Source organism: Dipteris shenzhenensis, chromosome 7 (assembly GCF_047967505.1).
Source record: "Dipteris shenzhenensis isolate YYH24624 ecotype China chromosome 7, Dip_SZ_1.0, whole genome shotgun sequence".
NCBI classification, from domain to species: domain Eukaryota; kingdom Viridiplantae; phylum Streptophyta; class Polypodiopsida; order Gleicheniales; family Dipteridaceae; genus Dipteris; species Dipteris shenzhenensis.
This window is the reverse complement of record NC_141602.1, coordinates 58568529-58856886: the sequence shown is the minus strand read 5'-3', so window position 1 is coordinate 58856886 and position 288358 is coordinate 58568529. Positions and strand designations below refer to the sequence as shown.

General features: G+C 44.7%; 1 protein-coding gene across 1 annotated transcript; it reads right to left on the bottom strand.

Moving 5' to 3' along the window:
- Positions 1–61445: 61445 nt before the first annotated feature.
- On the bottom strand, positions 61446–229925 carry LOC147900578 (ATP-dependent DNA helicase MER3 homolog). The gene is made up of 30 exons (XM_087377593.1): positions 229833–229925; positions 229460–229543; positions 229279–229363; positions 216060–216243; positions 203217–203381; positions 202420–202657; positions 202063–202099; positions 201933–201979; positions 177233–177270; positions 176587–176608; positions 176260–176472; positions 175745–175901; positions 149051–149102; positions 148899–148970; positions 108223–108272; positions 108008–108125; positions 107841–107904; positions 107432–107515; positions 107132–107257; positions 106615–106811; positions 106290–106478; positions 105924–106169; positions 105666–105715; positions 105454–105471; positions 105278–105360; positions 62864–63119; positions 62723–62763; positions 62287–62549; positions 61886–62076; positions 61446–61698 (listed from the first exon to the last, which is right to left on the bottom strand). The coding sequence occupies exons 3-30, from the start codon at positions 229356–229358 to the stop codon at positions 61596–61598; spliced, it is 3384 nt and encodes a 1127-aa protein (XP_087233719.1). The 5' UTR covers positions 229359–229363; positions 229460–229543; positions 229833–229925; the 3' UTR covers positions 61446–61595.
- Between the last annotated feature and the right edge of the window lie 58433 nt (positions 229926–288358).

Genomic DNA, 288358 nt, shown 5'->3' with positions numbered 1-288358 from the left:
ATGACTTCAGCAGAAAACTGTGGGTGTATTTTATAAAAAAGAAAAGTGAAGTGTTTGGGCACTTCAAAGCTTTCAAAGCTATGGTTGAAAAAGAAACAGGCCTGCAAATAAAATGCCTAAGGTCAGATGGAGGGGGAGAGTACCTCTCAAATGAGTTTGCAAGGTTCTTGCAGGAGCATGGTATAAAGCAGCAATATTCATGCAGTCATACCCCACAGCAAAATGGAATTGCAGAAAGGAAAAACAGGCATATTGGAGAGGTATCTCGGGCTATGCTAAATGAAAAAGATCTACCAGATTATTATTGGGCTGCTGAAGCAGTTGCTACAGCAGTCTATATAATGAACAGGACTCCCACTGCAGCAATACATGGCATGACGCTAGAGGAGATGTATACTGGTAGGAAACCAGATATTTCTCATTTGAAGATTTTTGGTTGCATTGCCTATGTCCATGTGCCAGATGAGTTGAGGTCCAAGTTGGATCCAAAAGCTGAGAAGTGCGTCTTTATTGGTTATTCTCTGCAGCAGAAAGGGTATAGATGCTATAACCCTTCTACACGTAAGTTCACAGTGAGCAGAGATGTTGTTTTTTATGAGATGAGCAGCTGGTATAAACCAATAAATGTGATGATTGATGTAGATGCACAAAATGGTAATGCTGCACAGAATGCACAGCAGCAATCACAAAATATCAGTGGACCTGGAGTGTCCTGTACCAATGGTTCACATACTTCGCCATGGACAGGCAGATTGAGATCAGGAGAATCCCCTCAAAGCAATGCAGAGAGTGGTACGCAGGTATGACGAAAAGGAAAAGAGAAGGTAGATCAGCCCATGTTTGATGTGAATGCAGGTCACTCTTGTGTGGATGGTGAATCCAGTGGCTCAGAACAGAGCATTGATGATGAGTTGGGTATTCCTTCTGTTGTTACACCTGGAGTAAGGAAGACCAGGGATGTTTTGAGAGCACCTGGAAGTGAGCCTATTTTGCGTAGGTCTACCAGGGTTAGGTATCCTATGGATAGGCTGAAATTGATGGATTTACAGCCATTCACTATGCCTATATGGTCAAAGTGATATAGGAACCAGAACCCACTTCTTTTGAGCAAGCCATGGGAAATGAAAAATGGGAGAAAGCCATGGATGAAGAAATGGATGCCTTGGATGCAAATGCTACATGGGAATTGGTGCCTTTGCCTAAAGGCAAGAATGCAATTGGTTGTAAGTGGGTTTATAAGATCAAGCACAATGCAAATGGTTCTGTGAATAGATACAAGGCAAGATTAGTTGTCAAGGGGTATGCACAGACATATGGCATTGATTATGAAGAAACTTTCAGCCCGGTTGCAAGGATGGCAACTGTAAGAGCAGCCATTGCTATGGCTGCATCAAAGGGATGGTCTTTACATCAGATGGATGTAAAGAATGCCTTCTTGCATGGTGATTTGCAAGAAGAGGTCTTTATGGAGCAGCCAGTAGGTTATGCTCATGCTACTCATCCTGAGTTTGTTTGCAGGTTGAAGAAAGCCTTGTATGGCTTGAAGCAAGCACCTAGAGCATGGTCTGACAAGATAGGACAGTATCTTATCACTATTGGCTTTCAGATTTCCAAGGCAGATTTCTCAATCTATGTGAGAAAAACAGAGAAAGGGATTATGCTGCTAGTCATTTATGTTGATGATTTGATCATCACAGGTGATAGTGATGAAGATATCCTTCATGTGAAAATGCTATTGAGGCAGAAGTTTGAGATGAAGGATTAGGGAGAGCTGCGTTATTTCTTGGGCATTGAGGTGATTAGATCACCAAGTGGGATACAGCTCTTGCAAAGGCAGTATGGGCTGGACATGCTGTCCAAATATGGGATGACAGGCTGTAAGCCTATTTCAGTTCCTTTGGAGCAGAATGTGAAGCTGAGCGCAGATGCAGGTGAGCTTCTGGAGGACCCTGCTATGTACAGACGCATAGTAGGAAGTTTGATTTACATGACTATTACCAACCCAGATTTGAGCTATGCTGTTGGGTTGGTAAGTCAGTTTATGCAGGCTCCAAGGAAACCGCATTTGGATGCGGCTAGATGCATACTCAGGTATGTGAAGTCCACATTGCAGTATGGACTATTTTATGAGGCTGGGGTTCAGATACAGTTGCATGGATACACTGATGCTGATTGGGCTGGTAGCATTTCTGATAGACGATCTACCAGTGGATATGTGTTCTCTTTTGGGAGTGCTACAGTCACTTGGAGCAGTAAGAAACAGCCTACAGTTGCCTTGTCGAGCATAGAGGCTGAGTACAGGGGTGCAGCAATGGCTGCATGTGAGGTAGCTTGGTTGCATAAGCTACTCTATGATATGCATCAGTCTACAGATGGGGGCCAGTTGTCATTTATTGTGACAACATGAGCAGCATACACTTGGCAAAGAACCCAGTCTTTCATGCTAGAACAAAGCACATTGAGGTGCATTATCACTATGTGCGGGAGAAGGTTTTACTAGGTCTTATTGATCTAGTTTATGTCAGCACAGAGGATCAGGTAGCTGACATATTCACGAAAGCATTGGGCACAGAGAAGCTACGCAAGTTCAGAGACCTGCTTGGTGTGCAGGAATTGGGATTGAGCTCGAGGGGGAGTGTTGAGATATCGAGCTCTACTCGCGATATGCGAGGGTGACCGTTGTGTATTTATGTCACCGACTTGTTAGCTGGAGATGCGGTTGGTACACCACCCACGAATAATAGCTAGATGACAGCTATCCTTATCTACACTAGTTCGTGGCTCAGTTAGTATGCCACCTTAGTTAGTTGAGTTTGGTTTGAGACCCACATATAGGGTTCTTCTATTTCTTTGTACAAGAGTTCTTTTGGCTTTCACAACTAAGAAGAGGAAAACTGTTTTCAGCCTCCACCTTTGTGTGTATTCCCCCAATTGTTCATGTGAGAAAGCCACAAGTGAGACTCCTTCCCTCTCTCCCACTATCTTCACATGGGATGCTACTATTTTGGACACCTTACCATGCTTTCACCCTTGTAGGCTTCCCGTTTGCATCTTCTGAGAATGGGTGTAGTACAAGCAGGTCCATTTTGCATTTGCACTTGTATCACAACCATACAAGCACTTGAGGGTCTTCAAATCACTAGCTAGATGTCATTCAACTTGAAACATTCCATGTCTATCCACCATCAATGTTTGCCCTCCCTCTTGTCATTCAATAATTGAGGGGATGCTGGTTCTCTCCAAAAACCACTTCAATGTCTCGTGGCATTCTTTTGGGGTCTCAAAAGCTGCAATCCATGGTATTTCCTTCTCAGATTGGATTGAGAAAGGCTACTCAACTTCCTCATCCCCTTGAGCAGAACGAAGGCATAATTCATTATACAAATGCCCACTCTCTCCAGCTTGTGCTCTTTCACCAATTGAGCTTCATCCATTTTGATAGCAAATACTAGCTTGCCATCTGTACAATGAAGGGGAAATACAATAAGGATATAGAGAATGAAAATAAGTAAAGTGAAAAACAAAGAGGGAATTTCTCTTACCTTCTTCTCTCATCCCATAGAATTTGACCATAGCTCTCTGCAGATTCTCTACATCCATGTAAACATTGTTGAAAGCATTCATGTCGAATGATTGGATGGCAAATTTTCTTTTTACGCTTCCAAGTCATTGTGCCACTTACACAATGGTAACCTCTAAGAATTTCTTTAACACATCAGTTTGTTTCTTGATGTGCAAGCTTTACAGACCATGGAGTTGGCAATGGAACTGAAGATACCTTATACATTTCTTCCATAGCAGACTTCAATTTTTTAAAAATAGAGTTGTAAGCTTCATGACTAATACCCACAACATCACAAGCTCCAAGCACCTCCTTTGCTTCCACAACACCCTTGAAGTCCTTCATCACTTCTCTAGCTACTATCTCACATCTCACGTAGCCCTTTGTGAACTAGGGTCCTTCAACATTTCAATGACATCACCTGGCTTTATTAAACTTCTCAAGGCATATGAAGGGTCAAGATTCTCCATGTCTATTGATCCAATGAAATCCTCTATGAAGTTCCTAGTGTGGAGGCACAAGTGAGTTTAGCAAAAACAATGCAACAACATAAACATAGGGAAACTAACTTTGTAGCTCATACTCTCCTCTTTTGGGCACCCCCATTAAGTGCCAATATATCCATACATTGCAATTGTCTTTTCCTGTCCTTCAATCCCAGAGGTGTTTCCTTTAACTTTTGTAGTTATTCTATCATCTTCTCCCATTCCTTCTCCATAGCACGTTGAGCTTGGCCATAGATAGAGCATTCCAGATATTCTTCACTTTCAACGAGCTTATGGATTGATTCATGCATTTTGTGTCACTCCAACTCCCCAATGAATTGGGCTTTTCACTAAGCTCCTTGTTTTGGATTTGGAGATCTTGCAGAGTACTATGCATTGACACAATAGTACTTTGTCCCAAATGTGCAAGTTGTTTTACTTGGGCTCTGCGCTTCTTGCTTGCTTGTATAGCCACCATTGATTGAGTGCGGTTCAAATGATTACAATAACCAAGAAATCCAGCATGTCCATCACCAACAAATCAAATAGCATCATGTACTGTATGAAAAGGAGGACTCTTTTGGGTTTGAAGAATATAAGGATCCTTACACCCAAAGGTCAAGATGCTTCTTTCCTTGCAATCAAAAATTGTGGAGTACATGTTCAGTTTTCCTAAATCCCAAATTGTCTGCGCTTGCATATTGGGCCTCAAGTTGTAAGTTGACATGGTATTTGTTGGAAATGTCCTGAAACGTGATCCAAGGGTGAGAGGAAAAGTGTGAGGAGGAGGAGGAGGGAGGAAGGAGCAAGAGGGCGGTGCTAGGTCGTAGGAGGGAGGAGAGGAGGGAGGAGGGAGGAGGGAGGACATTGGGGGAGGCAGGGGTGGAGAGGGAGGAGGAGGAGGAGGAGGAGGGAGGAGGGAGAGGGAGGGATTGAGGGAGGAGGAGGAGGAGAGATGAGGGAGAGAGACTCATAAATTTCAAATTTTGAATCTCAAAAAGTGGCCCCCTCTCCTCATTGATGGCAAAAAGTGGGCTGAATTGTGGGCTTAACCTACCCAGTTTGGGTATGGTTAGGCCTCTTGGGACCCTCCAAGCCCTTGCATTAGCCCACTAAGCCTCCACTAATCCACTCCTTACGAGGCCCTTTTGAGACCCTAAACCTCCCCTAATGAGTGTGCAATTGAAAAATGATATTTGGTGGCTTGTTGCATTTGAGGTTCCTAGAGAAGACCATGAAACACTAAAAGTTTCTTCACAGATGCTAATCTAATGGTGAGATATTAAGTGTGCCTGAATATGGAGCTCCTCTTGCCACCAAGAGCTTGAAATAATTCAACTTTTGTCAAGTTTACTTGATGCATAAATTGATGCACTGTCTCACTCAAGCCGAGCACTACAATAAACATAAAGTATATGTGCTTGCAAGGCATGGAAGTACATTTTGTTGCTTCCCTCTCGGTGAAATCAAGACATGTACAATGTGGAAATTCTATGTCAACCCCTTTGAAATAGACCCAGGTGTACAAATATGGAAAACATGAACCTCATTTGCCACAATAATGTTCTCTCTCACAACTTCTTCATTCTCTTAAACTACCCTACTTATCCTTTTCTTGAAATCTTTATTCAACTTAGCTCTCCATGAAACAAGCTTTCCATCACGATGAGAAGGGTGTACATGGGTTGGTGTATGCATGTTCTGCCCATGAGGTGGCCTAAAGATACCAACTGCTTCCTCTATCTCGAATATAAACCCTACATTTATGAGGCTTTTCCTCTCATCCACCGTCATTGATGTCCCACATGCAACCTTCCACATTCCTAGAGAATTTCCCAACACACCTTGAATGGATTTATCCACATTCCATGCATGGGATACATAAGTATTGCAAAACTATACAAACTACTATGTGACTCCATTAGCATGTTACCTTATTCCCTTAAAACAAGGTGCTGGCACACCATAATTTCAAGCTCATTGATGAGTGCTCCACATCTTCTCCAATTTTTAGTCAAGTAGCCAAAGCATGTGACAAGACTACATGCCTCTATTCTCCTTGAATATTTGTCTATGTACAAACATCTGCTTGTAAAGGCTTTGAAAAATCAATGTCTTTTTTTCCCTATCACTCTCTTTGTTGTCACTGTCATGGCCGATGACTATCATTCGTGTGGACTGATGTCGGATTTTTCAAGCTTCTCTTTCTTCTAACACACACTCAATCAGTCATTGGTCTATGCATCTCTAGAGTTTGCATGTCGGCCTCTTGAATCACTGCATGTGATAAATCAACAAGCCTATTTCTATCCCCTTTACTTGAGCCACTTCCATCAAGCATTCTCTTTCTCAGAGCATCCAGATTTGGTCATGTACCCAAGTGTTTTCCATTCATAAAGGCATTGTAATGTGCACTTTTGAGGACACTCATTGCAAGATCTGAAGCACAAGCTTCATACAATGTAATGTGTTTTGCATACCCATGTGTAGCTCTCATGTAGAGTCTTTTGTTTCTGAAAGATTCACTGTGGGAACAAATGCAGAATGTTGTTCTTATTGTAAGAACATCCCCCCCCACTGGCTGACTCTAACATCCCACCAAGCCAACATGTGTGCAATGTTGACATCTCACCTTATTTGACATGAATTGGGGACCAATATAGCATCAATGTTCTTTTGCATTGGTTTGCCGAAGCACTTGTTGTTGCCTCTCTCCACTTCCTACACAAAACTTTATGTTCTTCATGGAATTGTGACTTTATGCACCTTCTAGTATGCCCAACCATACTCATCTCCCAATGAAAACCACAAGTTCTTTCTCTACCTTCCATCACATTTTCAAGTCCACCATTGTATACTGTTCAGACAACAAGCCAATTTGCACTAGCTCCATCTGCCATAAAACCATGGAATTCAAGCTTTTCAAAATGACTTCTTTCCATCAAGTTGTTTATAAGTTCCCATAATTGAAGCTGCGCATTTGTATTTTCTACCTTAAATTCACATATTGCAATGGTTAACAATTACCTAATGTAGGGGTCATATACATGAGCACCCATTTTTTACCATCCCTTAACTCTATGCACATGATCAAAGTGAACCCATTGTGATTCTAGGCTTCCACTAGGCCACATTTGATTCACAAGATCAACCCCTAATCCTGGGCCCATGATTGACATTTTGAAAATATGTGGTTGCTGATCATTTGTCTTCAGCACCAGAGGATGTTAATGCTTGGACACTCATGCACCCGACCAGTTGAGAATAAGAGAGAATGCTATCAGAGAGTATGAGGCTACAAATAAAAGAAAGCATCAATGGAAAGAAAGTATGAAGCAATCTACTCTAATTAATCTAATCTTGTAGTCGACAGGGACAAGAGACGAAAGATAGCAAATGAGGTTGTGTAATTATTTCATAGATAGACAAGCAGAATGGACTCAATAGTATCTAGAAAGGATATCTTCAAACAGACCATTTTTCATCCCCATGTCAAGTATTTGCACAATGCCAATGATGAAGTTCAATTACAGGGAGCAATTGTATCCAACATTTACAACACCTTAACCCATGTCAAGCAGCCACTACAAACCTATGATGAAGTTTTCTTCAACATGTCTAATATGATGATGGTGATGAATTATGATGGACCAAAATACCTAGAATTCAACATTACAAAAGCTTCAAATCTTTTGGCTGTCCATAGAAGGAATTTTTACTTTGCAAAATCTCATTTGTTCATAAAAAGTCAAGGAACGTTGTTGCTATCCTCGTGCCAAAGACAGCAACGACAATGCAACATCATTACACAAGAGGTTCATAATATTTTCTTTGAGTTTTGGACTAAGGAAACAAGGGTGTCCCCCAATAAGAAATATGTCTATCAAAAAATGATAGGCATAAAAAGCTATGTGAAGCACCTTGTAACATCTTCTCGAGGAGCCTCATGTTAGCTGCACTCACTACTTTGTAGCTTTCATGGGATTTCTATTAGGTACTTCCAATAGATACAACATTGCTTTAAACATTCATTACCCCCTAGGAATTTGTTTCTTTTTGGATTGCTCTGGATTGAGGTGCTTTTTGACTGCTTTGTGGCTAAGTTAGGGGCCATAATGAAGAGCTCATGCAATAAATCTAACAAATTTTGGTTCTTTTTTACTTCTTTATAATTGCTTGGGGTCATCTAGACTCCCCCAAGCAATCAAACCACCAGTAAACCGGGTCACTTCGTTGTGATTGCTTGGGGCCAGAGACTCACCCAAGTAATAAAAACACTCACTAGACCTTCTTTTGGTACTTTTTCAAAGTGCTTTGAGAATTCTTTGTGGCTAGATCCATGCTAAAGTGCTTTGATATTGTTTCAGAGTGCTTTGGGCTAGGGCTATGATAACTTAATTTGAGAATGCTTTGTGGGTGGAGCCATGATAACTTTCTTTGTAACTGATTGGATCCTTGATGAATTGGTTTGAGAGTATTTTCAGACTGCTTTCTGATTTTTTGGAGCATGATGAAGTGCTTTGATCATGCCTTGATGCTACTTTAAGACTGGTTGGAGCCGAATTGGTCATTCTTTCTTTTTTAGACTACTTCCTTACTAGTTGTAGCCATCATGAACTACTTTTAGACTGCTTTTTGACTGGTTGGAGTAGACAAACTGCTTTGAGATTGCTTTATGACTGTTTGGAGCCATGATAACTACTTTGAGACTACTTTTTGGTTTGTTGGAGCAATGAGTAACTAATTTGAGACAATTTCTTGGCTAGTTGGAGCAATGAGTAACTGCATTGATAATGCTTTGTGACTATTGGGAGCCATGGTAATTACTTTGAGACTACTTTCTAACTAGTTGGAGCAATGAGTAACTGCTTTGAGACTGTTTCCAAACTAGTTGGATCCATCATGGACTTCTTTTAGACTACTTTGAGACTTTTTTTTTATTGATTGGAGTGATGAGTAATTGCTTTAACACTGCTTTTCTATCCTTCTACTCTATTTGCATTTGGGTATGATCCTGATTGCTATGACAAAAGGACAGATGGGATGAGCATCTATAGTCCTCTTTAAAGCATCTTGGAGTGTGCTTTGAAAATTCTTTGTGGTTGGAGCCATGATAAACTGCTTTCTTACTGATTGGAGCCATGATGAACTACTTTGAGAGTGTCTTCAAACTGCTTTCTGATTGTTTGGATCCATGATGGACTGCTTTGAGAATGCTTTAACACTACTTTCATACTGCTTTTTGCGTGGTTGGAGCCATTATGAACAGCTTTCAAGTTGGGGTAATGAGTAACTACAATGAGACTGCTTTCTGACTGGTTGGTGAGTAATTACCTTTGTTAGTAACACTTAGTGCTCTTTGACAATAAGCTAAATATAGCTATTTCCAAAGGGCTGAGAAAGTCAAGTGTATGCCCAAAGATATTTTAAACCAAAATAGATATGAAACCTGCTTTACAAGAACAAAGGTTGCCTCTATGCTCACCATTCATTGCCACCAAGTCCAAGTTTCTTACAAGCATAGATATTGGAGGGATGGATCACAGTCACAAAGTGATATGATAGTTTGGCCACAAAGAAAACTATGGGATAGCATGAATGTTGGAATTGGTAGCAATGAATCATGGGCTAGAGGCAACCTTGTTTCTTGTAAAGCAGGTGAGTCTGTTATGAGAGTGGTGTTTTTATATGTGATAAGAGCACAGTGCCGGTGACTATTTTTATGAGAGCAAAGAACTATCAACGTGGGTTAGTGCTTTTGAGAGGCGCCTTTCTCTATACACTGCCATAGTTTGATATCTTCTAGCAATTCAACCACACCTTTCTAAAGATCAAAATTCAGCAATACTCATTCGAGTTCTTGAAGCCCTATTTCATGTGAAAGCTGAAGGATAGGTACACATGATTCTGCATTTATCACGTACATTTGATTTTTCTCAAGGATGCAATCAATCAGCTAAGGAGCCAAAGTTTTGGTCGTCATGGATCATCTTGTAGTTGTGACTGTCAGATATGTGGAAATAGCAGACATTTCAACATGATTACAAGGGTGTCACTTCCCTTTAGGATTATGTATTGTGCCCCAAACCTATTGGAGACACGTTCCACCATTGTCTATTGGGTGAGTGCAAAAAATGTGGTCCAAAGAAAATGTCATGTTTCCCTCACAAGATGAATCAAGTTTCCAAAAAGGTGATGGTGAAGGTCTTCCAGAATGTGGACAGTGGTGGCACCACAATGCAAGGGAAAAAGAAGCAAAGAAAAGACCTTGTGTGCAAGGATATGGATTGTAGCGATCTTACACGATTAATGAAGACTCACCTCAAAATATTCATCAAGCACAATAACACTTGTAAGTGGTAGGCTGAACAGTTCAAAGATTGCATGCTCAGGTTTCCTAAGGATGTGGTAGTTTCAGTGGGTGGACTTTGCAAAAAAATACTCTTTCAAGGAGCGAAATGAGATTCAATCCATGCATTAGCACTCCAACCAGGTTACAATTTTTGTGCACATAACATACATTTGTATTGGAAGTGAGGTGAAGAAGACATTTCACTTCTTTATTTTATATGACAAGGTGCACGATACCCTCTTTGTCCATAATTATTTTATGCTACATCATAGGTGGTTGATAGATCAAGGGCTGGAGCTTACAAGGCATTGGTTATAGTTAGATGGAGATGCCTCCCAATTCAAGGCTAGAAGACCTTTCTATTTCATTTCTAAATTTTAGTAGCTCACATGTTTGAAAATGACATGGAATTTCTTTAGATCTAGGCATGGCAAGGGCAAGCATGGTGGAGCTGGGGCTATAGTGTAGAGAGCATTGAAACATGAACAGCTAAAGCAAAATGGAGGCACCTTAAAATGTGCAACTGATGTTGTGGGTTTCTTAAGGACCAACTTATTGCAGAGGGCTCAAGCCAGCTATGCATCTAAGGAAACGAACATAGGACATGTGTTTGGGGAGGTTAAGGAAGGAGATGATAGATCTATGCAGTGGAACTATCAACCTGTGCCCAAGACACAATCCATGCACTGTATCAAAGGACTCAGTGAGCTACACAAGGGGCTAGTAGGGAAATAGCAATGAAAACATTGTCATGCTACTGCAATGCTTGTATCCAAGAGTCTTGGAGAAACTACAACAATAGAAAGCATGTGTCCAACTGGGAATATGACATCATTGTTCCTGATGATGCAGATGATTTGGGTAGTGATGTGGGGCTCATTGATGAGCCTATGCATAATGTGCTTAGTGATGCACTTTGCATGGGGGACAATTTCATAGTGAATGCAGTGGTAGACAATGAAGAAGGTGCATACTTCTATAGTTTGAAGTGTACCAAGGCTAAAGATTTGAGCAAAAAGGCTATGTAGGATGCTTGGGGCAACATAATTATAGAAAACTCCCAAGTTGTGAAGGGTTTATTCTATGTCCATCAAGGTTACCATCGCTATGAGCTTCTTGATTATCAACTTGAGGACTTATTATACTACCATCTTGTAAGGTCAATGAAGCTTCCATTGGAAGCCATTGAGGGAGAGAACAAATTGTACTTGCTTTCACTTGAAGTGTACGAGGCATACTACAATAGTATGCCTTATGATATTTAATAAATTTATTTCCCTACCTTGCATTCAATTCTAGCAATATTTCTTTGTTGCCATATGCTAGATAAGGTTTTGGGCTACTCTGTGTGCTAATAGATATAGTGTATGTGGATATGCAGTATCATAACATTGAAATCTTGGTAGTGGTTTGTGATTGTTATGAGACTTCTTGGAAGTGCTTTGTTACTACTTGTAACTGCTTTGTGACAATTATGTGAGTGCTTTGTGATTGTTATATGGCTTCTTGGTGGTGCTTTGTGACAGTTATGTGAGTGCTTTGTGACTGATTGGTAGTGCTTTGTGAATACCAAGTAGTATCACAACAGTGAAATCTACGTGAGTGGTTTGTGATTGTTATGTGAGTGCTTGTTAGTACTTTGTGACTACCAGTCTTTAGTTGGAAAATATTCAACCATGATAGACCCTTTCTGGACTTCATGTCAAACATAGAGAATGGACAATAAGAATTTCTATTCTGTTGTGCTGAACATAATATTTATTAGGTATGATTATGAGATGAGTAGTGCTTGAGGATGGAGGATGACCAATATCTAGAAGTAGTCGTAGACAAATCACACATATCCATTTCATGAATTTTCTAAATCAAAATGTAGTGAGGCACACCAAGCCATTAGCATAAGTGGAATATCATGCCACCATTGCTTGTTGCAATTTCTCAACATCTAAGTCAACATTGTTGAAAGCATTCATCTCAAAGGTTTGCAAACCAGATTTCTTTTTACTCATCTAAGTCATTGTGCCCCTTATGCAATGGTACCCTGAAGGACCAATTGATGTAATGGATCATACCAAGGTCTATGGTTGTGAGTGATCATGTGATTGAGTGTGTATGTGTGTGTGTGTGTATATATAAGTGTGCCTGAGTTAGGTGTCACTGATGATGTGTCAGATAGTGGGTGCGAATGAGTGAATCTAGGAGTGTGGTGTGTGATTGAGAGATTCATGGAGATGATTGTGGATCTAGATGCTCACTATTGAGCTCACATATGATGTAATCTATTGATGTACCCGTACCCAATGTCTACATAATGACACTCTCTCAATGAAAAAACAAGCTTTATTGTTCATCTTGTTGCCTCTATCCTATCCCCATGCTACTCCAACATGTGGTATCAGAGCCATACTTCCCTCCTTGAGCCACGTCATCATCATCCCCTTTACCCTCCACCTTCTTCTTCCATTCTTCCCTCTTCTACACATTTTTGCTTAAGCTTGTTCTCCCTCTTTGCTAAACCATTTCAAAAGCCTTTCAACTAGAGATTCCCCTTGATAGGGTGCACTTTTTGCTCAGAGGAATTGGGGAAATATGACCCACATAGCTCGTGCCGATAGGATTGCTTCCCAATGAACTTTTATTTCATACGACCTGTAGAAGTGAAAATTTGACCAGACCTCCTAGGTATAGTTGGGCAACCTTATGAGCTAGCACTGTTCCAATTTGAGCTCATTTGGTCCACTCAGTGAGGAGAAGACATGAAAAAACCAATCAAATTTGTAGCAACTCCAACTGGCGACGTGACATAGCCTTGCGTGATTTCTTGCTGGAGGATATTCTCTACTATTCAAGGATTCTTTTGCCACCAAAATTCCCTTCATAGACTCTATAATTGGGGAAAATTCCACCCTCTAGCCGATCTCTGTCTTTGCAAGTAGATTTCTTCATATTTTGGTCAAAGACAATTGACCAAGCAGTCAAAATTTGGGGGTTTTATACTTGACTGAAAGTTTTGAATACGTTTACTGTGTTTCACCACAAGAACTCAGTCATGAAGCTTATATTCACCATTATACACTTGCTTTTCTATGTGGATGATATGATGCTTGTGCTCTCGAAGAATATGTTCTCAAGTTCCACTTGCTTGAGTCTATTCGTCAAACCTTGTAAGGCATTAGACACTGCCCATGTGGTAAGACCTTGCCTAGAATTAGATACTTTGCTTCACATTGACAAAAATATTATGCTTTGGTATACCAAGAAGATACACAAAGAAGGAAAGCTTTGCTTCATCGATACGAAGTACAATGCAATGGACAAGCAAGTTTATGCTTGGAAACGATGCTGAAAAACTATTGCCATCAAGGGGGGGAATTTCCCCACATCTTTAACTTAGAATTTTTGTATGTGGTCAATAAGGGTTCTCTACCCTGGGATGTCCCCCTTATCCAATCTTCCAATTGTAAACCAAGAGACCAAAGTCAGAGTGAAATCACATTGGGGTGAAGATGCCCAAATGAGTCTACTGCTGATGCAACTAGAGTGAGTGTTAGGTTGGGATCATGAGTGTTGTTACTAGAGGTGGGCAAGCCATGAAGTTTCCCATGGACTATTGCTAGGGTTGAGGTCATCAATTTGTGGGGGGTATGAAGGACAAATTGATGTAATGGATCATACCAAGGTCTATGGTTGTGAGTGACCATGTGATTGATTGTGTGAACACATGTGTGTGTGTATGTATGAGTAGGTGTGACTACTGATGTGTCAGTTAGTACATGTGAATGAGTGAATCTAGGAGTGTGGTGTGTGATTGAGAGATTCATGGAGATGATTATGGATCTAGATGCTCACTATTGAGCTCACATACGATGTAATCTATGGATGTACCCAGTGTCTATATAATGACACTCTCTCAATGAATAAAAAAGCTTCATTGTTCATCTTGTTGCCTCTATCTTGTCACCATGCTACCCCAACATACCCTCCAAGCATTTCTCTTGCACGTTGGTTTGTTTCTCACCATCCATGCCTCATTGACCAAGGTGTGGGTAGTGGCATCATAGACTTCTTATACTTTCCTAGAATAGTAGACTTGAAAATTTTGAAAATAGATGTGTAAGCTTCATGACTTACACCAACAATATTACAAGCTGCAAGCATCTCCTTTGCATCTACAATGCTCTTGAAGTCCTTCATCACCTCTTCAGCAAGTTGCACATGCAGGTGCTTGTGTCTTGGGTCCCTTAGCATCCCAATGACATTGCTTGATATTAATAAACTAGCTAGAGCATATGAACAATCAGTATCATACCCGTCCATTCTTCCCATCACATCTTCCATGAAGTTCCTAAAGAAGAACAAAAGTAAAACTTAGTTACAAATAGTGTAGCACAAAAGAGTGTAATTTCATTGGAAATTTTGATAATCAACCTTGTAGCCCATATTCTTCTCTTTCTAGCACCACCTGTGGGTGCCAATGCATCCATGTTACATAAGTACCTTCTTTTTCTATCTTATGGCCCTTTCATTAGGACTAATCCATTCTTTATGAGGTCCTTTTGAGAACCCATTTCTCCCCTAATGACCAAATGGCTCAAATTATGCCAAAGCCACCTACCAAAACCATTGAGGAAGCATACACACAAACACCACACTAGGAACACTCCACCACTTTAGTGTCAAATTGTAAAGAAGCACTAAGACCAAGAGAAAGATCTGCTCATCTAGCGCATGGGGGAAGAGTGACACAATGGGTGCGGGCACACACACATAAAGATGTTGTAAGGTCTTCAGTCCTTGTTTGACTCAAAAGAGACCACTTGCTTTTCCAACCCAAAAATAATTAAACCAAATCTCATGTATTATGAGAGCTTTTTCAAACCCTATGAAGGGTAGTAATACTTAGTTAGCTATATAAAAAAACTTATTCAACCTAAAGCAAAGTGCACACGAAAAAGTAAAAATACTAAGTGCACACGAAGGCAAATTAAAAGCACATTGATTAATAGAAGAAGTAGTGAGAAAACACAGCTAGTAGAACAACCCAATCTCTCCTAGAAGATCGAAGAGAAAGAACCTCTAAAAAAGGTATTTCATAATGTTGTCTCCTCTTATTAGTAGGAGTGCTTCTCCACAATGGAATTTCAAATATGATAAATATGCTATGTAACCCTTCTCTATCATAAAATGTGCCTTTTTTAAGGATATTATGACTAAATTATCCTTTGATTAGGAAATCAGCATAAAAGCTCCGTAGGGTCAAGTTTGATTCTTCACACCCTTTGATTAGCCAGGTAAGCATAAAAAATCCATAGGGTGGAGCCTGATTCTTCACACCCTAGTACAAAACAGATTTGGCAAAGACCATTTGTGATTGCATTTCTTTCTCCATGTGGTTTTTGTGTACTACATTAAAGTTAGTATAATACCATGGTATCCCGCTCTCTCTCTCTCTCTCTCTCTCTCTCTCTCTCTCTCTCTCTCTCATGCTCCCCCTCCATCCCTCCCTCCCTCTCTCAGCCCATCCCTTAGCCTCTTTGCCTTTTCTACCAGCTCATCCATCCCCTTCTAGCCTGTGGCAACTTGTCAACCATCCCCCCTTTGCACAATCTGGGGATCTTCCTATAGCAAAACCATTTAGCACCCCTCGCCTCTGTAAACTATGGCATGGGGGATCCTCTCCCTCCCCTTCGCATAGAATGAGACTATGTTCCCCTCCACGTGAGGGGGCCTCCTACTCTTACTAGCCAGTGGAAATTGATTTAGCATGTCTTGCTACCCTATGGGACTCTTCAGCCCCTTACCTTTGCTCTCCTGTACTGCTAGCATTTCCTTGAGGGCTAACCCTTGCACCTAGCCCATCACTTGGGCTCACTTTGCCCATGTGAACTACATGTAAGGGACTCCACACCTACAAACAACAAGGAAAGAAGAGAATCAATTAAGAATATTTTTAGCATTGCAATACACAACCACCACTAAGGACCTATCAAATATGTAAGTACAATGCATTCAATTTCAACAGAGTTATCTCACACACAATAATAAACAATCTTAGATTCAAAGTTTGAAGATGGATAGCTCACCAAACAAGAAAAAATGTGGGGAGAAAAAACAAAAATGTAGTGTCATTGGGGCAAACATATAGAAAATTGATGATGCAAATGTCAAGGCTTGTATATCAGCAACTAAGGACATTATCAATATGCATGATGTAGGAATTGAGTCACTACAAAAAATGATAGGGGAAAACAAGGCAGATGAGATTATGCAAAAATTAAGAAATCATATGCATAGGGACTTGAACAAGTGGAAAGAGGAGATGTAAACAGAATGAAAATCTCAGCTAAAACAAATGCAAGAAGATAATTGAGGAAAAGATAGCTACCAAGCCTCACTTATCAATGATCTAGAAGGATGAGTTGCCACCCTCAAAGTAGAGAATGAAATATTGAAAGCATGCATGCAATGGGAAGAAGGTGAACTCTAGCCACCTTTAAATAGAGAGCTAAATACCATCAAAGAGCAGGTCAAATCCCTCAAGGCACAAGAGGAAGATAAAACAAACAAAGCATTGGAAGAGCTTAAATTTACAAATGAAACTTCAAAAAGGGCATGCCTGCTATTTAAGCCAATCAGGAGGCCAAACACACAGAGTTCACACAACAAATAAAAGAGGGAAAAGAAAAATAGAATGGAAATAATTGGTTACGATAGCCCAAAGAAGGCCTTCATTTCTGATGCATTAGAGGAGGAGAAAAGACAGAGCAACAAAGCTCTTAATGTGTTGGTAAGAGGCTTGGCAATGGGTGATACTACCGGATGGTGAATGCAAAGCAATTCATGACCAAGTTGGGGTCCAACCCCACCTTTGAGGCTATGTCGTAGTGGGAAAGGATGACATGCCCACGATGCCACTAATAATTAAATTTAAGATGGCCAACCAGATAGATCCAATTTCGTGTATATGTGAGCCATGTTGAAAGGGACAAGAACATACCTGATGATGATATTACACACTTGTAGTGGGATCATTTAAAAGAGGGTATGATACATGTTAGGGAAGATAGAGATAGATATCGAAAAGTCATAAACGGATAAAGGAAAGAGAAAGAAGAGGAAATAGGTGGGGAAAACCCATGATTGTGCCCTGGCCATAGGGTGAGGGGACAACATGGATTGAAGTATGGAATTGTAATGGCCCCCTATGGTCAGACCTAGGGGGATTTTCAAAGGCTTACACTCATAGAGAGATAATATTCTACAATGAGATGCATGAGAGTCCTCAAAGAGGACTACCCACAGTCATGGGATATACCTGGGAGTCAGCCTTCAAATTGGAGATGAGGGATGGTGGGATATGTGGTTTTGGAGTTGTAGTAGTCCCGATGAGCCTCTCGAGTTCAGTTTCATGGGTGAACCGCTATCGGTGGCGAAAATTATTGATCTCGCAAAATCAGGCGCTCAAAGGTGGGAACAGGAGAACCAATCACCAGGCCTTGGCTAAATTATGGGAACGCAAGTGCAGCCTATTTGATCCATTACTCTTAGCTGGGGACAGCGAACGTTTGGCATCTCTCTATGTTTTGTTATTTTAATACATATCGGGTTCTGACATTTCCAGTTTTTGATTATCAATGTTGACTGTTGACGATGGAGGTTGTAGTGACATTCGGTAATGGTGCTTCGATGATGCTTCATTAGGCCCATGTCAATGATTGTCTTGGTATAGTTGACAAGACACTCCTGTGTCATGAAATCATCTAGCTATTATTCGTGGGCGGTGTACCAACCGCATCTCCAGCTAACAAGTCGGTGACATAAATGCACAACAGTCACCCTGGCATATCGCGAGTGGAGCTCGATATCTCAACACCAATCTAGCGAGGTGCAGGAATGATTTGCCTAATATAATTTTATGAGGATCAGGTTGGTTGTGAAACTCCATCACTACAAGCCACACTTGATAGGTGAAACCAAACATTTTGTTTTTAATATCCCTAAGTACTCCAATTCATTGAGCTGTTGCTCCATCTGACAATTTAACTACCAATGAAGAACGTTCAAGTTTGGGTTTCCCCCATTTTTTCAAACATTGTTCGTTTGGTAATAATTCTAACACTGACAACTCCATCTAAGATTGTAGTAACCTTGTGATCATGGTAAGATATGGGTAGCACTGCATTTGTATCATTGCTCTCAAAGCATTGGCCCCATTTGTTGATTGACCCAGCCTTGGTAGATCTTGAGAGCCATTTGCACATTCAACCATCTCTAGTTCTGAGACCTTGGGTACCATTATCTACCCATTCATCCAATTTCAGAGGTCCCTTCGAAGTGTGGAGGCATATTTACTTCTGTGGAGAGAAAAGATGATAGTCCAGCAATGTCTCAAGGCTCTATTATTGGTTCCGAGCCGACTGATTCTGGCTTTCAAAACCATAGAAGGACATGTCACTACCATCTTTTAGTTGCTAAAATGCAAAATCGTCTTTAAACATCCACTACATTAGTGTGGGTCCCTCTAATGATGAGCTTGAAGCCCCTTCTTCATCCACCTTCTTGGGCACATATTGGAAGATTGGGTGGCCACATGGTGCATTGGATGGAATGTATCAGTTCCCTTGCTCGCCTTGAGCCATTACTGAAATTTCTCTTAGCACTCACATACCAATTGTTAAGCTTCAATGAGGCACTATTTTTTCAACTAGGGGGTTTGGGTATTCACGATGTCCCTTGGGTATTGTGGCTCTACCATGATTTGTGACTCTCTAGATTTCCTTGACTCCTTTGTGTGGTTGATTAATCATGTACCACCAGATGAGGATGATGTCGATAGGGTTGCCATGTCTTTATTTGAACCACTCTGGAGATCACTTTATTGTGTCCCTTTCCAATTTTAATAGCACCTTTAGTATTCACTTGCATAGATTTAGTTGCCTCTCCAGGCTGTGCTACACTAGCATGCCCCTTACAAAGCTCTCTATTAAAGTCTTTTAGCATTCAATCTCATGATTGCATTCAAGGATACCGATGATACCTAGCCTCTCTCAATTCTTAACAGGTTAAGGCTTGTGGCCTTAGGGTTAGTAGCAGGTGTCGATGGCCTACACATCAAGTAATCATTATATAGATGATCAATCCCACAACTATCGCACAATAGTTCTGCTGCGTTAATGAAGTTGCGGTTGGTATGGGTTGGTTGTCCTTGTAACAGCAATTCCTCAAATAATGAGGTTTCTAGAATTTATAACAAGTGTCTTGTTAATTAGCTATTTTCTTATATGGACACCATTAACTCTTTGGGGACCCTAATATGTATAACATTGGATTGGCGGTTTCCTTGTTAGATTATTCATGTCCGTTTCTCATTAGGAAAAAAGGGAGCTCATTTTGGGGCCTTTTAGGGTTTAGAAAAATAGGCTCTCAACCAATCAGAAAAGGGCCAATGTAACGTTGGAAAAATACCCAAAACCATGTAAAAATATAATCTTGCTCCCATATGAGGTAGGATCTTACCTCTTGGCACTCATCATCAAACCAAGGGTTCTGTGGTATCTTCCCGACTCAAGGGCAAATTGTAGATCTGGTTGTAGGGAATGATTTGGTGGCAGCATCATGGATCACTCATACTAGTGTGTCTGAGCAAGAGCAAGGTCTACATCATCTATCAAGGGAGTTGCTAGCCCATGGGATAGGTGGCTCATCTAGATTGCATCAAGGGAATGATTCAAATGTACTTGGACATGGGTGGGGTGGGTGGGTCAAGTATTATATTTGGCAATGTAGTCAAGATACTAAATGATAGGTATGAGTGGTCAGCGCCAAGAGGGGGAGAGGGACTATGAAGTCCTATACTTGTGTCACATAAGTTGGGGAGCCCACCAAGTAGTCTATGATGTTATTGCCCTCTCCATGTGGGTAAGCCCTCCATACAATGGCCATCACTAAAAACCATTGTATATGATCAGATTATGTATTGCTTCCATCTCCAGTAAATGTCTCCCATATCTTGTCACATGTGGTGCATCCTCTGAGTGTCTCTCTATCCCCAACTCCATTGGGTCTACCTCTGGCACTTGGAGGGGGTCTAACTCAAAATCAAAGAGGTCCACCTATCTATTCCATGTGCATTCATTGACTTCACCATGGAGAGTACCTCTCCCTATCTGGAAAATTGTACGATGTCCTTATAGATCATCTCATATGGGCTATGACCATCTATAGTTACCTCATGTGCATAAGTTGATGTGTCTAGGGGAAAATAGCACACTATCGTAAAGAGTGTCTAGGGGAAAATAGCACACTATCGTAAAGAGTAGTCTAGTGTCAGGTGGCTAGAATCATACCCACATATGTCATGCATCCTCCTCTTTCTACAGTTGAGTTTGGTTTGAGACCCACATATAGGGTTCTTCTATTTCTTTGTACTAGAGTTCTTTTGGCTTTCACAACTAAGAAGAGGAAAACTGTTTTCAGCCTCCACCTTTGTGTGTATTCCCCCATTTGTGCATGTGAGAAAGCTGCAAGTGAGACTCCTTCCCTCTCTCCCACAATCTTCACATGGTATCAGAGCCTTGTTCGTGGTAAGGAGCTCAAGAAAGCAGGCCAAGTTCGTGGTGTCCTAGTAAGAGGACCAGTGTTGCTTTCCTATTTCGAGTTTGGGCGCAAATCTCTGCAGGTAGCACAACCAGAAGTGCAAGAGTGCACTATCTCAGATTGAGACGCCCTTTGCGGTGTGGTGAGAGCGCAGTATATGCTGTGGGTGAGGGCAAAGCCCACAGTGACTTTATTTTTCTTATTTGAGGCCGTTTCGGGGCCCGTTTTGAAGGCGGAAGTTCTTCGCAGGCACTCAGAAAAAGGCCCTGTTTTTTACTGTGCGACCACTACACGGCTAGTCGGTGGAAAGGTGCCGTAGAAATTGCATCGTATGCCTGTGTGCAGAGATATTGGAAGTTGCAGATTCATGCCTGTTGCTTAATGATGCAAAATCGTCACTAGCAGTGACTGTGTGGTGAAATACCACTCTCGTCAGTTTTGCAGATTTGCCCGTGTGAGGCAAAAGCTATGTTTTTTGCAGTGACAGAATATTTTGCAGTGTTCTGTAATGGCATCTGATTCTCTTTCACAGATTGTCACTGAAAAGCTTGACAAGAACAACTTCCAGGCATGGAAGTTTAGAATGACGAATTTCTTGATGGGAAAAGGCTATTGGGAATTCATTACAGGAAATGAAGAAGAACCTGTTCTTCCTAATGTTCCCAGTCAACAAGAAATGCAGGCATTCAAAGGATGGCATGAGAGAGCCAGGAAAGTTATGTACTGGCTGTCTATCAGTATTTCGGACTCCATGATTGTGCATATTCAGGATGCAAGTACGCCAAAGGAGGCATGGGATACTTTGGCAAAAATGTATAGCACAAATATGCAAGCCAGGAAAATGCAACTCAAACAGGAGTTGCACAATGTGCAGAGAGAAAATTTGAGCATAAATGACTACCACATGAAAGTGAAGAAAATTGCAGATGCACTTGCTTCAGTGGATGATGATGATTTGGTTTCTGTGACCTTGAATGGTCTAGGAAAGGATTATGCATAGTTCCGGACATCCATTGCCGTCCGTGAAAATTTTCCTGATTTTGAGGAGCTGATTGCTCTTCTAATTTCTGAAGAGCAGAGAAATGGTGGTGCATCTTCTTCAGCAGGAACTTCAAAAGAAACTTTCTTCTACTCAAATGCTGGCAGAGGTAGAGGCAGAGGTAGAGGAGGCCAATCTGCAGGCCGTGGTAGAAATCAGAATATGCAGCAAACGCAAGAAAACCAGTCCTATGCAGGAGGACGTGGTAACTCTAGAGGCAGGGGGAGCCAAAGAGGCCGTGGTGGATGGCAGAGAAGCCAAAATGCAAACAGCAATGTTGAATGCTACTATTGTGGCAAAATGGGTCATATGGCTAAGGACTGCTACAAAAAGCAGAATGACATTATGAATGGAAAATTGCAGCAAGGCAATTATGCATCTTCTAGCAGGCAGGGTGATGACAGAAATGAGCATCTATTTATGGTGCAGCATATGACCAATTCTGTGACAAGTGCAGAAGAACAAAATGATGTGTGGTATGTTGACTCAGGTGCGTCAAACCACATGACAGGTCATGCAGAATGGATGCAAGATGCAAGGAAAATGGAAAAGCCAGGATTTGTGGAGACTGGTGATGATACTGCACATCCTATTGTGCAGATTGGCAAATTTCCTTTATCTATGCAGGATGGGAAAAAGAAATACTTGTCTGATGTATTTCATGTCCCGAACATCACCAAGAACCTGGTTTCTGTTGAGCAATATTCATGCAGTCATACCCCACAACAAAATGGAATTGCAGAAAGAAAAAACAGGCATATTGGAGAGGTATCTCGGGCTATGCTAAATGAAAAAGATCTACCAGATTATTATTGGGCTGAAGCAGTTGCTACAGCAGTCTATATAATGAACAGGACTCCCACTGCAGCAATACATGGCATGACGCCAGAGGAGATGTATACTGGTAGGAAACCAAATATTTCTCATTTGAAGATTTTTGGTTGCATTGCCTATGTCCATGTGCCAGATGAGTTGAGGTCCAAGTTGGATCCAAAAGCTGAGAAGTGCGTCTTTATTGGTTATTCTCTGCAGCAGAAAGGGTATAGATGCTATAACCCTTCTACACGTAAGTTCACAGTGAGCAGAGATGTTGTTTTTGATGAGATGAGCAGCTGGTATAAACTAGTAAATGTGATGATTGATGTAGATGCACAAAATGGTAATGCTGCACAGAATGCACAGCAGCAATCACAAAATATCAGTGGACCTGGAGTGTCCTCTACTAGTGGTTCACATACTTCGCCATGGACAGGCAGATTGAGATCAGGAGAATCCCCTCAAAGCAATGCAGAGAGTAATACGCAGGTATCACGAAAAGGAAAAGAGAAGGTAGATCAGCCCATGTTTGATGTGAATGCAGGTCACTCTTGTGTGGATGGTGAATCCAGTGGCTCAGAACAGAGCATTGATGATGAGTTGGGTATTCCTTCTGTTGTTACACCTGGAGTAAGGAAGACCAGGGATGTTTTGAGAGCACCTGGAAGTGAGCCTATTTTGCGCAGGTCTACCAGGGTCAGGTATCCTGTGGATAGGCTGAAATATGATGGATTTACAGCCATTCACTATGCCTATATGGTCAAAGTGATACAAGAACCAAAACCCACTTCTTTTGAGCAAGCCATGGGAAATGAAAAATGGGAGAAAGCCATGGATGAAGAAATGGATGCCTTGGATGCAAATGCTACATGGGAATTGGTGCCTTTGCCTAAAGACAAGAATGCAATTGGTTGTAAGTGGGTTTATAACATCAAGCACAATGCAGATGGTTCTGTGAATAGATACAAGGCAAGATTAGTTGTCAAGGGGTATGCACAGACATATGGCATTGATTATGAAGAAACTTTCAGCCCGGTTGCAAGGATGGCCACCGTAAGAGCAGCCATTGCTATGGCTGCATCAAAGGGATGGTCTTTACATCAGATGGATGTAAAGAATGCCTTCTTGCATGGTGATTTGCAAGAAGAGGTCTTTATGGAGCAGCCAGCAGGTTATGTTCATGCTACTCATCCTGAGTTTGTTTGCAGGTTGAAGAAAGCCTTGTATGGCTTGAAGCAAGCACCTAGAGCATGGTCTGACAAGATAGGACAGTATCTTGTCACTATTGGCTTTCAGATTTCCAAGGCAGATTTCTCACTCTATGTGAGAAAAACAGAGAAAGGGATTATGCTGTTGGTCATTTATGTTGATGATTTGATCATCACAGGTGATAGTGATGAAGATATCCTTCATGTGAAAATGCTATTGAGGCAGAAGTTTGAGATGAAGGATTTGGGAGAGCTGCGTTATTTCTTGGGCATTGAGGTGATTAGATCACCAAGTGGGATACAGCTCTTGCAGAGGCAGTATGGACTGGACATGCTGTCCAAATATGGGATGACAGGCTGTAAGCCTATTTCAGTTCCTTTGGAGCAGAATGTGAAGCTGAGCGCAGATGCAGGTGAGCTTCTGGAAGACCCTACTATGTACAGACGCATAGTAGGAAGTTTGATTTACATGACTATTACCAGGCCAGATTTGAGCTATGCTGTTGGGTTGGTAAGTCAGTTTATGCAGGCTCCAAGGAAATCGCATTTGGATGCGGCTAGACGCATACTCAGGTATGTGAAGTCCACATTGCAGTATGGACTATTTTATGAGGCTGGGGTTCAGATACAGTTGCATGGATACACTGATGCTGATTGGGCTGGTAGTATTTCTGATAGGTGATCTACCAGTGGATATGTGTTCTCTTTTGGGAGTGCTACAGTCACTTGGAGCAGCAAGAAACAGCCTACAGTTGCCTTGTTGAGCACAGAGGCTGAGTACAGGGGTGCAGCAATGGCTGCATGTGAGGTAGCTTGGTTGTATAAGCTACTTTATGATATGCATCAGTCTACAGATGGGCCGGTTGTCATTTATTGTGACAACATGAGCAGTATACATTTGGCAAAGAACCCAGTCTTTCATGCTAGAACAAAGCACATTGAGGTGCATTATCACTATGTGCGGGAGAAGGTTTTACTAGGTCTTATTGATCTAGCTTATGTCAGCACAGAGGATCAGGTAGCTGACATATTCACGAAAGCATTGGGTGCAGAGAAGCTGCGCAAGTTCAGAGACCTGCTTGGTGTGCAGGATTTGGAATTGAGCTCGAGGGGGAGTGTTGAGATATCGAGCTCCACTCGCGATATGCCAGGGTGACTGTTGTGCATTTATGTCACCGACTTGTTAGCTGGAGATGCGGTTGGTACACCGCCCACGAATAATAGCTGTGGATGACAGCTATCCTTATCTACACTAGTTCGTGGCTCAATTAGTATGCCACCTTAGTTAGTTGAGTTTGGTTTGAGACCCACATATAGGGTTCTTCTATTTCTTTGTACTAGAGTTCTTTTGGCTTTCACAACTAAGAAGAGGAAAACTGTTTTTAGCCTCCACCTTTGTGTGTATTCCCCCATTTGTGCATGTGAGAAAGCTGCAAGTGAGACTCCTTCCCTCTCTCCCACAATCTTCACAATTGGTCCATGAATGAGGCCCCAATAATATCTATACAAAAGGATGAGCAAGTTATGAGTGTGGATCTCCACACATAAATTAATGTGTTCAATGTGAGAAAAGGGGGTGAGGATTAGGATGATCATTGGTATGCTCCATTTCCTAAGTTGGAGTTATCCCCCCATAATCGAAACCCAGTATGTATGTTTGATCTCATAGATGAATCCTACATCAATTTGTTCCTTTACCAATGTATTAAGGATTCATTGGATAAGGCCTTTGTTAGATGGATTTGGCATTTTCCACCATAGGGATGGTTTGTTGTACAACTTCTAGTAGTACACTATTCATATCAAAATATTTCCATGCAAAGTATTCTTTAAACTCTAGAAAAAGTGCAATCCAAGATTTTTTTTGCTTTCGTGTAAGGTCATCAACGATGTAGACCGGTTTAGGGTCTTAATCTTCTTCAATAGTTTTACTTCCTTAACCTTAGCAAGACCATTATAGCCCTGATGATTACCTTCCTCATAAGTTCTTTTAGCTTAATCAAACAATACATTTTGTTTTTGGGCCGTATATGCCTTATAGTGGGGAGGGACATGTCACAAATCTACCACGTCATCCTCATCCTCTAACAGCTCCTTAGAGGGCTATTTACTTTTGGTCAAAGCATCCTTATTTTTAGTTCTATTAATTTTAGTAATTGGGGGCTATCCTTGCAGCATTAAGGGATCCTATAGGTGTAGTGACTCAGCTTAGTTTTGAACCCCAATTTGATGAAAAATTGTGATGAGTTGAGGTGGTGCAAATATACATGCGCCAATGTAGATCCAACTTTACCTGGACTTTACTTTTCCTCACCTTAGATGCCTTAAGAATGTTGATCATGTTAAGTGGTATAACCTGATCTTTGACTTTCTGATCCAGAGGCATTCTGTGTGCTATATCTATGGTTCCAAGTATGTGCATCCATAATGATCGTAATCAACAAGAATGACAAAATTTAGAGTTTGCATAAATCTAAAAAAAGTAAGCTCTACCACTCATCGTATCACTACCCAATTCTCATTCATAGGCCATGTTTTGGAAAGATGGCTGGAAAGAAAGCATATAACTTGATAGATTTTCTGGCTACAACCAGGTATGCATCCCACTTGAAGATCAACATAAGGTAGCCCTTGTAATGGAATGGGGAATATTCACATTTTGGGTGATGCCCTTTGGCCTCACCAATGCTTTAGCCATGTTTCAATGATTAATGAGTGCAACATTTAAATAATATGTAAGGGACTTCTTGGGAGTGTTCCTTGATGATTTGTGTGTTCATTACAAGTGGGATGAGCATCTTTGATACCTTAAATTGATCTTTTGTAAGGTTTCAATTGTAAAGGATATCACTTAACCCACTCAAATGCCAATTCTAGGTGAGACATGTGTGTCCAAGAATGAAATCTCTATCGAGACTAAAACAAAATCAAGCCCATTTTGGAGCTAGCACCTCCTACAAATTCCAAGGGCATATAATGCTTTACAGGGAATATGAGTACTACATTAGAATTATACTCTTTTATGTAGACATTGCTTGCCTCTTCTATAGCTTTCTTCTATAGCTTCTAGTGGCATTCATCTGGACAGAAGAATGCCAAACTACCTTTGACACTCTTAAGCTCACACTAGCAACCACACCAGCTCTATGGGCACATGATTGGGATTTGATGTTCCATGTTCATATCGATGGCTCAAACTTTTCCATAGGATTTGTGTTGGAATAGCCAGGCAAGTATAACTTGGACTACCTGATTTATTTTGCAAGTCGCCAACTTGAAGATGTTGAAATGAACTATAAGACCACAAAAAAAGAAGGCCTTTTGATTGTTTACGTTGTTAATAAGCTTCACCATCAATTTGTTAGCAGACAAGTTTGTATTTTGGTAGACCATTAGGCACTTCTTCATTAGTAAATAAGCCTTGCATGACTGGGCAAATTTCGTGATGGATGTTAATCCTATTGGAGTTTGATTTTATTGTCACAGCCTGTAAAGGTGAAACCCATGTATTGGCTAACCATACGTCAAGAACTCCCAATAGCAAGCCATCAAGAGCTATTGATGATGATCTTTAGGATGCCCCAACATTTCTCCTATGTTTCATTCATAGGCCGTGGTTCCAAAATAGATAATCTCGAAGGGGCAACACTATAATCCAATGGGTCATGGGGCATTTCTTGTGGATTTACTAGCCAATCTCCCTATTGTCTATCCATAATGCAATGGTATCAATGTCCATAAGTCATGTCAAATTCACACATGCCCTCTCCTTATATGAAATCCATGGACTCAGTATCTATATTGTCAAAATTATCCCTTCAACGGTAAAGAAAACGCCTAGTTACTCAATTGCCATTAATCCTTTAATATAGATAAAAGCAATTAAAAGGTCTATGTGGTCACCCTTAGATTGTAGTTTATGACATCATTATCTCTTGTCCTAATAGTGCCACATATACTCCACGTTATAAAGTAACCTTTCTATCATTGGGCATGTTGTGCCCCATTTCTCATTATCCCTCGAACCATAGCTTAGTTTGGACATCAATTGTATAGTGTATGTAAATTAGGGTCACGGATGGAGCTAGAATAATTCTATTCTTCCCCCACACCTAGTACCTATTCTCAATTTAGTGGTTCTAAAACTTGATTCAAGTGTCTTAGTATGGAATTATAGCTTTATCAAGCCATACGACATTGGGGCAAGCCTTTCCTACATGTAAGATGACCCATCCATTGTCTTTGGTGATGTTATGTTAAGACAAAGGCTAGAATCTACCTTTCTATGTCAAGGCATTGGCAAGGGTTGAAACCATACTATAACTTCCTAATTTTAGAAATCCCTCCACCTTTATGTAAGATCTATGGAATGATTTTAGTGTCTTGCGTGGAGAGTGTTCATCCATCCATGCAATTATACTACCATATGATTATTAAACCTTATAGTGCTAGACTGAGTCCTCTTGGTATATGAATTGATGATCTCACCATCCTTTTAGGGTGTTCTATCATGTCCATCATCCTAGTTGATCTAGAATGTGGCCTTATTTCTTATCCCATGTCTCTCCTAACCGAGGCAAAGGAAGGATTGTGTGTATGTGTGTGTGTTTGGTTCGAGTATGAATTGATTTCCAAGCTTTGGAGGGCTAAATAGATAGGCCTATTGCCATAGTTTTGACATACATTTAGGTACATGGATGATATACTTTTTATCAATATGGACTCCCCACAAGACTTCTTCTACTAGAGGCAAGTGGGAGAGGTGGACCCTTTATGGACATACCCCCTCCAATACCTTGAAATTGGGGATGCAACAATTTACATAATTGATGCCATTATTGATAAGGCAGTTGGGACGAAAGCAAAATTCCTCAGTATGACGATAAAAGTTGCCCATCGAGGGAATGGGTAACAAATAGGATAATAACATAAAAGCATTGGACTACCTACTGTGTAAACACTTATGGGCACACTGTCGAGAAAGTTTTCTTGTACCAATTAATTCCAATTCTATACACTCAAAAGGAGGACTTCAATGCCTTCTTTCAAATTAAGAAATTAATTGACAATTTTGTAGTGAATGGGCTCAAGTCTAATCATAGCCGAAGGCTAATAAGAGCATTCTTAGAAAAGGAGGAGTTCCTAGGCTACTTACTGAATATTTGCAAGATAAGAAAATGGCTAGGTAAGCCCATCAAAGAACACTTTAAATCTAGGTAATGTTAACAATGGTGGTGCAGTAGCCTGACCCATCCAAAGTGATGGGCGGACTATTGCCCACACTGGATTTTCTGTTGGGCCTATAGGATTATGATTGGTGGAAATTACACACACACACACACACATGCACGCATGCATGCATGCATGTTCATGCACGTGCACCCCCCCCCCCCCCACACACACACACACACAAATTGATTAATAAATGTATCTCACACACACAGACCCTTGTTTCTTTACATACACACACACACATGAATACTTTCCTAACTATGAATTATTTTATGTACCCTTGTGAAATCTTCCCTTTACACTTTTTTTAAAACCACCCCACATACCAAGCCCACTAATCATCCCATACCTCCTCTAATCCCTTCTTAACCCATGCACTCATTTGCTCCTTACTCCACTTGTGACTTAAACTTCACTTGTGGTATAAAAAAAAATTTAATTATCTAAGAATCCATATGGTTGTCTATATTCCTAGGTAAAGTGATAACAAGCTGGGAAAACATGGATTACTTGTCCACCCAAACGTAACTATGATATTCTAACACCTAGTTTGTTTAGATGGTGGCAGGTAAGTGGACCTCAACCTCGAAATCTGGACTGCCTGAGGATTCGACATCTTTTTTCATATTATGTTTGTCAAACTCAATATTATTAAAATTTCTTAATTTTGATTGATATTTTTGCAAACTCTAGTTGCATTTTTCAACTTAGATGTCTCAAACATTTTTTCCTTATATGTTTTTTTAAAAACCTTTTATCCAATTGATGGAATTGATTGTATGGCTCAATTATTGATGGGACTTTTTAATCTAAACACACATTGTGATTTCCCAACTAGCCTTTGATCAAGCTAGTGCCATACAATTAATTCAAATCCATTAGATAATTCTTTAGCATGGATAATCCCTAGTCATGTTGTGATCCACCTTATTTTTTACTAACTTTTATATCTAATTTGTAGAAGTGGCATTATTTTTTCATTTTGACACTTATCATACGGATCCACTTTTATTCAATTATTATCAATAGGTGGGGAGTAAGTTTCACATGGTGGGATTACTCCCCACCATGTGGTCTTATCCTCTGGGGGTGGGCCACAAACACACACACAAAATTTGATCAGTAAATGTATCTCACACACATAGACACTTGTTTCTTTACACACACACACACACACACATATGAATATTTCCTAACTATGAATTATTCTTTTATGTACCCTCATGAAATCTTCCCTTTACACTTTTTTTAAAACCACCCTGCATACCAAGCCCACTAATCGTCTCATACCTCCTCTAATCCCTTCTTAACCCATGCACTCATTCGCTCCTTACTCCACTTATGGCTAAATTGTTTTTTAATTTATATAAGAATCCATATGGTTGTCTATATTCCTAGGTAAAGCAATAACAACCTGGGGAAAACAGGCATTACCTGTCTACCCAAATGTAACTATGATGTTCTAACACCTAGTTTATTTGGATGGTGGTAGGTAAGTGGACCCCAACCTCAGAATTTGGACTGCCTGAGGATTCGACATCTTTTTTTAATATTATGTTTTTCAAACTCAATATTATTAAAAATTCTTAATTTTGATCGATAAATTCTAGTTGCATTTTTCAACTTAGATGTCTCAAACATTTTTTCCTTATATGTTTTTCTTTTTTAGCTTTTTATCCAATTGATGGAATTAATTTTATGGCTCAATTATTGATGGGACTTTTTAATCTAAACACACACACACACACACACACACACACACACACACACACAACACACACACACACATACATACACACACACACACACACACATAATCCTTACTTTGCCTCAATTAGGAGAGACATGGGATAACAAGTGACACCACATTCTAGATCAACTAGGATGATGGACATGATAGAACACCCCAAAAGGATGGTGGGATCATTAGTTCATATACAGGGAGGACTTAGCCTAACAATTTATGGTTTAATAATCCTATGGTAGTATAATTGGATGGATGGATGAGCACTCTCCTAGAAAGAAACTAAAATCATTCCATAGATCTTACATATGGAGGGGTTCCTAAAATTAGGAAGTTATAATATGGCTTCAACCCCTCCCAATGCCTTGACATAGAAGGTGAACTCCTGCCTTTGCCTTAACATAACATCACCAAAGACAATGGATGGATCATCTTATATGTAGGAAAGGCTTGCCCCAATGTATTATAGCTTGATATAGCTATAATTTCAATACTAAGACACTCGATTCAAGTTTTGGAACCACAAAATTGAGAAGAGTTACTAGGTGTGGGCGACGAATAGAATTGTTCTAGCTTTCTTTGGGACCCTAATTTACATATACTATAAAATTGAGGTCCAAACCAAGCTATGGTTGGAGGGGAAAAAAAAAGATTATCCAAATCACCTTCCTATTCTAGGGTTGCCTTGAAAATGTTCATTAAGCCTTTTCGTTTGAGTTTTGTGTGATAGGCACATGCTTCCTCGGTCACTTGTCTTTTCATGCGAGCGACCTCTTTTTCTATATGGATGGCTTGTAGGGTTTGTTGGGTTAGAGAACCATAATAGAATTTAAGCTTACTCCCATTGATAAAGACATCCATTTCAACTCCATCAAGGGTTGCAATTCAGCAATCCCTTGTGGCTTCATTTCTACAACCCGGTATGGACCCATACTTTAGTTTTCACTTGGTGTTCCTTACACTATACGCTGTTGGAAGACAAGCTCGGGTATGCTATCCCATAGATATGTTACGAATAGCTGGATATGCCTATCAGCACTATGATTGGTGTGTCAGTAGTTAGTAGTAGTCAGACCATGGTTCATACCCATGGTTAGTTCTTATCAGTCCAGTTAGGTCTTATCTTGTGGTTTTAGTTCTTTTTAGAGTATTCACTTGGTAGATGAACTGTCTTTTTCCTTCTAGTATGGAATAGACTGTGAGTTGGAGGCTGCTTGCCCTCCTGGTGTTCTTCCTTACATCTGGGTGTTCCCACTTCCATTATGCTATCTTCTTTGACATGGTATTAGAGCACTTCAATGCTTATGGGTGAGCTGCTGTGGTAGAGTGGTGTGTTGAGGCAGAACCCTAGTCGTTTTTTAGGATAGGAAAGATGTGCTAAGCCTATGTTGAAGAATTCCTGGGTTGTCCTCCCTTCTACAAGCAGTTTTTGGTTACGACGTCGAAATTTTACAAATGAATACTCTATATTTCTCAATTTCACCGCTCGCTGTTTTAAAATTCCTGTGAAGAAATCTGGCATATTGAAGCTATGGAAGTTGCATCTGCTCAAGTCTGTTGAAGACTATCTATCAAAGCTTGGAGGCTAAGGGAAGAAGACCTCTTAAAGGTTCTCAAGAGACTGGTTGCCACTTATAGTTGAAAAAGAAATACAGGTGCCTTGTTTCTCTATACTACACTCATTTTTCTTATTCATTTTACTACAAACATTGGCATAGCCCACCGCTTTAGGGGTGGTAGACTTATGCCTGGGGATAGGTTTTCTTGCAAGAACATACACTTACAGAGACAATGGTTGATTCCTTACTATGCATGAGGTTATGCTTATCTGTTGTCATATTAGTGGGTGACCCTATGCTAGTGACATACTATTGGTGGATGCATCTTGGGGCCTGATATGGTCCATGGTTGATGCATGATTTTGTAGTGATATTTGAATATTTGCAATGGATCAGATGCCTTTGATCTTGCTGTGATACAGTGGTTGGTTTGAGGATCTTCATGCCTAGCAAGCGGTTGTACTTTTTATGCCTGATTTTGGCTACATATTGATTGTTGTTTGCTCATGCTATGAGCTGCTAGTGATTGATTGTTGGAATATTGTGAGGCATTATTGGACACCTTGATTACCATTATTGGTTGGTGTGTTGCTTTGCCTTTCCACTGAAAGGAGCAAAGTGCCATTTTGATTCCAGTTGATCAGTTGTGCAGTGGTAACTGGAAGTTCTTAGACTGCAGTCAAAAGTGTGCAGGTGGCTGTTTTCAGCAGCAGATATCAAAAAATCCTTAAGAAATTTGGATTTGCACTAAACTGAAAGTTTGTAGAGCCATGCACTGGCTACATTTTTTCTTTTGATAGTATTTGCATCCAAGCTAAGGTGTGAAAGATATTGATAGTCCAAAATAGTAAAAAGTTGTAGGAATCTGTTTTTTTGTAACTATGGCAAATGCAAGTGGGTCTGATAATATCATCCAGATTGTTGGTGAGAAATTAGATTACCATAACTATACCATTTAGAAATTTAGAATGGAGAACTTTTTGATTGGAAAAGGCTATTGGGATTTGGTTATAGGTGATGAGAAAGAGCCTAATTTGCCAGAAAGAAATGCTACTAAAGAACAAGTAAAGAACCATAAAGCTTGGCTGGAAGAGCACGGAGGGTGCTTCACTGGTTTTCAATATCTATTTCAAATGCCATGGTTATGAAAATTTTAAACTGTAAGTCTCCCAAGAATGCATGGGATATCTTGACAAGATATTATGGCACAACTACAAGTGCCAGGAAAATTCAGCTAAAGCAAAAGTTCAACAATATGTCAAGGCGGGGTAAAGCAATATAGGAGTACGTGACTGAAATCAAAACCATACCTAATCAATTAGCTTCTATTGATGCTTCTGTGGATGATGATGACATGGTTGCAGTCACTTTGAATGGACTTGGTCCTCAATATAAGTCTTTTGACACTTCCATTTCGGTGAGGCCAAATATGCTGGATTTTAATGAACTGGTTGCTCTTTTGATACATGAAGAAGTGAAGCTTGGGCTGAATACTGGTGCTAGTAGTTCCAAAAATAGAGATGCTATTTTTTACTCTAATCAGAGAGATAGAGGTGGTAGAGGTGGTAGAGGCAAGAGTGCCTCTCATGGTAGAGGTGATGTCAGATATACATCACAGGCTCAAGCCCATAATTGGAGCAACCAAAATCAGCCTCATAGAGGAGGAGGATCTCTTCGAGTAGGGAGAGATCTGGTTCACGAGGTAGAGGGGCTTGGCAACCACCTCACCATGTGGATCAGCCCAATAAGGATAAGGTATGCCATTACTGTGGGAAGATTGGCCATATTGCTAGGGATTGCTTCAAGAAGCAAGCAAATCAGAGAGGAAGGGCAAATCAGCCAGGTCATTTTGCTTCTTCAATTCATACACATGACACACCCGTAGACCAGTTGTTTGCTATAACGTATGTACAAGATCATAAGCCTACTGATGGTGGCTTTGAGGATGTGTGGTACATAGATTCAAGAGCATCTAACCATATGACACCACATGGTGAGTGGTTTAAACAGATGACTCTTGGACTGCATGGATCTGTTTGCACCGGTGAGGATACTCAGCATGACATTACTCATATGGGTGTTGTATATTTGGCTATGCATGATGGCCAGACTAAGAAATTAATTGATGTGCTACATGTGCCTTCTATCACGAAGAATTTGTTGTCTGTTGGGCAAATGGCTGAGCAAAACTTGCAGGTGTGGTTTAATAAGCATGGCTGATTCATTGAAGAATTCGATAATGGCTGTAAACTTATTGCAAAAGGAAAAAGACAAGGAAGAATGTTCATTTCAGATGCAGGCATACCAGAATTGAAGGCTGTCATGTTCATCCATGGTACGGGTATTGTTCAAGACTTGGAAATTTGGCACAAACGCATTGGTCATATTAATATTTAGAAGTTGAAAAATATGTAGCATAAAGGCATTGTTGTTGGGCTACCAAAGTTTAAGTATAATGCTTTGGAGCATGTATGTCCTGCATGCCAATTTGGGAAGCAATCCAGATTGCCATTTACTAAGCATATGCGGGAGAGTAATAGACACTTGCAGTTGATTCACACTGATGTCTGGGGTTTAGCTCAAACTACCTCGATGGGAGGTTCATCATATTATGCCACATTTATTGATGATTTCAGCCGGTATACATGGCTGTATTTTTTGAAACATAAGGATGAGGTCCTACCTGCCTTCAAGCATTTCAAGCAACATGTTGAAAAGGAGTTTGGGTCATATATCACATGCTTGAGGTCAGATAATGGAGGTGAATATCTGTCAAATGAATTTGATGACTTCTTGGCCTAGCATGGGATTAGATGGGAGCTTACATGCCCACGTACACCACAGCAGAATGGAGTGGCTAAACATAAGAATGGGGTTATTGGTTCGTGTGGTAGAGCCATGTTGAATGAAAAGAACTTACCTGATTATTATTGGGCAAAAGCACTGGAAACTGCAGTGTATGTGTTGAATCACACTCCTATGCTGGCATTCATATGCTCACACCATATGAGGAATTGTATCGACAGAAGCTTGATGTCAGTCATTTAAAAGTGTTTGGCAACTTGGCATATGTGCATATACCGGATGAGAAGAGGAGAAAATTAGATCCAAAGGCTGAAAAATGTGTGTTTATAGGCTATGCTCAAGACCGAAAAGGCTATAAGTGTTACAATCCCTCTACTAGGAAGACTTTCAGCCATGATGTTATTTTTGACGAGATGGGATCTTGGTATGGCAAACCTGATATAATGGTTCCACATCAAGTCTCGAATGCTCAATTGAATGATAAAAATCAGCCACATACTACTTCCATGTCAGGACCTACAGCCAGTGGTGATTCCACTGTGAGTCCTTGGTCAGGTAGGTTGCATGCTTCCACCACTGACACCTCTATGTTAGTGAGGGGGAGAGATAAAGGGAAGAACAAGGTGAATGAGATTGTTTCAATGGCTGAGATTGAGGTTGATATGTCCCCTGGACCATCTAATTCAGGTTATGATTCTTCTGGTAACAACAGTTTGGATAGTGAATTGGGCATTCCTTCTATTTCCACACCAGGTGTGAAAAGCAGCACGTATGTGCCTCCTCATGAGAGAGGAGAAGCAGAAAAGTCAATGTTTGAAAAGTCTGTGAGAAGATCTCAAATGGTAAGATACCCTATTGATAGGTTGATATACACTAGGTTTGTGGCAAAACATTGTGCATACATAGCAAAAGTTGTGGGACATACAGAGCCATCTAGATTCAATGATGTTGTGCATGATGAGCAATGGCGGATAGCCATGGATGAAGAAATGGATGCCCTTGCCTTGAATCAGACTTGGGATTTGGTTGAGCTTCCTGTAGGAAAGACACCCATTGGATGTAAATGGGTATACAAAGTGAAATGCAAGTTTGATGGATCAGTAGGAAGGTATAAGGCAAGGCTGGTCACAAAGAGTTATGCATAGAAGTATGGTTTGGATTATGAGGAAACTTTTAGCCCAGTTGCAAAGATGGCTACTGTGAGGACGGTAATTGCTTTAGTGTTGCAAAAGGATGGAAATTACAGCAAATGGATGTTAAGAATGCCTTTCTCAATGGTGATTTGCAAGAAGAGGTATAATGTCATAGCCAAAAGGATATGTCCATCCTGATTTTCTGCAACATGTTTGCAGATTGAAGAAAGCCTTGTATGGGCTAAAGCAAGCTCCACGTGAGAGGATCAGTCAGTACTTGCAAAGTCTTGGTTTTATGGTTGGCACGGCTGATCACTCATTATTTGTGAAGAAGACAGATACCGGTTATGTTGTGATTGTTATATATGTTGATGATTTGATTTTGACTGGCAGTGATGATGATGGGATTGCTGGAATTAAGAGCATGCTGAAAATGGAGTTTGACATGAAGGATTTGGGAGATTTGAATTTTTTCTTGGCATAGAGGTGTTGAGAACACCTGATGGCATTTGGCTTATGTAGAGGCAGTATGCCTTGAATATGTTGGAGAGGTTTGGCATGAAGGAATGCAAACCTATGGATACACCTTTGGAGCAAAACTTGAAGATTATGGCTAATTCTGGAGCTGAGATTGAGGACATTACCATGTACAGGCAGATGGTTGGTAGCTTGATATATTTGACTATCACTAGGCCTGATTTGGCATATGCCATGGGACTCATTAGTCAATTTATGCAGAAGCCACGAAAGCCTCACTTGGATGCACTGAGGAGGATTATGTGATATGTCAAGGCTATATATGAACATGGGCTCTTTTATGCATATGGCAAGGAAATAGAGCTGGTTGGATACATAGATGCAGATTGGGCAGGATGTGCATATGATAGGAGATCCACTAGTGGCTATGCATTCAGCCTTGGAAGTGCTATGGTTAGTTGGAGTAGTAAAAAGCAACCCACAGTGGCATTGTCTAGTACAGAAGCTGAATATAGAGGTGCAGCATTGGCTGCGTGTGAGATTGCTTGGCTTTAGAAGTTGTTGCAAGATTTGGGATTGCATGTGGATAAGCTAGTCAAACTTTACTGTGATAACATGAGAAGTGTCCAATTGGCAACCCGTATATCATGCTAGAACAAAGCATATTGAGGTAACACTACCATTTTATCAGAGAGATGGTGTTGATGAGGCTAGTTGACCTCATTCATGTTCGGCGGACTGAAGATCAGGTTGCAGATATCTTTACCAAGTCCTTGGGTAAAGATAAGTTCACATGCTTTCGAGAGCTTCTTGGTGTCTTACTCCCTACTTGAGCTTGAGGGGGAATATTGGAAGATAAGCTCAAGTATGCTATCCCACAAATATGTTACAGATAGCTAGATATGCCTATCGGCACTATGATTGGTGTGTTAGTAGTTAGTAGTAGTCAGCAGACCATGGTCCATACCCATGGTTAGTTCTTATCAGTCCAGTTAGGTCTTATCTTGTGGTTTTAGTTCTTTTTAGAGTGGTCACTTGGTGGATGTACTGTCTTTTTCCTTCTAGTATGGAATAGACTGTGAGTTGGAGGCTACTTGCCCTCCTAGTGTTCTTCCTCATACCTGGGTGTTCCCACTTCCACTATGCTATCTTCTTTGACAAATGCAAGGTCACCTTTGCTAAGGTCCTTATTTTTAAGGTTGTGATCAAACCAATGTTTCCTTCGAAGTTTTTTCAACTTTCATGCTATATGCCGCTCTAAGCCTACTCTCATCAACTTTCTCACATTTAATTAGCCTCTCGGGGATGGATCTTTTGGATATTATTTCCTGAACTGCCACCCTTAGGCTTGGTACGCTATGAATTCCATGGGCCTCACCACCTCTACCCCAAAGGCGAGGCTAGATGGGGTGCAAATTAGTTGCCACTTTGTATGTGGTGTGATACACCCATAATGTAGCGGTGAGATTATGCTCCTAGTCACTTTTGCTGGCTTCTACTATGCATATGTCATAGTGTTACATAGGATTTTATTGGAGCTCTTGGCTTGGCCATTTACTTTGGGGTATTGAGAAGTTAGTTTCCTATGAACTATTAGAAATTCATAAGGATTGTATGGTTTCATTAATGAAGTGAGTCCCTCAATCACTAACAATTTCCAAGGGGAGGCCAAAGAGTGATATGACATTTTCATATAGGAATTCAGCCATGGCCCTAGTGTCAACTTTTTTAGTTGCCTTGGCTTCTTCCCACTTGGTAAAATAGTTGGTTGCCATGCTAATATACCAGGCTTGTCTCTTTAGTTGCTGCTGGACTGATAGGCTTGATAAAATCAATGCCCCATTTCTCAAACGGTTGGTCTATAAAGAATTCTTGTAAGGAGAATGCAATCCTTCTTTTGAGGGATGGAAGCTCTTTGATAGGGGCCATAGCACTTAGCAAATTTGGTTGTGTCTGCAAAAAGCATACGCCACATAATCTATCTTGCAATACCTTGCGGGCCATAAGCCTCCTACAATATCCAAATGGGCTTCTTCCAGCACCTCGATGAATTCATATTTGTGGACAGAGTGTCACATTATGCCATCCTTACTAATTCAAGATAATTGGCCTATTATTAGTTGATATGATCCCCACTTGCAATGTTAAAGCAAGACAAAAACCAGAGTCTTACCACTTTATTAAAGATGATGTATACTGGTAGGAAACCAAATATTTCTCATTTGAAAAATTTTGGTTGCATTGCCTATGTTCATGTGCCAGATGAGTTGAGGTCCAAGTTGGATCCAAAACCTGAGAAGTGCATCTTTATTGGTTATTCTCTATAGTAGAAAGGGTATAGATGCTATAACTCTTCTACTCGTAAGTCTACAATGAGCAGAGATGTTGTTTTTGATGAGATGAGCAGCTGGTATAAACCAGTAAATGTGATGATTGATGTAAATGCACAAAATGGTAATGCTGCATAGAATTCACAGCAGTAATCACAAAATATTAGTGGACCTGTAGTGTCCTCTAGCAGTGGTTCACATACTTTGCCATGGACAGGCAGATTGAGATCAGGAGAATCTCCTCAAAGCAATGCAGATAGTGGTATGTAGGTATCACAAAAAGGAAAAGAGAAGGTAGATCAGCCCATGTTTGATGTGAATGCAGGTCACTCTTATGTGGATGGTGAATCCAGTGGCTCAGAACAGAGCATTGATGATGAGTTGGGTATTCCTTCTATTGTTACACGTGGAGTAAGGAAGACCAGGGATGTTTTGAGAGCACCTAGAAGTGAGCCTATTTTGCACAGGTCTACCAGAGCTAGATATCCTATGGATAGGCTGAAATATGATGGATTTACAGCCATTCACTATGCCTATATGTTCAAAGTGATACAGGAACCAGAACCCACTTCTTTTGAGCAAGCCATGGGAAAAGAAAAATGGGAGAAAGCCATGGATGAAGAAATGGATGCCTTGGAAGCAAATGCTACATGGGAATTGGTGCCTTTGCCTAAAGACAAGAATGCAATTGGCTGTAAGTGGGTTTATAAGGTCAAGCACAATGCAAACGGTTCTGTGAATAGATACAAGGCAAGATTAGTTGTCAAGGGGTATGCACAGACATATGGCATTGATTATGAAGAAACATTCAGTTCGGTTGCAAGGATGGCAACCATAAGAGTAGTCATTGCTATGGCTGCATCAAAGGGATGGTCTTTACATCAGATGGATGTAAAGAATGCCTTCTTCCATGGTGATTTGCAAGAAGAGGTCTTTATGGAGCAGCCACCAGGTTATGTTCAGTTGTTCATCCTGAGTTTGTTTGCAGGTTGAAGAAAGCATTGTATGGCTTGAAGCAAGCACCTAGAGCATGGTCTGACAAGATAGGATATATCTTGTCACTATTGGCTTTCAGATTTTCGAGGCAGATTTCTCACTTTATGTGAGAAAAACAGAGAAAGGTATTATGCTGCTTGTCATTTATGTTGATGATTTGATCATCACAGGTGATAGTGATGAAGATATCCTTCATGTGAAAATGCTATTAAAGCAGAAGTTTGAGATGAAGGATTTGGGAGAGCTGCGTTATTTCTTGGGCATTGAGGTGATTAGATCACCAAGTGGGATACAGCTCTTGCAGAGGCAGTATGGATTGGACATGCTATCCAAATATGGGATGACAGGATGTAAGCCTATTTCAGTTCCTTTGGAGCAGAATGTAAAGCTGAGCGCAGATGAAGGTGAGCTTCTGGAAGACCCTACTATGTACAGACGCTAGTAGGAAGTTTGATTTATATGACTATTACCAGGCCAGATTTGAGCTATGGTGTTGGATTGGTAAGTCAGTTTATGCAGGCTCCAAGGAAACCGCATTTAGATGTGGCTAGACGCATACTCAAGTATGTGAAGTCCACATTAAAGTATGGACTATTTTATGAGGCTGGGGTTTAGATACAGTTGCATAGATACACTGATGCTGATTGGACTGGTAGTATTTCTGATAGATGATCTACCAGTGGATATGTGTTCTCTTTTGGGAGTGCTGCAGTCACTTGGAGCAGCAAGAAACAGCCTACAGTTGCCTTGTTGAGCACAGAGGCTGAGTACAGGGGTGTAGCAATGGCTGCATGTGAGGTAGCTTGGTTGCATAAGCTACTTTATGATATGCATCAGTCTATAGATGGGCTAGTTGTCATTTATTGTGACAACATGAGCAGTATACACTTGGCAAATAACCCAGTCTATCATGCTAGAACAAAGCACATTGAGGTACATTATCACTATGTGTGGGAGAAGATTTTACTAGGTCTTATTGATCTAGTTTATGTCAGCACAGAGGATCAGGTAACTGACATATTCACGAAGGCATTGGGCGCAAAGAAGCTGCGCAAGTTCAGAGACCTACTTGGTGTGCAAGAATTCGAATTGAGCTCGAGGGGGAGTGTTGAGATATCAAGCTCCACTCGTGATATGCCAGCGTGACTGTTGTGCATTTATGTCACCGACTTGTTAGCTGCAGATGCAGTTGGTACACTACCCATGAATAATAGCTAGATGATAGCTATCCTTATCTACTCTAGTTCATGGCTCAGTTAGTATGCCACCTTAGTTAGCTAAGTTTGGTTTGAGACCCACATATAGGGTTCTTCTATTTCTTTGTACTAGAGTTCTTTTGGCTTTCACAACTAAGAAGAGAAAAACTGTTTTCAGCCTCCACCTTTGTGTGTATTCCCCCATTGTGAATGTGAGAAAGCCACAAGTGAGACTCCTTCCCTCTCTCCCACTATCTTCACATTACCCCCTCCCCCCTGACTACTGAAATGACTTGCTAAGTTTGATTTTGAAACAGTTAGTTCAACATACTACCTATAGAGCATTGATGCTATTGCGGCATGGCGAAGCATTATGTACAATGCTATGTGGAAGAGAGTTAGCTGGTAGGGCATTAATCTTATCGCGATGGTGAGGTATTATGAGGTGAGGTGTTAGTAGCAGCATAGTGTGCAGAGCATTAGTGACGTTGCAGTGTGGCAAGGACATAGTAGCATTGTGACATGACATTGCACTGGCTTAATGCAATGTGAGGCATCTAGTTGGACACTTTTCTCTATGGTGGGGGGCAGGCTAGTAAACTTTCTATTTGGGACTCCAATTCTTTTAGGGGTGAGTGCTTAGCAAAGAAACTAACTCAATTGGGATAAGTGCACCTAGAATTTTGTCATATGAAAGCACATCTTGTAGCATTAGTGGTGTGTGAGTTAGTTTCAACTGAGTTGTGCTTCAGGCACTATTCACCTATTTGCCTCATAGACCCCGACCCTTATGGTCACGTATGTAACCTATGGACTCACTTAGACCTATTTTGTAATTTGTGCAAGTGAGTGATTGAAGGTAGCAAATTGTTCAAGGGAATAGCAAGGTGGCATACCTCGTCATCAACTAAGATGAAAAGGTGTTGGTTGCTTAGGGCACTACCTGGGGTGAGGGTTTCTTAATAGACTCCTCAAGCATGTTGATGGTGACCTCCATTCTTCTCTAGTGGTTACAACATTATGTCGAGTTGTTGGAAATCCTTGACTCGAATAGGTTAAAGTGACGCTTTCCCCATATTAGGGATAGGTTCTTGTGGAGCTGTTGGGTTGGAAGGATGTGGAAGCTCATTTATTTGTTTTCCTCTTGAAATCCATTTATGAGATTGAAAAGATTAAAACAATGAGGGGGTGTCGATGTCGAGGCATGGGTTGCTCTTGCAATAGGTTCTTGTGGCATTACCCCGCTTTAGAAGCCGATTCTTATGGCACCATCGCACATGCCCTTGCTACCCAAATAATGGTTGGTTGTTGTTGCTTAGGCCACCATGCTAATTGCTGAGGTTGGAATGGAACAAATTCAACCCTCTTTACAAAAGTGACATTTTTGGCAGGGGCACAAGCATGGTGCTTGGTAGCCATATGCGCCAATTGCCCTCATAATACCCTTGAGCTTGTATTAATGTCTTTGGAACCCAATGAGATTATCATCGGGCTTATTCTTGGCATGTTCTTTCCTTTCCTTGGGGTAACTCTTGGTGGGTCCTTTCGCTAGGGCGTTGATAGGGCATTGCCTTCCAAAAATGCTTGCGGGGCCGATTTGTGCTTCTTCTTCCTCCAAACTTTCTTAGTTCATGGTTTCCTTGGCTATAATGGAGCGGACGAAGAAAAAACATTATTAGGTGCTCTGGGAGCTAGGGATGTGAGGGCGCTATTGAAATGATCAAGGTGGGCTTCTCGTTTTAACACTTGTGCCATAGAGGCACTACTGAGATTCACTGACCACTAGTTAGGGTTGCCATTTTTTCATGCTAGTATCTGGCAATTGATGTGGAAGCACCATTCTCTGATGACCTATTCGTCGATTGTGCTTGTGGGCATTACATGGAAGAGGCTCCTTATTCTATGGTTATTTACAATTAATTCAATATCTACATAATCGATTACATGCATAACTTGACCATTAATAGCTTGTGTTCTGGCAAGGTTGGGTTGAAGGAGTACCTCTGGTAATTGTTCCCATACCTCCTATAAGATGAAGTTGGGGCTTGGTCCCAAGTCCACCAACACTACTTCAAAATGTATAGTTTGCCCATTAATCTATAATTAAACTAGCAATTTAGTAGGGTCAATTGTTAGATTATCCAAATCACCTTCTATTGTATTTCCCAGGGGTATGTTCAGAGAAGTTATATAACTTGACAAATTGATATTATTAATATAAACCCTCATTTTTTGGGGAAAAAAAGATTATCCAAATCAGAGAAGTTGTATAACTTGACAAATTGATATTATTAATATAAACCCTATTGTATTGCCTAAGGGTATGTTCAAAGAATTTGTATAGCTTGACAAATTGACATTATTAATATAAGCCCTCATTTTGGGGGAAAAAAAAGATTATCCAAATCACCTTCCTATTCTAGGGTTACCTTGAAAATGTTCATTAAGCCTTTTCATTTGAGTTTTGTGTGATAGGCACAGGCTTCCTCGATCACTTGTCTTTTCATGCGAGCGACCTCTTTTTCTATATGGACGGCTTGTAGGGTTTGTTGGGTCAGAGAACCATAAGAGAATTTAAGCTTACTCCCATTGATAGATACATCCATTTCAACTCCATCAAGGTTCGCAATTCGGCAGTCCCTTATGGCTTAATTTCTACAACCCGGTATGGATCCATACCATGATACTTTAGTTTTCACTTGGTGTTCCTTACACTATACAATAATGCAAGGTCACCTTTCTTCAGGTCCTTATTTTTTAGGTTGTGATCAAACCAATGTTTCCTTCGAAGTTTTTCAACTTTCATGCTATATGCCACTTTAAGCCTACTCTCATCAACTTTCTCAAGTTCAACTAGCCTCTTAGGGATGGATTTTTTGGATATTCTTTCCTGAACTACCACCCTTAGGCTTGGTACTCTATGAATTCCATGGGCATCACCACCTCTACCCCAAAGGCAAGGCTAAATTGTTGGAATACTGAAAAGAAAGAGTAGAGTGGACACAAACTCAGAATACTTGCTTATAGAATGAAGAAGAAAGAGGTCCTTAAGTAGGCACCTCATACAAGGTCACTGACATCACTGATGACCTCAAAGCTCCTCAATCATCTCCTCAATCTGCTCCTAGATTCACTCAATCATCCTATGTGGCTTTTCCACCACCTAACTGTGCTTGTGGGCACCTAACTGTGCCTCTAGCACTCACACATAGAAACATAAGGTGTGCCTGAGGCATACACCTTGAGATATCCCAACAAACCCCCCCTCAAGGAGATGCCTCAGGCTATGTCAAGGATACATCTAGTCTCATAGTTTCTCATGCCATCTCATGGTGGTCAAGGATAAATCTATGGCTAGGTTCTCATGCTAGCAAGGGTTCCCTTGGGTGTAAGGTAAACAGAAAGGGATACAAACAGACCTTCCAATGGTTATCTCTCCTACATGTACATGCACACAATGTCTGTAGGAGGTACCATGGAACAAACATACACATGGCCTACATCATAAGGTGACCAGAGGTGTTTACAAAACACACAACACACAATAGTTTATTTTCATTCATTTTGGAGGACTATCCAGGCTGAGTACCTTGACATAAAAAGAGAGATCTGGAGCATACATAGAGATGAGTTTAAAATGCATAATCTTCATGGGATGCCTCATCTTGTGGAGGCAAAATATCCATGTCAAGGCAAGGTCTTACCACATGGGCAGTGTCTAGTGCCTTATAAGATGGTACTATGATAGAACAAGTGGATTTGAAAGTCATATCCTTCAAGAGAACAATTATCTTGTCATCTCCATAGTTGTGTAGAGAAGCATATCTTAGGTATCTGACCTTCATCTTTTTCTTGTACTTGGAGTCAAATAAAAGTGCCATGAGAGGGTAGATCTCTGTAGTTGCTTCCTTTTTGGCAACCATAATCTTCAACAAGGAAGTCAGGTTGGCATTTTCATCCTTTGTAGCATAACAAGACATTGCTTTATGTTTTGGCTTTTCACATATTTTGCATAAGCAAGCCATGAGAGGCTCTAACCCAGGTATTGGGTAGTGTCTTCTCTCTTACAGGGCTTAGAATAACAACTGAAATGCTTCAAAATATAAGCATTTAATGTAGCAAAGTCTTGTGACCAAATTTCAAACAATGATGCTTTCACTTACATGCTTCATAGAAGTGGATGAAATAAACACTTTCCAATCACAACCAGGTCTAGCAAGTCAAAACAAAACTGAAGAAACACTTGTAATGAAGTTATTGAAAACTTCAAAAGACCAGAAATGCTAGAGTAGCATTTTATGTAGCATCATCTTCAAAACTTGTCCAAAACTGTCAAAAATGAAAAGCTGAACTTGGAGGGCTTGTAGCTCACTCTTCAAAGCAAGGAAAAGAGGGCTTTCTGAAGCAAAAGAAAGCTCATATACCAGAGAAGTTCCAGCACAGAGGTTGGACGAAATGGTGCGCACTTTTGCCCGGGAGAGTTGCTACAGGCTGAAACTGAGTTTTGACGATTTCTCCCTCGTTACTGAACCAAATGACCTGAAAAATGGCTCAAAATCTTCGTCTTGAGGTCGCCCATCTACTCCTAAGAGGGCTCAGGCAATGGCGAAGTATGCAGGGAGTATTGAGCAACAGAAGAAATTCGCTGTTTGGAGAATGGCAGCCACCACAGACGTTTTTTCTTCAATTGCTTGCAGGTGGAAGTTCGCCCATACTAGAGGAGTTTCCAGCTCAGAGGGTTTGGGCAATGGCTGTTTGTAGATGGAGAACCAAGCTCTCAAAGATTTTGGGAAGAAAGAGGAAAATGGAGAAGAAGAAGATGAAGAAGAAGATGATGATGTGGCAGAAATGGGCTCAAGGGGGATCAAATGGCTCTGATACCATGTTGGAATACTGAAAAGAAAGAGTAGAGTGGACACAAACTCAGAATACTTGCTTATAGAATGAAGAAGAAAGAGGTCCTTAAGTAGGCACCTCATACAAGGTCACTGACATCACTGATGACCTCAAAGCTCCTCAATCTGCTCCTAGATTCACTCAATCATCCTATGTGGCTTTTCCACCACCTAACTGTGCTTGTGGGCACCTAACTGTGACTCTAGCACTCACACATAGAAACATAAGGTGTGCCTGAGGCATACACCTTGAGATATCCCAACATAAATGGGGTGCAAATTAGTTGCCACTTTGTATGCGATGTGATACCCCATAATGTAGTGGTGAGATTATGTTCCTAGTCACTTTTGTTGGCTTCTACCATGCACATGTCAGTGTTACATAGGATTTTATTAGAGCTCTTGGCTTGGCCATTTACTCTGGGGTATTAAGTAGTTAGTTTCCTATGAACTATTAGAAACTCATAAGGATTTGTATGGTTTCATTAATGAAGTGAGTCCCTCGATCACTAACAATTTCCAAGGGGAGGCTAAAGAGTAATATGACATTTTCATACAGGAATTTAGCCATGGCCTTAGTGTCAACTTTTCTGGGTGCCTTGGCTTCTTCCCACTTGGTAAAATAGCTGGTTGCCATGCTAATACACTAGGCTTGTGTCCCTTTAGTTGTTGCTGGATAGGCTTAATAAAATCAAGGCCCCACTTCTCAAACGGTTGGTCTATAAAGAATTCTTGTAATGAGAATGCAATCCTTATTTTGAGGGATGGAAGCTCTTTGATAGGGGCCATAGCACTTAGCAAATTTGGTTGCATCTACAAAGAGAGTATGCCACATAATCTATCTTGCAATACCTTGTGGGCCATAAGCCTCCTACAATATCTGAATGGGCTTCTTCCAACACCTCGATGAATTCATATTTGTGGACAGAGTGGCATATTATGCCATCCTTGCCGATTCAGTATAATTGGCCAGCTATTAGTTGATATGGTGCTACATCCTTGATGCGTTTTTCGGGCCTATGCTTGTTAAGGGCCTTAACCTACAAAAACCCATTGGCCAAAAAATGGCTAACCTCTTGAGCCCATTCCGGTATTAGGTCAATGAGGAATAGTGAAGCATTGGGGTGATCATCGTTCAATGCCAATTGCTGATGGCTCTTTGTTGGGAATTTGGGACATGTGTTCTGCCATACAATGTGTTCATCCCTTTCAAACAACAATAGCAACAGTGGTGAAGTTAAATTCTAAGAGTATGAGCATCCAACGTCTTGTCATACAAGGCTTGTTTACTAGATAGAGAAGTGCTTGATGGTCTACAAAGAGTACAAACTTGTTTGTCAAAAACAAATGGTGGCAATATTTCTTTATGGCATAGACCATTGTGAGGCCCTCCCTCTCTATGGTGGTATAGTTCATCTCAACCTCATTAAGTTGGCGACTTGCAAAATATATGGGGTAGTCCAAATCATACTCTCTTGGCTGCACCAAGAAACACCCTATTGCAAACTTTCAAGCATCGATATGCACATAGAATATTAAGTACCATTTTAGTGTTTGTAAAATAGAAGCAAAATTTAGGACAAGTTTAAGGGTTTTAAAGAAGGTTTGTCATGTCTTCATCCATTTAAATACAATTAAAAGATTATATAAGGGGAGAGTCATTTTGGCCAAGCTATGATTTAATCTTCTAGAATAGCCCATATGCCTAGTGAGTCGATGTACGACCTTCGTGTTTGTAGGGGGTGGTAGCTCCAAAATGAGCTCGATCTTGTTGTAGTCCATGGAAATTCCATTTTTGGACACAACATGCCCTAATATCACCCCATGTGGCATTTGAGAGGGTTTAGGGAAATCATGTAGAGACGATACCTCTTGAAGACTAGTCTTAAATATTTGAGGTGGTCATCCCATGCCAAATGTACGCATAGATCATCGAAGAATACCTCTAGAAAATCCCTCAAGTACTCTTTAAATTCCATGCTCATTAGCCTTTGGAATGTTGTGGGAGCACTAGTGAGCCTGAAGAGCATTACTCTTGAAGCATAGACTCCCCATTCCATTAGCCAATGCTATTTTATGTTGATCTATTGGAGCTCTAGATACTTGGTTATAACCAGAGAATCTATCAAGAAAACTGTAGGCTTATTTTCTTGTGACTCTCTTTAATACATGATCTGTGAATGAGAGCGATACTGGTCCTTACGAGTGGTAGCATTCACCTTTTTGAGATCGATACATACTTAAATCTTGCCTTTCTTATTTAGCACAATGACTATGGGGAACACCCTATCCATATGATTGATCTCGCATATGAATCCCATGTCAAAGAGCTTTTTAATTTCTTCCCTCACGATCATCGTGTATTTAGGATTCATAGGATAAGGTCTTTGGCTAATTAGTCTAAAAACATCCATCATAGGTATGGTGTGTTGAACGACCTCAGGTAGCACACCCTTCATATCCATGTACGTCTAGCTCGAAGGAGGGCAATCAAGGCCTCTTCCTATCCTGGCATAAGATCATCAGTGATGTAGACCTGCTTAGGGTCTTCATCATAGGATGTAAGGTTCACTTCTTTCACCTTGGTTCCCTCCTTGACTGTTCTTTTAGCTTTCTCTAGGAATATTTTGTGGTCATGGACCCCCCATGGATTGTGTAAGATTTAAAATGCTTTAGGACTTGGCGCATATCACTATTTTCTTATTCGTCATCATCCAAGTCCTTCAAATTGGGTTTCTTCTCCTTTGGAGAAGTATTTTTGTTTTTGACCCTTGGGACCTTGTCCTCTGGCGGGGTTTAGCTTTTGATGAAGGCTTAGCCTTTTTTGGGGGCTCTTTTTCTACCCTCAAAGACCCTTATGGGGTCTTTAGTTTATCCAACCTAGCTCCCCAGTTGGAGGAGAACTTGTAGTGCATGGTGATAGCACCGACATATCTCAGTCAATAGAGGCCAGACTTGTCCTTCATCACCCCTTCCCCTTCCTTCAGAGCCCTCAATATATTGGTAACGTTCAAAGGGGACTATAGTCTTGGGCACCTTAGGATCATAAACGGCATTATTGTTCCTCATTTTTTAGGCATGTTTGTGGTTGCATAGATGTGCATCCAGTTGTGAATCTTCATCCGGGTCCTCTCCCACCTCATTTTCATTATAGGCTTGGACCACATTCACAGAAGTGGTTTGTTGGATGGTGTCTGACTCGGTTATGAATAATTTATTGAACATGGGATGTGCTTTCCAAGTTTCAAGGTTGACCCTCACGACCTACTCATCCTTGCATAGGTATATTCAGTTTGAGGACCAATCCTGCAGTGTGCATGAAGGGTCTTCCCAATATAATGTTGTAGCCATCTGGTTGGTCATGGAAAGCCATAATCACAAACTGTACACAATAGATAAGCCAATAGATAAGCCCCAAGGTCTTGATTTTAATATCTCTCAACACTCCTACCGATTAAGTCATAGCTGGCTAACTTGACCACAAGATTTATACTTTCCATCATCCCTGGCCTTTTGAGAGATAGGGGCTATTTAATGGACTGGGATATACTATTCATCCTACATAATACAATGGATTATGTAGCTCGACTAGTGTGTAGGGCTGTCGTCGTGAGTAATCACTGATTGAGAGAGTGTGGTATGGCTCTTCCCAATCACTAGGTGGCTCCTCGCTTATCACCTACTTCATAGGGGTGATCCGGGGTGGTGGTGGTTGAGGACCCAAGATTGCATGGGGGTAACTGGAGGTTTTGAGCCCTATATTTCCCTTGATTGGTAGAAAGGGCTCTTGGATGGCCAATTGTCACTGATTAGTTAAATTAGGTGGTGTAAGAAAGGTTAAGGGCAGTCTTTGTTGGTACATTAGCTGAGGAATGACCTTCAAATAGCGGCACTAGGAGGTCTCATGGTTTCCCCATCGAGCTGAATGGGCATAATAGAGTGCTAGCCTCGCCCTAAGGAGGGGCATTCATTGGTGGGATGTTTGCCCATGTAGATGCCATGCCACACATTGTCTCATCTAAAAATATAGGTAAGGTTGCTTGGGCCTTCCTTCATTAGTCCCCCCTTGAGTTGTTGTGGCTTAGTTGATTCAAGAAGTTGGTAGCCAATTCTTCCATGTTTACGCCCTTGGTGGACAGAATTGTCTCCTTGACTTCACCAGCACTAGAAATTTTAAGGGTTTGGGACATGCTTGGTGAAGCTGCTTTGTCTTATCTCCTTCATATTATCCCCCTAAGCACGTAACAGTCTTTCTACATAGCTCGAACAATGTAGGGTTCATGGCAAAGAGATTGCGTGGAGTTTAGAGTCCTAGAGCCCTATAATGAAGCTTAGCAAAAGTTGTGCATCGCTCATCCTTTCATGTGGCCTGCTCCGTGAATTTAGGTGCTTAATCTAGGCAATGCAAGAAATGGAGGGACTCAATCTCTTTCTGTTTAACTTCATACAATTGGTCAATAGGGATCCATTTAGGACTACTGTGGGTCAACCCCACTATGAATGATCTCCTTAGCATGTCCCAATTGATAATTTCCTCAAGATTTAGAGCCGTATACCACTGAACGGCCTTGCCATTGAGGCCTAGTTTGAAAGCATTGACTTTGTCTAGGTCACCGATGCACCCAAAGGTGTTGTAGATCTACTCAAACCTCTCCACGTGGGACACTGGGTATCCTTCTCTAAGAAATTGGTTTACTCCTCGAGGAGTTGGTATCCCTTCCAATGAAGGTTGGTAGCATGGCCCCACTTCCTAACTCTTGCACTTGGATCCTCATGGCTTCATCACTAAGCACTGTTTGTGGCATAGGAGGATTTGCTAGTGGGGAGGGCAATGTACCATAAGTGGGTTACATTGGAGGTGGATTGTCTTTGGTTGTACAAAAGTGGGATTGGTGGTTCCTACCCACTAGGCCCTGGGACTACTAGCATTTGAGGTGATGGCCATACTAGATATAGAGGTGATGGCCTTTGCATGGGCATGCTTATATTGGCATCGGTCTGTAGGGTGTACCTATGGGGTAGGGAGTGCTTTTTGAGCCTCCTCCCCAAGTTGGGTATGTGAGAAGCCATCATTCATGGTACTATTTCTCCCCTATGATCAATTTGTTTACTCATTCATGCCATAGGATTTTGCTCAAAAGTGCCATTGAATGAGGGTTCACCCTCATAGAAATGCACATGCAATTCCGTAGAGCTCACCGACATAGTGGGAATTGGGATACTCCACATGACTTTTGGCATAGATGATTTTGGAGGTCCCTTTGCCTTGCAAATGGATTTACCATGTCAAGATTAGGCTGCCCAAACCTTCCCATCAAGTCAGACATAGATTCTTTGAGCCATGAGGACATGGTTGAAGGTGTGGGGGAGTGGGGTTTGATTGATTTGGAGTTGGAAGCCATAGACGCCCGAGGCTTGGGTTCTCACCGATTTCTCCATCAAATCTCATGGAATCCTTGCATCTTGAAATATTGGCTTTGGGAGGCCCATATACGGAGTGCTATTACGTTCCTAGATGGAGCTGATGCTAAGGTGGGTACTTGACCGGATAAGATATTGGAAGCGATATCCTACAATTCAAGTTGAGATGCAAGCACCCTAGTAGACCTCACATGCATGCAACTGAGGCAATTGGTCAATCCAGATGTTCACACATAGGCCCTACAAGCAATCTTAATCAGATGCTGCATTATAGACAATGCTTTGGTGCTGCATTGTGGATAACACGATGGCAAACATCATGCAATATGATGTGCCTCAAACCTCATCAAGTCTCCCATTTTTTCATTAATAAAATGTATCCCTTTTCTATACAAATCTATAAATTTTTTCCAAAACTATTTTAAATAGTCCCTTATGTATATTTATTTCTATAAATTCAAGAAATAGAAAATATCCTTCTGTTGAACTCACGTGATAGGGTTACATATGATGAGTGACCCCTCCGATGATGATTCTAACATCACCAGCGCATCCGGAGTGGGCCAGAACCCCCAAATTGACCCTGGAGACACCGATTTTTGTGCAAATCTCCCATTCCGAGCATTTTGGCTCTTTTTCGAGCCTCTGAGCGTCGGTTTTCAGTGTCTCCAAGGTCAATTTGGAAATTTTGGCGCGCTCCGGACGCGCTGGCAATATTGAAATCATCAACTACTGCACACAAAAAATCAAGGATCTTATATATGCATTTAATATGAAGCATGAGTACTAGACTGACATTTTTGCAGTAAGTATCCATATTTTATGGCATTTCCCATTTATTGAGTGCAACAAAAATAGGTAAATAGTGAATTTCTTAGAGGGCCTAAAATGAGTTCCCTTCTTTCCTAATGTTTTGAGAATCAGGAGCTGTCTGATAGACCCAAATATATTGGTCATCCTGCATAACATAGTGTGGTGAAAAAACCTAGACCGATTCACATTCTCATCATAAGGTGGACAATCATTTCCCCACTGAGGCCACATTTGGGTTCTTCCTAGTCACTTGGTAGCTCTTCACCACCAACACTTGATTAATGGGAGTGATTCATGGTGGAAATTATTGAGGTCCCAATATTGGCAAGGGTAATGGGATATTTGGGTCCTATATTGCCCTTGATTGGCAGGCACACTTGTATTTCCAAGGGTGCCTGAATGACCACCTGTGCGTGACAGCTCTTCCACCACCAACACTTGATTCATGGGAGTGATTCGTGGTGGCAATGGTTGAGGTCCCAATATTGGCAAGGGTAATGGGATATTTGGGTCCTATAATACCCTTTAATTGGCAGGCATAGTTATTGTATTACCAATGGTGCCTGATTGGCACCAGTGGGTGGTGCCAACAAGGGCAATTGTGGCACCAACAAGGGCAATTGTGGCATAGTTGGTACATGGGCTAGGAAATAGCTTAGGATAATAACATTGTGACATGTCGTGATTTTTCAGCATGCCTAATGAGCACAATAAAGTGTCGGTCTTGCTCTAAAATGAGGGTACTCATAAGTAGGGTCATTTTTTGTGCATGCTCAATACCACACATTATCACGTCATGGTACAAGTGGGGGTTATTTGGATTTTCCTTAGATGTTCTACCTTTCAACTACTAGCTAAGATGATTTAACAAATTGATAGCCAACTCTTCCATATTTATTCCTTTGGAGGCTTCGTTTGCTTCCTTAGTGTCTTTTGACGTAGTTGCCCTCAAGGTTTGAGACACATCAAATGATATTGAAGTAGATTTTTCTCATGAGCCTTCTTGATCATATTATCACTTAGGCATATTTCCATTTTTCTACATAGCTCAAACAATGTGGGATTCATCATGAACAAATGATCATGAAGTTTAGAATCTCATAGTCCTATGCGAAAGCATAGCAATGATTGTGTATCACTCTTTCACTCATGAGGCTCAAATCGTTAGTAAATTTTTTTAATTCTAGAGATATAATCGCATCACAAAGAGACTTGATCTCTTTCTTCTTCACCTCATATAACTAGATAGGGCTCCATTTTGGTTCACTTGGGACAAATCACGCTATGAACGACTTATGTAATGTGGTTCAATTAATCTTTTCCTCTAGGTTCAAAGCCCTAAATCATTGTCCTGCCTTGCCATCAAGACTCAAACCAAAGGTGTTAACCATATTCAAATCTCTAATGTCACCAAAGGTCCTAGAGGTTTGTTCAAAATGTTCCACATGTGAGACTGGTATTCTTCACCTAGGGACTTAGCGGTTAGTTTGGAGATTACCATTGGCTTACTTCTTGAAGGGTTTTATTCCCTGCCCACAAATGTTGGAGGTGTAGCCCCCCTTCCTAGGGCTTGCTCTAGGATTCTCATAGCCTCATCTATAAGTATCATCTGCAAAACAGGTTGGAGGATATGGTGATCCTGCCCCATACATCAATGGTATAGGTAGGATAATTCGAAGAATTAGATGGCCGAACAAAGATAGGGTTCAAAGAACCTGACCCACTAGGCATTCGCATCATCATTTTGGGTTGGTTGGGCCTTGTGGTGGGTAGAACTACAAGTCCCCTAGGTAATGACATATTTACTCGATGCATAGGCCTATTAGTAGTAGCAGTTGGGTAAGGAATGCCTCCCATGCCTTGTGTCCAAGGTGGATAAGTGGGGCTTAAGGTGTTGGAAACCTAGGAAGCGGATCTTTTAAATTACCCAAATTTTCTCCTTGATTAGTACTTGGTAATCTTGTGGGAATTGGTTTTGTGAAAGTTGGTTGCCTATAGGTAGAGTCGGACTTGGTTCCTTATGTAGTGCTTTTGACACTAGTAGTCGGGTGGACACTTGTGGCTCCTCTGGCACTCTAAACTGTAAAGGGACTTATTATGTTTGCTAGTTTATCCATACCAATGCTTCCCATAATATTTGAAAATGTTTCCCACAATCAAGATCCTATAGAAGTAGGGGAATGCGGATCATTAGAGCTGGAGTTCGATATCACAGAAGTTCTAGTATTCAAGGATTCTCCCATGTCTCCATTAAAGCTCATGGACTCTTCCAAGCTAGATAGGTCATCTTGTTGCAATCTATGAATGGAATATGAGCTAATGATTGACGCTCCTGATCGGACTGACGTGAAGTCGGATAGTTAGCTAGACAAGATGTTTGAAGCATTGTCTTCAAGCACTGGTTCTGCTTGCAGCACCCTACTAGACCTAAGGTGCATGTAGATGAATTAGGATCAGTTTGCAAACTGAGGTAGGTAACTCCAATTCCAATCTTTGAACTACAGTAGATGTGCTAAGTCAATGACATTATCAGAGTTGGATGGCCAAATTAGGTCAATGGTATTGACTTATATGTCAGATTCCCTTAGACTACTAAATTAGCGTGCTGACTTATATGTCAGCGCTTTTTTTGCTAAGTTAGCCCCTAGATGTACACTTTGTCACTGACTATTCTTGGGGATTTCTGACTTGAATTTGGTTTCTATACATGATTTTTTGGATCTTGTGGTTCTCTCCTATCTATTCAACCTGCTAAAACCAACAACAACAAAAAACAGCAAATATTCAACGCATTTGAGAAGTTTTTAAAATGTGGATAGAACTTGTCACATCACCTTAACTTCAAAATCCTCACAAAAGCAAAATTTTTTAATGTTTTTACTTGTGTTTGACTAGACTACTACCTTAGCAGTCCAAACATGTATCTATTCCTCCGATTTGACAACTATTCTACTACAAAAACACTAAAAACACTCTCTTTTCACTTATACACTTCTATATTCCAAAACCAAAAGCTGTTCATTAAGCTACTAAGCATTGGGCAATGGGTAGTTACCGAGAGAAGCAATGCAAGCAAAAGCGTACTTGAAACTCCACATAATTTAAAAAATGTGTACTCCTCGACAGTGACTCGTGTCGTGGGATCTCACAGAAATGCCAAGGGAGTGCTCAACTCCGACCCACCCTCATTGAGAGCAATGCAAGCAAGAGCTATCTGCATGTGTCACTCATGTGGCTCCCGAGTCATTGCAATCGCGATTCCACAAGGCAGGGAAGGAGGAAGGGAATGGGAAAGGGAAGAATGAGAAGGGGAAGGGGAAAGGGGAGAATGAGAAGGGGAAGGGGAATGAAGGGGGAAGGAGAGAGGTGTGACAATCACACGAGGCATGTAAGAAAAACAGGAGCAAACACCATTGAGAAACAAAAGAGCTTGAACTTGCATTTCCAAATGAGAGCATACAAAACTAAAGACCAAAGTCAAAGGTCTTCTCTTTTATACATTCCACCTTTTGAAGGGAGAACCAAACCTATATTGTCTCAACTTTCTTGATCACTCTCTTGCTTCATGCTCGACAATTCTCTTGGGCCTAATTGGCTCCATGGCACAATCTACTAATCGAAATGATCAAAATAGTACAAAATAGCAAAAAATAGTAAAATTAGCTATTAACCAATGCGATTAGCACCAATAAATGAGTATGTATACATCAATATGTTGAATTCTCCTTGAATATTCTCTTAGGTGACTTGATAAGGGATTTATGATCATCCATAAGGTTTTGGAAATCCTTGCAAGGGCCCACAAAGGAAGGGGGCCCGCTCTCCCATCTAGGCCCTTGCATATAATGAGAAGTACACAGTGGTCTGCCGTGTATACTATCATTGCACATGACAAGATGCCTATCAAATATCTTGGAAAGAGAAACATGGAGCTCTCTAAAGAGTATGCTTGCAGCTGCCCCAAGCTTTCAGGATAGCAACCATAAGAGGGAAGAAAGGAACCCTGAGATGAGCTGACATAAAAATCCACCTAGTTATATCCATCCATCCCTACCCATGGAGAAAGAACTATATGCATCGAATGAAAAATCTTTCCACAGTTCCTGTCCTAGCAAAATCCCCTTATCCACAACTTGCATAGCAAGCTCTGCACTGCAAGCCTGGATCAGTGATATTGAGGCCCCCTTCCTACATGGGGAGGATCAAGGTCTCTGAAGCCATCCTGGCTCTAGCATTTGCAAAACCATCTAGATCACTTGATAAAAGATTCCTTATAGGCCTTTTAAGCTAAGTGATGCAATCCCTAGAGTGGCACCAATAAGAGCAAATAAACGATGCTGTGGCCAACAACACTTGTTTAACAACCACTACCCTAGAAGTGAGGTCAAGTTTGACTAAAGTCCAAAATAGGAGTTTTCTCCCAATACTTTTCAACACAGAAGCAAGTTGCTGCGAAGGAGACCTAGATTGACCTTGCAGCCCCAAGTACCTAGCACAAATACCCCTTTGAATCCATGCGAGACTGAAACCAATCCCCCAATCTAGAAGGTCCTTGTCACTAATCTAGAGGCCATCGGATTTATTCCAATTGGTATGTGTATTAGCTACAAACCAAAATAAATCCAAGGCTGTCATTAAAGAAGTAGATTCTGTGAAGTAGCATCCAAAAAAGCAATAGTGTCATCCGCACGCTCAATGTCCAAGGTCTCCTTATCCTACCTTAGGGTAAGTCTCAATCCAATAATGTTAGCTTGAGATCTCAAGAAGATGCTGCTTTGACCGTAAACAAATATAGAAAAGGGGCAAGAGGGCACCCCTATTGAACTGATCTCAAAATTTGAAACGTGTTTTCTCTGTTGCCTCTTTTAAGCACCTGGTGTGGGCTGATCTGTACAAAGAAGAAACCCCTCTGATCCAAGCATCTGAAAATCCAAAACGTAGAAGGGTACCCTCTAGAAAATCCCAATCTACTCTGTGATAAGCTCTCAAAATCCAACAGTAGAGTGGCTGGCCTCTGGCCACTCTGCATAAGCCAATCCAAAGCCTCTCAAAATGAGAAAATATTATAAAAATTACTTTGGCCATGCACAAATCCCATCTGTGTATCATGAAAGAGATTTGGAAGAATGGACTACAAATGCAAATTGATAACTTTGGCCAAAATCTTGTAGCAGGTGCCCAAATGAGTGAATGCAAATCTTGGATAAGATGAATGAGACTCTTTGTAAGCGAATGAGGTATAGTACTAGAGTCCGACATGGCATGGTGCCCAATCATATCCCAAAAAGGAATGAAAAAGAAGGGTGTCAACCCCTCTGAGCTCAGCACCACTTGCCCTTGTGGAGGACAAGAAGTGCAGTTGTTTCACCAATGCTCTCAAAACAAAATATGTTTGGTTTGGAATATCCTGCCAAACTCTAAATCTGGCATCATTTGTGGTAGGCATCTTAGGATATGTTGAAAGAAGGGAGATATACTAATCTATAGCTATGCACAAGACGACCTCAAGATCTGACGATGAAACCCTATCACAGTTAATAAGTTAGGAAACGGTTCCTCTACCACGTCTCAGGCCAAATTAGAGAAGTGTTTATTGACTCTTCCTCCCATCTGAATCCAAGAGGACACTTGTGCATGAAAGGCATAATTTGCTCTCTCGTCTAACAAAACTGAGTGATGAGCCCTTGTTGTAGCAAGGTAATCCTGAATCCAAGCATCTATAGGCCATTCCTATTCTTCCCTCTGCAAGGCTGTTAGCTATCATTGAAGGCCAGTCTCCCATATGAGAATCTCATGTCTCTTGGTACTGATAAAAATCACTAATACTGGAGAGGGATGCTGCCACACGTGAAGAAGATGGTACTCCACCCTACAAATGAGATACCCAAATCTACAAAAAATCATCTTTGAGGCCATCCTACACGTACAAGGCATCTTTAAATTTTGATAATGGCAAAGCAGCGTCTCAAATGAGGCTCAAAAATCAAAAGGGATCTGAGCTGAACACCATCGATGCAATGCATCTTGACCCACCTCTATCTACATGCATGGATGGGCATCTGTAGTCTCCTATTCAACCACCACGAGAATAGGAGCGAACTAGGCAAAGTTGAAAAAGCATCATCTGTCCAAGCTAATGAAGCAGAAAAGGAAGGCATTCCAAGATGCTCTCTCCAATGAGTGAATGCCACCTTCTCTTTCCCCCTTTTTGTCTGAGGGCCGTCCACCATGTTAAAGTCGTCTCCCATAATCCATGAGTCTGCAATCGGAGCCCAAGAGAGAAGAAAGGATGTGATCCCCTCTATTATAAGGGACATAAAGATTGAGAAGACCAACCTTACGTCCCTCAATCAACAATGTGATCCACTGTGCTCTGGAGGTTGTGATGATCCATGTCCAAGCACAAGGGGAAGAAAGGAATCTAAGCTTGAAATACCAGTTCCTCCCAAGGCAAGAGACCAAAAGGTATGACTAGGAAGTAGTCTAGCTAACTTTACCAATATCTACCATCCAATTTGTGTTCCTGGATAAAAAGAATGCCAATAGATCCCCCACTAACCCTTGGAAAAAGCTGATTACAAATCAATTGCCTTCAACAACAATGACGTACACCACCAAGGCCTTGAATATTCGAGCTAACAATCCTCATCAGCAGGAGGAAGTAGGCTAGAAAACCTTACCGGACCTAGTGGCGGAAACAACCCTCTCCTGAGTAACTGGAGAGGAGGGAAAGCCACATGGGAGATACCCCCCCACCTGTGGAAGATGACGTCCTATCGATAGGAAACCAAGAACCGCATCACCAATGATAGAGGGTAAATCCTTGTCTATAAGGTTGGAGCCACATCCTTCCCACAATCAATGAATGGTGTCTAAAGAATGATGTAGAAGGGGTTGCTCGGACAGGAGGCCATGGTCTGGAGAAGGAACTGAAGGAACATCATCCCTAGCCTCAACCAAAGCAGCGTCGGGGAAACACTGGCCAAGCCATGAACTAGATCAAGAGCATCACTAGGACGAGAATTGGAATATCACTAGCCACGACAAGAACTGGAATATCACTAGCCCTGACCAAAGTAGGGTCCAGGGCAAGAGAGGGGGCACCCTGATCTGTGCGTAGTGGAGGAGCGCCACTAACTCTAACCATAATCCAATGCGGGACAGTAGGTACTAGACGTGCAAGAGGTACAGAAGGAACACTTTGACGAGGACGAGGAAGGCCAGCACCAGAAGACTTCTTGGGCCTTTCTTCTTCCTTGGGCAATCCCTAGAGAAATGCCCAAAGTCTTGCATATCTGACACTAATCCAGCCTGCCCTCAATCTCAACCGTCTATCTAAAAGAGAGCCATTAGGACACTAGAGCATGATGTGGTCATTATAAATATTAGGGTAAAATAAGATGACCCGAAGTCTGGGAACCCCATCTGATCTTATCGCCTTCGCTAACAGTAGAAGGAAAACCAGAGAGAGGGGGGATCTTTGTAACCAGCCCAAAAGAGTCCGATATGACCTGCTTATCCTCCTCTCTAGGTCAAAATCCAACGTGAAAGGCGTAAGGAAAATCCTCTTGGGACCTAGCACCAAGGGGCTAGCCTTGAGCTCAGAGCTCAGTGGCCTAAAAGAAACCTCGTCCCAATAATCGGACCTGCTAAGCACGAGGTTCGAAGGTAAGGCAACAAGCATCCAGTCCTTAACCTGTGATCTGGAAGGTTAAGACCCATGGATGCGTGCAAAGAGGGTCATGGAGCTCTCGAACTCCACAGCCTTTTGGAGCTGCAGCAACCATCTTTTGAAAATGTGCAGGTTCTCGTGGCCGGTGGTAGTGGTCGAGCATAGGCTGAATGGGAATCCATGAGGGTGAAGTTTTGTCCATCCAAGGAGTAGGAGGAAGGGGAGGCCTGAAGAGGGAGAGGGAGAGAGGCTGAAGGTGGGTTGGGAGAGGCTGATATTGAGAGGAGGGGAGGAGTGGAAGAGGAGGGGGCTGAGAGCGTAGTTACTTGCGGTTAGGCAGTGGGGGAGAAGGATAGGTGAAGCAGCTAGCGGGAGAGGCAGGAAAGAGATGCGGCGGCAGCAAGTGGAAGGGCTGCAAGGAGAAGAGTAGGTGATGTGGCAGTAGGGTGTGGGGAACGGGGGCTGAAGGGGAGGCCAGCAGGGGAAAGGGCTGGCAGCAGAGAGGGAGGGGATGGCAGCAGAAGGGAGAGCTACCAGGGAGGGAGGAGCTGCTTCGTGAAACAGATTACTAATTCATGTTCATCAATATTAAAAAAGCAACCAGTCTGTGCATGTCATCAAAGTGGTCAATCGTCTAATTGATTTGGTTGTTTTCCTCTTCATTATCCAAGCCACGCAACGGTGAGAATTGCATCCCATGAAAGTCCATCCCTTCTTTCCCTGTTCCTAGAGTTTTTGACATGTTGCCTTGCACGCTGTTCTTCCCTGCTGATAAAACAATGGTAATTCATTTGAGTCTTCTTTCAATTCAATTTCCTGTTCTTCCTGATGTGAATGCGGCCGTCAGTTTTCAAAAAGAGACCAACCATTTGACATTTTTGACCTAGCTTGCTGGTTTTATGATGCACCTTTATATATTTTGTTTAGAATTTTAGAAAATTTACGCTTTTAACAAAGTTAAAAAAGGACAAAGTCCATCTTTAAATGGTGTTAATAATCATCAATGAGACAGCCACAGACCTTTGGATCTGAACATGCAGTATATATGCTTCCTTTGAAACTAACTAGTAACATTCACATGTGATTTTCTCCTTCGAAGAAATGAATTGGCTCTTTGGAATATAGTTGAGAGTAAATCTGGCAAAATTACATTTTCTCCAATAAATTGACCTGCGATTGTTGCACTATCAACATCTTACATTTTTTTGAATGAACATTTTGAAAAATCAAGCACATGTTCTGGCACTTAAGCAGCTATCTGAATTTAGAGAAATGAGAAAATACTCTTGCAACCCATGAAGCTTGATATATTATTTTCTCCATCAAAGGAGTTACCAAAAGTTGTCCTTGTCGAAGACTGACTGGATCTGAAACAGACGGTTGGTTAAAGTCTTATCCAAACTAAAAAACTCAATCAATTTTCAGTTTCCACGATCCATGCAAAACCAAAAGAAAGCATATGAAAATACTATTTTGCCAAGTGACCTATCCTCAGACAACTGTTTCTGTAACGGAGATGATTTACAATTGCCACTCAAGGTGGAAATAACTTACAAGGTTGGCATTGAGGCCGGTGTCAATATTTGAACGTCTTCTAGCGGGCCTCCATTATCTGTCACACGGCAGCTGTGAATGCTTTCAGAAAATTGATTTTCTGCCACTGGGTTGGGAGATTTGGTCATTTCTGGAACTAAGAGATTCAACTGGGGGTCACCTTTATGACAAAGGGAATTCAAGTTGGCTGCCTACATAAAACAAACAGCAGCAATGGATATTTTAATGGTGTCTAAGGTAGCGAAAGACTTAGTTTCAATCCTCGCCTGAGTAATTAAAAAAATTCCCCCTGAACTTCTACTTTGATACATTGAAAAAACCAAGCTGAAGTTTTTTCTGAAAATTATTTTCCAATGGTAATTTTATACATTTGACTTTATAAATAACATCCATAGAAATACCAATTCTTCCGGTAGAACTCTTTTTCTTTGATTTTCTTTTTCACTACGAAGTATCGTCTTGTAAAGGCTTTCCTGTTGTAGTGGCATGCCATCAAGGTAGGAAACGGTTGGATTGAAGCATGCCATTGATGGAAGGCTTCTTGACTTTTTCCTAATATGATTGAACACATTGGTCAATGTCACATTATCCTTCAGTGATCCTGGAGTTTCATCTGGCTCTGCCTGTGGCACATCTACTTCATCCACATGGATCTGCAGAGAGTCTGATCATGCAATGGCCATTTTAAATACTTGCTATTGTAAAAATCTGCCCTTTACACTTCATATCTAAGAATGGATCATTACTAACGATCAAGGTTCCCACCACCTTAATTACAAACTAAAAACTAGACTGTCAAGCCAAAACCTACTTTATATAGCCTTGCACTTGTCTTACCTTGACTTTCGCACACATCTGGTAACAGAGTGAAACTTGGCCTGCAGTATGGAGCACAACATTCTATTCAATATCAACATAACAAGCGTTTTCTTGAACTGGAATCCACCATAAATCTTTCATTGTCTTAGAAATGTTTACCCAGAGAAAGATCCAATCGCCCATGGTTTATTCAGCTCCACTGTATTATCAGTATGCTGATTTGGGCACGACTTTTCTCCAAGAACTAGATTTGGAGGCCCAGGGTCTTCCTGTCTACCAGGCTTCAGATTTGGGTTCTCTCTCTCTATTGTGCATAGATGGTTGTCTTCAGTGCATTCATGATCTTTGAACGTCCAGATGCTATTCTGTTTCCCACCTCCTTTGGTTATTAGTTTTGTTGTAATGTCAACCCCAACTGCAACCATGGAACATCAGCTGCACTTCAAGTATGACGAGTATCCAAGATTTCTGAGAACATTCTAATGTACTATAACATCAGGTTGAAAGGGGTTCCAAAATTCAAACTTCTTATCAAAATGTTTAAACAGAGCAAGGAGAAAGCTCTTGGGATCTCCATCCAGTTCCGCCCCACTCAAATCCCTGAACCTTTCTTTATGGCCCCCCTCATTGTCCTTCTACTCACCCCCCCTCTCCCCTTCCTCTCAGCCCCTGCCTCTTGCTGTCCCCCCCCGCCCCCTCTCTCTCAACAACGCAGAAGTACATATGTACACCTATAGCAGTGCATAAACGGAGGGCTTTAGCCTCACTTCGCACCCAATCACACCAGCTGCAAATAGAAACAGGGGGATGGAAAAAGATGCCAAGGGAGAGTAGAATATGCCAACTATGTGATCAAGGTATGGTTGAAACAGAAGAACACATGGTAATGATATGCCCTCACTATGCACACATTAGGGAAGAGTTCAATCACCTCCTTGAGGGACATAACAAACTGGCTGATTTGCTGCATAAAGGGTCACCTTCAGCTTTAGGAACATTTGTGTATAAGCTCTTCAAGCATAGGAATCCACCTGAATCCTAGAAGGTGGTTTCTCTTTCCACCCTCCCATCTTCGGGAGGAGCTTTCATGTACTTGTGATATTGTATTGCTCAGGTCCCATAGGCCGGTTTTGGTCTTCAGAGGACGATAATATATTCTTCTTCTTCTTCTTCTTCTCTCTCTCCCTTCAATGCTGCTTATGACAACCTTACACAACCCAGACGGAATAGACAGGTTAATTTTGTGGCCCTTTTTTGCAGCCTTTCATCAACTTGTCCATAATCTTATATAGTAAAGTATGAACAATCAAACCGCTTTTTCTCTCTCTAGTTTTAGCAACTTGGTAAATTATTGCTTGTGGTCGCATCCTCTTGGCTTATTTGATGAGATGCAGATGGTAGTATACCATACTGTTTGCTGTAGTCCATGATGCTTGTGTGGCTTGGTTGTGTTCACTTGAACGACTCACACAGCAAGGGACAACAAAGCCTTTTTTATGAAGGTCCTCAAATATAAGTAAAATTAGGAGGAGCAAGATCACATAGACAACACTCCCGAACAGAAAGGAAGGAACAGCTTTCTTTCAACAATGTGGGATCATCATTGTGGGGCTCAGTTTGTAACGGGATATCACCTAGATGCACCGGTCTTTCACCAAAGAGTATGAGACGAGAGACCTTTTCAGAAAAACATTAATACCGTTTTGGGTCAACCATGTTTGGTCTCTGTAAACAATGAAAGTAATCACATCACTCCTCCCGCTTCCACTTCCTCCCCCTTGACCCTCTCTCCCTCCCCCTCCGCTCACCATCCTGCCCCAAGACCCCCTCTTGTTCTCTCTGTTTCAACAGTGGGGGAGATATCTTCTCTCTCTCCAGCCACTAACTTATGGCTTGGGGTCCTTTCATAAATGAAGATGCCTCTCCCTCGGGTCGTCTAGCACCTCGGTCCTTGAAGTACCTAGGGCCGGCCTACCCTCACCCTTCTAGATATCTCAATTATTATTCTCCTTATAGGGGTAAGGAAGACGTGGACAGTACAATTGGTAATCAGTGGCAGGGCGAGCTGACTGTTGGGGCCTTCGAGTTCATAACCTCCATTGGAATCTTGAATGTTCATGCACTAGCATATAGATAGCAGAGGGACCCTTTTTTGTGGCAACTCATTGATCTCTTTCCAATATGTGTAGGAACACGAATGGAGAAGAGTTGTGAACACAAGAGAACAAGAAGTGAACACAAGTGAACTCCAACTGAAATGTTCAACCAGATGCAAGTGCTTGGTATATACAGTACAGCACACAAAAACTCTAAAATAGACTATCCTACACCACCATATCATTGTATATATCTCTACAAATCCCCCCTCAATGATATGGCTGAAATGCTCTGAAATGATCTCAGAAGCACTTGCAGTTATATACCTAGATGAATCCAGGAACATTCCCAAACTCATCCTGGTTGCCCAAACTTGCAGTACCTAAAGTACCATGGTTGCACAAATTCACCCACATGTGGATATAGCAACCTTTGGGAGTACAAAAGAAAAAAATGTCATTTTACAACCCCCCTTGACATTGTTTGAATGTCTCGTATCCCCAAGCCATGTCGATGTCGTGTGAAGAGAGGCGCTGATAGGCTTTTAGTGAAGATATCTGCCACATTGTCCTCAATGGAACAATATGTGAGATCAATGAAGCCATCTGTGATACAATCCCGCACGTAATGATAATGATTTTCTATGTGTTTCATGCGAGCATGAAATATAGGATTGCTTCCAATAGGAATGCAACTCTAGCTGCTACAGAAGATCGGAGTTGCGTCACCGTCCTGAGCATGATGCAAGTCATGCAGAACCTTCCTTAACCACATACATTCCATAGTGGCTGAATTTGCAGCTTTGCATTCTGCTTCACTGGAGGAGAGACACACACGGTCTTGCTTCTTACTGAGCCATGAGATGCACGCTGAGCCCAATGAGAAGTAATAGCCGGAAGTAGACCTGCGATCATCGATGTCCCCTGACCAATCTGAGTCGGTGAAGCCACTCAGAGAAATGGCCGTGTGGAGCATAAGTAGATCAAACTGCCCACCAACTGCCTATACAATGTGCCATTAAACTTTTCAGCTGTATCGTGCTTACTTAGCTTGATTCCCCTTTCCAATGGAGTGCCCATAGGCTTACAGTTCTCCATCTTAAATTTCTACAACAACCCCTTCGAATATTTTGTCAGTGACATAGAAATCCCCCCTTGAGTTTGCTAAAATTCAATGCCAAGACAGTAGTGTAAGAGGCCTAAATCTATCATGTCAAAAGTCAGATTGCACTGCTACAATTTGCTGCAAATTACTACCAGTGAGTATGATGTCATCGACATAAAGAACAAGCATGACCAAATCTGATTTTTGTTGCAGAACATATAAATTTGGCTCTGTATGAGTGTTGACAAAACCCTCGGACAGCAAGAACTGATGTATCTGATGATACCATGCACGAGACGCTTGCTTCAGCCCATACAAGGCTTTTCTGAGCTTGCATACCTTGTGTTCTTGTCCCTGAACAACAAAACCCTAGGGCTGATGCACACAGACCTCCTCCTTATGGGCACCGAAGCTCTGGAAGCATGGGATGGCTTTCTGTGTTTAAATGGAGACATTGACGTTCACTGTATAAGAAGGGCTTTCCTCCGACAGTTGGTTGTTCGGCTTGTTTGTTCACTGCTTGTTGCTGTGTGGTTTGTTTTTCTTACGAGAAGCTATTGTCAGCTATGGCGATTGGATGTAAAGCAAGTTATGAAGAGGGACTGGATGATTCTGGGGATTCCATGGATACAAGGAGTGATGAAGAGCGAATGGTAGTCATCTTCATAATCTATCCTGCATACCCCTTGGCAACTAAATGGGCTTTGTACTTCTCAACTGTACCATCTGTATGATATTTTATTTTGTAGATCAATTTGGTGCCAACCACATTCTTGCCAATGGGCGCATCAACCAAGTCCCATGTAGAGTTCTTTTGAATGGATCTAATCTCAGCTTCCATGGCTTTCTACCATGCCGGATTGCCCTGAGCATCCTCAAAGCATTGAGGCTAAGTTTCAGCTTCCATCACTTGGGGAGAGCAAAATTCACTTGCTTCTTAGCATTCTGAATGCCGGCCCTGGTTCTCCCCAATATAGGCTGATCTTTAGCATCTGCAAGTGTCAACCTAGCCCATCTAGGAACTGAATTCTCAGCTGTCCTGCTGGGAATAGCATCTGGAGTAACATCCTTTGCACGGCGCTGATAATGCTTCCAAATATTGGACTGTCCCTCCCCATGAGCTGGCTGCATGATACTTTATTTTGTAGATCCATTTGGTACCAACCACATTCTTGCCAATGGTCGCATCAACCGAGTCCCACGTAGAATTCTTTTGAATGGATCTAATCTCAGCTTCCATGGCTTTCTGCCATGCCGGATTGCCCTGAGCATACTCAAAGCATTGAGGCTCAGTTTCAGCTTCCATCACTTGGGGAGAGCAAAATTCACCTGCTTCTTAGCATTCTGAGTGCCGCCGGCCCTGGTTCTCCCCCATATAGGCTGATCTTTAGCATCTACAAGTGTCAACCTAGCCCATCTAGGAACTCAATTCTCAGCTGTCCCACTGGGAATAGCATCTCGAATTGCATCTGGAGTAACATCCTTTGCACGGCGCTGATAGTGCTTCCAAATATTGGACTGTCCCTCCCCATGAGCTGGCTGCATGATACTTTATTTTGTAGATCCATTTGGTGCCAACCACATTCTTGCCAATGGGCGCATCAACCGAGTCCCACGTAGAATTCTTTTGAATGGATCTAATCTCAGCTTCCATGGCTTTCTGCCATGCTAGATTGCCCTGAGCATCCTCAAAGCATTGAGGCTCAATTTCAGCTTCCATCACTTGGGTCATGAGAGAAAAATTCACCTGCTTCTTAGCATTCTAAGTGCCGGCCCTGGTTCTCCCCAATAGGCTGATCTTTAGCATCTGCAAGTGTCAACCTAGCCCATCTAGGAACTGAAGTCTCAGTTGTCTTGCTGGGAATAGCATCTAGAAGTGCATCTGGAGTAACATCCTTTGCAGGGCACTGATAATGCTTCCAAATATTGGACTGTACCTCCCCATGAGCTGGCTGCATATCTGAAACATTTGAGGATTAAGAACCCTCAACATGTGGCATCCCTGCTAGAGTCTGAGAGGTAGAGGGAACATCAATTGGAGAACCCAAATCAGCATCATCCTCAAACTGAATGATGTCCAGAGGTGTATCATCATATGGAGGAAACTCCTCATTGATGGGCTCTGCAAACAAAACATCCCTAGTTATGATTACTTTCCTTGTGGCTAGATCATAAAGCCTAAAGCCTCAGCTTTCAGTGATATACCCCACAATCTCATTGGCGATCCTTTTCTGGCACTCTGCAACGTAATGACCAGGCTTCTTGCAATAATTGCATCTGCCTTTCTTCACCTTTGCACCTTTATCTGCATTCCTTGCATTTGTGTTTGCATTCCCCTCCTTCCTGGGCTGATAAGCATGGCTCATCTTTTTCTGAAATTTCCCCTTTCCATGAGTGGCAAGTGCTTGCTCACTTTGACTAGAGGAACGGGCTGAACTGGAAGTCCTCCTTTCTTCTTGTAAAAGCAAGCCAACTAACTCCTCAAAACTGAGTGGAGCAACCCTGAGCATAACAGTCAAGCAAGTAACAAACATATCATATGAGGGTGCCAGACTATTGAGGGTGATAGAGACCAATTTCTTGTCTTCTATATCCTCATCAATAGCTGCGAGCTCATCCCAAATGTCAGTAATCTTGGCAATATGAGCTGAAATTTTCTGACCTTCCTGCATTGATAGATCATTGAGCTTATTATTCAAAGCAATGCTTCTTCCTTCATTTTCACATTCCACATACTTTTCACTCTATCCCAAGCTGCCTTTGAAGTCTTGCAAGACTTGATAGTGGACTTAATGTGTGTCTTCACAGACAGCGCAATCAAAGACAAAGCTTGGGCAACCCTGCGATCAAACCTCTTCTGATCTCTGTGGGAGCGGTAGTAGAAGCCTGAGTGGTAGATCCAGAAGTGGATGATGCACTCGTGCTAGATCCAGCAGGTCTAGCCTCATCACCATTCACGATGTCCCATAAGCCCAACCAAGATATTCTTGAGTGTAAACAACCACAAAGCATAGTTGGGTCCATCCAACTTATCTGCCTTAGTCACGATACCAAACTTCTCATTGAGAGACATGATTGCAAGCTCAAGAATAATTGAAAGTGTACTTGCAAAGGAAAAAAAAGCAAATGGACAACTGAGAGACCACTGACTTCCACTTCACAGCCAGGACCGTTAGCCTCTCGTCCTGATACTTCTACAGCGCACTTCCTATATGGAGCAGTTTAGATGGCACCTCAGATGTTGTAGCCAGGGTGGCTTGGGAGACCCTCATTCTCCCCACACGGGAAGGAGGTCTCAATATTATTAACCCGAACTTGCAGTGTATGGCCTTACTCTGCAAGTTCGTAGTACATGGATTGATGCTTGGACAGGAGCCCTGGAAAGATTTTTTCTCACATAGCATTCAGTCTTGTACCCCATCTCATGGGGGAGATTGGTTGGACAACAGCATATGGATCTTTACTTCTCAAATCTCCCCCTTTCCCTCTCATGGCTGCTATTATGAAAGCTTGGGGCTGCTTCAGAAACACTCTTCGCAAAGTTCCACCCACCTCTCGTGAAGAAATTCATAGGCAGCCAGTCATGTGGAATGACTCGATTTTGGATGACCATGGCAGGCCACTTGGAGTGTCACATTATATGCAGTGGTCTAGACGGGAGAGGGGACCTGCTTCTACAGTAGGCGCTTGGTAGGCCTTTAGGAGACGTCCAGAGGATCAGAGACTTATAGCAGTTGGCCACCTCAAAGGGAGTGCAATCAGGATACAGCAAATACAGACAGCCATTCCGCCAGAGTGGATTGACACAGATGGCATGCCGATCACAGAGTCCACTTGGTGGGGAGCGTTTTCAGGGACGGGCATTCCATTATAGATTATTGCACTGCAAGATGCACATAAGGATACCCTAGTCTTTGATGTTCAATCGAGAGGCAGACTTATCAGGTCTTCTAATGATATTCTTTTGGAGGTTGCCTTTCAGCTTGTCAGGATTGCAAGTTTCATGGAGTGAGACAGGGACTCACAGTGGTATCTTGACCCCGATCCTATTCTCCTTGTACTGGGGTCTTGGAGACTCTAGTTATATGGTGGTTCCCCTATTAGGTTCTTGCAGTGGGACCCAGGGGAGTGAGAATGGATTGATGAGAGGCACTGAGAGAACAGCTTCCCCTTCTTTCACTATACAGTTAGAAATGCCCGGAGATTTCAGCTCAACAGTAGAGGTTGGAGGCCCTCCAGAGCGCCTCATTAAGATAGTTTTTAGATTTCCGCAGTTGTGCGGAAAAACTTTTGGCGTAGGCTCTAGAAATCCCTCAGGAATAGAAAGATCACTCTTTTCTTTTGGCTTTCTATTCATGGAAGGATTGCAGTGAACCTGTGGAGATCCAGGTTCAGGGCTGACCCTACTTGTCCTCATTGTCACATTGCAATTGAGTCAGTACACCATTGCCTTTGGGAGTGCAGACAGGCGAGGACGATCTGGAAAGGTGTTGCTAGGATTTTCAGTATCTTTCATACAGCACCTTTCTATATGACCTGAGGTTCAGTGGCTTGGTTATCTCTTACTGGCCCTCAGGTGTTTTTCGAGGGACATGATCCAGATCCAGCTCTCATTGTACGGCAACACTTAGTGGAGTCTTGTTCCCTCCAGGATGTTCCCTTCACTCCTTTCAGAGCTGCTCATGCCTCAGTAGACACTTCTTGGGAGATTCTGGCTAGCATTGCAGCTTGGCATATTTGGAGAGCCAGGTGTACAGAGGTGATGGAGGGTATCCAAGTTCACCCTTCCCAGGCTATGGCCAGTATTTGGACTGACACAATACACACTCTAATGGCCATATGGACAAGCATGCAGGGATCCTCCAGAGCAGCCACTGCCAGAAGAGTTACTTTTTTCAGAGTTTGGAGAGGATCTCCTTTCTTCTCTGAGTCTCCCTCAGGCTTGAGATGGCATTTTCAGCCTCCGCCTTGGTTTTTTATTAGCTCACTTTGAGCTGTTTATTTCCTCATGCATTGCATGATGTGCTCCCGCATTTGAGCTTGCTCTCGCGGTTTTCATTCATACTTAATGAAGTAATTTTCTTGGAAAAAAAAAGGAAAAGACCACTGACGGCTATGCAATCACTGCAATGGCGTTCATTGACATTGGTTGATCTAAAATAGCAATAAATTCACCCCAAAAATTCTGCTCAAACCTCAATCCCTTCCGGGATATACAATGTAATCAAGCACTATATTTCTGCCCCAAAAAATTGTCCTCAACCACAACCAAACACTGGCTGAAATGCAATATACTTTTGCCCCAAAAAATCATCTTGAATCTCAGCCAAACAATGGCTTACAATGCATTAGCAAACTCTTGCTCAATAGGCATCCAAAAGTGCATCAACTTACAGCCAACACTTGGCTTCAACAATGCACAACACCTGAGCAATGACTTGCACTCAATGTGCAGCCCAAAACTGTCCCAAATGCACTGACACCTGTGCAATGTAATCTGCAAGACACCTGTGCAATGCAATCTTTAAGACACCTGTGCAATGTGCAATGAGATGAAGGAAGGATCTCGAGCTGGAGGAGGAGCAAAAGTCGAACCACCAAGTCGAATCTGGGGCTGGAGATGCAAGTGGTGGCGATCTCGAGAGGCAATGGGCAAGCGAGCAAGTCAAATGGCAAGCTAGAGGGGCGAGGTGGACAGGCGAACTGTACGAAAATCAGTAAAAATCAGCAAAACGTAAATGATATTGCTGGTATCTTCTGATCTGTTGCTCAGAATGAAATTATGAGAGCACGAACAGCTCCGAAAGGGGGTAAAAACCGAGTACAACTGATCACAACTCCTTCAGGTTTCTTGAGGCAGCTACAGATCTTCCGGAATCCAAAATTGCCTGAAAAAAATGCACGCGCGATGCAAAACGAAGTCGCCCAACTGGGGAGTGCTTCATGGTGCAAAATCTCGCAACAAAACTGAAGCTCAAGATCACGCAAAGCTCGTGGGATCTCAGGACAGGCAAAAGAGAAGTCGACCAGCAAGAACTAGCTTCTTCTCCGCGACAGAAGTGTAACAAGAGCACGCAGGAGAATGGGGAAGCAAGTGACAGGGTTGGAAGGACTAGCTCTGATACCACATGTAGGAACAAGAATGGAGAATAGTTGTGAACACAAGAGAACAAAAAGTGAACACAAGTGAACTGCAACTGAAATGTTCAACCAAATGAAGTGCAAGTACTTGGTATATATAGTCCAAGTACTAGAGCACACAAAAACTTTAAAATAGACTAAGTCCTAGTCTATCCTACACCACCATATCATTGTATACATCTCTACAATGTGGATTCTTGGAAAGTACCCAACAACTTTAACAATCTAAAATTTGCTTAAAGGAAGGAACGTAGTGCCACATTCTTGAGATTCCACAGTTCAAGCAAGGTGGTTAAGAGAATTTTCTTTCCTAGTAGAACTAGCGACTTTGCAAGAGGTGGAATTCACTCAATTCAAGAGAGACCTTTGATTTCCCTTTGACTAGTGCAAGAGAGATGACTGCTTGAGAGGCTCAACCCTTTCTATATGGGAGATTGGGCCACGCAAAGAGGAGGATCCATAGGTAACCCCTTGAGGCCAATTGTTTTCCACCTATGTCCAAATACTAACAGCTTCAAAGAAGTTCCCCCCCAATGGTACATCAAGGTCCCAAAAAGCTTCTTCAAGACAAAGAAATAGAAGAAATCATTACCTGAATTTGTCCTCGTGAGGAAGACCCCAAGAAGGGCAAGGTGACCTTAGATACAGAGGCCATCAAGAGATCTGATGCCGCCTACAAAGAGTAGTGACTTTGCCATCATAGAAATTGACAGACTTATACCAAGCATTTTTTTTTCCAAAAAGATTACTTCATTAAGTATGAATGAAAACCACAAGAGCAAGCCCAAATGCAGGAGTACATCATGCCATGCATGAGAAAAAAAACCCGCTCAAAACGAGCTAGCAAAAATCCAAGGTGGAGGCTGAAAGTGCCACCTCAACCCTGAAGGAGACTCAGAGAAGAAAGGAGATCCTCTCCAAACTCTGAAAAAAAAACCTCTCCTGGTAATATACCAAGCATTTGATGTAAGCCTCTCAAGCATTCGATGTGAGTTGTTCTCCTTAGAGTGGGTTATAGAAAAAAAACTCTCCTTTGCTTGGTTAGTAGGTCAACATTAGTCAGCACTTGTGAAATTTCATACATATCAGTGAGGCTAGTCAAGGCAAAATTACCATATGCATGATCAAAGCCATGCGGACACTGGAGGGAGAGCTGATGACACATCCCTTCTTTCAAACCAAGGACTCCAACTCTACTTGAGGGGCACATGCACTCAGAACCCTAAGATAGTTAAGGCCCTTTACAAGTATAATTTTCAAACCAAAGAGGTTTCCTCTCGGTGTAGGTATTTAGGGAAAAGGGTTGGTCGTGCTTGCGATAATGCGAAAACTAGAAGCTAAGTTTATAGATGAGGAGATGTTAGAGGTCCAGTGGCTTCTTCTAATGCAAAGGTGCTCCAGGGAACTTTTGGGATACCATCTTTCTCTTGTTTTGAGTACACAACTTCCACCAACAGCAGCTTAGAGCTGCATCCTTGGGTTGAAGGCTCTCTTGAGCCAGACACTTGCTTAAGGTGCAAGGTTCCCTGCCACATTGTCTCCACCTTCTAGGCTCACCTCTAGTCTAATCAAAGTTGATGTATTATTGACTCCTTTTTCCGTCTTGCTAATCATGGAAGTCTACCTAGAGGCCTTTAACTTGAGTTCATAGGATGAGACAATGCTTGCCATCGCTGCATTAATGGTTTTCTCGAGACCATCCAACATTGCCTTGGGAGCTTCCAAGTAGCACAATAGATCTAGAGGTATTACCTTATAATTCTCAACTGAGAGCCCTGGGTGGTGACCTGAGGGATTATAGCTTAGCTGTTAGAGATGGAGGACGTTGTTCCATGCAAGGCCACCTAGCTTATCTAATCCAAGATGCATCTGTGATCTGACCGGAGATCACATGATTAACCTTGACACCTTGTTGGAGAGTCTCCATTCTCACTAGGGATGACATCTAGGAGAACATAGACACTATCATTGCTTGGCATATCTGGGTGGCCCGCTACAGCCTTGTGATGAATGGTTAAAAGACTTGACCTAAGGCCACCTTGGTGGCCATCTGGCTTGACAATAAAATGTGTTCAATCTCGGAGCAATCCCAAAAGGGTGATAAAGAAACCTAGTCTAGTATCCTTGTTTAGATACATAGCTAGCTCCATGCAGTGGAAATATTACAAAGGAAGAATCTCAAGAACCAAAGGAAACACTGTGATCTAACTCCAGACAATGTGTGCGCATGAGAAACAACTCACAAGCACTTGGATCTAGAGTAATAGATAGAACTAGAGCCACAAGAATGTCTGAAGATATATTGCACCAAACTGAGTAAAAAACCTCTTACAGATACCATGCTGCCCTGGATACTCTATGGTGAGCACAAGTTCTGATCCTAACACTACCTTGGCACTCCTCAGGTTGCGTGCTCCTCAGTGAGCAATCAGTGACCTTTTGCAAGTGCCTTACAAGGCCCAAATGATCCTATGTATAGACATGGGGACCCCAGCCTGTCCCCCTCAGTCTGTTCGCTGACCAGGTCCTTTTATTCTAGAGAAAATAACTTCTACTAATGCTGAAAAAACAACCATAGCAATCAGCTATCCAATAGGCGCTAATCATGGGAAAGAAAAATCTAACTGTTAGAAAGAAAGAAGATATATTAATGTCCGCAGTGGGAGGCCTCATGGGCCTATGGGACAAAGTGCAAAGTACACCAAATGGGAAAGAAACTCATACAAGCCACAAAGGGCTGGAGCAAAGGGTGCGCTAAGACCCTTGCTAAGTACTATGCTGAAATAAAGAGCTCAATAGCTCAAGCAAAATCAAGTACAAAACATATATAAAACATATCATGTGCTATCTGGGGTAGGCTGAGAGCGGGAGCTGTAACTCAGAATCTGAAACTTGGCACTGTGGTGACTCGTCTATGAGCGTTGAAAATGTCTCGGATCTGCGTCTGTCGGGTTGTCTCATGCTATGGTGGGAGAGGGGGATGTGGTCTCCTCGATCTCTGCACCCGCTGAGTTATGTCCATAGTGACCCCTTGTCTCTGGTGGTCTCGTCTGACGAAAGCTGGTCGCTCTCCGTGTCGCTAAGTACTATGCTGAAATAAAGAGCTCAATAGCTCAAGCAAAATCAAGCACAAAACATATCATGTGCTATCTGGGGTAGGCTGAGAGCGGGAGCTGTAACTCAGAATCTGAAACTTGGCACTGTGGTGACTCGTCTATGAGCGTTGAAAATGTCTCGGATCTGCGTCTATCAAGTTGTCTCATGCTATGGTGGGAGAGGGGGATGTGGTCTCCTCGATCTCTACACCCACTGAGCTATGTCCATAGTGACCCCTCGTCTCGGGCAGTCTCGTCCGAGGAAAGCTGTGATAGTGCGCTCTGGTCTCGTGGGTGGCCTCTGCAACCCTCTATCGGTAGTCTAGACTGCCCGCATATCAGCTAGCTCCTCCTCCTCCACCCCACTGTGTCCTAGAGCTGACTCAAATGCATAGAAATCTATGACTCGCTGTTGTGTCTGGTCAGCCTCTGTATCCTACGGTCTGTGGTTGCAACCTGCTACTCTCTGATTTGTCGTAGCAGGGTCTCCCTATGTCGGTGCATCTCAAACAGGTAGAGCCCAATGCAGACCTGGTCATGGAAGCAGATCAATTGTGACAATGGGCCGAAGCCACTCCCATCCTGATAGAGATAGGGGTATTGCCCCCGGATCTCATAGTAGGATGGGCAGGCGCACAACGAAAGTGCTCCTCTATCTCAATCACTCCCAATGTGCATAGTATGCAGATTCGTTGCACCCTGGGTATACGTGCTGCTCTCCCTCTCTCAATCCTCAGCTGATGGGATGAAACCCGTATTTGTTCGATAGCGATCCTCAATGCATGTGAGACGCCTCTATCCTCAAGATATTGGGGTCTGATGATGAATCCCTTCTCCGAGAAGCTCAGGAAGTGATTGCGGTAGAACTGGGTCTTGATGGGGAGCTCCTGATCTCCCCAAGTCCGAGACATGTGGAGCTGGAGGAGATCTAACCTCGTAGTCCATACTGTACTGAAAGGGATGGAGCCTATCCATGTGGATCTTGTGTCTGGCAAACCCGTGGATATACGTGCATACCATGTGTCCGCCCCTCTCTCAGCTATTCATATGGATGATGACTCCAAGGCCAGCCTCGGTAGTCTCCAGTGGGGTAAGTCCCAGACTCTATCAATGAATGTCACTGTCTGGAAGATGGCATCAGTCCACAGTGGTGTCATGGCAAACTTTGTAGATACTATCTCATGCGGGATTGAGGGGCTTGCTCCGAATTATCCTAGATCCCAGAGTCACCTTTAGCTGCTCAAATCTCCTCCACTCTGCTATCGGTAGATCACAACCCTAGAAGGGTGCTACATACATGGCAATCGGTCGCACTAGCGTATCGAAGAGCCAACACTTCATCGGTGGATCCTAAAATTGTTCCTAGAAGCACTCTCTCTCCAATCGTACCAAAGCCCCCCCCCCCTGTGTGAGTCGTGCATGGGCTGCATTTGTCATAGTGAAAAGGACACATATTTGGGAGCAGTCTTCACATGACCAGGACTGCACTATCTCCACTAGCTCGTCTCAATAGGTGAAACTGAGTCGACGAAGCACTGTATGTCAGGTCTCTCTCTCTGAAAAACACCTCTAGGGCCTCCAAATGTCTTTGCAGCCCCTCTGTTGAGGATGAGGTAAGGATTATGTCATCAGCGTATAGCAATATCTGTATCATGAGATCGCCCAGTGGTGATTCTTCACCTCCTAGGCGGTCGAGGAAGGAAGTGATCTCATCAATGTAAAGCCCAAAAAGGGTCAGTGAGAGGGGGCAGCCCGGCTTCACCCCGATCGTACTCTCGACTCAATACGATAGACCACCTGGGGCACGAACTCTGCCTCTAACTAGCTCATCACTGCCTCTACCTGTGTGAGGAAGGCCCGCCTCTTACGACATGACAGGTGATGTCAGGTGACCCAAGCCCGCTCTTGTGTAAGGTGGGCTCTCACCTCTCTGCACTCGTCGAACCAAGGGTTTTGAGGTATCTTCCCATCTCGGCTCTGCATGGATCGAGTCGTGGGAAAGGATCTAGTAGTAGCGTCTTGTACCAATGAGACAAGGGTGTCGGAGGCACTAGCAAAGTCTATATCATCTCCAAGTAGGGCCGGGAGCGCCCTGGCTACGTACAATGGGTCAAGGGCACAGTCAAAGTGGATCTGAATGCGTGGGGGGCGCTCTCCCTATGGCAAGCATGGCAGAGATATGAAAGGCCAAGTATGAGTGGTCAGCTCCGAGTGGGGGGGGTATGGCAAAGTCATGTATCCATGAGACAAAGTCTAGTGGGCCTAGTAGATAGTCCATGGTACTAGACCCACTGCCATGCGGGAAGCAAGTGAGTCTTCAAGAGGATGGCCATCTATGAAGACCATTATAGATGATCAAGTCGTGGATAGCTCCTAGCTAGCTCCTAGCTCAAGTAGATGTAGTCCATATCTTATCACATGTGGGGCATCTACAGAGTGCCTCAATATCCCAAGCTCAACTGCATCTAGCTTTGGGACTGTGTGAATCTCTGTCATTTGTGAAGTCAAGCAGGCCCACTTGTCTATTTCATGTCCATGCATTGAAATCCCCCAGTAGGAGGATGTCTCCGTCTGAAGAATTCCGTGATGTCATCATCGATCGTCTCATATGGGCTGTCATCTGTAGTGACCTCTCGTGCATAGGATGACATGTCTGGAGGGAAATAGCACACCGCAATGAAGATAGCTCGAGCATTTGGAAGCTAAATTCGTATCCACATGTGTCGTGCATGCTTCTCTCTCCGAACCACAGATATGAGTGATCTTTGAGGAACCACGCAAACCCTCCCACCACCATGCCTCAAGAATCGATGTCTCAATATCTGTTATCCATATGCCTGCCGCCTTAGATGAGAAAGTTCCTTCCCTCGTCTTGTGTTCCCTGTATGCCAGCCCATGTGCCCATCATATGGGCCTGCACACCAGGGCCTATGCACGCCTGCACAGCAGCCCAAATGGCTGCAGCTCTGCCAGCCGTGTATGCTGTCTAGGTTGGCCTCATAGGCTGTCTAAAAGTAACCAAAAGAAGGACTTGCTGCTGCGACACAATGGCAGTCTATCTCCTGCCTGTGTGGCACCATGCTCACCCATATTTACTATAGGTGTCCACCATCCTTTGTCCTCCTCATTTTTGTGCTCACAGGTGCCCCTCTCAACAAGACACTATGATACCCACTTTGTTGAAGAGAAGCTCCTTCAGCTCCCATGCAAAAGCTTTCAAGAACACATATCGTCAAGTCCACGATCCTCCACCTCTGGTATCTCCAAGTTCTTCTATGTATCGTACATGAACAATTGGATCTAGTCTAAAACAATCGTACCATTGGATGTTGTGACGAACCCACCAGGTACATCAAGACACCCAGGTACAACCAATGGGTACATCTAGTTGTCCCCTGTTGTACTCAAAGTCTCCGGGACTCCCCCCAAGAGTCACACCTGGGTCACGTCATGGTCACCTCAGAAACATGCCAAGTTGTTAGACCTTGGTCATACCTAGTCGCAGCGTGTTCACATATGTTCACATCTTGGTCACTCTGGAACAGACATGGACATGACTAGACATGACTTGACATGGACATGACTTGACGTGACTTGGACATGACTTGGGTATGACGGAAGCAATACATGACTGAAGAGTGCCAAACCTCAACCTCGACCCACCATGGTCAAAGTTGATCAGAGGGAAGTACTAGCGCAATGGTACATGGGATACACCTGTTGGTGCACATGGGAAGCAGTCCAGCTGGCGCAGGCGCACAGGCGGTACCTGTTGGTGCACAGGGGAAGCAGTCGAATAGTTAAGAGGTATAGGTGGTGCACCAACCCTCGCAACCAACTAGTGTCAGGAGCGCATGGAATAGACAAGAGAACACATGGAGCACGGGATTCACTGACCCAGAACTGGCTGAGTGTTGTGAAGCCATCAAGGGCAGAGCGGCCCACAAACGGTGGAATGGCTAAGGATGGCTAAGGATGCAAGAAGACATCCAATAGGAGGAAGTAGAGGAGATTGGCAGCGGGGGGTGGAGCAGAGGAGGAGAAGGTAAAGAGGGGGAAAGGGGAAAGGGGAAAAGACATTCTGGCAGGGGCGAGAGGCATGAGTGAAGGAGTGAGAGGGTAGAGTCAAGAGCTCGCCTCGTGTGTATCTTTTCCGGGTGTATCGGTCATCTTGCTTTCTAATGAGTTATGCTACTCCCCATCTCTGCTCGCTACTCTAAAATCTCTTTCCCTTGTGTTCTCCTCCCCTCCTCTCCCTTCACCTGGTACAACGAACCTGTGTCATGTGGTTGAAGTTCTTTGCCGTTCATGTCGAGGCTTGGCTTTCATGATGTTGTTCCGCTTTGGTCTTCTTCTTGCTCACATCACTTCAGCACTTGTACCGCTTGCGCATAGTTGACACCATCTACCGCTTGCACATAGTTGACACCATCGACTAGCACTCGCCCACGTACCATCAGTGACACTTATGGCATGTCTTACTCGCTTCTCGTACCAATAGCCCTAGGCCTCCGGTAATACTTCCGGAAGTGTTAAGGACCCCCCCCCCCCCTCCCCTCTGACAGTTTATGGCGATCACGGTGGGACTCGAACCCACAATCTCCCGCTGCTGTAGTGGAGGTGGAATGATCGCAATGGGACACTGCTGGTGTTGAGTAGCACGAGTGAAGTGGTGATCTAGGGTCATAGAGAGATGTCTCATGCCGAGTAGTTCTGAAACATTTTAAGGAGCTAGTGAGAGAACTAGGAGGTACTTGAGGAGAGTGGAGAAAAGACTTCCGGCAGACCAAACTAGGTACAAGAAGCATTACGTGCGGCGTAAGTTTGCGAAGTCCTCAACTCGAGCACAAAGTGAGCCCATTGGAGCAGTAGCCAGAGCAAGTAACTTCATCAACACTCTCATTGGCTTGGATCAACAGGAACCCTGGTGGTCAGATCCGGACTCCGGAGAAGAAGAAGTGCAAAGCGGAGAACAGGTGAAAGAAGAGGGTACTAAGGACCAGGGCTCCTCAGGGACTCATCAAGGTCAAGGCAGCCCCTCTTCTCCTCCTGCAACGATGTCTTCATCAACCACCTCTTCTACCGGAGTGGTGACTCCATCTGCTCCCGCCTCGACCTCTTGTGGACAAGCTGCTACCTCATCTGTTATGCATAGCTCTGGGCTCCTAGCTAATCCTTCTTCTACGTCTATCCCATTGGGGGGTACTTTTGCTCTGGCCATGCCTTTACCTGCCATGATGGTTTCATCTCCCTTTCCACCACCTCCTTCCTTCCCTTCTGCCTACTCATCCATGACTTCAACTCCGTCCCTCTCTTTCCCAAATGCTCTCCCATCCTCTTTCACCCCCACATCTTCCATGTTCTCACCCTTTCCCTCTGCAACACCGAGACCCCCCACTTACGCGCTACCATCTGGGTACACTTCCTCTATGACTACATCAGTAGTGACTTCCCCATTGTGGTCCTCCACAGGAGGAGTTGTCGGGGTGGTCTCCTCCTTGGGAGCACCAACACTCATTACAACCCCATCGGGACTCCCTCCAACTCTTGCATCTTCTCCAACCTCTCGGGTGGGGATGGCCGTTCTCAGTCCTCCAGACAGAGCTAGACTTCTTGAGCTACTCAACAAGGTCCACGTGAAGACTCAAAAGTTCAAAGGCCACCTCCATGAGGATGTGGAAGCTCATGTGAGGAAGTTCCTCACAGCATGTAGAGCTAAAGGTGTGGAGAATGAGCATGCGTTCCTTCACATCTTTCCCTCGTCATTGGAGGATGCCGCGGATGTATGGTACAGTCAATTTCCTCTAGACCACTTCCAGATGTGGACAAACCTAAGGGAGGAATTCTTACACACTTTCAAGTTGGAAAAATTCGAACACATGATTGTCCAAGAGTTATCCATTGACACCATGCAGCCTGGAGAAAGCATATCTGAGATGTACACAAGGATGAGGGTCTTGGCGGCAAAGATGTCGGTGCCACCCAATGACGCTGTCATGAAGGGGTGGTTTTTGAAGGCTTTACCCTCCTCCATTGCTATAAGGCTGGTTGACAAACTCCCTGAGCATGTCTCACTACAAGAATTTATGAGGGAAGCGGTGAAGATGGAACGGTCCCAGTTAAGTTTCGCCTCAACACCCGCCCAGACCACCCAACTTCTGAGAGAAGAGGGCTCACAGGCATGGCAGAAACTCAAGAAGAAATGAGAAGAAATCAAAGAAGGTCTGAAAGACAGAACAAAAGTGGATGGACCGTCACCCTTTGAAGCTTAGATAAGAAGTGGTCTCTGGTGCACCGACTGCAAGGGTTCTGGCCATGGCTACTGGGAATGTCCATCGAAGCGTAAGGTACCCACCTCGACCTCCTTTTGCACATTTTGTGAAATTTATGGACATGATGCCTCCGAGTGTAGGTATCTTAAGGGGTTGAGGAAGCTTCTACCGGAGTATCCAATTGGAGAACCATTGGTGGCTACAATCAACAAAGCTGCACCAACCACTTCAGGGCCAATACCCCTAGCTTCAGCCCCTATAAAGGCAACTGAACCATCCACCCATCCTATCATTCCACCTCCACTACTTCCTAATCCTCCTTTGCTCCAAGCTCCTACTCCTAGTGAATTTGGGGCTCCATACTTCTATCCTCTGCCCTACTATGCACAGTATCAACCACCGATGTCAGGGGGTGGATATGGACCCCCTTATATCCGCGGTCGACAGGGTGGGTTCCGAGGTGGACATGGAGGCAGAGGTACCAACTTTCGCAGGCCCATCATGTGCTATAGATGTGGCGAGTACGGCCATTACCAAGATGATTGTACACAACCATTCGGGGGACCCTCTTGTACACACGGCAACACAAATGACCACTACACCAGAGATTGTCCCAATGGCAGAAGGGAATCAACATCGCAAGTCAACATGGTTGATGTAGTAGTGGCGGCGGAGGGTGACAAACCCCATTTGATTGGTGCATTGTTGGGAGATGTGACTAGGTCACAAATGAAGGCACAAATGAAGGGTGACACTAGTAAGGATGACTCAACATCAATGTCGGAGGCCTCATCACCAACTAATACCAGCTCAGTCACTAGAGGAGCATCCCCACCTCCTTCCTCCAAGGTGGACAGTGGGCACAGGAATGCATCACCCTTGTCCTCTCCTGTAATTGGATTAGAAAGGACCCGAAGGGCCCCACAGCCATCAAGACCTCTCAATAGCTTTAAAACTACCTGAGCTCCAAGTGAGCAATCTATGCCTTCAAGGTACCAGGAGGTGGCCAGGAGTGTCACCAAAGATCTTCAATCTAGTTCTGAAGATGAAGGGGTCACACCTCAGTTCCCTTCCCGCAAGTCCAGAATAGTGAGGTTTGCAACGAAAGTGACAACTTTAGGGCAAAAACGTGAGGAGTCGCAGGCAGGCCCATCCACTTTCCACTCACGAAGCACAATGAAGCAAGAGAAGGAAAAAGGGGTGTAGCCTAGTAGTGCCCAAGAAAAGGGGAAATGGGTGATGGGAGAGTCACCACAGGAAATATTGATTGAGAATCCAGAGGCACCTCCTCTCCCTCGCGTAAGCTTCGACCCTCGGCCAGAAGCTCGGCGGATGAAGGCACAAAAGGCTACTGCTACTGTCCAGCCCTATTCTTTGATGGATGACTTGATGGATTTTAGGCCCAATATCACCTTACGACAACTCTGTCAATTGTCTCCACATATCAAGCATCAGATTATTGCATTTTTGAATCGCATGCCAGGAGGGCGCCAAAGGGGATCTGTTCAGGGCGGGCCCACACCAGAGACAGTAACAGTTCAAGATGGAGTAACACTAGACAATTGCTCAGCCTATGCTGCCCTCACATGTGAACAAAGTCCCAAGCTCGCAGTGGAGATCAATGGGGTGGAGCTGAAAGATGTTTTCTTGGATGGTGGGGCAGCAGTGAACATCATGCCGAGAGGTACTCTTCAACAACTGGGTTTGAAATTGACAACTGACGTACATTTTCAAGTACGCATGGCGGATCAACACAAGGTGAAGCCTATGGGGGCTGTCAAAGGTGTTCACATGAAGATTGGGGGAGTACAAGATTGGTCAAGTGATGAAGTTCGACTGCCTTTGGGATCCACATCCTTAGAAATAGACATGGTTACTGGAAGGGCTCGTCACCGACCTGTGGAACTTGGGGAAGAGGATTTTAAAGAAGAAGAAGGGGTGGAAGAGGAGCGATGGGCACTTGGGGATTGGCCCCTACAGAAATAAGAGTTGGCCTATGTGGAGGACTCACCCTTCCAAGGTGAAACCTATGGAACAGCAGCACGAGATGATGGTGAGAGCTTGACGTACTTGTTGGAACATGCTGGACCAGATGAGGAAGAAGCTGTCATCTTGGATTGGATGGGGGCCCTGGGATCCTTAGCCATCAACATGGTGGAGTTGTGTCCAGAAGAGGATCCTGAAGCCCATCTTGGTACTTCACGGAATGCGCAAGAGGTGAGCCAGGAAGCCTCTCCACAACCTGGTTTGGCTGATCTCATGTATGAACGGATATCCACCTTTTGGTCTTCTTAATAATCCACCAGACCACGTGGTGGGGAGGCCACCAGGGTGACTCAAAGACAAGACCATGAAGCAGCAATGGAAGCAATGGAGGCACACGACATGGATGCCTCACACCAAGAAAATGACCATGGGGTCACAACAAAGGAGGAAGAGGATGCTATGCAAGAAGATGATGAGCTGGCAAAGCATAATGATGGTACTGAAGAGGACACTCATGAATCTATGGAAGAAGAGGATGACCACATAGATGATGGGCTGGCTGAGCACAATGATGGTATTGGAGAAGACACTCATGGATCTGCAGAAGAAGAGGATGACCACCTACTTACTGATGTCACTCAAAGGCAGGCGGTGCCGGAAATGACTCTTGGAAGGGTTATTAAATCCATTGTGCAACCTGACCAACCTAGGAGGGGGGTCAAGAGATTGGACAACTTGAAGGAGCCGTCCACATTCACACTAGAGTCTGGAACTTCAGACCTTCAAGGCAAGCCCACAGCATACAGGGAGAAGAAGATGTCACGGACCTTGTTCTACTCGACTTATACATGTCAGAAGCTGACCCCCCAACGACACAGGAGGTTCCCGAAACTATATACGAGGTGGTTGGACTACCATACAGAGGAATGCTCAAGCAAGCACAAAAAGGAAAAAAGAAAATGGGCCCAAGTGCTGCCTCTACATCTCAACCATTTCCAGAAGACACCCAACCGTCCTATCCGAGCTCTTGGATGGAAGAAGTAGTGGGGGATTTTTCTCTGGATGATTCTCCTGCGCACCTAGCAGTGGGAGTAGAAGAACCGAACAACTCCACATCAGGAAGCATACCTCAGGTTGACCATGCCAAGGATTGGAGGTATCTTAACATTGGGACAGAAGACCAACTACGACATCTTAAGGTAGCCAGTTGGGTCTGGGAACATGACTATCTCCTTGCTGCATTGTCTGATTTTTTTCAAGAGTATGTCGATGTCTTTGCCTGGTCATATAAGGATTTAAAGGGAGTACCCACTGAGTTCATGGAACATCGCATCGATCTATATCCGGAAGCAGAGCCGGTGATCAAGGGACCATATCGCATGAATCCTAACTATGGCAAGGCTGTCCATGCTGATATTCAAAAGATGGAGCAAGCAGGGTTGATCTACCCTGTTGACTACTCCGAATGGCTTAGTGGCATCGTAGTGGTGCCCAAAAGAGAGACAGGAAAACTTCGAGTTTGTGTCGACTATAGGAGTTTGAATACCGCCACACGTCGGGATAGGTTTCCTCTCCCCTTCATTGACAGGGTGCTAGAAACCGTAGCTGGTCATGCTCTATACTCCTTCATGGATGGATACAGTGGGTATAACCAGGTTCGGGTGCAAGAGCAAGATCAGTCAAAGACTACCTTCGTCACCCAATGGGGAACTTATGCTTACCGGATGATGCCTTTTGGTCTATGCAATGCACCGGCCACATTTCAACGTCTTGTCACCAAACTCTTCCAAGAGAACATCGGAAAGTTCCTTGAGGTATTCTTGGATGACTTCTCTGTGTTCAATGGTAAGAATGCTTCTCACCTCGAACATGCTATTCAGACTGATCACATGAGTAAGTTGACGTGGGTTTTTGATAAGTGCAAAGAAGCTAGGTTGTGCTTGAATCCAGACAAATGTTTCTTCCTCGCCTTGCGAGGGGTTCTCCTTGGCCACATCGTCTCGGCTGAGGGAATGACCATGGACCCAGCAAAGGTGGAAGTGATATTGACCTTGCCTATTCCTCGCACACCCAGAGAGGTCAAGTCTTTTTTGGGACATGTGGGTTATTATAGAAGATTCATCAGGTCCTATGCCGACATAGCGGTGGCGTTGACGGAACTCCTTCGGCAGGAGCAGTCCTTCAACCGGTCGGCACCTCAACAACTGGCGTTTGACAACCTCAAGGATCGTCTAGTAAAGGCACCCATCTTGCGGCAACCTCAATGGGATGTCATTTTTCATGTGCATGTAGATGCAAGTGGGCTGGCGATTGGGGCGATATTGGCCCAACCAGATGAAGAGCACAAACTCGACCTACACAACTCAATGGAGCAGAAAGAAATTATAGCACCATTGAACGCGAGGGCTTAGGCATGGTCTATGCCATGACAAAGTATCGGCACTATCCCTTGGGCAGTAAGTTTATCATCATTACTGATCATCAAGCTCTCAAGTACTTACTGAACAAACCAGCGCTTGGGGGTAGAGTGAGCAGGTGGATTCTTCTATTTCAAGAGTTTGACTTTGACATCCTAGTGAGAGCAGGCCGATTGCATCAACCAGCAGACCACTTGTCAAGGATCTCTTCAGATGAAGCAGCCATAGGAGTTGATGATGACCTTCCAGATGCGGGCCTCTTCCGTGTCGGTGCCACAGTACCAAAAGATGACTGCCTCTTTGCTATGGACTGCTTTCCCCCATGGTATGCAAACATTGTACACTTTTTGTCCACAGGGGACCTCCAAGTCACCCCTATTCACTCCTAGGTCACCCCTGTTCACTTCTATGTCACCTCCCCATGTTCACCTCTCTGTCACCCATGTTCACCTCCAGGTCACCCCTATTCACTCCTATGTCACCTCCCCATGTTCACCTCTAGGTAACCCATGTTCACCTCCAGGTCACCCCTGTTCACTCCTAGGTCACCCCTGTTCACTCCTATGTCACCTCCCCATGTTCACCTCTAGGTCACCCATGTTCACCTCCAGGTCACCCCTGTTCACTCCTAGGTCACCCCCGTTCACTCCTATGTCACCTCCCCATGTTCACCTCTAGGTCACCCATGTTCACCTCCAAGTCACCCCTGTTCACTCCTAGGTCACCCCTGTTCACTTCTATGTCACCTCCCCATGTTCACCTCTCTGTCACCCATGTTCACCTCCACGTCACCCGTGTTCACTCCTATGTCACCTCCCCATGTTCACCTCTAGGTCACCCATGTTCACCTCCAAGTCACCCCTGTTCACTCCTAGGTCACCCCTGTTCACTCCTATGTCACCTCCCCATGTTCACCTCTAGGTCACCCATGTTCACGTCCAGGTCACCCCTGTTCACTCCTAGGTCACCCCTGTTCACTCCTATGTCACCTCCCCATGTTCACCTCTAGGTCACCCATGTTCACCTCCAAGTCACCCCTGTTCACTCCTAGGTCACCCCTGTTCACTTCTATGTCACCTCGCCATGTTCACCTCTCTGTCACCCATGTTCACCTCCAGGTCACCCCTGTTCACTCCTAGATCACCCCTGTTCACTCCTATGTCACCTCCCCATGTTCACCTCTAGGTCACCAATGTTCACCTCCAAGTCACCCCTGTTCACTCCTAGGTCACCCCTGTTCACTCCTATGTCACCTCGCCATGTTCACCTCTAGGTCACCCATGTTCACCTCCAAGTCACCCCTGTTCACTCCTAGGTCACCCCTGTTCACTCCTATGTCACCTCCCCATGTTCACCTCTAGGTCACCCATGTTCACCTGCAAGTCACCCCTGTTCAGTCCTAGGTCACCCCTGTTCAATCCTATGTCACCTCCCCATGTTCACCTCTAGGTCACCCATGTTCACCTCCAGGTCACCCCTGTTCGCTCCTAGGTCACCCCTGTTCACTCCTATGTCACCTCCCCATGTTCACCTCTAGGTCACCCATGTTCACCTCCAGGTCACCCCTGTTCACTTCTAGGTCACCCCTGTTCACTCCTATGTCACCTCCCCATGTTCACCTCCAGGTCACCCATGTTCACCTCCAAGTCACCCCTGTTCACTCCTATGTCACCTCCCCATGTTCACCTCTAGGTCACCCATGTTCACCTCCAAGTCACCCCTGTTCACTCCTAGGTCACCCCTGTTCACTCCTAGGTCACCTCCCCATGTTCACCTCTAGGTCACCCATGTTCACCTCCAGGTCACCCCTGTTCACTCCTAGGTCACCCCTGTTCACTCCTATGTCACCTTCCCATGTTCACCTCTAGGTCACCCGTGTTCACCTCCAAGTCACCCCTGTTCACTTCTATATCACCTCCCCATGTTCACCTCTCTGTCACCCATGTTCACCTCCAGGTCACCGCTGTTCACTCCTATGTCACCTCCCCATGTTCACCTCTAGGTCAGCCATGTTCACCTCTAGGTCACCCCTGTTCACTCCTAGGTCACCCCTGTTCACTCCTATGTCACCTCCCCATGTTCACCTCTAGGTCAGCCATGTTCACCTCCAAGTCACCCCTGTTCACCTCCAGGTCACCCCTGTTCACTCCTAGGTCACCTCCCCATGTTCACCTCTAGGTCACCCATGTTCACCTCCAAGTCACCCCTGTTTACTCCTAGGTCACCCCTATTCACTCCTATTTCATCTCCCCATGTTCACCTCTCCGTCACCCATGTTTACCTCTAGGTCACCCATGTTCACCTCCAGGTCACCCTTGTTGGCTCCTAGTTCACCCTTGTTCATTCCTATGTCGCCTCCCCAAGTTCACTCTCTGTCACCCATGTTCCTTCCTATGTCACCCCTTGTTCCTCCCCTGTTCACCCTAGGTCACTCCTTGTCGCTCCTTGTTCACCCCTCAGTCACCGATGTGGACGCCAATGTCACCCCTTGTATATCCTTGGTTCATCCCTCCTTCACCCTCATTCACCCCTATGACACACTCGTCCACTGGCCTATACAAGAGGTATATAATTTCAAATTCAAAATTTACCACCTTTTTCATTCAAATATTGCCTCTTGCCCACACCGCTTTTTGTCTTACCTCCCACCTCCCACCAGGGCTATATTTAGCGCCAAATTCAGCATAGGTCCTTCATCTCACCTCCCAATTCCCACCAGTGCTATATTTAGCATTTGGTTAAACTTAGCGCAGATCCTTGGGATCAGCTCATCCATCGCATCTTACAGCCCACTCATGCTATTTTTTGCTTACCTTCCTAAATTTGGCTCTCTTTGGTTGTGTATTTGTGGCTGTCCCCCCCCCTCCAACGAAACCATACGAAGATCGTCCCTCTTGTATAACTTCTCCTCAGCAGCCCCCCTCCATCAGCGAATTCTCCTGCAGCGAATTCCCCTGCAGCAGCTCCCTCCATCAACAAAATCCCTTGGCAGCTCCCAGGCACGAGACTATTGTTGGATCGCACCAACCAGGTGCAGCGCAGCTCTCCTTGCAGCCCATCTCGCACCCTCTTTTTGGATCGCATCACTCCTAGCAGCACCCTCTCTTTGATCGCATCACTCCCAACAGCACCCTCTCTTTGATCGCATCACTCCCAACAGCACCCTCTCTTTGATCGCATCTCTCCCAACAGCCCTTCTTCCAGTTGCGCCTCACTTTCCCTGGCAGCCTGCAGCAAATCGCCTCTTCCTCGTGGGCAGCCTGGGAAGGTCCTTGAAACGCTTCTCCCTCTTGGACAGCCTGCAGCAAATCGCCTCTTCCTCGTGGGCAGCTTGGGAAGGTCCTTGGAACGCTTCTCCCTCTTGGACAGCCTGCTGCAAATTGCCACCTTGCTGCCCTCTCGAACTCAGCTCCTTCTTCTGATCTGCCCTTCTCTGCTCTACTCCGTGCTTCTCCATCAGCTCCCCTTCTCATCGCCATCAGCTCCCCCTCTTGTTATCACCTGCCCCACTCTCTCATTATCTCTCAGCAGGCCTTGCCAACACCTCGACAGCAGCTCCCCTTCCTCGTCATCAGCTCACCTTCCTCGTCATCAGCTCACCTTCCTGCTTCAGCTCCCCTTCCTCTCATCATCTCACCTTCTACTTCGTTATCAGCTCCCCTTCCTTTCCTGCTTCCTATCTAGCCTCGTCATCAGCTCACCTCCTGCTTCGACATCAGCTTCCCTCCTTTTCCTGCTTCCCTTCTTGCCTCGTCATCAACTCACCTTCCTGCTTTGTCATCTCACTCCCCTTCCTTTCCTGCTTCCTTTCTAGCCTCGTCATCAGCTCACCTTCTACTTCGTCATCAGCTCCCCTTCCTTTCCTGCTTCCTTTCTAGCCTTGTCATCAGCTCACCTCCTGCTTCGACATCAGCTTCTCTCCTTTTCCTGCTTCCCTTCTTGCCTCGTCATCAGCTCACCTTCCTGCTTTGTCATCACTCACTTTCCTGCTTCGTCATCAGCTCCCCTTCCTGCTTCGTCATCAGCTTCTACTTCACATATTGTTCCTTCTTCATGCTCGAGAAGAAGCCCAAGTATAAGCCACGATTGACCAGAGATAAGCTCTTCACCCCTTTCTATACCGCCATGACATCTTAGGTAGCCTCTGCAGTGCACATGACCTCACCCATGCCTACAGCCTCTACAGTAGGGCCAACTACATCAGCCAGGCCGCCTTCATCAGCAGAGCTAACTTCATCAGCAAGGCCAACTTCATCGGTAGGGCCGACTTCATTAGCAGGGCCGACTTTCAGTGATGCATCCCCATCTTGGTCCGGACATCACTATCATCTCGAATGGAGAGCCACCGCAATCAAGACGGCAGCGGGAGGTTCTTTCCCACTCTCAGAGCTCCAGTGCCTCTTCTTCCGACCATGGGAGCTCAGATTACACCCCCTCTGCACGGAGACTACATTCAGAAGGGTCGGGTGGGCCAACAGAGATACAAAGCCCTTCGATAACCACCCCTCCTCTCTCCCACATTCGGGTTATGTTTAAACCTCTTCTGGATCCAAACCTCAAACTATCCTCGGTGTTGACATCTTCAGAGATCCATACCCTTTGTCTAACTGAGTTCGACAAGGTCATCTTCCCTCCTGTGGATGTGGAACTATGTACAGAATTCTTATGACTCTGTCACAGACACTTTTGAGTTCATGGGCTCCAGGCAGCTTCTCACACCCAATTTGGTCTCACAGTACATGGGGCTCCCTGCTCTCCCTATTCAGCCTCCTTCCGACGATTCACCACATCTCCTTTCATTCCTTTCACAGTGCAAACCCAACAGGAGGGGATATGATTGCAAAAAGGTTTTGGAAGGTGGAAGCAGAGAAGCAGTGATCACTCGCTACTTCTTCACTCGCTTCTATTCAGCACCTGGGCATTACTACATCACGAAAGGTATCCGTCCTGCTCTCAATGCTCTCTTCACCATCACTCAGTATGATTTTGCATCCCTCTTCTATTCAACATTCCGGGCCACTGTTCGAAATCGCACACGCAGAGGCACACACACATGTACTTGTGGACCTCACCTCACCTACCTCTTGCACCAGTGGCAGGCTGCAACGCCTGCACTTTTTCCTCCACCTTCACATACTTCATCTTCTCCTCACCGTCCACCTTTTGCCCCTATGGTCCCCCACTTGAGATCAGCTCCACTGGCTCTTAGTGCAGCCCCAGCATCCTCGGCCTCTGCTGCATCAGTCTTTGTCCTCTCTTCCTCTCCAGTCTCCATACCCACTCTTGCTCCACCCACATTTGCAGCACAGGTTTCTGAGCCATCCCCTCTTGGGCCAGCCTCTGGAGCTTTGTCATCCGTTGCTCATGCAAGAGTCGCCTCTCCATCCATCCCCTTCGAGGCAGATTTTGATTTCCCTAATGATGTTCTTCCGGTCACTCCCCTGCCCTCCTCAGGTCTCACCCACCATGGCATGACATTACCACTTACCTTCCCCGCAGTCATGACCATTCCCCCTCCGATCATCTCATCAGGGTCAGTAGGGTGCAAAGATACAGACATTGGCCCCACAACTGAGGGGGATCCATCGACAGAAGTTATGGCAACAGGGACCTCTGCCTTGGGATCTCGTGATGGAGAGGCATCAGAGCGACACAGGTTATTGAACTTGAATCTTACTTTGGGAGCCACTGGTGACACGAAGACACCACCCCACCTGGCGAGGTTATTTTTGCTGGGGGTAATAAGATACCTTTTCAAGCTGATTGTCCTCCACTTCCTCAAAATGATATGTTGGATACCTACTTCGCATCCTCCTCAGGAGATCTATTCACGCATGAGGCCCAGATAGAGGAACAGAGCCAGGAACACAAACGGCTGCTGTATGCATTAAAGCAGAAGTGGTCTCCTGTTTGCATGGAGGAGGAGGACCTGGACCAAATTTTCACACTTCCCTTGCAAGAGACAATCGCTTCCAACAAGAAAGCATCCCGAGCTCCAAGTTGTTACCTAGACATCGACACACTGGCTCCAGTGGCAGCTCTCGAGGACCCAGAGCAAGAAGGGATGAAAGCAGCCTTCGAGGAATATGGCGAACTCATTGACATGGCTGACCGAATGACCTATCGGGACAGGTATGCATGGGCTAAAAGATCCCTTCATATGGCTCAGCGCATTATAGATGATGGCTTCATTCAGATGGGTGCCTCCCTCTTTAATACTACGGGTCAGGTTTGCAAGCTTCTGTCACAGAAGCAACACCTCCGCTTGGAACATGTGAAGTAGGTAGCCAGCATGCATAAAGAATTGGATACAACATTACAGGTGAAAGAAGCGGAGTGGGGAGCAACTCTACAGGAAAGGGAGGCTGCGTGGAAAACTCAACAAGACGAGTTTCAGCAGTGTCTTGCAGCGAAGGAGGCAGAGTGGACAGCCAGCAAGAAAGTTTTGGAGGACAATCATTCAGCCCAACAGGCTGAGATCCAGAGGGAGAATGCAGCCCTATAGGACAGATACATCTCACCGGCAGAGGACAAGCATACTGTGGATCAACAGGTGGAGGTGGTGCAGAGTCAGATGAAGCAGATTCTCGAGGAGAAGGACCATCTCCAAGTTTCACATTCCAAGTTGCAGGATGACTTCCATGGGCTGCAAGCTGAAAATGCTGCTCTCAAATCTCAATGTGATCATTACAGGTCTGGCTACCACAGATATAAATCCAAATACGAGGACATCCGCAACCTCATGGACACAGTCAAGGAAGAGGCAAAGACCAGCCCCGGAACATCAGCACACCCACCACACCCACCCCCTCCCCCTCCCTGACCTTCATCCAGCAAGCAATAGCTCCTGGATCTTTTAGTTCGGCATTTCTTTTTGCGAGCTCTGTACATTTGGATTCTGCAGTTCTCATGTAAATAAAGGAATTTTGGAGTTGTATGGCCATGAGCCAGTTTTATTTCAGTTTTATAGTTGTAAGGCCATGAGCCCTTTCTTTTCAGTTTTGGGATGTCAACCACAAGGTCACTTTCTTATTTGTAATTTATAATTAACTTTCTCTCACACAGACCCTCAGTCATTCACCGGGATGGTGAATGATAGTGGCGGGGGATCTGTTGTACTCAAAGTCTCCAGAACTCCCCCCAAGAGTCACACCTGGGTCACGTCATGGTCACCTCAGCAACATGCCAAGTTGTTAGACCTTGGTCATACCTAGTCGCAGCGTGTTCACATATGTTCACATCTTGGTCACTCTGGAACAAACATGGACATGACTGGACATGACTTAACCTGGACATGACTTGGGTATGACGGAAGCAATACATGACTGAAGAGTGCCAAACCTCAACCTCGACCCACCATGGTCAAAGTTGATCAGAGGGAAGTACTGGCGCAATGGTACATGGGATACACCTATTGGTGCACAGGGGAAGCAGTCCAGCTGGCGCAGGCGCACAGGCGGTACCTATTGGTGCACAGGGGAAGCAGTCGAACAGTTAAGAGATATAGGTGGTGCACCAACCCTCGCAACCAACTAGTGTCAGGAGCGCATGGAATAGACAGGAGAACACATAAAGCACGGGATTCACTGACCCAGAACAGAGGCTGAGTGTTGTGAAGCCATCAAGGGCAGAGCGGCCCACAAACGGTGGAATGGCTAAGGATGGCTAAGGATGCAAGAAGACATCCAATAGGAAGAAGGAGAGGAGATTGGCAGCGGGGGGTGGAGCAGAGGAGGAGAAGGTGAAGAGGGGGAAAGGGGAAAGGAGAAAAGACATTCTGGCAGGGGCGAGAGGCGTGAGTGAAGGAGTGAGAGGCTAGAGTCAAGAGCTCGCCTCGTGTGTATCTTCTCCAGGTGTATCAGTCATCTTGCTCTCTAATGAGTTATGCTACTCCCCATCTCTGCTCGCTACTCTAAAATCTCTTTCCGTTGTGTTCTCCTCCCCTCCTCTCCCTTCACCTGGTACAACAAACCTGTGTCATGTGGTTGAAGTTCTTTGCCGTTCATGTCGGGAGTTGGCTTTCATGATGTTGTTCCACTTTGGTCTTCTTCTTGCTCACATCACTTCAGCACTTGTACCGCTTGCGCATAGTTGACACCATCTACCGCTTGCACATAGTTGACACCATCGACTAGCACTCGCCCACGTACCATCAGTGACACTTATGGCATGTCTTACTCGCTTCTCGTACCAGTGGCCCTAGGCCTCCGGTAATACTTCCGAAGGTGTTAGGACCCCCCCCCCCCCCCCCTCAGACATTCCCCTTTGAAACTGGAAACCAACCACACCCTGAGTAGCACCTAGTATCGTGGGTTTGTTTTCCTACAATCAGCACACCCCATATCCCATAGCCAGAGATTGCCCCCGTGGCAAGCCCAGCACCTCGCCCCCCACCCCCGCAGAGCAGGCAAAGTCAACAGACCAGAGTCCAGCACCCCCTCAGATAGGAGCAGCAGGAGTCTCAAACCCCCTAGGTGACCCCCTCAGAAGGGGACTGGACCAAGGTTAAAAAGAAAAAGAAACCAAGAAAACAGGCTCACAAGCGCCGCAGGCAGAGGGCTAGACGCAAAGAGAGAGAGAGATAGGGTTGTCCGTGAGGCACCTGAGGAGGAGCAGCAGTAGAAGTCCTTGCAGGAGGAGCCACCGCCCAGCCAGATGATCCTCCCGTGATGGAAGTTCAGCGACCGCATCCACCCTTGCATCAGCAGTGAGCCCTAGGAGTTCCTGATGAGGCGTTGGCGGACGCTAGCCAAGCAACGGCTGCCCTGAGGATGAGCCAATTCAGAGCCCCGACGAGCCTGATCAGCAGGGGGGCCTGTGGTCGCCCCTATTCTCCCCCTCCCCCTCGAGATCCCTCCCCCTCTTTCCCTACACTCCCTCCCCCTGGGTTCCCCCCACCCCCTCCTCCCCCCCTTGCCCCTCCTGCTATGATCACTCTCACCACCCGCGCCCTTCCCTCCGCCCCCCCACCTCCTCCCTCCCCCGCCTCCCTCCTCCCCACCTTCATAGCAGGTTCCTCAGCCTCCCTCCCCTACCTTGCTTCGACACCCCTGCCAGCAGGCAAGGGTTGGACGGCGTCCCCTTCTGCTCCATCGCAGCATCAAGCCCATTCGGGGAGGGAGCCAGAGGGACGGGGCTCGTCCTCTCGGGCAACAGTTCCCAACCTCCAGCGTGCGCATCCCTTACCACGGGAGTTCCGGAGGTTGGGACCCTGGAATTATCTGGAGATCTCGAACTCTTATCCTTTACCGCTGGAGGTAACGCTTATGGTCCTACAGCCACGGAACGGGGGTTTGATCAGCGCAGTGGGCTCTCAGACACACCCCATTTGGAGTTTCTAGTACCCCAGAGGTGTTTGATGCTATTATGGGAGATTAGATTTCACGCATGATGGATGAGTAGATGGGAGCACAAGGACTCGACCTTTGGTACGCCCATGGTGCGAAGGTGAATTTTCAGTTGAGCTTCACACGAGAGGAGCCGACATGTGGTTTGGCGGTGGGAGTTATCAGATTGCCGCTTGAGGCAAAGGTGGATAAGGCATACTACTGGCCCCTCCAGCAGTGTGCGGAGCTGCTTGGGATGGAAGTCTCCTTCATGATGAAGTGGGCACGGAAGATCGGCATCGAGCTAGTATCCACCCTAGTACGTCGTCGCACTGACACAGACTATTCGCCATCCAAACCCCCGACGAAGTCACATAAGGCAATCTTTTTGGAACAGGCACCAATTCACAGGAGAGCCTTGTTCTCTGCACCCCTGTCCTCATGAGCTGGACCATAGTGAGTTGGAACGTGCATGGGCTCCACGACCGTCCTCGTAGTCAACCGCAGTACTTGATACTCCGGCAGGAGTTGCAGAGGGCAGTGGTAGGGCAGATAGTGGACACCCTTTTGATTCAGAAGCATATGTTATCAGTAGCAGACATCAGACGGCGACACTACCTTCTCCCAGGGAGAGGACCAGAGGAGTGGTCCCCTGCAGTAGGACGGAATAGAGGGGTTTGCATCTCGGTCTCACAGACTTTGGCTCCAGAGGTCTACGATCAAGGCGAGCTTATCCTAGGAGGACAGTTTGGCTAGGAGTTAGGGCGGGAGAGTCCAGGATTGGAATCCTTAACATGTATGCCCCAGCGTGTCGACAGCACCGCCCGGCCTTTTGGAGGAGGCTGTCAGAGTGTCTTCCAGATGTAGACTCCTAGATTGTTGGAGGGGACTTCAACAACCTGGAGTTTGGGGAAGATAAGCAGGGCGGCGCCTCCTTCTCTGAGATGCCAGTAGCAGCAGAGCGTAGCACCTGGGAGCAGTTCATTTTCATGATCAGCGGCACAGATCCATGGCGAGAGCCAGATTTCAGCAGGATACCTGGTAGCCTCCTCTTCTCTTTCGGACAGAGGAGACATGATGGACTGCTTGAGAGACTAGACTGTTTCTATGTTGGGGACTGGGCACTGCACAGAGGCGGCTCTACCGAGATTCTGACAAGTAATACGATGTCAGACCACTCTCCGGTAGTACTTCACTTAGATCAGCCCCGCTGAGGTCTTCCCCAGAAGGGGGTCCGCATTCCAGAGGGCCTCCCGCAGGACAAGGAGATCCAGCAGGTCATGGCAAAGATTTGGGAGCAGTTAGAGATGACACCGTGCGAGGGATGGGCTTCGTGGGTGACCGATGCGATCCAGAGGAGCAATGAGGAGTTACAGGCTCACGCCCTTAGGCGGAGAAGGACTCTTCCGGAGCGCGAGTGAGCTTTGAGGAGAGGCCTTGCCTCCATAGAGCGGCTTAGGGAGCAAGACCCAAGTTCTCAATGGATTAGCGACAAGTTCAAGAGCGCTCGCCTGGAGCTCCAGGACACAGAGTTTTGGCGGGTTGAGCTCTCCTATCACTCTTCCCGGACCCGATGGGTACAGCAGGAGGACAGGACGACGAAGCAATTCTTTCAAACCACTTGGCCCCGATCGGCAGGCACACAACTGCAGCGTCTCCGAGATCCGCAAGGCATCATGCACACTGACCCGCAGGAGATATTAGACCTGACCACAGGTTTTTATAGCCAGCTCTTTCAGACGGAGAGGATGACTCCAACTGGTATTGTGACCGGAGAGGTAGTTTGGGAGCATGTTCCGACACTAGTCTCGCAGGATTTATGCAGCTGACTGGAGAAGCCTTTCACGAATGAGGAGCTCCGGGTAGCCCTCAAGGCTCTCCCAACCCAGATGTGTCCTGGCGAGGATGGCTTCACTCCGGCCTTCTTCCGGAACTTCTGGGAGATTATCTCCACCCCTTTCCGACTAGCATGCCAGGAGATTTTTGACAAGGGCTCCCTCCCTCAATCCTTGAGCAGGGGGTGGATTTGTTTGATCCTGAAAGGAGGAGATAGGTCAAACATCCGGCAATGGAGACCAATCACTCTGCTTGACACTGCATACAAGATCCTCGCCAAGGTCTTGAGCTTGCGGTTACGGCCCCATCTTACTGACATCATCCACGACACACAGACGAGGTTCATCCAAGAGCGCAGCATCTTGGACAACATCTTCACGTTCTGGGAGGCAGTAGAGGAGTCACAACTGCTAGCCATCCTTCTCTTGGATTTTGAGAAGTCCTACGACAAGGTGGAGTGGTCCTTGGAGGGTACTATGCGGAGATTGGGTTTCTCAGATATAGATCTCACCCCTCTCCCCTTCCTCGAGCTGCTCCTCTCCCCGTGAGGACCTGCCCCCCCCCTCTCCCTCCCTCAGCCAGCCCCCTCTCCCTCTCCCTCACCCTCACTGCCCCCCCCTCGCTGCTCCTCTCCCTCCCCTCGCGCCTGCCCCCCCTCCCTCCTCCCTCACTCTCCCTCTCCCCTTCCTCCTACCCGCCCTCCCTCTCCCTCCCCGCCAGCCCACCCGCCCCCCTTCTCCTCCCCCGCCCTCCTCCCTCACTCTCCCTCTCCCCTTCCTCCTCCCCGCCCTCCCTCTCCCTCCCCGCGAGCCTACGCGCCCCCCTTCTCCTCCCCCGCCCCCTCCCTCCTTCTCCCTCTCCCGGCAGCCCTTCCCGCCCTCCCTCTCCCCCACCCGACAGCCCCCCCGCCCCCCCTCCTTCACCCCTTCCCCCTCCCTCCCTCTCCCTCCCTACCCTCCCTCTCCCCCACCCGTCAGCCCCCCCGCCCCCTTCTCCACCCTCGCCCTCCCTCTTCCCCCCCGCTGCCCCTACCCCACTCTTCCCCCCCCTCCCCCGCTCTACCCCGCCCCCTCCTCCGCTCTCCCCCCCCCTCCCCCGCTCTCCGCCCACCCCTCTTTCCCTTCCTCTCCGCCCCCTCCTTTCCTCTCCCCTGCCCTCCCCTTTCCCTCCCTCCTAACCTGCCCCCTCCCTCCCTCCTACCCCCCCCCCCCCCCCCTTTTCCTCTCCCCCGCCCTCCCCCTCCCTCTCCGCCTCCAACATCCCCCTCCCCCGCCCCCTTCCTAACTCAACTCCCCTACGCCTCCCCCCTCAGCCTACCTGCTCTACCCCCCTCAGTCTATACTCTCCTTCCCTTCCCCTCTCTCCTTCCTGCGCCCGTGTTCAAGGTCGTCCTGGGCAGTATTTTCACGGACGGAGCTTTTTCAGTGTTGGAATCGGCCTTTTCACTTCGATTGGCGAATGGATCCCCATTCAGCCAATCTCCGTCCACTTCCACCGGCCGCAAGAACCGTCATTTTTTCAGAAGACGAGTTGCAGCAGCTCAAGAAAGATGTGGAATTAGAGGGCTCCACATCACTTTTCGCCCACATCTTTGGGTCACACCCTTCCAGATCACAGGCTAGAGACTGGATGCTAGCAGCGTTACCAAGAGATCTCGCCCCACACCTCAGGGATATTCGACTTCTGGGACGTGGATTCTTCCAAGTGATTTTCGACTCCCACGAGTCCATAGCCCTTGTTTTCAAAGCTAATCCCTTGGCTTTGGGTTCGAGGAGGATATTTCTTTTACCCTACACCTTAGGTTTCAATCCACGGTCGAGGAGGACAAGCAGGTCACATCACTGTTCATTAGGTTTCCTGGTCTTCCTCGGGTCTACTATCGACTACTTCCACTATCGGAGCCACATTCGGAGTGGTCACTGAGATCCCCACCCTTCCTGGCATGCCTTCTTCCTCGGTAGAGGTAGTCAGTGCAGACGGGGTGCCTCGTGTTAGGGTCATTGTCTCTAACCCTAACATCTCAGATGACCACATCATGCTTCAGAGTCCAGACGGCTCTCTCTTTCGACAAAAAGTCAAGATTTCAGGTAGACAGGACCAGAGTACAGGATTTGCAGGACCCTTGGGCACTTTGCTAGAGACTGCCCAAGGAAGAGAAAAAGACCCAAGAGGTCTTCTGGTGCGGCTCCTTCACGTACTACCCCGACTGCACCTCCCCAACACCCTGTATCACGCACTCCAAGATCACCAAGAGCAGCAAGGCGCCCTACTTCACGCACCCCAAGACCACCAGGGGCAGCAAAGCGCCCAATGCCCGTAGCACACCCAGTACCACGGTGGAGAGCTATGAGAGCCGCTCCCTTACCTCAGGAGAAGACCTTTGATCCTGTTCAGACAAACGCCTGGCTGTCCAGATCCACAGACGATATCTTGTTGGAGGTACCATTTCAGCCAGTCAGGATAGTGGGCTTCATGGAGCATGGCTCTCTTTCACAGTGGTACTAGGATCCTAACCCGCTTCTCATCGCCCTGGGCTCATGGAGGCTGTGGCTCTATGGAGGTGTCCCAATTAAGTTTTTGCAGTGGAACCCTGGGAAATGGGAATTGATAGATGAAGGGCACCGAGAGAAGGGCATCCCCTTCTTTCGCTACACGGTCAGTAATGCCAAGAAATTCCAGCTCAGCTATAGGGGTTGGAGGCCTACCAGAGCTCCTCATTGGGAGAACTTTTAGATTTATGCTGACTTGCAGAAAATTTTTTGGCAGAGGCTCTGGAAATCCCACCGGAATAGAAAAATCACCCTCTTCTTTTGGCTTTCTATTCATGGTGGTATAGCAGTGAACCAATGGAGATCCAGGTTTGGAGTTGACCCTTCTTGCCCTCGTTGCCTTTCTACTTTGGAGACAATACAGCACTACCTTTGGAATTGCAGACAGGCGAGAATCATATGGAAGGGGATGGCAAGACTTCTCAGCACTTTTATTCGCCTACCTTTCTACATGACCTGGGGATCAGTGGCTTGGCTCACTCTTTCAGGGCCCTAGGTCTTCTTTGAGAGACTTGACTCCTCTTGGGCTCTTCACATCCGACGACACCTTGTGGAGTCGTGCTCTCTAGAGGATGTTCCGGCCACTCTCTTCAAGGCTGCTCATTCCTCCGTTGACTCTCCATGGAAGGTCTTCGCTAGCATTGCAGCATGGCACATTTCGAGAGCCAGATGCACTGAGGCTTTGAAGAATTCTCAAGTTCACCCTTCTCAGATCTTGGCCAGTACTTGGACAGATACGGTACACACTCTGATGGCCATTTGGGCGACCATGCAGGGATTATCTCGAGCAGCCTCCTCCAGGAGAGTTACTTTTCTCAGATTTGGAGAGATTCTCCCTTCTTTGATGAGACTTCTACAGGGTTGAGTTGACATTTTCAGCCTCAACCTTGGTTTCTCTCTACCTCATTCCTCTGAGGAGCTTTTATTACATGCTTAGCATGTTGTATTTCCGCACAGAGCTTGCTCTAGCGAGTTTCTTTCTTACTTAATAGAAGTCTCTTTTTTGCCAAAAAAAAAAGATAGATGGGTTAGAGGAGTTTCTGCGCTTTATGCGGGGAGCTCTAGCCAGATGCTTATCGGAGGACACACGGACGAGGCCTTTCCTCTCTCTCGCTCGATCTGACAGGGCTGCCCACTCACTTCCTTCCTCTTCTTGTTCGTGGCGGAGGCTTTGGGCTACTACTTGAGATCACAGGTGATGGGCCTCACAGGGTTGAGGCTCCCAATCAGACAGGAGGAGGAACTGCTTGACTCTAAGTTTGCAGATGACACGGCCTTGTATGTTGAGGGCACCACAGCGAGTTTGGAGAGAGTCCGGGGAACCCTGGCTATTTACTGCGAGGCCTCGGGTGCGTGGATCAATTGGACAAAGTCCATAGGTTTCTTCATAGGCTATGAGGAGACACAAGAGATTCGTGAGTGGGGGAGTGACTTTGGCTTCAGATGGATACCGCGGGGCCAGACAGTGAGATACCTCGGTTGCCAGGTTGGTATTGACATTACAGCAGAGCAGCAAATCACCCCAGTCCTTGAGAGTGTTCGGTGCAAGCTTCTCTACTGGAGCTCGGTCAAGCTCTCCCTAGCAGGTCGTGCCTTAGTGGCAAACGAGGTCCTTCTTGCCACGGTCTCGTATATCGCCTCTTGCTGCTGCTTTCACAGAGGATGCATTGGGCAGCTCCGACGGTTGGTTTGGAACTTCCTTTGGGCAGGTTCGGACGGCACACGGAATACTAGAGGCGTGCTCGATTTTGCAAGGCTTGGCCTACAGGAGTTTTCTGCATCTTCACTCCGCGAGGGATTGGCTGGTTGTATAGTCCCCCCACATGGCTGTTAGCCCTTGTATTAGAGATCCCCTAGGCAATGAGCTAGGTTTCTCTAAAATAGTTTCTTTCAGCCTTTTTTCGGTTTCTTCCATATACTGAGCGCCTTCGGGGCTGCTGTTTTATATGAAGTCTTTCAAAAATTAATAGAAGGTTCCTTTCTTTGAAAAAATAAAAAAAAATCATATGGCTTTTGGCTCAAACATAGTCTTTGCCAAAGTCCCCAATTTGCCCAACATCATGTCTCTAGTTCTCCATGAGAAATCTTTAGTGTCATGTCACTCTTCTTCAAACATATACCCACTTGCTCAGTAATTTCTCTTTTGAATTTCTAATTATTTCAAAATATTTACAATACATGCTTTGCAAAAGGAGGTGAATGTTTTCCTACAGTTCAATTAGGTCATGGGGGCTAGGTCTAGCATTTGAGGTTGGACCCCCTTGCTTGGGATTATGGGCCACAAGAGTGATGCCCTCTCCTTGAGAAAGACATTAGAAAATCACACCCCACCTGAGTGCCCATTTCTGGGACCAATCAAATGCACAGATTGTAAACCGACCTAGCAACCATCCAAGAGAATGTTCTCAGGAACTCGGGTGTGAGCCAAGAAACATGCCAAGAGGCATTGAGATACAAGATAAGACGACATACAAATTAACATCTTAGTTGAGGTCAATCAAACTCAAAAATGACTTTAGAATAGGTCAATGTCTAGGACTACCTGCTAGGAACCTGAGGGTGAAGTTAGAAATCATTTCTGACAAGTTTGAATTTTTAGGATTTTAGGTGGCACTTGGCAAGCTGCAGGCTGAGCTGGCAGTAGGGCCAACTGGCCCAGCCACTTGGCAACAAGAAGGAACAAGTGGCAAGAAAGAGGGGGACAAGTGTGGGGGCCAGCCCACCCCAACCCCCACAAACTTGCTATCTTGGGCAGATGGTGGGCTGGGCCTATAAACCCTCATTTCACACATTCCCACGCCTTTTTCAGCTTCCTTTCCCTCCTTGGATGCAGCAGCCCTCTTCCCTCCCCCATCTTGGTGCAGCCAGCCTCCATTTCTTCAGGCCCTCTTGGTGGTGCAACAAACTTTCTCTCTCCTCTACCAAGCTTCTCTCTCACGAGATGCAGGTGAATATAGATAAGACAAAGGTAATGGTCACCGGGACACGCAGCAACCACATTTGGAGGGATTCCCTGGAAACAGTCAACTCATATAAATACTTTAGGATTGGATTTCACGTACAATTACAAATGGAATGCACGCATGGAAAGGATTTTGGGAGGTTTGAAAACTCTACATAGCTTCCAAAATAAATGCAGGAAGGCACATCTGTGGAATTGGGAAATCAGAAAGTTTATGCACACCATGCTTGTGCAGACAATCATCCTTTACCGGTGTCCCGCTTGGGCACCCAGGTTGTCTAGGATATATTGGGAAAGAATAGAAACTATACATAAATGTTTCCTAATAGGGACAGACACCTTACCCCATCCTACTGCCTAAAACAAGGATGATACCTCTAGAAGGGGAAGCATTGTGTCAATTCATGGATTATCTCAACAAAATTGAGAAGATGGACGCCAGCACGATATGACACAAGGCGATGGAAGCTACACAGAATATGGGCTGGCACAGAGAGGGGATGAAGTGGATAGAGTCATGGGGTATAATAGTCGCTCATATACCCGAAGATGCATGTGAAATAAGGGAGATTGTGACACAGAAGATGTTAACAAACTCTAGCAAAACCTGGGAAGAAAAATGCAGTTTTTTAAGTAGGAAATTAACTCAACAGACAGTTATGGAATGCAAAATACCTCAAGGAAGACATTTCAACATATAAAAGGCATCTAATTTGCAAAATCAGAACCAGTTCACATGATCTCAAGGTAGAGAGGGGTAGACGGGCAAGACCCCACGATCAAAGAACCTGCAAAATCTGCCCCATAGGGGAGGTGGAAAATGGCATGTACTCTTGAGATGAGAGCCTACACACACATCAAAGAAGGCTATGGGGGCAGGGGCAGCAGAGATCTAAAAGGTCTGCTGGAGCAGCCAGCCAAAAAGCTAGGAAGCTACTTGAAGAGAATTTTGGAACATCGCAACAAAGTACTGGGTCTAGGACACAAGCTAGCCCAACAAGTACTCCATACATGATAAGTCTCTAATATTTTATCTCACTGGATGCAAGGGAACACTATTAGTTGATAGTGATCGCCAGTCCCATAGATCCTGAAGGGTCTCACGTGGACTTTAATAAAATCATATCATATCTCTACAGCAGAATTTCTCTCTCTGCAGAACACTCTTGCTCTTCACCTTCTGCATGAGTGAAAGCATGGGAATGAGAAAGCTTGGACTGAGAGAACTGAGATAGATAGATAGATAGATATTAACGTCTCTAAAAGGCCAAACGGCCTATGAGATTAAAACAGTTGATACATCTGCTAGTGTTGTCTCATCAAAGAGAACAACAAAATAAATAAGCTGAAGGCTGAGAGCTACTAAAGGTACTTAGAGTCAGAGGGACTGCAAGTGACTCAAAACTAATGAGAGAGAGAGAGAGAATGAGAAAGGATACTGAAAAAGGCCTGGTTATGCTCCACTTGCTGCTGTCCACCACAAGGCGCCTTTGTTGCTGCATGAAATTCTGCCCCGAACTGATGGCAAAACTGGCCAAGGAATAGACACTGGAATTGTTGGTTAATGACCCTCATGGGGAGTCCACAAAGTTTGTAGGTTTGAGCAATGTTGGGAATTGACTCTTGTGAATCAGGTCGAGTGAGGTATTACGTGGTAGCAAGTGGCCATGCATTCGCTGCTAGTGTGTGGACCAATCGGCTATCAGCGTGGAGACTTACGTCGAGTTGTGAGCACGTGAGTTGCATGGCGGTCTCAACCTGGCAAGGCGGTTGTATGCGTAGCTGCTATATATGCGCGGAGGCACCATTGAGCTTCTTCTTCTTGTCTGTGTAAATTCTCATGAGAGTCGTTTGTATCTGCAAGCTTTCCTTGCTGAAGTCGTAGTAGTTTGTGTCCATAGGGTCCTTGGCAATTGTCAGGTCTTCTATTGTAAGCCGAAAACTCGGTAGAGGTGAGGCTCTCTGTCCAAGTCGTGTCTTGGTCATTTTGAATGAATAAAGCGTCTTGGTGTTTGGAGAAACGAGTGCTCTCTGTGTGCGCATCCATAAGTTTATCTATGAATTTTTCAACTCTCGTCTACTAAGGTTGCAATTCGTTCATTCCGAGCTTTATTGCATAATCGTTTGAGTCGACTACTGCATGCAAATCGTGAGTTGACACACAAGCTCTACAATCTAACAGGAATGGTGTGGCTGCATGCTGGATTGATGAGGGACCAGGCTCAAAATGTTGGAGAAAAAGTGGCCCGGACTGAATGGACAAAGAGGGCGCTGAGTGCCCCTTAAATAGGGGCTGGTCTGGCTCGACCTGGTTAGCCAAACTAGCAGACCAGGCTGGTTGGTTGACCGACCTGGTTAGTCGGCAACCTATTCAGTCCTAAGGGCCGACTCTAGGTGGCCAGGCTCGTCCAGCCCCATTTGGCAACCCTTAAAGCTTACCTTTGGACCTCCTAACCTAGGCTCGGACCTGGCTAGACCTACTGAGTTCTCCAGTGAATACCAGTAAACAAGAACTGACCCACAGAACTGCTCGACTCGTCCCCGGATTAGGGCTCACAATGGGGCAATGGCAACACACACACACACACACCCCTAATTTAGGAACTAAAGCCGTAAATTAAGCAATTGATGATGATCTTAGTGTGTACCCTAGTGCAGGGGTGCGTGTGACAAGTGCGCTGGTGGACACTTGATTTGTTCCTACTTTTCAGAGTCAAATCACAAGTTTCTGATTTTGTAATAAACAAAAAACGAATAAAAGTAAGTTTAAAGAATCAGATTAACTGACCATATTCTTCTGAGATAAGGGCAGCAATGACATCTTCAGGATTCTGTGGTATAGCCGAGGAGTGTATGGTGATTTGGTACGGACTGCAAAACAAGTTTAGTGCGCTTGTGTTAAACACTTTGGACAACAATATTGCACCATAATAGAATATGCTAAAATGGCAGCTCGTTACAAACCTGGAGAACTGTTCGAGCCTGCCACAAAAATAAATGTTCGATCAACAAAAGACATAATGACCTTAAATTTGATGGCATGACTGTAAATTGACAGGTGATATGAAGGATTAAATATACATAGAACATCCACAGACGTGCTGTTCATATGAAATATTTCTTAACACATAAATAAAAAGCATTTTGGTTAATAAACGATGAAGAACTATGTGTACCGGATTTTTTCATGATATAAAACTTTGTTATCGCATTCAGTCCCTACCACCTGCAAGGCCTTGTCTTAGTGAAACTGTGAATTGAAAGATGTTCCCGAGAGAAGACTACTTTTGAAAATGTACATACACTACAGGCACCTCACTGATAGATATAATGTCGCACACAAGAAGGCCCATTGGTATCTGGGGTTTTTAAGAAGCCACATTATCAACTGAATTGCTGTAAATGACATTGGTAACAACAGAAAATTTTGATACCAGGTCTGCATAATGCCTCTTGTTGAGCCTTGGATGACTTGTACGTGTAAGAATAAGGGTGTATTTGACCCCCTGTTTTGAATAAGTTTCTTCCAGAAACTTCATATCTACCGCTGGTGGCAATGCATCCAGTGATTCCTTAATGTGATTTCCAAAAGGATATTTGCGTCCTGTCAGGCTCTCTAGTCGGCGTGGGTCAGCTGATAATAGTTTCTCAAACGAGTTTATTCCTGCATGAAGTAATGCCTGCAGTGCTTCCAATATTCAGTGGAGCTGCAGAAATATGAAATCTTTTAGGTCGTCCTGGTAACTTAGTAATTATAATTCTCCTGATAGACCAAACTTTCACGCGTGATTTTATACAACCTTTGCTGTGACCATCCCCACGCCGACAAGCTGTTTGAGCTGATAAGGACTATCCTCCCAAAGCCTTTGATGGAGACATTTCGAAAGAACCAGTGCATTGTAGGATTCCTTGAATCTCTTCATAAAAATGAAGTAATCGCTCATACATCTTGCAATTCTCTTTCCATTTGAGCAAATCCCACTTATATCCTGAACAGGAAAACGATCAGCACTCCTATATTCCCAATGGTCATGGAGCTATTCTCAATGGGGGGGATCAAGCGTAGATACAAAACTAACACTGCCTGTGAAGGCACTTGGTGGACATCGAATAGACAATTCAAACCTGACTCATTGTGAAATCTAATGTTGACGGATCTCCCGACAAGGCATCATTTGTGAGGATGAATATTTTTTCTTCAACTGTTTGAATGCGCTTTTTAATCTTTCCATTAGGGAGAGTTACATGGAATCTTAGCCTTCCAGTAGAGTCACAATTGATGTCATTTAGCAACTTCTTCTCATTCCTCCGCAATTTGATCCCTGGTTATCCATCTCAGAAACAGTCAGCTCCAATTTCTGTGACTAATTGTTTCAAAATAGCAAACATGAATATTATTTCATATTACAATGTCAGACTCAACGATTGCTGTCTAGATAATAAGAAAGAGCTATAGTTTGACACATTTTCTATAAGATTGGGTCACATTCTTTCTCTCACCCTTGGTATTCTACTTTTCTAAGAAGCAAATATATTTCAAATCTTCTGATAATAACCCGGTTTCTCTATTTATAAGTAATTCTGCTGTACAACGTTACATGATAATATAGATTCTTCACACTACATTATTTTTGTTACCAACATTTCAGTTCTTGTGCCTGACTGAGAACGTGTAGAAGGTCTTCTATCGCACTTCCAGGGGTGGATCTGATGATGACTTTCATGGTCTCAAAATACAGATAATATTTTGCCATGAGTCTGCCTGGTTCTGTTAAGAATGAATTTGCGAAATTGTGAGTGACCCTTTGCAAACAGAGGGTTTTAAAGTTTTTTGTCTTATTCTAAACATACAAACTGCACATGAAATAGAAATAAATTCATACAGAAAATTGGTCTGTTCTCATTGGCAATAGGACATTAAAAGAGAACAAGCTTGGCTTACCAAGAGGCTTCAAGATGTAACCATCTTCATCTGTTTGGATCAAACCATATCTAGCTAACTCATTCACATTTTGCAAGCATATATCTATCAAAAAACCAAATATAATTGGCAAGCTTCTTTTTTATGGTAAGCAAACACAAAAATTATCTAAACCAAGTTTGGGAACTCTTTCTCTAAACATGGATGGAATTGTTCTTTGGAGAATACAAAAATTATCTAAACCAAATTGTGAAACTCTAAACATGGATGGAATCGTAGTACACTTAGCCACATGTGACTCTTTTCGTTTTGGAACAATCCATTAAAGTCTTCAGTTAGGATAGCTAGTCATTTGAGGGGCCCCACGTAATAATATCCAGGGTATCATTCAACTTATACTTCAGTGGGTTTTGAAGATCTTCTAAGGTACCTTTCAACTTGTTCTCAAGTTGCTCCACATAACCAAAGTATTGGATCTTGTAATGTTCGGGATTCTATATGTTCTCCAAAACACATTTTCTCATGGTTAACAAGTGCACATTGCTAGTTTGAAATGAGCTGGAAAATTCAGATCAGAAATTAAAATTGAATGCTTACCTTCTTGATTCGCACATACAAAAATGAGCATTTTAGCCAGTCAATGGCCAAACTGACATCAGAGACAGTCATCAAGACAATCTCTGCATTTAGATGCTCAGCAATTGAAGGGAGAAGCCTGAATGCACATCTGACTGTAAGAACTCCTCAGAGACTGATTATAATTCTAAACACCAAATTTCTTAAACAAAGAACTTGTCGTAATTTTGCCATACTCAGATTCCACTGGTTCACACCCTGAAAGAAGGTTCTCATAAAGGTGTACCTGTTCAGCAAGGACAACGCAAGCTCTTGAATCTTCAATCTCAATGGCAACTTCTTAGTAATTTTAATGTCATATTGGTGAAATCTGGAACAATTGATTGTCTCCCAAAACAGGAGAAAGCGAGTAGGAAGTGAATATTATTTAAAGGAACAGATTTTGAGTTACCCAAAAAAAGGACGTAGAAACCAAACACAAACTAATTTATGACATATTAAAGTGCATCCCTAATGCCCAACACTTTCAGGAACAATCAGATGATAACAAATGAGGAAGAACATCGAAGTCACCTTAGCGATGCCAGTGTTTTCAGCTATTTTGAGTAGAACATAGAAAGAAGATTTCATCGAAAAACTCAGATGCATAAATTTGTTAAGCAAACATGTTCCACTTGGATGGGAGCTTTCAAGAGAGCGGGCATTTCTCTACAGGTTATTGCTTTTCGTGGTGCATATGAGAATGCCCTGGTTTTTTATGTCCTTGCGGGAGGCAGGCTGTCTAGATCAACGGATGATGTTTTATTGGAGGTTGCATTTCAGCTTGTCAGATTTGTTTGTCTTGTGGAGCACAATTTAGACTCAAAGTGGTACATCCACGTCTTATTACCTTGGGTGCATGGAGATTGTGACTTTATAGGGTTGTTCTCATAAAGTTCTTGTAGTGGGATCCCGGGGAGTGGGAGTGGATCGATGAAGGGCACCAAGAGAAGAGCTTCCCCTTCTTTTATTTCAGCTGAGTTGGAGAGGTTTGAGGCCCTCCAGAGCTTCCCATTGGGAGGGTTTTGAGATTTTTGTTGAGCTGCTGAAGAACTTTTGGAAGAGACTCTGGAAATCCCTCAGGAACAGAAAAATCACTCTTTTCTTTTGGCTTTCTATTCATGGTGGGATTGAAGTGATCCTGTGGAGATCCAGGTTCAGAGCTGACCCTACTTGTCCTCGTTGCCTTTTTGTTGTGAAGTCAGTTCAGCATTGACTATGGGATTGCAGACAGGTGAGGATTATTTGGAGGGGGATAGCTAGGATTCTCAGTACCTTTGTCTGTTTTCCCTTCTTCATGACTTGGGGCTCAATTGCTTGGCTCTCTCTTTGAGAGCCTCAGGTCTTTTATGAGAGACATGACTCTTCTTGGGCCTTATCGATTCGACGCCACTTAGTTGAGCCATGCTCTCTGGATGATGTTCCTACCTCACCTTTTAGAGCTGTGCATGCCTCTGTGGACTCTTCTTGGGAGATACTGGAGAGTATTGCAGCTTGGCATATTTGGAGAGCCATATGCACAAAGGCATTGGACGGATCACAAGTTCACTCTTCTCACACTTTGGCCAGTATATGGACAAACAATATACATACACTAATGGCCATCTAAGCGAGCATGTTGGGGTCCTCTCAAGCATCTTCTGTGAGGAGGGCTACGTTTTGTAGAGAATGGAGGGGCTCCCCGTTCTTCTTTGAGTCTACTACAGGGTTGAGATGGCACTTTCAGCCTCAACCTGGGTAGTTTTTCACCTCTTTCTGAGGAGTGTTTTTCCTCATGCATTGCATGGTGTATTTCCACTTTGAGCTTGCTCTTGCAGGTTTTGTTCATACTTAATGGAAGTCATTCTTTTGCGACAAAATGGAAACAAGTTATACAACGGAGTGGGAGAGAATGTATATGTACTGTAACCAAGATGTGGATGAAAAGAGATTCAACTCAACTTAGCAGATAGAGAAACTCCAGTACTATACTCTTAGGCTGCCATGATAAGTCCTCCTCTGGTAACCCCTTCCATTTAATGTAGTACTCTACCAAGGTCTTCTCTGGTATATACTCTATCAGCCCTGATTCACCCATGGGAGACAATTCTGCAGCTACTGGAACATCTGCTTCCACACTGTTTGAGCAAGGATACATGGAATACATTGTGGATTTTCGTAAAGGAAGGCAGGTCCAACTGATAGGCTGAATTACTTATCCTGTTAAGAATTTTATGGGGGCCAAAAAACTTGTGAGCCAGCTTGGTGTTGGTATCTCCTTTCAATGAAGCATATCAGTCACCTCCCCATCTAATGAGGAGAGCACTGGGAGGATAAACCTAGGGTTTGTGAGACTGTCACGGGCAGCATCATGGCTGCCATCTGGGCAAGGATCAGACAAAGAAAAGAGGAATATTTGGAACCTTCTTGAGAGTGTTGGAGGATGGAGTGATAATCAAACCCCAATATCTGGAGGACAAGGGAGTTTCACATGCACTTAGGATTGCCATTGGACAGTTGCGGGTCTCATTCCATCAGTTGAGGATTGAGACAGGAAGAGCCGCATGTATACCTAGGGAGCAACGGATCTGCAGACTGTGCATTGTGGGAGAGAGAGAGAGACAGAGAAGCATTTCTTATGTACCTGGCCGATGTACTATCAGATCTAAGGACGCTATCATTGTCTCTTCTAGGAGGACCATGGCTTCAAGCCTCTCCTCCGATTGATTCAATTCTAGGACCAGTTCTGCATTGGCCTCTATCTGAGGGAGATCCTTCTGCGTCAGATTACAGAGTAGGAGAGGGTTGCTCAGCAGAAGACAGGGGGATCAAGCATAGCAACACGTCACAGATTTCTACACATTCAAGTCTGCTTCTTGGCATACTTAGGAGCCACACATGATGCAAAGACGGACCACAGCATGCATGATGGAGGTCCAGCCCATCACAACTCTATTTGGAAGAGACTCTCCGACCAAAGGCATTACTATTCATATGGCCAACTGGATACACAAATCGTGGAGACCACGCCCCCCACGATAGCGTGAGACGACCAGACAGACACAAATACAATACATTTTTGCAGCTCACACGAGAGCTACCATGGCACCTGGCTATATCTTATGACTCCTACTTTGAGATTGAGTTGCGCTGTTAGTCCCCAGTTTTGGAATTTGAGTTTGTGTTTCAAATTTCTGACTTAGTCTATAGTACGGAACAAAGGGTCTTAGTGAGCCCTTTGCCTCACCCCATAGCGTCTTGTATTAGCACCAGTCACCTTGATACTGTACTTTGTCTCATAGGCCCAGGAGGCCTCATAAGGGCTATTTATAGGCCAGGCCAAGTCGGCTTGGTCAGCGGCTTAGATAGCCGACCCAAACAACATTGTTTTGAGCACCAGGTGAGTTATGCAGGCAGGGGGCCGACCCCCTACTAGTCGGTTTGGTGCCTTGGACAAGGCCTATATAAAGCCCTCCTCACTCCTCCATTCTCCATCCATTGGACTAAAGCCTCTACCTCTACACATACGCAGCACGCTTTTGAAGGAGGAGATCACAGAGGATACTCAGTAGTTTTGGACAGCATCCTTGCTGGCTATTTAGTGCTCATCTTGAGCTTTTCTATCCCACTCTGTGGAAGAATATACTGATGTTTGCCTCTCTCTCTCGTGTGTTGTTCTACTGAGGATTCATAGTATCTGTGTGATCATCTATCAACAAGTGTTTATGAGTGTAATTGGAGCTGAAGGTCGAAGTGAGGTGTGAGAGATTCTATCCTCCTATTTCTAACATAATATCAGAGCAAGGTTTCCAGCTGTAGAATGAAGGAATTCCTCAGCAAGAAGGTGACTCCGTTTCACACTCAAGTTTGCTGTGTGGTCTAATTTTCAGATTGCCATGTGTTATTACAGCAAAGATGGAGAAGCATCTATTGCCTCTTCAACCATTGCTCATCCTTCCTCCTCTTCTCATCTTCCTTCATGTATTATCCCGGACTTTGGCGAGTCTGGGAAGTTGGATGGGACTAACTATCCCATATGGAAGGTGAAGATCCAGAGCCATCTCGTGGCTTGGAAACTATGGAAGCTTGTGACGGGCGTTGACGAAAAACCGCAGGATGTACTGTGGACAAGAAGGAAAGAATTCCGATTCCTGTAGATGCGGATGATCACGGCATGGGAAGAGAAGGATGCCCAAGCCCTAGCCATGCTGATAGGGATTGACGACAGACACGGTAATATTTAGATGGCCGAGACGTCTATAGAGGCGCGGGCCATACTGAAGGATCTGTATGAAACAAATAACACATCTCGGATCCTCAATCTCCAGCATCAATTATACAGTTTGGATATGAGTGAGGGATAACGGACATGACCACCTGATGAAGATCAAGGTGGTAAGGGACCAGCTCACTTCGATTGGTTAAAAGGTAGACTCGAGTCAACTGGCATTGCTGCACTTCACAAGCTACCTAGCAGTTTCAAGAGCTTCATGATGACGGTCACAGCGGGAGAGACGACCAATCCTCTCACGTTCGAAGAGCTTTGCCCTTTACTATTGCAGGAAGAGGCTCGGGAGAAACTGTTCAATCAATCAGACAAGAAAGCACTTGTGGCGAGGGACAAGCCTGGCAAAGGCAAGTCCAATGATTCCAAGAACAACAAGACCAAGGATGCAGAGAAGAAGAAGAAGAAGATGAAATGTTTCTACTGTGAGAAGCTTGGTAACTTAGCTAAGGAATTCTGGAGAATCCAAGGCAAAGGACGAGCCAAAGACTAACTCAGCCAACGTCACTACCAGCTCACTCTTTATCATTACTAAGTATTGCTCAACCTACGCAGTGAGCGAAGGCAACAAGGAAGGATGATACGTGGGCAGAGGAGCCTCAAACAAGAAAGATCGGTACGCATCCTAACGCCAAGGTAACTATGGAGGATAACCAGACATGCCCTATGAAGGGTCAAGCTATCAATACATTGTGAGTATTTTGGTTATTGCCTTGCACTTGTACTTTCTTTCCTTTCCATTTTGCCTTTCATTATGCTTTCTATATTTCCATTCCATTCCTAGCTAGCTACCATGTCTCTTCATATGGTATCAGAGCCTTCCTTTCTCCTTGCTTCTCCATGAGGTAGAGGGTGGCCGGAAAGAGAAGCTGCCCTCTCTTCTCTTGGAGGAGCTCCCCTTCCCTTCTCCCTTCTTCCTTTTCCTCTCCACCTTAGCTCTCTTCTCCTCTACCATCTTGAGCTCCTCTCCTCCTACTCATGCCTCACCATCGGCCGCTTTTGTAGCCTCACCACCAGCCCACACGATCTGCCCATGCTACTGCCACACCATACAACAAGGCCGTACAAACAGCCCATACCAGCCGTACAGCCAGCCATACAACTGTACGGACTGTTGCGCCGTACAACAGGCCTGCTGTTTGTATGATTTTGCAGTACTGCCCGTACAACCAGCCTCGAAATGTGCGCCATCTTCTGCAAACAGTCCGTCTCAGCTCACCTGCTGCTCCAGCCTACCATGGTCGGTCGAGGTCGAGGTTTGGTACTACTCAGTCATGTACTGCTCTCGTCATATCCAAGTCATGTCCAAGTCTTGTGCAAGTCATGTACTAGTAGTACTAAGTCGTCATGTCCCAGTCATGTACTGTCAAGTCATGTCCAAGTCATGTACTGGTCGCTCCAAAGTGACCAAGATGTGAACACATGTGAACACGGTGCGACTAGGTGTGACCAAGGTCTAACAACCTTGGCATGCTGCTCAAGTGACCATGATGTGACCTACATGTGACTCTTGGTGGGAGTCCGTGGCCGAGACCCAGAGTACAACAGGTGGCAATCACTCCCATGGAGGTTGGTTCGAAGCTGAGCACCCATGATACATCTCAGCCAGTTGATGCATCACAATATCGACGGATGGTGGGTAGTCTACTTTATTTCACCAACATCAAGCCATATAGTTACTTTGCAATAGGGCTACTCTGTCAATTCTCCGCCATTGAGAGGCAGGCATGAGAGTGCTAAGGTACTTGAAGGGTACATGCACCTACGGCATTACATACAGTAAAGGTGTCGAGTTAGGTGGATTCTATGATAGTGATTGGGTAGGTGATTGTGACACGAGAAGATCAACTACAGGGTATTGTTTCATACTTGCATCAGGGGCCATCTCATGGCTAAGCAAGAAAAAACCTTATGTTGCCCTTTCATCAAGACAGAGGCAGAGTACAAGGTTGCTTGCACAACAGCATGCAAGACGTTGTGACTTAGATGGATCCTGGAGGATATGGATGTGACTCAGGAGGATGCGACTGTGATCATGTGAGACAACCCGAGTTGCATTGCCATCATCGGGAACCCCATGTTCCATGCATGGACGAAGCATATCGAAGGTCACTATCGCTTTGTACAAGACCTCATCATTGATGATATCATGGAGCTGATGTACTGTCCGACCGCCGACAGCATATCAGATGTCTTCACCAAGGCGCTCCCCAAGGAGGAGTTGGAGCACCTCATTCAACGCATTGTGATCAGCCCACAGTTGTGTCATTGAGAGGGGATGTTAGAATATCACTGCCCCCACTAGTGAGCCCCCAATTTGAGGGGACAAGGGGGCATGAGATAATAGGGGGTTGGGGAGGGATACCCAGAAGACATGCCTACTACCCTGAATCTGAGGCGGCATCAAGCAAGCATATCGCGGGTTCTTGAGGCATCATCTGGAGCAGTAGCAGGGTCTCTAAAGAAGGCATGTAGGTCAGCAATGTGGACTACCAGTAGCAGCCCAAGAGCCCTGCATAAAGGCCTATTATAGGCCAGTCCAAGTTGGCCTAGTCAGCCTTTAGTCGGGGCTCAGATAGCCGAAACAAACAACATTGGTTTCGGTGCCCTCCAGGTCAGGCAGGGGGCCGACCCCCTGCTGGTCGGTTTTTGGTACCCTGGACAGGGCCTATATAAAGCCCTCCTCACTCCTCCATTATCCATCCACTGGACTGACGTCTCTACACAAAGACAGCGTCCTTTTAAAGGAGGAGATCACTAAGGATACTCAGTAGTTTTGGACAGCATCCTTGCTGGACATTTAGTGCTCATCTTGAGCTTGTCTATCCCACACTCTGTGGAAGAATATACTCTGCATTTTGCCTATCTCTTTCATGTGCTGTTCTAGTGAGGATTCATAGTATCTGTGTGATCATCTATCAAGTGTTTATGAGTGTACTTGGAGCTGACGGTCAAAGAGAGGTGTGAGAGATTCTATCCTCCTATTTCTGACACTTCTGTCAGTAATCCTGTTCATTTCAGCTCCATATATTCTGTCCTCTTTGCTCTTTTCTGAGAATATCTTCTTGTCACACAAATGGAACCAGTTCAGTACCATCGAGGTGATCTCAAGCGGTGTCAAGTGCTCGCTACAAAAGCTCCGAAACACTGCCTCAATCTTGATCTGCAGCCTTTCGCATACACATTGCAAGAGGGCTAGCAGCTTCTTATGGAGGAGGACAAAGATTAGGCGCTGTTGCACATCAGAGGAGCCGGGGCCAAGGCGACAGAGATAGAGGCAATGATATCGGACTCCTGGTGGGAGGGGCTAAGTACCACCTGGACTCCGCACTATTGGTCTGGACAGTTTTCGTGGACAGGAGTGCACCTCAGGGTACAATTTCTCTAGCAGACTATATGCCACTTCCAGCGCAGATTCTACAGAGTAGGGGAAGGAGGCCTTTTGTCAGCAGAGATAGAGAGTGATCAATAGGACACGGAGACTTTGGACGGGCTTACTTGGCAAAGGATCGGGATTGTGGGCCGGTTGGGCAAGAACGGACCCGGATACAATTCTCTTGGACAGGGAGGGAGCACATTGGCACCTCTGGTTATAGGAGGGGTGTCCTCTCAAGGACATTCAATGGGATGCAAGGGAGTGGTTATGGACCACTCGAGTAGGGCGCTTTGACAGGTGGAGGAGGTGGCTGCTTTCTTTTCTTACACGACCTGCATCGGCCGCTGGCTGTTGCTGGCTGTTGGAGGCAACAATGTGGACTCCCTTGAGGGAGCGACACTGGGTCAAGCAAGAGGTCCCCAGAGAGATCATTCACCGTCACGCCTTTGGTCCAGCCTGGACCATGAAAGATTTTCTATTTCTTCTGGATAATAGCATGTGGGGGCTTACCCATTGGCCTCTAGTTGGAGCAGATGAGGGTCGACGGTAGATGCCATTGCTGTACAAATGAAGTGATGAAGATGATTCCTCGCTGCCTTTGGGTATGCCCGGCAGCACAAAGGGTTTGGTCAGTAGTTTTGAGGATAGTGGCAAGTACCCAGCACATGGAGAGGGACTTCAAGTGGGGGATGGTTGCTTGGCTCACACAGAGGGGGTGAACGCATTTCACACCACTTTGTCCTATCAGATTCACGGCCATACATTGACCAGGATCGAGGTACATGAGGCAGCTCCTTCCATACGGGTGTGCCTTGTACCATTGACAGAGGATATTGTGTGGGAGACAGTGGCTAGCATCATTGCTTGGTATCTCGGGTCCCCCGCTGTAGTTGGGTGATGGGAGGCCTCGGGCAGCCACTTTAGTCGCCATCTACCAAGATATTCATTACACTCTGCATGCCATATGGGAGCGTGGGACTCAAGGGTCTAGAACGACCTTCGAAAGGCGCGCGTGGTTCTGCAAGGCATGGCCTGCAAGCTCCTATGTCTCACGGAGAGAGGCATCTATGATGGTTGTATAGTCCACCATTGCGGTTGTTAGCCCCTGTTCAAGAGACTCTCTAGGTAGTATGTTGGGAGCTCAAGAAACAAGTTGGCCGTTTTCAGGCGGCATTTGTTTTCTTTTTCCCATGATCAGCACCTTCCTATATTTGTGTCCACATGGCCATTACATGTTGGCCTTCGCATGGTGCAGTCCATAATATGGCCTGTGTGCAGTTTCAATCACCATTAATTCCTTGGTCTTTCAAGGATATTGAGAAATTCATATCCATGGCTATGAAATGCCTTTGGCTCAATAAAATTGATCGCAAGGCGCTTCTGCTTCTTCATCACAACTATGATTGTTTTTCCAAAATGCGTGGGGGCTTAGATATTTTGAACATTCACACTCATGTGATAGCTCGCAAGGCTAGTCTTTTGCTTACTTTTTTGGAGTAGCATCAGCCATGGACGCTTATGCTCTCATGCCCATTTGCTTCACTCCGTATTGATTCTTTTGGCCATTGGATCCCTGCTCTCTCGGATGTTATTTTTGGGCATCTACATGGCTCTATTCCCAAGTGTCCATATTCTACTCGTCTACTCCATGATTGGCAGCTTCTTCTAGCACATCTGCATTGGTCAAGCCATCCTCCGAATCGCGAAAATACACTTTGTTTATAGAGTATTCATTGGAGCCGTGTCTTTGATCTGCCGTTAGCTCATCTTCAGCCTAGAAAGCCTAATTTTTTGCATCGATTGGGTATCTCCACGGTGGATGATGTGGTGGATGATCGAGGTTTTACACTTTCTTTTCCACAGGCCAAGAGGCAATTTTGCTTGGGGATGCATCATAGGCCTATTTGGTGTATTCCCACTACCATGCTCCTTCTATTTTAGCCTATCCCTCTTTTATTTACTGATCTTTCTCTCATGGATTGGAATGAGGCATTTCGGGTTATTCTCCTTTTTCATTTGCAGATCTTACTGCCAAGAAAGCTTATCATCTTCTACTCCCACAGCCATGGATTCAGGAGCGTGGGCTTTGGCATCTTGACAAACCTGTTACTTGGTGCAAGGTTTGTCTTGGCCATATCTAGAACAATGAGCTCCCTCTCAGATAGTGTCACCAATTGGTATTTCTCCCAAGAAATAAAGAAGAGTCTTTATCATATTGATTGTGGTCAAAGAAAACTGATTTTGGTTCACTAGAATAAGTTTTACTACTTTTACTTTTGCTTTCCATTGGTAAAAGAGAACTGTGGGGACGCCCACAAGGGACTAGGATTAGTCCAAGAACTAGGAATGCATGCATTTCGCTAAAGTGTTGGAATTTGTTTGTGCCATGTGTAGGACCTAAGGGAGTGCAAAAAGGACCCAAGAGTGGGGAGCTTGGGTTTTTGTAAAAGTAGCTTTTAGAAAGCAAGCCCTAGCTTTTTGCTAGGCCTAGTCTATAAAAGAAAGGCCCCTGGCCTCCCAGATTGATTAAAGATTGTACTCAGACTTATGGTCTTTCGTGAGCCAGTTGTACAAAGTATTATTCTATTGCAACAAAGACCTCCATGGGGTCCAGCCCTTATTTCTAGGCCCTAGTGTTGCGCGTGTTGCGTCTCCTTCTTCTCTCCCTCTGTTTTATCGTGAAGAATCTTTGAGATAAGTGCTGCAATTCTGATTTTCAGATTTCAGTTTGTGTTCTCCAATTTCTATGGCAAAGTTCTTGTGAAATATTGCAAAAAAATTGTGTGGATGTAGCAATCTATCTTCTTTCCCTCCCTCACCGCTCAGCCCCCTCTCCCCGCTCAGTCGTCCCTCTCCCCGCTCAGTCGTCCCCCGCTCAGCCTCCCCCTCCTTCACCCGCTCAGCCTCCACCCGCTCAGCCCCTCCCCCTCCGCCTCAGCCTGTCTCTCTCTCTCTCTCCGCCCTCCCCTCTCTCCACCCTCCCCCTCCGCCTCAGCCTCTCTCTCTCTCTCCCCGCCCCTCTGTCTCAGACTTGTCCCCCCCCCAGGCCGCCTCTCAGCCACGTAAGGCCAGTCCCTCCCTGCGTAAGCCTCAGCCCCGTAAGCCTACTCCCTCCCTGCGCAAGCCTCTGTTGGAAGGGAAGGGGGTTTAAGGAAAGTCTTAAACTCCTCTCCCCCCCCCCGTGTGAATAGACTTACAGCAAGTGTCCTAAGAAACAGAGTGCAGGAAGGGGCAAAAAGAGGCAGTTTTGAGGGCAGAAAGAGGCAGTTTTGAGAGCAGAGAATTCAGCAACTCCACCATGGCCCTCAGAGGCAGTTTTGAGCAGAGAATTCAGCACTTCCAGGAGTAAGGAGATGCCACAAACAAGGAGCTTCACCATGGCTCTCCAAGGAGCAAAAGTAGAGAAAGATAAAAGCATAGGCAGCAGTACAAGAGCCGAAGAGGCAAGTTCTTCTTTACCCTTAACATCTCCTTCCCCACCACCTCCAACGACCTCCCTTGCCTCCACCCCAACCCTTTCCTACCCATCTACTTTACTCAATCCTCCTGTACTCAATCCTCCTGTGGCTCCGACCCCATCTCCTTTACTTCCATCTCCCCCATCACTTCCGGTTACCTCCCTCGCCTCAATCCCAACCCTTTCCTACCCACCTCCTCCTCTCCCTCCTTCAGTTTCACCTCCTCCTCTTGCTCCCGTTCATTCCTCCCTAGCCCTTTCCCTTGCTTATTCCTCCCCTTTCCCTTGCTTATTCCTCCCCTCTCCTAGTCCCTACCCCATCCTCTTCCTTCCTCTTCCTCCCCTCCCCTAGTCCCTACCCATCCTCTTCCTTCCTCTTCCTCCCCTCCCCTAGTCCCTACCCATCCTCTTCCTTCCTCTTCCTCCCCTTCCCTATTCCCTACCCAGCCTCCTCCCTCCTCTTCTTCCCCTCCCCTAGTCCCTACCCAGCTTCTTCCCACCTCTCCCCACCGACCCTCCCTTTCAGCCCCTTCCTCCCCTAGTGTAGGCTCTTCTTCGGTCCCTGACTCCCTACTTCCTTCTACCGGATCTCTCTCTTCAGGACCTCCATTTTCTGCACCCCTCCTTTACTCACCTTCTTACCCTCTTACCCCCTCATCCTTGTACCCCCTCTCCCCTTCACCCTCCACAGCGGAAGCAGTCCTGGCAGATAATCTGCGATTGAGAGATTTAGTTATGCAGTGCATGGAGACTTGCAGACTTCAGGGCGTTGCGATTCAGTCTCTCACAGCACAGATACACACACTGACTGATCAGCTATCGACAGTTGAGAGTCATAGATCTGATCAGGACTCCCATATTCGCCAGCTTCATACCAGAGATATTGATCGGGACATCCGGTTACGGACACATGCTGAGCGCATAGTGCAGCTGGAGGCACGCATTCAGGAGCATGTTGTAGCATGCGATAATCGCCTCCAGCAGCTGCATGTAGCTCCTCCAGCTAGTGCAGCAGTTGAGGAGAGGTTGGCCACACTGCAGACAGAGGTACAGAAGACCTCAGAGTGGGTGGACGTTGTGCGTAGAGCCCCACAGGCCCAGCAGACCACAGTCTCTGAGACTATTGCCGAGAGTCAGCGGCGAGCTCAGAAGGCCCTCAACATCCGCATCCGCGGAGTTGAGCGATCAGATACGAGATCAGCCATGGATCAGGCGACAGATTTCATATCTGGGACACTCGGAGTTCAGGATCATGGCATAGTAGCTGCATATCGAGTGGGCCGGGACAGCACGGCACCAGCCACTTATCATCAGATTCAGAGATGCTGAGGCCCGTCTCGCAGTATTACGAAGGAGATCCAGATTGAGGGACCATCCACAGATTCACATGGATGAGGACCTTACAGCTCTTCAGTGGGAGGAGCATAGACGTCTCATTGCATAGAGGGATGTTGCCCGTCGTGAGGGCAAGTGGGCCGTGATCAGAGAGGGCAGACTTTTGATAGGAGCTATGCGATCTAGACCGGCTGGAGCCCACAGTTGACGACACGAGGCCTATGGGACACGTAGTCTGCCAGATAGCTTGAGTTTCGCAGATTGGAACTGTAATGGTTCCCTCACAGCTCAGCCTGGCAACTTACGAGAGGCCTTTTTTGATCAGGACATCGTCTTCTTTACAGAGACCCATGAGAGCCCAGAGAGAGGCTTGCCGCAGGTGACAGGGTATGCCTGGGAGTCTGTCTTTCGACAGCAGACTAGACGATCAGGAGGAGTCAGAGGATCTAGAGGTGTGGCAGTTCTTTATAGAGAGCATCTCAGATCGATACTCACAGTCATGAGGAGAGACCATCGGGCCAGATATCTTTGGGTACGGATCAGGAGACCCCCCCTGAGAGACTTGTTTATTGCAGTATGCTACTTTCCCCCGAGACAGTCTCGTTATGCCTCAGATGGACCAGGACAGTCACCTTTTGAGGATTTGTCAGCCGATGTATTGGAGTACTCACGCCGCGGAGAGGTCATCCTTTTAGGAGACTTCAACGCGAGGACATCAGACAGACAGGCAGAGATTTTGGACTTTGCTGAGGATCCAGTCTTAGTTCCAGCTGCCCCAGATGAGAGTTTTCCACGCTTATCTTCAGATAGAGGGGTAGAGGTGACAGATCAGGGACATCGCCTATTGGAGCTTCTCTCATCGCACGGCATGGTCATTTATAATGGACTTCGACAGTGGCCGCATTCATCCACAGCCACATGTTTTCCCTTCGCGGGTGGTGGTACGAGCGTCATTGATTACGTCTTGGGTCCCCCGACTTTAATCCCTTTTGTAAATAACCTCACAGTCGACCCTTTTATGCCTTCAGCCGATCATGCACGTCTGCACTTTATTCTTACCCAGATTCCTCATGCCCCCCCTTCTAGACATCATGAGCGTCAGCCATACTATGAGGTTCATTTTGACCACCAGTTTGATGATATTTATAGCCAGCACCTGAGTGGTCTTCTCCGTCCGCACCTTCTCGATGCCCTACCCTCCACACAGGATCGGTGGGACCTTGTACATACCTCCATCATCTCGGCAGCCCACAAGTCCTTCCCCGTCACTTGCCACACATCCAGTCCTCCACCAGTCGGTCTTGTGCCTTGTAATGGATGGTATGATGAGGAGTGTAAAGAACTCCGCAGGAAGCTTCGCCTTGAGACACAGGATAAGTCTCCCCTCCTCATTGAGACCAAGAAGAGTTACAAGCGTTTGGTGCGACGCAAAAAGTGCCAATTTCTAGCCCGGAATGAGGAGGAGCTGAGAAGTTTACTTTTCAGCTGTGATTCCAAGGAATTCTGGAAGAAATTCCTTCGCTTGAAATCTCAAACTCCTCTTACAGACCCGCAGGTTTGGCTTGCCTATACTTCCACTTTATATGATATTCCAGACCAGCCACAGATCGACTTATCCCATGTGCCTAGACCCACCTCCTCTGCCTTATTCTCATCCAATAGTGTCCGAGCAGCAGCTCATCGTTTGAAGACTGGGAGAGCTAAGGACCATGATGGATTGCAAGCGGAGTATGTAATCCATGGGATTGATGCCTTAGCTACAGTCCTCTCCCGTCTTTTTAACGAGTCCATTTGTACAGGTCTTCCACCTAGTTGGCTAGAAAATACTATAGTACCCATACACAAGTCGGGGGATCCTTTGGAGGCGTCGAACTACAGGACCATTATGATTGGCCATGTCATGGCCAAGATTTATGCGACCATTCTAGAAGGACATATAAATGACCATGCCAAGGCGACAGGCATGAGAGCTAGAGGGCAGGCAGGATTTCGTGCAGAGCACTCAACTCTAGATCATATCTTCACACTCAGGGCTTTGATTGAGGAGGCGAAGTCACGTAAGCAACGGCTCTATTGTTGCTTCGTGGACTTCAGAAAGGCATTTGACACTGTGCCGCGTTTCAGACTCTTCCAGCGACTTCGTGACTTGGGATTCAATGGGGAGATTCAATGGGCGATCATGGCCTTGTATGAGAGAGTCACAGGTAGAGTCAGGACACGGGCGGGGTTGTCGGCGGAAGTACGCAGTACGATAGGGGTGAAGCAGGGGTGTCCTTTGTCTCCGACACTCTTTGGTCTCTATATCGATGAGTTAGAGATGTACATACAGACGATGGGTGGTACAGGTTCTTTACTGGCAGGATCCACGATACCGATTCTCCTCTATGCAGATGACGTGGTTCTTATTTCTTCCTCCCAGCAGGGTTTACAGGCACATCTCCATGCACTCCACAGCTTTTGTCAGGACAGAGGGTTGTCTGTAAACCTTGGGAAGACCAAAGTCATGGTCTTCAACACGTCATACCAGGTTTATAGGAGAGGCGAGTTCTCTCTCACATTTGATGGGCAGGAGGTGGAGCTAGTCAGGGAGTATACATATTTGGGTGCCACATTTAGAGGTCCAGTCTTCACCATGACGCATGCAGCACGAGATAGGATCAGTAGAGGGTATGCCGCCTTGGCTCTTCTCGAGAGGCAGTGTGCACAGTCACATTTTCAGCATCCCGACACGAAGTCCTTACTTTTCGATACGCTGGTGAGACCTGCAGTCATGTATGCTAGCCCCTTTTGGGCAGGAGATCTCAGTGTTGCAGATTGGAGACGAGTAGAGAGGTTACAGATCATCATGTTCTCCAGATTGATCAGAGCGAAGCCCACGGTACCGCATCAGATTACGTTCGCAGAGTTCGGAGCTACACCCCTAGCGCTAGATGCAGCATTTCAGTCAGTTACATACTTGCATAGGATCAGGGCGCTCGGAGACTCAGCAGCAGGCAGAGCACGATTACCGTGGCTAGCACTGACATCCTCGCAGATGTTAGCGGAGAGAGGTCATACTTTTTGTTGGTACCACACACTCTCCACATGGCTCACCTCGCTGGGCTTGGATATGGATAGGCTGCCACCATTTCGATACAGCATAGATGCCCCTCGCCTCCCTCTCACTCGACATGAGCTCAGCCAGGTTATCAGGGCAGATTTGTTGCAGCTACACACGTTTCGCACTTGGGTTCATCCCACGGAGCTTCCTACGAAGATGGCCACATATCGTGACCATTTTCTCAGGATTTCAGAGGATGGCTTCATCATATCCCCAGGATATATCGGCGTTCATATGTCGCACTCACTCAGGATTGCCTTGGGCCAGCTCAGGGTATCTTCCCACAGATTAGACGTTGAGGCCGGCAGGATGCGTCGTACAACTACCGGACATAGACCCAGGCGAGAGACTAGGATATGCCCTTGTTGCACTATGGGGGAGGTGGAGACTGAGGAGCACTTTGTTTGCAGATGCCCTTTATATTATGAGATCCGTGGCAGATTTCACTGTTTATTTGGGCACGGATTTGGACCTCTCTCTCGGATTATGGAGTATGAGGATCAGTATTGCTTAGCGTTGTTCATCAGGGAGCTCACCAGATACAGAGAGAGATTCCTCAGAGAGCACCGTCGCATCCCTGCCAGAGACCTGGTTATTCATGAGGAGCAGGACGAGGCGCAGGACCATGAGCACAGAGATAGCCCATCTTGCCAGAGAGCACCGATGGTTCCACCCCGAGGATGTACATATGACATGATCCGGCAGCACCGCAGGATGATCTTACACAGAGGCCGTACCCGTCGCTTTATTTCTAGACGACGGAGGATGATGGCAGATTTTCGGAGGAGATTGCTCCATGGAGACTTGGCACCGCCAGCAGCCCATTTGACACTTGCCCAGATCTTCACACTCATGGCAGGAGGCATGGTCGATGGCCATGACTTCCATCATTTCTTTGGATCACAGACCCCTTAGGGAAGACGATGTTCCTCATATTTCATATTTTACATTTTGTATCTAGGCATTTTTGGTACTCTATTTCATTTCATTTTGTATCTAGGATTTTTGTAGCCATTTTTGGCATCTTAGCGGTATTACGATGAGGCCACCTAGTTGGCGCATCGTTGATGATGTATTTTCCTTTCGGATGATTTTGTGTCCCATAGGCCATGTATGGCCTTCCGTGGACCTTTAATAAAATTTCTTTCTTTCTTTCTTTCTTTCTCTCAGTTTGTTTTGATTCCCAAAAGAAATATGATGCTGCTCCTCGTCCGATGAAGATATTAGATGCTGTTTTTCCCTGTTTTCTATGAAATTCGAAATCTATCTTGGTGATTATCTGCTGCGAATCGAAGATCCAGGCTGCGTTCTTACCAGCAATGATTCGGTTTTAGGGTTTTTGGTCTGGTTTCAGTGGTATCAGAGCATAGGTTTTCCACTTTCCTCGATGGAAACGGTCCAAGGCTAGCACGCAGCTGTGAATCAAGGAAGGTGGGGCACTGCTGTTTGGAGGCTAGGAGCTGAGGCGCATCTTTCAAGAGGTACAAATTCGTATTGGCCAGGCGTCTCCTATTGCCGTATCTCTTGGGCTATTTTCTTATCTTCTCTATGATCTATCAAGTGGGCAAGACGTTCATCCTGCCATCATCCTTGGTGATGTGCTTCGAATTTCTTGCTCAAAATTCTCGAAGCAAAAAGCACTTGCTTTTCACGAAAAGCATTTGCTTCTCTTAAAAAAAGCAACTGCTTTTTGTGCACACGTGGCCTTCTTTTCTCCAAAGCGGCGTTTTAGGAAAAAAAGCAGTAAAAGCAACAAAAAGCAGCAGTTGCTATTTCATTTTTCTCATCATGTATGTGGCCACTCAGCCCTCACAAGTACAAGCGCCTAAGCAAGATTGCGAGATGAAGGGGAGAAGGTCCCAGGATGAGGAATCCTATAAAGAACTATTGGCTGAATTGGCAAAAGCAAGAGATAACCACTTCTTAGTTGAAGCTTGTCCTTGAACAAAGTGGCTTTAGAGATGTTATGGGACATCTAAAGATAAGTATTTCTTCTGATTTAAAGATCTAACCCTTGTATCTTATTATGAGGAAAGAAGTGTCTTGTTTCCTTGATTGTTTCAGGGATCAAAAGTCAAGAACACAAGATTTCTTATACATCTATAAGTATTTCCAAAGTATTCCTTGACAAACAAGTCATTTATCCCGAGTTATATTATTTCAGTCTTGGAGGATTCCAAGTTATTATATATGGGTTATACAGTCTCTATTATGGAGCCAGTTTTCTGTGACCTATGTGGTGAAGGTTATGGATAACTTGTTTGGTCAAAGAAAACTTTTGTATTATACACAGTTCCAAGATAAAAGAATTTCAAAGTTATTGTATTCAGTGATCAATGTATGGGTTTGAGCAGCCTGTGCCAAGAGGAGAAGTGTCAAGAGTTAGATCCATGACTGATTCAAGATCAGACCCTATTTGACTTAATGTTCTTATGGAGGGTGAGAAGATCAAGTATCAGATCTTTTATGGCAGAATTCCATGTGGTCATTATTGAACAAGTATTTCAGTTCCAAGAGGAGAAGTGTCAAGAGTTAGATCCATGACAGATTCAAGATCAGATCCTATTTGAATAAATGTTCTTATGGAGGGTGAGAAGATCAAGTATCAGATCTTTTATGGCAGAAGTCCATGTGGTCATTATTGAACAAGTATTTCAGTTCTAAGTTATATTATCTCAGTTCTGGATTATACTATTCCAAGTATATGAAGGAACCAGTTTCTTTTATTTGGTCCAGATAATGGACTCACAGTATGGATATCCTTCATGGATATTGAGAAATACACAATTGGACCTTATATGATCCGTGGTTTTATCAAGTGCAAAAAATAGTCTCTCAATCAGCTCCAAAGCTCCCAGTTATATGATTCAAGCATAGCAAGAGTTCTCATACAAGAGAGAATAAGTACGTTGGAGATTTGAGGACAAGACCCACTTTTGGGTAGTATGTTCTAAGTATCCCAGTTGAAGTCATAAGATTTTATTCCATTATGACACAACTATATGTTTTCAGCCATCTTATTCCACATGATTTCATCTAGATATATGAAATTCAGTTTTGTTGTTGTGGAGCATGACATGCTCAAGTGCCAGCTCTCTATGGCAGTATTGAACATGGTCATCATTGACCAAGTCAGGACTCGTATCATTCCACCATCTCCTTATTGGGAATTCTGTATTGAATAAACAGAAGTTCATATGAGGGCGCATGATATATTCAAGAACCAGTTTTTTTGTGTGACAAGATTCTATTTGGTCACTATTAGCCTAGTATTTTCTTCAAGATTCTATCATTCAATAGTTTCCATTGGGATTTGTTTTATACAAGAACTCTTATGGTTTCTCATGGATTATTATGGCCAAAATGACACAATTTTACGGTTCATTTGTTAGTTATATATCCTTTTGGAAAGTTTAAGAATCTTCCAAGTTTATGTGACCAACACAGTAAGTGTTTGGTAGAAAGATATTTTATGTATAAGGAAGCACCAATTCAATCAAAAGAATTGCAAATATTCTCCAATGCACAGTTCTTAACTTCTAAGTTGAGCTTTACAATACTTGGAAGAGTATCGGTATGGAGTTTATGACTTCATTCAAAAAGATTTGAGTGGATTCTCAAAGAAAGAGGATATGGAAAGATTCCAAGAAACAGTTTTATTAAGGCTAAGTATCTCTTTTATGTTGATAAAGTTTGCCTTATGAAGATCTAACCCTTGTAGGAGAAAAGTGGACTGTTTTCTTGAATTTGTTTCAGGAAGACACCTCTCACGAATGAGAAGTCAATGAGTGTGATATGCCCAAATATTGGCCATGTGATTTATTGCTTCCTTTTTATTCGGATTTAAAGCTAGAGTTGCAGCCAAAGAAGCCGAGGGCCCTTAGAAAAAGCAATCCTTTCATAACTATCTCTAGTTCAGCTTGTGAGAAAATCAAAGAAGAAGCAATCAATTCCAAGTGAAAGGGGCATAGATTTGCCAAGCATGAAGGACATCATAAGTACCGGATGGGAAACTTCTCTAAGTGTATCTACATACATTATGTTGCTTCTTAGAAACAGAGATGTCAAGAGCTTTGTCATTCAAAGGAATTAGGACCAAGAATATTGATATGATCGAGAAGGGCACCAAATCGAAAGGACTCGGGTGGGTTGATCATAGCAATAGGATCATTGCATAGCAGTGGCATGGAAAATGCTTGGATGGAATAATCAATCAAGAATCAGAAAGAAGGGTCTATGGCTGCCCAGTTCTCTTAAAGAGCAGGAAACGCCAAGAAAAGAAGGGCCTATGGCTGCCCATTGCTCTTAAAGAGCAGAAAACGCCAAGAAAAAGAAGGGCCTATGGCAGCCCAGTGCTCTTAAAGTGCAGGAAATGCCAAAGAAAAGCAAGAATCTCCATGCAGAAATCAAGTTGCAAAAAGAGAGGCATGTGGTTGCCTAGTGCCCTGGAAGGCCAGATGGCCAAAAGGAGCAGAGAATGCCACAAGACAATGATCGGAAGTTACCGGATTCCAAGATCCACTTTAGTGGAAGAAAGAAAAGAAAGAAATTTTATTAGAGTCTTTGGAAGACCGATGGGTCTATGAGACCGAAAGAAAACCTGATACAAATCACAGTAAGGGTGGAGCTACTGAAATGAGCATCATCACTCATGCTGAATCCTAAGTCTGATCATACAGAATCAAATACATCTGGATGTAACAATGAAAAGAAAAGGACTGAGCGGAGCGGAATCCTCCGTATGTCATGTCCCCCTGGCTGGTGCATAGCCGGTGATGGGATGCCGTGCGTCTCGATCTCCTAGACGAGGCTCGATGCAAGACCAGAGCCACCGTGACTCCTGTGGGACCCTCCAACAAGACCAGAGATAGAGGAGGCCCTCCAACAAGGATAGATTGTATACCGCACAAAGAATAAAAGCACCCAGAGGCAAGTTTATATGTGGGTATCTTGCCAAGTACCAGAGCTACTAGGCAATTGATGCCAAGGGAGGTGGTATCTCCGAGTTTTACAACTATATCAAGAAGCTTTTCAATTGAGGACAACTGATTAGAAGCCGAGGGGATGTCACCAATTGGTATTTCTCCCAAGAAATAAAGAAGAGTCTTTATCATATTGACTGTGGTCAAAGAAAATTGACTTTGGTTCACTAGAATAAGTTTTACTACTTTTACTTTTGCTTTGCATTGGTAAAAGAGAACTGTGGGGATGCCCACAAGGGACTAGGATTAGTCCAAGAACTAGGAATGCATACATTTTGCTAAAGTGTTGAAATTTGTTTGTGCCATGTGTAGGACCTAAAAGAGTGCAAAAAGGATCCAAGAGTGGGGAGAAAAGCGTAAAAAGCAGGTAAAAGTAAAGACAAGGGGGCGGCTCATTAAAAGCAGGGCCCACAAGATTAAAAGGTGCCTAAAAGCTCCAGAGCACCAGATTTAGAGGGGAAAATACTAAAAGCTTGGCTTTTTGTAAAAGTAGCTTTTAGAAAGCAAGCCTTAGCTCTTTTTTTTTTTTCCAAGAAAAAGACTTCTATTAAGTAAGAGAACAAACCCGCGAGAGCAAGCTCAAAGCGGAATACATCATGAAATCATAAGGATAAATAAAACCCCCTCAGAGTGAGTTGGAAAACAACCAAGGCTGAGGCTGAAAGTGCCACCTCAACCCTGTAGTAGTCTCAGAGAAGAAAGGAGAATCCTTCCATTCCCTGAAGAAAGAAGCCCTCCTAGCTGAGGCTGCACGGGAGTCTCCCTGCATACCTGTCCATACGGCCATCAAAGTATGTACAGTGTCTGTCCAGATACTAGCCAATGTGTGCGAGGGATGAACCTGAGTACCCTCCAAAGCCTCTGTGCATCTGGCTCTCCAGATATGCCAGGATGCTATGCTCGCTAGAATCTCCCAAGAAGTATCCACAGAGGCATGTACAGCTGTAAAAGGAAGGTGTGGTACCACATCCAACGAACAGGACTCAATCCGATAACGTCGAACCGAAATGGCCCAAGAGGAGTCAACTCTCTCATAGAAAACCTGAGGTCCTGTAAGAGAAAGCCAAGCCACTGAACCCCATGTCATAAAAAATGGGGAGTGGGCACAGTGACTGAAAATCCTGGCTACCCCCATCCAAATCATCCTCGCCTGTCTGCAATCCCATAAGCAATGCTGAATAGACTCCGAAGCAGAAAGGCATCGAGGGCATGTAGGGTCGGCTCCGAACCTGGACCTCCAAAGGTTCACTGCAATCCCACCATGTATAGAAAGCCAAATGAAGATAGTGATCTTTCTATTCCTGTGGGATTTCCAGAGTCTCCTCCCGAAGCACCTCTGCAGATCCGCAGTGATATCAAAAGTCTCCCAATGAGGAACTCTGGAAGGTCTCCAACCTCTACTTCTGAGCTGATATCTCCTAGCATTACTGACCGTGTAACGAAAGAAGGGGATGCTCTTCTCTCGATGCCCTGCGTCAATCCACTCCCACTCTCCGGGGTCCCATTGCAAATACATGATGGGAACTCCCCCATAGAGCCAGAGCCTCCAAGACCCGGTAGAGAGTAGCCAGGGGTCTGGGTCTAGGAACCACTCTGAATCTGATCCCTACACCAAAAGACCTACAACCCTGATAGGCTGAAAAGCAAACTCAAGCAAGATGTCCTCCGTGGACCTGAGCAATCTGCCACCATCCTGGACACTAAATACCAAAGCATCCTCCTGTGCATCTCGAAAGGCCAAAACCTGAAGCGGAACACCGCCTCTCAAAAAAGTACCTACCCAAGTGGAGGAAGTGAGTGGCAAATCATCTGTGTCTACCCAAACCTCTGGAAGGGCTACCTCAATCTGCAAGATCCTCCCTGCACTCCCTCTAAGATGTCCTGTCAGCCTTGACTTGGTCTCCTCTGCAAGCCTGCGGAAAGCTTTCCAAGACCCCATAGAAGATGCAGGTCCCCTCTCCCACCTGGACCACTGCATGTAAAGTGAGGCACCCAGTGGTCTGCCATGATCATCTGAAATACTGTCATTCCACATGATGGGTTGCCTATCAATCTCTTCCCGAGAGGAAGGAGGAATCCTCCGAAGAGTGCTTCTGAAACTGGCCCAAGCTTTCAGAATGGCAACCATGAGAGAGGACGAATGTGATCTAAGGTGTGCTGTGGTGAAGATCCACCTAACACTGCTCATTCAGTCTCCTCCTGAAGAAGGTGTGCACCTCTGTATGCTACTGATAAGAAAGTCCTTCCACGGTTCCTGCCCTGGCATAAGTCCCCGCACCACCATCTTGCAAAGTAAAGCTCTGCATTGTAAATCTGGATCAATAATATTAAGACCCCCTTCCTGTGTAGGGAGGATGAGGGTCTCCCAAGCCACCCTGGCTATGGCATCTGTTGTGCCATCAAGCCCACTCCAGAGAAAGTTTCTGATCGGTCTTTTGAGCTGAATGATGCAATCCCTAGAGTGGCACCAACATGAACAAACAAACCAGGTTGTGGCCAAGAGGACCTGGTTGACACTACAACTCTAGAGGCAAGATCCAGCTTAGCTGAGCTCCAAAACAGAAGCTTCCTTCTGATGCTCTCCAAAACGGGAGCAAACTGCTGCGTGGTAGAAATATCCAAGCCGACCTGGCAGCCCAAATACCTGATAGGCTCACCTCTCTGAACCCAAGTGAATCCTATGTCAAGCCCCCAAACTGGAGTGTCCTCATCGCTGATCCAAAAGCCATTGGATTTATGCCAATTTATCTGCGCCCCTGCCGCCAAGCAAAATAAATCCAATGCTGTCCTAAAAGAAGTGAGCGTCTGTGGAGTGGCATTCAAGTAAACTGCCGTGTCATCTGCCAACTCACTGTCAAGAAGCTCCTCTTCCCTTCTGACGGGAAGTCTCAGCCCAAAGATGTCAGCTTGAGATCTAACATAGATACTCATAGCTTCGGCCACGAACAAAAAAAGGAAAGGAGCAAGGGGGCATCCCTGATGGACTGAACTCGAAATCTGAAATCTCTCACCCCTTACCCCACCAATAAGTACCTGGCTGTGGGCTGATCTGTACAAAGACGAAACACCTCTGATCCAAGCATCAATAAAGCCAAAGCGTAGATGGGTGCCCTCCAAAAAACCCCAATCTACTCTGTCATAAGCTTCTTCAAAATCCAAAAGTAGAATGGCAAGATTCTGGCCACTCTGCATGGCCCACTCTGATGCTTCCCAGAAAGAAAAAATGTTATCAAAAATGCTTCTGCCATGCACAAATCCCGTCTGAGTGTCATGAATAAGATCAGGGAGAAGTGGCTGCAATCGGAGGCTGATAGCCTTGGCCAGAATCTTGTAACAAGTCCCCAGAAGTGTGATAGGCCTCCACTGGGACACTAAATTTCTGCAACCTCCTTTTGGGATAAGGTGGATGAGACGCTCTGTAAGCGACCCAGGCATCTCGCCAGAGTCCCAAATGGCCTGCAGGGCTGAAGTAATATAGTCTCCAATCATATCCCAAAATGCAATGAAAAAAGACGGGGTGAGGCCATCCGAACCTGGGCACTTGCCCTTGTGAAGGGCTGAAAGTGCAGTCCTGAACTCTGTGTTAGTGAAAGGTGCATCGAGTAGAACACGCATACCCAGATTCACCAACACAGGGATGCTCTGCCAAATAGCCTGTCTAGCATCCTCTCTATCATGTAGCTGCCAACTGTTGGCGAACACCAATCTCACGTCTGAGAATATCTCGTCTCCTGGTACAAGCAACTGAGCGGTAGAAGTCGCTAATACTAGAAAGGGCAGCGGCTACATGTGATGGATATGGCTTCCCACCCTGGACATGAGCAACCCATATCTGCAGGGCTGCCTCTGTAAGGTCCTCCTCTGTGTAAAAGGCATCTGGAATCCTGATGCTGGCAGACCGGCCTCTCAAGTGAGGCTCTAAGATAGCCAGCACAACAGGAAAGTGGTTTGAAGTGGAAACCCCAGCAGCAATGCATACCGATCCACCTCTGTCTAGTGCCCAGTCATCTACATAGAATCTGTCAATGCGTGCATGAATAGGCATCTACTGCCTCTTGTTCGACCAAGAAAATAGGAGGGACTGTGGCTGAATAAGAAAGGCATCATCACACCAAGTATCTCTGCCACTTGTGAAAAAGGAAGGCATCCCAAGCTGCTCTCTCCAAGGAGTGAAGTCCACCTTCTCTACCCCCTTTTTTGTCTGACGGTAACTTGACCATGTTAAAGTCACCTCCAATCACCCATGAATCCACAATGGGGGCCCAAGAGAGCAAAGTCTTCCACATAAGGACACGTTCCCCTCTAATGTTGGAGGCATATAGGTTAAGGAAACCAACCTTACGCCCTCCAATCAAAAGAATAATCCACTGAGCTCTAGAGGGAATAATGACTCCGTGTCCAACAACTAAGGGGAGATCCGACTGCGAAACTGAAATAGAAGTGCGCCCCCTGGTGCCCAAGGCAGGCGACCAAAAAGTATGGCCAGAAAGCAACTTGCCTGACTTGGCACAATCTCTAGAATCTAGCTTGTGCTCTTGAATAAATAAGATATCAATGGAACCCCCAGTAACACTTGGATGAAGCTGATCCCGGATCAGCTGTCTACGGCGGCGATGTGGGACGCCACCTAGGCCCTGTATGTTCCAACTAATAATCCTCATCGACGGGAGGATGTAGAGTGGAACACCTTACCCGACCTAGTGGCGGAAACAAACCCCTCAACAAGGGAAGACCTCCTACTCGAGGAGGGAGGGATGGAACCAAGTGGCGGAAAATCAAGAGGAGAAAGAACCCTGCCACCTGAAGAAGAAGCCCTATCAACAGGTAACCCAATCACTGGCTCCCCAAGAGTAGCGGGCACAAACTCCTCCTCTGGGAAATCTGAACCATCTGCCAGAGCTGAAAACGAGTTCCTGTGGAGCAAGCCAGACACCGGAGTGCGAAGGATCCCTTCTGAAGGAAGAGGATCAATAGTGTAAACCAACCCCTTCCCCCTATCCAAGGGAGGAAGTGAGGACTGCTCTCTATCCTCTGTCCGCCCAGCCGCGGAGACCTCTACTGCCTCAAGAAGAGCGTCTGGCACCGCTAGATCTAGGGAAGAAGCTGCAACCGGGGAGGAGGTCGAAGCTTCAGCGTCTCGGACTGTGCAAGGTGAGACTGGAGGGACAGCTCGAGGTGAATCAGAGTCCACTAATGTACCCTCGTGAATAGAAGCAGGAATCTGCACACGTGCCGAAACCCACTGGAGAGTGTGGCGTGCCCTTGAGGTAGGTGGGGGTCGAGGAGCAGGTGATGGACCTGTACCACCCCCTATCGAGGCCGAGGAGAAGGTGCTGGACCTGTACCACCACCATCTTGAGGAGGACCGCCATGCGAAGGTCGAGGAGCAGGTGCTGGACCTGTACCACCCCTCTGTCGAGGCCGAGGAGCAAGTGCTGGACCTATACCACCCCCCTGTCCCCCCTGTCGAGGCCATGGGGCGGTAGCTGTACCAGAGGGCTTCTTGGGCCTTTTCTTCTTCCTGGGGCAATCCCTGGCAAAGTGTCCAATGGTCCTGCATATCCTGCACTGGTCCTGTCTGCCTGAAATCTCTACTCTCTGGCGAAAAAAGGAACCATCCGGGCGCTGAATCATAACATGATCCATCTTGAGGTTAGGATCCTTACAGAGGACCCTAACTCTAGGTACCCCATCAGCCTTGGTTGCCTCTGCTGCAGTCAATGGCAACCCAGGGAGAGGTGGGATCTCAGCAACTGCGCCAAACTACTCCCCAATAACAGAAAGAAGTCGATGGTAAACCTGGGAAGCCCGGGGAATTTGATGAAGAGCGAAAAGATTTCCTTATCTGCCTCCACTAGGTCGAAACCAATATAAAAGGCTTCAAAGAAGATCTTCCTGTGTCCCAGGTGTAAAAACTCAGCCTTGAGCACAGTGCTCGTAGCCTCTGGAGTGTCAAAAACAACCTGGAAAAAACCTCGTCCCAGAAGACGAACATCTAACAATCGTGGAGTGAGGTCTGGGGGGAGAGCCGCAAGCATCCAGTCTCTGGCTTGGGATCTGGAGGGGTGAGACCCGAAGATGCATGCTAGTAACGTGGTAGAGCATTCAATCTCTACATCCTTCTTGAGCTACTGCAACTCGTCTTTAGAAAAGGTAATAGTTTTCGCGGCCGGTGGAGGTGGAGTAGGATTGGCTGACGGAGTATCCATCGCCAATCGAGGTGAGGAGGCCGACTCTAACAAATTGGAGGCTCCTTCCACTCCAAAAAAGCTGCGGGAGAAAGGGGTTTAGAAAAAAGGAAAAGGAGGTGAGGAGGGAGCGGGGGGAAGGGGCGAGAAGGGGAGGGGTAAAAGGGAGAGGCTGAGAGGTGAAGGGGAGGGGGGCAGGCTGAGAGGGAGGGAGGGGGCAGTCTAGGAAGAGGAAAGGGAGAGGAAGGAGAAGCAGGAAGGGGGGGGGGGCTGAGGGGCAGGGAGGGGGAGGGCTGAGAGGGAGAGGAGAGGGAGAGGAAGGAGAGGGGGGGGCAGGGAGGGGCAGGGAGGGGTCGAGGAGCAGGCTGAGAGGGAGAGGAGAGGGAGCAGGGAGTGAAGGGAAGGGGGAGGAGAGGGAGAGGAGGGGGCGGGCTGAGAGGCAGAGAGGGGGCGGAGAGGCAGGGAGGGGGCGGGGGAGCAGGCAGGGAGGGGGCGGAGAGGCAGGGAGGGGGCGGGGTAGCAGGGGGGGCGGGCTGAGAGGCAGGGAGGGGGCAGGGGAGCAGGCAAGGAGGGGGCGGAGAGGCAGGGAGGGGGCGGGCTGAGAGGCAGGGAGGGGGCGGAGAAGCAGAGAGGGGGCGGGGGAGCAGGCAGGGAGGGGGCGGAGAGGCAGGGAGGGGGTGGAGATGCAGGGAGGGGGTGGGGGAGCAGGCAGGGAGGGGGGCGGGGGAGCAGGCTGAGAGGAGTAGAAGAGGAAGCAGGCTGGAAGGGGGCGGGCTGAAGGGGAGGAGGGGAAGGGAGGGAGCGGCTGAGGGAGAGGGAGGGGCTGAGGGCAAGGGAGAGAGGGAGGGACGGGATGAGGGAGAGGGTGCAGCAAGGGAGCGGGGAGGAGCAGCAGCTTTTGGCGAGGACTCAGAGTGAAGCCCTAGCTTTTTGCTAGGCCTAGTCTATAAAAGAAAGGCCCCTGGGGCCTCCCAAATTGATTAAAGATTGTACTCAGACTTATTGTCTTTCATGAGCCAGTTGTACGAAGTATTATTCTATTGCAATAAAGACCTCCGGGGGGTCCAGCCCTTATTTCTAGGCCCTAGTGTTGCGCTTGCTGCGTCTCCTTCTTCTCTCCCTCTGTTCTATTTTGAAGAATCTTTGAGATAAGTGCTGCGATTCTGATTTTCAGATTTCAGTTTGTGTTCTCCAGTTTCTATGGCAAAGTTCTTGTGAAATATTGCAAAAATATTGCGTGGAAGTAGCAATCTATGTTCTTTCCCTCCCTCTCTCAATTCGTTTTAATTCCCATAAGAAATGTGCTGCTGCTCCTCGTCTGATGAAGATATTAGATGCTGTTTTTCCCTGTTTTCAATGAAATTCGAAATCTATCTTGGTGATTATCTACTGCGAATTGAAGATCCAAGCTGCGTTTCTACCAGCAGTGATTTGTTTTTAGGGTTTCTGGTCTGGTTTCCAAAAGAGGATTTTGTTATGGCGTCGATTGGTGGGTGCACTACCAGTGGGTTCTTTCTTGGCTGCTAGGCGCATAACTTCCTTGGCTTGCCCATCTTGTTCACATCCGAGGGAGACAATCCTGCACCTGCTTTGAACTTGCCCAGTTGCCTGTGATTTTCATCCCATATTGGGGAGTTATCTCCGTGCTTGATTTCCTAGCATCTCTTTTGGCAGGTAGTTTTGGTTATTTGGGAGATTGCCTCTACATCGAACTATGTTCAGTCCTTCAATTGGTGTCGTTATTGGGCACTGTGACCTTTATATCATGCCCGTAACTATTGGATGTATGGACACTCCTCTGCTGTGGATATTTATCATTTCTTTCGTTCCTCCCTTCTTTGCTCCCTTCAAGATGCGCATTTCATGGGAGACCTTCATTGCTTTTAGTTTTGTTGTACTAGTTGTTCTTCAATGGAGCAGCTATGATGGTCTTGTTTCACCTTCTTCTAGTTTGCTGTCTCAATTTGGGACAGCTATGAGTGAACATTCTTCTTAATGAAAGGTTCTTTTACACACAAAAATTGTGTATGTAATCAGAACTGCTGCTCCTAGACACCTCGATCAAAGGGTGGACTCTAGGTGAAGGAGGCCCATCCCAACTTGTCTTCTATGAATTCCAAGTTGTTAAAGACTGATAAGAATACCAAGTAGAAACTAATTATTGGGATATCTCAAGGTGTATGCCTCACGCACACCTTGGGTTCTATGTGTGTGTGCTAGAGGCACAGTTAGGTGCCCATAAGCACTGATAGGTGGTGATGCCACATAGGCTGATCGAGAGATTCTAGGAGCTGATTGAGGAGATGATTGTGGAGCTTGGTGGCTCATGTAGAGGTGCCTACATATGGACCTCACCCTTCTTCATTCTATAAGCATTCTCTTGTTTCGTGTTCAGCTTCATGCTTTCCTTTCACTTCTTCAACATGGTATCAGAGCACTATGATCCTCCTTGAGCCCATTTATGCCATGTCATCATCATCATCTTCTTCTTCTTCCCCACCTTCCTCTCCATTTTTCCCCTTTCCACCCAACCACTTGGAGGGCTGAATTCTCCTCCTACAGGCGTCTAGAGTCCTTCTGGCTGGAGAGACTCTTCACATAGGCGACCTTCCACGTCAGAGTAATTAGGGAATGGTGCCCTCAGACCCGTGCAATAGCCGCTTTCTTTCTGACGCCATTTCGTGCAATACGACTTGTTGGAGCAACCATTTCAAAATTCCTCTAAGCCACGCTTGCACAACAACATGAGCTAGCCCCTGTCCAAATTTGAAGTGAAATGGTCCACCAAGGAGGGAGAAAACGCAAAAAAACCAGTCGACAATCAAGCTCCTGGCTATGGCGACGTGAAACGGCATTTTGACTTTCCTCTTCAGTGGCTCTTCTCTAGTATACCAGCTTTATTTCTACCTAAAAAGCCCTCTTTTCTTTGCCGTGAAGAGTTAGATATAAGCCCTTCAAGATCAGGCCTCTGTTTTGGACAGTTTTGACAATGTTGTGAATTTGGTGCTTCATTAGATGCTACTTTGGCATTTCTGATACTTTAAAGTGTTGAATAGCATCAATACAATTGTGGCTACAACTTTCCTTTAGGTTGCTATATCTGGATTTGCTTGGAATACTTTCATTTAGCCACCTCTATGAAGCATGCAAGTTGAAGTATCATTTCCATTATGATTTTTATTATGGAATTTGGTTACAAGTCTTTGCTACACCAAATGCTTGTACTTTGAAGCTTTTCATCTTTTCTAGCCTTGTAAGAGAGTAGACACTGCCCATTTTGGGTTAGACCCTCTCATGGCTACCTTCTTGAATATTGATAAGTTCAATGGTAAAGGCTTTCACACATGGCACATGAAAGTTAAGTTTGCATTGATGAGGGAAAACCTTTGGGGGCTTGTCAAACCTGCTTCAACTTCTTCTTCAACAGCCTCTAATGCTGGAGAATTCTCAGCTCCTACACGCCTAGCACGAGATCCTACTAGAGAGGAGAAAGCCTATGGCATTATTGCTCTTGGCTTAGGAGATGACTATATTCATCACATTTCTCATATGGAGTCTCCTTCTGAAGCTTGGCAAAAGATTGATATTCTTTTTGGTGCTAGCTCTCACATCTCAAAATTGTCACTTAAGATTGCTTTCTTTAAATTGAAGATGGCTAGTGGCACTCCCTTGGCTGCTCATGTCAATCACATGCGGAGTCTCATGACTCAACTTGCTTCTATCAACTTTCCAATCACTACGGATGATGCAATGGCAGTATTGCTCAAAAGTATGCCTGAAGATTATGATCATGTTGTCACCACATTGAAAAATCTTCCTAATCCTACTCTTGAAGGTCTTATTACTGCCCTTTAAGAAGAAGAAAGGCACAAGGAACTTCGGAGAGGCAATGACACAGCCTATGCCATAAAAACTCAAATGAGCAAGTTTCCACCTTGCAAACATTGTGGGAAGACTAATCACCTCTCAAAATATTGTTTCAAGATCAATCCTTACAAATATTGTGGCAAAAACAATCACCATAAAAAGTTTTGTAAGGCCAAAAAGGAAGCAACTACAAAACCAGAAACTGCCAATTTACTTTCAGTTGATGTGCCTCCACAAGATGAGGCCTCCTATGATGATTATGCTTTTTGAACCAACTCCACATATGCTCCAGATCTCTCTTTTATATTGAGTCAAGGTACTCTGCCTGGATAGTCCTCCAAAATGAATGGAATAAACTATTGTGTTCTTTATAAACACCTCAGGTCACCATATGATGTAGGCCATCTGTATGTGTTTAACTCCATGGTACCTCCTGCAGACATTGTGCGCATGTACATGCAGGGGAGATAACCATTGGGAGGGTCTTATGTATCCCTTTGTTTGCCTCACACCCTTGGAAACCCTTGCTAGCATGAGATCCTAGCCATAGAATTATCCTTGACCACCATGAGATGGCTTGAGACACTATGTGACTAGATGTATCCTTGACATAGCCTCAGGCATTCCCTTGAGGGGGGGTTTATTGGGATATCTCAAGGTGTATGCCCCAGGCTGATTGAGAGATTCTAGGAGCTGATTGAGGAGATGATTGTGGAGCTTGGTGGCTCATGTAGAGGTGCCTACATATGGACCTCACCCTTATTCATTCTATAAGCATTCTCTTATTGGGATATCTCAAGGTGTATGCCCCAGGCACACCTTGGGTTCTATGTGTGTGTGCTAGAGGCACAGTTAGGTGCCCATAAGCACTGTTAGGTGATGGTAGATGCCACATAGGCTGATTGACAAATTCTAGGAGCTAATTGAGGAGATGATTGTGGAGCTTGGTGGCTCATGTAGAGGTGCCTACATATGGACCTCACCCTTCTTCAATCTATAAGCATTCTCTTGTTTTGTGTTCAGCTTCATGCTTTCCTTTCACTTCTTCAACACTAATAAGATAGCACCAAAAAGAAGCCTCTCCACTAAAGGTAAGCATGTGCATAAATGCTAAGGGTTCCTTAAGGTCCTCGGCCCTAAGCCTAATCTAGTGATGCCACCGTTGTTGCATTGTTATTGACAGTAGCTTTTTCTTCTGTCCATCTAGTTGCATAATCAGTTGCAACTAATATGTAATACTTCCCTTGTGAAGAACGAGGAAGGGGGCCAACAAAATCCAAACCCCACCTCTCAAATGGACCATATGCTGAAATGGGATTCAAGGGCCCAGGAACCAATTGCTTGCGTCCATATGCTTGGCATACCTCACAACTTCGGCACCACTCATGGACATCTTTGTTGAGTCGGGGCCAATAATACCCTGTGTTAAGGATCTTTCGAGTAGTGCTAGCTGAAGCAAAGTGACCTGAACATTCATGACATAGCTCCATAATTTTTTTAGATTCTTCCAAGCTCACTACCCTCCTAAGAACCTTATCTTTACCTTGCTTGTATAGAACATCCCCAAGGATTGTATAAGGATGAGCATTCCTTGTGAGCCTCTGCTTTTCTTGAGGGGTCAATCCATGAGGAAAAGGTCCTTCATCCAAGTAATATTGAACATATTGGAGCTCTGGCCAACCTGTATCTATCAATGCAAGAGTAGCTTCAGTGAAAGAAGCCATAGCTTTAGTAGCCATCTCATCAGCTTGATGATTATCTTTTCTTTGAATATGCACAAACTTGCAAAACTCAAAAGCTTCCTTTAACTCCATCGCTCTTTTATAAAGATCTTGTAGATTAGAACTCCGTGCCTTATAAACACCTTTCATTTGCCTAATGACCAGTTGAGAGTCCCCTTTAAACTCTACCTCTTTCACTCCTTCCTTTAGGCAATCTTCTAATCCACAGATCAATGCATTGTACTCAACCACATTATTTAATATTGCTTCAGGAAATTGCCTACCCTTGGCCCATACCTCTTTTTTTTTTTTTCCCAAGAAAAAGACTTCTATTAAGTAAGAGAGAGGCCCATACCTCTTTTCCTTCTAGATCAAATAGAATTATCCCCCCAACACCACATTTCCTAGAAGGGCTAAAGGCTCCATCAAAATGCAGCTTGAAAGCTGTTGGCGGGGTCTCCAACTCTTCATCTAAGTCTTCCTTTTCCTTTGTTACTTCTTCCTCCTCCTTACCTATAAGCAAATTTGCAAGAGAAGCTCTAGTGGTGCTTTCTGTAATAAAAGTAAAAGAGAACTCTCGAACTCATAAATCCACTTAGCAAACTTTCCAACAGGATTGGGTTTGCGAACCAAAAATTGTAAAGCAGTTGAGATGTAAGAAAGAAAAAAGGACGAGGCAGCAAGTATGACCTAAACTTCTTCACTGCAAACACCAAAGATAAACCTTCTTTCTCCATTTCACTGTACCTCTCCTCAGCCTCTGTGAGTTGCCGACTTGCATAATACACTGGTTGCATGCGTCCTTGCTCACCTTTCTGAAGTAGTATAGCTCCCATTGAATGAGTTAACACACTTGGATTTACATAGAAATCATCCTCCCACCTAGGAGGCTGCATAATTGGCCTTCGACTTAGCAAATAAAATGCCTTATCTTGCTCTAGTCCCCATTGAAAAGATACATTTTTCTTTGTCAATAAATTTATTGGATACATCTTTTCAGAAAACATATCAACAAAGCGATGGTAATACTTTGTTTTTCCCAAAATGCCCCTCACTTCTCTGACATTACGAGGTGGTGGAAGGGCCATGATTGCTTGTACCTTCTCAAGATCCATTCTATACCTTCCTCCAAGATAACATGTCCTAACAAAGCCATCTTCTTCCTGGCCAAACGGCATTTTGTAGGATTAAGGCAACCACACGGCTTGAATAAATGCAGAAATCATCCAAAAACACTCTTATGAACTTTCCCAAGTAGGGTGCAAATACCTGGCTCATGAAACGTTGGAAAGTTGCTGGTGCATTAGTTAAACCAAATGGCATCACCCTATATGCATACACCCCCCATGGTGTAATAGATGAAGTCTTCCTTCGATCTTCCTCACAAATCCAAATTTGGAAGTATCCGGAGTACCCATCACATACTGAATATATTTCATGGCCTGCAACTTGATCCAATATCTCATCCTAAAATGGTAGAGAAAAATAATCCCTCTTTGTGCATGCATTCAGAGGGCGAAAGTCCACACAAACACGCCATTTCTTTCCTTTCTTGGGAGTAACCACCACTGGAGAAACCCACTCTGAATTCTCAACTGGAAAAATAAATGCAGTTTGGAGCTAGTTAGTTATCTCCTTCCTGAGCAGTTCTGCTTGTACCACTCCCAACTGTCTAAGCCATTGCACCACTGGCTTGCTTTGAGGCTTCAAGTCAATTTTATGCTCCAGTAAGGTAACTTGGCGCACCTGTGAGTAACTATTTGCAAACAGATTAGGAACCCCATCAAGCATTTCTAGGTATTCATCTCTTTCAGTACCTGTTATAGTCTCATCAAGAAGAATCTCATTTTGTTGGTGAAGACTAGTGCGATCCACCACTTCCTCATACATGGTTGAAGATGATTCTCCTTTTGAAGCTCCATTTCCTTGATTGTCCCCCCAATCAACACCAAGGCAAAGACCAAACACCACTCCTTCGACCTCTCCTTCTGAGATGGATTCCTCGGAGGTGCCACTTGTCTCATGATCGGATGGCTCGGACTCTGAGCTCTCGGAAGTTGAAGTTTCCTCCTTTACCACCTTCTTACGGCAACTCTTGATGTTGTAGTGGACCTTCCTATTCCCTCCTTGGAGAATAAGATCACCTGTCTCCCAATTCTGTACTCCCTTCACTTGACAGAGCCAAGGCCTTCCCAAGATCAATGGGTAAGCCCTAGCATCTGGTTTTGTAGGAATAACCTGAAATGTTGTAGGTACAAAAATTCCACACACATCCACTACCAAATTCTTCACGACTCCTAGAGTTTTCACTCTAGTATTATCAGCCAACTTAATGCGATAAGGAGAGTTGAGAGAAGATAACTTTAAATCAGCATCTTTCATTGTCTTCTCACTCATGAAATTTATCGATGCACCCCCATCAATGTATGCATTAGAAATAGTCTGGCCATCTATGATAACGTCAACAACAGGTACATCATCTACCACATCTATGTCTACCTTTTGTGCCATAGGTGTCCCATTATCCTTTTTCTTCTTTTTCTTAGACTCCCTAGTGCTGGCCAATTTACTCCATTCCTTCCTAAGTTTTGAAGAGAGTGCCAAAATCTGCCCAAATGTGATTTGTGCAGTCTTCTCTCTAAGTTCTGTCAATAGATCATAACTAAGAGTCCCTTGTCCAAGAGGAAAATCAGATTGTCCAATCTTTCTTCGGGATGATTTTTTCTTCTTATGTTTCCGTTCTCTCTCTCCCTCCTCTTCCTCGTCACTCAATGGCATCAAAGTTTCTTCCTCATATTCCTCCTCTGACATGTTCTTTCCTAGAGTACTACACTCTTGTCTTCTCTTTTTTTCAATTTTAGACATTTGGGACGATAGTGTCCCTTCTCTTGACATTCATAACAAGTAACATTGCTTTTATCCCTAGGCTTATCCTCAGTTTGTGGAGCCCTAGGTGGCTTAGCATTCACTAAGTGCAACTTCAAATCAGCAAATTCTGCCAGCAATTGTGTAATATTATGATCCAGTGAGGGAGCAGATACCTGGGATGTTGAGGCTACCTCTACCTGATGTGCCGGAGTCATGATACTTGTAGATGGCTGAAATGCGGACTCAATTTGATGGGCCGCCTCCTTCTTCAAAGCAATGCGAAGAGCCTCTTTGAAATTACTGGGATTTTTGCTTAGAACCTTTCCACGCAAGGTAGAATCCAAACCATAAACAAATTTACTCATCTTGAGATGTTCCATTGCCAATGAACCTTTAGAATCTCCCGTAGAAGATGAAGAAGACTCAACCACATGCAAAGCAGCTTGTTGGTACATGATGAATAAATCCTCATACCTCATAGCGAAGGTCGAAACTGACTCTCCTTCCTTTTGGGAAATCTGCTCCAACTGCAATAACAAGGAATTTGGTGACTCCAATGTCCCAAATCTCTCCTTCATTGCCTCGACCAAGCTTTCCCAATCATCCTTGGTATCTTTTGACAAGGCCTCGTACCAAGTTAAGGCCACACCCTCCAAGAAATCTGGAAGTATCTCAGCATGTTCCTTCATAGACCAACCAGTCAAGCGGCATGCTCGATTGAATTCCCGAAGATAACTCCTCGGGTCTTCTCCTTCTGATCCACGGAACGCTAGAATGTTGTACATCTTGTACAAAAATGAGCACAAAGAAGAAAGTCTTTACTTGTAAACAAGATGAGATCGTGAGGTTATGATAGGAAAATCCTAGGCAAAGCCTACCCGGCGTCTCCACCAACAGATGTGACACAAAATTGGGGGTTTTGGTTTAGGTCACGTCCCAATCCACAAATTGAAGAAGAGAGAAGAGATTTGGGCATTAGATGAAGCTTAAAGAGACACTCACTCTCTATCTTCTTAGATCAAAACGAAGATATAGACGTCAAAGGTGAGGTTATACTCTAGCATTGGAAACAAGAAAGGCTGAGGGGAAGCATTGATTTGAGCTAATCGGTCAGCCCTAAAAGTAAGGGCGAGCCGTTGTTGGAAGAACATCTTTTGACTCAACACAATGTGAACTGATGTGAAAGGCGTGAATTGATAGGGCTGATTTGGCTGAATGGGACGGTTGGGACGAAACATAGATCTCGAAAAGACGAAGATTCTGATATCAGTTTCATTCAAAACGGAGCTTGGAACAGAAAGTTATGACGGTTTTACGAAAGGTTCTCAAAACTACTCCAAACAACAGACCCGACCACTTAGACAACAATAACTTTTATTCTACTAAATGGAACAAAGATCTGAATCCATCAGTAGATGGAGCTTGAAAAGACGAAGATTCTGATATAAGTTTCATTCAAAACGGAGCTCGGAGTAGAAAGTTATGACCATTTTACGGAAGACTGTCAAAATTGTCCATACCCGACTGCAATTATGGCAAGGGCAACGATCTCCTTCAGTAGAGGAGTAGCTTCCCAGAGACATGGCGAATTGAGGTCGCCTAGGGGAGTAGAGAATACCCTTAAAACAGATATAGAAATGACTCACTCATGTGGGTACACTAAGCTTTAGAACGAGGAGAGAGGGGATGGAAGAAGCATGAGGAAAAGGAAGCATGAACTTTATTCAAAACATCAATAGCAAGAAGAGGGGTACAAAGTGAGAGCCTAATGTTCTAGGGAGAAGGGAAAAGATAGGCAAAGCTAGATACAAGTGATGGCATAACTACAAAGAGAAGAACCAGATGATGGAGAGGGAGGAGAGACGTCTCTTTTATAGAGCAATTCTCACCCTCCATCTTGTTACATTTTCAGCCAGGACATGGGTCACCATCAAATGTCCTTTTGGGGACACATTTTGACAAGTGTCCCATCACAAGATCCTCATGACTCTTTAAAATTTGAGAAAGTCAAGAGTCTTTCCCCTTGGAGCCCATACGGACCCTCTCTTTATCATATGTCAACATCCTCCATATACCACATTGCAATTCTAGAAGGATTTCTCTTCACTTTACACTCTTCCACACTCCTCCACATGCCCTCCATGTGCTTGGCATGTGATCTCCATATTATTTTAGTACATCATGGAGGCCATGCAGTCATCTGGCCCACTCAAAATACATGACTCATTTCTATTTTCCCAATTACAAAGCAAATAATATATCTCCCAAACCATTCTATCCCTATACCAAGGTATTTATAATTCATACCCGTGGTATTTACAATGATGCACTCCACTCATAATCACATTTGCAATCATTTTCACTAATTAGTCTAATTAGTGTCAAATCCACATGAATGATTACATGAAATAAAGTAGTCGACATCAAAAGATTGACAAGCCGCAATGAGAGTAGCCGCAAAGAGCCGTATCCCACCACCAACTTCTCCGTCATGCTTCTTGGTTCTTTGTCTCCACGGCTAGCTTTTGTCACCTTGCGGGCCCCACAAATCCTCCCACAGGTTTAGACCAAAATATCATTTTTTGTTGTCACAGTACTTTTGAGTTTCCCTTTCGGGGAAAGCTACTATGTAATATAAAGCAACAAAATCTTCACCAAAAAAAAAAATGTGTGTGTGTGTGTGTGTGTGTGTAATATTGCTTTCAATGCATCACATTTGTTCTCCCAAGATGCATGGTGGATTGAACATCACGGATATTCATGTGCATATTCTTGCCCATAGGGGGAAAATGTTGCTGCAATTTCTGCAAGGTGATCAGCCTTGGGCTCTTATGATTCGGACTTTGGTCACTCATATCAATATTTTTGCATTTGGTCATTGGCAACTCGATCACTAGGATTTCTTTTTTGGTTGCACTAATGGCACTTTGCCTGGCTGCCCTTTTGTCTCCCGCTTGCTTCTTGACTGGTTCAGCCTCCCTTGGCTTTACGGGAACCTCGACGTTCCTACTTTGTCTCGTTTAAAGGCATCACCTCGGTTGCTGATGCTATAGATCATGCTGGTACTGTACTCCCCTTTTCTCTAGCAGCCACTACATATGGATTAGGCTCTCATTATCGTCCTTTGTGGCAACAAATTACTTCTATGCTCTCGCCTTTTGTTCTGATTCCTCCTTTATAACTCCAGGACTGGTTGGAAGATTGGACTTTGACTTCTCGAGGGTCCTCTTCTCGTCCTTTGAGGCTACCTCAGATTACTGTACCTACATTGTATAAAATCCTTTTGCCTCAACCTTGGGTTTCAGAGAGAGGTGATTCTGTTTGGTGAATGCATCACCCAGCCAAGTGGTGGAGGAAAAGATTAAGCAACTTTGGCCTATAAAGTACCGCTTCGACAACAGGTTTTCTTTTGGCGAGTGCTTTTGGGAGTGTTTCCATCTGGACAGCTATTAGCTCATCAACACATTGCTCCTGCACTTTGCCACAGATGTTTTGCTTCTTCGGAGACTGTGTCTCACTTGTTTTGGCATTGTCCGTGCTCTCGTGAGTTTTTTGATCTGCTTCGACAGCGCTTGCGAGAGAGAAATACATCTATTCCATTTGGGAAGTTCTTCTAGCTATTTGGGTTTCATCCATCCAGACCGGAGTTTCGTCTTTTGTTTGTTTGGGTTCGCTACTGGGAACTATGGACTTTATGGACATATAGGAATTGTAAAGTCTTTGGTGATCCTACTTTCTCTCTGTTTGGCTTTTTTAGGCGTTCTCTGCAGTAATCTTTCTTTGATTGCTTGCAGACCCGCTGCATAGATCATGAGGTCTTTTTGGCATATACTGAAATTTTCAGTTGATGTAATTGTAGCACCTTATTTTGAGGTTGCTACTCATATAATATAATCAATCAAAGATTTCACCGAAAAGAGCGTGTAATATTTCACCACTCAAATGGTGGAGAAAGAGATTGAAACAGATTTGGCACTCTAAGGTCCCATTACGCCAACAGGTCTTTTTATGGCATGTCCGGTTGGGGGTTGTTCCATTTGGACAGCTTCTATCATGCATATGTATTGCTCCAGCCATCTGTCATCAGTATTTAGCTCCCAGGGAATCTATGTCTCATATCATTTGGCATTGCCCTGAGACTCAAAATTTCTTGGGCATCCTTCGGCACAGATTGAGATTGAGATTTTCTCAGGCTGCTTTTTGAGCAAGCTTTTCTGATTGTTTGGGATTTATCCTAAACGGCCGGATTTTGATTTGTTTTTCACCTAGGTTCGCTACTGCACTCTGGACTCTCTGGAAAGCTAGAAATCACAGAGTCTTTGGTGATCCAGTCTTTTCTCCTTGGGTTTTTTTCCGTCGTTCCTTGCAGCAATCACTCTTCGATTGTTTGCAAACTCACTACATAGATCAGGATGTTTATTTGTCCTACCTGGACATTTTCGCTTGATGTATTATTTCAGCTTGCCAGTTTTTTTCTGGATAGCTATCTTGTAATATAAAGCATTCAGAGTTTTCACCCCCCCAAAAAAAAAGTGTGTAATATTTCAGCTTACCAAATTTTTCTGGGATAGCTATCTTGTAATATAATGCACTCCATTCTTTGACTGCCTCCACGCAAGGGATCTAAATTATCATGCTTTTTTGTCCTATAGTGGGAGCTTTTGATGTTGTAACTGCCTATCCCCTCTTTTTCGGGGGACATAGTTTCTTGTAACATAATACATAAGGATTTCACACAAAAAAAAAGTGTGTGTGTGGCAAGGCAAGATATACTTCTCAATCATCAACAATAACTGGCACAGCTCACATGTTCCCACCCTAATAAGACTATTGTGTGGCGCAATCATAAAACCATGCACGTTTCAACTTGCAATTATGAGGAGGAGGGGGGCACATCCCATGAGCACAAGCTCCTCTATCTCCACCTCCTTCATATCATATAGAGTGTAGAGGGCTCATGGTGGAGCGTGGCATTGATCAGTCGCCCAGCCTTGATATGGAATGTAGGGATGAGATCCAAAACTGACCCATGGCAATTTGTAACCCATTTGAGAGATGAAATACCAAGGTGGATGATGAAACCATTGTGAGTCAGGTATAGAAATGTTCTCTATAGAATTCCATCTTGCTTGCATTGGGGATACTCAAGTCCATTGAATGTAAATCTGCCACAAACCATCTCGGGTGACTCCACCGTCCTCTCATGTCAAGTGCAGGGTAGATGCATCCAAACAATAGTGTCAAGTGTAGTGAAGGTTCATCCAAACAAATCATCTCAGATGACCCATAGGTATTGTCCTAAGGCCTTCTACATCTTCTTATTCATTAGACAGGAGAAGAACAGCTGTAACTTATAGTCTCATGAATATGTAAACTAAACTTGAGATCAGCTTTTGCCTGGGCTTTAAAACAGCAACAAAAGATTCTGAGAAAAGGCTTGCATCATTTTTGTCAACATTTGTATGCCTTTGAATGTGAATGATGGATCCTCAGAAAATTAAGAGCTCTTGATATGTATGATCATGTTGTTTAAGAATATTAGGTAGACATATGTCACTGTTATTACACCAAAAACGCTTGTTTCCATTTGTTCTTCTATCTAAGCAAGTATAATGCATTTTTTAGTCTGCTTTAAAAGGAATTATTTCTAATCAATAACTTACGTGAGTTTTTTTCCCACATGTGAAATTATCAATCAATTAAAAAATCGCTTACTGTTTCTCTCCTTGTCATAATAATGACAACACCACTATCATCAAATTGTGGGCGGCCAGCTCGTCCACACATCTGAAAGTGGAAAAACAATTTGTATCTTACTGCTCATACAATATTCAAGTCATATACGAGAAGATAGACCCAAGACATACCTGCAAGATTGATGCCCTATCATACTCCACATAGCAACCCTTTTCTTTGTTACTGTTAGGCAAGGGTGCATTATTAGATCAGAGAAAGTTTATGCAAGGCGATGCAGATGAAGCAATGTATTTTTCGATGATTCACTGCCTTGATATCTTTACACTTGAGTGGTCTTTGAATCTTGTAGCTGTCAATCCTTACTATAAACCAAAGCTTCTTTATTTCCTTCATCATAGGATTCATTTACAGGATACAAGATATAGCTTTTCAAAATAATTGCAACATAAGGACTGATGGCTCAACCCTACGTGGGAGAGTATGCTGGTTCAAAGGTTTTGGAGAGGTTTGAATAACCTGTTGATCATTGGCTAGTTAATGGAGGTTACGCTTGTGATCTTGCAACCCCGGAAAGGGGGTTCGATCAGTGTAGTTGGCTCCCACACACACCCAGTTTGGAGATTCCAGTTTGCCTCCACAGGCTTGGAGAAGTGGTCCCCAGTGGTATTTGATGCTATGCTGGGAGATCAGATTTCACGCATGATGGACGAGTGGATGGGGCCATAGGGACTGGACCTTTGGCATGCCCATGGTGCTCAAGTGAACTTTCATATGTGCTTCACACGAGAGAAGCCGATGTCTGGTTTGGCAGTAGGAGTTATCAGATTGCCGCTTGAGGCAAAGGTTGATCAGACATACTGTTGGCCACTTCAAAAGTGTGCGGAGCTGTTCGGGGTGGAAGTCTCCTTCATGATGAAGTGGGCACAGAATATTGGCATCGAGCTGGTGTCCACCCTAGTACGCCGACATACAGACACGGACTACTCGCTCTCAAATCCCCGGCAAATTCAAATAAGGCAGTCTTTCTGGAACATGCACCCACTCACAGGAGAGCCTTGTTTTTTGCACCCCCGCCGTCCTCATGAGTTGGACCTTAGTGAGTTGGAACGTGCAGGGGCTCCATGACCGTGCTCGCAATCAACCGCACTACCTGATCCTTCGGCAGGAGCTACAGAGGGTAGTGGTAGGGCGCGCAGTGGGCATCCTTTTGATTCAGGAGCATATGTTCTCAGCATCAAACGTTAGGTGGCGACACCACCTCCTCCCAGGGAGAGGCCCGGAAGTGTGGTCCCTTGCAGTAGGACGGAGCGGAGCGGTCTGCATCTCAATCTCATAGACAGTGGCTCTAGAGATTTATGATCAAGGCGAGCTTCGGGCAGTTTTAAATGGGAGTTAGGATGGCAGAGTCTAGGACTGGGATCCTGAATGTGTATGCCCTAGCGTGCAATCAGCACCATCCGGCCTTTTGGAGGAGGTTGACAGAGTGTCTTCTAGGTGTAGACTCCTAGATTGTTGGAGGGGACTTCAACAACCAAGAGTTTGGGGCTGACAAGCAAGGCGGTGCCTCCTTCTCTCAGATATGCCAGCAGCAGAGCGGAGCACCTGGGAGCAGCTCATCTTCATGACCAGGGGGGCAGAGACCCGTGGCAAGAGCCAGAGTTCAGCAGGATACCTGGTAGCCTCCTCTTCTGTTTCGGACAAAGGAGACATGATGGACTGCTTGAGAGGCTAGACCACTTCTACGTCGGGGACTGGGCACTACATAGAGGTAGCTCTACTGGGATTCTGGCAGGCACCACGATGTCAGATCACTCTCCAGCAGTACTCCACTTAGAGCAGCCCCGCCGAGGTCTTTCCCAAAAGGGGGTCCGCATTCTAGAGGACCTCCTGCAGGATGAGGAGATTCAGCAGGTCATAGCAGAGATTTCGCACCAATTAGAGATAGCACCTTGCAAGGGCTAGGCTTCGTGGGTGGCCGACGCGATCTAGAGAAGCAATGAGGAGTTGCAGGCTCATGCCCTTAGGCGGAGGGGGGCTCTTTAGGAGCGCGAGTGGGCATTGCACAGAGACCTCACCTCCATAGAGAGGGGCTCAAGGAGCGGGACCCAGGATCCCAAAGGTTTAGTGGCAGGTTTGAGAGCACGCGCCTTGAGCTTCAGGACATAGAGATTTGACGGGCTGTGTTCTCCTATCACTGCTCCCAGGCCCGCTGGGTACAGCAAGGGGACAAGATGACGAAGCAGTTCTTTCAGACCACTGGGCCTCGATCGGCAGGCACACAATTGCAGTGTCTACGGGATCCGCAGGGCATCATGCACACTGACCCACAGGAGATTTTAGACCTGACCACAGGTTTTTACAGCCAGCTCTTTCAAATGGAGAGGATGATGACTTAATAGAAGTCTCTTTCTTCGGGAAAAAAAAAACTGAAAGGAGGATAAGTTTTTCCTGGAGAACTCTATTTCCAAAACTTTTTGGATTTAAAGTTACATTTTGGTACAAACGGGAGCTGCTGCTCCTCCCCGTTCCCCTGCTGCTCCCCCTCCCTCAGCCCGTCCCTCCCTCTCTCCCCTCAGCCAGTCCCTCGCCCCCTCCCTGCTGCTCCGCCCCCTCCCCCTTCCTGCTGCTCCGCCCCCTCCCCCTGCCTACCCTCGTCCCCTCCCCCTGCCTTTCCGCCCTCTCCCCCTGTTCCGCCCCCTCTCCCTGCTTCCGCCCCCTCCCCCCTGCTGTTCCGCCCCCTCCCCCTGCCTTTCCGCCCCCTCCCCCTGTTCCACCCCCTCCCCCTGCTTGCCCTTCGCCTCCCCCCTGCTGTTCCGCCCCCTCCCTGCTGTTCCGCCCCCTCCCTGCCTGCTCTCCCGCCCCCTCTCTTCCTCTCAGCCCTCTCCCTACCTCTCAGCCTGCTCCCCCCCGCCTCCTCCCTGCTTCTCCGCCCCCTCCCCCCCCCCCTCTCCTCCCCTTCCCTTCTCTCCTTCCTCTCCCTCTCCCTCTCCTTCTTCTCCACTCCCTCTCAGCCCTCCCCTCCAGCGCCCCCTCCCTCCCTCTCAGCTTGCCCCTTTCCCCTCTCAACCCCTCTCCTCCTTCCCTCCCCTTCCCCCCTGCTTCCTCCTTGCCTCCTTTCCCCTCCTTCTGCCCCCTTTTCTCCCGCAGCTTTTTTGGAACAGAAGGAGCCTTTAATTTGTTAGAGTCGGCCTCCTCACCTTGATTGGCGATGGATACTCCGTCAGCCAATCCTACTCCACCTCCACCGGCCGTGAAAACTATCACTTTCTCTAAAGACGAGTTGCAGCAGCTCAAGAAGGATGTAGAGATTGAATGCTCTACCACGTTGCTAGCACGCATCTTCGGGTCTCACCCCTCCAGATCCCAAGCCAGAGACTGGATGCTTGCGGCTCTCCCCCCAGACCTCACTCCACGATTGTTAGATGTCCGTCTGCTGGGACGAGGTTTTTTCCAGATTGTTTTTGACACTCCAGAGGCTGCGAGCACTGTGCTCAAGGCTGAGTTTTTACACCTGGGACACAGGAAGATCTTCTTTGAAGCCTTTCACATTGGTTTCGACCCAGTAGAGGCAGATAAGAAAATCTTCTCGCTCTTCATCAGGTTCCCCGGGCTTCCCCAGGTTTACCATCGACTTCTTTCTATTATGGGGGAGCATTTTGGCGCAGTTGCTGAGATCCCACCCCTCCCTGGGTTGCCATTGATTGCAGCAGAGGCAACCAAGGCTGATGGGATTCCTAGAGTTAGGGCCCTTTGCAAGGATCCTAACCTCAAGATGCATCACGTTATGATCCAGCGCCCGGATGGTTCCTTTTTTCGCCAGAGAGTAGAGATTTCAGGCAGGCAGGACCAGTGTAGGATTTGCAGGACCTCGGGACACTTTGCCAGGGATTGCCCCAGGAAGAAGAAAAGGCCCAAGAAGCCCTCTGGTACAGCTACCGCCCCAGGGCATCGACAGGGGGGACAGGGGGGTGGTTTAGACCCAGCACTTGCCCCTCGACCTTGACAGAGGGGTGGTACAGGTCCAGCTCCTGCTCCTCGTCCTTCGCTTGGCGGTCCTCCTCAGTTAGGTGGTGGTACAGGTCCAGCACCTATTCCTCGGCCTCAACAGGGGGGTGGTACAGGTCCTTCACCTGCTCCTCGACCCCCACCTCCCTCAAGCACACGCGACGCTCTACAGTGGGTTCCAGTACGTGTGCAGGTCCCTCCTTCAGTTCACGAGGGTACCTTAGTAGACTCTGCTTCACCTCGAGCTGTCCCTCCAGTCTCACCATGCACAGTCCGAGACGCTGAAGCTTCGACCTCCTCCCCAGTTGCAGCTTCTTCCTTAGATCCAGCAGTGCTAGGTGCTCCTCTTGAGGCAGGAGAGATCTCCGCGGCTGGGCAGACACAGGATAGAGAGCATTCCTCACTTCCTCCCTTGGATAGGGGGAAGGGGATAGCTTACACTATTGATCCTCTTCCCTCACAAGGGATCCTTCGCACTCCGGTGTCTGGCTTGCTCCACAGGAACTCGTTTTCAGCCTTGGCAGAGAGTTCAGATTTCCCAGAGGAGGAGTTTGTGCCCGCTATTTTTGGGGAGCCAGTGGTTGGGTTTCCTATTGACAGGGCTTCTTCTTCAGGTGCCAAGATTCTTTCCCCTGTTGATTTTCCACCACTTGGTTCCATCCCTCCCTCCTCGAGCAGGAGGTCTTCCCCTGTTGAGGGGTTTGTTTCCGCCACTAGGTCGGGTAAGGTGTTCCACTCTACATCCTCCCGTCGATGAGGATTATCAGTTGGAACATACAGGGCCTAGGTGGCGTCCCACATCGCCGCCGTAGACAGCTGATCCGGGATCAACTTCATCCAGGTGTTACTGTGGGTTCCATTGATATATTATTTATTCAAGAGCACAAGCTGGATTATAGAGATTGTGCCAAGTCAGGCAAGTTGCTTTCTGGCCATACTTTTTGGTCACCTGCCTTGGGCACCAGGGGAGGCACTTCTATTTCAGTTTCGCAGTCGGTTCTCCCCCTAGTTGTTGGGCACGGAGTCATTATCCCCTCTAGAGCTCAGTGGATTATTCTTTTGATTGGAGGGCGTAAGGTTGGCTTCCTTAACCTATATGCCTCCAACATTAGAGGGGAACGTGTCCTTATGTGAAAGACTTTGCTCTCCTGGGCTCCCATTGTGGATTCATGGGTGATTGGAGGTGACTAACACATGGTCGAGTTACCGTCAGACAAAAAAGCGGGTAGAGAAGGCGGACTTCACTCTTTGGAGAGAGCAGCTTGGGATGCCTTCCTTTTCCATTTCTGTGGCAGAGATACTTGGTGTGATGATGCCTTTCTTATTCAGCCACAGTCCCTCCTGTTCTCTTGGTCGAACAGGAGGCAACAGATGCCTATTCATGCGTAGATGACTGGGCACTAGACAGAGGTGGATCGGTATGCATTGTTGCGGGGGTTTCCACTTCAGACCACTTCCCTGTTGTGCTGGCTATCTCAGAGCCTCACTTGAGAGGCTGGTCTGCCAGCATCAGGATTCCAGATGCCTTTTACACAGAGGAGGACCTTACAGAGGCAGCCCTACAGATATGGTTTGCTCATGTCCAGGGTGGGCAGCCACATCCATCACATGTAGCCGCTGCCCTTTCTGGTATTAGCGACTTTTACTGCTCAGTTGCTTGTACCAGGAGACGAGATATTCTCAAACGTGAGATTGGTGTTCAGTAGTTGGCAGCTTTGCAGAGGGAAGAGCAGAAACGGCCATCAGATGCTTGGATTCAGGAGCGCCTTGCTGCAGCAAGGGCTCATCTGCAGTTATTACTTGATCAGAGAGCAGAGTATGCCTTTCATGCACGGGAGTCCTTCTGGATTCAGATGGGTGGTAGAGTCCATCACCTGCTCCTCGACCCCCACCTACCTCAAGGGCACGCCACACTCTCCAGTGGGTTCCGGCACGTGTGCAGATTCCTGCTTCTATTCACGAGGGTACATTAGTGGACTCTGATTCACCTCGAGTTGTCCCTCCAGTCTCACCTTGCACAGTCCGAGACGCTGAAGCTTCGACCTCCTCCCCGGTTGCAGCTTCTTCCCTAGATCTAGCGGTGCCAGACGCTCTTCTTGAGGCAGTAGAGGTCTCCGCGGCTGGGCAGACACATGATATAGAGTATTCCTCACTTCCTCCCTTGGATAGGGGGAAGGGGATAGCTTACACTATTCATCCTCTTCCCTCACAAGGGATCCTTCGCACTCCGGTGTCTGGCTTGCTCCACAGGAACTCGTTTACAGCCTTGGCAGATGGTTCAGATTTCCCAGAGGAGGAGTTTGTGCCCGCTACTTTTGGGGAGCCAGTGATTGGGTTACCTGTTGACAGGGCTTCTTCTTCAGGTGGCAGGGTTCTTTCTCCTCTTGATTTTCCGCCACTTGGTTCCATCCCTCCCTCCTCGAGTAGGAGGTCTTCCCTTGTTGAGGGGTTTCTTTCCGCCACTAGGTCGGGTAAGGTGTTCCACTCTACATCCTCCCGTCGATGAGGATTATCAGTTGGAACATACAGGGCCTAGGTGGCGTCCCACATCGCCGCCGTAGACAGCTGATCCGGGATCAGCTTCATCCAAGTGGGGGTTCCATTGATATCTTATTTATTCAAGAGCACAAGCTGGATTCTAGAGATTGTGCCAAGTCAGGCAAGTTGCTTTCTGGCCATACTTTTTGGTCGCCTGCCTTGGGCACCAGGGGGCGCACTTCTATTTCAGTTTCGCAGTCGGTTCTCCCCTTAGTTGTTGGACACGGAGTCATTATTCCCTCTAGAGCTCAGTGGATTATTCTTTTGATTGGAGGGCGTAAGGTTGGTTTCCTTAACCTATATGCCTCCAACATTAGAGGGGAACGTGTCCTTATGCGGAAGACTTTGCTCTCTTGGGCCCCCATTGTGGATTCATGGGTGATTGGAGGTGACTTTAACATGGTCGAGTTACCGTCAGACAAAAAAGGGGGTAGAGAAGGTGGACTTCACTCCTTGGAGAGAGCAGCTTGGGATGCCTTCCTTTTTCACTTCGGTGGCAGAGATACTTGGTGTGATGATGCCTTTCTTATTCAGCCACAGTCCCTCCTGTTTTCTTGGTCGAACAGGAGGCAGCAGATGCCTATTCATGCACGCATTGACAGATTCTATGTAGATGACTGGGCACTAGAAAGAGGTGGATCGGTATGCATTGTTGCTGGGGTTTCCACTTCAAACCACTTTCCTGTTGTGCTGGCTATCTTAGAGCCTCACTTGAGAGGCCGGTCTGCCAGCATCAGGATTCCAGATGCCTTTTACACAGAGGCAGCCCTACAAATATGGTTTGCTAATGTCCAGGGTGGGCAGCCACATCCATCACATGTAGCCACTGCCCTTTCTGGTATTAGCGACTTTTACTGCTTAGTTGCTTGTACCAGGAGACGAGATATTCTCAGACATGAGATTGGTGTTCGCCAGCAGTTGGCAGCTTTGCAGAGGGAAGAGCAGAAACGGCCTTCAGATGCTTGGATTCAGGAGCGCCTTGCTGCAGCAAGGGCTCATCTGCAGTTATTGCTTGATCAGAGAGCAGAGTATGCCTTTCATGCACGGGAGTCCTTCTGGATTCAGATGGGTGGTAGAGTCAATAAACACTTTTTCTCTAGTCTTGGCCCTAGACATAGTAGAGAGAGTGTATCCCAGCTTATTGACTCACATGGGGTTTTACAGACAGAGCCTGATGACGTCTTACGCATAGCTTCAGATTTCTATGCCACCTTCCTTATTGCTGATCCTGAGACACACGATAGAGAGGATGCTAGGCAGGCTATTTGGCAGAGTATCCCTGTGTTGGTGAATCCGGATATGCATGTTCTACTCGACGCACCTTTCACCAACACAGAGTTCAGGATTGCACTTTCAGCCCTTCACAAGGGCAAGTGCCCAGGTTTAGATGGCCTCACCCCGTCTTTTTTCATTGCATTTTGGGATATGATTGGAGACTATATTACTTCAGCCATGCAGGCCATTTGGGACTCTGGCGAGATGCCTGGGTCGCTTACAAAGGGTCTCATCCACCTTATCCCAAAAGGAGGTAGCAGAAACTTATTGTCCCACTGGAGGCCTATCACACTTCTGGGGACTTGTTACAAGATTCTGGCCAAGGCTATCAGCCTCCGATTGCAGCCACTTCTCCCAAATCTTATTCATGACACTCAGACGGGTTTTGTACATGGCAGAAGTATTTTTTATAACATTTTTTCTTTCTGGGAAGCTTCAGAGTGGGCCATGCAGAGTGGCCAGAATCTTGCCATTCTACTATTGGATTTTGAAAAAGCTTATGACAGAGTAGATTGGAGTTTTTTGGAGGGCACCCTTCTACGCTTTGGATTCACTGATGTTTGGATCAGAGGTGTTTCCTCTTTGTACAGATCAGCCCATAGCCAGGTACTTATTGGTGGGGTAAGGGGTGAGAGATTTCAGATTTCAAGATCAGTCCATTAGGGATGCCCCCTTGCTCCTTTCCTTTTTTTGTTCGTGGCCGAAGCTATGAGTATCTATGTTAGATCTCAAGCTGACATCTTTGGGCTGAGACTTCCCATCAGAAGAGAAGAGAAGCTACTTGACAGTGAGTTGGCTGACGACACAGCGATTTATTTGGATGCCTCTCCACAGACGCTCACTTCTTTCAGGACAGCATTGGATTTATTTTGCTTGGCGGCAGGGGCGCAGATAAATTGGCATAAATCCAATGGCTTTTGGATCAGTGATGAAGACACTCCAATTTGGGGGCTTGACATAGGGTTCACTTGGGTTCAGAGGGGTGTGCCTATCAGGTATTTGGGCTGCCAGGTCGGCTTGGGTATTTCTACCACGCAGCAGTTTGCTCCCGTGTTGGAGAGCATTAGAAGGAAGCTTCTCTTTTGGAGCTCAGCCAAGCTGGATCTTGCCTCTAGAGTTGTGGTGGTCAACCAGGTCCTCTTGGCCACAGCCTGGTTTATATGTTCATGTTGGTGCCGTTCTAGGGATTGCATCATTCAGCTCAGAAGACCGATCAGGAACTTTCTCTGGAGTGGGCTTGATGGCACAGCAGATGCCTTAGCCAGGGTGGCTTGGGAGACCCTCATCCTCCCTACACAGGATGGGGGTCTCAATATTATTGATCCAGATTTACAGTCCAGATTTACAGTGCAGAGCTTTACTTTGCAAGATAATGGTGCGAGGACTTATGCGAGGACAGGAACCGTGGAAGGACTTTCTTATCAGCAGCATACAGAGGTGCACACGTTCCTCAGGAGGAGACTGGATGAGCAGTGTTAGATGGATCTTCACCACAGCACACCTCAGGTCACCTTCGTCCCCTCTCATGGTTGCCATTCTGAAAGCTTGGGCCAGTTTCAGAAGCTCTCTTCGGAGGATTCCTCCTTCATCCCGGGAAGAGATTGATAGGCAGCCCATCATGTAGAACGACAGTATTTTAGATGATCTTGGCAGGCCACTGGGTGCCTCACTCTACATGCAGTGGGCCAGGTGGGAGAGGGGACCTGCTTCTTCTTTGGGATCTTGGAAAGCTTTTAGTAGGCTTCCAGAGGAAACCAAATCAAGGTTGAAAGGACATCTCAGAGGGAGTGCAGGGAGGATCTTGCAGATTGAGGCAGCCCTTCCAGAGGCTTGGATAGACACAAATGATATGCCACTCACTTCCTCCACTTGGGCAGGTACTTTCTCGAGAGGCGGGGTTCCGCTTCAGGTCTTAGCTTTCCGAGATGCACAGGAGGATGCTTTGGTTTTTAGTGTCCAGGATGGTGGTAGATTGCTCAAGTCCACAGAGGACATCTTGCTTGAGTCTGCTTTTCAGCCTATCAGGGTTGTAGGTCTTTTGATGCAGGGATCAGATTCAGAGTGGTTCTTAGACCCTGACCCCCAGCTACTCTCCACCGGGTCTTGGAGGCTCTGGCTCTATGGAGAAGTTCCCATCAGGTATTTACAGTGGGACCCCGGAGAGTGGGAGTGGATTGACGCGGGGCATCGAGAGAAGAGCATCCCCTTCTTTCGTTACACGGTCAGTAATGCCAGGAGATTTCAGCTCAGTAGTAGAGGTTGGAGACCCTCCAGAGTTCCTCATTGGGAGACTTTTGGTATTACTGCGGATCAGCAGAGGTACTTCTGGAGGAGGCTCTGGAAATCCCACAGGAATAGAAAGATCACTATCTTCTTTTGGCTTTCTATCCATGGAGGGATTGCAGTGAACCTTTGGAGGTCCACCGACCCTACTTGCCCTCGTTGCCTTTCTGCTTCGGAGTCTATTCAGCATTGCTTATGGGATTGCAGACAGGCGAGATTGATTTGGATGGGGATAGCCAGGATCTTCAGTCACTTTGCCCATTCCCCACTTTTTATGACTTGGGGCTCGGTGGCTTGGCTTTCTCTTACAGGACCTCAGGTTTTCTATGAGGGAGTTGACTCCTCTCGGGCCATTTCGGTTCGACGTCATCGGGTTGAGTTCTGTTCGTTGGATGTGGTACCACACCGTCCTTTTACAGCTGTACATGCCTCTGTGGATACTTCTTGGGAGATTCTAGCGAGCATAGCAGCCTGGCATATCTGGAGAGCCAGATGCACAGAGGCTATGGAGGGTACTCAGGTTCATCCCTCGCACACATTGGCTAGTATCTGGACAGACATCGTACACACTCTGATGGCCGTATGGACGGGTATGCAGGGGGACTCCCGTGCAGCCTCAGCTAGGAGGGCTTCTTTCTTCAGGGAATGGAAGGATTCTCCTTTCTTCTCTGAATCTACTACAGGGTTGAGATGGCACTTTCAGCCTCAGCCTTGGCTTCTTTCCACCTCACTCTAAGGGGTTTTTTTATTTATCCTCATGATTTCATGATGTATTCCGCTTTGAGCTTGCTCTCGCGGGTTTTTGTTCTTACTTAATAGAAGTCTTTTTCATGGAAAAAAAAAAAAATGGAGAGGATGACCCCAACTTGTCTTGTGGCCCATGAGGTGGTTTGGGATCACGTTCCAACGGTAGTCTCGCACAATTTGTGCAGTAGTTTGGAGGAGCCTTTCATGGATTAGGAGCTTTGGGAAGCCCTCAAGACTCTCCCGACCCAGAAGTGTCCTGGTGAGGAAGGCTTGACTCCGGCATTCTTCTGGAACTTTGGGGAGATCATCTCCACCCCTTTCCGCCTAGCTTGCCAGGAGATCTTTGACACGGGCTCCCTTCCTCAGTCCCTGAGCAGGGAGTGGATTTGTTTGATCCCGAAAGGGGGAGATAGGTTAGACATCTGAATGTGGAGATCGATCACTTTGCTTGATATTGCAAACAAGATCCTCGCCAAGGTCTTGAGTTTGCGGTTATGGCCCCATCTTACTAACATCATCCACGACACACAGACCAGGTTCGTTCAAGAGCGCATCGTCTTGGATAACATCTTCACATTCTAGGAGGCAGTGGATTGGTCCAAGGAGGAGTCACAACCATTGGCTGTCCTTCTCTTGGATTTTGAGTAGGCCTACAATAGGGTGGAGTGGTCTTTCCTGGAGGGTACTATGCGGAGATTGGGTTTCTCAGACAGATGGATCAAAGGAGTTTTCTGCGCTCTATGCAGGGAGCTCTAGTCAGATGCTTATCGGTGGACACACGGGGCGAAACCTTTTCTCTCTCTTACTCGGTCCACCAGGGCTGTCCCCTCGCTCCCTTCCTCTTCTTGTTTGTGGTGGAAACTTTGGGCTACTACTTGAGATCACAGGTGGCGGGCCTCACAGGGTTGAGACTCCCAATCAGACATGAGGAGGAGCTGCTAGACTCTGAGTTCGCAGATGACACGGCCTTGTACGTAGAGGGCGCCATAGTGAGTTTGGAGAGAGTCAAGGGAGCCCTGGCTATCTACTGTGAGGCCTTGGGTGCAACTGGACAAAATCCATAGGTTTCTTCACTAGCTCTAAGGAGACACAAGAGATTTGAGAGTGGGGGAGCGACTTTGGCTTCCGATGGACACCGCGGGGCTAGATAGTGAGATACCTTTGATGCCAGGTGGGTATTGATATTACAGCAGAGCAGCAGATTGCCCCGGTCCTCGAGAGTGTTCAACACAAGCTTCTCAATTGGAGCTCAGCCAAACTCTCCCTAGCGGGTTGTGCCTTAGTGGCAAACCAGGTCCTTGCCATGGCCTGGGTGTTTTCATAGAGGGTGCATTGGACAGCTCCGATGGTTGGTTTGGAACTTCCTTTGGGCAAGATCAGACGGCACGAGGAATACTAGAGCCCGGGTCGCTTAGCAGACAGTGATCATGCCGCAGGGATTAGGAGGCTTGGGTATCATTGATCCGGAGATGCGGAGCAAAGCCCTCTTGGGAAAGTTGGTTGTTTGCGGCCTCACCCCCAGTCCCGAGCGTTGGAAGCTCCTCTTATAGCAAGGGCTTCTCAGGAACACCTCGTGCACTGGGGGGCAGTGGCAGCACTCACACAGATGGATCTTATCACATGCCCCCCTTACGAGGAAGGGTTCCCCCTTGATAAGGAGCCCCCATAGGGTCTGGCAAAGATTAGCAGGGGGCCTCATTCGTGCTTAGCCAGAGAGGAGTTCGAGCATTAGCCCCTTGTTTGGCACCCAGAGATCAAGGATTAGGAGGGACGTATGCTTAGGGGCAGCGGACTCACATTGGTTGGGCACAGTGGCACAGTGGACCAGCTAGCTCCTTTGGCAAATGGAGGAGATTACCCATGGAGGCAGAGGCAAGGCTCTAGCGCATTTGCAAAAGCGCATTTGCAAGGGGCCGGGCAGCGGATGAGAGAGATTGACCTAGCCATCTCCGAGTTCTTGTAGGAGGGACTTCGCGTGATACGCAAAAATCTGTTTGCTCCTAGCTTCTTACGTCAAATCACAGGCGCAAGCACATCGATTATCATCCCAGCTGATCTCAGTGGTCGTAAGCTTTCACGCTAAAAATTTTCATTCAAGCTCTTGCTTACTAAATCTCCACCAAGTCCCAAAATTCCCTAGATGGATCTAGTATGCCACACGTCTTCATTCTAGGGTCCCTCCTTAATGCATCATTTACCCCTCTCTTGGGATATCATTGAAACCATTTGCCCCTAGGCACATTTCATGCATTTAGGTCCCTTAGCCTTAGATCCACCTAGTCTAGTGCCATGTCACCCTCACCAAGGACCTTGACCTTTATTCCTTTTTTTGATCATTTACATGAAGCCCAAACAAATATAATACAAACATTGATCCTTTGAAGGAAAATGTCAACTGACCCTTCCGAGGTCATGTTACCTCGACTCGAGCGTAACATTCCTTCCCTCTTCAAGCATCAGCGTCCTCGATGATAAAGTCTGGGAACACTCTCCGTAACTGGTATACGGATTCCCAGGTAGCTTCTGATAGAGGTAGACCATGCCATGCAACCAACACCGTGGGTATCTTTCGATTGCATACTTGCATTGTTCCTCGGTCCAAGATTCCTGTTGGTTTGCGTCTTGCATTATCCTCTATCTCCTAAAACAAAACAACAGCTTCAATTAGTGAGTCGCCTATATGCAAAATTTTCTATAAACGAGAAACATGAAACACTGGGTGCACCTTACAACCCTGTGGCAATTCTAATTTATAGGCTACCTTGCCTATTCTTTTTAGAATTAACCATGGCCCACAATATCGAGGTGATAACTTAGCACACTCTCCTGCAGTCAAAGCCTGCAGTCAAAGACTTAGAGTGCGAAGGAACTCTAAGCAAAACTTTTTCTCATTCCTTAAATTCTCTAGCGGATCGGTTTTCATCCGCATACGCCTTAGCTCTATCCATAGCTTGGCGGATGTTCACTCTCGCAAGTGCTACCATCTCCCACATCTGAACCACAAAAGTCGCGGCACTAGGCACTTTCTGAGGTATTCCAACTATAGTTGGATTCGCTGGCCTATAACCATAGTTCAGCTCAAACGGACTGAACCCTGTAGAGGAATATTTTCTATCATTGTAGGCAAACTCTAACAATGGCAACCACTTATCCCATGTATGTTGTCTCAATGACACATATGCTCTAAGCATATCCTCTAAAACTTGGTTGATTCTTTCCGTCTGACCATCCGTTTCTGGATGATCCCCACTACTCATTCCCAACTCAGTCCTTAGTGTCTCAAACACCGCTGTCCAAAAATGACTGGTAAATTTGACATCTCTGTCTGACACTATGGAATTGGGTAATCCATGCAAACGAAATACATGTCTAATAAACAAATCCGCCACTTGTGGGGCACTAACAGACTCTCTAGTTGGAATGAAGTGAGCCATCTTGGTAAGACGATCAACCACCACAAGGATAGAATCATATCCACCTTGTGTCATAGGCAGACCTACAATAAAGCCCATGGAAATGCTCTCCCACCTACCCAGTGGTATTTCCAAAAATGCTCATTTTGGCACCCATACTAATACCTCTAGATTGGAACCTAGAGTTTTATGTCTTTGTGGATGCTTTTGACATTGCAATCAAAGTGATATTTCCATTGGTAGAAATAAATCATTCAACCATGGAATTAGAATGCCTTAGCATGATATACTCTATTCAAAAATTTGGATATAATTTATTGGAAAACAAGATAATTTTTATGGGGATCAATAAGCTCTTATTTATTTGGCAAACAATTCACAACCCACAAGAAGGCTTGTGGGCCGGATTCTTTTGCTACAAGACTTTGACTACAGGGTGATCCATATGCCTAGAAAGTAGCACTTGGTTGTTGCAAAGTACCTCAGTACATTAGATCTTGGCAACATTCCCATGGATGGTATACCCAATGATTTATTGGATCCAATGCTATTTTAAGTTAAGGCTGACCTCAAGGAGCTGATTAGTATGATCAATTGTTGTAGTTCCTAACTGATTGGTTATTCCAACAAATATGACACCATCTCAAAGGAAAGTATTAGCACTAAAAAGTAAGCCATTCTTGCTAATAACAAGTAATGTGTATAAGTGAGGCATTGGTTAGCAGTAGTAGTAGCACACGATGCATACCAGATCATGAATGACATGCATCACTTCAAGAAGCACACCAGGGAATTTTCAATGGTCATTTTTTGAGAGAAATTACATCCAAAATTTTCAAGTGGGTGTATGATGTCTAACTACAATTCAAATATGCCCATGATTTTTCCAAGAAGTATTAGTATTGTTGGTAGAATGGACATTCGATGAATGCTATAAAATTAGACAAATCCCAAGAATGATCGCAAAGCGGTCAAAGTCTTGAGGGATTGGCCAAGTCAGTATCGCAGCCACTTTCTTTGGATCCATTTCTACTCCCTCAGGAGGAGATGAGCTGCTGCTCCTCCCCGTGAGCTACTGCCCCCCCCTCTCCCTCTCTCAGCCAGTCCCCTCTCCCTCTCCCTCGCTGCCCCCCCTCTCCCCCCCTCGCTGCTCCTCCTCTCCCTCCCCTCTCGCCAGCCCCCTCTCCCTCCTCCCTCATCCTCCCTCTCCCCTTCCTCCTCCCCGCCCTCCCTCTCCCCCCCCCGCTGCCCCCTACCTCTCCCTCCCTGCTGCCCCTACTTCTCCCTCCCCGCCCTACCTCTCCCCCACCCGTCAACCCCCCCGTCCCCCTTCTCCTCCCCCGGTCCCTCCCCTGTCATCCCTCTCCCCCCCCGCTGCCCCCTTCTACTCCGCCCTCCCTCTCCCCCGCCAGCCCCCCCGCCCCCTTCTCCTCCCCCGCCCCCGTCCCTCGCCCTCCCTCTCCCCCCCCTGCTGCTCTCCCCCTCCCCCCTCCCCGCTGCCCCCTTCTCCTCCACCCTCCCTCTCCCCCACCAACCCCCCCACCCCCTTCTCATCCCCCCCCCCCCCCTCCCTCTCCCCCCCCGCTACTCTCCCCCCAAAGGAGACACCCCCCCCCCCCGGGAAAAAAAAAAGAGTTTTTAAAAAAAAAAAAAAAACCTCCTCCCTCTCCCTCCCCGCCCCCTTCCTTCCTAACTCAGCTCCCCACGCCTCCCCCTCAGCCTACCTCCGTCTCCCCCTTCAGTCTATCCTCTCCTTCCCTTCCCCTCTCTCCTACCCTCTCTTTCTCCTTCTTCCTGCACCCGCGTTCCACCAAGAGCAACAGGGCACCCTACTTCGCGCAACCCAGGACCACCAGGGGCAGCAGGGCGCCCAATGCCCGCAGCACACCCAGTACCATGATGGAGAGCTATCAGAACGGCTCCCTTACCTCAGGAGGAGACTTTTGATCCTGTTCAGACAGACACCTTCCAGACTCCAGAGGTGGATGTTGCTGCAGCCCCTGACACTACAGTTCCACATCAGGAGGGGCCTTTAGATCCACTAGCCCCAGTCACTTTGGTTTCTGACCCCTTGGTTTTTGACCACGAGGGGCTTACAGGTACTTCTTCCCCGCAGATTGTTCCTGCCACAGTCAGAACAACCAAGAAAGTGCAGGCGCAGATGAGGGCTCCTGATTCCTCTTCACCCCTGCCACAGGCCTCCTCAACCCCCAGCTCCAGTTCTGCTGATAGAGGCCTGGCAGGTCCTTCTCCTCCATCTTCCACGAGTGCAGGTCTTCTTCGCACTCCTCGGCCAGACTTGCTTATCAGGAATTCTTTTTCGGCACTGGCAGATTCGGCGACTTTCATGGATGATGAGGAGTTTGTGCCCTCCACCTTAGGGGCCCCGGTCATTGGGATTCCTTCTGACAGGGCCTCCCTTTCAGCAAGTGTGAGGATCCTTTCACCTGTTGAGTTTCCTGCCCTCAGCAAAAGTGTTTCGGCCCAGGGGAAGCTAGTCTCCTCTACTAGGTCGGGTAAGCCTATCCATCCAGCATCCTCCTGTCGATGAGGATAGTCAGCTGGAACATACAGGGCCTAGGCGAAGTTCCACACCGTCGCCGTAGGCAGCTGATCCGGAACCAGCTTCATCCAGGCGTCACTGGAGGTGCTATTGATATCCTTTTTTTTCCAGGAATACAAGCTGGATGCCAGTGATTACTCTAAGTCTAGCAAACTGCTTTCATGACATACCTTCTGGTCGCCTGCTATGGGCACAAGGGGAGGTACTTGCATTTCGGTCTCTCTTTCTATTCTCCCCTTGGTTGCTGGTCATGGTATTATCTCCCCTTCTAGAGCTCAATGGATCATTATTTTGATTGGAGGGCGTAAGATTGGTCTTCTCAATCTTTATGCTCCCAACAACAGAGGAGAGCGGATCTCTTTTTGGAAGGAGTTACTCTCTTGGGCCCCCATTGCAGATTCTTGGATCATTGGTGGCGACTTCAACATGGTTGAGTTGCCTTCAGACAAAACGGAAGGCAGACAGGGTGGAATTCATTCTTTGGAGAGGGCAGCCTGGGATGCCTTCCTCTTTCAGTTCAAAGGCAGGGACACTTGGTTGGATGATGCCTTTCATATTATGCCACAGTCACTCCTGTACTCTTGGTCGAACAAGAGAATACACATGCCCATTCATGCACGATCTGTATGCATTTCTACTGGGGTTTCCACCTCATATCATTTTCCAGTGGTGTTGCAGATTCTTGAGCCTCATCAGAGAGGACGCTCTGCCAGTGTAAGGAATCCGGATGCTTTTTATGCAGAGGAGAGCCTCACAGAGGATATTTTACAGATTTGGGTTTCTCACATACAGGGTGGAGCTGTCCACCCATCTCAGGTAGCTGCAGCCTTATCCGAAATTAGTGACTATTATCATATAGTCGCTGATTCTAGGACGGTATACGCCAGCAATTAGCGTCCCTTCAGAGAAAAGAGCAGAAGAGGCCCACAGATGCTTGGATTCAAGAGCGCCTTGCTGCAGCAAGGGCTCATTTGTAGACATTGTTGGATCAGAGAGCAGAGTATGCCTTTCGTGCACGGGAATCCTTTTGGATTCAGATGGGTGGCAGGGTCAACAAACACTTTTTCTCTACTCATGGGCCCAGACATAGTAGAGATAGTGTTTTGCAGCTTGTTGACTCAGACAGGGTGTTACAGTCAGATCTTGATGCTGTCATGCGTGTAGCTTGAGACTTTTTGCATCCCTTCTTACTGCAGATCCAGGCACACACGCCATTGATGATGCCAGAGAGGTTATTTGGCAGTGTATCCCTGTATTGGTGAAGGATGAGATGTTTGTTTCTCTGGATGCACCTTTCACCAATGCAGAATTCAAGACTGCATTACTTGCCCTTCACAAGGGCAAGTGCCCACAGGTTCAGATGGACTTACCCCCTCCTTTTTTATTACTTTTTGGGAGCAAATCGGTGATCACATTACATCAGCCCTGCAGGGCGTGTGGGACTCTAGTGAGATGCCGGACTCACTCACAGATGGTCTCATTCATCTCATCCCAAAGGGGGGTAATAGGAATCTTGTGTCTCAATGGAGACCCATCACTCTATTGGGCACTTTTTACAAGATTTTGGCGAAAGCCATCAGTCTGCGGCTACAGGTTTTTCTTCTAGATTTGATTCATGACACGCAGACACGGTTTGTGCATGGCAGAAGTATTTTTGATAATATTTTCTCATTTTGGGAGGCCTCAGAATGGGCCATGCAGAGCCGCCAGAGATTGGCCATTCTACTCTTGGACTTTGAGAAAGCTTACGATAGAGTAGACTGGGATTTTTTAGAGGGTACTCTATCTCGCTTTGGTTTTTCAGATGCATGGATTAGAGGAGTATCCTCTCTGTACAGATCAGCCCATAGCTAGTTGCTCATTGGGGGGCTAAGAGGGGATAGGTTTCAGATTTCTAGATCCGTCCGCCAGGGATGTCCTCTTGCCCCGTTTCTTTTTCTGTTTGTGGCGGAAGCTATGAGTATCTACATTAGATCTCAAGCTGATATTTATGGGCTGAGGCTTCCTATCCGCCGGGAAGAAGAGCTCCTAGATAGTGAGTTCGCAGATGACACGGCTGTTTTTTTGGATGCCTCCCCCAGGACACTCACTTCCTTCCGGACAGCCTTGGATTTGTTTTGCACGGCTGCACGTGCACGCATTAATTGGCATAAATCCAGTGGTTTTTGGATTTGCGAGGATGACACCCCGGATTGGGGTAATGATATTGGCTTCACTTGGGTACAGAGGGGCGTCTCCGTCAGATATTTGGGCTGCCAGGTTGAGGTGGGCATCTCTCCTTCACAACAGTTTGCTCCAGTGTTGGAAAGCATTAGAAGAAAGCTCCTTTTCTGGAGCTCAGCCAAACTTGACTTGGCCTCCAGGGTGGTGGTGGTTAACCAGGTTCTTCTAGCCACAGCATGGTTTGTATGCTCTTAATGGTGCCACTCAAGGGACTGTATCACTCAGCTTAAGAGGCCTGTACAAAACTTTTTATGGAGTGGTCTAGATGGCACAACTGATGTTACAGCCAGGGTGGCCTGGGAGACCTTGATTCTTCCTACAAGAGAAGGGGATTTGAATATCATCGACCCAGATCTATAGTGCAGAGCTTCACTCTGCAAGTTCGTTGTGAGAGGGCTTATGCCAGGGCAAGAGCCTTGGAAGGATTTTTTTATCATATGCATACAGTCTCGCACGCCCACTTCGGGAGAGGATTGGACACACAGTACTAGATGGGATTTCACCACAGCCCACCTCATGTCTCCCTCTTCCCCTCTTATGGTTGCTATCCTGAAAGCATGGGTCAGCTTCAAGAGTACTCTTCGCAGGATTCTTCCATCCACTCGTGAAGAGATTGAAAGGCAGCCTATCATGTGGAATGACAGGATTTTGGATGAGCTTGGCAGACCACTTGGAGCTTCTCCTTACATGCAGTGGCCAAGATGGGAGAGGGGCCCTGCATCTATAGTGGGAGCATGGAAAGCCTTCAGGAAGCTTCCTATAGACCAACAGGCCCAAATGGTTCTTAATCTCAGAGGGAGTGCAGGGAGAGTCCAACAGATTGATGCAGCCTTGCCCTTGGCTTGGGTGGACACAGACGACATGCCTATTACTTGCTCCACCTGGATGGGGGCATTTTCCAAATTGGGAGTTCCTTTACAGGTGATTGCTTTTCTTGACCCACATGAGTGACACAAACTTATCCTCTTTACTGCTGCAGATCACGGGAGTAGCACCATCTAAATTCCACCCAGCCAATTCCTGTTGAAGCGTAAGAACACACACAGAAGTCGAAATCCTCAATCAGAATCCATACGTGAAGCTCATCTTCTCTCTCTTACTTACCTCAACAGCCCCATCTCCCTAGATGGATCTAGATGCCACATGTCATCATCATAGGGCCTTTCCTAATGCATCTTTTCACCCCTCTCTTGGGATACATTTGATTAAAATGTCGACTGATTCTTTCAAGGTCATGCTACCTCGGCTAGAGCCTAACATTCCTTCCCTCTTCAGACATCAGCGTCCTCGATGATAAAGTCTAGGAACACTCTCCGCAACTGGTATACGGATTCCCAGGTAGCTTCACATAGAGGCTGACCATGCCATGCAACCAACACCGTGGGTATCTTCCGATTTCGCACTTGCATTGTTCCTCGGTCCACGATTCTTGTTGGTTTGCGTCTTGCATTATCCTCTATCTCCTGAAACAAAACCACACCTTCGATTAGTGAGTCACCAGTATGCAAAAATTTCTTTAAACGAGAAACATGAAACACTGGGTGCACCTTGCAACCCTGTGGCAATTCTAATTTATAGGCTACCTTGCCTATTCTCTTTAGAATTAACCACGGCCCACAGTATCGAGGTGATAACTTAGCACACTCTCCTGAAGTTAATGACTTCGAGTGTAAAGGAACTCTGAGAAAAACTTTTTCTCCTTCCTTGAGTTCTCTTATAGACCGGTTTTCATTCGCATACGCCTTGGCTCTATCCATAGCCTAGCGGATATTAGCTCTCGCAAGTGCTAGCATCTCCCGCATCTGAACCACAAAGTTCGCGGCACTAGGCACTCTCTGAGGTATTCCAACTGTAGTTGGATTTGCTGGTCTATAACCATAATTCAATTCAAACGGACTAAACTCCGTAGAGGAATGTTTTCTATCATTGTAGGCAAACTCTAACAATGGCAACCACTTGTCCCACGTATGTTGCCTCAATGACACATATGCCCTCAACATATCCTCTAAAATCTGGTTGACTCTCTCCGTCTAACCATCCATTTTAAGATGATCCCCACTACTCATTCCCAACTCAGTCCTTAGTGTCTCAAATACCGCTGTCCAAAAATGACCGGTAAATCTGACATCTCCGTCTGACACTATGGATCTAGGCAATCCATGCAGACGAAATATATGTCTAATAAACAAATCCGCCACTTGCGGGGCACTAACAGACTCCCTAGTTGGAATGAAGTGAGCCATCTTGGTTAGACGATCAACCACCACAAGGATAGAATCATACTCTCCTTGTGTCATAGGCAGACCTACAATAAAGTCCATGGAAATGCTCTCCCACTTACTTAGTGGTATCTCCAAGGGCTGTAAAAGTCCGGGTGGCTTCACCCGCTCGGCCTTACTTACCTGACACGAAAAACAACGTGTCACATATTCATGAATATGCTTTTTCATCTTTGGCCAAAAGAAATCTCGCTTCACGAGATCATATGTCTTCTTGACTCTCGGATGTCCCGCACATGGGCTATCATGGCACTATCGAATGACTCTCTGCTTGAGATCATTCTGATTAGGTACTACTACCTTGCCATTTCTTTTTAGCATACCATCCCTTATGGTATATCTTGCATAAGTTTGGCCTTTTCTGGATGCCAGGTCATCCTTTTCGTTTTCCCTGGGTTTTAACACATGAGCCTTAGGCCAAAGGCTCTGGACAAACTCGTCCACCTTTTGAGTTTCTCTAATCTCGGTCATTAGAGCACTCTCTAATACCGTGAAACTCATGTTATGCATAATGCGTGACAACGCATCAACAACTTTATTATCTTTTCCTCTTCGGTACCGAATCGTCAAATTAAACTCCTACGAGCTCTGCCGACCTAGCTTGGCGGCCCCTCATGTCAGGCTGTTTACAAAAATGTTTCAGAGTATCATGATCAACATCCACATAAAACTCTGATCCATACAAATAATGTCACCGTGTTTTCAAAGCATGGACAACATCATACAACTCTAATTCATGAGTTGGCCAATTCCTTTGAGAGGGAGAAAGCTTCTTGCTTTCAAAGGCTACTAGCCTTCCCTCTTGAAGCAGAACTGCTCCTACCGCAATGCCACTTGCATCGGTTTCCAGGAACAATGGTTTCTGGGGATCAACTATTTTTAACACCGGTCCTGTGACCACAGCTTGTTTTATGGTGTTAAAACTTTCTTGTTGATTCTGTCCCCATATAAAAGGTACTTTATCTGAGGTCAGATCAGTCAATGGCGATACTATTTAGGAATATCCTTTGATATGTCTCAATGACATCAGAACTACGGTCATTCATCCGACCAAAATACTTTTCCGGCCTATAATTGGTAATATTAGGTACTTTAGCCTTCCTAGGCTCGTCCCATTTGTGTAACCAGGTCTCAATGACATCAGAACTACGGTCTATAATTGGCAATATTACACAAATGGGCCTCGTCCCATTTGTGAAACCAGGTCTCAATGACATCAGAATTACCGTCATTCATCCGACCAGAATACTTTTCCGGCCTATAATTGGCAATATTAGGTACTTTAGCCTTCCTAGGCTCGATCGTATGGACACTAGACTCCGGTTCCGTTGGAGCCTTTCCTTTCTCATCTCGAGAAGGTCTGGCAGACATACTGTGTATCACTCTTCTAAGTTCAGACTGCCCTGCATTTGCCTGTAACTGCTGCAAGGCATCCTCAAGTAATGCAATCCTGCCAGATAAGGTGTGAACTACTGGGCGCGACACCTGGTGGGTCGGCCAGACTCCTGACTCTACACGATCCATCCTGGAAGCTCCTTCTTCTGCTTCCATTTAGGTCAATGGGTGTTTTGTTTTGTGTGTTTTTTTTTAATATTTAAATAAATAAACACCGCTAGAAACTGTAATTATAAGCTGATAAAATTCTGACACAATTCCCTATACTAGGGAATACCTGCAATCCCGACAACTACACTGACCAAGCATAATCCAAATTTCGACTTTTCCCTATGCTAGGGAAGTTCCTGCAATCCATTCTCAAGCACAGAGGCATATACACAGCATAATGTGACCTTGCTTTGAACCACAAGCCTACACACGGGCTGGCTATCCCTTCATGCAAGCTGAATACTCCACACAAGCTAAGTTCAGAAAAAAAAAAAAAAGACGAAAACAAGAGCAAATAATGTCGAAAGACCCCTGGTCTGTGAATTCGATGTTAAGGAACCCCACTCATTGCTTATCGCGTCGAAGGCCTCCCCGTTCACGAGCCACTGCCTGTGCGTCATCCATCGCTACGCAGATGTTATGCGCTCCCTTCCTACGCAATCCCCTTTCAACACATCCCTGCAAATCTTACCCAAACGAGACAGCAAGTTTGCAAGCAACGAATCATCCAGGAGGCAAGGGATGAAGGAGAATTGCCCAAAAGCGGATTGTTTAGCTATCGGCAGGGATGTAACACAGGTGATAGCAGTTGGAGACCCTTCTTCCTGTCTCATAGCCTGGCGACTTCAGCCGTCCGTGCGTCAGTCTACCCCACTGATTTCACAGGTGTATCGTAGATGAACACGCTGTTGTTCACTATTTCAATCTCAAAATAAGCATTTCTGCGTGACTCGCGATACATGCTTTGGGGTTCCTATATTCTCCGTATGCGCTCCTTTCGTCCAGCCTGAACGCTAACCAGCACTAATCCTTCGTCTGCGCTCCCTTCGTCCAACCTGAACGCTAACCTGCTCTGATACCAAATGACACAAACTTATCCTCTTTACTGCTGCAGATCGCGGGAGTAGCACCATCTGAATTCCACCCAGCCAATTCCTGTTGAAGCGTAAGAACACACAGAGAAGTCGAAATCCTCAATCAGAATCCATACGTGAAGCTCATCTTCTCTCTCTTACTTACCTCAACAGCCCCATCTCCCTAGATGGATCTAGATGCCACATGTCATCATCATAGGGCCTTTCCCAATGCATCTTTTCACCCCTCTCTTGGGATACATTTGATTTCCTTTGCCCCTAGGCACATTGCTTGCATTAGGCCCTTAGCCTTAGATCCACCTAGTCTGGTGATATCAGCCCTCACCAGGACCTTGACACTAATTCCCTCCCGATCATTTACATGAAGCGCAAACAAATATATTACAAACGTAGATCCTTAAGGGAAATGTCGACTGATTCTTCCGAGGTCATGCTACCTCGGCTAGAGCGTAACAATGAGGATGCCTTAGTATTTGATGTTTCTTCTGGGGGCAGGCTGTCCAGATCCACAGACGATATCTTGTTGGAGGTACCGTTTCAGCCAGCCAGGATAGTGGGCTTCATGGAGCATGGCTCTCTTTCACAGTGGTACTTGGATCCTGACCCGCTTCTCCTCGCCCTTGGCTCATGGAGGCTGTGGCTCTATGGAGGTGTCCCAATTAAGTTTTTGCAGTGGGACCCTGGGGAATGGGAATGGATAGATAAAGGGCACCGAGAGAAGCGCATCCCCTTCTTTCGTTACACGGTCAGTAATGCCAAGAAATTCCAGCTCAGCTGTAGGGGTTGGAGGCCCACCAGAGCTCATCATTGGGAGAACTTTCAGATTCCTGCTGACTTGCAGAAATTTTCTTGGCAGAGACTCTGGAAATCCCACCGGAATAGAAAAATCACTCTCTTCTTTTGGCTTTCTATTCATGGTGGGATAGCAGTAAACCATTGGAGGTCCAAGTTCGGAGTTGACCCTTCTTGCCCTCGCTGCCTTTCTGCTTTGGAGACAATACAGCACTGCCTATGGGATTGCAGACAGGCTATGATCGTGGCTTGGCTCACTCTTTTAGGGCCCCAGGTATTTTTAAAGAGACTTGTTTCCTCTTGGGCTCTTTACATCCGACGACACCTTGTGGAGTCGTGCTCTCTAGAGGATGTTCCGGCCACTCTTTTCAGGGCTGCTCACTCCTCGGTCGACTCTCCATGGGAGATCCTAGCTAGCATTGCAGCATGGCACATTTCGAAAGCCAGATGCACTGAGGCTTTGGAGGGTTCTCAGGTTCACCCTTCTCAGATCTTGGCCACTACTTGGACAGATACGATACACACTCTGATGGCCATTTGGGCGACCATGCAGGGATCATCTTGAGCAGCCTCCTCTAGGAGAGTTACTTTTCTCAGAGATTGGAGAGACTCTCCCTTCTTTGCTGAGACTTCTACAGGGTTGAGATGGCATTTTCAACCTCAACCTTGGTTTCTTTCTACCTCATTCCTCTGAGGTGTTTTTTATTACATGCTTAGCATGGTGTATTTCTGCACAGAGCTTGCTCTAGCGGGTTTCTTTCTTACTTAATAGAAGTCTCTTTTGTGAAAATAATAATAATAATAATAATAATTTACGGACGAGGAAGATATCCTACTTCTGCTGGTTGGCCGCCCACAGAGGCTTGCCCATCGGCAAGTGGTTGGAGTAGATGCAGGTTGAGGGGCAATATCATTGTTGCTCTGCTGCTTTTCTAGAGACAATCCTTCACTGCCTCTGGAGCTGTCGTAGCGCAGAGAGGATTTGGATGGGAGCCCTCTAGATTATGACCCGTATGCAAAGCCTTCAGAGGGACTACACATGGGGGATGGTGGCTTGGTTGACTGAGGAAGGACACGTGTTCTAGATTGATGAGATCTCCCCAGCTTACCGGATATAGGGTCAGAGCATTCACAGGATAGAGCTTGCGGTCCCTCCGGATAGCCTCGTTCCTCCTTCTCCAGAGGACAGCCTATGTGAGGTAGTAGCCAGTATCACTGTGTGGACCATTTGGGTTGCTTGTTGCAATCTGGTGATGGGTGAGCATCCGGTTCCACCCTCAGCTACCTTGGTCACCATCCGGTAGGATATCATCTACACACTCCACTCCACCTGGGAGCGTGGGACACACTCCACTCCACCTAAGAACGTGGGACCCCAGGCTCTAGGGCGACTATCACGAGGCACGCTCGATTCTGCAAGGCTTGGCCTGCAGAAGTTTTCTACATCTTCACTCCGCGAGGGATTCACTGGTTGTGTAGTCCCCCCACCTAACTGTTAGCCCCAGTACCAGAGATCCCCTAGGCAGTGAGCTGGGTTTCTCTGGAACAGGCCGGTTTTTTATTTCAGCCTTTTCCAATTTTTTTTCCATACTCAGCACCTTCGGGGCTGCTGTTTTGTATGAAGTCTTTCAAGCATTAATAGAAGGTTCTTTTCTTTGCAAAAAAGAAAGAAAGAGCATAACCACCCTTGGTAGAACCACTGGCTAAGAGATCACAAGTAGATTAGGTAACAACAAAGGGAGTAGGAGTCAAGCTCAGTCCAGAATATTGGGCCCTTGAGGTAAAGGTCTAGGCTATCCCACCTCGGTCTAGGCAAACAAGATTAATCCAGAGTGTCTCATACCGCCCTATCACACCAGAAATGTGTTGTCATATTGCCTAGCTCCATGTGCTAACTATGAGAATCTAGGAACCCAATTGATTGATAGTCAAATGACAAGGGACTACAAATTAGCCCTAGGCATTTCATGAAACACCTATCTCCACAGTACTTAGTCCCAAGGATTACATACCTTGGCTAATACCCACCACACCTACGAGAATACCTCAGCCAAGTTGCATACCTGCTAAATATGGCTGGCTTTGGATGCAACATCTATGCACTATTTGTGATTCTATGGCAAAGTTATACATGCACTGTGGAATGGTAGTCTCATCATCTGAACTGTGAATGTACTTTTTTAACTTTGGTGAACATACAGCGACAAAACTGCAACGTTTAATAATATGAGTTCTAAGGTGTGCTGTTATCATGTAAAGTACTCACAAGTATTGAGTGGACTTAATGATCACTGTGTGCGCAGGCAAATTCACACCATGTGCAAGCGTGTTTGTGGTACACAATACTTGCAAATCGCCTTTCAAGAAGAGTCCTTCAACAAGGCTTCGTTCCATTAAGCCTAGACCACCATTGTGATATCCAACTGCAGAAACCTCCCCAAACCCCCAAACAAGGCAAACTATCAAATCCTACCATTGTAGCAGCATGTGGCAAAATATGTAATGACAGAAGCATGCATGCTAGTTGTGGGTCTATTTTTATCATGTTCTTTTTTTCGAATATGGAAATCACTAAATTTACAGTAGGGCTTGTAACAGGATGCTGAAGAAGAAAGAAATTGCTTCAACTTTATTCATACTGTGAAGTATATATTATGAGCGACTTTCACTCCTGCTACATGATTTTCACTGATAAAGACTTTCCTGCTACAGGACTTTCCCTGATAAAGACTTTGCAACTGAAATACGCATTTGGTTTTCCCTAGATATCTTCGTGCTTACCTCCATTCTTAATGCATGTTTGCAAGTGTTTGTCACTGCATGCAAGCGCAGAAACTTGTAACCTTTCAAATTGATCATATGCCTTAAGAAATGGATTTAGAAATCCAGGCTTTGAAACAGTTTCGACAAGTGTCATAGCAGCTTCCTGTGCACCCTTCCTTGTTGAGCAGAATACTAGGGCCGGCTTTCCTTTGGAGTGTTGGATAAGTATGTCTAACAAGAAAAGAGATGCTGTTGTTACTGGCTGGAATTATAAAGCCTAAAGCCTTAAATGAGCATATCTTCCTGCAAGTTCAGACAAAACCAACAAATTTTTTGAAATCTTACCAAAAAGAAAATTTTGTAGCCTCTATGGTCCACCAAACAATGTCCCCAGGTACATATGTTTCAAAATTTCAATGACAATAATGAGTCAGAAAAATTGATTAAGAATGAACCACATAATCTGTCCTAACACAGTAGAGAGCAATACACAATCTCTATACCGGACCCTCGTAAACGACATGCATGATGAAGATACTGTTATCTGATGGCACAATGCTGTTCACAATAAAATTGCAAATGATTCAAAGTATGTGTAACCATTGATCATTTATTGATTGATGAATCTAATTGCCAGCAAGAGACCAAAGATGGTCCGTGGGACCTAACGAGACATAAGAAAATTGAGGAACCCCCATGATCAAAGCCCTTAGAGGGTATCCAAAGTGTGATAGGTACAGTGACAGAAACCCAAAAAAATAAAAAATATGAGAGTAAGAGTCACATTAAAGATACTGATTTGTGTGGAAATTTGTGCACTGAAGCTATCAAACAAAGTTCAAAAGTTCCCCCATTTTTTTGTTGCATGAAAATAACAAAACTCAAGGACACAAGGGAAAATCACAGAGAATAATCAAATCCTCACAAGGCATAACATAATCATCATGAATGGCCTCCTAAGTCTTACACGTAAGGGATGTAAAATAATTACCCTCTCAAACAGAAAGTCGTTCTTAGCAGGAGCATATCCTAACAAAAAACATAAACTTTCATTAAATTCGTTAAAGCTACAAAATTGAACTGGAGAATACAACTGTAACAGCTCAAACAGAGGACCTTGACCCTTGATTTACGACTGTTTGATTAATAAATATTCTGTATTATCTTGTTCTTTACTATTATGGGATTCTATTTAGATAATAAAAGAACATGCATTTGGGTAATCTAAATTTAGACTGCTAAACAAGTGTGGTAGCCTCAGGAGTCCGTGAATTCAAAGGCAGTGATGTTGAGTCAAATTTTAAAAAAAATTGGACCGAGCCCATAGATAAGTGATTGTGTGTCACCTAACTACATCAACATGATGAATTCAATAAGAGGGCTCAGCTTTTAGATCTAACATTCCATCAGATATAGATAACAAGGCACTATGAAGAAGATTATAAAACTCAAAAGCTAACAACAAAAGAGCATATTGATGTCTTAAGGAAATCAAAACGGTTGTCCCATCATGTGTATTTGAGAACTATAGGAGAGGCTAAGTGCTTCTCTAGTCTATATTTATAAAAAAGGAAACGATAAAGTACATCTCCATAGAATTTGCCATGCATGGATAAGTGCGAAACAGTATGGTGATGAGAATGATATATAAACCTGACAGAAAAGAAGAGAGGAAGAGACGGAGAGGGGAAGGGGGGGAGGGACAGGGACGCACATACCCACATTTAGAAATTGGAACTGGGACTTCAATAAACACATTTTTCTCGTCCAAAGGATCATTTGCATTGGGCTAATTCTTTAGATGGAGATTGATTATGCAAATCTCTAACTCCTACAAAACAGTTTGGTGGAAATTGAGGCATCCCTCTTGGAAGAGGAAAGGAAAATCAAACAGAGGAATGACTACAAAGAACATGGGGCATATTTGGCCAAAAGCAACTTCAAGGCATCCACCAGCAAGAGCAAGATAAGTGCAACTTTCGTGGAAAACCTGGATATTTTGAGAAAGAGTGCTATGCAAAGAAGATATGTTCAGCAAACCTTATGGAAGAAGTAGAGAAAGAAGAAAAGATGTTAAAGCTCTGACTACTTTCACCACCCAAGTCAATCTTGATGAGGGTGATGACCCATATATCTTCTAAGTTGTTTGTGTGTGTGGTCAATAATGGTTCTCTGCCATGGGATGCCCCTTAAATGATTGTTAGTCCTTTGTTTGAGGTTTTACCTGGTTGGACCCATGGGGATTTCCACACATAGTCATTGTCCAATTCTCGAGTTGTAAACGAAGAGTCCTAGGAGTGAGTCACAGGTTGGGGTCATGTGTGTTGCTACATGATGGTGGGCAAGCCATGGAGCATCCCATGTACTACTGCTGAGGGATGAGGTCATCAATTTGTGGGGGGGAATGAAGGACAAATTGATGTAATGGGGTGTACCAAGGGGTACAAGGTTTGTGTGAGTTTGTGTGTCACCACATGGTGGTTAGTGTGACCAGGTTAGGTGGTAGAAGATTCTATTAGGTGTGTTTGAGAGATTCATGGGCTTGATTGAGAGATCAGTGGAGTGATTTGTGGATCTGGAGATGCTCTCCTTTGGGGCACATGCATTGAATCAGTTGCCCTTATAAGGGCCTCTCCTCTCTTGAATAAACTACTCTCTTTGCTTCATTTGTTGATCCCTTGCTGTTGTTCCATCAATTGTAAATAGATCTAAATGACAAAAAAAAATCATAGGCATGATCAATATATGGACATTGAACGTTCTTGAATAAGAATTTAGTTTTATTGAATGGATTTATGTCTATTATGCCAAAGTAGATAAAGCAAATATCAGTCTGCACATCAGACCACATATAATGATAATCATAACAATAGCTGAAAAATTCACAATTAACAATAGGAAATTTATCTTGTTATGCAAGCAATCTCTTACTAGACTACATATATTGAGTGTAATGTTTGATGCATATCCTATCAAAGATAGATGCAAAACAAAAATCACTGCAAACTATCAGCCACATTTCACAATGCAACTAGTGTCCTCAAATCATCTTAGACCATATCATTAAGAACACCATGATCTATATCTATCTTCTTAAACAATGTGTATCATAATTGAATTTCAAGGTTTGGGTAGACACAGATGATATGCCACTCACTTCCTCCACTTGGGTAGGTACTTTTTCGAGAGGCGGTGTTCCGCTTCAGGTTTTGGCCTTTCGAGATGCACAAGAGGATGCTTTGGTTTTTAGTGTCCAGGATGGTGGCAGATTGCTCAGGTCCACAGAGGACATCTTGCTTGAGTCTGCTTTTCAGCCTATCAGGGTTGTAGGTCTTTTGGTGCAGCGATCAGATTCAGAGTGGTTCCTAGACCCAGACCCCCGGCTACTCTCCACCACGTCTTGGAGGCTCTGGCTCTATGGGGGAGTTCCATCAGGTATTTGCAATGGGACCTCGGAGAGTGGGAGTGGATTGATGCAGGGCATCGAGAGAAGAGCTTCCCCTTCTTTCGTTACACGGTCAGTAATGCCAGGAGATATCAGCTCAGTAGTAGAGGTTGGAGACCTTCCAGAGTTCCTCATTGGGAGACTTTTGATATCACTGCGGATCTGCAGAGGTGCTTTTGGAGGAGACTCTGGAAATCCCACAGGAATAGAAAGATCACTATCTTCTTTTGGCTTTCTATCCATGGTGGGATTGTAGTGAACCTTTGGAGGTCCAGGTTTGGAGCCGACCCTACTTGCCCTCGATGCCTTTCTGCTTCGAAGACTATTCAGCATTGCTTATGGGATTGCAGATAGGGGAGGATGATTTGGATGGGGGTAGCCAAGATTTTCAGTCACTTTGCCCACTCCCCATTTTTTATGACATGGGGCTCAGTGGCTTGGCTTTCTCTTACAGGACCTCAGGTTTTCTATGAGAGAGTTGACTCCTCTCGGGCCATTTCGGTTCGACGTCATCGGATTGAGTCCTGTTCATTGGATGTGGTACCACACCTTCCTTTTACAGCTGTACATGCCTCTGTGGATACTTCTTGGGAGATTCTAGCGAGCATAGCATCCTGGCATATCTGGAGAGCCAGATGCACAGAGGCTTTGGAGGGTACTCAGGTTCATCCCTCATACACATTGGCTAGTATCTGGACAAACACCGTACATACTTTGATGGCCGTATGGACGGGTATGCAGGGAGACTCCCGTGCAGCCTCAGCTAGGAGGGCTTCTTTCTTCAGGGAATGGAAGGATTCTCCTTTCTTCTCTGAGACTACTACAGGGTTGGGGTGGCACTTTCAGCCTCAGCCTTGGTTGTTTTCCACCTCACTCTAAGGGGGTTTTTTATTTATCCTTATGATTTCATGATGTATTCCGCTTTGAGCTTGCTCTCGCGGGTTTTTTCTCTTACTTAATAGAAGTCTTTTTCTTGGATTTTATTTTTTTTTTTGGGAATTTCACATAAGAAGCTACTGAATGCTATTCATCCTAAAGCATGGCAAGTGACTTCTACATAAATAATAGCAGAATTTGCACTTCATATTCCAATAAATATCACATAAAACGGTTTTTTTTTTTTTGCAAAAAGAGACTTCTATTAAGTATTAAAGAAAACCGTTACAGCAAGCTCCATACGGGATACACCATGCAATGCATGAAAAGCTCAAGGCCAAAAAGAAAGAATTGTGGCTGATAGTGCCATCTCAATCCAGTAGAACTATACAAGAAAAAGGGAGAACCCCTCCAAACTCGAAGAAAAATAGTCCTCCTAGAAGAGGCTGCTTGTGACGGGCCCTGCATGCTAGCCCAAGTGGCTATCAACGTGTGAACCGTGTCAGTCCAAATACCCGTGAACACCGATGATGGGTGTATCTGCGTGCCATCCAATGACTCTGTACATCTAGCTCTCCCTCTGTACATCTAGCTCTCCAAATGTGCCAAGAGGAAATGCTAGCCAAAATCTCCCAAGAGGTGTCCACTAAAGCATGGGAAGCTCTGAAGGAAGTAAGTGGTACATCCTGAAGAGAGCAGGGCTCTATCACCTGTCGGCAGACCGAGAGTGCGCAAGAAGAAGGCTCGCCCTCATAAAACACCTAGGGCCCAGTAAGGGATAACCATATGACCGAGCCCCAAGTCATGAAGAAAGGGAAAGTATGAAAAATGCTGAGTATCCGAGCAACCCCTTTCCAAACAGTCCTCGCCTGACTACAGTCCCAAAGGCAATGTCGCACTGGCTCCTCTGCAGAACGACAGCGAGGGCAAGTGGGATCAGCCCCAAATTGTGATCTCCACTGGTTCACTGCTGCAATCCCTCCATGAATAGAAAGCCAAATGAAAAGAGTGGTCTTTCTATTTCTGAGGGATTTCCAAAGCCTCCTCCAGAAATTCCTACGCAAATCTGCGGTGATGAAGAAGCTGTCCCAATGGGGGGCTCTGGAGGGAATCCAACCCCTAATGCTGAGCTGCAATCTCCTGGCATTACCAACCGTGAAACGAAAGAAGGGAATCCCCCTCTCTCGGTGCCCATGATCTATCCACTCCCACTCTCATGGGTCCCACTGCAAGCACCTGATAGGTGCACCTCCATATAACCACAACCTCCAGGATCCAAGGGCCAAGAGCAGAGGGTCAGGGTCTAAGTACCACTGCAAGCCCGCTCCATGGTCCACAAAACCAGCAATCCTGACAGGCTGAAAGGCAACCTCTAGAAGGATATCATCCGTGGATCTAGAGAGTATACCTTCATCCCCAACATCAAAGACCAGCGCATCTTCCTCTAAAACGGTATTTATTGATTCTATTTTTTATGAAATATCACATGAGTGCATGTATACAAAAATCATATGGAGGTGTATGGCCTAATTGCATCATAAACACAAGAATTAGGGAATCATTTGCAACATGAGGAAGGTATATCATATACATTTGATCTCTTACATTGCGCAATGATTCAAAAGGAGCTTTATAAACAACATATCTTCTCCTTCTTGTTTAGGTAACAATGTAGAAATTTATCTAGAACAACACACAATGATCCACTCCAATAATTGCATGCAAACATATCATTCCATATATGTAATGCATTCTCATTCATAGGCAGATTATATAATAGTCATATAGATAAAGAGCATCCATGCTTAAACTCTTAAATAGTATAGAACTACCATAAAGTATTTCCTACCACTAATGGACAAGTAAGGACTAGCCACCATCTGATCATCTAATATTGTTGCAATCACAACTATGCCACACCTTAAGTGATCCTTTATGAGATGGTACCATGTAGGTATACCATCTCCATACATCTCAAAGCTAGGGCGAAAGTCAAGAAATACATTACTTGCATGTAAGTAGCAATGTGAAAGCATGGTAAGGTGGAATGCTATTTTAGCTACGTAACATAAAAATAAAACACAATATCTATAATTCGAAATCAAAATCTTTGACTTTATTGTGCATTTTATAAAGAAAAGATACTATAGAGTCTAAAAATCACCTCTTAGTATTGGAAAATTATAGAAGACGCTAAATATTCGTGCTTTACTACTCAAATAGCAAGTGTCCAAGACATGCTATTTCTTACGATGTATTCATCCAGCAAGCTTTTTTTCACTAGCAAAGTCCAATCCATGGTAATTTGATCCCCAAATACTCAATTAGTCTCCATGACACACGATGATATCCATAGGTGAAATTTGATAAAATACATAAGTGGTGATCCCTTTCACAACAACTTTCACTCCTATAATATTAGTAACAAAAATGTAATATAATCTCACAATATTAGAAATAGAGAGTCATTACTATTTTAAAATCATAAATATCCCAACAAAAAGGAGAAATTCCTTAATGATCTTGATTGCTCCTCTCCTCATTTTCTTTAACTCTCACAAAAAAATAACAAAATGAATCCCAAGATTCAAACAATCAAGAGTATTAATTGGTCCAAATTAACAATGAATCCTTTTTCCTTGCATCATCAAGTTTAGGCTGGTTAAGTACGTTGAGAGCCTAATATCCCTAAGTACAACAAAAAAACTATGATAATTTCCATCAAAGAGCATAAAATCGAATAAGAAAAAAAGATTTTCACATACCATTCCCATTTTATCTGCATAATTGTTGTATCCTTATGCACAACCAAAAATATATTCTAATTATTAAAATTTGACCTTTGAAGTTGTAGAAGAGCTTGAGTACTACAATTTTGGTTTTTACATCATCTTGCTCGAAGGTCTGTAGCAGAAGTTATGGCCTCTGCAAGCAAAGATTTAGGGCATTTTGGGACCATTCTACACGGCATATTTATACGCGGTCACCACCACCCCTCAAGATTTATGATGAAATCTGACCTTATAATGGTGTTGATGAGCTTAAGTACTACAATTTTGGTTTTCAAATCATCTCGATCAGAGGTCTGTAGCAAAAGTTATGGCCTCTGCAATCGAGATTTTGGGACTTCTCGGAACATTCTGCACCACATATTAATACACGGTATCTGCCACCCCTCAAGCTTAATATTGAAATATGACCTTGTAGTGGTCTATATGAGCTTGAGTACTACAGTGTTGGTTTTTACATCATCTTGATCGGAGGTCTGTAGCAAGAGTTATGGCCTCTGCAAGCAGAGATTTTGAGCGGCCTTCTAGGGCCATCTATGCACAGCATATTAATATGCTATCTCTACCACCCCTCAAGCTTCATGTTGAAAGTTGACCTTGAAATGGTGTAGATGATAAGGTTTACATGACTATGGATGCTAAGTAATTTTTTAAAAAAAAAGGATATCCTTAAAATAATGCAACAAAATTTCCTCTAGTTTTTTATTTTATTTATGATGCAAAAGGCAAAAGAAAAATGTATTTTCAGAGTCATGCGAAGTTGGGGTAAAAAAAGAAGATGTTAGTAAAAACATCAAGAAATGATGACTTTTGGTGCTACTACCATTTGTTCTAAATGAGGAATAGGTGTAAAGAAATAGAGATTCCACTCCTAGAGGCAAGAGGTGATAAAGAAAGGTAGCTACAATGGGCAATAGGAGGCCAGGAGGCAAGAGAGGTGCCAACAACTTTCAATAAAGATTTTATATGTTTGAGAAAAGGAGGAGGAAAGTTAGACTTTTTGTTTAGATTAATTGAGCTTCAATTAAATCTATGAATTGATAATGTCTCTATAATGGATGGTTTGCTCATTTTTTGTTGCTCGGTTTAATTACTTTGCTCGGTTCTTTTCGCTCGCTTTTTGGTGATCCTCTTTCCAAGGGAAAGACTTGCTTCCACGACTTGATTTTCAGGAGGAGTATTCCTGAGTCGATGGAAGTCTTGCCACTTTAGCAAGAACGTATTAATCGCATCTTTATTACGCTCCTTTTCTTCCCCATTGAAAAATGGTGGTTTCAAGTCCTTAAGGATATTATAGGTTTCTTTAAGTCAACTTGATTAGGAGGAATCAGTGATTTTTCTGTAATAGTTACCGATTGAAAATCGGCTATCTTAGTTATGGTTTCAGCTAGGGTTTTCAATGTATCACTAATAACTCCTACCTGTGTTTCTATAGTTTGCGTTCGAGTTTCAAGTTTAGCGAATTCCGTATATGAAATTCCATAATCACCATAGTCTATATCCTTCATTTCCACGTTATCCTCTTGAGTTTCAATTTGTATCTCCTCATGTATTTCCTCTCCAACTATCGCTTTTCCTTTTCTAGCCCTTTCCTCAGCCTCCCTAATCATTTTGTCTCTTTCTGGAGTTGTCATTTAAAAAAAAAACGTACTTTTCAGAAATTATAAAGCAAAAAGCTTTAGAAAAATGCGATGCCCACTTCCCTGGTATATGTTCGAGGCGTTGGATTTGTCTTTGAAGTGGATGCATCCTCTCACACTTTTAATTCATGATCTCTCTTCCCGATCTCGCTCTCCGTTATACTCTTTGCTTCGAACTTCTCGACCCATTCTCTGATCTTCTTCTTTCACTTTGGCAAGGCTAAGAAGGTTGGAAGAGTTAGGGGCGTTTGGGAAACATGAGATGGCTTTTAAAGGTATTTGGAAAAAAAACTTTAGAGAATGAGAGGGCTTAAAAGGCTTAGATGATGTGGCGTTTTCCAAAGGCTATGAACTTTGAATGACGTGGCTTGAGTCAGAAATGGATCCAAGCTTTCTTGTCTGCACAGATGGACGACGATGGTGATACAACAAAGTGGACGAACATCGATCCGTTTCTTCTATCTTTTACTCTCCTCAGGAACTTATTTGGATAATCCGATAGAAGCTTTGCTCTGCACAGGTTGTCAATCCGTAGCTTTGCGAGCCATTCGAGGCTTTGCGATGAAAAGATTGTGAAAAACGGCTTGGTACGCTTCTTTTTTATGAGCCAAGACTTCTCTCCTAGTTCTTCATTTCGTTTTCCTATTCTGTGATCAAAAGCAGTGGGCGACAAATCTCCAATCTGACGTCGCCATAACTCTTCGTGACCACACCTATAAAGCTCCTTTCTGAACATGGCCGCCGTGACCTTCACAAAAACTAGAGGACAAGAAGATTACAAGCTGCACCTATTTCGCCCGCACGCTGCTGCTACGCATAGCCGAGAGCAAATCAAAGGGGCTTGCTTGGACCTATCTCTCCTCGTCGAATCTTTCACAATGCAACTGTTCTTCATGATCATGCGTTGGATTCTTCTCACCCAAACATTTTCCGAACGCCAACAGCTCTTGCTTAAATTAAAAAACATGGCTCTGATATCAATGTTACATGACCACAAAGAAGGGCTCAGCTCTGTTATTCTCCACCCTACCACGGATCCCCTTAAGTCCCATGAACTTGCTCCCTTTCCAGTTCCTTCTAGAATCCCCCCTCCTAGCCTAGTGCTTGCTACATGGTGCTCTTGAGTGCCATGTCTCCATATGGACCTTAGAACCTCTATGCCCATTTAGGCCTTGCTTATGCACTCCACATTGTTGCCTAGGCCTAGGGTAATCCCTAGTCCCCTACCCTTACACCCCCATTGATGCAAGCACTGTCGAGCCCTCTAGTTTCCCCCTTTACCATAACCACACCAGACGGTTCCGGGATTATGACTGACGTAACACTCACACTTTCATGCCACAGTCTTTTCAGTTTTCGCTAGGGCACGGACGAGCTGACCCATCAGAGGCTTGGGAGAACTTGGTGATGGAGGTGCATATTATCCGAGAGCGCGTGATGGAGCTGTCACGCTTCACAGGAGCAGACACGCTTCATCCAAGAGCAGACGCGTCTTATACAGGAGCAGGCTCATGCTATTCGAGACCAGGCTGATCTTATTTAGGGATTCAGACAGGAGATCTCACACCTCCGACACGAGGTCACTGATAATTGCACAGTCCCAGGGAGCACCCCAGTTGTGGAGGCACAGATTGCGAGCATGCAATCTGCCATTGAGGAGACGTCCAGATGGGTTGACGTAGCCAAACGGGAACCTGCAAGGGTTCTTCACTAGAGCGGGGGTAAAGGATGCCGTAATGAAACTTCATAATGGCTGAGCGAAGGATCATGAGGGACTATGCACTGAGTTCATTGCATATGGGATTAATGTCCTAGTCCCGATCTTAGCAAAGCTATTTAATGAAGCTGTTTGTTTAGGGTTTCCACGCGCCTGGACCATTAACACTGTCTCACCCATCCACAAGGCAGCGGATCCCATGAGCCCGGAGAACTACAAGACCATTATGATTGGACATGTCATGTCCAAGATACGCTCAGGCACGGAAGCAGAGGGTTTACTGTTGCTTTGTGGATTTCCGCAATGCATTTGACACAGTCCCGAGAGCCCGCCTCATACGACGCCTATGTACAGAATGTGGGTTACGACCAAGAGATCGTTTGGGCTGTCATAGCAATTTACGAGAGAGTTTCAAGTAGAGTCCGGGCAGGATCTGGGTGGGCATACGAGATCATGAGCACTATCAGGGTTACACAAGGGTGTCCATTATCACCTACCTTGTTTGGCCTCTACATTAACGAGCTTGAGACAGTGATGCAGACCAGAGAGGATATGCTTCATTGGCCAGACCAGAGAGGAAGTGCTTCCGCTCGTACTTTCGGGATCCACGGACCAAAGGGTTGCTTTTTGACTCCTTGGTCCGTCCAGCGGGGATGTATGGCAGCCCATGTTGGGAGCTAGACTTGTCGGATACAGAGTGGGCCCGTGTGGAGTGGCTACAGGTTCAATACCAAGGTTATGATCTTCAATACATCTCGAGCCGTCATGCGCCAAGAGCAGTTCGCATTTGATGGGTTACCTATTGAGGTAGTTTCATCATACACTTATCTTGGGGCCGTCTTTTTCGGACCCATCTTCACACTGAGACCCGCGATGCAGGCACGCTTGAGCAGAGGATATGCTTCATTGGCTAGACTAGAGAAGCAGTGCTTCTGCTCGCACTTTCGGGATCCACGGACCAAAGGGTTGCTTTTTGACTACTTGGTCCATCCAGCGGGGATGTACGGCAGCCCATGTTGGTAGCCAGACTTGTCAGATACAGAGTGGGCCCATGTGGAGTGACTACAGGTTCTTGTGTTATCAGGGATGATTCGTGGTAAGCCATCCATTCCTCACCAGATCATTCGGGCGGAGTTTGGGTCACCCCTATTACAGCTAGATGCTACATTTGAAGTCATCACATATCTGTACCGAGTCAGGGAGTATGGGGATTACACCTCTGGGCGTGGCAGGCTACCATGGCTAGCACTGTTCTCTTCTATGGCACTTGTAGCAGGAGGGGACCAGAGGTGCTAGTATGTGCGCACAGAGAGATGGTTTGAGGGACTGGTGCTCCACATGGACAGACTACCTCCCTTCCAGTACAGCATGAATGCTCTGTTTTCTCCCCTCCTATCACACGAGGTCAACCAGGTTATCTATGATGATTTAGTACAGCTACACACATTCCGGACCTGGTTAGGACCGAGTGATCTTCAAGTGAAGCCTAGCTTCTACAAAGATCACTTCTTACATATCACAACGGAGGGTTTCATTGACCCACTAGGATACACACAGATTCACTTACCCCACTCACTGAGGATCTCTCTTGGGCGATTCCAGGTCTCTTCACATAGACTTCGTATCGAGGGCAGCAGAGCATAGTGACTACCCAGGGAGAGGCGCATATGCACTTTGTGTGACATGCAGGAGGTTGAGACAGAGGAGCAGTTCATCTTCAGGTGTCCTGTTTACTATGAGATTCGAGGGCGTTTCTACTGCCTCTTCAGAGACAGCTATGGGAGTTTGGCCCGATTCATCTCCTACCCAAACCAGCGATGTTTGGCAGGTTTCGTTCATGAGGTACTCAAACATCGCGAGAGGATACTTTGAGCACAGAGACAAGAGCATACTTTTTCCTTGGCTGATCCCTTTCAGAGCTCATCACGGAGTTTTTCCAGCCAGATCACATGGACCCCCACGAGACGAGGCCATGAGCATGATCCGGAGCTTGTGACCCGACAGCTCAGACAGAGGGTTGACACACAGATCACACTTGGGGACATCCCCTCCCTTTTTAGAGTCGGGTCCCGCGCCTGATGGAGGTCACAGTAGCCTTGGTTAGACGCAAAGCTATGACTAGGAGGCATGCCAGGGCTGCACCTTTGAGTGACCGACAACATTCTATCGCCAATTTCATGCCCACATTGTCTCATCCACCCTGATGATGATGATGATGATGAGATAGTCGACTATCGACACGACTATGTTGTACTTAGGACTTAGTGCTTCCATTCTGCACTTCTTGCATTTGCATTGGTGTGGATGCTCATTTAGTAGCTCCACTACCACAGCTCGTTTTGTACCAGGTTTTGTTAGGAAATGGAGTCAATTTGAGTGACTTTTAGTGTGTTCTAGAGTAGTACTATACTACTTTATATCCTAGAGTGCCATATGTCACTATGGGACTTATCCCATATACATTTGAGACTAAGAGTGTGTGTGCCTATCTTGTAAAAGGCATTGTACTTTCATTGTCATTTTCATCAAGCCTCATGCCTTTCTTGATCATGTAAGTACTTTGCTTAGTTGTATATTCCTTTCTCGCATTATTTCATTTCCATTATGCTTTCCTAGTCTTGCTTTTCCTTTCCATTCCATTCCATGTCTTGCATCTTCATATGGTATCAGAGCTAGACTATCTTCCAAGAGTTGAGGTAAGAGATTGAGGACATTGAAGCCTCTCTCCCTCATTCCCCTTGGAGGATGGCTTCTCCAATTCCATCTAGAGCTCTCTTCTCCACGCCATGATCTACCACCTCTCTTCTCCTTCAGCTATATCTTTCTGTGACCTGCGGACGATGTGACGCTTCTATGCGGATCTAGAAGCAGAATCACGGCTTTGTGTCTTCAGCAAAGTTGTAGAGGACCTTGAGTACTACAAATTTCATTTTTACATCATTGCAATCTGAGTTTTTCTGTGAAAAGTTACAGCCCTTGCAAGAAGTGACGAAATTTGATTCTGTGCGCAAATTTTGTTCTGGAGCTCAATGATTTGACAGCCCAAGCATGAAAAGGGTTACGACCAGGAGATCATTTCTCCCTCAGCCCTCCCATTCTCCCTCAGCCCTCCCATTCTCCCTCAGCTCGCTTGTGCCCTTCATTCTATCCATCACTCTTCTCTCTCCTAGCTGCCAGCTTTATGGGTTCGCTACCCCCTGCTCTCCCCCCTGCGCTACCCCTGCTCTCTCCTTGCGCTACCCCTACGCTACCCCTTGCTCTCTCTCTCCCGCTACCCCCTACTCTCTCTGCTACCCCCTCCGCTACCCCTCCGTACCCCCTCGCTACCCCCTGCTCTCTCTCTCCCGCTACCCCCTGCTCTCTCTGCTACCCCCTCCACTACCCCTCCGTACCCCCTCGCTACCCCCCTCTCTCCCCCGTTACCCCCTCACTACCCCCCCCCCCCCCCCTACCCCTCCGCTACCCCCGCTACCCCCCCTACCCCTCCGTTACCCCTCACTCAGCAACAACCCCCCCCCTCTCGTTTTTTTTTTTTTGGTAATTATATATATATATATATATATATATAAAGGTCGGAGCTGCGAGCGGGGGTTCTCCAACAGCTCCGACCTACTGCAATCCCTTCTTTGCCCGCTGCTGCCTCCCCCATAATGAAGGGAACAGGGGGATGAGGACAGGAGACTAGGCGGGAGACCCTTCGGTCTGAATTTGCATACACGTGGAGATGGGGAAGGGGAACGGTGACAAGGCGAAGACACAAAAGCAACTCAATCTGGAGGACTTCAACAAACGCAGCAACGGGAGCGGTTTAACAGTAGACAACACCGCAGCCCAAAAGAAAGGGCCCACCCAAAGTCCATGCCGCTCACCACATCCTCGATCTCTATGGTTACCACCACTATTTCACCACCATCATCCGCCTCATCATCTACGCCACCTCTCTCCTCCCCCTCTCCTGCATCATCATCATAGGTCTCCTCTACAGTAGCCTCACCACTGGCCCCACTGGCCTCGGGATGATCCAAGGGAAACCGTCTGTACCACATCACATCATTCAGGCCGAGTTTGGTGCTTCTCCACTCCAGCTAGATGCAGCCTTTCAGACCATTATATATCTACACCGGGTTAGATCATATGGGGACTGCACATCAGGGAGACAGAGGTTGCCATGGTTGGCTCTCGATTCCTCCATGAGGTTAGCAGCAGAGGGAGATGAGCGATGCTAGTATGCATGGACTCACAGATGGTTTGTGAGACTAGGGTTCCACATCGATAGGATAGCTCCTTTTCAGTTTAGTTTAGATGCCCCTCTGGTACTCCCACCCACCATCCCGATCGGGCCACACACCAACCAGGTCATTCGTGAGGATCCCCTGCAGCTACACACCTTTAGGACTTGGTTGGAGCTGAGGGAGCTTCCAATGAAGCTGAGTTTCTACAGAGATTACTGTCTTCGTATTTCGGAGGAGGGAGTCATCACACCACTGGGGTACACTGAGCTTCATATGCCTCACTCACTATGGATCTCCATCGGACAGTTTCGGGTATCATCACACCGCCTCCGCATAGAGAGCGGCAGAGCAGAGGGGATTCCTAAGGAGCATCGCTTATGCATATTGTATGAATGTCGAGAGATCGAGTCGGAGGAGCATTTTATTTTCAGGTCCCCAGTGTACTACGAGATCCGAGGTCACTACCACTGCCTCTTCAGAGACAGCTCCGGGCTCCTTTCCAGATTCCTCGCCTACCCAGATCAGAGATAACTCGTGGCCTTCATTCATGAGGGGGTCCGACACAGAGAGTACTTACTCAGGCGACGGGGCTTGGCTACATCATCAGACACCTCTCAAAGTAGGATCACAGAGTTCTTCCTATCGAGTGACATTGATCGTCCAATCTCTAGCCGCAGACGTGACAGAGACCCCGACCCGACGATGGTAGCATGACACACGAGACATCGAGGGGACACACAGATCACTCTGGGGGACCTCCCATCATTGTTTAGACCCGGGATACGTCCCACGGGAGTCACGGTGGTTTTGGTCTTGCGTCGAGCCTCGTCCAGGAGACCGAGACGTACAACACCCCTTGACGGGCACCAACGTCTCATCACCGGTTATGCACCAGCTAGGGCAACATGACATACGGAGGATTCCGCTCCGCTCCAGTCCTTTTCTTGTCATTGTTACATCCAGATGTATTTGATTTGATTATGTATGACTTAGGATTCGGCATGGGTGATGATGCTCGTTTCAGTAGCTCCATCCTTACTGTGATTTGTATCAGGTTTTCTTTCAGTCTCATAGACCCATCGGTCGTCCGAAGACTCAGATAAAATTTCTTTCTTTCTTTCTTTCTTTCTCCTTGTGGACAAATTCAAGGGGCACGGATTTCCCACATGGCAAACAAAAGAGCAACTCCTTCTCATGAAGGAGAATGTTTGGGATGCCATCGAAGATGATGAAGCACTTGAGGCATCAACGGAGCTTCAAACACGAGCAACACAATTCGAGGGCCATCGCAATCATCGGGCTTTGCCTAGATGATTCATTGATTCATCACATCGACTTCAAGTCCAAGGCAAAGGAGATTTGGGCACACCTCGAGAATATATTTGGTAACAAGATCACCAACTCCAATGTATTTCTGAAAATGCAATTTTATAAGCTGAAAATGGAGGAGTCTGATACTTTGAGTGCGCATATAGCAAAAATTCAATCTTTAGTTCAACAACTCGAAGGATCATGCCAGTTGGGTGGCATTTGCCACTAGTTATGATGTAGACGAAGATGACCCGCCGACACAGGATCATGCTCTTACAGTCTGTCTCCCGCATCTAGAGGATGATGGAGATCATGATTTTGCTTTCTAAAGCATAATATGTTTGGATACTCTGTCCTCGGGGTGTTTCTAAAAAATGAATGCAATAAATCATGTGTGTTGAGTCAATAAAGGTCCTCTGCCTTGGATAGTCCTAAAATGATGTATTTCTTTTATATTTTTGGTGTGTGGCTCCATGTTCCTCATTAGTCTTTGGAGCCATGTGGGGATGTATTGTGAGAGCCATGTGTTTTTGGCTTTGATAGGTCTATTTGTTGGTGCGTTGGTCTCCTAGACCTCTGAGTTGATCATGCCTTCATGCATGATGAGCCTCTGAGCCATATTAGATGAAATTTCTATGTTATGCTCACTAGCCTCTCAGCCATGCTCACTTGCCTCTGAGATTGTGTGGGAGCCATGTCCGGCATGCACAGTTTTGATGACCATCATTGTCATGTTCTGTTCTTGGTTCCATTCCAGTAGTCCCTCACCTTTCCTCCATGGGGGGGTGTTAGGAAATGGAGTCAATTTGAGTGACTTTTAGTGTGTTCTAGAGTAATACTATACTACTTTATATCCTAGAGTGCCATGTGTCACTATGGGACTTATCCCATATATATTTGACACTTGTGTATGTGCCTATCCTATAAAGGCATTGTACTTTCATTGTCATTTTCATCAAGCCTCATGTCTTTCTTGATCATGTAAGTACTTTGCTTAGTTGTATATTTCTTTCTCGCATTTTTTAATTTCCATTATGCTTTCCTAGTCTTGATTTTCCTTTCCATTCCATTCCATGTCTTGCATCTTCAGTTTTTTCACAGTCTCATAGACCCATCGGTCTTCCGAAAACTTTAATAAACTTTCTTTCTTTCTTTCTTTCTTTTTGTCCTTTCATTGAAGTAAACCTGCGCTTATGTTTCCTTTCCAAAGCGATGTAGCTAATATGGGTTTCATCCCATTTAATTTGTGGTATATTCTTCTCGAGGCATATTATCTTCTCATCTTCTGTGAAATCTACATCCTCACTAGAGCAGCCAAAGCAATCCTTGGGCAGCCCCCCAATGCGTAATATTTTCTTGTTATTTACTACTGCTTCCTGCTCTTTAACTTCTACATAGAGATCTGCTGTATTAATTTTATTGCTGGCCACAATAGGCATCTCTTCCTTGGCTGAGCTAACCTGAGTATTGATCATCTCTTTGACCGTAGAAACAAGTGTTGGTGTTGGCGGAGAGGTGCTGCATTTTTCCATGACCTTTGCAAGGATCTCCCGCTTGTCCTTACTCTCCATCTCTTTCACCTTTCTTCCAAGAGCTGCAACCATAATTCTGAGCTCTCTAACTTCTTGCTGTAGGTAGTAAATTTGTTCCTGTGGATCTGATCCAATCTTTCTCGTGAATGTCAATGCATAGGGGCTAGGTGTGGCTCCAACGGATTCAACGGAGGAGTACGAAGGCTTACTGGTTGGGGTAGAGGCAAACAACTTAGTCTTGGGAAACTCCATTTTTTTTTTTTCAAGAAATAGACTTCTATTAAGTAAGAGAAAAAACCCGCAAGAGCAAGCTCTAAGTGGAATACATCATGAAATCATGAGGATAAATAAACCCTCTCAAAGTGAGGTGGAAAACAACCAAGGCTGAGGCTGAAAGTGCCACCTCAACCCTGTAGGAGTCTCAGAGAAGAAAGGAGAATCCTTCCATTCTCTGAAGAAAGAAGCCCTCCTAGCTGAGGCTGCGCAGGAGTCTCCCTGCATACTCATCCATATGGCCATCAAGGTATGTAAGGTGTCTGTCCAGATACTAGCCAATGTGTGCGAGGGATGAACCTGAGTTCCCTCCAATGCCTCTGTGCATCTGGCTCTCCAGATATGCTAGGATGCTATGCTCACTAGAATCTCCCAAGAGGTATCCACAGAGGCATGTACAGCTGCAAAAGGAAGGTGTGGTATCACATCCAACGAACATGACTCAACCTGATGACGTCGAATCGAAATGGCCCGAGAGGAGTCAAGTCTCTCATAAAATACTTGAGGCCCTGTAAGAGAAAGCCAAGCCACTGAACCCATGTCATAAAGAATGGGGAGTGGGCAAAGTGACTGAAAATCCTGGCTACCCCCATCCAAATCATCCTCACCTGTCTGCAATCCCATAAGCAATGCTAAATAGTCTCCAAAGCAGAGAGGCAACGAGGGCAAGTAGGGTCAGCTCCGAACCTGGATCTCCAAAGGTTCACTGCAATCCCACCATGGATAGAAAGCCAAAAGAAGAGAGTGATCTTTCTATTCCTGTGGGATTTCCAGAGTCTCTTCCAGAAGCACCTCTGCAAATCCGCAGTGATATCAAATGTCTCCCAATGAGGAACTCTAGAAGGTCTCCAACCTCTACCACTAAGCTGGAATCTCCTGGCATTACTAACCTTGTACCAAAAGAAGGGGATGCTCTTCTCTCGATGCCCTGTGTCAATTCACTCCCACTCTCCAAGGTCCCACTGCAAATACCTAATGGGAACTCCCCCGTAGAGCCAAAGTCTCCAAGATCTGATGGAGAGTAGCCGGGGGTCAGGGTCGAGAAACCACTCTGAATCTGATCCTTGCACCAAACGCCCTACAACCCTAATAGGCTGAAAAGCACACTCAAGCAAGATAGCCTCTGTGAACCTGAGCAATCTGCCACCATCATGCACACTAAAAACTAAAGCATCCTCATGTGCATCTCGAAAGGCCAAAACATGAAGAGGAACACTACCTCTCGTAAAAGTACTTGCCCAAGTGGAGCAAGTGAGTGGCATATCATCTGTGTCTATCTAATCCGTTGGAAGGGCTACCTCAATCTGCTAGATCCTCCCTGCACTCCCTCTGAGATGTCCTGTCAGCTGAGATTTTGTCTCCTCTGGAAGCCTGCAGAAAGCTTTCCATGACCCCAAAGATGATGCGGGTCCCCTCTCCTGCCTAGACCATTGCATGTAGAGTGAGGCACCAAGTGATCTGCCATGATCATCCAATATACTATCATTCCACATGATCGGTTGCCTATCAATCTCTTCACGAGAGGAAGGAGGAATCCTCCGAAGAGTGCTCCTGAAACTAGCCCATGCTTTCAGTATGGCAACCATGAGAGGGGACGAAGGTAATCTGAGGTGTGCTGTGGTGAAAATCCACCTAATACTGCTCATCCAATCTCCTCCTGAAGAAGGTATGCACGTCTGTATGCTGCTAATAAGAAATGCCTTCCATGGCTCCTGCCCTGGCATAAGTCCCTGCACCACCATCTTGCAGAGTAAAGCTCTGCACTATAAATTTGAATCAATAATATTGACACCCCCTTCCTGTGCAGGGAGGATGAGGGTCTCCCAAGCCACCCTGGCTAACGCATCTGCTGTGCCATCAAGCCCACTCCAAAGAAAATTTCTGATCAGTCTCCTGAGCTGAGTGATGCAGTCCCTAGAACGGCACCAGCATGAACAAACAAACCATGCGATGGCCAAGAGGACCTGGTTGACCACCACAACTCTAGAGGCAAGATCCAGCTTGGCTGAGCTCCAAAAAAGGAGCTTCCTCCTGATGCTCTCCAACACGGGAGCAAACTGCTGCGTGGAAGAAATATCCAAGCCGACCTGGCAGCCCAAATACCTAACAGGCACACCCCTCTGAACCCAAGTGAATCCTATGTCAAGCCTCCAAACTGGAGTGTCCTCATCACTGATCCAAAAGCCATTGGATTTAAGCCAATTTATCTGCGCCCCCGCTGCCAAGCAAAATAAATCCAATGCTGTCCTAAAAGAATTGAGCGTCTGTGGTGTGGCATCCAAGTAAACTGCTGTGTCATCTGCCAACTCACTGTCAAGTAGCTCCTCTTCCCTTCTGATGGGAAGTCTCAGCCCAAAGATGTCAGCTTGAGATCTAACATAGATACCCATAGCTTCAGCCACGAACAAAAAAAGAAAAGGAGCAAGGGGGCATCCCTGACGGATTGATCTGGAAATCTGAAATCTGTCACCCCTTACCCCACCAATAAGTACCTGGCTGTGGGCTGATCTGTACAAAGAGGAAACACCTCTGATCCAAGCATTAGACGTAGAAGGGTGCCCTCTAAAAAAACCCAATCTACTCTGTCATAAGCTTTATCAAAATCCAAGAGTAGAATGGCTAGATTCTGGCCGCCTTGCATGGCCCACTCTGAAGCTTCCCAAAAAGAGAAAATGTTAAAAAAAATACTTCTGCCATGCCCAAATCCCGTCTGAGTGTCATGAATAAGATATGGGAGAAGGGGCTGCAATGGGAGGCTGATAGCCTTGGCCAGAATCTTGTAACATCTCCCCAAAAGTGTGAGAGGCCTCCACTGGGACACTAAATTTCTGCAACCTCCTTTCGGGATAAGGTGGATGAGACCCTCTGTGAGCATCCCGGGCATCTCGCCAGAGTCCCAAATGCTCTGCAGGGCTGAAGTAATGTAGTCTCCAATAATATCCCAAAATGCAATGGAAAAAGAAGGGGTGAGGCCATCCGAACGTGGGCAGTTGCCCTTGTGAAGGGCTGAAAGTGCAGTCCTGTTGGTGAAAGGTGCATCAAGCAAAACATGCATATCTGGTTTCACCACCAAGGGGATGCTCTGCCAAATAACCTGTCTAGCATCCTCTCTATCCCGTGTGTTAGGATCTACAGTAAGAAGGGCGGCATAAAAATCTGAAGCTATGCACATGACATCATCTGGATCTGTTTGTAAAACCCCATGTGAGTCAATAAGCTGGGATACACTCCTCTACTATTTCTAAGGCCAAGAGTAGAGAAAAAGTGTTTATTGACTCTGCCACCCATCTGAATCCAGAAGGACTCCCGTGCATGAAAGGCATACTCTTCTCTCTGATCAAGCAATATCTGCTGATGAACCCTTGCTGCAGCAAGGTGCTCCTGAATCCAAGCATCTGAAGGCCGTTTCTACTCTTCCCTCTGCAAAGCTGCCAACTGCTGGCGAACACCAATCTCACGTCTGAGAATATCTCGTCTCCTGGTACAAGCAACTGAGTGGTAGAAGTTGCTAATACCAGAAAGGGCAGCAGCTACATGTGATGGATATGGCTGCCCACCCTGGACATGAGAAACCCATATCTGCAGGGCTGCCTCTGTAAGGTCCTCCTCTATGTACAAGGCATCTGAAATCATGATGCTGGCAGACCGGCCTCTCAAGTGAGGCTCTGAGATAGCCACCACAATAGGAAAGTGGTCTGAAGTGGAAACCCCAGAGAGAACAGGAGGGACTGTGGCTGAATAAGAAAGGCATCGTTCAACCAAGTATCTCTGCCATAGTAGTGAAAAAGAAAGGCATCCCAAGCTGCCCTCTCCAAAGAGTGAAGTCCTCCTTCTCTACCCCCTTTTTTGTCTGACGGTAACTGAACCATGTTAAAGTCACCTCCAATCACCCATGATTCCGCAATGGGGGCCCAAGAGAGCAAATCCTTCCACATAATGACACGTTCCCCTCTAATGTTGGAGGCATAAAGGTTAAGGAAACCAACCTTACGCCCTCCAATCAAGAGAATAATCCACTGAGCCCTAGAGGAAATAATGACTCCGTGTCCAACAACTAAGGGGAGAACCGACTGCGAAACTGAAATAGAAGTGCCCCTCCTAGTGCCCAAGGCAGACGACCAAAATATATGGCCAAAAAGCAACTTGCCTGACTTGGCACAATCTCTAGAATCCAATTTGTGCTTCTGAATAAATAAGATATCAATGGAACCCCCAGTAACACCTGGATGAAGCTGACAGTTGTCTGCGGCGGCGATGTGGGACGTCACCTAGGCCCTGTATGTTCCAACTAATAATCCTCATCGACGGGAGGATGTAGAGTGGAACACCTTACCCGACCTAGTGGCGGAAACAAACCCCTCAACAGGGGAAGACCTCCTACTCGAGGAGCGAGAAATGGAACCAAGTGGCGGAAAATCAAAAGGGGAAAGAACCTTGCCACCTAATGAAGAAGCTCTGTCAACAAGAAACCCAATCACTGGCTCACCAAAAGTAGAGGGCACAAACTCCTTTGGGAAATCTGAAGCATCTGCCAGAGCTGAAAATGAGTTCCTATGAATCAGGCCAGACACCGGAGTACGAAGGATCCCTTCTGAGGGAAGAGGATCAATAGTGTAAACCATCCCCTTCCCCCTATCCAAGGGAGGAAGTGAGGACTGCTCTCAATCCTGCGTCTGCCCAGCCACAGAGACCTCTACTGCCTTGAGGAGAGTGTTTGGCACCGCTGGTTCTAGGGGAGAAGCCACGATCGGGGAGGAGGTCGTAGCTGAAGCGTCTCGGACTATGTGAGGTGAGGCTGGAGGGATAGCCCGAGGTGAAGCAAAGTCCACTAGTGTATCCTCGTGAACTGAAGGAGGAATCTGCACACGAACCGAAACCCACTGGTATGCGTCGGGTGCCCCTGAGGTAGAAGGTTGAGAGGCACCTGAGGTAGAAGGTGACGGTATCAAAGGAGCGCTCAATGGAGAAGCACTCTGGCGAGTAGGAGCTATACCACCATCTTGAGGAGGACTGCCATGTCGAGGTCGAGGAGCAGGTGCTGGACTTGTACCATCCCCCTGTTGAGGCCGAGGAGCAGGTGTTGGACTTGTACCACCTCCTATCGAGGCCGTGGGGCGGTAGCTGTACCAGATGGCTTCTTGGGCCTTTTCTTCTTCCTGGGGCAATCCCTGGCAAAGTGTCCAATGGTCTTGCATATTCTGCACTGGTCCTGCCTCCTTGTAATCTCTACTCTTTGGCAAAAAAACAAACCATCCGGGCGCTGGATCATAACATGGTCCATCGTGAGGTTAGGATCCTTACAGAGGACCCTAACTCTAGGTACCCCATCAGCCTTGGCTGCCTCTGCTGCAGTCAATGGCAACCCAGGGAGGGGTGGGATCTCAGCAACCGCGCCAAAATGCTCCCCAATAACAGAAAGAAGTCGATGGTAAACCTGGGGAAGCCCTGGAAATCTGATGAAGAGCGAAAAGATTTCCTTATCTGCCTAACCAATATCAAAGGCGTCAAAGAAGATCTTCCTGTGTCCTAGGTGTAAAAACTCAGCTTTGAGCACTGTGCTCGCAGCCTCTGGAGTGTCAAAAAAAACCTAAAAAAACCTCGTCCCAGAAGACGAACATCTAACAATCGTGGAGTGAGGTCTGGGGGGAGACCAGTCTTTGGCTTGGGATCTAGAAGGGTGAGACCCGAAGATGCATGCGAGCAACGTGGTAGAGCATTCAATCTCTACGTCCTTCTTGAGCTGCTGCAACTTGTCTTTAGAAAAAGTAATAGTTTTTGCAGCCGGTGGAGGTGGAGTAGGATTGGCTGACGAAATATCTATCGCAAATCAAGGTGAGGAGGCCGACTCGGACACTTTTGAGGCTTCTTCTGCTCCAAAAAACACTGCAGGAGAAGGAAGAGGGGGGAGACAGGAAGAAGGAAAAAGAATGCGGGGGGTAGGAAGCGGGGTAGAGGGAGGGCTGAGGTAGAAGCGGGGGGAGGGAGCGGGGTAGAAAGAAAGAAAGAAAGTCTATTAACGTCCACTGGAGACCAAAAGGTCTATGGGACAGCAAGAAACCCTCTAGTACATCTGCTTTAGGGAGGGCACATGGCAGCTCCCAAGGAGTGCAAAAATCAACCCCAATTATTTAGAGTACCTACATGATATTCTGGAGAGTAAACAGCCATACATCAGTTTAAGACTGAGAGTCTTTTGGTTTTGATTTAAAATCTCTGATTAGTGCTACCCCTTCATGGAAAATGCCCATTTTCCATCCTTTCTGGCAGCCCTGACTTTAGCTAATTCAGTTGCCTTAATCTTGAGTTGATTTTGTGTAAGCTCCTCTGCTATCCATACTTTGGTGCCCTTCAGCTTGTAAGATTGTTGAAGAAGCTGGATCCGCATATCTTTTGACTTCAGTGTAAGGATTGCATGACCTCTATAGTGCAAAATAGAAGCTAGCCTGGAGTCGTCATCATCCTGCTCATCATCATTCACCCATTCAATGTTGGGCAAACTTGATTTGATCTTTGTCAATATTTCACTCTATGTATCCTCCTCTTTGTACCAATCTTTTGGGAGCCCCCCTATTCTAATCTTCAGCGCATTATCACATCTAGCTTCGTGTTCTTTAATCTCTGCTTGGCTTTGTTGTCAACTTCCACAAACAGGGAGCAAGGAAGGGGAAGCGGGCTGAGAGGGGAGGGGGCAGCTGAGCGGGAGAGGATAGAAGGGGGTAGAGGCGAGGGAGGTAGAGGTGGGGGGGTAGAGGCAGAGGTAGGGAGCGGGTAGAGGAGAGGGGTGTAGAGGTGGGGGGAAGGGTAGAGGCGGGGGAAGGGTAGGGGAAGGGTAGAGGTGGGGGAGAGGGGAGCGGGGTAGAGGGAGCGGGGGGGAGGGTAGAGGCGGGGGGAAGGGTAGAGGTGGGGGTGAGGGGAGCGGGGTAGAGGAAGCGGGGGAGCAGGGAAGGGGGAGCGGGCTGAGAGGGGAGGGGGCGGGCTGAGAGGCAAAGGAGGGGAAGGGGTAGCAGGCTGAGAAGGGAGGGGGCGGGCTGAGAGGGAGAGGAGGGCGAGGAAGGGAGAGGCTGAGGGAGGGGGAGGGGGAGCAGCTGAGGGCGAGGGAGGGGGCTGAGGGAGGGGCTGAAGGAGAGGGGGCAGCAAGGGAGCGGGGAGGAGCAGCAGCTCGTCTCAACCTTCTTGAAAAGGATTCTGATAGACCATGATTTGAGAAACCCCCTTGTTGAAGCTAACCCCTAAGCTGGGCTAGGGGTTCAGCCCAGCCTAGGGTTGTAGGAAAGAGGGCGATGCTGCTGGCGATGCCCTAGTCGAAAGGCAGTATGGGCCTTGTAGGGAAGTACGGGCTGTATGGAGGTACAAGCCCTGTACGGCTGTACGGCGAAGGCAAGGTGCTGACGGTGCTGAGGACGGATGTACGGGCCTGTACGGAGGTACGGAAGTACGGCCTCTGCGGGAGACGTACGGGCTGATGGGAGGGGAGAGGTACAGGGGGGGAGAGAAGTAGAAGTAGAATTTATTATCATCCTTGGGGGGCCAAAAATGACCCATGGGACCTAATCATCAGTACAAGTATCTCCTCCGATGTGGAGAGAGAGAGAGAGAGAGAGAGAGAGAGAGAGAGAGTTAACGTCCACGGGAGACCAAGAGGTCTATGAGACAACATGAAAACCAACTAGTACATCAGCTTAGGGAGGGAACCCGCCCGGGGGGAGGGGGGGGAGGGCGCACAGCTAAGGAGGAGAAGTCTATATCTCTATGCAGAGTGTAGCAATCATTCATGTACAACTTAACGTGACATTTTTCTGTTCGGATTTTAAAATGATTGTTTATCCCTCTTTTCTTTCTTTTTTGTCAAATGATAAACTTAATCACAAATTTATACCAAATACTCTGGTGGTTAACTTGACAGGACGCAATTCCTCTCCAAACCTGTGCAAAAGAGCACATTATACATTGTCATAGTGCCTTTACGTAATTGTTTTCTGAATAAGAGGTATTTTCAATACCCTTACCTCTTTACACCCTGCTTGGGCACCATAAGCCACTCAGCTGCAAAGAGACAACACAAACTCTCATGTCAAAGTCCAATGCATTTTTTACATTACATTTTTTTACGTGTGATCACTATCTCCACTACATGTGCAAGTTATGAAATTGATGTCTCATCTTACATTTTGTGAAGCTCAGTACAAACAGGCATAAGCATACTATGCAATTCAAACATCAATACATGCAAACAGCCATACATCAATTCAAACATCAATACATGCAAACAGCCATACAGGCACACCTCTATTCACACTGATAAGTACAGATAGATGACAAGTTAAAACATCATCAATTCTTATGATGTCCAGATGGCAACATACCAAGGTCTTCAATGTTGGGTATTGTGGCAGAAACAGCAACAAAACGGATTCTGGCAAGAGGGCAACCATTCATTTCAGGATAACGTGCCAGCATCTTCATTCTACTGATTACGGCCTCAAGAGCTGCTCCACGGGGATCACTAAGAAGGTGTACTTCATCAATCAAAAGAAGGGCAATGTCTCCAAAAAAACTTAGTCCGCCATGGTCTCTATGACGGCGAGTGATAGAATCAAATTTCTGCAGTAAACAAAGTGTCTGGATAAAATATTGGGAAAGATTCAATAAATGACTTAATATGGACATGGTAGAAATTAAAGGGCTCAGAGGAAGAGATTTTCTTTTCCAATAGAACTTTTAAGCATCTTCTCTTGGAAAAAAGCTCAACAGCATAAGCATTAACAGAAATGGAGTACAATGCCTTGACAAAGAGAACCTTTCTATTTAAAAGAAATACAGTACAGTTACTATGAAAATGATTGCAAGTGCATTTGGTAGCAGTGCTGTTTTCTATTATCCTTTTTATTTGCTTCTAACTCCTTGATTCACTTTGAATAGGGCCATGAACTGATTAGCTTGTTGATAGCTTCACGGATAAAGTTGACAAGCTCTAATGTTTTAACTTGATGTACAGTGTACATGCTTGCACATTGAAGCACCCATCCAGGAAGAACACACCTGAGTTTCCACACCGCCCGCAGATCCACATGCTCGCCTGAATAATCTAAAAGATAACAATATAATCACACAGAAGATGCCTAAAGTTGTAAAAACAGATCTTATCATTTGATATGATTACCTCTGGAGTAGTCAATATTATATCTGTTTCCTGCAAGTCCCTGATGTTGAACAGCTCACTGTCTCCAGTAAGCTCTTTGCATTTGAGACTTAATGTCCGCCCAAACTTTATGTTCCAATCTCTAAGCTTTTCTTGCACCAATGCTTTCAATGGTGCAATATATATCTGTTAACATTATTAAAATAATCAGTATACAAACATAAACTTGCTGACCTTCACTGTCTGTCCGTCCCTAGTTCATCCTTAAAATAGCATCCACCAATATTTCGGGTTCTACCTAGTTTTTATACCCAAAGGATACAGTTATCTTGCTACAATTCTGCAAAAGACCATTGTTAGTTATTCTTCACTGGCATTGATCAAAGCAATCTCTTTTACTTCTAGGCCTACCTGCAGAGTCGAAAAAGCATTGCGCTTGCTATTTCTACCCCCCGTAAACAATGGATCCTGCTATTCCATTCCCAATAAATTTTTTCTCCAACTACAAAATCCTAAAAGTTTCCTACTTTTGTGAATGCGCATGCACTGCGTGAGCGTGTGTGTGTGCACTTGCACCTGTGTGATAAGAAAATGCATAAACAAATCCACATGCTTTCATGATTGCAATGCATAGTTCATCTGATATATTGATATGGCTCTCTGACCTCATTACCAAGCCACCCCAACACATAGGCCTATCCAGCCACATTTGGGCACAAAACTTCTATATTTGCATGCATATGTGAGGGGCAGAAGAAATGAGCATCTGAATGAGGCTTGTTTTGTCATCATTTGTAGAAGGTGCGAACTCAACAGATACCATGCAGACTTTGGAAGCTATAAACATGATGGAAGCTACAGAAGTGTAACAGAAGCCATGGAGTCTACAGATGCAATCAAAGAGCTGTGGTGGATGTGGACACCACCAAAGGCACAGCATAAAGCTCTCCTTAGTGTTGCAGACACAAATGTCTCGCCAACTTCGTGCAAGGACCTCCAGGCAAGAGGACATTAGGCATAATTGTCACCCGAAATGCAAGTGTGGGCCCTTTTCCTAGTGATGTCTCAATGACTATCTCAAATTGGCATTTAGACACATCCTTGTGACACAAGCGCCTGAGCTGCTGCTCCTCCCCGTGAGCTACTGCCCTCCCCTCTCCCTCTCTCAGCCATCCCCCTCTCCCTCTCCCTCTCCCTCGCTGCCCCCCTCTCCCCCCCTCGCTGCTCCTCCTCTCCCTCCCCTCTCGCCAGCCCCCTCTCCCTCCTCCCTCACCCTCCCTCTCCCCTTCCTCCTCTCCGCCCTCCCTCTCCCCCCCCCCGCTACCCCCTACCTCTCCCTCCCCGCCCAACCTCTCCCCCACCCGTCAGCCCCCCCGCCCCCCTTCTCCTCCCCCGTCCCCTCCCCCGTCATCCCTCTCCCTCGCCAGCCCCCCCCCCCCGCCCCCCTCCCCACTGCCCCTTTCTCCTCTCCCCTCCCCCGCTGCCCCCCTCCCCACTGCCCCCAGTCAACGGTACACGCGTAGTGTGTTTGATTCGCTCAGAAGACTGTTTTTGGTTTTGAATCTAAGCTGACGGCGTAAAGCCTTACACCCATCATCGTACCAGCTATTACAAGGTAAGGTCCCAAGGGGTGGTGAGCGGGTAGAGAGCTTGGTGTGGGGGAAAGCGTGAAGAACCTCGTGTAGTGAGGGGATGACTAGGGCAGCACGATCCTCTAATAGGGGTATGAAGTCAATGTAGGCGAGAAGTATGTATAGATGGCCAGAGTAAGTAGGGGAGTGATCACGATCATAGCGTATATCATACTCAGTGGGGTAGAAAGTGTTGCGCAACGGGGAGTGAAAATGCTAAAGAAAAGATAGGTATGATCAGCCCCTAGAGGGAGAGGTCTACACGTGAAACCACCTGAGGCGGGCCATCTGTCAAGACCATTATAGATAATGAGATATGCATCCTACCGAGGTCTAATAGGGCCTGCGCATAAGATGTGAACGAACCTCGTCTGTCGGCCAAAACCCGTAGCATACCTGCCTCCTCAAGGTCAATGCCTGGCAATAGAGTGGAATCATCCCAGAAATCGAGGAGTGGTGCCTGACGAGCACCTTTCCTCGCGTTGAAGTCCCCAACTAGAAGGACTTCTCCGTGGCCAGAGAAGTCAACAATGGACTGATAAAGAGCAGCAAATGGAGATGTCTCATCCTCATCTCGAATATCTCTGGCAAAGTGGGAGGTCTCAGGGGGGAAAAAGCAAACTGCAACAAATAGATCCTGGATGTCCATGTGCCGAATTTGGATCCAAAGAAACATGGAATGTGCATCTCTCTGCTCTACTGAGATGGTCCCCAAAAGTGTGGATCGGTAAAAGAGTATGACTCATAGACCCCGCCTCCCCATGTGGGAGGGGAGGTGGGTGCCCGACGGGGGCCTGTAAGGAGTCATCCAACTCGTACTACTACCCACTTCCCCTCCTTGCGGGCTTGATCCCGCTGCTGCAACATGAAGTGCCTCTCCTTAACTTGTAGTGGAGTGAGGTCCTCATCCATGGAGATCATTGGCTGGTCTCGTAAGGCTGACCTACGACATAAAGCCGAAAGTCATGCCTGAGCGTCATGGAACCGTGGGCTGCTCTCGGTTGGGGTCCCTCTCTACCCGCCAGGCTCTTTCAATCCTGTGCTCAGTCGCCCCTAGAGTAGTGGCCACCAAGGCCGTTGCATCTGCCATCGGTGTAGCCTCAGTGAGTGGGATCCCACGTACTCTAATGTTGAGAGCCTTACTAGCTCTTTGCTGCTGCTCCAGGAGGCTAGCCGAAACGGTTACTCTTGTAGGTTCGCGTTTGGCTACATCAACCCATCTGGACGTCTCCTCAATGGCAGATTGCATGCTCACAATCTGTGTCTCCACAACTGGGGTGCTCCCTGGGATTGTGCGTATAGCAGCGACCTCCTGTCGGAGCTGTGAGATCTCCTGTCTGAGTTCCTGAATAAGATCCGCCTGGTCTCGGATAGCCTGGGGTGATCTTGTATGAGACGCGACTGCTCCTGGGTGAAGCGTGTCTGCTCCTTTGCGAAGCGTGATAGCTCCATCTCGCGCTCTTGGATACTATGTACCTCCATCAACAAGCTCTCCCAAGCCTCTGATGGGTCAGCTCATCCGTGCCCTAGTGGAACTGAAAGGACTGTGGCATGAAAGTGTGGGAGGCTGGGTTATGACTGGGTGAGATGGGTGCGATATGGAGATGATAGTGGTCTGGATGAGGCGATCCCAGCAGGGTGTGGGAACATGGGCTGAGTTAGAGGCAGAGGGAGAGAAAGGTCGAGGCGTAGTGCGGGAACAGTGTATGACCCCTCCAAAGTGGGTGTCATAATCGGTGAGAAAACTGTAGCGGGAGAAGAAGGGAGAGATGGAAGAGATGATGTCAGTGACAACCCCTCTACCCCAGGGGAGGGTGGAGCAATCGATGTCATGGGTAGGGGTATATCAGTGCCAGTAGCTGTAGTTGCGGATGTACAGGTTGTGGATGGAGGTGGAGCTGAAACTGAAACTGAGGTTGACGCTGAAGCTGAAGCTGAGGCTGGCACTGAAGCTGGCGCTGAAGCTGAGGATGAGGATGTAGCTGAGACGGAGCTTGTACACCCATTTAGTCTCGATGACCTTCCATTTGGTTGGTTTGGGCACTAAATCCCAGGTGTCATTTTTCAAAATGACTTCCATCTCAACCTTCATGGCTTCCTGCCATTCTGGTATATCCTTTGCTTTTTGGAAGGAACGGGGCTCAGCAAGTTGAGCTACCAAAGCGAAATTCACGGAGGGAATCTTCATATTTCTTTGAGACCGCCGCACTCCGAAACTGCTCTTGTCCGTGACCCGTGAGTCTGCTAATGTCTTCAAATACCATTGAGGTAGCTTCTTCTCAGATGGAGGTACTTGGATGAAGCTGACTTGGAGCTGGCTCTGAAATGGCATGCTCCTCCTCCTCCTCCTGATCTTCAGCCGTCGGCTCCACCACGCGGATGGTGACTTTTTTTTTTCCCCCCCAAGAAAAAGACTTCTATTAAGTAAGAGAAAAAACCCGCGAGAGCAAGCTCAAAGCGGAATACATCATGAAATCATAAGGATAAATAAAAAACCCCCTCAGAGTGAGGTGGAAAACAACCAAGGCTGAGGCTGAAAGTGCCACCTCAACCCTGTAGTAGTCTCAGAGAAGAAAGGAGAATCCTTCCATTCCCTGAAGAAAGAAGCCCTCTTAGCTAAGGCTGCACGGGAGTCTCCCTGCATACCCGTCCATACGGCCATCAAACTATGTACGGTGTCTGTCCAGATACTAGCCAATGTGTACGAGGGATGAACCTGAGTACCCTCCAAAGCCTCTGTGCATCTGGCTCTCCAGATATGCCAGGATGCTATGCTCGCTAGAATCTCCCAAGAGGTATCCACAGAGGCATGTACAGCTGTAAAAGGAAGGTGTGGTACCACATCCAATGAACAGGACTCAACCCGATGACGTCGAACCGAAATGGCCCGAGAGGAGTCAACTACCTAAGGTCCTGTGAGAGAAAGCCAAGCCACTGAGCCCCATGTCATAAAAAATGGGGAGTGGGCAAAGTGACTGAAAATCCTGGCTACCCCCATCCAAATCATCCTCGCCTATCTGCAATCCCATAAGCAATGCTGAATAGTCTCCGAAGTAGAAAGGCATCGAGGGCAAGCAGGGTCGGCTCCGAACCTGGACCTCGAAAGGTTCATTGCAATCCCACCATGGATAGAAAGCCAAAAGAAGATAGTGATCTTTCTATTCCTGTGGGGTTTCCAGAGTCTCCTCCAGAAGCACCTCTGCAGATCCGGAGTGATATCAAAAGTCTCCCAATGAGGAACTCTGGACGGTCTCCAACCTCTACTTCTGAGCTGATATCTCCTGGCATTATTGACCGTGTAACAAAAGAAGGGGAAGCTCTTCTCTCGATGCCCTGCGTCAATCCACTCCCATTCTCCGGGGTCCCATTGCAAATACCTGATGGGAACTCCCCCATAGAGCCAAAGCCTCCAAGACCCGGTGGAGAGTAGCCGGGGGTCTGGGTCTAGGAACCACTCTGAATCTGATCCCTGCACCAAAAGACCTACAACCCTGATAGGCTGAAAAGCAGACGTAAGCAAGATGTCCTTTGTGGACCTGAGCAATCTACCACCATCCTGGACACTAAAAACCAAAGCATCCTCCTGTGCATCTCGAAAGGCCAAAACCTGAAGCGGAACACTGCCTCTCGAAAAAGTACCTGCCCAAGTGGAGGAAGTGAGTGGCATATCATCTGTGTCTACCCAAACCTCTGGAAGGGCTGCCTCAATCTGCAAGATCCTCCCTGCACTCCCTCTGAGATGTCCTGTCAACCTTGATTTTTGGTCTCCTCTGGAAGCCTACGGAAAGCTTTCCAAGATCCCATAGAAGATGCAGGTCCCCTCTCCCACCTGGACCAGTGCATGTAGAGTGAGGGACCCAGTGGTCTGCCATGATCATCTAAAATATTGTCATTCCACATGATGGGTTGCCTATCAATCTCTTCCCGAGAGGAAGGAGGAATCCTCCGAAGAGTGCTTCTGAAACTGGCCCAAGCTTTTGGAATGGCAACCATGAGAGGGGACGAAGGTGATCTGAGGTGTGCTATGGTGAAGATCCACCTAACACTGCTCATCCAGTCTCCTCCTGAAGAAGGTGTGCACCTCTGTATGCTGCTGATAAGAAAGTCCTTCCACGGTTCCTGCCCTGGCATAAGTCCCCGCACCACCATCTTGCAAAGTAAAGCTCTGCACTGTAAATCTGGATCAATAATATTGAGACCCCGTTCCTGTGTAGGGAGGATGAGGGTCTCCCAAGCCACCCTGGCTAAGGCATATGCAGTGCCATCAAGCCCACTCCGGAGAAAGTTTCTGATCGGTCTTCTGAGCTGAAAGATGCAGTCCCTAGAACGGCACCAGCATGAACAAACAAACCAGGCCGTGGCCAAGAGGACCTGGTTGACCACCACAACTCTAGAGGCAAGATCCAGCTTGGCTGAGCTCCAAAAAAGAAGCTTCCTTCTGATGCTCTCCAAAACGGGAGCAAACTGCTGCGTGGTAGAAATATCCAAGCCGACCTGGCAGCCCAAATACCTGATAGGCTAACCCTTTTGAACCCAAGTGAATCCTATGTCAAGCCCCCAAACTGGAGTGTCCTCATCACTGATCCAAAAGCCATTGGATTTATGCCAATTTATCTGCGCCCCTGCCGCCAAGCAAAATAAATCCAATGCTGTCCTGAAAGAAGTGAGCGTCTGTGGAGTGGCATCCAAGTAAACTGCTGTGTCATCTGCCAACTCACTGTCAAGTAGCTCCTCTTCCCTTCTGATGGGAAGTCTCAGCCCAAAGATGTCAGCTTGAGATCTAACATAAATACTCATAGCTTCGGCCACGAACAAAAAAAGGAAAGGAGCAAGGGGGCATCCGTGACGGACTGATCTCAAAATCTGAAATCTCTCACCCCTTACCCCACCAATAAGTACCTGGCTGTGGGCTTCTCAAGTGAGGCTCTGAGATAGCCAGCACAACAGGAAAGTGGTCTGAAGTGGATACCCCAGCAGCAATGCATACCGATCCACCTCTTTCTAGTGCCCAGTCATCTACATAGAATCTGTCAATGCGTGCATGAATAGGCATCTGCTGCCTCCTGTTCGACCAAGAGAACAGGAGGGACTGTGGCTGAATAAGAAAGGCATCATCACACCAAGTGTCTCCGCCACAGAAGTGAAAAAGGAAGGCATCCCAAGCTGCTCTCTCCAAAAAGTAAAGTCCGCCTTCTCTACCCCCTTTTTTGTCTGATGGTAACTTGACCATGTTAAAGCCACCTCCAATCACCCATGAATCTACAATGGGGGCCCAGGAGAGCAAAGTCTTCCACATAAGGACACGTTCCCCTCTAATGTTGGAGGCATATAGGTTAAGGAAACCAACCTTACGCCCTCCAATCAAAAGAATAATCCACTGAGCTCTAGAGGGAATAATGACTCCGTGTCCAACAACTAAGGGGAGAACCGACTACGAAACTGAAATAAAAGTGCCCCCCCTGGTGCCCAAGGCAGGCGACCAAAAAGTATGGCTAGGAAGCAACTTGCCTGACTTGGCACAATCTCTAGAATCCAGCTTGTGCTCTTGAATAAATAAGATATCAATGGAACCCCCAGTAACACCTGGATGAAGCTGATCCCGGATCAGCTGTCTACAGCGGCGATGTGGGACGCCACCTAGGCCCTGTATGTTCCAACTAATAATCCTCATCAACGGGAGGATGTAGAGTGGAACACCTTACCCGACCTAGTGGTGGAAACAAACCCCTCAATAAGGGAAGACCTCCTGCTCGAGGAGGGAGGGATGGAACCAAGTGGCAGAAAATCAACAGGGGAAAGAACCCTACCACCTGAAGAAGAAGCCCTGTCAACAGGAAACCCAATCACTGGCTCCCCAAAAGTAGCGGGCACAAACTTCTCCTCTCGGAAATTTGCACCACCTGCTAGGGCTGAAAACGAGTTCCTGTGAAGCAAGCCAGACACCAGAGTGCGAAGGATCCCTTCTGAGGGAAGAGGATCAATAGTGTAAACCATCCCCTTCCCCCTATCCAAGGGAGGAAGTGAGGACTGCTCTCTATCCTGTGTCTGCCCTGCCGCGGAGACCTCTACTGCCTCAAGAAGAGCATCTGGCACCGCTGGATCTAGGGAAGAAGCTGCAACCTGGGAGGAGGTCGAAGCTTCAGCGTCTTGGACTGTGCAAGGTGAGACTGGAGGGACAGCTCGAGGTGAAGCAGAGTCCACTAATGTACCCTCGTGAACTGAAGGAGGGATCTGCACACGTGCCAGAACCCACTGGAGAGCGCCGCATGCCCTTGGGGTAGGTGGGGGTCGAGGAGCAGGTGATGGACCTATACCACCCCCCTGTCGAGGCCGAGGAGCAGGTGCTGGACCTGTACCACCACCATCCTGAGGAGGACCGCCATGCGAAGGATGGTGACTTTGGGTGGGGGTAATGCTGGAAGTTATGGAACCTCCTCGGCAGGCTGTGGCTCAGTCCCTTCAAAGCTCACATCCCTGCTGATAAGGATCTTTTTCTTGTCTGGATCGAATAGGCGGTCGGCGGCCTTGGACTCTTTGCTATATCCCACAAAGATACAGCTCTAGCTATGGGGATCCAGCTTTGTTCGCTCATCTTTGTGTACATGCACAAATGCTTTAGAACCAAAAACCCTCAGATGAGAAATGATGGGCTTCTTACCATAATAAGTTTCGTATGGAGTCTTGCCATCAACAGCCTTGGTCTTGGTTTTGTTGAGGATGTGAAAGGTAGTGTTCACGGCTTCCCCAGTAGGCTTTCGAGAGATTCCTCCCTCGCAACATGGTCAACCCCGGTGGCCAAAAGAACCTGGTTCACTACCACAACTCTAGATGCAAGGTTGAGTTTGGTTGAGCTCCAAAAAATTAGCTTTTTCCTTATACTCTCCAGTACTGGGGCAAACTGATGTGCTGGAGAGATCCCCAATCCTACCTGGCATCCCAAATATCTGATAGGAACACCCCTCTGAATCCAGGAAAAGCCAATGTCAACTCCCAGTTGGAGTGTCCTCATCACTGATCCAAAAGCCAAAGGATTTATGCTAGTTAATGTGTGCCCCTGCAGCTGAGCAAAAGATATCCAAGGCTGTCCGGAAAGAATCAAGTGACTGCGAAGAGGCCTCAATAAACAGTTAAGAAGCTCCTGCTCCTGTCCAAAGGCAATATCAGCCCATAAAGATCAGCCTGAGATCTAAGGAAGATACTCATAGCTTCTGCCACAAAAAGAAAGAGGAAGGGGGCTAAAGGGCATCCCTGATGAACTGACCTGGAAATCTAAAACATGTCACCCCTTACCCCTCCGATCAAAACCTGGCTGTGGGCTGATCTGTAAAGGGAGGCCACCCCTCTAATCCATGCATCTGAAAATCCAAAACGTAGAAGAGTGCCCTCAAGAAAACCCCAATCTACTCTGTCATAGGCTTTCTCAAAGTTCAAGAGTAGAACTGCCAACCTCTATCTGCTCTGCATAGCCCACTCTGCGGCTTCCCAAAAGGAAAAGATATTATCAAATATGCTCCTGCCATGCACAAAGCCTGTCTGGGTATCATGGATGAGGTCTGGAAGAAGGGGCTGTAATCGGATGCTGATCGCCTTGGCAAGGATTTTGTATAGAGTGCCCAAAAGAGTGATGGGTCTCCAATGGGATACAAAATTCATGTTGCCACCTTTTGGGATAAGGTGTATGAGTCCCAGGGTCAGTGAGTTAGGCATCTCACCCGAGTCCCAAATGCCCTGCAGGGCTGAAGTAATATGATCACGTATCATATCCCAAAAGGCTGTAAAAAAAGGATGGAGTAAGACCATCGGAACCAGGGCACTCGCCCTTATGAAGGGCGGAGAGAGCAGTTTTGAACTCTGTGTTGGTGAAGCGTGCATCAAGTGAGCATATCATCTCTGATGTGACCAACACAGGTAAACTCTGCCAAACTACATCTCTAGCCACATCTCTGGCCTGTGTGTCAGGATCTGTAGAAAGAAGGGAGGCATAAAAATCTATCGCTAAGTGCACGACGGTATCTGGATGAGACTGCAAAACACCGTCAGAGTCAATAAGCTACCTGATACTCTCTCTACTATGTCTGGGACCAAGTGTAGAAAAAAAGTGTTTATTGACTCTCCCTCCCATCTGTACCCAAAAGGACTCCCGTGCATGAAAGGCATACTCTGCTCTCTAATCAAACAATGTCTGCAAGTGAGCCCTTGCTGCAGCAAGGCGCTTCTGTATCCAAGCATCTGATGGTTGTCTCTGCTCCTCCCTCTGCAAGGCTGCCAACTGCCGGTGGATTCCCACCTGAGTACCTCACCTCGCCAAGCACTAGCGATAGAGTGATAAAAGTTGCTGATACTGGCAAGTGCTGTGGCCACATGTGAGGGATCGGCCAACCCCCGTGCAAGTGAGAAACCCAGATCTCCAAGACTGCCTCTAAGAGAGTCTCATCTGTGTATAAGGCATCGGGGATCTTGATACTATGAGAACGTCCTCTCAGATGGGGCTCTGAGATAGACAAAACTATCGGAAAATGGTCAGAGGTGGAAACACTAGGTGCAATGCAAACTGTCCCCCATCTATCAAGAGCCCAGTCATCCACATAGAATCTGTCAATCCAAGCATGGATAGGCATCTACACCCTACGATTCGACCACGAAAACAAAAGTGACTGAGACTGAATATGAAATGCATCATCTGACCAAACATCTCTGTGACTGAACCTGAACAAGACTGCCACTGAACCTGAACAAGAAGGCATCCTAAGTTGCTCTCTCGAGGGAATGAATACCACCTTCTCTGCCCCCTTGCTTATCGGATGGTGCCTCAACCATGTTGAAGTCACCTCCAATAATCCACGAATCTACAATGTCAGCCCACGAATGTCAGCCCACGAGAGCAACTCTTTTCAAAAAAGAACACGGTCCCCTTTGTTGTTCGGAGCGTAGAGGTTGAGGAAACCAACCTTATGTCCGTTAATCAAAAGTAAAATCCACTGGGCCCTAGAGGGGCGATGGTACCATGTCCAATGACCAGAGGGAGAATACAATCTGAAACTGATATGCATGTACCTCCTCTGGTTCCCAAGGCAGGAAGCAAAAAAGTCCGGCCTAAAAACAACTTACCTAACTTGGAGCAATCTCTGGCATCCAGTTTCTATTCCTGAAGAAAAAGAATGTCTAAGGAACCACCCGACACACCTGGATGGAGCTGATTCCTGATCAGCTGTCTGCGACGGCGATGAGGGATGCCGCCCAATCCCTGTATATTCCAACTGGCTATCCTCATCAACGGGAGGAAGCGGGTTGGAATTCCTTACCCAACCTGGTGGCGGAAAAAGAACCCTCCATCGGAGCTGACCTCCTGCCATACACACGAGGTCCAAGGGGAGGAAAGTCCACAGGTAAGAGAGAGAAAGATCTCTCAATAGGGATGCCAATAACTGGCTCTCCGAAAGTGAAAGGTACAAAATCATCATCTGGGAGGTCAGAGAGGTTCTCAAGAGCGAAAAAGGAGTCTGCTGAGCCAGTCTTGGGGAGGGGTCTGAAGGATTCCTACCGAAGCAAGGAGAGAATGTAAGACCCCCTTCCCTCTATCCACAGAAGGAGGCACCTGTACTAGGTCTTGATCAAGAAGTGCTGCGGACGAGGTGCCAACAACTTGGGCTGCTGAGGGAGGTACAGCCTGATACTGGGGTGGAGTGGAAGAAGGCCCCTGAACACTAGCCTCCCGAGGCTCCAAGGGGGATGCCTCCAAAGCGGTGGAAGTATGATCTGAAGTAGAGAGCCTAACCCACCGTGGGCCAGAGGTGGTGCAGGGTGCAGGTGGGACTTGAGCAACCCTAGGATGAGGGGGAGCTCGTGTCTGAGGCAATGCCTGTGGAGCGGTAGGTCCTGCTCCTGCTCTCTATCATAAGCTAGTACGAGCTGGTTGCTTTCTGGGAATCTTTTTCTTCTTTGGACAATCTCTGGCGAAGTGCCCCGAGGATCTGCAAATCCTGCACTGGTCCTGCCGACCTGCAACCTCAAATCTCTGGCGGAAGAATGACCCATCGGGTCGCTGTAGCATGATGTGGTCATCTGAAATATTAGGGCCCTGGACAATGATCCTAACCCTAGGTACCCCATCCATCTTGACCGCCTCAGCAGTCGAAGAGGGCTCGCCAGGAAGAGGGGGATCTCTGCTACCACACCAAACCTCTCGCCAATAATTGAAAGAAGCCGGTGATAAACTGAGGGGAGACTAGGGAACTTGATGAAAACAGAAACTCCCTGCTTGTCCTCTTCAACTGGGTCAAAGCCAAGTTGAAAGGGAAACAAAAAAATCCTCATGTAGCCTAGAAATAGAAACCCAGCCTGTAGCAAGTCTCTTGTGATGTCCATGGAATCTAGGCACACCTAAAAGAAACCTCTTCCCAACAAACGAACATCCTTAAGGTGGGGGGTGAGCTCCTCGGGAAGCGCCGCAAGCATCCAATCTCTAGCCTGTGATCTAGAGGGGTGTGAACCAAAGATGCATGTGAAGAGAGCCGTGGAACACTCATGCTCCAAGTCCTTTTGCAACTGCTGTAGCTCGTCTTTTGAAAATGTGACAGTTCTCGCGGCCGGTGTGTGCGGTAACAGATTGACTGAATGGGTGCCCATTCGTCAATCGAGGTGGGGAAGGCCGACTCAAACACACAAAAAAAAAACTCTGTACGCTTTCCTGATGCCAAGGAGACCCCCAAAAAACGGGGGTACACCTGAAGGGAGAGGGTGAAGGAAAGAGGGAGAGAGGAGAGAGAGCAAGTTAGAAGAAGATGGGGGTAGGTTGAAGGAGTTTGGTTGAAGAAGGGGGGAGCTGGAAGGGGGGAGAGGGAGGGCAGCAAGGGAGAGAAGGGGACAGCAAGAGGAGAGGGGGAGGAGTGAAGAGGAGAGAGGGAGGGGAGGAGAGGAGGGGGGGAGAGGAGAGGGAAGGGGGGGGGGGTGGGGTCGGGGTGCAAGCAGCAGCGCCAGGGGGGGGCGCGGGAGCAGCAGCGGGGGGGCAGCGTAGGCAGCAGCGGGTGGGGGGGCAGTGCAGCAGCAGCGCGGGGGGGGTAGCGCAGCAGCAGCGGGGGGGGGGGGGGGTAGCGCAGCAGCAGCGCGGGGGGGAAGGGGAGGGGAGGAGAGGGGAAGGGAAGGGGCAGCAGGTAGGGAGGGAGGGGAGGCAGGAGGCAGCAAGGAGGGGAGTCGAGGGGAGTTCAGCAGGAGGAGCGGGGAGCCTTATTCTCACCGTTTTGAGGCTGCCTGAGGTATAATTCAAATTGCCTTCTGGTGTAACATATCGTGTCAGAAGACGCAAGATACAGAGTTCAAACAAGACTGTTTTGCCACTTCCTGTTGGCGCTGAGACGACCATATTTTCATCCGATAAAAATGCATCCTGAAAGCTCTCGCTTTGCACGGAGTTGAAGTACCTTCCAACACAAAATTGGCACCATATAAGTCTGAATTTCATGCTCAGGTGATATTCGAAACAGATGTGCAAAACTGAATTTTTTGAGTAATGCAGGATCTATGGACTCGAGCAATTAAATACAATAAAGTATAAAACTTTTGATCTAGAAGCTTTCTGTACAAACTCTGATCTGATGAAATCCTTGTCATAGAGCAAACAGTCCAATGACAGTGCAATGACTCTTGATCAGCCAGAGCAAACATTCCAACGATAGCACAATGACTCTTGATTAGCCACATCCACTAAGGATTCTCAGTTCTACTGTATGCAGTACTGGTTGCCAAGGTATGAGTATCTACCTATTCACCTAGACATGGACCTGTGCTGTGTGTGCATCTTATGCTGTCTACATGATGTACTTGTATATCTATAATCTAGATATATTTATGCATGTACAAGCATATGCTTATGACGTACAGAAATGCAATAGTATCTTTATGTACACATTTTTTTTCGACCATGCACATGTATCTATAACCATACATAATTCATTTCTGTCTCAGTGCTCTTAGTCCCTTGGTGAGATGTCTCTTCTATGGAGCATAAAGCTCCTTTTGAGATTTTAGCCATAATTCTTTGACATTTATTATCCTCCTCATCATCTTGTATCTATTCAAGCTAAGAATGATGCCTTCAGTTCATGATGATCCTTATTTGCTTCTCTACATAGCCTATTTCATCACCAATTTCCCAGGACCGTCAGTATACGAGAAGTAAGCATTTTATTTGTCCAGCATAGCCAATTAAGACACATCGTTTCTATACATCTCATTCCTTCTTCATACCTCATAAAAGTGAGCATAGCTTGCACCCGATAGCTCTCAAATATAAAACTTTAGGTTTATGACTTGTATAGACCTTTTCAGGGGTTTTACCACCCAATGCATGCATTTTTGACCTTGATTTATTGTCTAAAAATGCACCTGGCATTTCAAACATAATCTAGTTCCTTCTTCCTGCCACCCCATTATATTGAGGTGTGTATGGAGCAGCTTTTGTCTCTAAAATCTCTTCCATCTACAATGCCTGCTACATCAAGGATACTCTCTAACACCATCTCATCACAAAGTTTTCAGTTCCTTACCAATCAATCCATGTCTAAACTACTGTCTGCCATTCTTTGAGCCTGCAAAATGCTTGGTGTTTCTTCAACATAAAAAATTAAAGTCTTTCCATTGAAAGTCATATGCAATGTTATCATTTGATCGTTTCCGTATTCACTGCTCAAGCACATTTTTTGCTCCTTTTGTTAAAGGGAACTTATCCCAATGTTTTTGTCCTTTCATGCATTGTTACTAGGCGTTTCAAAAACATGCTAGATGTTGTGGCTCAGGTGGAGCCTGGAGGATATGGACGTGACTCACAAGGATGCGACCATGATCATGTGCAACAACCAGAGTTGCATAGCCATCGCCAAGAACCCAGTGTTCCATGCACGGACAAAGCATATTGAAGTCCACTACCACTTCATACAAGAGCTCATCATTGATGATATCCTGGAGCTGATGTATTGTCCAACCGTGGAACAACATCTCAGACGTCCTCATCAAGGCACTCCCTAGGGAGTAGATGGAGCACCTCATTCGACGCATGGGAATCGGCCCACAGTTGTATCATTGAGAGCGGGTGTTAGAAATCAATGACCCCACTTGTGAGCCCCCGATTTGAGGGGACAAAGGGGCAGTAGATTGTAGGGGGCAGGGTAGGCACCACTGTATCAAAAGGGGCCTCCACTAGGGGCTCCAAAGAGGCCTGGATCAAGGCTGGCTGTAGGGCAGCAAAGGCCCTACATCAGGGCCTTATACAGACCCAGACTTGGGCCTGGTTGGTCAGCCAAATAGCTGACTGCAGGGGTCCCCATAGGGATGCTGCCTAGGTCGGCTGAAGGGTTCTTTCCTCATCCACTGAACTGAAGCCTACACTCATGGGCAGCATTCTAAGAGGGAGTTCTCTGAGATACTCAGCAGTGTTTGCCTACTTTGTGCTCCTCTGGAGCTTGTTTATCCAACACTCTATGGAAGAATATAGTCTGAGTTTTGTCTCTCTCTCTCTCAGGGAGTATGAGGATCAGTATTGCTTAGCGTTGTTCATCAGGGAGATCACCAGATACAGAGAGAGATTCCTCAGAGAGCACCGTCGCATCCCTGCCAGAGACCTGGTTATTCATGAGGCGCAGGACGAGGCGCAGGATCATGAGCACAGAGATAGCCCATCTTGCCAGAGAGCACCGATGGTTCCACCCCGAGGATGTACATATGACATGATCCGGCAACACCGCAGGATGATCTTACACAGAGGCCGTACCCGTCACTTTATTTCTAGACGACGGAGGATGATGGCAGATTTTCGAAGGAGATTGCTCCATGGAGACTTGGCACCGCCAGCAGCCCATTTGACACTTGCCCAGATCTTCACACTCATAGCAGGAGGCATGGTCGATGGCCATGACTTCCATCATTTCTTTGGATCACAGACCCCTTAGGGAAGACGATGTTCCTCATATTTCATATTTTACATTTTGTATCTAGGCAATTTTGGTACTCTATTTCATTTCATTTTGTATCTAGGATTTTTGTAGCCATTTTTGGCATCTTAGTGGTATTACGATGAGGCCACCTAGTTGGCGCATCGTTGATGATGTATTTTCCTTTCGGATGATTTTGTGTCCCATAGGCCATGTATGGCCTTCCGTGGACCTTTAATAAAATTTCTTTCTTTCTTTCTTTCTTTCAGATCTCCGAGACCCTATCCTGCACCATTTGGAACTGTAATTGTACCTGACAATCAGAACCAGGGAACTTCTCGGAATCCTATATAGGTAGCGACATAGTTTTTTACACAGAGACACATCAGCGTCCAAAGCGCCCACTACCAGTAGTCAACTGGTACACGTGGGAGTCTGCTTACAGAGATGAGACTAGGGACACAAGGCGAGTACGTGGATCAGGAGGAGTAGCAATTCTCTACAAATCCACCCTTTTGGGGACCATTTCAATAGAGCAGAGAGATGCACATTCCAGGTTTCTTTGGATCCTGATCAGACACACAGACAACCGAAATTTGTTTGTTGCAGTATGCTACTTCCCTCCTGAGACCTCCCACTTTGCGAGGGATATTCGAGATGAGGCTGAGACATCTCCATTTGCAGCCCTATATCGGTCCATTGTTGATTTCTCGAGTCGCGGAGAAGTCCTCCTAGTTGGAGACCTCAACGCAAGGACAGGCGCCCGCTAGGTACCACTCCTGGACTTTAAGGATGATTCCATTCTACTGCTAGACGTTGACCTTGAGGATGCAGGTATGTATGTACGGGTTTCGGTTGACAAACGATTGCTAGTTACATCTTATGGGCAAGCCCTATTAGACCTTGGCAGGATGCCTGATCTCATTATCTATAATGGTCTCGACAGATGGCCCGCCTCGCGTGGTTCACATGCTTCCCATATGGGGGGGCCCTAGCGTTGTTGATTACATCATGGGATCCCCTGCCTTCACATCAAGCATCACCGATTTCCACTGTAGCACCTCTTCCTCCAAGGGTTGATCACACTTAACCTTTTCTTTAGCATTTCCACTCCCTGCCCGTTGCACAGCACCTTCTACCCCACTGAGTTCTTACTCCACCTATCATGATATACGCTTCAACCGTGACCACTCACCTACTTACTCTGACCGTCTGTACATACTCCTTGCTTACATTGACTTCATACCCCTATTAGAGGACCGCGTTGCCCTGATCACCCGCTCACTACACGAGGCTGCCCTTCATGCTTTCCCCCACCCCGCTCGATCCACACACCCACCACCTCTTGGGACCGCACCCTGTAATAATTGGTACGATGAAGAGTGTAAGGCTTTACGCCATCAGCTTAGATTCGAAACCAGAAACAGCCTTCCAAGCAAACCAGAGACGCTACCCGACTATCGTTGACTGGTACGTAGGAAGAAACTAGATTTCATTCGCCGGAACGAGGAGGAACTACTGAACATTTTGTTTAGTAACAACTCTAAAGACTTTTGGCGGAGATTTTTAGAGGGACAGTCCCCCTCACCACTCACAGACACTCAGGTCTGGTATAACTATGCACGCACATTATATGACGTCCAAAACCAGCCAGCCCCTAACCTCTCACATATGCCACGCCCCACATCCATCCTACACCCTCTTTACTGCAGAGGGAGTGAAGGATGTCGTAATGAATTTTCATAATGGCCGAGTGAAGGATCATGAGGGGCTATGCACTAAGTTCATTGCATATGGGATTAACCTCCTAGACCCAATCTTAGCAAAGCTCTTTAATGAAGCTGTTTATTTGGCGTTTCCACGCACCTGGACTATTAACATTACTTCACCCATCCACAAGGCAGGGAATCCCATGAGCCCAGAGAATTACAGGACCATTATGATTGGACATGTTATGTCCAAGATCTATGCATTTGTGCTTGATTCCGAGGTCAGCAGATTTGCAGAGTGTCGAGGACTTACAGCAGCAGGACAGGCTCGATTCCGGCATGATCATGGTACCATGGATCACATTCTCACGCTCAGCTGTATCATCGAGGAGGTGAGGGCACAGAAGCAGAGGTTTTACTGTTGCTTTGTGGATTTCCGCAAGGCGTTTTACACAGTCCCGAAAGCCCGCCTCATACGATGCCTACATGATTTGGGTTATGACCAAGAAGGAGATCATTTGGGCTGTCATGGCACTTTACGCGAGAGTCGCAGGCAAGGTCCGAGCAGGATCTCGGTGGACAGACGAGATCATGAGCACTATTGGGGTCAAACAGGGGTGTCCTTATCACCTACCATGTTGGCCTTTACATAGACGAGCTCGAGGCAGTGATGCATACATGAGGAAGGGATGGTTGCTCTCTTGCTGGCATGTTGATCCGGATATTGCTTTATGCAAATGACGTGGCTCTTCTGTCTTCCTCTATAGTCCAAAGATACCTTGATACACTTCAGTCCTTTTGTGAGTCTCATGATCTGAAGGTCAACCTAGGTCAAACCAAGGTTATGATCTTCAATACATCTCGAGCCGTCATGCGCCAGGAGCAGTTCACGTTTGATGGGTCACCTGTTGAGATAGTTTCATCATACAGGTATCTCGGGGTTGTCTTCTCTGGACCCATCTTCACTATGAGACCCGCGATGCAGGCATGCTTGGGCAGAGGATACGCTTCATTGGCCATACTAGAGAGGCAGTGCTTCCGCTCGCACTTTCAGGATCCATGAATGAAGGGGCTGCTCTTTGACTCCTCGGTCCACCCAGCAGGAATGTATGGCAGCCCTTGTTGGGGGCCATACTTATCAGATACAAAGTGGGTGCATGTGGAGCGACTACATGTTCTCATGCTATCACGGATGATTCGCAGTAAGCCATCCGTCCCTCACCAAATCATTCAGGCTGAGTTTGGGTCATCTCCCTTACAGCTAGATGCTGCATTTTAAGTTATCACATATCTGTACCGAGTCAGAGAGTATGGGGATTACTCTTCCGGACGCAGCAGGTTGCCATGGCTAGCATTGTGTTCCTCTATGACACTCTAAGGAGGTGACCAGAGATGCTGGTATGCACGCACAGAGAGATGGTTTGAGAGATTGGGGCTCCACATGGACAGACTCCCTCCCTTCCAATACAGTATGGACGCTCCGTTTTCTCCCCTCATGTCACATGATGTCAACTAGGTAATCCGTGAGGATCTCTTATAGCTACACACATTACGGACCTAGTTGGGACCGAGCGAACTCCTGGTGAAGCTTAGCTTCTACAAAGATCATTGTTTACATATCACACAGGAGGGTTTCGTTGACCCACCAGGATACACGCAGATCCACTTACCCCACTCACTAAGGATCTCTATTGGGTAGTTCTGGGTCTCTTCACATAGACTTTGTATCGAGAGCGGCAGAGCAGAGCGCCTACCCAGGGAGAGGTGTCTATGCACATTATGTGACATGCAGGAGGTTGAGACGGAGGAGCACTTCATCTTTAGGTGTCCCCTTTACTATGAGATCCGAGGGCATTTCTATTGCCTCTTCAGAGTCCCGATTCCTCTCCTATCCAGATCAGAGATGCTTGGCAGGCTTCATTCATGAGGTAGTGAGGCACCACGAGAGGATACTTCCATCACGGAGACAGGAGCAGACCTCTTCCTTGGCAGACCCCTCTCAGAGCTCTATCGCGGAGTTCTTTCAGGCATATCACCTGGATTCCCCTGAGATGAGACCTCGACATGATTGGGACCGAGAGCCAGTGACTCGCCAGCTCAGACAGAGGATGGGCGCGCAGATTACACTTGGGGATATCCCCTCCATGTTTTGGGTCGGAGCCCACCGGCTGACAGGGGTTACTGTAGCCCTTGTTAGGCATAGAGCTATGACCAGGAGACGTCACAAGACCGCACCCTCGAGTGGTCGACAACACTCTATCGCTGATTTCATGCTTCCAGTGCCTCATCCACCCCTAATGTCTTGATGATGATGATGATGATATGACTGATATGTAGTCAAACATCGACATGACTATGCTGTACTTAGTACTACCATTCTGCATTTTTTTGCATTATGCATTGGTGTGGATGCGCATTTAGTAGCTCCACCCTCACAGCTCGCTTGTACCAGGATTTTCACAGTCTCATAGACCCATCGACCTTCCAAAGACTCTAATAAACTTTCTTTCTTTCTTTCTTTCATGTGCTTTTCCAACAAGGTTTTATAGTATATGTGTGATCATCTATCAAGAGGTTTCTGAGTATTGTATGAGCTGAGATCGGAGTGAGAGGTGTGAGAGATTCTATCCCTATTTCCAACAGGGGGGGCTTGAAGGCTAGGAGTAGGCAGAGAAGCAGAGGGAAGGGAGGAGGGGCCGCGCGCGGTGGGGGGGGGGCGGGGGTGGGGGGTTATGAATGAGTGCTGAAGTGTGGTCAAGCATTGGCATTTGGCATTATCATTATCAGATGAAAGATGTGGCATCAATGATTTGGTCACATAAGCGTGGAGAAGACAAAGCGAGAGATTGGATAGACTTCATGATCTCCTCTTCTACAAGTGACAAGATGTTGGGATTATTGGGGTCACCTCCCCACTTGTGAATGCCGGATGGGCTGAATAGGGATTCATCCGATGGTCTGCCATATGGGCAGCGTGCACAGTCCCTAAGGCCGACTGTAAGGCAGCATCAAAGGCTTTCGTGTGCAGGTGGCGAATAAGTTTAGGGCCTGGAAGAGCTGGAATGAGCCCAGGTAAAGGGGCCAGAAGCAACTTTGATCATGGCTTTGAACAGGCAGCAGAGACTGCAGCAGGCCAGCAAAGCCAGGGACCAACACGTGTCTGTAGCAGACAGATGCAGTTCGCAAAGTCGGGTCTGCAGTACAGGGGAAAGCAACAGTAGCTTGCAAAGTCACGCCAATAGGCACCTGCAACATGGCCACGCAGCTCATAGATTGCAATATGTAGTCGGTTCAGTAGGGCAATTAGTTGGGACAGTCAGAGTTTGCCACGTGGCAGACTCGTTAACTGTAACAAACTGGGTTGGCCCAATCAGATCTGCTTGGCTAGATCAGCAGAGCTCTAGCCCTATGGAAGTGCCTCATCGGGGGACTTGCAAAACATTCACAAGAGTCTCATATTTGGCTGCATAGCAGAGCTGCAAGGAGGCCAGGAATCAAGCTCACCTTGTGCCTCACACTTGGGCTGCATCTAGAGCAGCAGGGAGGTCAAGCAGTCGGGGATTGGGTAATTTGCACGCCTGCTGCCTTGCTTGGATATGGTAGCCGTTTCTTGAGCTTTGTCTCCGGAATTGAACCCTACTTCTCCGTCACCCGTCACCACCATGATAGGCCTCTATCCTACCATCGAAAGTTGATAGGGCAGAAATCTGAATGAAGCATTGCCGGCGCAAAGGCCGTGCAATTCGGATTCACTGCATTACCACATTGATGCACCCCTATCAAATACCCAACCATATTTGCAAGATGACTCACATTGACTAGACTAGGACTGACTCGTTTCAATTTTTTTTCATTTGTCACATAGTAGAAACTTCTCGACCCTCACGTCAAAATGGATTTAGATAGAGAAAAAACTTTCGGTGGTACTTCATTAGTTTGGGTCTTTCAAATATCAAGATCCAAATGACCCAAATCGCACTCCCATGCCGGATTCCAATGATCGGGATGATTGTGATGTAATCCCACTTCCAGGTGACCCCATCAAAGACTTCTTGAAAATCTACCTTGATATGAAAACTTGAGGCAGATGAACCACGAACAAATTCCTAGTCAACTTTTGCCAACATCAGATTATTGAAGCCAGGAAAGCCTGCAGCGGCCTTTATCAAATAAATGTGTCCTGCTAGATGGTGGCACTATTGAGCAGCAAATGAGGTTTTGCTTCATTGGAGCAATCACGTTTTACTGTTCCACTTTATTGTTCAAGATCTGTGTTTGTATCTCTACATTTGTGTGCACAACGGAAAGGAGCAAGATTTGATTTCGGCATCGTGTGTTTCCAGGGCTATGTTTGACTAAATTCTTCTGCTGCAGGAGTGTTGGCTAGAGCAAGCAACCTGTCTCTGTTTTCCAGTGAGCAGGTTTCCTCAATCGACCAGGCTACACACGGATCCACCTCATCCACTCTTTGAGGATTTGATAGGGTAGTTTTGTGTTTCTTGGTACAGGCTACGCATTGAGACTAGACGGGCTGAGGGCATGTGTTTGGTAAGAGTTCCTGGGATGCAGTTATATTTAGATAAGAGGCTTGAAAGTGCATACAGAGGCCATGGAAGGATCAGGAAAAAGCTTTAGAAGTTCAGTGTCTGATTTTGGACTCCATGCATGGTCCATGCTTGCTGCTAAGCAATTGCCCGTGTTCGAACTTCTCTCATGTATGTCCAAGATCAAGGCAAATTTGTGTACCAATTCATGTGTTGGTTTTGATGGGATATCTCAAGGTGTATGCCCTAGGCACACCTTGGGTTCTATGTCTGTGTGCTAGAGGCACAGTTAGGTGCCCGTAAGCACTGTTAGGTGGTGGTAGATGCCACATAGGATGATTAAAGATTCTAGGAGCTGATTGAGGAGATGATTGAGGAGATGATTGTGGAGCTTGGTGGCTCATGTAGAGGTGCCTACATATGGACCTCAACCTTCTTCATTCCATAAGCAAGCATTCTCTTGTTTCATGTTCAGCTTCATGCTTTCCTTTCACTTCTTCAACATGGTATCAGAGCACTATGATCCTCCTTGAGCCCATTTATGCCATGTCATCATCATCTTCTTCTTCATCTTCACCATTTCTTCCCAAATTTGTGAGAGCTTGTTCTCCCTCGTCGTTTCACCATTCTCCAAGTCCTTCTGGCTGGAGAGACCCTTCGTATGGGCGACCTTCCACCTGCAAGGAATTAGAGAATGATCGTCGCTGCTGGTCACCATTCCCCGAATTCTGTCGAAGCTCTCTTTCGCGTATTCTCCTTCTCTGCTCCACCTCTTTCTAATTCCTTTTAGGGAAAGCTTTCCCATACTTTGGACTCTCTTGTGTTCAAGTTTGAGCAGCAATGGTTGTATATTCGAGGAGAGAACAGAGCCAAAAACCAGTCGACATTGACGACGTTCCAGCCAACAACACCGCGCGACATTACGCCTGACCTCTGCACTAGAGATTCGCCCATATGTGAGCTTTCATTTGAGCCAGAAAGCCCTGTTTTCTTTGCTCTAAAGAAGGAGATCTAAGCCCTCCAAGATCAGGCCTCTGTTTTGGACAGTTTTGACAATGTTGTGAGTTTGGTGCTACATCAGATGCTACTTTGGCATTTCTGATGTTTTAAAGTGTTGAATAGCATCAGGACAATTGTGGCTACAACTTTCCTTTAGGTTGCTATACCTGGATTTGCTTGGAATACTTTCATTTAGCCACCTCTATGAAGCATGCAAGTTGAAGTATCATTTTCATTATGATTTTTATGGAATTTGGTTACAAGTCTTTGCTACACTAAATGCTTGTACTTTAAAGCTTTTCAATTTTTTCTAGCCTTGTAAGAGAGTAGACACTGCCCATTTTGGATTAGACCCTCTCATGGCTACCTTCTTGAATATTGATAAGTTCAATGGTAAAGGCTTTCACACATGGCAGATGAAAGTTAAGTTTGCATTGATGAGGAGAAACCTCTGGGGGCTTGTCAAACCTACTTCAACTTCTTCAACAGCCTCTAATGCTGGAGAATCCTCAGCTCCTACACGCCCGGCACGAGATCCTGCTAGAGAGGAGAAAGCCTATGGCATTATTGCTCTTGGCTTAGGAGATGACTATATTCATCACATTTTTGATTTGGAGTCTCCTTCTGAAGCTTGGCAGAAGCTTGATATTATTTTTGGTGCTAGCTCTCACATCTCAAAATTGTCACTTAAGATTGCTTTCTTTGAATTGAAGATGGCTAGTGGCACTCCCTTGGCTGCCCATGTCAATCACATGCGGAGTCTCATGACTCAACTTGCTTCTATCAACTCTCCAATCACTACAGATGATGCAATGGCAGTATTGCTCAAAAGTATGCCTGAAGATTATGATCATGTTGTTACCACATTGAAAAATCTTCATAATCCTACTCTTGAAGGTCTTATTACTACTCTTCAAGAAGAAGAAAGGCACAAGGAACTCTGGAGAGGCAATGACACAGCCTATGCCATAAAAACTCAAATGGGCAAGTTTCAACCTTGCAAACATTGTGGGAAGACTAATCACCTCTCAAAAGATTGCTTTAAGATCAATCCTTGCAAATATTGTGGCAAAAACAACCACCATGAAAAGTTTTGTAAGGCAAAAAAGGAAGCAACTACAAAACCAGAAACTGCCAATTTACTCTCAGTTGATGTGCCTCCACAAGATGAGGCCTCCTATGATGATTATGCTTTTTGAACCATCTCCATATATGCTCTAGATCTTTCTTTTATGTTGAGTCAAGGTACTCTGCCTGGATAGTCCTTCAAAATGAATGGAATAAACTATTGTGTTCTTTGTAAACACCTCTGGTCACCATATGATGTAGGCCATGTGTATGTGTTTTGCTCCATGGTACCTTCTGCAGACATTGTGTGCATGTACATGCAGGGGAGATAACCATTGGAAGGTCTTATGTATCCCTTTGTTTACTTCACACCCTTGGGAACCCTTGCTAGCATGAGATCCTAGCCATAGATTTATCCTTGACCACCATGAGATGGCTTGAGACACTATGTGACTAGATGTATCCTTAACATAGCCTGAGGCATTCCCTTGAGGGGGGGTTTGATGGGATATCTCAAGGTGTATGCCCCAGGCACACCTTGGGATCTATGTGTGTGTGCTAGAGGCACAGTTAGGTGCCCGTAAGCACTGTTAGGTGGTGGTAGATGCCACATAGGATGATTGAGAGATTCTAGGAGCTGATTGAGAAGATGATTGAGGAGATGATTGTGGAGCTTGGTGGCTCATGTAGAGGTGCCTACATATGGACCTCAACCTTCTTCATTCCATAAGCAAGCATTCTCTTGTTTCATGTTCAGCTTCATGCTTTCCTTTCACTTCTTCAACAGGTTTTCCATTCAGGAATTTGAGCTGCACAAATTGAGAAAGTTTGTTTGGTAACTGCAAAAGCAGTGGCAGGGTTTGTGATCTCCAGCTCCATGCATACTGTTCACACATTAGACAAATGTTCTGACCTTGGGAGTAAAAGAGATGTTGGGAGTAAATTCATTTGTTGGTTTTTCATTTAGGAAATTTCAACTTTGCTGATCAAGAAATTCTGTTTGCTGATGGCAAAGCTGCCAAATGGAATGCTATGCCCAATGAAACATAAGTGTTTTTTAGCTTTTAAGGTTTAAAGATGAAGCTTTTAGGAAGGGAAGTCAAGGGAAATTTTTTTGGAAGCTGGCGGACATACTCCGGTGTGGTTCTCGATTTTGGTTATGTAGATGAATTATTTGAGTTTCAGAAATAGAAGTTACCTCATTTTAATAATAATAAGGCCTCCGTAGGAAGCATTTGACACCATACCTGGCTAGAGACCATGGAAGACGATTGGACTTGAGAGAAGCTAGTTTGAACCTCTAAACAGATTTTTGCTGAGCTGAACATATCTTGGTTGAATAGCTCAAAGGATATTTGCTGAGCTGAAAATATCCTGGTCGAATAGCTAAAAATTTCATGGAAGTTGGCGGCCATACTTAGGTGTACTTCTCAAATTTTGGTTATCTAGATGATTTATTTGAGTTTCTGAACCTCATTTTAAAAATAACAAGGCCTCCTTAGGAAGCATTTGACACCATAATACCTGGGTACAGACCACGGAAGACCATTGGAATTGAGTGAAGCTAGTTTCAACCTCCAAAAAGATATTTGCTGAGCTGAAAATATTTTGGTTGAATAGCTCAAAAGAAGAACACAAAACTATAGAGGTGAAACAGAGGCTATTTTCTTCTCCTAACCTATTCAGGGCTTGTATAGAACCGGTGAGAAGTGAAACAAGGAGGTGCAGGTGTGACATATGTCAATAATTGGCGGAAAGCATGTCAACGCAGACATGACTTGGATATTATTCTTGGCATGAACGTGACATGGCGGTACGAGGTGAAAGCAGCATTTTCTCTGATGGTTATAAATTAGTTTCTTTTACAAATGTTTGGGCTTTGAGATTTCAAACAGCACACGTGTAGCGCCTTTGGAGGAAGCTTTTTACGCCATGCGGAAAAAATATCAGGTGGTCCGCTTCACAAACAACGCTGTTAAAATAACATGCTTTCCTTGGAAACCGTATTGTAATTGCCTTCACACTCGTATTACGGCGACGAATCAGATTCTGACAGGATATGTTGTGACCGCAGGAAAAAGTTCAGTATAAGGCAGGAGCAATTGGGATAAGAGTCGAGGAACACATCCTTAAGGAGAATGCAAAATATTAGGCTCTCGCTCGCTCTCTCTCTCGATCTCGATCTACGTGACACAATGTTGCTAAGTTACCTGAATTCAAAGATCGACTGGAATGGTTTTGGCAAAAAAGAGACGGCCTTTAAGGCATCAGGATCGTACGGCGCATCCATGGCGTCTACAACAATTGCAAAATTAGGTGTCGTTTTGCTCGATTTCCAGTAAATGGCAGGCAGTGCTTCAAGCAGCAAGATGCATTTTATAACTGCGTCACCTGAGCTGGCTACCGTTGTCGTGCCAAAGTCGTGTGAGCTAGACAGAAAGGCGCTTCAGGGAAGTGGAGGTGATTTCTGGACACCTGCGCTTGCACACGGTATAGAAAGCAAGGACGATTTCTAATGGCTTAACTTCTCGATTGCAAAATATTCTTTGGACTCTGAACTCAACTCACACAGCCAAAATGAGAATCCAGCCCGTGAAAAGATGAACGTTGAGCGGAAGGGAAGGCGGACGGAATTCCGAAGCAGCAATTTCTTTGCGAAAGCAACAGCTGTGAAGATAAAAGCGTTTTGATCAAGCCAGCATCGGTTGGATTTTGCAGAAGGCAGAAGAATTGAAACGTTTGAGAGTGATTTTATCGATTTTACCTTCAGGCTCATGAGGGACGAAGACAAGCTCGACGTCTGTGAGAATGCAAACGTGAAGAAGAATGTGCTCACGCACAATTCGAAGAAGAGGGGGAAAACAAGAGTATTGATCCAAGAATTGCTCTCATGATTAACCACGGACAGTCTTGTGGACTTTTTAGAAGCGAAATTCACTAATTTTTAGAATATTTCTATCTTTTTTGTGATTTGTTGAGGCTCCTTTGTCTTCCCCCTTTCCCTCTTGTTTCTGTTTCGGTCCCCCTTTTTCTTGGCCACTTAATTTCTATATCTTCTCCTCTTCACGGCAGGCCACTTTGAGTACCAAGAGCCCTCAGATCCTAGTGCCAAAGAGTGGCCTGTTCAAAACTGAGCATGCAAGACCATAGTCGCAAGATTTTTCTTATCTTACAATGGTAATGCAAGTGTGTGTTTTCTAAAAAATTACCTAACTCTACTAGCTACTCTTTTCCAAGATATTCCTTCTCGAAAATGACTAAGTCAAAAAAGTGCTTAGTAATCATATTAACCCTTTTGCTAGAGCAAAGTACCCAATTAACATGCTAAGTCCACATCCCTTGTGTGGCATTATCCCATCGATCACCCAATATATATGCCATTGGCTTCCTTTTCAAAGAAGGGAGTACTTAAGTAGTCCTTCCTATTTCATCTTAGGAATTACCTAATTGCTTGTAGTATATATATTCTTTGTTCTATTATATCAATTTGTAAATAGATATGTCCTTTGTATACTATCCCCTTCTCGAATCTTGCCATTAAAAAAAATCTGCATTATATTGCAACTCAAACCAGTCTCCAATGATCAAGTATACGATTTTGTTACATTCTGCAATCTTTAGACCTCTGGTATGCAAGACAAAGTTGAACAAAAAATGATGATGTCTTATCATGCTTCTAATTGTACAAGTCCAACAAAAAGATATGTATAATCCTATCTTTATCAGTATTTACAATAGGTTCCAAAATTCCCATTCTTGGTCTATCAACATAATTAGAAAATTACTAAATGCAATAATAACTAATTATCTAATCAAGCCTCCCAAATGGAAGTTTGTAAAGTACTAGTCCCCTCCCCTTCATGTGATTGGAAAATTCAAAATGTTGCCAAAGAGTTTGTGAATCAGTAGAAGAAATGCTCTAGCTCACCTGCCACCATCCAGCGCATACAACGGAATGTTAGTCTGTGAATGGAAGGCATGCTTCTTAACTAGAGCATAGTTGTTATTCATGTCACCCCTATAAACAACAAAAAAGTCATCCTCATATTTTGGGGGGGTCGTAAGAAGTAAAGAATGTAATCACATATTAGAAATTTACAATTTGGTTTCAGTTTATATCTCGGGACACACGAATGCCTCATTCTATTTGAGGGAAGAAGTATTCATGTGGATCTGTGTGAAACAGTCAGTATGAGCAGAAGGTAAGGGGCACCCTTGAAAAAATCAATAATGCTTGCCATATCCAGCAATGGGTCTTCTAGCTTGCCGTATCCGCATATGTCTAAAGTAATTCCAAAAGGCTCACACAACTGAAAGAAACTATTGTAATAGTAATTGAAGTCCATGTAGAGTGGTGGATTAACTATTCCAAAATCAAACTTAGCAAATCAGTTTTCAGTGGTGAGGGGGGCACTTCGGTATTCCCAAGGACAAGTGTTTCGAGTTTGGGTTATGGGGTAGACTGGAAGTTCAGACCATTCAATACAAGAACCAAACGTGTTTATGATGCTAGCTTCATTCTATACATCGGCCGTTCCAAGTATTTCATCGTCCACTTGGTATCTCCATCATATACTGTAGCCGGGCCTCTTGCAAACGAGTCCATAAGACCGCAACGTATCATGTCTAGCTTTATCCTATCTACTAATATTTATCTATGGTTGCATGATACGTAGGAGTGTAGGTTCATATCCTGGCTATTTCACACTGGTGAGCTCATATCTCCGTGCATATAACACGTCGAGCTTTATGATGCAAAGCAGTGAGTTTCGTAACTCAGGAGGCGTCCCATATGGAGATGCTATCTTTGCATTTCTTCTACAGTGCAGACAAGTTTTTTGTCATCACTTAATCCCTTGTTGAGTCCTATATACAAAAACACTCTAACATAGCAGTTTAGAGGAGCTCATTCCTACGAAATACACGGAATGATGGGGTGTTGGCTACCACCATGACTCGGCTGAGTCTGGTTCTCTATAGAGTGTCCGATCGATATCCCCGTTGGGGTCATAGACCAGCTTTGTGGTTGCCGCATTAAAAACAAATATAAAGCAACTATACAAGTGTATTCTCTGCTTCATATTCCATAATCATGTTACGCATCGTGGTCTCAAGAAGTTGAGCCGTCGCTAGACCGTATTATCTAAAGAGAACGTATAGCTTACATTGTACACTCGACAGGGTGCATTCCTAATCAATATCTAGCCACCAATTCCCTTAACGTTGAAGTGACTAGTGTTTAGTTGTTTTGGCAAGCAGGGTTCGTGACACATACACGACCAGAGGAGTGTGGCCTTCATCGTGTCATAACCGAGACACTTAGTTGTGCATATACATGCACTGTAGTGCAAGGAGGGCTGGTCAGAGGTGCAAACGAAATCAAAAAACAAGGCGGGGTTGCTCTGTATATGCTACCGAGCTCCTCATGTCTAATGCAAGATGTAGTGTCACGTACCTCTGCATTGTCCATGCTCCCAGTAAGTATGAATGCTCTTCACTTGTCTGTCATTGTATACCTTCTGCATGCCAGTCGGTAGGTGCAGCAAGCACTTCTGTCATGCTTCATTTGTCTCAGAGACTGTTTCCAAACATTTGTAATTGTGCAAGGTATCCGAGGTGTATTTCGGGGAGCGCATCCACAAAAAGTTTAATGTTCAAGGCTGGGGCAAGATTCCACGCTCATCTCGCTAGACGGGAGCTTGTTGGCGCGCATTATTAACTCAAGCACAACCCACACCTTCTTGTACCCTTAGTTCTAGCGTTCAACTAGGACTTATCATGGACCATTTACTATAGCCCTCCCTCTTTTGATTGGGATACCCAATCAAATCTCGCGCTTGTGGGAGAGAGGTGAGTTTATTCATGTATCCATAGGGTAATCAAATGCCTTTTATGGTGGCCTTGCATCCTTGTATTGCCCGTCAGATTTGGTCCTTCATCCAACCTTTTTGTGGGTATTTCCATTGGATTTACTAGCCAATCTCCCTATTGTCTATCCATAATGCAATGGTATCCATGTCCATAAGTCATGTCAAATTCACACATGCCCTCTCCTTATATGAAATCCATGGACTCAATATCTATATTGTCAAAATTAACCCTTCAAGGATAAAGCAAATGCCTAGTTACTCAATTGCCATTAATCCTTTAATATAGATAAAAGCAATTAAAAGGACTATGTGGTCACCCTTAGATTGTAGTTTATGACATCATCATCTCATGTCCTAATAATGCCACATATACTCCACGTTATAAAGTAACCTTTCTATCATTGGGCATGTTGTGCCCTATTTCTCATTATCCCTCGAACCATAGCTTAGTTTGGACCTCAATTGTATAGTGTATGTAAATTAGGGTCATGGAGGGAGCTAGAATAATTCTATTCTTCGCCCACACCTAGTACCTATTCTCAATTTAGTGGTTCCAAAACTTGATTCGAGTGTCTTAGTATGGAATTATAGCTTTATCAAGCCATACGACATTAGGGCAAGCCTTTCCTGCATATAAGATGACCCATCCATTGTCTTTGGCGATGTTATGTTAAGGGAAAAGCAGGAATTCACCTTTCTATGTCAAGGCATTGGCAGCGGTTGAAGCCATACTATAACTTCCTAATTTTAGGAATCCCTCGACCTTTATGTAAGATCTATGGAATGATTTTAGTGTCTTGCTGGGAGAGTGCTCATCCATCCATGTAGTTATACTACCATAGGATTATTAAACCTTGTAGTGCTAGACTGAGTCCTCTCGATATATGAATTGATGATCTCACCATCCTTTTGGGATGTTCTATCATGTCCATCATCCTAGTTGATCTAGAATGTGGCCTTATTTCTTATCCCGTGTCTCTCCTAACCGAGGCAAAGGAAGGATTGTGTGTATGTGTGTGTGTGTGTGTGTGTGTGTGTGTGTGTGTGTGTTTGGTTTGAGTATGAATTGATTTCCAAGCTTTGGAGGGCTAAACAGATAGGCCTATTGCCATAGTTTTGACATACATTTAGGTACATGGATGATATACTTTTTATCAATATGGACTCCTGACAAGACTTCTTTTGCTAGGTGCAAGTGGGAGAGGTGGACCCTTTATGGACATAACCCCTCCAATACCTTGAAATTAAGGATGCAACAATTTACATAATTGATAACATTATTAATAAGGCGGTTGGGATGAAAGCAAAATTCATCAGTATGGTAATAAAAGTTACCCACCGAGGGAACGAAATAGCGGTAACAAATAGGATGATAACACAGAAGCATTGGACTACCTAGTGTGTAAACACTTATGGGCACATTGTCGAGAAAGTTGTCTAAGACCAATTGATTCCAATTCTATACACTCAAAAGGATGACTTCAATGCCTTCTTTCAAATTAAGAAATTAATTGACAATTTCGCAATGGATGGGCTCAAGTCTTATCGTAGCCGAAGGCTAAGTAAGAACATTCTTAGAAAAGGAGGAGTTCCTTGGCTGCTTACTGAATATTTGCAAGATAAGAAAATGGCTAGGTAAGCCCATCAAACAACACGTTAATTCTAGGTAATGTTAACAATGGTAGTGCAGTAGCCCAACCCAATCCAAAGTGACGGGCAGACTATTGCCCACATTGGATTATCTGTTGGGCCTGCAGGATTGTGATTGGTGGGAATTACACACACACACACACGTGCGTGCGTGCATGCATGCATGTTCATGCGCGCACTCGCATGCACGCGTGCACACACACATACACACACACATACACACACACAAAATTTTTTTGACTCGTAAATATATCTCACACACACAGACACATGTTTCTTTACACATGAACACACACACACATGAATACTTTCCTAACTATGAATTATTCTTTTATGTACCCTCGTGAAATCTTCCCTTTAGACTTTTTTTAAAACCACCCCACATACCAAGCCCACTAATTGTCCGATACCTCCTTTAATCCCTTCTTAACCCATGCACTCATTGGCTCCTTACTCCACTTGTGACTTAAACTTCACTTGTGGCTAAATTTTTTTTAAATTATCTAAGAATCCATATGGTTGTCTATTTTCCTAGGTAAAGCGATAACAAGCAGGGGAAAACATGCATTACATGTCTACCGAAACGTAACTATGATATTCTAACACCTAGTTTGTTTGGATGGTGGTAGGTAAGTGGACCCCGACCTTAGAATTTGGACTCTGCCTGAGGATTTGACATCTTTTTTCAATATTATGTTTGTCAAACTCAATATTATTAAAAATTCTTAATTTTGATCGATATTTTTGCAAACTCTAGTTGCATTTTTCAACTTAGATGTCTCAAACATTTTTTCCTTATATGTTTTTCTTTTTTAACTTTGTATCCAATTGATGGAATTGATTGTATGGCTCAATTACTGATGGGACTTTTTCATCTAAACACACACTGTGATTTCCCAACTAGCCTTTGGTTAGACTAATACCATACAATTAATTCAAATCCATTGGATAATTCTTTAGCATGGATAATCCCTAGTCATCTTGTGATCCACCTTATTTTTTACTAACTTCTATATCTTATTTTGCAGAAGTGGTTTACGCATGTACTATTGGTATTTATTTTTCATTTTGACACTTATCATATAGATCCACTTTTATTCAATTATTATCAATAGGTGGGGAGTAAGTTTTCACATGGTGGGCTTACTCCCCACCATGTGGTCTTACCCTCTAGGCCGCACACACACACACACACAAAAATTTGATTTGTAAATGTATCTCACACACACAGACACTTGTTTCTTTACACACAAACACACACACACACACACACACACACACACATTAATATTTTCCTAACTATGAATTATTCTTTTATGTACCCTCATGAAATCTTCCCTTTACACTTTTTTTAAAACCACCCCACATACCAAGCCCACTAATCGTCCCATACCTCCTCTAATCCCTTCTTAACCCATGCACTCATTCGCTCCTTACTCTACTTGTGGCTAAATTGTTTTTTAATTTATATAAGAATCCATATGGTTGTCTATATTCCTAGGTAAAGCGATAACAAGCTGGGGAAAATAGGCATTAGTTGTCTACCCAAATGTAACTATGATATTCTAACACCTAGTTTGTTTGGATGGTGGCAGGTAAGTGGACCCCGACCTCGGAATCTGGACTGCCTGAGGATTCGACATCTTTTTTCAATATTATGTTTGTCAAACTCAATATTATTAAGAATTGTTAATTTTGATCGATATTTTTGCAAATTCTATTTGCATTTTTCAACTTAGATGTCTCAAACATTTTTTCCTTATATGTTTTTCTTTTTTAGGTTTTTATCCAATTGATGGAATTAATTGTATGGCTCAATTATTGATGGGACTTTTTAATCTAAACACACACACACGCAATCCTTACTTTGCCTTGGTTAGGAGAGACATGGGATAAGAAGTGAGACCACATTCTAGATCAACTAGGATGATGGACATGATAGAACACCCCAAAAGGTCCCAAAGGGAGCTAGAACAATTCTATTCGTCCCCCACATCTAGTAACTATTCTCAATTTTGTGGTTCCAAAACTTAAATCGAGTGTCTTAGTATCAAAATTATAGATTTATCAAGCTATAATACATTGGGGCAAGCCTTTCCTACGTATAAGATGATCCATCCATTGTCTTTGGTGATGTCATGTTAAGGCAAAGGCAGGAGTTCACCTTATGTGTCAAGGCATTGGGAGGGGTTGAAGCCATACTATAACTTCCTAATTTTAGGAACCCCTCCACCTTTATGTAAGATCTATGGAATGATTTTAGTGTCTTTCTAGGAGAGTGCTCATCCATCCATCCAATTATACTACCATAGGATTATTAAACCATAAATTGCTAGGCCGAGTCCTCCCCGTATATGAACTAATGATCCATATACTATAAAATTGAGGTCCAAACCAAGCTATGGTTGGAGGGATAATGAGAAATAGGGCGGAGGATGCCCAATGATAGAAAGATTACTTCTTAACATGGAGTGCATGTGGCACTATTAGGACATGAACTACAATATAAGGGTGACCACATAGACCTGAATTGCTTATGGCTATATTAAAGGATAAATGGCAATTGACTAACTAGGCATTCTCTTTACCCTTGAAGGGACAATATAAATATCGACTCCATGGATTTCACATAAGGAGAGGGCATGTGTGAATCTGACACGACTTATGGACATGGAAATCATTGAATTACTAATAGACAATAGGGAGATTATTGTTTGCTTTAAATCTATTTCTAATGCGGCAACCACAAAGCTGAGCTATGACTCCAACGGGGTTATCGACCAGACACTCTTAAGAGAACTAGGCTCAATCGAGTCAAGGTGGTCGCCTACACCCCACCACCAATCTACTTGGTTTCTAGGTTCACGCATGGTCATTCACGATACGGTCCAGCGCTAGTCTGTGTATTTTGTAGGGATGAGCTACTCTAAACTTCTATGTTAGAGTGTTTTTGTGCATATGACTCGACAATGGAGGGATTAAATGATGCTGAAAAGCCTGTCTAGTGTTGTAGAAGAAACACAGAGATAGCATTTTCGTATGGGATGCCTAGTCTACACGTTATGAATATCCATGTACACAAAACTCTTGAATAACAAAACTCATTACTTTGCATCATAAAGCTCGATGTGTTATATGCACGGATGATATATTCTTATGAGTTTGTAGTAATCAAGATATGAACATACACTCCTACGTAGCCTGTGGATCATGCAACCATAGACACATTTTGGTGGATAGGATAGTGCTAGACATGATATACTACGATCTCATGGACTTGTTTGTAGGAGGCACGGCTAGTATACGAGGGAGATACTAGGTGGACGATGGAATACTTGGAATGGATGATGTATAGAATGAAGCCAACATCATAAACACATTTGGTTCTTGTATTGAATGATCTGAACTTAGAGTCTAACCCATAACCCAAACTCAAAACACTGGTCCCTGGGAACAGAATTACCCCCTCCCCCCTGACTACTGAAATGACTTGCTAATTTTGATTTTGAAATAGTTAGTTCAACATACTACCTACGGAGCATTGATGCTATTTCGGCATGGCGAAGCATTATGTACAATGCTATGTGGTAGAGAGTTAGCTGGTAGGGCATTAATCTTATTGCGATGGTGAGGTATTATGAGGTGAGGTGTTAGTAGCAGCATAGTGTGCAGAGCATTAGTGACATTGCAGTGTGGCAAGGCCATAGTAGCATTGTGACATGACATTGCATTGGCTTAATGCAATGTGAGGCATCTAGTTGGACAGTTTTCCCTATGGTGGGGGGTAGGCTAGTAAACTTTCTATTTGGGACTTCAATTCTTTTAGGGGGTGAGTGCTTAGCAAAGAAACTAACTCAATTGGGATTAGTGCACCTAGACTTTTGTCATATGAAAGCACATCTTGTAGCATTAGTGGTGTGTGAGTTAGTTTCAACTGAGTTGTGCTTTGGACACTATTCACCTATTTGCCTCATAGACCTGGACCCTTATGGTCACATATGTAACCTATGGACTCACTTAGACCTATTTTGTAATTTGTGCAAGTGAGTGATTGAAGGTAGCAAATTGTTCAAGGGAATATCAAGGTGGCATACCTCATCATCAACCAAGATGAAAAGGGGTTGGTTGCTTAGGGCACTACCTGGGGTGAGGGTTTCTTAATAGACTCCTCAAGCATGTTGATGGTGACCTCCATTCTTCTCTAGTGGCAACAACATTATGTCGAGTTGTTGGAAATCCTTGACTCAAATAGGTTAAAGTGATGCTTTCCCCATATTAGGGATAGGTTCTTGTGGAGCTGTTGGGTTGGAAGGATGTGGAAGCTCATTTATTTGTTTTCCTCTTGAAATCCATTTATGAGATTGAAAAGATTAAAACACTGAGGGCGTGTCGATGTCGAGGCATGGGTTGCTCTTGCAGTAGGTTCTTGTGGCATTACCCCGCTTTTTAGAAGCAGGTTCTTGTGGCACCATCGCACATGCCCTTGCTACCCAAATAATGGTTGGTTGTTGTTGCTTAGGCCACCATGCTAGTTGCTGAGGTTGGAATGGAACAAATTCAACCCTTACAAAAGTGACATTTTTGGCGGGGGCACAAGCATGGTGCTTGGTAGCCATATGCGCCAATTGCCCTCATAATACCCTTGAGCTTGTATTAATGTCTTTGGAACCTAGTGAGATTGTCATCGGGCTTGTTCTTGGCATGTTCTTTCCTTTCCTTGGGGTAACTCTTGGTGGGTTATTTTGCTAGGGTGTTGATAGGGCATTGCCTTCCAAAAATGCTTGCGGGGCCGATTTGTGCTTCTTCTTCCTCCAAACTTTCTTAGTTCATGGTTTCCTTGGCTACGATGGAGCGGACGAAGAAACAACATTATTAGGTGCTCAGGGAGCTAGGGGTGCGAGGGCGCTATTGAAATTATCAAGGTGGGCTTCTCGTTTTGACGCTTGTGCCATAGAGGCACTACTGAGATTCACTGACCACTGGTTAGGGTTGCCATTTTTTCATCCTAGTATCTGGCAATTGATGTGGAAGCACCATTCTCTGCTTGAAATGACCTATTCGTCGATTGTGCTTGTGGGCATTACATGGAAGAGGCTCCCTATTCTATGGTTATTTACAATTAATTCAATATCTACATAATCAATTACATGCATAACTTGACCATTAATAGCTTGTATTCTGGCAAGGTTGGGTTGAAGGAGTACCTCTGGTAATTGTTCCCATACCTCCTATGAGATGAAGTTGGGGCTTGGTCTCAAGTCCACCAACACTACTTCAAAATGTATAGTTTGCCCATTAATCTATAATCAAACTAGCAATTTAGTAGGGTCAATCGTTAGATTATCCAAATCACCTTCTATTGTATTTCCCAGGGGTATGTTCAGAGAAGTTATATAACTTGACAAATTGATATTATTAAAATAAACCCTCATTTTTGGGGGAAAAAAAGATTATCCAAATCAGAGAAGTTGTATAACTTGACAAATTGATATTATTAATATAAACCTATTGTATTGCCCAGGGGTATGTTCAGAGAATTTGTATAGCTTGACAAATTGACATTATTAATATAAACCCTCATTTTGGGGGGAAAAAAATATTATCCAAATCACCTTCCTGTTCTAGGGTTGCCTTGAAAATGTTCATTAAGCCTTTTCGTTTGAGTTTTGTGTGATAGGCACAGGCTTCCTCGGTCACTTGTCTTTTCATGCGAGCGACCTCTTTTTCTATATGGATGGCTTGTAGGGTTTCTTGGGTCAGAGAACCATAAGAGAATTTAAGCTTACTCCCATTGATAAAGACATCCATTTTAACTCCATCAAGGTTCGCAATTCGGTAGTCCCTTATGGCTTAATTTCTACAACCCGATATGGATCCATACCATGATACTTTAGTTTTCACTTGGTGTTCCTTACACTATACAATAATGCAAGGTCACCTTTCCTAAGGTCCTTATTTTTAGGTTGTGATCAAACCAATGTTTCCTTCGAAGATTTTCAACTTTCATGCTATATGCCGCTCTAAGCCTACTCTCATCAACTTTCTCAAGTTCAATTAGCCTCTCGAGGATGGATTTTTTGGATATTCTTTCCTGAACTGCCACCCTTAGGCTTGGTACTCTATGAATTCCATGGGCATCACCGCCTCTACCCCAAAGGCGAGGCTAAATGGGGTGCAAATTAGTTGCCACTTTGTATGCGATGTGATACGCCCATAATGTAGTGGTGAGATTATGCTCCTAGTCACTTTTGCTGGCTTCTACCATGCACATGTTAGTGTTACATAGGATTTTATTGGAGCTCTTGGCTTGGCCATTTACTCTGGGGTATTAAGGAGTTAGTTTCCTATGAACTATGAGAAACTCATAAGGATTTGTATGGTTTCATTAATGAAGTGAGTCCCTCGATCACTAACAATTTCCAAGGGGAGGCCAAAGAGTGATATGACATTTTCATACAGGAATTTAGCCATGGCCCTAGTGTTAACTTTTCTAGTTGCCTTGGCTTCTTCCCACTCGGTAAAATAGCTGGTTGCCATGCTAATACACCAGGCTTGTGTCCCTTTATTTGTTGTTGGATAGGCTTGATAAAATCAAGGCCCCACTTCTCAAACGGTTGGTCTATAAAGAATTCTTGTAAGGAGAATGCAATCCTTATTTTGAGGGATGGAAGCTCTTTGATAGGGGCCATAGCACTTAGCAAATTTGGTTGCGTTTGCAAAGAGAGTACGTCACATAATCTATCTTGCAATACCTTGTGGGCCATAATCCTCCTACAATATCTGAATTGGCTTCTTCCAACACCTCGATGAATTCATATTTGTGGACAGAGTGGCATATTATGCCATCCTTGCCGATTCGATAGAGACGTGCATACACCAAGTGCCTAAATTTGATTGACAATGGGGGGTGGGGGGGGGGAGAGAGAGAGAGAGAGAGAGAGAGAGAGAGAGAGAGAGAGAGAGAGAGAGAGAGAGAGAGAGAGAGAGAGAGAGAGGGAGAGAGAGGCAAGACGTTGCCACATGTTGTGTGGAAAAGGGTGCCATGTGTTGGTGGGGCCTATGCTTGTTAAGGGCCTTAACCTACAAAAACCCATTAGCTAAAAAATGGCTAACCTCTTGAGCCCATTCCAGTATTAGGTCAATGAGGAATAGTGGAGCATTGGGGAGATCATCGTTCAACGCCAATTGTTAATGGCTCTCCGTTGGGAATTCGGGACATGTGGTTCACCATAAAATGTGTTGGTCCCTTACAAACAACACCAGTAGTAGTGAAGTTAAAATTCTAAGAGTATGAGCATTCACCACATGATGCATCTCATCATACAAGGCTTGTTCACTAGATATAGAAGTGCCTGATGGTTTACAAAGAGTACAAACTTGTTTGTCAAAACAAATGGTGGCAATATTTCTTTATGGCATAGACCATTGTGAGGCCCTCCCTCTCCATGGTGGTATAGTTCATCTCAACCTCATTAAGTTGGCGACTTGCAAAATATATGGGGTAGTCCAAATTATACTCTCCTGACTGCACCAACAAACACCCTATTGCAAACTTTCAAGCATCGATATGCACATAGAATATTAAGTACCAATTTGGTGTTTGTAAAATAGAAGCAAAAGCCATGACAAGTTTAAGGGTTTCAAAGAAGGTTTGTCATGTCTCTGTCCAATTAAATACAATTAAAAGATTATATAAGGGAAGAGTAATTTTGGCCAACTATAATTTAATCTTCTAGAATAGCCCATATGCCTAGTGAATCGATGTACAACCTCCGTGTTTATAGGGGGTGGTAGCTCCAAAATGAGCCTGATCTTGTTGTAGTCCATGGAAATTCCATTTTTGGACACAACATGCCCTAATATCACCCCGTCTGGCACTTGAGAGGGTTTAGGGAAATCATGTAGAGACGATACCTCTTGAAGACTAGTCTTAAATATTTGAGGTGGTCGTCCCATGCCAAATGTATGCATAGATCATCGAGGAATACCTCTAGAAAATCCCTCAAGTACTCTTTAAATTCCATGGTGATTAGCCTTTGGAATGTTGTGGGAGCACTAGTGAGCCTGAAGAGCATTACTCTTGAAGCATAGACTCTCCATTCCATTAGCCAATGCTATTTTATGTTGATCTATTGGAGCTGTAGATACTTGGTTATAGCCAGAGAATCCATCAAGAAAACTGTAGGCTTCTTTTCTTCTGACTCTCTTTAATACATGATCTATGAATGAGAGCTGATAGTGGTCTTTATGAGTGGTAGCATTTACCTTTTTGAGATCAATACATACTCAAATCTTGCCTTTCTTCTTTAGCACAATGACTATGGGGGACACCTAGTCCATATGATTGATCTCGCATATGAATCCCATGTTAAAGAGCTTTTTAATTTCTTCCCCCACGATCATCATGTATTTGGGATTCATTGGATAAGGTCTTTGCCTAATTAGTCTAACAAGATCCATCATAGGTATGGTGTGTTGAACGACCTCAGGTAGCACACCCTTCATATCCATGTACGTCTAGCTCGAAGGAGGGCAATCAAGGCCTCTTCTTATCTTGGCATGAGATCATCAGCGATGTAGACCGGCTTAGGGTCTTCATCCCAAGATGCAAGGTCCACTTCTTTCACCTTGGTTGGACCATTGTAACCCTCTTGATTTCCCTCCTTGACTATTCTTTTAGCTTTCTCTAGGAATATTTTGTGGTCATGGACCCCCCATGGATCGTGTAAGACTTAAAATGCTTTAGGAATTCCATACTGTCCCCTCACCCTATGGCCAAGGCACAATCATGGGTTGTCCCACCTATTTCCTCTTCTTTCTCTTTCCTTTATCTGTTTATGACTTTTCCATATCTATCTCTATTTGCCATAATGCGTATCATACCCTCTTTTCAATGCTCCCACTTCAAGTGTGTAATATCATCATCAGGTATATTCTTGTCCCTTTCAACATGGCTCACATATACACAAAAGTGGATCTATCTGTTTGGCCATCTTGAATTTAATTATCAGTGGCCTCGTGGGCATGTCATTCTTTCCCACTATGACATAGCCTCAAAGATGGGGTTGGACCCCAACTTGGTCATAAATTGCTTTGCATTTGACATCCGATAGTATCACCCATTGCCAGGCCTCTTACCAACACATTAAGAGCTTTGTTGCTCTGTCTTTTCTCCTCCTCTAATGCATAAAAAATGAAGGCCTTCTTTGGGCTATCTTAACCAATTATTTCCATTCTATTTTTCTTTTCTCTCTTTTATTTGTTGCGTGAACTCTATGTGTTTGGCCTGCTGATTAGCTTAAATAGCAGGCATGCCCTTTTTGAAGTTTCATTTGCAAATTTAAGCTCTTCCAATGCTTTGTTTGTTTTATCTTCCTCTTGTTCCTTGAGGGATTTGACCTACTCTTTGATGGTATTTAGCTCTCTATTTAAACGTGGCTACAGTTCACCTTCTTCCCATTGCATGCATGCTTTCAATGCTTCATTCTCTGCTTTGAGGGTGGCAACTCATCCTTCTAGATCATTGATGAGTGAGGCATGGTAGCTATCTTTTCCTCAATTATCCTCTTCTTGCATTTGTTTTAGCAGAGATTTCCATTCTATTTACATCTCCTCTTTCCACTTGTTCAAGTCCCTATGCATATGATTTCTTAATTTCTGCATAATCTCATCTGCCTTGTTTTTCCCTATCCTTTTTTGTAGTGACTCAATTTCTACATCATGCATATTGATAATGTCCTTAGTTACTGATATACAAGCCTTGGCATTTGCATCATCAATTTTCTATATGTTTGCACCAATGACACTATATTTCTATTTTTTCTCCCCACATTTTTTCTTGTTTGGTGAGCTATCCATCTTCAAACTTTGAATCCAAGATTGTTTATTATTGTGTGTGAGATAACTCTATTGAAACTGAATGCATTGTACTTACATATTTGACAGGTCCTTAGAGAACTCCAGCAATTGGTGGTTGTGTATTGCAATGCTAAAAAATATTATTAATTGATTCTCTTCTTTCCTTGTTGTTTGTAGGTGTGGAGTCCCTTACATGTAGTTCACATGGGCAACGTGAGCCCAAGTGATGGGCTAGGTGCAAGGGTTGGCCCTCAAGGCAGTGCTAGCAGTACAGAGAGTAGAGGCAAGGGGCTAAAGAGCCCCATAGGGTAGCGAGACATGCTAAATCAACTTGCATTGGCTAGTAGGAGTAGGAGGCCCCCTCATGTAGAGGGGAACATAGTCCCGTTCTATGCTAAGGGGAGGGAGAGGATCCCCCAGTCCTCAAGAAACCCATGGCATTAGTTGCACATTTTAAGGTGGCTCCATTTTGCTTTAGCTGTTCATGTTTCAATGCTCTCTACACTACAGCCCTAGCTCCATCATGCTTGCCCTTACCGTGCAGAGATCTAAAGAAATTCCATGTCATTTTCAAACATGTGAGCTGCTAAAATTCAAAAACGAAATAGAAAGGTCTTCTAGCCTTGAATTGGGAGGCTGCTCCATCTGACCATACCCAATGCCTTGTAAGCTCCAGCCCTTGATCTATCAACCACCTATGATGTAGCATAAAACAATTATGGACAAAGAGGGTATCGTGCACCTTGTCATATGAAATAAAGAAGTGAAATGTCTTCTTCACCTCACTTCCAATACAAACGTATGTTATGTGAACAAAAATTGTAACCTGGTTGGAGTGCCAATGCATGGATTGAATCTCATTTCGCTTCTTGAAAGAGTATTTTTTTGCAAAGTCCACCCACTGAAACTACCACATCTTTGGGAAACCTGAGCATGCACTCTTTGAATTGTTCAGCCTACCACTTACAAGTGTTATTGTGCTTGATGAATATTTTGAGATGAGTCTTCATTAATCATGTGAGATCGCTACAATCCATATCCTTGCGTACAAGGTCTTTCCTTTGCTTCTTTTTCCCTTGCACTGTGGTGCCACCACTATCCCACATTTCGGAAGACCTTCACCATTATCTTTTTGGAAACTTGATTCATCTTGTGAGGGAAACATGACATTTTCTTTGGACCACATTTTTTGCACTAACCTAATAGACATTGACGATGGTGGAATGTGTCTCCTATAGGTTTGGGGCACAATACAGAATCCCAAAGGGATGTGACTCTCTATAGTGGAATTGGAAGTATGGGATCTCAATTTGGATCCATTGGCACCATATTACCATTATGGCATACAAATTGATCACGGGTGGGTGCACCATCCTGGCCTATTCCTCCAATCTAGTTTTTCTTCGCATCTTTATCTTTCTTCCAAGAAGATATACAATAAAGACAAGGAAACTCTGCATTTGCTACATTTGACACACCATACATGCATTTCAAGGTCTTCAAATCATCTGCAAGGTGCCATTCTACACAATAATCTCCATATTCAGGCACACTTAATATCTCACCATTCTAATAATTTTTGGGATGTCTCTTACGTTGAAGAAACTTTTAGTATTTCATGGTCTTCTCCAGGAACCTCAAATGCAACAAGCCACCAAATATCATTTTTCAATTGCACACTCATTAGGGGAGGTTTAGGGTCTCAATAGGGCCTCGTAAGGAGTGGATTAGTGGAGGCTTAGTGGGCTAATTCAAGGGGCTTGGAGGGTCCCAAGAGGCCTATCTATACCCAAACTAGGTAGGTTAAGCCCACAATTCAACCCACTTTTTGCCATCAATGAGGAGAGGGGGCCACTTTTTGAGATTCAAATTTTGAATTTTAAATATCCCTCCCTCATCTCTCCTCCTCCTCCTCCCTCAATCCCTCCCTCTCGCTCCTCCCTCCTACCTCCTCCCTCCTCCTCCTCCTCCTCCTCCCTCTCCCCTCCTCCCTCCTCCCTCCTCCCTCCTCCCTCCTCCCTCCTCTCCTCCCTCTTGTGACCTAGCAATGCTCCCTTCTCCCTCCTCCTCCTCCTCATACTTTGCCTCTCACCCTTGGATCACGTTTCAGGACATTTCCAACAAATACCATGTCAACTTATAACTTGAGGCCCAATATGCAAGGACACACAGTTTGGGATTTAGTATAACTGAACATGTACTCCACAGTTTTTGATTGCAAGGAAAGAAACATCTTGACCTTTGGGTGTAAGGATCCTTATACCCTTCGGACCCAAAAGAGTCCTCCTTTTCATATAGTACATGATGCTATTTGATTTGTTAGTGATGGACATGTTGGATTGCTTGGTTATTGCAACCATTTGAACCGCATTTAATCAATGGCTATACAAGCAAGCAAGGAGCACAGAGCCCAAGTCGAACAACTTGCACATTTGGGACATAGTACTATTATGTCAATGCATAGTACTCTGCATGGTCTCCAAATCCAAAACAAGGAGCTTACTGAAAAAGCCAATTCATTGGAGTTGGAGCGACACGAATTAATCCATAAGCTCAATCCATATCTAGAATGCTCTATCTATGTCCAAGCTCAGCGTGCTATGGAGAAGGAACAAGAGAAGATGATAGAATGACTACAAAAGTTGAAGGAAAAACCTCTGGGATTGAAGGATAGGAAAAGACAATTGCAATGTATGGATGTACTGGCACTCAATGGGGGTGCTCGAAAGAGGAGAGTATGAGCTACAAAGTTAGTTTCCCTATGTCTTAATGATTTTCCTAATCTATGTTGTTGCATTGTTTTTGTCAAACTCACTTGTGCCTCCACACCAGGAACTTCATGGAGGATTTCATTGGATCAATGGACATGGAGAATCTTAACCCTTCATATGCCTTGAGAAGTTTAATAAATCCAAGTGATATCATTGAAATGTTGAAGGACCCTAGTCACAAAGGGCTATGTGAGATGTGAGACAGTAGCTAGAGAGGTGATGAAGGACTTCACGGGTGTTGTGGAAGCAAAGGAGGTGCTTGGAGCTTGTGATGTTGTAGGTATAACTCATGAAGCTTACAACTCTATTTTTAAAATTTTGAAGTCTGCTATGGAAGAAAAGTATAAGGTATCTTCAGTTCCATTGCCAACTCCATGGTCTATAAAGCTTGCATGTCAAGAAACAAACCGATGTGTTAGAGAAATGCTTGGAGGATACCATTGCATAAGTGGCACAATGACTTGGAAGTGTAAAAAAAAATTGCCATCCAATCATTCGATATGAATGCTTTCAACAATGTTTACGTGGATGTAGAGAATCTGTAGAGAGCTATGGTCAAATTCAATGGGATGAGAGAAGAAGGTAAGAGAAATTCCCTCTTTGCTTTTCACTTTACTTATTTTCATTCTCTATATCCTTACTTATTTCCCCTTCATTGTACAGATGGCAAGCTAGTATTTGCTATCAAAATGGATGAAGCTCAGTTGGTGAAAGAGCACAAGCTGGAGAGAGTGGGCATTTGTATAATGAATTATGCCTTACATTCTTGTCAAGGGGATGAGGAACTTGAGCATCCTTTCTTAGTCTAATCTGAGAAGGAAATATTGTGGTTTGTAGCTTTTGAGACCCCAAAAGAATGCCACAAGACATTGAAGTGGTTGTAAATATTGATGGCATTCTTGGATCAATTATTGATACTAGAAGAGGAGATTCTTTTTGTGAATGTAAGAGGGGAGTCCTCAAACATAGGTGTTTATTGTGTTGGTTCAACCATTTGTGCTCTGGTTGTTGACATACTAGGCATGCTGTGTGTAACTAATTGGGTACTTGGGACTTGAGTCCCTTGTGTAACCTTTGGTTGCCTACTAAAGGGATTCACAAATTCTAATTATTCATCCATCCCAAGTCAATTTACTGAGGTTGACCATGCTCCCCTTACATGTGATGAGGTAGACTTATTCAGGGAGTCAAGTACAACTGTACTAGTATTAGGAGCTACTATGGCTCCAACAATTGGGTTCTCACCCAGATTACCTTCAAAACTCATGGAATCCTTTGAGCTGGATAGCTCAGCAAAGGATGGTCCATGCACAGAGAGAATTGAGTATTGAGGTGTCAAATTTGAGCACTGTGAAGTAGGAAGGTAACTAGAGCGAGCATTGTCATTTGGTTCAAGCTCTACTCCTAGTACTCTTTCAGATCTCAAGTGCATGTATGAGGTATAAGTGGTACGTGCACTTAACTTAGCCAAAAATGAGTTTCGGTGTTAGATTTGGGTGCTAGAAGCTATCTTAGTGCCCTAATGCTATTTCATCGTCCCCTTGCTAATTCAACATCATGATTGCACCTTAATATTTGAGGTTATCAAACCTCCTTTGGAATATACAAAGTATATGGATGCAATTGGAAATGAATGTGGTGCAAAAATGGTTCTATTTTGGTGACCTCACTGAGATAGGCTACCGACTCAGCATCCTATTTGCAACCTACTATCTTAGCGTCTTGTCCTAGTTGCTGTACTAGCTAACTCAATGTTGACTTGTAACTTAGTATTGACTTTTCAAATTAACTCAACATGGACTAATTCTTTGTGGTGGGTTGGCACTTAAATGTGTCAGCTAGAATTATATGAAAAATCCACTTTTCTTATCTCAGGGCTCTCTTTGCTGCACCTTCTTCTAGCTCAACTCCCCTGAGATAGCTAACTTAACATCTTGTTTATTGTATTGCTATCTCAATGTCCTATCAGACTATCACAACATCATGACATGCCTAACTTCACCGGCTGGATTTTTGATGATTTTGTGTTTTTTTTCAAGGTTTTTTAGCATAAGGGTGTTCCTTGGGATGCCTACTAACTAGAAAACACAAACAATACCAAAAAAAAAAACACCTGCAAAGCACGAAATGCAAGATTTAAGATTTTCCTCAAAAATACCTATGAAAACCTCTTCAAAAATCAAACCAAAATAATATTTTTTTGTTTTTTTTGGGAATTTTTTTGCATGCAAGGCTTAACAATGACTAGAGCTATCTACTCAAATTTCAACATGAAAAACACCAAGAAAAACACACAAAAACCACTTCAAAAAACCAAAAGACACCCCTCTTTCAGTCTCCAAGAAGTCAAACTCTCAAGAATTCAAAGATGGAGAATGCCTCAAGGGAGGGCTTATTGCCTTGACAACATGCAAGGGCTTAGGAGCACCTGGTGCTCTAATACCATGTTAGTAGAGAGAGAGAGGCATTGGAATCAAGGTTGGAGTAGCTACCTTTTGGTGGCAGTCCCAAGGCAACATGGCGAGGGTAGGGGCGACTGCTAGTGGCATTGCAATCAAGGGTAGGAGTAGCTGGAGTTTGGCATGCATTTTGAGGCTATATGGACAAGCGAGATTGCATGAAAACACTTCGTACGGACTATACAGGCAGGATGTATCGAGGAGGGAGTCCATGGAGTCAGGATTGAGGGAAGAGGAGGCATCGTTGAAGAGGTCAAATTCTTCCTCAATTGTGTGAGGAAAGGGCTCATCATCCTCAAGTGCAGGATGTGGCGTGTCGGAGGAACAAAATTGGGGTTGACCTTGGCATTGAGTTGGCAAACTCGGGTTAGGTGGACCAGGGTGCACCTGACCCATGATTATCTATCTGGCATCTAGGGATTGGGTTGTGTTGACCAAGGGTGTTGAGGCTGGTTCATGGAACAGAACCTTTGGTTTGCGATTGCTTGAGCTAAGAGAGGATGAAGCCCAGTTACCCATCTTCATGTCCAAGCCAAGTGTATGTATAAATACTAATCCTAATCACTTTATGTGACCAAAACAATTCAACTGTTAACTTTGTGGAGGAAATCATTGCCCTCACCTTCTATGCATGCATGGAACTTCCCAACCTACAATCTTGGAAAGATCTTTTGCTCCAATGATGGTGACAATTGTGAAAGTTCGATGTGTCAGGGCTAGTAGCTCATCTACATCATCACAAATCATCTATGAAAATGGATCATCGATTCATCTTATAGAATAGTGCCTCCAAGCTCAAGACATTAAACAATTGCTAATGAAATCCTTTTTTATAAATTAATTTGTATATTGATTATGCATAACTAATTATTTATGTTTTTAAAATTGCAATTTGTCTTGATGATTTTGTTGGGCATGAAGGGATGTGTGCATGCCAATTTAGATATGTATGTAATTTAACATTAGTTTCTGAAGCCTGTTGAAGAATTCCATGGATGGTTGAATCGTTGCATGTTCAAAGTTGAATTGTGCCCATTAGAGAAGCACAACTATCAACAGTCATGCACACTGTAAATTAGAAAATAACATAAAGAAAATTGAAAAACCAATCCCTAATTTTCGTTTCACTAATAATTGGATGTGCAACAATCATATCTTTAAAAGTAAATATATTCATAACACAACAAAATTTTCTACAATCTAGTAAAAGATTTTGCCGAAATGTTCTAATCTAGTAAGCTTTTGCTGAAATGTTTGCATAACATTATTTACCTCAGCTTCTGCCAAAATGTTTACATAACAATATTTAGCTCTAGCTGCAGCCAAAGGTTATATATCAAAATTTTACATAGAGTAATATCTCAAAATTTTATACAGGGATCAAAAAATTGAAATTAGCAATAATTCTGAGGTGCACGTTAAAATCCAGAAACGTTAATTTGTTGCGATCCAGCCTCTAAAAACGTTAATTTTTCGTGATTCAAATCATCTCCACTTTTGAATGGATGGAGAAAAGGCTCCTAAGTAAATTACAAGCCTCCAAAACAATGCACACGATCACCTTCCTCACTTCAGTTCGACAAAAAATTACTGGTTTATAAGGATTGGTTTGAAGTGAAATGGATGTAAGAATCCAAAGATATAGAATTTGAGATATCGAACCCACTTAGACAAATCTATAACTTCTTCATGTTCATATAACTCGCAAAAAGTTTTTGCTCATTACATAATGAAATTGGGTCTTCTCTTTTATTTAAAAAATCTAGTACGTATATACATATTCAAGAAACTATATGTCATACAAAAAACTATACATATTAAAGAAACTATACATAAGATAGTTATTCTTCATTTAGCTAAGGTCAATGGGGTCTGATAGGTGGATTATGTGTGCTCGGTTTTGCACTCAATGTTGGGCTCTAAAAGGTGAGTTCTATTGTTGGGGGATGAGGTGTGTGCCCCATTCCCTCAATCATATGCTTTAAATCATCAATTGTGTCCACCAACACTTATTCATCCTTCATCCCCTAATACTCGAGGTCCATATCAACCCCCTCCAATGCGGGCATCAAGTGTGCTCCCAAGATAAATCCGATGTCCACCTGGCGGTTATTCAAATCATAATATTGCTTGAAGAGGACTCTAAGTATGCTTGCAAGTGTTCTTTATAAGAGGCCACGGAGGGGAGGGGGCACTGAGGGGAAGAAAAGCTTGCTTCGGTGTGGAGGAGACACAGGACAAGAGGGCACTGAGGGGAAGCAAAGCACGAGGTCGGAAGGGGATGGGAAGGGTCGAGCAGTCAAGAGGGGATGCTAGAGGGAGACTTCTAGAGATGGAGTAATTTAATAAGAATCTAAGATTGTTGCAATGGCTTCCAGCTACATTCTCTCACACCACTGCATGCATGCATGCATGCAGTGGTGCTCATAGCTGGAGCTCATACCATTGCATGCATGCAAGATTTATGGTTTGGTAATTAATTCATGTAAACAATCATCAAATTAAATTTAGAAGACGTACCAAAATAAAAGAATAGGTTGATTCATAACACAAAAATTGGTTGATTCATGTCCATGTAAACAATCATCAAATTCCTTCACAAGATGTACCAAAAATAAAAGAATTGGTTGAGTCATGTTCATGTTAACAATCATCAGACACTTCGTCATCCACATTCGATGATCTTCATTGCTTCACATAGTACTTAATGTGTGCTTCAGCAATAGCTGGTATTACAATATTCTTCTCTACAGCATGTCGATGTCTTTTAATTATGTTCTTACATTTTCTTTTCCAAGAGTAAATGACAAAATATATTTGTACTTTCTATAAATCTTTAGTATTGGGAACCCATTTGCGCTCCAAGCAATTTTTATACAATTCTACATTTTTTGAATCTTTCCTTTTTTGTGTTGCATATGATTCATACCATAAAGCCATGAAACCGACCACAATGTCCACATCAATTGTATTGATAGCAACCCCCTTTGCAATCCAAAATGGATTGATATGTTCATCAACATCTGAAGATGGTACCATAAGAAAATTACCGAGATGGACTTCTCTTTGTGGAAAAAACTCTTTAAGTGGCTTCGACCACAAAATTTGTGTTCAATTAACATTTCTCCCCATTCGTCACTCAATACTGTAGTAGGAATGCTTGGCAAAGTACTTTGTCGAACTACTTGTTGTGGCCAGAACAATTCAGTTGTAGGATGGGAATCTTGCTTCTCTAGTGCTTTTAATTCAACTATTAATGCACAAGTTTTCTCAACAACTTCCTTGTTCCTTTGCCTATGTTCTAGAAACTATTGCTCATATATTGTTTGTATCCCATAAAGCCTATAAACATTGTAGTTCTTCTATGTCCAATGACTTTGTAGGTGCTAGATACATAGGATCATTTATTGACGAAATGGTCTTCATTAGATTAAATGGAGGATCACTCCATCTATCATCCACAGAGTAGTATTTCCATTGTATCACAAGAACACCATCTTGCATGTAGAATTGAAAATAGTGTCCTTTAATAGAATCATTGCCAGAAGCAAGATGGGATTCTATAAATGTCTTTCAATCTATTATTTCATCCAATCGCTCCACTTTCGTAAGTTCTATATGGCCACCTCCTACTTTTTAACCTATGGTTTATTGCAAATCATCCATAGTTAATATATCCTTATATTTTAAAACCCTTGATATAACACTAAACACTTAATCAATATCCTCATGTGTATGTCCAACTAATAGGAATCCACCTACACTTCCTGAAATATGTTATGCACTACTAGCATTGCACATAATCCAAATATTTACACGTTCTTATTTTCTCCAACAGTTATTTGCTTGTATCTGTGACATTGGTGGAAGTTGTCCCCTTGATGCTTGCAATTTTTGAATTGCTTTCATTATAGATGTTTCCACCTAATTGCTATCATGGGGATGAATAGCATCTATCCAAACATCACATCAATAGCTTAAAACCATGAACAAGAACCCCACATAAATGTGTCTTTAAAAACCTCTTTCCTTCTAATCTTGGAGGCAAATGTAGAAACTGAGGCATTATTGTTGTATTTTGGTCCATCCCATCAATTATCAAACACATTGATCTCTATGTTGGTGATCGAGCTTCTTCCTTCCATTGTGCATAAAGTTTTCTAGAATGCAACACGTACTCTAGATGATGTTTTCTTAGGAACTCATACTTTTTTCGATTCTTGTCATCCACTGTTTTTTGAAGTGCATTATTTAAGTCATCACTTGTCTTACACTTTGACTTATTTCCTGCAATGGCATCTTCACATATGCATGATCTTTTCACCACATCTTATATAATGCTGCATTGGATATTCCATGTACATATCCCCTATTTTGTAGTTCATCATTTAGTTCCCAAAAAATATCACTTTTTCTCACTCCCAAGGGAAGATGATGTTCGCACATAACACTTCCACCAAGCATTTTTTGTTCAAGGTGAGGTTGTGGTGTAGATTGGTTCTCCAAACATTGATGCATTATTCCTTTAGCTTCTACTGTTAATTGCTTTGGTTTGAATGAATCCTTATTTTCATGGATTCTATGAATGATCTTACTTTTTGCCTCAGCTATGATCTACCAATAAGTCCCATGTGATAACTAGAAATTCATAAGCCTTGTTGCATATAGACTTCCCATTCACAATGGGACAAAATTGCGACTTCTCTTTGAAGACTACTACACTTGGTTTGGCTCTCAAGAAATAAGAAAACTTTTGTAATAAGTATTTGTGTAGCATAAATCCACCTTTCTTCCACACACTTGCACATATTTACTTACATTCCTCCATATTCACTTGTCGCATAACATAATTTCTTACAGAGCAAACTTTCATCAAAGTCCCTTCCATGTTGTGCTCTAAAAGTACGTAGTCTCTCTTGGTTGCCACACGATATGCACATAGTCTCTTTCTTTTCAAATAGTGATACTTTCTTTTTGGTTCGTTCCATCGTCCTTCCTTGCTCAAATTGATCTTCTGACAAATTCATTGCATTCATTGTAAGAAAATAGTACGCAGCGGAAGATAACAACAAAACGCAAGTACACGATGGAAAGCTGGAGAGAATACAAAAATTCTGATATACCAAACTGCTGATACAACTGATGGTTGGCTGTCCACCCGTGCGCTCTACAGATAGAGCTTCGATGGTGATCTAGACAGATGCTGGACGGAGGACTATGAGCGTGAACTGGTGATCTGATGATAGGGGGTGGCCACTTATATAGTGTAAGTGGTTGACGGTCGGCCCTGTAATAGGCAGTCGGCCTAATAGACAGTCGGCCTGGAAGACCAACCGACCCTTCAGAAAACATGCCGTCGGGCAGATGAAGGATCGCGCATAGGTCATACCGTCGGGCCTGGGGCTACCGGCAGCCCCCGGACCCTGCCGCTGGGGGCTTTGCCCCCAGACCCCCACCGGGGGCCTGCGCCCCCTGGACCCCCTGCTATCGGGGGGGCTATCGCCCCCCCGAACCCCCCCTTTGTGCAGACGGTTATCTACTCTTGGCTCCTAAGCCATCTCATAACCATCTGGTCTACTCTAAGACCCCTTCCAGTGTCTAAACTGGGGATCCCTCCCAATATCTGATACCCATCATGGCTTCTCCTCATATGGGGGCCTTACAACATTGGGTACACAGAATATTGGTGGGTTACATGAGAGGTGGACATTTGAGCTAACTCTAACATTCATTTGAGGCATCATCATTGTCATCAAAGTCAAATATAGACAAGTTTGAACCTTTCTACTTGCCTTGAAGGAGTGGAACACTCATCCACTTTCTCTTCCCATTATTGTGAGGTATTCTAATGTCTTTTTCCATACTTAGAATGTGAGCATAAGGATCTCCACTTGTCATACTTAATGATCCCGTGTGAATACCATCACTATTAAAATGAGCATGAGTAGCATATTCCATCCTCCCTACCCCTAGGAGCCCATCATTATTGTCCTCTCCTATTTCATCTACTCCTATAAGACCATCAGTATTACATGACATTCCCTCTCCTATCTCATTTGCACCTGTTAAACCATCACTATTGCCGAATTTGTCTCGTTCTCCTATTTCTTCCACACTTGTATCTCCAACTTCATCCACACCAATAAGCCCATCATTGTTGCAGTTCACACTCTATCCTCTTTCTTCCACACATGTCAAGTCTCGTGTCAAGTCAACTTGAAGATTATTATCCATTGTATAGTACACATTGTTAGCTTCATTAAAGTTGACATGTTCAAATTTCTAGAATTTATGCCAAAGTGAACAATTTACACATTTGTTTCCTAGACATGTTTGGAAACAATATCCTCTTAATTCCACAATGTTCTTGTTGCCATGGTGTTAGCATCAATCAACTAATCTCCTAGAGTATTGAAATCACCATGCGGATATGGCAATCCAACATTTGGACTCAAGACTCTTAAAACAATAACAATGTACTTATCATCTCCAGCTCTTGTAAAGTGACACATACCCAATGGATCATTGCTATGAATCGATGCAAATGCAACAACCTCTCTTCTAAAACAAAGATAGACTTCATGTCCTTACACAATGTCCACCATCTGTATAGAAAACCAAACTCTAATTATTTCTAGTATCAACATAATTTGAATTTTTATCAAATAAAAACAAGCATGTTGCCAAAATTACATGTGTCTAGATCTAAATTGCAAGGGTTTGATATCTCAATTACACATTTAGCCATGACCATGGTAAATAGTGTAGATAGCATGCTTTTTTATAGATAGGGTTTGATCTCAATTACATGGGTTTGATCTCAATTACATGTTTGGCCATGGCTAGACGTAGGTAGTGTAGATAGCATGTATTTGTTATATTCTATTGATTGATCGAGTTTTAGCTCAGTCAACTGCCATTATACCTTTGATCACGGTGAGAGGTAGATTACATGTTTGGCCACGACCAGTAGGTAGTATAGATAGCATTTATTTGTTGTATTCTATCGATAGATTGAGTTTCAACTCAACCAACCACCATTACACATTTGACCGCGGCGAGAGGTAGATTACATGTTTGGCCATGGCTAGAGGTGGGTACTATAGATAGCATGTATTTGTTGTATTATATCGATAGATCGAGTTTCAGCTCAACCAACCACCATTACACCTTTGACCACAACTAGAGGTAGATTAACTTGTGTATTTTTTAAAGAAAGAATATCTGTAGGTGGAGTTTCAGCTCAGCCATCACTGGTGTTCTATCTATGGATCGGGTACGAGCTCAGCCAATCACCATCACACATTGGCCATGATATATATATTCTACATATATGTAGATGGAGTTTGAGCTCAACCAACGCTGGTGTTCTATCTATAGATCAGGTATGAGCTCAGCCAATCACCATTACACCTTTGACAGCCAGAGGTAGATTCGGTTATAGGAAAATATATAGCTTGAAATTTGGAACTTTGAAAGTGCTATAAATATATATGATAATCTAGACACCATGTATTTCTTATATTATATATACATGGGGTCAGAATTAGTATGTATATATATATACACACACACACACACACACACACACACATATATATATATTATTTTGTATTTATTATATTATATTTACATGGGGCCAGAGGTAATCTATATATATATATATATATATAATTTATATACATATATATCTACAACTCATCCAACCACAATTACACCCTTGGTTGCAGCTAGAGGGAGTGATATATATATATATATATATATATATATATATGTATATGTACATGTATATGTATATGTACATGTATATGTATATGCACATGTACATGTATATGTATATGTACATGTATATGTATATGTACATGTATATGTATATGTATATGTACATGTATATATATATATATGTATGTATGTATGTATGTATGTATATATATACATACATACATACATACATAAACTGACCACAACAACTCAAGGGAGCATTAAATATTATTGGAATGAGAAACTCATTTGTTGACCAGAAATATACATGTGAGGATTCCCTTTTAAAGAAAGTCAAGTTCTAGATCCTTTTAGACCTTAGGTGTCCAAAGAGAATTGGTAGTAACTTGCAAGATGAACATCAAATTTGCTAATAAATTTATTTAAAAACAAATAAATGCAGCCCCCAACTCTTATTTTCATAAGTGTATTACCATATTCACTACTTAATATGTTTGGCATGTTGAAGAAGTGAGCATCTATGTCACTTACCAACTACTTGAATAGGGATTCAAATATTGTTTCAAGTTATAATATGAACTCATGAGGGTACAAATGTTGGTTTGCTTTCCCCTTCTTGAGCATATGTCCAAAAAAAAGGATCTTCCCCTCTACTCAAACACCCAAGGTAGTCATTCTATGAAATGCATATAATTGCATGTGAAAGAAAGTAAACACTTAAAATACCTCTATATTAATAAAAAATTTAGGTGTCGTTTGTTGATGGTGGATTTCTACAAAACAAAACAAGAACGCAATGCATGAGAGGAGAGTGCGGGAAGGATTGGAGAAAAAGAGAAGGGAAAGAGGATGGGGAAAGGGGAAAGGGAAAGATGAAGGAGGGAGGAAAGGGAAAGAGGAAGAAGGAAGGAGGAAGAGGAAAGGGATGGGGAAGGGGAATGGGAATGGGGAAGGGAAGGAGAAGGGGGAAATTGGAAAGGGAGAATGGGAAGGGAGAATATGAAAGGGGAAGCGGGATAGGGAAAGGGGCATCGAAATGGAAAGGGGAATGAGTTCGGGAAATGGAAAGGGGGAATGGGAAGGGGATTGGGGAAGGAGCATGGACATAAAGGGGAATGGGATTTGGGATTGGGAATGGGAAGGGGAACAGGACATGGGAAGGGGAAGGGGAAGGGGAAGGTGAAGGTGAATGGGATTTGGAAAGGGGAAGGGGACATGGGAATTGGACATGGGAAGGGGAAGGGGGAATGGGACATGGGAAGGGGGAAGGGGACATGGAAAAGGGGAAGGACAAAAACCAAAAGACAGAGCAACCAAGCAAAGCTAAATGTCATTAAAAAAATTCATCGCATAAGGAAAAAAATTACTTGGAGAGCTTGATGGAGAGGGAGAGGGAGCTTGATGGAGAAGTTTTAGCTTGAGGGAGAGCGAAAGGGAGAGGGGAGGGAGATTGATGGAGAGGGAGAGGGAGCTTGACGGAGATGGAGCTTCTTGATGGAGGGGTGGGAGGTTCTTGTAAGTGGAGAGGATTGAGATTTTGTGGAGAGGATGAAAAGCAAAATGTGAAGTGATGGAATGCAAGGTGAGGTGAAGAGAAAAGTGAGGCATCGTGGTAGAGGACGCGGGTATGTTTAATGCACAGTGTCGGTATATACCGACACTAGTGCTGCCAATATATATCGACAAGCATTTTTTGAGCATCGTTATATATCGACGTTTATTTAGTGTCGATATATACCGATGTTAATCAACTCTAAGTCCAACGCACCTCGTACCAACACTTTAGGTACCGCACTCACAAAATATTGATAACAAACATCAGAAAATGCCCGTGGTCTAGCAGTGAAATTTGTCAAAATTTTTGTCTTGCCATCTTAAATAGACAAAGGCACATTTCCAACCTATGCAGTCTATCTAGCTTTATTGCATCCTTGAACCACTTTGCATGACTAGTCATATGGTTGGATGCACCAAAGTCAACATATCAAACATCATTACTAGTTGCATCTCATGTAGTAGCAAAATATATTTTGTGTTGTTGTATCATAAACAAATGCTCATTTCTATCTTCACTTATTGAATCATAGTTCCCTTGCTGCAATTTTCCAAATTTAAAATCATTTTTTCTTTTATGCAACAATCTGGCCCTTTTTCCACAATAAGAGCACCCACAATGCTGCTATTTGCACTTTAGCCTCTTTGCCATTGATCATGGCCTCTTTGGCTCCCCTGCCTCTAGAACTACCACTTCCACTTGCATAGGACGACTTTGCTGTGTGCTTTGATTTCTTCCACGACCACTAAATTAGTCTCCTCTACCTTTGGCTCTATCCCTACCTGCATCTAAGTAGAAGATAAATTCATTTGAGGTTCCTAAAGATGATGCACATCCATTTCTCTACTCCTTAATACTAAAAAGAGCGATCAATTGCTAAAAATTAAACAAATTCTCACAGACACTAATGGATGTCTAAAATTGGGCATAGTCCTTCCCAAGACCGTTCAAGGTCACAGATACCAAATCATCATCTTCCACTTGTGCTCCAATGAAAGCAAGTGCATCTGCAAGATTTTTAACTTTCATATGGTAGTAATTAATGCTCATATTTTCTCTGTACAGTATGCAACTCCTGCTTGAACTGCATTTTTGTGTGTATTCGTACTATACATCCTTGTATAATTATCCCATGCCTCTTTTGGTATCTTTGCATCCTAAATATGCACAATCATAGGATTTGAAATGCTAAGAGCTAGCCACTAGATAACTTTGTTGGCTTTCTCATGCCAAGTCTTAATTGCCTACAACCATTATTGAGTGGGGGCATTAGATTAGGTTCCTACTCATCTCCCCAGTAGCCTTTGTCCATTAGAAAGTGTCAAATGCCATTATAGAAACCTACAAAAATAGTCTGAAAGTGCAAATTCACAGCTTCTGCCTCACATAGGCAATATCTTCAAAACTAGCAAAAGTTGTATGCTACCAAACACAATCACTTTCCGTGAGACGTTTTTTCATAAACATGCAATGATTTGAATTCTGTCACCCCCAATATCTTTTCAAAATGGGCATACAATGATTTTCTATGATAACTTTACACAAAACAACATAACTTGGTTGCACAGCCAAAATATAGCACTTTCTCTATGCATGCAAAAAACTTCCGATAGCAAAACGGGGCCTAAAATGGCCTTGAATCAAAATTTTATCAATACCAATGGATTTTCCGTTACCCAAAGCATATACTGCCCTCTCATTGCATTATGAAGAGCATCTCTTTCTAAGATAGTGCACTCTTGCACTCTTACCTGCATAGATTTTCTCCCAAACCCAAAAAGGAAAGCAAACATAACTCCTTTTACCAAGATATCTTACTTCATTGAGCTCCTCACTATGAAATGAGATATGATACCATGTAAAGAGAGTGGGAGAAAGAGGAGGGGTCTCACTTGCGGCTTTCTTTCTCACACAAAACAAAGGGGAAAGGCACACAAAGGTGGAGGTTGATATTTTGTATTTTTTTCTTTAATGTAAGTATATCTATAAAACCAATCAAACATTTCTTGTAGGGCATTTCTATGTGTCAATCCACCTCCATGTCGAGGATTCTTGAAATAAGAACAGGTACTCCACATGCTAAGGGATCTATAGAATTCTATGTAAAATGCACTACAAGGTATGGGGCAGTTTTTGAAAAAAATACCAACATACTTTACATTGGAAAAAAAAATTCGCAGTGGCAAAAGAGTCAATATTTGTGTCGAAAAAGATGCATTGGTAATAGGGTCGGTATGATTGTCAGTATATACCGACACTCGTAATATACCAACACTGTGCAGAGGTTTTTTAAAATTGTGGGGCAGAATGGGGCTTGTGTCAGTCCCATTTTGCCCCACTATTAGTGTTTTATTACAAGATGTATGAACTCTAACGATTGCTTAACAATTTCCCTTCAGAAGAGGGTATGTTAAATACATATACAAAATGGAAAAATCGTCGAAAGTATGCTAAATATATACAAGCTAAACTAGTATTACTGCTATTACTCCTCATCATCCCTCAAACCACTCGATTCTTCCTCTGTCCCAGTTTCCTAGCGCACATTCCCATCAATCTCGAACTGTAACGGTAATTTGATTGTAACATGCAACAGTAATCTAATCGTGTAATTCACAGCAAGACCTTCTTTAAACCTTTAGCGAGGAATTAGCATTGTTTACCATAGAGAGAGAAAGGAGATAGGGGTAGAGAGAGAGAGTAGAGTCGACAACCGATTGGATCCCGATTGGGGGAGGGGGCCCTCAGTGGGTACAAGGGGAGAATTTGGAAATGGTAATAGACTACCTTGAATCTGGAAATGGCAATAGACTACCTTGAATTATCAGTTGCCAACAAGCAAGTTCACAACTAAAGAAGAACAGAGAGGGCATGAGAGTTACCCCACAGCAGCTGCAGTCCCAGATGCACTGATAGCATGCATGAGCAAGAGGGAGGAGAAGCATGCATGAGAAAGAGGTAGGAGGAGCAAGCATGAGCAAGAGGAGCAGGCGATAGAAGTAGGGGGGAGGAGAAGCAGGCATAAGAAAGAGGGCGGCGGAGCACACATGAGCAGGCATCAAAGGGAGAAATAATGAGGGGGGAGAGCGGAGGCAACTGCGGAGGGGCCAATAGCAAGTGGAGGAGTTCGAGAAGGACATGCATGCAGCAAGAGGGAGGAGGAGGATGGTGGGAGCAGAGAAGGACATAGGAGGGAGTAATTCCAAATGACTCTCGGCTCTTACTAATTTCAAGGAAGCCGTGTAGCTTTAAAACCCAATAAAAATCACGGAGTCAGCTCGTTGAGTGGAAACTTTGCAATGTTCGTCTTCGAGGTTTAATCAAGGTGCGGTAGTGCAACGACAGTGAAGAATGAATCCTCAGAGGCCATCCTAGAAGGGCTCGAGAACAGCTGCTCAATCGACAAGAATTATAAGCAAGCGATTGATCGACGGCGCTATTGGTGGAGGAGTTTGGAATGCGTCCCACATCTTGCAAGTTGCTTGCTTTAATCCTGTTGAAAAACACAATCCAATACGTAAGACGCTGCGCTAAACTACAGGTAGAAAGTACATAGAAACGCACCAGACACATGAGATTTCCTCCTTCCAAATAGAAACTTGGACGCATCACATCATTGTATTGGAAGAGGTGGCCCCCTCCCATGGTGATGTGTAAAAGTGATAGGTGGTGGGTTCAATTGTGAGCTTAACCCATCTGAGTAGGTAATTGCCAACTTAAACATAGCTCAAAAGATTTGGAGTCCTTCATATTGACATACAAGGACCACTTCTCGATGTGACCACTTGCTTGATTGTCGTCACCCTAGGTGGTGGCACTTGTGGTGGCAAGACGGGTGGTTCATGAACTCTATACATTGTAAGATGTGCAGTGTTCATGGTCGCTGGTTTGAAGGATTAGGTGGTGTTGGCAAGGCAAGGGTTCGCCCATGGCTTGGTTCCTAGGATATTGGCAGTTCAGAAGTGCACTCATAGGATATTGGCTTGTGGACTACTTTCACTCATATCCTAAGTGTTGATGGCTCACCAGTGACAACTCACAGTCCAAAGAGACTATGAGCCTAGATAGTAATATAGGGTTAGCTGAACCACATAGAGTATGCCGAGGTTCTTGAATGGATCCTACTAGTGTAAGTTGCTACACACACACACACACACGTCATTGTCATTGTATCCCGCTGACAACACTTGGTATATCACCACATACAAACTTCCAAATCACCACAATCTTATGACTTTTCCCAGCGTGGTATGTTAGAGTTAGCTCAAATGTCCACCTCTCATGTAACCCACCAATATTCTGTGTACCCAATGTTGTAAGGCCCCCATATGAGGAGAAGCCATGATGGGTATCGGATATTGGGAGGGATCCCCAGTTTAGACACTGGAAGGGGTCTTAGAGTAGACCAGATGGTTATGAGACGGCTTAGGAGCCAAGAGTAGATACCCGTCTGCAAAAAGGGGGGGTTCGGGGGGGCGATAGCTCCCCCGATAGCAGGGGGTCCGGGAGACGCAGGCCCCCGGTGGGGATCTGGGGGCAAAGCCCCCAGCGGCAGGATCCGGGGGCTGCCGGTAGCCCCAGGCCTGCCGGTATAACCTATGCGCGATCCTTCATCTGCCCGCCGGCATGTTTTCTGAAGGGTCGGCTGGTCTTCCAGGCCGATTGTCTATTAGGCCGACTGCCTATTACAAGGCCGACCGTCAACCGACTTACACTATATAATAGTGGCCACCCCCTATCATCAGATCACCAGTTCTTCACGCTCATAGTCCTCCGTTCAGCATCTGTCTAGATCACCATCGAAGCTCTGTCTGTAGAGCGCACGGGTGGACAGCCAACCATCAGTTGTATCAGCAGTTTGGTATATCAGAATTTTTGTATTCTCTCTAGCTTTCCATCGTGTACTTGCGTTTTGTTGTTATCTTCCGCTGCGTACTATTTTTCTTACATGGTAAGCTATTGATGAGGTTTAAACCTCAAACTTCTTTGCCATGAAAATCCGGAACACACTTGACAAGATGATCAAGCCAATCATCCCTAATATATGGTCTCATATTGGTTAAAACGATTTCATTGAGAAAAGAATGTTTTTATGACCATTGGTTTGGTTGCATCAAAGTTTCGGCGTCTTGGTCTTGTTTTCGGAGGTTATCTCCACATCCATAACCTCAAGTCAAAGAGAGAATTTGCATTGCATTTCATACCATGCTCACGAGACACATTCATGTAACAATAGCATTCAATTCAGGAATACAAAACCCCTAGAATAAGATGTTCAACTCTTACATCGAGTTTCCTCATCAATCCCCTTGCAACTACCAAAGTTCATGTCCCAAATTTTCCCACATGAAAATCACAATTCAAAGTCCTTTCCTTTTCTTTGCCATTACATTCAGATGCACATAAGATTCCCCAAGGATGTATGTATTAAAGTGGTGCTGTGTGGAAGCATGTAGAGAGAGAGAGAGAGAGAGAGAGAGAGATGAGGCAATAGCAATTGTTTTCACATCTAGGGATACAAGCATCAGCCACGGAGCTGGCAGAGATCGAGAGAGAATACTCCAGGACGTGCCATGTGTGAGATGAATGGAGAAAGGGAGGAACCCCTTTATAGGCCCCCTGCCAGCCTGGTCAGCTAAGTTCCCAAATGGGGTATAATGATCTGTGGAACACATCACGTCCAAGAACCTCAAACAACGAATTCCGGTACACACCATGTCCATAATCTCTACTACATCCAACAACAAACCTCAAACACATTTGGTCCATAGCTGCACAGTCTTGCATTGCTTGCCAGAATTTCAACTGATTAGGGCCAGAAGCAGTTCGTAGTCCCCTCACATGCCCTCTCTGGTTGTGACTTGTGGGGGAACCTGAAACTAGTGCTAGAAAGCTAGTGTGGAGATTCTGGGCAATTGCTGCCTTGGAACCACCAGACTGTGTCGAAGATGTATCTGATGCCAGGTCCTGGTCCTTAAATTTCTTCTTGGACCGACAATCCTTGGCTAGATGCCCTCTCTTGCCACAAGCATAGCACTTAGACCTTGATGAAAGTGCTTCACCAACTCAGGGCTTACGTTGGGAGAGAAGAACTGACAACTCCTCAAGGAGAAGGGAGCACGAGTCATCAAAGTCTGACTGATTTGTTGTGACTTGGCACCTCAAAGCTCGGGAGACCATGTCGTAATCAGGGGGAAGCTTGGTGAGGATTAAAGCTGCCAACTAGAGAGAAGTTAGGGCAGCACCCATTGCTTGCAACTGATCATGACCTTGGCCAGCATCGGGAACTCGAGATTGAAGAGCTAACCTTGCAAGGTGACAGCCCTCATTGTCAAATCCCTTGCATAGAGATCCTCCAATTTTGACCATACGTCGCAGGCACTCGTCAACGTTTGGACAGGTATAGAGACCTCCTTCGTGATCGTCTTGACCAGAGTCACACTCCTCCCAATCCTTAAGCTCCTCTTGAAATTCCTCTTCCCGGGCATCATCCTTGTGGATGAACGATATCTTCATATTCAACTTCTAGTGGGCATAATTTGTACCATCGAGTTTATCCTCCTTACTCGTACACGAAGGCCCCATGAAGCTACAGACATTTTCTTCGGATCCTGGTAAAGAAAACAGCCCCTACTGGGTCTATACAATCTTGGTCAAGACATAGGGGATGGTTTCATCCATGTGATATGGGACGAAACAATGCCTCATGCCACCTTGATGTCGACGACCCCTGCTCCTATCCTTGACACAGTAGGTAAGCTGCCGCCAGTAGAAGGTATTCCGCCTCAAACAAAGCTGTCTAGGAGGGTGCCAACCGGCAGGGGGCATACACGCCTAGAAATAGACAGATGTTTCGAAGGGGAGACTCCTCTGAGCAGCGCAGATCTGCTGATAGCCTTGACCTGAGCCTGGAAGAGAGAAAGAAACGGGCCGGGATGCCTTGCAGATAGGCCAGACTGAGTTTGGATCCACGCGCTCTTGCTCCTGGGTGGATCTCCTCGCAGCTTCAGAACGCCCTCAGCAGCATGTGATCAGCCACAGATCTGCAAGGCAATGCCTTCACTCCAGCAGCTCCTTAAGCTCTCCCACTCCCTCATCAACCAACGCGAATGATACCATGTTAAAGTGGTGCTGTGTGGAAGCGTGGAGAGAGAGAGAGAGAGAGAGAGAGAGGAGGCAATAGCAACTGTATTCATGGGGCTACTCCAAGAGGTGCCTTGGTGAGACAATGAATAGAGAAAGGGAGGAACCCCTTTATAGGCCCCCTGCCACCCTGGTTGGGGCTGGCCAATGTCCCGCCCAGCCAAGTCAGCTGAATGTCCCGCCCAGCCAAGGCAAGGGGCACCTATGCCTCACTACAATAAGAAGGGATCCTTGGATGACAAACATACCGCTCAAGGCCACATAAGGAGGGGTAAATTACCAAGAACCAAGGAATCTTCCGAATCAAGCTACACTTCGAGCCACCTTGGAAAGGATCCCCGAGAAGGGGAAACTCAAACTACCCTTCCCCTCCACTACATCGATCCAACACAACATCAGGGGTACTATGAGTAGCCCAAACTATGGATACCCTGACTACAAGACCCTCTCTCACTCTTGGCATAACCCATACTCGAGCAATACAATCATTTTAGGTTCACAACCAAGGCGCAACACCTTCCACACAAGAGCACCCCACAAAACAACCAATGGATGTACATCTTTTTGTGCTCACAGCAAGGGACAAAACACATGGCACATTGGCCTCTCATGCCTCATCATAAGCACCGTAACACAGGCCTGCAAAGCCCACCACCATCTCACTACCATGCCACATGAACGTGGGCATAAGCACATCTTTGTAGTTCGCTATTTCTCACTTATGAACCATTACAATCATTTTAGGCCTATGCTAGGGCAGAGAACCCAAAGGAGATCGTGTAGTCTTGCATCAACAAAGCAAGCGAAGTGTCTTTCAAGATAAAAACAAGAGATTTTCCTTACACCATATAAGTGATACAGCTCAGCTTAGTAGTGAGCACCTTTTGTATGAACGGACTGCCAAAAGAAGGGTTCAAAACCCAAGCTCAAAAGTGTCACAAAACTGTTTGGCGAGCAAGCCAAGCTCAAAAGTGTCACAAAACTGTTTAGCGAGCAAGGTTTTTCATCCCCCGTACTATCAGGTTCAGGAAGCCATATTCCACAGCTTGGGGTCCCGTGTACGGGGACATCTGTAGACTCAAAGCCGTTCCACTTTTCTGAAATAATCCAACTCCTTTTCGAAAGCAAAGATATCTGACTGCACCCTCCTTACCTTCTTTGATGTGATCGGTTCTAAGACGACAACCGATTGCTCTCCCTTGGAAGGGAGAATATGAAGTATATTTTGCAACGTTGGCAGATCTCTCCACTAAGCGTGGTACTTGACGATCCACGTCCTCCACTTGGGAGGTCCCTCGGGCGACGTGTTTGCAGCTGCCAATAAAGGCTTTGTCGGTGTCGTCCAACAGCACTGCATCAAATTCTTGTTCGTCGGGTGTCCCTTGGCAATGCAATCTGAGATCAGTGCGAATCACGGAGTTCTCGGCAAACCCATGGGCTGCTACCTCCTCAGCCATGCTGAGAGCCAGCTCGTCTTCACTTGCTTTCATGTCGGCTGAATTGAAGTTTTCTAAAGCTTTGACTCTTTCAGAAACTCCTCCCCCCTCCTCAAGGAAATAGGACTCTCCATCCAGGACCTCCTCGAAACCGACGACGCCTGGAGCGTCCTGGACAGGCCTCCCGTCCTTGAAAGGTACCAAAAACCCCTTCCCAAGCACAACTGCGCTGAAGTTAGATTGCGTGAGATTAACCCATCTCCCATGAAAGACGAGGTCTTCTCCGTCCGCCTTCGTGGAGAAGAGCTTCACCTTCTTCTTTTGCTGCCCGATTTTGTCATCCCCTCCCCGCAGCCACTCCAGGAGTGCTGAGGTGAGAGCCTCCTCACCTCCATTGTTCATACACTCCTCGAAGAACGCTTGAATTCTTACTTCCCCCCATTTGGACTCGTACAGCCTCCGAAGAATCGGGCCTTTCTCCCTTGCAGGCAGGTCGAGGCTCTCGAAAAGGGTGTGCCAGGATGCAGCCATGGCAGATGAAGAAGATGATGCACAGACGAAGAGAAAAGAAGAAGCACGGTAGGGGGAAACACCACATGCTACGTGTATAATTATTTTTTTAGGCCTTTTATCCGGAATCATCTTTACCATGGGGGAGGAGAGTAGAGGAGGGGGAAGGAGGATGATGGTGGAGGGAGAGGTCCCAATACAAATATGCCTTTGCGACTTGCGCAGATTTTGAAAGCTTTGATCTTATTTGCTAATGAATTAGGAATGACCTTAGTGCGCAGATTTTGAAAGCTTTGATCTTATTTGCTAATGAATTAGGAATGACCTTAGTTGCTTGTATCGATCACGCTACTGGAGTTAATCATGCAGTTCAAACTTGCTTTATCATCCATCTCGCAAGCGAGCTTGATACTTTAGGACGAAAAGCTTGAATTTTGCAAGCAATAGCCGCCTTGGTTATTGTTTTGTTTTATGCCAATACGGCACTTTACGAGAAAAAGCATTTTGTTTTATGTCGATACGGTCGTAAAGCCATTCCAGAGTCTTGGTTTATCGTGCGTTGATTTACATGATAGAGAGGTACTTATGTACAAAGGAGCGTGATTTGCATGATTTCAGATGTATCACTCATCCAAACCTAGTAAACTCTTCAATATCAAGCAACGTGCATCCAAGAAATTCATTTGTCGAGTTGTAATACGAGTGCGACTATTGAGATTCAGGTAATATGTTAGTATCTCATCGGTTCATGAGACTTATTCCCGATGCTACCCGATGCTTAAATTCACGATGTTCCAAAACTCGATGCTGGGGGAAGGGCTCGTTCCCTCGAATTATAATTTATTGGGGAAGGAAGCGTGCTACCTCCCCGCCCACACTATGTGTGGTTATACTAATTATATTATATGTTATCATATAAATACATTTCATTACTCATTCTTCGCCATCTTTTATTTTTGCATAAACAAAATGTATTTGCTTTTGTGTGTTGAGGTACGCAATCGTTTTCAAAGCAAGCGCCTCTTCGCTTCCAACTTGCTATCATCTACTGCTTGACACAACATAAATTGAGAACAAAAGTGAAATGACATACCTAGTGTATTCCTTATGAGAATTATCATTCGCTTGAATATTGCTTTTCAAAGAATTCTGACGTTTTTAATTATTGTGAAGCAAACAAGTAAGGGGAGATAAATACATCATCGAAAGACGACGTGTATAGCAAAACGTGGTTATGGAAGCTGAAATGTGAGTATCATGCTTTTAAGATATAGTGAAACATGGTTGGCCAAACATTCATTATTCACATTTCTAATCCATAAACAAATCTGTTTTCGCTATTATTACCCGAATTCAATCTAGAAGAGGGTTTGGATATTGTGTACTATCGAAGCAATGAAGTTGCGGCCTTTGGACAAATACATAGTGTTGATCCCATGGCATTGTGCCACTTTCAATGTTGTGGTGATAGAAGATGTGTGGTGATAATCACAACTGTAATTTGCCATGAGGTGCACCTAAAATATCCACATGAAGACTTTGAAACATTAGGTGATTTGTTACAACGAGTAACATGACCCGTCTACGATGGGCTAGAGACATGCTCAGCTGGGTCTCAAGGTTGTGATCATAGATTGCGTTTACTAAAATTTAAGGTTGCATTTATAAATCTCAAACGTTGAGGAATTTTAATAAAATTTACGAAAAACATACAAACACTCACACAAACATACAAAACTCTCTCTCTCAACCTCCTCACTTCCACACATATATACGTACATACATGCATACATATATATGTGTCTCCCCCCCCCTCTCTCTCTCTCTCTCTCTCTCTCTCTCTCTCTCAAGCCTACAAAAAGAAATGAAAATTACATAAAAAGTTATATTATATATATATAAATATAATATTATTATATATATAATAAATATCTTATATCTTGTATGTGTGTGTGTTTTGATCTACTTTAATACATTCTTCACGTCTCCAATCAAGTGACACATGGAAAAACCAGGCCATTTCAAACAACCTCAATTGACTATGTACCCCTAGGGATTTTCATCTCCAAAATGAAAAATCTAACCTTTGTAACAAAGATTTTGTCCTGCACTGAGCTATGGCGTTGCCTCTCCTTTGGACCACTCATCAGCCTAGCATCTCATAGAGACCATAACACCTAGGCTTCTCCTCAACCAAATTGCCTCATCTAGCCTTGCCAGACTTCTCCTCTACTTATCTTGATTGCCCCCTTTTGACACCCATGTGTATAATGTAGAGCCATACATTCCCATCTTTGACAACACAGGCGGCCAATTGTTCAAGCTCCTATAACACACATTATAAAAGCTAAAGCATGCCCAAACAGGAACAGCATAAAAGCTCATAATGTTTTTTGTAAATGCTTTGCCCGAAGATTGAGAGTAGACTGGGTAGCCCACCTTTCACCCAACAAAAAAGGATGCTTCATTGGTTGCCATTGGCAACATCAAATCAGGCCATGAATTGCAAAGTGTAAGGAGAAATTTTGACTGAGCAAAGGAAAAAGAAGAAGCAAAAAGGTTTAGATATCACCATGGTTTCCCTCCCGAGAATGCTTCTCACCATTAGCTTGCAAAATGCATCATTGTTTCCCATCGCCGACTTCAAATTCTTCCCCTAGTTTATCATCACTACCAAGTGATCAGTAATACACTACTTGTTGACCTCTCATGAAGCCTAGACTTCATCAGCCCTTGCCATATAGGAACAACCTCCATCACTGCCATTGATTGAGCCTTCCCCTATTCCGTGCCCAAGCTTGCCTCAGAAAAGAAAATCTCTAGTGCCACATCTTGAAATGCCTCTAAACCTCCATCACTAAGATGAGTTGAGGGATGAATAGAGTTGCCATGCCTATCACACACTACTTCGAAAAATTGGTGAAATGGCTATTACAATCTCCACATTTATGCATGATATATAGCTCAAATAATATTGCAGGTCGACTGGGAGAAAGGCAAGATAATTTGACTTTGTCAACATCCCTTTGGCTAGGACATTGGTGTAGTTGAGCCGATGATTGTATTTTTTCTTTCTCTCTCAAAAGTGTTTTGTGGAGAGAGAAGAACTATTGTTTAGGGACATTTCCAGGAAGGATCATGCCATGGAAATCTCCACACTATATAGGGATGTTTTTTGCATCCATTGTGGATTACATGGCCTTCGTGTTAGCAACATATGTAGTGAAAATTCAAAGATTCTCCCCAAGGGGGCTCCCTTGCAAGTTTGCGCCCAACAGTGGGTGTGACCATAGTATAAAAGTATGCTCTCACACATACAATCAATTATGATTCTATTGTTAGGAAGAGGTTTTGTGGGTTTGTAGCAAGTTTAAGTAAGAAGCATATTGTTACAAAGCGAGTTTGTAGAAAGAAATTGAGAAGGAAAATTTAAGTGCTATGGGAACACCTTGGGAGATGTCTTTTCCTATACTTCATTAATGAAAGTAAGAAGGTTTGTCATCCACTCATAAGGAGGAAAGGAAGTGTTCAAAAGAAAAGGAGGATAAGAAACGTTAAAAGGGAAGGAGACTAAGAAGCCTAAGGGAGTTCAAGAGGATTTTGTGAAAGAAGAGCAGCTTTCAGGGTTTCAACATTCAATATTCAATTTTTACTATTTTTTTATCCCCCCCCCCCTCTCTCTCTCTCTCTCTCTCTCTCTCTCTCTCTCTCTCTCTCTCTCTCTCTCTTTCTCTCTCTCCCCCCTCTTTCTCCTCCCCACTTATACATACACAATTAAATTATATATTATATATATAAGATACATATTATGTTATATATATATATTCTCTCTCTCTCTCTCTCTCTCTCTCTCTCTCTCTCTCTCTCTCTCTCTCTTGTGGCACCGCGTGTCTTTTGGCAAGGCTTTGGAATCCGTGTCTGTCCGCGCACTTATACCACATGCTAAGGAAACAACAGTGGCATGCCATGTGCCCCCCTCTACTGCGTTTGCCACATGTGGCACCTTGCACTCTATTGTGCAATGCGCAATCATCTGCATCATTGTGCAGTGCGCCATGTGGTGCCCCTCTGACCAGCGGTTTCCCCATTGTGCGACATTGTGCAGTGCTCAATCAGATGCGCAGTCACACAGTGCTCGACTGATTTGTCTCGTGCTGCATAGCCTCTTCTCTGCCCACCATTGTGCCATGTCAACCCAAGTCCACGCTGTGGCCTATTTTTGCCCTTCAATCTGCATAGTCTACGATTGTTCCCTTTAATGCCATGTGTCAGTCTTACAAACCCCGTAGCCTTTATGTCGCCCGTTCGAGACTGATGGCACTGTCAATGCATCCCCGCTTTGCCTCTCTCCTCCCCCTCTCTCCCTCCCTCTCAATGACACGTGGCACAGCCCAAGCTTCATTTTTATGACACATGGCACCAAGTTGGCCTCCTCCCTCCTTAATATATAGTAGACTTTTCAATATCAAACAACGTGCATCTAAGAAATTCATTTGTCAGGTTGTGATACGAGTGCGACTATTGAGATCAGGTAACATGTTAGTATCTTATCGGTTCATGAGACTTATTCCTGATGCTACTCGATGCTAAAATTTGTGATGTTCCAAAACTCGATGCTGGGGGAAGGGCTCGTTCCCTCGAATTATAATTCTTTGGGGAAGCAAGCGTGCCGCCTCCCCGCCCACACTATGTGTGGTTATACTAATTATATTATATATTATCATATAAATACATTTCATTACTCATTCTTTGCCGTCTTTTATTTTTGCATAAACAAAATGTATTTGCTTTTGTGTGTTGAGGTACGCATTTGTTTTCAAAGCAGGTGCCTATTCGCTTTCAACTTGCTATCATCTACTGCTTGACACAACATAAATTGAGAACAAAAGTGAAATGACATACCTAGTGTATTCCTTATGAGAATTATCATTCGTTTGAATATTGCTTTTCAAAGAATTCTGACATTTTTAATTATTGTGAAGCAAACAAGTAAGGGGAGATAAATACATAATCAAAAGACGATGTGTATAGCGAAACATGGTTGGCCAAAATGAATTTAGGATATAGCAAATCCTCACTTGTGGAAGCTGAAATGTGAGTATCATGCTTTTAAGATATAGTGAAACATGGTTGGCCAAACATTCATTATTCACATTTATAATCCATAAATAAATTTGTTTTCGCTATTATTACCCGAATTCACTCTAGAAGAGGGTTTGGATATCGTGTACTATCAGAGCAATGAAGTTGCAGCCTTTGGATAAATACATAATGTTGATCCCATGGCATTGTGCCACTTTCAACGTTGTGGTGATAATGTGTGGTGATAATCACAACTGTAATTTGCCATCAGGTGCACCTAAAATATCCACGTGAAGACTTTGAAACATTGGGTGATTTGTTACAATGTCACATTTTTTATATGCAAGCATAGAGAACCCTTTGGGATCATGATGAAATCATTCCAAAGACTTTCTTGAATAATATAACACAAACATTTGTGGAGGGACAAAAGGTTGACATGTTGTCTTGGTTTGGAGATGTAGTAGTGGTTGGTGTATTCAACGGCTATCTTCAGAATATTCTTTGTACGATTGAGGGTATCAAGTTGACATGTGAATGTGTCATTGGAAATGATATGGAAGGTAATTCACACTTACAAGTTCATGAGACTATCACGTGGGGGGTAGCTTCTTGAAATTATATGTGCACAAACCAGTATCCTTCAATGCAATGGAAGACACAATAATGTATTACTAGAATAGTAAATAGAGATAGAAGGATATCACCCCAAGGATATCACCCCACTTAGAATTTCTAGATTGCAAATGAAAGGGAATGAAACTTGGAACATTAGGGGAGAAATAGGGTCTCAAAAGGGCCTCCAATTAGTGTTTCCTAATTTCAAGGGATTAGAGAGTGATTTGAGGGGTACCAATGAGAGTGCTAGAAGGTGTGGGGCAATGGTATGTTGAGGTGGAGGGTGGGAAGGCCTGCAAAGAGCCCCTATTGGTTGCTCCCCTACCAGGTGCACCTCCCCCACCCCCCCACTGTTCTGGTCCAGCCTGCCAAATCACTCCATTTGAACCAAATCCCATGCATTTTCCCTCTTCCCCCTCTTTCTCTACTCCCTCTTGCTCTGGCCTACTTGCTGCAGCTCCTCTCTTTCTCTCTCTCTCTCTCTCTCTCTCTCTCTCTCTCTCTCTCTCTCTCTCTCTCCCCCTCTCCTGTGCCTCTATTGGAGCTACTCTATCCCTCTCCTTCTCCCTCTCTTGTGCCTCTGTTGCTACTGCTCTGTCCCTCTCCTTCTCCCTCTTTTGTTCCTCTGTTGGAGCTGCTCTATTCCTCTCCTTCTCCCTCTCATGTGTCTCTGTTGTTGCTACTCTGTCCCTCTCCTTCTCCCTCTTTTGTGCCTCTATTGGAGCTGCATTGCCCTGTGTAGGAGTCCCATTCTTGCTGTTGCAACCTCTACAAGAATGGTGAGGAGCAAGGCTATAAGACCACGCAATGCCGTGACCTCTTGTGTCTTCCACAACACCAAAAATGCATTGGATGAGTGGATCCCTTGCATCTACAGCTTAAATGACTAGATAGGATGAAAGGATCGGCCAAAGGTCCACATAAGCTTCCCAAGAGCAAGAGAGCTGACATCTTGCATGAGTGGAAGGGGCACATCTTGAAGTTCAAGTTTGGGAAGAAAGGATGGCTCACAAAAGTGCAACATGTTTACATGGGAAAAGATATTCGGCTTCCTCCATCATTCAATCAATCTAGGATACCATCACACTGTGAGTCTTTCTATCTATGTACCTTTTTCACCTGTAAGTGTAATGAGTCCATTTGGAAATTTTGTGTTTGGTTTCTAAGAGCTTTATTCATGGTGGCAGATGTTTTCCCTTCGGACTTCGAGGAGTGGGAACAGTTGAATCATTCATAGGCAAGTTCACTGTTGCGATTCATGAGGATTTAGGTAAGCAAATGCATGTCGAGGAGAAGTTGGCCTCCTTGCGAACTAAGAAGAGGAAAACTGTTTTCAACCTCCACCTTTGTGTGTATTCCCCCATTGTGTATGTGAGAAAGCTGCAAGTGAGACCCCTTACTTCTTTCCCACTCTCTTCACACGGTATCAGAGCTCGGTTCATGGTAAGGAGCTCAAGAAAGCAAAGCAAGTTTGCAGTGTCTTGGTAAGAGGATCAGTGTTGCTTTCCTTTTTCAAGTTTGGGAGCAAATCTCTGCAAGTAGCACAGCCGAAAAGTGCAAGAGTGCATTGTCTCAGATTGGGACGCCCTTCATGGTGTGGCGAGAGGGTAGTATATGTTGCGGGATGGAGTGAAGCCCTCTGGTGACATTATTTTTTTGATTCGAGGCCATTTCGGGGCCCGTTTTGGTGGTGGAAGTTTTCCGCAGGCACTGAGAAAGGTGCTCTATTTTTACTGTGCGACCACTGTTTTGCAGATCGGTGAAAAGTTACCGCAAAAATTGCATCATATGCCTATGCGCCGAGATATTGGGAGTGACAGAATCATTATTATTGCCTGTTGATGCAAAATCGTCACTAGGAAGTGACTGTGTGGTCAAATACCACTTTCGTCAGTTTTGCAGATTTGCCCTTGTGAGGCAGAAGTTGTGTTTTTTACAGTGATAGAATATTTTTGCAGTGTTTTGTAATGGCGTCTGATGCTCTTTCACATATAGTCACCGAAAAGCTTGACAAGAACAACTTCCCAGCATGGAAGTAATGAATGACGAATTTCCTTAAGGGAAAAGGCTATTGGGAGTTCATTACTGGAGCTGAAAAAGAACCAGTTATTCCTAATGTTCCTAATCAATAGGAGTTGTAGGCATTCAAAGGCTGGCATGAAAGAGCCAGGAAAGTTATGTACTAGCTATCTATCAGTATTTCAAATTCTATGATTGTGCATATTCAGGATGCAAGCACACCGAAGGAGGCATGGGATACTTTGACAAAAATGTATAGCACAAATACGCAAGCCAAGAAAATGCAGCTCAAGCAGGAGTTGCATAATGTGCAGAGAGAAAATATGAGCATCAATGACTACCACATGAAGGTGAAGAAAATTGCAGATGCACTTGCTTCCATTGGGTCGCCAGTGGAAGATGATGATTTAGTTTCTTTAACCTTGAATGGTCTAGGACTGCTGGGGATAGTAGGTACGCATTTGAATCGCATTGCTTCTCTCGTTTTTACCCATTGCCCATAGCTTCTTGAGAGTAGCTTGAAGCTTTTGGTTCTTGGAGAAGTAAGAAAGAAGTCACTGGAAAGAATTTTTTTATTCATTTGAGTTAGCTTTTTGCATCTTTACACGATAGAAATTGGTAGGAACATAGGTGGTAGCATTGCTAAGCTCCTTAAGGAAACAAACACCACAAAAAGCAACCAAAGAATGAAAATTTGAAAGATTTTTGAAGTGGATTTCTTAGCAAAGAATCATAGATTTCCCTCTTATTTTCTTGTTTAATGTTGTTTTTCTTGTTTTTCCTTAAGTTTTAATTAGCTTAGAGCATCAAGAACACATAGGGGGTGTCAAATCCATAGCCAAAAACACATTTCCCCCTCAAAATCACCAAGAATCAGTCGTCAAAATCTTGATCTCAGGGCACTAAATTGTGAGTGTCTCTAGGTGCTGAATTGTTACATGCCGCTGAATTGTTATTACATGTTGAATTGTTATACACACTCAATTGTTAAGGGACATTGAATACCTTAAGGGATGCTGAATGCCTTAAGGGATGTTGAATACCTTAGCAGGCACTGAATACATGGTGCAAAATACACACTGAATAACTTACAGGCCATTGAATAGCTTGTAGGTCATTGAATACCTTACAAGCCGTTGAATACTTTACAGGACATTGAATACCTTACAGGACGCTGAATACAAACAATTCAGTGCCCTGTGAAAAAGTTCATAATTTGACTTTCCAAAGTCAGATTTTGATGTTCTCAAGATCATTCTTAGGGTTTTAGCACCTTTCGGACATGGGGGTGCAGTCAGAATTCCCAAATTCTACACCAATATATTGGCCTGTATACTCGGTATTCAGCACTCAATTGTCCAAAACCGACAATCTAGCCCTAAATCACCAAAGGAAAGCACCCTAAGCTAGCAAGATAACCAAGAGGTTCTTTGTTTACACAGAGAACCTCCTAAGGTGCAATTAGGACATTGAAAAAGCCACGAAGGCTTGACTGACCCGCTCATAGTGCACGATATAATTTCCCACCCATTATGCACTTAAGGTTAGGAAGAATCGTAGGAGCTAAGCTTGGACCAGAAGGATAGTGCTTCAAATGCCACCCTATCCAACTACCTACCAAGATTCCCAACCTTGAGGTCTAGCCCCAAAAACCCTAACTCTTACTCCATCCTAGGACCCTCACCAATTGAGTGGTCAAGCTCAGAGGATACTTACAGCATAGATGACAGGAACAACTTAGATCCAGAGGCTCAAACCTGAACTTTACTTCTGATCAACTGCATTCACCCAACCAATCTACCACTTCTTGCCTTAGAGGAGCCTTCAGCAACATGGTAGGTAGGTTCACTAGAGGGGATGCCGTGGATTTTGTCAATCCATTTGGGAGATAGAGTAGAGCTGTAGGGGCAGACCCACTACCAGAGGTGCCTAAAGCAGTTGCTAGCACCAGACTAGCTACAGCAATGGCATTGAAAGGCTTCACATGTGAAGAGAGTTGGAGAGTATGGAGTCTCACTTGCACATTTCTCACATACACAATGGGGGAATACACACAAAGGTGGAGGCTAAAAACAGTTTTTCTCTTCTTAGTTATGAAAGCCAAAAGAACTCTCTCTAAGTACAAAAAGGAATAGGTGAACCCTATATGTGGGTCTCAAACCAAACTCAGCTAACCTAGGTGGCATACTAACTGAGCAACTAATTAGAGTACATAAAGATAGCTGTCATCTAGCTATTATTCATGGGCGGTGTACCAACTGCATCTACAGCTAACAAGTCGGTGACATAAATGCACAACAATCACCTTGGCATATCACGAGTGGAGCTCGATATCTCAACACTCCCCCTCGAGCTCAATCCCAATTCCTACACACCAAGCAGGTCTCTGAACTTGCATAGCTTCTCTGTGCCCAATGCCTTGTGAATATGTCAGATACCTGATCCTCTGTGCTGACATAAACTAGATAATTAAAACCTACTAGAACCTTCTCCCGCACATAGTGATAATGCACCTCAATGTGCTTTGTTCTCGCATGATAGAGTGGGTTATTTGCCAAGTGTTTACTGCTCATGTTGTCACAATAAATGACAAGTGGTCCATCTGTAGGCTGATGCATATCATAAAGCATCTTATGCAACCAAGCTGCCTCACATGCAGCCATTGCTGCACCCGTATACTCAGCCTATGTGCTCGACAAGGCAACTGTGGGCTGTTTCTTGCTGCTCCAAGTGATTGCAGCACTCCTAAAAGAGAACACATATCCACTGGTAGATTGTCTATCAGAAATACTACCAGCCCAATCAGCATCACTGTATCCATGCAACTGTATCTGAGCCCCAGTCTCATAAAATAGTCCATACTGCAATGTGGACTTCACATACCTCAGTATGTGTCTAGCCGCATCCAAATGTGGTTTCCTTGGAGCGTGCATAAACTAACTTACCAACCCAACAGCATAGCTCAAATCTACCTTGGTAATAGTCATATAAATCAACCTGCCTACTATGCGTCTGTACATAGTAGGGTCTTCCAAAGCTCACTTACATTTGCGCTCAGCTTCACATTCTGCTCCAAAGGAACTGAAATAGGCTTGTAGCCTATCATCCCATATTTGGATAGCATGTCCAATCCATACTGCCTCTTTAAGAGCCATATCCCACTTGTGGATCTAATCACCTCAATGCCCAAGAAGTAACGCAGCTCTCCCAAATCCTTCATCTCAAACTTCTTCTTCAATAGCATTTTCACATGAAAGATATCTTCATCAATATCACCTGTGATAATCAAATCATCAACATAAATGACAAACAACATAATGCCTTTCTCTGCTTTTCTCACATAAAGTGAGAAATTTGCCGTGGAAATGTGAAAGCCAATAGTGACAAGATATTTTCCTATCTTGTCAGACCATGCTCTAGGTGCTTGCTTCAAGCCATACAAGGCTTTCTTCAACCTGCAATTAAGCTCAGGATGAACAACATGCACATAACTTGGTTGCTGCTCCATATAGACCTCTTCTTGCAAGTCACCATGCAAGAAGGCATTCTTTACATCCATCTGATGTAAAGACCATCCCTTTGATGCAGCCATAGCAATGACTGCTCTTACGGTTGCCATCCTTGCAACTAGACTAAATGTTTCTTCATAATCAATGCCATATGTCTGTGCATATCCCTTAACAAACTAATTTTGCCTTGTATCTGCTCACATAACCATCTGCATTGTGCTTCACCTTATAAACGCACTTGCAACCAATTGCATTCTTGTCTTTAGGCAAAGGCACCAATTCCCATGTAGCATTTGCTTCCAAGGCATCCATTTCTTCATCCATGGCTTTCTCCCATTTTTCTTTTCCCATGGCTTGCTCAAAAGAAGTGGGTTTTGGTTCGTGTATCACTTTGACCATACAGGCATAATGAATGGCTGTAAATCCATCATATTTCAGCCTATCCACAACATGAATAACTCTTGTAGACCTGTGCAAAATAGGCTCACTACCAGGTGCTCTCAAAACATCCCTTGTCTTCCTTACTCTAGGTGTAACAATAGAAGGAATACCCAACTCATCATCAAGGCTCTGCTCTGCTGAGCCACTAGATTCACCATCCACATAAGAGTAACCTGCATTCACATCAACCATGGGCTGATCTACTTTCTCTTTTCCCTTTCATGATACTTGCATACCACTGTCTACATTGCTTTGAGGAGATTCTCCTGATCTCAATTTGCCTGTCCATGGCAAAGTATGTGACCCACTACTAGAGGACACTATAGGTCCACTAAAATTTTGTAATTGCTACTGGGAATCTATGTAGCATTACCATTTTGTGCATCTACTACATCAATCGCATTTACTGGTTTATATCAGCTGCTCATCTCATCAAAAACATCTCTACTCATTGTAAACTTATGAGTACAAGGGTTATAGCATTTATACCCTTTCTGCTGCAGAGAATAACCAATAAAGATGCACTTCTCAGCTTTTGGATCCAACTTGGATCTCAACTCATTTGGCACATGAACATAGGCAATGCAACCAAAAACTTTCAAATGAGAAATATCTGGTTTCCTACCAGTATACCTCCCCTCTAGCGTCATGCCATGTATTGCTACAGCAGGAGTCCTGTTCATTATGTAGAGCGTTGTAGCAACTGCTTCAACCCAATAATAATCTGGGAGGTCTTTTTCGTTGAGCATGGCAGGAGATACCTCTCCAATATGCCTATTTTTCCTTTCTGCAAGTCCATTTTGCTCTGGGGTATGACTCCATGAATATTGCTACTTTATGCCATGCTCCTATAGGAACCTTGCAAACTCATTTGAGAGGTACTCTCCCCCTCCATCTGACCTTAGGCATTTTATTTACAGGCCTATTTCTTTTTCAACCCTAGCTTTTAAAGCTTTGAAATGCCCAAACACTTCACCTTTCTTTTTCATAAAATACACCCATACTTTTCTCATATAGTCATCAATAAAAGTGACAAAATGATGACAGCCTTCACTAGATGCAGCTTTAGTAGTCTACACATCAGGTGGATTAATTCCAATGGCCTTTTACTCTCTTGAACATGTCTAGGAAATGGTTTCCTTGCCTGTTTTCCTAATTGAAAGGCTTCACATGTAAAGAGAGTTGGAGAGAAGTATGGAGTCTCACTTGCAGCTTTCTCACATACACAATGGGGGAATGCACACAAAGGTGGAGGCTGAAAACAGTTTTCCTTTTCTTAGTTGTGAAAGCCAAAAGAACTCTCTCTAAGTACAAAAAGGAATAGGTGAACTGTATATGTAGGTCTAAAACCAAACTCAGCTAACCTAGGTGGCATATTAATTGAGCAACTAACTAGAGTACATAAAGATAGCTATCATCTAGCTATTATTCATGGGCGATGTACCAACCACATCTACAGCTAACAAGTCGGTGACATAAATGCACAATGATCACCTTGGCATATCACGAGCGGAGCTCGATATCTCAACACTCCCCCTCGAGCTCAATCCCAATTCCTACACACCAAGCAGGTCTCTGAACTTGCATAGCTTCTCTATGCCCAATGCCTTCATGAATATGTCAGCTACCTGATCCTCTATGCTGACATAAACCAGATCAATAAAACCTACTAGAACCTTCTCCTGCACATAGTGATAATGCAACTCAATGTGCTTTGTTCTAGCATGATAGAGTGGGTTATTTGCTAAGTGTATACTGCTCATGTTGTCACAATAAATGACAAGTAGCTTATGCAACCAAGCTACCTCTCATGCAGCCATTGCTGCACCTGTATACTCAGCCTATGTGCTCGACAAGGCAACTGTAGGCTGTTTCTTGCTGCTCCAAGTGACTACAGCACTCCCAAAAGAGAACACATATCCACTTGTAGATCGTCTATCAAAGATACTACCAACCCAATCAGCATCAGTGTATTCATGCAACTGTATCTGAACCTCAGTCTCATAAAATAGTCCATACTGCAATGTGGACTTCACATATTTCAGTATGCGTCTAGCCACATCCAAATGCAGTTTCCTTGGAGCCTGCATAAACTAACTTACCAACCCAATAGCATAGCTCAAATTTGGCCTGGTAATAGTGATATAAATCAAACTACCTACTATGCGTTTGTACATAGTAGGGTCTTCCAAAGCTCCTACATTTGCGCTTAGCTTCACATTCTACTCCAAAGGAACTGAAATAGGCTTGTAGCCTATCATCCCATATTTGGATAGCATGTCCAATCCATACTGCCTCTGTAAGAGCTATATCCCACTTGTGGATCTAATCACCTCAATGCCCAAGAAGTAACGCAGCTCTCCCAAATCCTTCATCTCAAACTTCTTCTTCAACAGCATTTTCGCATGAAAGATATCTTCATCACTATCACCTGTGATGATCAAATCATCAACATAAATGACAAACAGCATAATGCCTTTCTCTGCTTTTCTCACATAAAGTGAGAAATCTGCCGTGGAAATCTAAAAGCCCATAGTGACAAGATACTGTCCTATCTTGTCAAACCACGCTCTGGGTGCTTGCTTCAAGCCATACAAGGCTTTCTTCAACCTGTAAACAAACTCAGGATGAACAGCATGCACATAACTTGGTGGCTGCTCCATATAGACCTCTTCTTGCAAGTCACCATGCAAGAAGGCATTCTTTACATCCATCTGATGTAAAGACCATCCCTTTGATGCAGCCATAGCAATGACTTTATGGATATGTTTCTAAAGAAGTTTAAATTACTATAAATAAGTATTAACTTGGGCTTATATATCACTCTTATAATAAAGATTTAATATTTAATACTATATATGCAATATTTTCCAAAATATAACCCCATAGATGTTCTCAAATGGGATTTGTCGATCAATTTGAGTGGCTGAATGACTATATTTGGACATTCGATGTGAAAGTTATGCCACTTTTAAAAGTGTTGTCCATGGTAGTTTCACTAGCGAAACTACCTTGGAAGACCTACTTCAAAGGGGTTTCGCTGACGAAACTACCTTGATGGCTTGCTTCAATGAGGTTTCTTTGGATAAACCCTTTCATGAGGGGGGTTTTCAATGTCACCCCCTATTAGGTAAAAATTGTAAGAAGAAGCATAAGGGAATTTTCATAGAGAAGTCTACTCTACATATGGGTTTCTTCAAAAGTGATCCCATTATGTTGCTCACCATTCCCAAAGATTCATGTAAAGATTTTTGTATAAAATGGGCATTGCTATAATACTTTGCATATTTCTAAGGGAAACTATGTTTTGTTTGGATCTTTTTTGCCATATTTTTATATAGTTGGAAGCTTTTTTTTTCTTGAGTGCATCAATTTTATGAGCAAAAACCTATGAGCAGGTTTATCCAAGCGTGTTTTTCAAGAGATTTAAAAAATTGTATTTCCTTAGGAAACATGGTTTTCACACTTTTATTTTCACTAGAACTAGATCCCTTTATCATAAAAATGTATAGAATTGTCACTCATTCAATTTTACATAACATAAATTTTCTTGCTCATAGACATCCTTTGTACCCCTGTTATTACCTTTTAAAACGTGTTGAAAAATAATTCCTTCAAGGAACATCCCTCATAATCACTCTCAATGTAATAATATTATCATATATAATCACTTATTAAACACATTTATATCAATATGGTAAGAGCTTTCTAGTGTTTTAATAGCATAAATAACAAGATATTTATGGATATGTTTCTAAATAAGTTTAAATTACTATAAATAAGTATTAACTTGTGCTTATATATCACTCTTATAATAAAGATTTAATATTTAATACTATATATGCAATATTTTCCAAAATATATCCCCATAGATATTCTCAAATGGGATTTGCCGATCAATTTGAGTGGCTGAATGACTATATTTGGACATTCGATGTGAAAGTTATGCCACTTTTAAAAGTGTTGTCCATGGTAGTTTTGCCAACGAAACTATCTTAGAAGACCTACTTCAAAGGGGTTTCGCTGGCGAAACTACCTTGATGGCTTTCTTCAATGAGGTTTCTTTGGATAAACCCTTTCATGAGAGGGGTTTTCAATGTCACCCCATTAAGTAAAAATTGTAAGAAGAATCATAAGGGAATATTCATAGAGAAGTCTACTCTACATGTGGGTTTCTTCAAAAGTCATCCCATTATGTTACTCACCATTCCCAAAGATTCATGTAAAGATTTTTGTATAAAATGGGCATTGCTATAATACTTTGCATATTTCTAAGGGAAACTATGTTTTGTTTGGATCTATTTTTGCCATATTTTTATATAGTTGGAAGCTTTTTTTTTCGAACGCTTGAAAGATTTTGCTCGAAAAATGCTCATCCCCCATGCATGCCACATGCACACTTTCTTGATGTTGCAAATGCATGGAGGTGGAGATGCTGATGTGGTGACTCGTGCCTGATGTGGCATCATGCTTGATCATAATGTGACACCAACTAGGATGATGATGTGTCATACATGTTGTCCCACTTGTATGAGGTGGCAAATAGGGGCTGATGTGGTCTATGATGTGGCACATGAGGTAGGCAACTTGTTAATCATGTCATTTATCCCACGCCACTCTATTGAGGTGGTAGGGTGGCAATGGGCTCACGTGGCATGTTGAGGTGGCAAGACTAATGAACTAGAATGCAAGCTTAATGATGCATCGTCATTCCACATGCACAAGATACCCCACCCAAAATGTTGCCACTAGGTGTGGTAGCTCCCCAAACCTTTCGAATCCTAACACCAAGCCTATCTAGCCTTGGTGTTTGGGTAGTGTGCTGCTTTTCACTTAAATATAGGGGTTTTCACTTGGGAAAGCAAAATTAACCCTTCCCTCACTCAAATTTCACTTTTACAATTTACTATATATATTTTAATTTCCTTTACAACTCCTCTACCAAGTTAAAGTAAAGATAAAGTCAACCCCATAACATCTAACCGCTAGATTTTTTACTTAACACTTGGTCCACATACCCTTATGTGTCGTTTGACCCCTTATCATATTAGATGTAAAAAATAATTCAAATTAGGCCTAATAAAGGTATGGTCTACCAAAAAATACATTTTTTCATCAATTATTAAACATAATGTTTAAAAAAAATTAGATTAACCTTTCAAAAAAATCTCAATAAATCATGTTAAGATAAAAAATATGTGATGCGCATCCACACCAATTTGTAGTACCATTGGATGTCAAATGAGTGAGATACAATGGATTTAGTATGTGTATTTGCCAAAAGTGTGACCAACCCTATGACCTTGTACGAAACCGAGGGAAATGGGAGCTATATGTCTCCAATTTTTGAGAGGACCACATCATTGTGTGCAAAAAAACATGTGATGTTATGTTAAAAGACTTCAAACAACAATCCTTAGGGAGCTAGGTGAGATTACCCATTTTATGTGCAAAATGGGTTGTTTTTTTCGTCTAAAAAGTTCGGGCAGTGGCCCTTAGCTTGCAACCACCCATGCAATCTCTTTCTAGTAAGATTCACAATTAAAAAATAAAAGTACCTGTATAAACTTATCCCAATCATGCGACTTCAAACCTTGAAGCTTGTTATCACGAGTGAATGCTCCTTTTAAATGCATGTGTCCTGTTGTGTAAAATGATGCAATCTCTTTTTTAACAATATTCTCTTCTCTCTTAGAAAGGATACATGGAAATTTTGGAAGAGATATTTTATTATCAATCATGTGTGGCCATACATCTCTCATCCTATCCATACCCTTTAAATTATCCATAAATCTCTCATCCCATCCATATCCTTACATCATCTCGTGCTACCTTAGTGTCTTTAGCACAATTGGATGCTCCCAAATGACACTTCCCACATTTTTGAAAATATGCATTGGATCCAAAAGATGATTAATCAACAATTGTCCCCAGTAAGGAAGATCATGAAAAATGGATAACCTCTTCATTCCATGTGGACATTGTTCTGAATTTTTATTGGATATCCAAGTAGTCAACCAATCACTTTCCTTTACAAAATGGGTCTTTTCACCAATGACTCCATCACACACATGATGATCATCTATAAGATATCGTGCATGTCCTTTATTAACCATTTGTTTCAAATTTTTAGAGTGTGTTGCTGGTCCACAAGTAGGACATGCATAATATCCACTTGATGTAACTCCTCCATTTGTAGAAAAAAAAATTATGATACAATGAAACACTTATATGAAGGAAAAAATGTAAGGTCTAAGTAACGATCCAATACCTAAACACTCTCCATAGCCTAGGAAGTCATGCATTGTCCGTAGTGGATGCTTTACAAGCCATTTGGATGCATTGTGATCCTTGTTGGATATGCTGGTAGGCCCAGATTGCCTTGTGGGATGCTTTATTGATGGACGTTTAGCACCAAGATGCTATTTTATGCTGAGAGAAAGCTTCGACACATTGCAATTGATGCACTCATAGTGCTATGCTCTCTTGGATGAGACATTATTGATGCTTATGTCCATAGACGGTGTTTATGCTTGAGGCATGTGGCTCTTATTGTTTCGCATTGGGTTTGCCATTGTTTTGTCATTGCAGGTTGACATTTTCTTTTGGGCCAGATTTGCTCATATGGATGCATAGTATATGCACATGAGTCATATGCATTTTGATGATTTGAGCCTTGAGTTTTGGTGACACTATCCTTCATTAAGTTAGATATATTGGGTACACCTAGTATTTGGTGTAATTTCTCTCTTATAGGTACTAGCATTTGGGATTTTGTTTCATTTACATCATGGCTTTCTCTTCCATGTCTGAAAAGGAGTTTTTTAGCATTAAAAAGTTTGATGGGACAAACTTTTCTTTGTGGAAAGAACAGATAAGGGAAACTGCCTCTAATAAAGTTTACCTCATGAAGTGGTTGTTTGAGCTGCAAATGAAGGAAGGGGTCTCTATTGCTTCTCACTTGGATGAATTCAATATTATCTTTAGCCAGCTTCAAGCTCAAAAGATGAATTTTGATGTGGAGACTAAGACAATATTTCTCTTATGTTTATTGCCATCCTCATGGGATACCTTCCGTATAGCTGTCAGTAACTCTGCACATAGTGGGGTACTGAAGTTTAATGATGTTCTAGGTAGCTTGTTGGCGAGGAGATTAGACGGAAGTCTATGGATGGCAACAAGCAGGATGCAGCCTTAAATGTGCAAAGGGACAAATCACAGTTTAGGGGGAAGTCCCAAGAAAGAGGGAAGTCTCATAGCAAATCTAGGGCTAAGAACATTGAGTGTTACCACTGTTGCAAGAAGGGCCACATGAAAAAGGATTGCTACAAGCTAAAAAGAAAGCAAAAGGATAAGAAAAAGAATGCAAATTGGGGTGCAAATAAGAAGGAAGAGAGTCCGAGGGAGGACAAAGGAAAAATGAAGATCGAGGAGATTAATGCAGTCACTAATGATAGGAACAATGACATTCTCTTCATGTCTAGTATACTTGTAGACTTGCTTAGCACTTCAGATGATGCATATTACTGAGATTGGATTTTGGATTTTGGTGCTTCATTCCATGTTACTCCCCATAGGGAATGGTTCTCCACTTATGACAGTGGAAAGATAGGTTGTGTGCATCTTGGAAATAACTATGCATGTGACAATGGGAATAGGTGACAAAGTTTTCTTTTGCAAATGGGTCTGCATTTGTTTTGAAAATTGTGAGACATGTGCCTAAGCTGACCAAGAGTCTTATTTTAGCGGGTTAGCTAGATGATGCTACTTTTCAGACCACTTTTGGCTTTCAGAGTTGGAAAATTTAGAAGGGCTCTGTAATTTTGGCCAAGGGTGCCAAGTGTGGGACTTTATATCCCTTACATGTATCAGGGGTGTTTGATCATGTTGTTGCAATAACTAAGCAGCCAAGTACTTCTTTGTGGCATTGCAGGTTGGGGCACATGATGAAGAAGTGAGTGGGATAGAATAGGTGCATCATGACACCAAGAGTGAGAGCTCAAGTGAGACAAAAATCCAAGTGTATTAGGATGAAGAAAGATCCTCCATTATATAGAGTGAGAGGAAGGTGTAGGCACCTCCCCTACATCAGTGGCAATCAGCCCCTACATCGGTGGGACTGGCTAAATCAAAGGAACCTCCCATGTGGGGGCCTTTGTGCTTACATCATCACTTAGGTCATAGACTAGACACCTCATAGCACTAGGTGTGCTTCTACTGCACACATACACACACACATGTGACTCCCCTAGATGCACACATGCACCTTAGAGCAAGCCCTTGATCACACTTATCCCAACATACACCCCCTCAAGGGTTTGCCTCTTGCTATGTCAAGGATACATCTAGTCACATAGTTTCTCATGCCATCTCATGGTGGTCAAGGAGAAATCTATGGCTAGGGTCTCAAGCTAGCAAAGGTGCCCAAGGGTCAAGGTTTACAAAAATGGGATAGACCAAACACACATATCACATGGCCTACATCATATGGTGACCAGAGGTGATTTACAAAAGTCAAAACATATAGCATTCTTTTTGGAGTACTACTTCAGGTAGAGAACCTCAAAATTTGACCAAGTGATGATAAACAAAAATTTCAAAGACAAAGTGCTCAAAAGGCAAAGTCCTTGTCTTCTACCACAAAGTT

Excerpts from the sequence above, each read along its gene's own strand:
- LOC147900578 (XM_087377593.1), bottom strand. The coding sequence starts at position 229,358 with ATGGATGCGCCGTACGATCCTGATGCCTTAAAGGCCGTCTCTTTTTTG. Across the intron at positions 108,126-108,222 it reads TGTGAACCAGTGGAATCTGA|GCTTCTCCCTTCAATTGCTG; the intron begins GTATGGCAAAAT and ends ATGTGCATTCAG. Across the intron at positions 107,905-108,007 it reads TGTATGTGCGAATCAAGAAG|AATCCCGAACATTACAAGAT; the intron begins GTAAGCATTCAA and ends GAGAACATATAG.